Raw genomic sequence first — 270,000 nt, 5'->3', positions numbered from 1 at the left:
CCATTCTTGCCTCAGTCATCCCCCTAGCACACATGTTCACACAGCAGACACACATCTATGTATGCAATAGTAGGACTGCACTGTTCCTCTTTTAAATTCACTGTGTGACTCAACAACAATTAACTTCCCTATTTGTAGGACACTTTTTACTGGACATTAGGCATGTACGTCCTACTTTGTGTTTAAAAATATATTTTTATGATTATCCAGTCTGGATGAAACTAGGGTTTGGGATATTTTTATTTTTGGAAGGTTGATATCATCATAAAAAATGTCCCTGTGATTGTTTCAATATTACATGATTTCACCAGAAACACCCTCCCTATTCCTTGACAGTCGTGTGCAGACCTATATTGGCTCTGTGTTGATATCAGTGAACCCTTTCAAACAGATGCCCTATTTCACTGACCGGGAAATTGAACTCTACCAAGGGGCTGTGAGTAAACCATCCTATTCTTCAATGTTTACTTTGGCCTTAATATGCCCATTCATTTCCTTATTTACCTTAGTAGTTGTGCACTGAACACAAATATAAATACAACATGCAACAATTTCTAAGATTTACTGAGTTACAGTTCATATAAAGAAATCAGTCAATTGAAATAAATTCCTTAGGCCCTAATCTATGGATTTCACATGACTGGGAATATAGATATGCATCTGTTGATGACAGATACCTTAAAAAAAGAAGTAGGGGCATTGATCAGAAAACCAGTTAGTATCTGGTGTGACCCCCATTTGCCTCATGAAGCGCAACACAATCTACTTCACATAGAGTTCATCAGGCTGTTGATTGTGGCCTGTGGAATGTTGTCCCACTCCTCTTCAATGGCTGTGTGAAGTTACTGGAACACGCCGTTGTACACGTAGATCCAGAGCATCCCAAACATGCTCCATGGGTGACAGGTCTGGTGAGTATGCAGGCCGCGGAAGAACAGGGACATTTTCAGCTTTGTGGAATTGTGTACAGATCCTTGCAATATGGGGTCGTGCGTTATCATGCTGAAACATGAGTTGACGACTGCGGAGGAATGGCACGACAATGGGTCTCAGGATCTCATCACAGTATCTTTGTGCATTCAAATTGCCATCGATAAAATGCAATCGTGTTCGTTGTCCGTAATTTATGCCTGCCCATACCATAACCCCACCGCCACCATGGGGCACTCTGTTCACAACGTTGACATCAGCAAACCGCTCGCCCACACAATGCCATACACGTGGTCTGCGATTGTGAGGCCGATTGGAGGTACTGCCAAGTTCTCTAAAACAACGTTGGAGGCAGCTCATAGTAAAGAAATTAATATGACATTTTCTAGCTACAGCTCTGGTGTACATTCCTGCAGTCAGCATGCCAATTGCACGCTCCCTCAAAACTTAAGAAATCTGTGGCATTGTGTTGTGTGACAAAACTGCACATTTTAGAGTGGCCTTTTATTGTCACCAGCACAAGCTGCATCTGCGTAATGATCATGCTGTTTAATCAGCTTCTTGATATACCACACCTGTCAGGTGGGTGAATTATCTTGGCAAAGTATAAATACTCACTAACAGGGATGTAAACAAATTTGTGCACAACATTTGAGAGAAATACACTTTTTGTGCACATGGAACATTTCAGGGATTTTTATTTCAGCTCATGAAACATGGGACCAACACTTTACATGTTCCGTTTATATTTTTTTCAGTGTACATTAAACTCCCACTCTTTTGCTCTTTTCTCTCTCATTTCTTCTCTCTCTCCCTCTCTCGCTCACTGTCTCTCTTTCCCTCTCTCTCTCTCTCTCTCTCTCTCTCTCTCTCACTGTCTCTCTTTCTCTCTCTCTCTCTCTCTCTCTCTCTCTCTCTCTCTCTCTCACTGTCTCTCTTTCTCTCTCTCTCTCCCTCTCTCTCTCTCTCTCTCTCTCTCTCTCTCTCTCTCTCTCTCTCCCTCTCTCTCTCACTGTCTCTCTTTCTCTCTCTCTCTCTCTCTCTCTCTCTCTCTCTCTCTCTCACTGTCTCTCTTTCTCTCTCTCTCCCTCCCCCTCTCTCTCTCTCCCTCTCTCTCTCTCTCTCTCTCTCCCTCTCTCTCTCACTGTCTCTCTTTCTCTCTCTCTCTCTCTCTCTCTCTCTCTCTCTCTCTCACTGTCTCTCTTTCTCTCTCTCTCCCTCCCCCTCTCTCTCTCTCCCTCTCTCTCTCTCTCTCTCTCTCCCTCTCTCTCTCACTGTCTCTCTTTCTCTCTCTCTCTCTCTCTCTCTCTCTCTCTCTCTCTCTCTCGCGCTCTCTCTCGCTGTCTCTCTCTCTCTCTCTCTCTCTCTCTCTCGCTCTCTCTCGCTGTCTCTTTCTCTCTCTCTCTCTCTCTCTCTCTCTCGCTCTCCCTCCCTCTCTCTCGCTCTCTTGCTCTCTCTCGCTCTCTCTCTCTCTCTCTCTATCTCTTCCTTTCCATCTCTCTACCTGTAAAGGCCCAGTATGAAAACCCTCCCCACATCTACGCCCTGACTGATAACATGTACAGGAACATGATGATTGATCAGGAGAACCAGTGTGTTATTATCAGGTGTGTCATTATAACAGTCTCACACTTTATTTATAAAGTCTGCAATCTGTTTCTTCTGGAAGGCAGGATGTAGGCCTAGTGCTTCTCTGTGCCTCTGTCTTACACACCTTAGGCCGATGTTTCCCAACCCTGGTCCCCCAGGACCCCCAGCAGTACACAGTTTCATTGTAGCCCTTGACAAACACACCTCATTCAACTCATTGAGGGCTTGATGATTAGTTGACAAGTTGAATCAGGTCTGCTTGTCCATGGTTACAATAAAAATGTGTGCTGTTGGGGGTACTGGAGGACCAGGGTTGGGAAACACTGCCTTAGGCCTTCTCATGTGTGTCATTCCACCCAAGCTCACTGAGGCCAACTTTCACTGGTTTTCTCAAAACTACCAAATAATCAGTGTTTAATTTCCTTTATACCAAAGAATCAGTGAACTACCAAAGAATCAGTGTTTCATTTCCTTTATACCAAAGAATCAGTGAACTACCAAAGAATCAGTGAACTACCAAAGAATCAGTGAACTACCAAAGAATCAGTGAACTACCAAAGAATCAGTGTTTCATTTCCTTTATACCAAAAATGTAACTGTGAATTGCATGTGCAGAAATAGTTAACCTTTCCAAAATGTTTCACACAAAGTCTTTGACATTGCCTCTAATACGTCTGTGTGTTATGTGTGTGTTGTGCCAGCGGGGAGAGTGGAGCTGGGAAGACTGTGGCTGCCAAGTACATTATGGGTTACATCTCCAAAGTATCAGGAGGAGGTGATAAAGTGCAGGTATTAGCATATTACCATTCATAAAACAACTATTAACATTATTACCATTCATAAAACAACTATTAACATCATTGCCATTCATAAAACAACTATTAACATCATTACTATTCATAAAACAACTATTAACATCATTACCATTCATAAAACAAATATTAACATTGCAATTGCTAATGACTGTGATGGAGACTCTGAAGTGCTGTGTTGTGATGTTTCTCCGTATGTTGTTCTCAGCATGTGAAGGACATCATCCTCCAGTCCAATCCTCTACTGGAGGCCTTTGGCAATGCCAAGACTGTCCGCAACAACAACTCCAGCCGCTTTGTGAGTGATACGTACAGCAATCAGCCTTCCCTTTCCCATTATTTCTCTTTCTATCCTCCTCATCTTGTACTTCCTTCTCTTTTCCAGACACTGGGTGTGGCCTATGAAAGCAAGACTGATACTGTAAACTTTTCATTTCTGCAACTATTTCCCCGGAACTCTAACGGGTCTGTTAGTCACCTGCTACCTATTCTTATAGCCAATACACTGTGAGGTTGTTGTTTTTCCTGTGCTCTACCAGAGATGATCTGGATTCTGCAGACTATATAACCACAGAAGCAGTATGCAATAGTCACCTTTCAACCTCTCCCCTTTCTCTACTGCTGTAACCCTGAGAAGTTATTGTCAGTTCCTAGCCACATCCACATGCAACAGAGCAGGCTTTGTAAATGAGTGCCTGTCACCTCTGGGGTTTCCTGCCTCTGAGGTGCTCTGCTGTGCGTACTGCAGGCCTCTATTACGGAAGAGCAACACAATGAGATCAAAGAGCTTGAGAATCTCGAACTGAGGTGAAATCCTGGGTGGGGTTAACAGCTGTCTAGTAAAGTAATGTAACCAACAATGTACCCATCAGTGGTTGTCTTAAAAGGAAAATCCACTCAAAAACGATATTTTGATGTTGTTTTCGTTAGTCTACTGTTGACACAGTCTTGTGTTTTGCATGTCAGATGCCAGGTTCTTAAGATATTGGACTTTCAAGAAGCAAAGTGTCACTGGCCTCATCATCATGATGATGCAAAATGCACTAATGGAAAACTAATGGAAAAAATACGAAAATATCGATTTTCCCTTTAAAGGCTAAATATCCTTCCTACACGTTTATGTTATTTACATACAAATATATTTTTAGGGAGTTAACCACAGATTGTGTCACTGCTCTGATGCTCTCATTTTCTCAGTCCATACTAGGGCTATATCCCCTCTCCAAACCACAACCCTCAAGTCATAACGATGAACCATGTCTAACTTGAGTTATATGTTTTTTTGTGGGTGGGTTCTGATCTAACAGGGTAAGTACTTTGAGATTCAGTTTAGCAGAGGAGGAGAACCGGACGGTGGTAAAATCTCCAACTTCCTCCTTGAGAAGTCGAGGGTGGTGAGCCAGAACGAGAACGAGAGGAACTTCCACGTCTACTACCAGGTCAGTCAGGCCCTGAGCTAGGCCAGCACTAACACAGCTAACCACAATGACTCTCTCACTACCCATCTTTAGGGGAGATGTCCCCCTCCTATTGGCCTTTCGTACAACTGTTGCACAATGTGAATGACCTTCTCACCCTTGAGCACATTAACGGTTCTGTGGTATTTCATAACTGGGTGTAAATTGTTGATGTGTAATTAATGTTCATTCAGTTGTATTTACCTGAACTGTTGTATTTAGCTAATAGAGGGAGCCAACCCCCAGCAGAAAGAAGCCCTGGGCATCATGACTCCAGACTACTACAACTACCTGAACCAGTCAGGGACATACAAAGTGGACGGAACCAACGACAGCAAGGACTTTCAGGAGACAATGGTACTTTACTCCATCAGGGATTAAAACATATAGTACACTGTTTTCACAGAAGCACTGGGAGCAAAATGACACTTCCGGTTTACACTACCGGTCAAAAGTTTGGGATCACTTAAAAATGTCCTTGTTTTCCATGAAAACATACATAGTAAACATAGTAAAGACGTTGACAAAGTTATAAATAATGATTTTTAATTTAAATAATGATTGTGGCCTTCAACCTTTGCTTCGTCAAAGAATCCTCCATTTGCAGCAATTACAGCCTTGCAGACCTTTGTCATACTAGTTGCCAACTTGTTGAGGTAATCTGAAGAGATTTCACCCCATGCTTCCTGAAGCACCTCCCACAAGGTCAAGCTGCTCCCACAACAGCTCAATAGGGTTGAGATCCGGTGACTGTGCTGGCCACTCCATTATAGACCGAATACCAGCTGACTGCTTCTTCCCTAAATAGTTATTGCATAGTTTGGAGCTGTGCTTTGGGTCTTTGTCCTGTTGTAGGAGGAAATTGTCTCCAATTAAGCACCATCCACAGGGTATGGCATGGCGATGCAAAATGGAGTGATAGCCTTCCTTCTTCAAGATCCCTTTTACCCTGTACAAATCTCCCACTATCAAAGCACCCCCAGACCATCACATTGCCTCCACCATGCTTGACAGATGGCGTCAAGCACTGCGTCTCACGAATGTTCTTCTTTGTGATCCGAACACCTCAAACTTAGATTCACCTGTCCGTAACACTTTTTTCCAATCTTCCTCTGTCCAGTGTCTGTGTTCTTTTGTCCATCTCAATCTTGTATTTATATTGGCCAATCTGAGATATGGGTTTTTCTTTGCAACTCTGCCTAGAAGGCCAGCATCCCGGAGTCGCCTCTTCACTGTTGACGTTAAGACTGGTGTTTTGCGGGTACTATTTAATGAAGCTGCCAGTTGAGGATTTGTCTGTTTCTCAAACTAGACACTCTAATGTACTTGTCCTCTTGCTCAGTTGTGCACCGGGGCCTCTGATAGGTGAGAATTATCTGTTAATTGAATGATTAGAATATTCCACCCTGAAACATATAATTGTATGGAATTGATTAGAATGTATAAAATCATAATCAATAAATGTGTAGTCCTAGTCAGAATTAGGGTAAAACAATATGTCTTTATGGTATTTTAAACACAGACTGTCTGAGCTTGGTGCCGACCTGACTAGAGATTTGGGAGAGAACAGGGAGTACGTTTCAAGGACAAGGTCACTATCTCTGTCGGTTGAGTAGTGAGACAGACTGTGTGCGCGTAGCAGGACATGTGTGTGCGTCTGTTTGAGTGCATGTGTGTGTGGGTAATGTGTGTATGTGCACCTGTTTGTGTGTGTGTGTGTGTGTGTGTGCGTATGGCTGTGTGAATGTGTGGGCGTGAGAAGTCAGTATAAAATGAATTGTTTTGTATTCTTGACTTCAGAACGTTCCGTGAATAAACCTTTTTGACTATTTTAGCTGGGCCTCCGTCTGTTTCAATCAACCAGGATCTTACAAATTCTGGTTTGCAGACAGAGTAATATAATTAAATTGGGTGATGTACCTGGAGAACGTAATTCTCTTATCAGCCTCCCGCTCCTCTTTCTATTCTGGTTAGTGCCAGTTTGCGCTGTTCTGTGAAGGGAGTAGTACACAGTGTTGTACGAGATCTTCAGTTGTTTCTTGCCAATTTATCGCATGGAATAGCCTTCATTTCTCTGGCTAGACTGCAAACTCTCCTTCTATACTCATATCAAACATCTCCAATCTAAAATCAAATCTAGAATCGGCTTTCTATTTCGCAACAAAGCCTCCTTCACTCACGCCACCAAACTTACCCTAGTAAAACTGACTATCCTACCGATCCTCGACTTCGGCGATGTCATCTATAAAATAGCTTCCAATACTCTACTCAGCAAACTGGATGCAGTTTATCACAGTGCCATCTGTTTCGTTACTAAAGCACCTTATACCACCCACCACTGCGACCTGTATGCTCTAGTCGGCTGGCCCTCGCTACGTATTCGTCGCCAGATCCACTGGCTCCAGGTCATCTACAAGTCCATGCTAGGTAAAGCTCCGCCTTATCTCAGTTCACTGGTCACAATGGCAACACCCACCCGTAGCACACGCTCCAGCAGGTGTATCTCACTGATCATCCCTAAAGCCAACACCTCATTTGGCCCCCTTTCCTTCCAGTTTTCTGCTGCCTGTGACTGGAACAAATTGCAAAAATCGCTTAAGTTGGAGACTTTTATCGCCCTCACCAACTTTAAACATCTGCTATCTGAGCAGCTAACCGATCGCTGCAGCTGTACATAGTCCATCGGTAAATAGCCCACCCAATTCAAATACCTCATCCCCATACTGTTTTTATTTATTTACTTTTCTGCTCTTTTGCACACCAGTATCTCTACCTGCACATGACCATCTGATAATTTATCACTCTGCTAAATTGTAATTATTCGCCTACCTCCTCATGCCTTTTGCACACAATGTATATAGACTCTTTCTTTTTTTCTACTGTGTTATTGACTTGTTTATTGTTTACTCCATGTGTAACTCTGTGTTGTTATCTGTTCACACTGCTTTGCTTTATCTTGGCCAGGTCGCAGTTGTAAATGAGAACTTATTCTCAACTAGCCTACCTGGTTAAATAAAGGTGAAATACATTTTTTTTTTTTAAATGTACAACTATTTTACGCTACTGCTACTCTCTGTCCATCATATATGCATAGTCACTTTAACCATATCTACATGTACATTCTACCTCAATCAGCCTGACTAACCGGTGTCTGTATGTAGCCTCACTACTTTTATAGCCTCGCAAATGTTTTTCACTGTCTTTTTACTGTTGTTTTTATTTATATACTTACCTATTGTTCACCTAATACCTTTTTTGCACTATTGGTTAGAGCCTGTAAGTAAGCATTTCACTGTAAGGTATTGTTGTATTCGGCACACGTGACAAATAAACTTTGATTTGATTTGACTTGATTTGACTAATCAACTAGTATAAAGAAGGCCAGTTTTATTGCTTCTTTAATCAGAACAACAGCTTTCAGCTATGCAAACATAATTGAAAAATGGTTTTCCAATGATCAATTTGCCTTTTAAAATTATAAACGTGGATTAGCTAACACAAAGTGCCATTGGAACACAGGAGTGATGGTTGCTCTTCAACCACTGTGATTATTATTATTTGACCCTGCTGGCCATCTATGAACATTTGAACATCTTGGCCATGTTTTGTTATAATCTCCACCCGGCACGGCCAGAAGAGGACTGGCCACCCCTCATAGCCTGGTTCCTCTCTAGGTTTCTTCCTAGGTTCTGGCCTTTCTATGGAGTTTTTCCTAGCCACTGTGCTTCTACACCTGTATTGCTTGCTGTTTGGGTTTTAAAGCTGGGTTTCTGTACAGCAGATGTAAGACAGGCTTTATAAATACATTTGATTTGATTTGCTGATCATGGGCCTCTGTATGCCTATGTAGATATACGCCTGTCAGCAACGGAGCTACCACACCCGTTGCTGACAGGTGTATAAAATCGAGCACACAGCCATGCAATCTCCATAGACAAACATTGGGTTGGCAGGTAGCCTAGTGGTTTGAGCGTTAGACCAGCAACCATTGGTTGCTGGATCGAATCCCTGAGCTGACAAGGTAAACATTTGTTGTCCTGTCCCTGAACAAGGCAGTTAAACCACTGTTCCCTGGTAGGCTGTCATTGTAAAATAAGAATTTGTTCTTAACTGACTTGCCTGGTTAAATAAAAAAATATAAATTTAAAAATCAGCTGTTTCCAGCTATAATTGTTATTTGCACTCTATTTCTGATCAATTTGATGTTATTTTAATGGACAAAAACAAAAAACAAGGACATTTCTAAGTGACCCCAAACTTTTGAACGATAGTGTATATTCGTAACACAGGCTTATCATTTGCAAAATATACTGTTCTGCTGCGTATTCTTCCATCATATTCCCTCAGTCCCAATTCTAGATGTTGTTGTGTGTTGTCTGGAACAGGAGTAATGCCTCTCTGTTGTATTTTGTCCACAGGAAGCCATGCATGTGATTGGGATCCCAGTGGCCCACCAGGCTCAGGCGCTGCAGATCATAGCAGGAATCCTGCACCTTGGAAACATCAGCTTCATAGAGGCAGGCAACTATGGCAAGGTGGAGAGCACTGACTGTGAGTGGGAGACATGAGAACGCGCAAACATGCATAATACATTTGTAAATGTCCCCAGTGAAGATGGAAAAAAACATTGGAGACATTGGGGATAGTAGCTCAAGCAATTTGCCATTATGTAGACAAATGTATATATTTGTCATGTGTTGTGTTATGTTCTGTTTGTATTTTCTCCCTCCCAGTGCTTGCCTTCCCTGCCTATCTGCTGGGCGTTGACCCAACGCGTCTGCAAGACAAACTGACCAGCAGAAAGATGGACTCGAAGTGGGGTGGAAAGTCTGAATCCATCGATGTGACTCTTAACCAGGAACAAGCCACCTACACCCGCGACGCCCTGGCTAAGGCCCTTTACACACGGCTCTTTGACTACCTGGTGGAGGTTAGGGACATCTACTATAAACTGCAATGATACACACAGAGACATAAATACAGTAACGACACGTCCGTTTCATACTAACTAATTATCCCCCTACCAGGCCATAAACAAAGCCATACAGAAACCTCATGAAGAATACAGCATCGGCGTTCTTGACATATATGGCTTTGAGATATTCCAGGTAAATCAAATATTAAATCAATAGAAATGTACATCTCTGATGGGATAACGAGGCAAAACACAGGTATGATGATAATATGCTGTAACATTGTCTCTAACCTGGATGTGTTCCTCTGACAGAGGAATGGGTTTGAGCAATTCTGCATCAACTTTGTCAACGAGAAGCTACAGCAGATATTTATTGAGTTGACACTGAAGGCTGAACAGGTACAAACCACTCTCAAACATCAACACTTTTCATTTCTTTAAGAGGTGTCTTGGATGTTGTTTAATAGTTATATTGGCATTGTCTATCTCCCTGTGTTTCTCCCAGGAAGAGTATGTTCAGGAAGGCATCAAGTGGACACCAATTGAGTATTTCAACAACAAGGTTGTCTGTGACCTCATCGAGAATAAGTTGGTAAGCTCAGAATTATACAATATCTCCTCAACTGTGTCTACAGTCACATCCAAAATTATTGGCACCCTTAATAAAGATGAGCAAAAAAGACTATCAAATACAGTACCAATCAAAGTTTGGTCAACCCTACCCATTCAAGGGTTTTTCTTTATTTTTCCTATTTTCTACATTGTAGAATAATAGAGAAGACATCAAAACTATGAAATAGCTGTAACGGTTTTCTTGATGAGAAGGAGAGTCGGACCAAAATGCGGCGTGTCTATTGCAATCCATGTTTAATGAAGTAACACACTAAACACAAACACTATCAAAACAATAAACTTAACGAAAACCGAAACAGCCTATACTTGTGTAACCTAACACAGAACAATGACATCAGGACACTAAGGACAATCACCCACGACAAACTCAAAGAATATGGCTGCCTAAATATGGTTCCCAATCAGAGACAACGATAAACACCTGCCTCTGATTGAGAACCACTTCAGACAGCCATAGACTTAGCTAGAACACCCCACTAGCTACAATCCCCATACATACACACCACATACACAAACCCATGCCACACCCTGGCCTGACCAAATAAATAAAGATAAACACAAAATACTTTGACCAGGGTGTGACAATAGCACACACGGAATCATGTAGTATCAAAAAAAAAAGTTAAACAAATCAAAATATATTTTATATTTGAGATTCTTCAAAGTTGCCACCCTTTGCTTTGATGACAGTTTTGCACACTCTTGGCATTCTCTTAACCAGATTCACCTGGAATGCTTTTCCAACAGTCTTGAAGGAGTTCCCACATATGCTCAGCATTCTTTTGCTGCTTTTCTTTCACTCTGCGGTTCAACTCATCCCAAACCATCTCAATTGGGTTGAGGTCAGGTCATCTGATGCATCACTCTCCTTCTTGGTCAAATAGCCCTTATACAGCCTGGAGGTGTGGTGGGTCATTGTCCTGTTGAAAAACAAATGATAGTCCCACTAAGCACAAACTAGATGGGATGGCATATCGTTGCAGAATGCTGTGGAAGCCATGCTGGTTAAGTGTGCCTTGAATTCTAAATAAATCATAGATAGTGTCACCAGTAAAGTACCCCCACACCATCACACCACCTCTTCCATGCTTCACAGTGGGAACCACACATGTGAAACCACCCATCATCATCCGTTCACCTACTCCGCGTCTCACAAAGACACAGCGGTTGGAACCAAAAATCTCAAATTTGGACTCATCAGACCAAAGGACAGATTTCCACCCGTCTAATGTCCATCGCTTGTGTTTCTTTGCCCAAGCAAGTCTCTTATTATTATTGTTGTCCTTTAGAAGTGGTTTCTTTGTAACAATTCAACCATGAAGGCCTGATTCACGCAGTCTCCTCTGAACAGTTGATGTTGAGATGTCTGTTACTTGAACACTGTGAAGCATTTATTTGGGCTGCAATCTGAGGTGCAGTTAACTCTAATGAACTTATCCTCTGCAGCAGAGGTAACTCTGGGTCTTCCTTTCCTGTGGCGGTCCTCATGAGAGCCAGTTTCATCATAGCGCTTGATGGTTTTTGCTACTGCAGTTGAAAAAACTTTAAAAGTTCTTGAAATTTTCCGTATTGACTGATCTTCGTGTCTTAAAGTAATGATGGACTGTTGTTTCTCTTTGCTTATTTGAGCTGTTCTTGCCATAATATAGACTTGGTCTTTTACCAAATAGGGCTATCTTCTGTATACCACCCCTACCTTGTCACAACACAACTGATTGGCTCAAATGCATTAAGAAGGAAATACATTTTTACAAGGCACACCTGTTAATTGAAATGCATTCCAGGTGACTACTTCATGAAGCTGGTTGAGAGAATGCCAATAATGTGCAAAGCTGTCATCAAGGCAAAGAGTAGCTACTTTGAAGAATCTCAAATATAAAATATATTTGTATTTGTTTTACACTTTTTTGGTTACTACATAATTCCAAAAGTGTTATTTCATAGTTTTGATGTCTTCACTATTATTCTACAATGTAGAACATAATAAAAATAAAGAAAAACCCTTGAATGAGTAGGTGTGTCCAAACTTTTGACTGGTACTGTAAATAATGATTTTATACTAATAAATGCTCAAATAAAAATATTTAGTTTAACAAGTGATACAAACATTTTTAAAAAGATAGATGTCAACATTTTTGTTTTCAATACTTTGTGCAAACCTCCCCTTTACGCGGATGTAGCCTTTTCCTATAATATTTTATGAGATTGAAGATCACATTGGGGGGGGATCTTAGACCATTCCTCCACACAGAATATTTCCAGATCCTTGATATCTTTCGGTCTGTGCTTATGGACTGCCCTTTTCAATATAAACCACAGGTTTTCAATGGGGTTCAAGTCCATAGACTGAGATGGCCATTGCGAAATGTTGATTTTGTGTTCAATTAACAACTTCTTCGTGGATTTTGATGTTGCTTGGGTGCATTGTCTTGCTGGAAGGTCAAGTTTAAGGTTCCTGGCAGAGGCAACCAGGTTTTTGGCTAAAATGTCCTGGTACTTGGTAGAGTTCATGATCCCCATAACGTCAAAGATCCACCAGCATATTTTACAGTAGGTATGAGGTTATTTTCTGCATATGCATCCTTCTATTAAGACCAAACACCACTGGTGTGTGTGTCAAAGTCTCATCTGAAAGTCTCATTTTCGTCTCATCTGAAAGTCTCATTTTCGTCTCATCTGACCATAGCACCCGGTTTCAATCCAATTAGCCTATTGGCATGGAGGTGTCGTTTACTGTAGATTTGGAGACTTGGTGACCCCAGGATCTGAAACACAACCAAAACAAACAGCAAATGCATCCAAAAAGTTTGTAGAGTAGGAATATGGGAAAACAACAGCACTATTGTCACTGTCCCAATACTTTTGGAGCTCACTGTAGCTCAGTATTTGTATTATTTATATTATACAGTCTTTTTTGCTAAACTTTATCAATGGTGCCAATCAATTTGGATGTGTCTGTATATTCTATTAGTGGCTACCACTCTAAATGTCTAACAATCCCTCCCCTCCAGAACCCGCCAGGCATCATGAGTGTGCTGGATGATGTGTGTGCCACCATGCATGCCAAGGGTGAGGGGGCAGACGGCACCCTGCTCCAGAAGCTCTCGGCGGCGGTGGGCACACACGAACACTTCAACAGCTGGAACTCGGGCTTCGTCATCCACCACTATGCAGGCAAGGTGAGTACCAGGAGAAGACAAGAGTTTTAAACTCAAAACTGATTTAAGTAAACACTTCATGTGGGTAGACATATGGGTGAGGTGTGAATTTTAAGACTTACACATAATGTATTATCTGTCACCTCAGGTCTCCTACGAAATAAACGGCTTCTGTGAGAGAAACCGGGATGTGCTTTTTACTGACCTTATTGAACTCATGCAGAGCAGCGAACAGTATGTATTCCTCTATCTTTACCTGAACTGACACATCCCAGTAAGCAAAATGACGTTGAAAGACATCTTTCAGACCTCTTTTCCAGACTTGGATGTCAGGTTCATTTTATGTGCTGAACGAATGGTGAAAATGCATATTTTCTTCACGTCGATAATACACATTTTCTGGACGTTGAAAATACGTACAGTATTTTCCTGATGTTGAAATCAGGTGCATTTTAGGTGCTGAATGAAAGGTGAAAATATGTATTTTCCGGACGTCAAAAATACATATTATACAGACATTGAAAATACGTCTTTTTTCGGTCATTGATTCTATGGCCAAATTTCTCAATGACATAAACATTATATCACAATAATAATTTTTCAAGCCTCTTAATATAGGAAAGAGGAGCCAACTGAAGAGTGCAACAGAATATTTATTATTGCTCCCTAGTGATGGGACGATTGATACCGGAGCTCCGGCACTCCGATGCAGTTTTCGAAGCACTTCTGATTCGACACAACGTAGCGATGCTTGTAACAAAGTAACTACACCACCTGACGATGACGTTCCAAGCTTCAGATGTTACACTACCATCTGACAGGTGTCGGAACTCAGAACTGAAGGTGCTGACCTTTGCTGGAAGCTTTTAGTTTTTATCTAGCTAGATATTTCATATTTGTGTTGTTTGCTCTATAACCTATTCGTTTATACGCCAGCGTGATATACAATAAGGCCGTAACAACAAAAAGACAACAGTCACACAGTGGCCAAATAAATTCAACTGCACATACATTTGTTTAATCACAAAACCGGACAGCAACATCTGTCCGGTGAAGTCCACAAAGCAAGTATTGCATTAACAGACAGTTACTGTATATTGCCTGTAGTACTGTCAAGCAAGTTAATGTTTTGAACAGTTTACTAAACAACTACTGATTTAGAACCACAGAGTTAAATGAAATGCATTGAAAACTAATTTAAAGATAACAAAAACAATGTAGTCCCAATCAATGTTGCAAAATATCATGTGGCTGTCCATGGTACTGATTTCTGTGTGTGCGTGCTTGCTCGCGCAAGTGAAAAACCAAAAATTGAATCCCAATGCCATCCTCCTCTCTTTCATGACTCTGCCATTCAGTACACTTTTAGTTTTTGTTTTCATAGGCTACCTAGTTCAAATGCTTGCAAGCCTAACTTAATGTGAAAAGCAATTCAATATGATCCTCCATCTTGTCCCCACAGTGCCTTCATCCGCAGCCTCTTCCCTGAAAACCTCAACACAGACAAGAAGAGCAGGCCCACCACTGCTAGCTGTAAGATCAAGGTAACAGTCCCCACTCTACTACTGTACCAGAACTATGGTTCAGTGGCTGAGTGTAACAGCACTCCCAAAGATTTCAGCTTATCAGCACGTGGTGGTACATCCATCCCTTATGTTCTCTCTGCAGAAACAAGCCAATGATCTGGTGAACACGTTGATGAAGTGCACCCCCCACTATATCCGATGTATCAAACCCAACGAGACTAAGAGACCCAAGGACTGGGAAGAGAGTCGGTGTGTCCCTATAACACCCCCTAACAGACATCATATACAATAGCAGACTATTTAGGGATTTCAGAAGAATTCAGGTGCTATAATTCTCTAGTTTGGAACATTCGAACATAGGTGATATTGAACCTGTGTGTGTGTGTGTGTGTGTGTGTGTGTGTGTGTGTGTGTGTGTGTGTGTGTGTGTGTGTGTGTGTGTTTAGGGCGAAGCACCAGGTGGAGTACCTTGGGCTGCGGGAGAATATCCGTGTACGTCGAGCCGGCTACGCCTACCGCAGAGTCTTCAATAAGTTCCTACAGAGGTGAGTCTTACTTACTCTTAGGTGTGTGTCCTTCAGTGTCTGCTGGGTGTCCTTCAGTGTCTGCTGGGTGTCCTCTCAGTGTGTGTGGGGGGATGGAGAGTCTACTGTATGCTCTACCCAGTACCTGACTCACTGTGTTTGGCCTACAGGTACGCCATCCTGACGGCAGAGACGTGGCCGTGCTGGCGGGGGGGAGAGCAGCAGGGGGTCCTGCATCTCCTCCGCTCTGTCAACATGGACACAGACCAGTACCAGATGGGACGCTCCAAGGTCTTTGTCAAGGCCCCAGAGTCGGTAGGGGCCCATATACTGTAGTTCTCCCTGGGAAAAGTGCTGTTTCATTCATCTCAATGGGACTTCCCGGGTTTAAGGGTGAATACATGAACTGTATTAAAAGGTGTGCGGCATTACACTGCAAAATAGTTTATTTGATCCAAGCATTCCCTCTTCCCTCCGTCTCCTCTAGCTCTTCCTATTGGAGGAGATGCGGGAGAGGAAATTCGACACGTTCGCCAGGACCATCCAGAAGGCCTGGAGGAAGTACATCGCCAGGCGGAAATATGAACAGATGAGGGAAGATGGTGAGTGTGTCAATGATCCTGGTGTCACGTTCCTCATAAGGAGTAGACCAAGATGCAGCGTGGTATGTTTCCATCCTTTATTTTGGAATAGAAAACTTCAAAGAACAAAACAACAAAGCGAACAAATGAAACGTGAAGCTATAATAATGCTCACAGGCAACTATACATAGACAAGATCCCACAAAGTACAATGGGGAAATGGCTACCTAAATATGATCCCCAATCAGAGACAACGATAAACAGCTGCCTCTGATTGGGAACCATACCAGGCCAACATAGATATACAATTCCCCTAGATAACCCACCCTTAATCACACCCCGACCTAACCAACATAGAAAATAAACAGCTCTCTATGGTCAGGGTGTGACACCTGGAGAAGTGTGGGGATGGAACAAGAAAGAAAAATGATAATACATAAATCAATTTGGATATACAGCAATGAATATGCCCTCAGAGGGTCTTAACATTCCCAGGAACTCTCTCTCCCATGTTGTCCCCAGCTTCAGACATCCTGCATAACTCTAAGGAGCGGAGGAGGAACAGCATCAACAGGAACTTTGTAGGAGACTATCTGGGACTGGAGCAGAGGCCTGAGCTCAGACAGTTCCTGGCCAAGAGAGAGCGAGTCGACTTCGCAGACTCTGTCAACAAGTTTGACCGCAGGTTCAAGGTGAGCATACCACTTCCTCCACCACAGAGTGGTGAGGAAAACCGAGCCAACGCCGGAGTTAACAGCACAGCATGGGGTTGACTTCTTACTTCTTCCATTTATACCCACTCACTCTCTTCCATTATCTCTCTCTCCAGTCCATCAAGAGGGACCTCATTCTGTCTCCCAAAGGCATCTACCTCATAGGCAGAGAGAAGGTGAAGAAGGGGCCAGAGAAGGGACAGATAAAGGAGGTGTTAAAAAGGAAGCTGGAGTTTGAGAGTATCCACTCAATCTCTCTCAGGTAAAGCTTTTTTCTCACTGCTGAAGTTAGATCAGCATGTAACAGTGCAGTGGGATGTCATCTCCAGGCAGTGTCAATGGGAGTTTTTGTGGTTAGTGTGGTTAATGATAAAACAGGAACTGATAACACAGGATCTTAAACTCTGCATTGTGCAATTATATCACCCGCCTGTGTGGGTATGACACTTCTTCTACCAATGCCAATCCCGTAAAACTCTAAATTTATATATTTCTCCCTCTCCCTATAGTATGAGACAGGATGATTTCTTCATCGTGCATGAGACTCAGTATGATAGTCTGCTAGAGTCCAACTTCAAGACTGAGTTCCTCAGCTTGCTCTGTAAGCGCTATGAAGAGGTGACCAAGAACAAGCTGTCTCTCTCCTTTAATGACAGGTAGGACTACACACATAATGGATAGCGAAATCCTTGCTGTATGACTTCATGGTTTAGTGGATTGGATTAACTTTGGATAAAAGCATCTAGTAAAATCATCCGCCGTTGTGGCTCTCTGTAGGCTGGAGTTCCGGGTGAAGAAGGAGGGCTGGGGAGGAGGGGGCACCCGTGTTGTGGTGTTCCAGAGGGGACAGGGGGACCTGGCAGAGATCAAACCAACTGGAAAGACCCTCACCATCACGGTGGGAGATGGCCTGCCCAAGACCTCCAGTGAGTAACAGGAAGAGAGAGAAGCACATGCAGAAGGAGAAAAGAGAGAGACATACTGAAGATACAGATGGACGTGTATATCTATAGAATACTCAGGCTGACTTGATATATAACATATATTATTTTTCCTAATACGTCATCCTTTAAAACTCAACATGTTTATTTTGTCAGAGCCCACCAAGAAGGGAGCGCTACAGATCCGTGCAGGCGGCAGGAGTCAGCCTCCCAGTAGAGGTAAACTCATGAATCTGTTCAGACATGTTCCTACGTCATCGGCAACAATCACTGCATGAACATGGACTTGCAATCCTTACTACTGTGTACCATCACCATGATAATTATGTTGAATTATTAGTGTATGAATGGATGTACTGTATGTCTGTCTTGTGTTTACCTTGTATCTCTGTTCCTCTTCTTTGACTAGGGTCCCAGAATGGTGCACCCAGAGGTAGAGGTGCTCCACTGCCCCAGCAGCACACCTATACCGCCCAGAAACAGAACCGCCCCCCCAGCGCCGTCCTCCCCAAACTGGGCTCCCAGAATCGCAGACGAGGCCCGGCTCAGACTCAGACTCAACAGGGGAACCTGGACTTCCTCAACGTGCCTGACCAGGGCGTGTCTGGGTGAGCTGAATAAACTGAGCATACATTGGGCATTCACAAAAATATACTATCTAAAGTAAAGGATAGAACTTGAGCTCTCATCTCTCATATCTCATCCCTTTATACCTCTCTTCAGAATGCAGAGGAGGAGGAGTATCAGCAGCCAGCGGCCGCCCCCGGCCCCATCCAGCCGGTCCAAGGCCCAGCCCCGCCCAATGGGCCCACGTTGCCGGGCGTTGTACCAGTACGCTGGCCAGGACACTGATGAGCTCAGCTTCGACGCCAATGATGTCATCGACCTGCTCAATGAAGGTACACGTTGGGAGGCAATAGAATAGTACTCAATTGTTTATTTGTGAAAAAATAAACTGTGTCCATTCGGAACAAAGGAAAGGGGAAGAAAGAGGAGACTAGAGCACCAACTGGGGTGTTTTACGCTTGGCACTAGTACACCACTGCTGTAATGCTTGGCACTAGTACACCACTGCTGTAATGTTTGGCACTAGTACACCACTGCTGTAATGTTTGCCACTAGTACACCACTGCTGTAATGTTTGCCACTAGTACACCACTGCTGTAATGTTTGGCACTAATACACCACTGTGTAATGCTTGGCACTAGTACACCACTGCTGTAATGCTTGGCACTAGTACACCACTGCTGTAATGTTTGGCACTAGTACACCACTGCTGTAATGCTTGGCACTAGTACACCACTGCTGTAATGCTTGGCACTAGTACACCACTGCTGTAATGTTTGGCACTAGTACACCCCTACTGTAATGTTTGCCACTAGTACACCACTGCTGTAATGTTTGCCACTAGTACACCACTGCTGTAATGTTTGCCACTAGTACACCACTGCTGTAATGTTTGGCACTAGTACACCACTGCTGTAATGTTTGGCACTAGTACACCACTGCTGTAATGTTTGGCACTAGTACACCACTGCTGTAATGTTTGGCACTAGTACACCACTGCTGTAATGCTTGGCACTAGTACACCACTGCTGTAATGCTTGGCACTAGTACACCACTGCTGTAATGTTTGGCACTAGTACACCACTGCTGTAATGCTTGGCACTAGTACACCACTGCTGTAATGCTTGGCACAGGTACACCACTGCCGTAATGCTTGGCACTAGTACACCACTGCCGTAATGCTTGGCACAGGTGCACCACTGCTGTAATACTTGGCACTAGAACACCACTGCTGTAATGCTTGGCACTAGTACACCACTGCTGTAATGTTTGCCACTAGTACACCACTGCTGTAATGCTTGGCACTAGTACACCACTGCTGTAATGTTTGGCACTAATACACCACTGCTGTAATGCTTGGCACTAGTACACCACTGCTGTAATGTTTGGCACTAGTACACCACTGCTGTAATGTTTGGCACTAGTACACCACTGCTGTAATGCTTGGCACTAGTACACCACTGCTGTAATGCTTGGCACTAGTACACCCCTGCTGTAATGCTTGGCACTAGTACACCGCTGCTGCAATGCTTGGCACTAGTACACCCCTGCTGTAATGCTTGGCACTAGTACACCACTGCTGTAATGCTTGGCACTAGTACACCACTGCTGTAATGCTTGGCACTAGTACACCACTGCTGTAATGTTTGGCACTAGTACACCACTGCTGTAATGCGTGGCACTAGTACACCACTGCTGTAATGCTTGGCACTAGTACACCACTGCTGTAATGTTTGGAACCAGAACACCATTACTGAAAGGTTACCTTTCCCTTGCAGATGCATCAGGCTGGTGGAGGGGCAGGTTTCGTGGCAAGGAGGGACTCTTCCCTGGGAACTATGTGGAGAAAATCTGATGACTGCCTGTTCTGTGCCCGAAAAGTTGTATGGCATAACGATCCACTGTAAAGCATTGGTGAATTGCATGTGAGCCAAGCAGTAATATCTGATTCACAAGCGTTTCAACAGGATTGTCATGTTGACACCAGTGCTTTGTATTATCTGCACAACAATATCAGTACAGAGAAAGAAACATGTTGAAAAGCTATCTGAAACAGAAGACTGTGCCTTTTTTATTTTTCATTTATGTTATATTGTCAGCCATAACTGATTTAACTGGGCCTTATTCCAGTTTCACAAAGAGGACTTTGATGCAAAGCTTTGAGGTGCTAACGCAAAAGAAGATGCAATGATTTTATGCACATACATTTTTTTTTTGTGATATCAAATGTAGGGCCATCAAGTGTCGATGTAAAATCCTCCCCAAAGTCCATATTTTCTATTCAAGTAAATACTACCTGTAAGCAACCAGTAGGAGGTACTGTTGCACCATTTCCATGTCTTAAACTCTTGCAAATGCTCTGAAAATAAAAGGTTGACTGATGTATGATAATATACATGAGTCTTTGGTGTTATAAACTTCTTTCTGCTCTGTTGGATTCATTACAAAACTAGTTTATGGACTTCTTTTATAACTGTTGTAAAATAACTTGAAATTAACAAATTAACAGAGAATTTCTATTTTGTGCCCAGTGACAGTGGTCACAATAAAGACATGTTTTCTATAAACGTAATTGATTGATACACTGTTTGCATCATCATTGGCATCATGTGTAACTAAATTTAAGTTGATGCTTTAAGACCACCTCATTCTTACATCATGTTAGCGATGTGTGATGAACCCTAGAATGCATCCTTGTTCGAAGTGTTCGTAAACCTGTACGAATGCTGTCTTCATTATGACTATGAATGATGTGTCACCTTGAATTGGAAGCCTAATGATTCCTACAGGTTGTTGTGAATGACAGGTGGACAAAAGAGAGTGCAGCGCAGCAGATTATTCTCCAGCTGGGAACACTAGTCCAACAGGTGAGCCGTGAATACAACTGGAAGCTTCACGTGTTCAAAATTGAAATGCTAATCATTTACAATGGTCAATGTGTGGCTGCAGGTTTATACTATTCATTGGAGCAGTTACTGAAGCATGCAGCAAGTATGTTTTATAAATACATGCCTTGACAATAAAACTACATGTTCTGTTATGAGCAGACTAGATACTTCATGAATACAGCCATACAAATAGTAATGCGTTGCATGTTAAAAACCTCTAAAGGATCCGTCCCTCTTTTTCAATTTTCGTCTAAAATTCCATACCCAAATCTAACTGCCTGTAGCTCGGGACCTGATGCAAGGGTATGCATATTCTTGATAGCATTTGAATGGAAACACTTTGAAGTTTGTGGAAATGTGAAATTAATGTAGGAGAATATAACACATTAGATCTGGTAAAAGATAATACAAAGAAAAAAACATTTGTGTTTTTTTGTATTTTTTCTGTACCATCATCTTTGAAATGCAAGAAGTGCCATAATGTATTATTCCAGCCCAGGTGCAGTTTAGATTTTTGCCACTAGATGGCAGCAGTGTATGTGCAAAGTTTTAGGCTAATCCAATGAACCATTGTATTTCTGTACAAAATGTTGTATCAAGACTGCCCAAATGTGCCTAAATGGTTTATTAATAACTTTTCAAGTTCATAACTGTGCACTCTCCTCAAACAATAGCATGGTATTATTTCACTGTAATAGCTACTGTAAATTAGACAGTTCAGTTAGATTAACAAGAGTTTAAGCTTTCTGCCAATACCTGATACGTCTATGTCCTGGGAAATGTTATTGTTACTTACAACCTCATGCTAATTGCATTAGCCTACGTTAGCTCAACCTTCCCGTGGGGGACCCACCGATCCTGTAGAGGTTTAAACATAAATGGTATCCGTAATAACTGAATATTGTCATTAGTACCTGTGGAGACAGGAACAATAGCCATACTGTGTTGATCCTGAGCATGATCCCCTGTTTATTCTGATGATTCATAAACAGACCAGTAGCGCTGATCTCAACTATGACCTCATTCCATGGAGCTTTACATCACTGACCCGACTTCTTAACATGAAAATACAACTGTATGATTGTCTGGGCTCTTTGGTCCTCATCTTGCTTCAAACTAGCATTGGCCTAGATTACTTTTTTAATGAATGGCAATATGTGGGGATTAAGTGGGATACAACATGCAGTCCATCAATATTGACGTAATGGCGTGTTTTTTTAAGAGTAGGGAATAAGCCAGTCAAGACATTCATAATAGGAAAAACCCTATTGAGAACCATTATACAGGTGTCCATGCTGCTGACTGAGCTAGTTATGCCGACTCACCTCCCTGGCACAAAAGTTTCAATTAACATCGTCAGGAATCTTCTTGCTTCTAGAATAAATTAATAATACAATGGCAAACAGGCGGGTAACGAACGATTTGCTACCTATGCCGTCCGTCAAAAGCAAAGCGCATGACGAGATCGGACCAATGTGGCCTCACACTCAAGCGCTTGTGCCATCCCCGCGGGTACACCTGGCCCATTGAGAATATGAATAGCCGCAGCTTTTGCCATGTATGTGTATTTGCTCTAATTACTATAATTTCAAACTATGCCCAATAAAGAATGACTTAATACTTTAATATTGTAGGTTTTAGTTATACACATATATTTTATCACAGCGCGTTGCCTGTTGCGAAGTTTGGATATCAGGTAAAGCTTACCCATGCGCATTTGGTTTCCATTCAACTTAAAGCCTAAATTGAACTGACAGGTTGTAATATAGCAAAGGCACCGGGAATGTGTCAATTTAACAATAGTATTGCCAGACCAGGGCGTGAAGTTACAGTCAAGACTAGTGCAACTGGATCGGGAGAATTTTGTCCCCTATTAAAATCCACCTGCCACTTGGAGAAGAAAGTAGTTGTGTTTGGATTACAAAATTGGAGGTAAACTCTATATCGATTTTATCTAGTCATCTGAGATGGTGGTCATATACAATTCCATATAAACACATGCAGTTTTGTTGTCAATATAATTTATATCCACAGGTGACAGGTGTTTTGATGATGACAATTTCATGATGATGACTTGTATTATTCAGTCTGTCGATGCAAGGTCTTTTGCAATCTACCTACAACCTACTTGCAACCTACTTGCATATGTAGCCCATGTGAAATGGCTAGCTAGTTATCAGCGGTGCGCGCTAGTGGCGTTTCAATCGGTGACTTCACTTGCTCTGAGACCTTGAAGTGACTGTCGACGTGTGCAGAGCGTCCCTGGTTCGCGCCCAGGTCTGGGCGAGGGGACGTGCGTAAAATCTATACTGTTACGCATACATGGTGATAAGATGACATTTGTTTTGGGTCAAAGCTAATTGTAGATTGCAGTATGGATGGTTGAAGCAGAACAGTGTGCATTGACAGTACTTCCTACTCTGTTTGTCATCTATTTATAATATAATCTTTGAACAACAATAGCTTATATAATTTATCTTTATTATAATTGGATTGTGACATTCAGAACAACAAGAGCAACACTGAAGCATCCATTTTGGTGACTGGTTTAAGAAGCCCATGACAAGGCACCCACACCTGGATATTTGCTTATCTTTTCAACGGGGGACAAACAGACAACAGACATTTCACTTGAGCCAGTCCCTGTTATGGAGTCTTCAAAAAGTGGACCAGCATGTGGAGTTTTTGAAAAAGGCTACATCCACATTGTTAGTCACACTGTGTTGTATGCTGGAAACTCTGAAAGTAATAGAAAATAATGGCCTAAATGTTCTCACTCTATTCTTTCTTTCTCCCCCTCGGGGTTCTAGTCTAGTGAGAAGATGATGTGTTCTCCTATGAAAGCTCAGATCTGGACTGGTGTGAGGCGAACTACAGGCACTCTGAAGTACACTGTGCGTGAACATGATTTATTTCTTACAATATCCAGCTGAGATATACACCTCTGTGCTTACTGTGCCTTTTTAAAACTCCATTGCTGTATACTTGTCTAATATATTGTTGTATTTTATTTGTTTGCGGAGGACCATATTTTATGGCCACAATGATGATAGATGTAGTGGACAGGTGCATCACTCACTGCATTACATTGTGAATCCCTCTTTTAGAACACTCCTTTCTGTTTCTCCAGATGAGCAGTCTGTTCGTCTTCGTGATCTCCCCCATCATGCTGTACCTGCTGCACACTTACGCCAGGGAAGTACCTGTACCTGGTCTGGATCATGATGGTCTTTGTGGGTGTGTGTCCACTCTTCTCTCCAAACATCAGGAACTTCATTAAGTTATAACTCCACTCCCAAGGTGCCCTCATCGGTCTGCTTTAGATACTGGGTAGGGCCGGGGCTAGGGGCCATTTAGGAATTGGGCATCAATGTGTGTCTCCTCCCTAAAGGTCTCTTCTCTGCCTGCTTCCACATGACCCTGAGCTTCATGGGCCAGATGCTGGATGAGCAGTCCATCCTGTGGGTGCTGGGGCTCTGCTGGGGCTCTGCTATGCCCTCTGGTATTCCCATGCTTCATCAACGACAGGTTGGCCACCATAACACCTGCTCAAGGCTTCTGCAGCCAAATCATTATCTGTGAATACTGGAAGTAGCATATACCGTGTTTCACCTTCCTGTCTCTATTCAATGTAACCATGGGGCAGCGTCTATGTGTGTTTAGATCTCCCTGCTACAGGATCATGTGGTTGTTCTCTCTATATGGAACAAAGGCAATACATACTGTAGGCTGTTAATAAGGCAGGAGACAATGACAGGATCTTTTTACAGGGCATGCCAGGTTGAAACAGAAGCTATGCTAAGCAAGGAGCCTGACAACCAGGCCAGGAGCAGCCTGTAGTATGCTATATTCACCAGCCAGTCGGAGAGAGGGGCTTCCTAGCTTTCTGAATGACTCTCCCATTAACACTGTTTTAATATTAAAGTAAATGGTGGGAAAAGATTAATGCAATATTAATGAGAGTGTGAACATAATCCCAATTGAACTATGAAAAGGGCCCACCCTGTGCTCCTTTGTCAACCCCACTGACAACGCCTACGTCCTCAACTGCCTTGCCCTCTACATCACCTACTCATTGGGTCTGGAGATGAGGATGTAAGGCAATACCTCTCATTATTGTACTGTACATTACTGTCCAGTGCACATTCTATCACTCCATCAGTTCACTGTCTGATAACTGCTTTCTGTTCCTCTCTCGCTCATGCTCTCACTCTCTCTGTTTATCGCTCTGCTTTATTTTCCCCACTCACAGCTGTACTGACCAATAGGTGCTACGGTTATGCTGGTCTGGTGTTGGCCTGTGGGGGATGGCAATCATCTACTGGATCAGTGACTGTTTCGGATGCATCCTCTGGCAAAAGCTCAACTTCTGCTATCTGCATGGCATCTGGTAAAAGTAGGGGATAGGATGTGAACAGAAGTTAGATATAATATTCTCTCTTTGAGGTTGTGAATGATCATGAACAGACTGACATGTGTCTATTCACCCTCTAGGCACATTCTGATTGCGATCGCTGTAGCCTACCCAAGCACCCTGATAGCCTACTTGGATGCCAACTATGAGGTACCTTACTCCCTGCCAGGCCTTCAGTACTGGCCCAGTGATAACTGTGTCCTGGGCTTGCCTTACATCGTCCTGAAAGGAACCACCAAGACTCAGAAAATATGTTAGAGAACGTTCAACTTCTCCAAGAGACAACATGATGGCTTTGGTGATGAAATGTGCTATGTAGTGCCGTGCAAGGAAAAGTGTCAAATGCAGTGCCTTTCTTTTTACTTAGCAGTGACTCCGTTTTGAGAAATGGTTGCAATTCATAAGATTGCTCCTTATTTGATATGATAGCAGAATCAATGCCACTCAGGTCATCAAGTTCGATGTTTGCATATTATGTTTAGTGTGCACATGTTAAAGAATTAAACAAGAATTAATGTGTGTATGTTTTTATATGCATTTTGTGTGAATTGATCAATGCACTCATCTGTTGCTTGCGTCCATATATGCATGGATATTCTCTCCACATGTTTTTATAAAACAATTTTGTGTATATCTATGTTTCGGTATAATAACATGATTGTCTTTGTAGTGATGAGAATGGAGATTATTTCAACCCCAAAAATACAGCTTTGCTTAGATGTAGGGCTGAATCACAACCACAACATTTTAGGGGTAAAGGGCTTGTAGAGTTTGTTTATATAACCTACAACTTTACATTTGTCATCCTTTTCAGGGATAATATCATATTATGTGTGATCTGAACTAAACTAAGTTTAAGACATTTTATACAACCACATAAACATAAATGTTTGTCTTGGTTCAGAGATCTTAAGATGTAAGTATTTTATGATGTTATTACAGAAAATGTAAGGACCATGTCAATGTTTGTTATGTGTGGGATTCTACATCTATGAGATCAATTAAATGTGTATATGAATAAGATTAACGGTTACTGAATTAAATTCTATGATGAATTTGAGACGTTTCTAAATATACTGAAAAAATAGATAAACCCAACATGTAAAGTGTTGGTTCCATGTTTCATGAACTGAAATAAAAGATCCCATAAATGTTTCCATGTGCACAAAAAGCTTATTTCTCTCACATTTTGTGCACAAATTTGTTAACATCCCTGTTAAGGAGAATTTATCCTTTGCTAAAATAATCCATCCACCTGACAGGTGTGGCATATCAAGAAGCTGATTAAACAGCATGACCATTACTCAGGTGCACCTTGTGCTGGGGACAATAAAAGGCCACTCTAAAATATGCAGTTTTGTCACACAACACAGTGCCTCAGATATCTCAAGTTTTGAGGGAGTGTGCAATTGGCATGCTGACTGCAGGAATGTCCTCCAGAGCTGTTGCCAGAGAATGTAATGTTAATTTCTCCACCATGAGCCACCAATGTCATTTTTGAGAATTTGGCAGTAAGTCCAACTAACTTCACAACCACAGACCACATGTAACCACGCCAGCCCAGGGCATCCACATGCGTCTTCTTCACCTGCGGGATCGTCTGAGACCAGGGCCCGGACAGCCGATGAAACTGAGGAGTATTTCTGTCTGTTATAAAGCCCTTTTGTGGGGAAAAACTGATTCTGATTGGCTGGGCCTGGCTCCCCAGCTGCGCCCCTGCCCAGTCAAGTGAAATGTATAGATTATGGCCGAATGAATTTATTTCAATTGACTGATTTCCTTATATTAATTGGAACTCTATTGAGCATTAGACGTAATTTTTACGTATTTTTGCTACCTCTACAGTGTTTTGTTTCAGGATCATTGCTAAAAGAACAAATATCTGGAAAATGAAAACTCACCAGAAATCCCCCCGAAAGAAAATAAATAGAGTATGAACTAGAAACGTAAAATAATTTGGTACATTGTAGACATTTTTTCAAAGCCATATTCCTACCTGAAAGATACAATAGATTTCTGACACAAAGAAATTGGGGCATGAACATGATACATGTCACCGTTAACTGTCAGCAGCAACAGTGACATCTAGTGTACAGATTAGAATATGTATTTATTTATTTTGTAAGCCCCTGTTAAATTGTAAATATGTAACAACCATTGACTTTATGTATGACTTACATATTGGGTAACAACAACCCGTATGAATGATTTATGTGTGTGTGTGTGCGTCTGTTTGTACATTTTATACAATTTCATTGAAAACCCTTTCAGTGATGGCTTAAATCAAACGTGGCAACCACTTCAATAGTGGAGAAGCAAAATATATATTGACTAAGTGACGTTTATATGTCTTTGACAGCCAGGTGGGGATTTCAAAAAGCCTGATTCATGCCTCAAAGACAGGATCAGTGTGAGTGACACAGAGGCCAGGGCTGAGAGAGAACTCTGACACTCTGTCCAATATCACACATCAAATTGACGTCAATAAGTCAAAGAAAAATATGATATAACCTACTATAAGCAAAATCAAAGTCGTTTTTAAATTTCACCCATTAGTAGAAAGCAATGTAACTAAGTTATATGACTAATGTCAATGTCACAAATGAGTGTGTTGGATTACAATTTAAATGTTAAAATGTCAATTATCTCCCAGTTTCAATTATACATACAATTAAGGACAGGAACTCCTTGGGGAATATGATTTTCAATTGTGAGGCAATACGCTGTTACTATAGGATAAATTAATGTAACTTCTAATCAAATATATGCGTTCCACATTTGGACCAACATCTTTACTGATTTACATATTCTGACAAGCGCCCTATCAGTGGGACAATTCGTTTTGCATGGTCCGGTGCGCCGGTTGTGTAGAGATTTAATTTAAGGACCAATGGAATGTAGCACAAATTAAAATCCTCCCTACCCGGGACACCGGGCCATGTAAAACGAATTCGCTCACTCGTAGACGGTACGTAAAATACTTATATTGTATTTGTCGATCGTGAGAAGTCCCCCCTCTGAAGTACTACGGTTGGTGCAATACAAATGGCTTACATTTTTGCCTACCTGATTGGATGAGAAAGCTTTCTGTTTTGGTTGCGTGCCAGTAGTCGTCTGGAAGGGGAGGGGTGCTGTATGACTTCCGGTTTAGGCTGAAATTGACACACAATGAGGAGCAGGGAATAACCTCGCGAAACGCCGCTGTAAATAAATAACGTTAGAAGAATCACTGAAGCCACAGAATCATGGAGAATCAGGTAAAGTGACTTTTGTGTCCCCTCGTGAATCCTGAACTTTTAACGAAAAAATACTAGAAGGCTGTGCCCGGGACAGGAATGAATGCCTGGTGCTCGAAAAAATCCTGCTAATCGAACTCATAGTTGGCTCACGAGCTGTGCTAGCTAGCCCCACACTCAATCGCATACATCGGTATTTGACATAGCGAGCTGGCTAACGTTAGCTTAACTCAGCATTGCTAGCTAGCCACACAATCAGACGGGCACACAAAGGGATTTATTGCCTAATTTTGTGTTATGGACGTATATATTGAGAAAGTAAGATGTATAACTTACTCCTTTCCCAGTTTATAACCTAATTTACACGAGCTACTACCTGCTAGCGTTCTCGGCCCTTCGCTAGCTACGTAAATAGCTGCTACAAGACGCCGGTGGAAAGGATTGCTCTTTCCAGGTCTGGGTGGAGGGGAGGGAAGGAGGGGTGTGTATCTAGCGGCGACGAATTGGAATTGAAAAGCGGCAATTACATCACCAGTTTAAAGGCAAAGATTGTGCACTAATGTAGATATTTGAAAATCCTAGAGATACAAATTGTATAACAGCTAGCTGGACACTGGTTGGTTGGGGGAAAACTTATTGAGGAACGTCCATGCATGTCCACATTGACTTCCATAGACAGACATTAGTAGGCCATCTTATTTTTCGAAATATCGTATCGGTAACTCTGACCCACTGTTACTCAAGCTAGGTAGGAGTTTTCATGCTCATCATGATAATGCAAACTCTATTTCCATATCAAATTGACTCATGGAATCCACCTGTGGGAAAATGTCACTGTCCGGTGTTACCCCTTTGAAGCATGCTAACAGTGGAATTCCGTGACGACAAGGAAGGACTAATCGTTTTAGCCGGTTTACCGTGAATACTCAGTGGCAAACAATATAAAACGGTACACCATCAACAGCCATGAAACACCTAACATAGGAATTGTATTTTTGTACATTTCAAGGTTTGTTTGTATGGAATGTAGACTTTTTATAAATAATCGTATGTCTGAAATCGAGACCATCACAAATTCGTTTTTTGCTAAATTGCCCACTGGCTACATGCCTTATTTCTGGAAATGTGATAAGGAATGCTAATGTGCCTTGTTGTGCATCATGACGTCTAGTTGTACGATTTGTGCCATATGAAATCACCATTCAATTCACAATAATGCACCAGAGATGGACAGGGTCATACCAGAAAATTGGTGGGATAGTGACATGTTTTATAGTTGGAGTAGACTGGAGTGCGAGCTCTGTAAGGGCTGTGGTGTCTGGTGGGCCTGCCCACCTGTACAGAGCTCAAAGTGCTGCAGGTGTGTCCTGTTGTGGTCTGTTGATAGAGTAGTCTGCTGTCTTCAAGCAGCGGAGAAGCAGGTTCTTTTCAGAGGGAGTGCAGCGACATTTGCCAATTTTTTTTCTTCTTCTGTGTGCCTCATCAAAGGAGTCTTTCATATGATTTTCCCCCTAGTGGAGATTAACTTGGTTATGAGGGGTGTTATTTTCATGGCACGTGGGGGTTCATTGTTGTGAGACTCTGCTTGTCTGCCAAGTAGGGCATTTCCCTTCAGAATATCCATTTTAGATCAGGGGGAGGGTCACTTGCAACAATAATGGTGGCTCAGTGTATTTTGTTATCTTTCTGTTGTGGCAGGGAAGTGAACCAAAGGAAGTTACTGAACATCATACTGTTTCCATAAATGTTTCAAATGAATCAAGAATCTTGTCTTTTTCCTCCAGTCAATGCCAACCATTTCAGACCTATTTTGTTTGTGATGATCTCGGTGTATGAATGGTTGGTCATCTCTGAGCTGTTTTTTGGTGATGCCAGTGATCCTGGGGAGCTGGTTGGTTGATGGGGAGGGGCTCAATGGCTGCTGCACTGACCTAGGGTGTGGTAGCGACTGGAGTTTAAGGGCATTACCGCCACAGAATGGCTAGGTGAGATGCCGGGGGGGCTCAGAGTCCCAGACCTGCTCATCTTAATCCTGTCCCCCTAATCCCTCCACTCAGTCACACAAGGACTGTGGAGAGAAGGTGCCAAATCCCCACATTCTTCAGGCCAGGACATAAAGTGACTTTTCTGTCCCCTCGTCCCTCTCTCTTCCCAATCCCTCTTTAGTAGCTGTCCCGATCGCTGCAGCATGTCATTTGGATGTCCGTTCAACTACTATCATTGTTCTCGGTAACGAATCACAGTCTGTAGTTTCTGATGTGACCATCTCATAAAAAACAACTTTGTTTTCTCAATTGTATCAAATAATTGTAATTTCCATAAACTAAACTGTTTCCTATCTAACCTACTAACTTGCGATGAGTGATCAATTTCAGATGCTAATAGTTGTTTTTGTATGTCTGACCTTGTGTCTGCAGTGCACAGTCCAGGTGAAGCTGGAGCTAGGACATCGAGCCCAGCTGAGGAAGAAAGTAACCTCGGAGGGCTTCACCCATGACTGGATGGTGTTTGTGCGAGGGCCTGAGACGGGGGACATACAACACTTTGTGGAGAAGGTCGTCTTCAGGCTGCACGAGAGCTTCCCCAAACCCAAGAGAGGTGGGTCAGACAAAACACCATCGCAACAACCGCACTTGCTCGTGCGCAAACACACACACACGTACCTGGCTGAAACTGGTTTTGTTTGTTTTTGTCTGGGGATAGGAGAGGGGATTCACTATGGATGTAATAATTCACTGATGCGCTTTGGTCCCCGATTCAAATGTTTAAGATTCAAGTGCATCGGTCCATGGACCCCGAACCGATCCAAATGTAGCATATAGGTCAGAAAATCGATTAAAACCTTATGAATCACCAGTTCACACTTTTTTTTATTTTTCTCCTTACATTCTTTCTACCTTCCGAAAATACCTCATATTTTCTGACAACTGATGTGTCCACTCCTTCAGGGTGGAACTGCATGTAACTGTGTTGACGGTCATTGATCTACAGATCATTTTGGATTCCGAACAACCCCAGTCAATATCAGGAGCCTAGTCAAACTGTGCGCTGTTCCTGATCTTGCACATCTGTGCGGCACCTTCAGCGTTCAAATAATAAAATGGCTTGTGTGATATTACGCTTTATTAGTTGAGTGACAACCTATGTAATTTGCTAGGTTATTATTATCATCTATGCGCTGTTGAAAATGACGTTTTACCAGAATAAAAGTAAGCTACCGGAGACAACTGTCATCTGACTAAAGCCTAACTGCTGACCCTGGCTTAAAATATCATTTATTTTGATCATCATCAGTAATAGTTTTGGTAGTTTTGCTTTAAACAATCCGTGTATATGGTAATTTTTAAATATACAGGGTAAATTTGATTATTTCATAACTGGGACAATAATCACTTTTGCAAGGCGCACTGGATGGCCGATGCCAGAAAATATCTCACAATTGTAAACATCCAAACGGTAAAACCCATTTTGATTTTGAGATGGAGGCTGAAATCCAAAGTTGTGCTAGCTATATATTCATTGGCTATGTCATTGCTAATTTGTAAACGATATACAGTATATTGATACATTACTAGGTCACACTTCCTCTGCAAAAAATACTAGTTAATTAGCGGGTGATGGTGATTTCAGAATCAAAGTGGGGGGGGGGCAAAAAACAGGCTACATTGTCCCCCCAATCCGGTAGTGGGGTGGTAGATGCCTTATGACTCAACTCAGGTGCCTGCATAGTACATATAGCATAGACATTAACACACACACAGAAATAATATCGTACAGATACAACTCAGAGGCCCAGCTCATGAGCTCCATCAGCAGCAGATTTTTATTTAGAATGGAAAATTAAGGTGTTTATGCAACAATTGTTAGTGCATCTATTTGTTCTCTAATCAAACCAAATTGCACCGATTTAGTTTCTAACTAAAATGTATCGGAGCCCATGTATCAAATCGTCTTGAAAGGGAAAGCTGCACATCCCTAGAATTCACCTTGACAACAGTTTAAATCAATATTGTAAAACGTATTCTACGGTAGCGTGAAGTGCAAACACACAGAAGGCCTTCAGAGCGTTGCCTTCTACATCAAGCATGCATGTTGCTCGGTCAGATTTGGTCCATTTGTGCTGAACTTCAATAAACATGATGTGTTCTCCAGACCAGGCACATCTCGTCTCATTAAGTCACTGCAAAGCTTTGGGTCGTTGTCCACGGTCATTATGGTTATTGCACATTATTGCTCCCATAAGCTTTTAGCTTCAGGTTGTAATGACTGACTCTCAATGGGAGGCTGGCACTAGTTCACATTAGCCTTCTAGTAACGGCCATTGATGTTATCCTCCTGAATGTATGTTGATGTGCTGTTGTTGTTTCTGCAGTATGCAAGGAGCCACCATATAAAGTGGAGGAGTCGGGCTATGCAGGTTTCCTCATGCCCATCGAGGTCTACTTCAAGAACAAGGTGAGAGCTCTGTCAGAGCCTCTGTAATGGTACTATGTTAACAGTGTCAATCTATCCCTCAGGATATGGGCCACTGTTGCATGTGATTCCTAATGGATTAGAGTTCCTCTGGTGCTCAAGGCCTTCTCCTGAAATCACATTGGATATATTTCTCCTTACAATGGCTTGTTTATATTATCCGGCACAATCTGTATAAGATGGGTGTTTTCCTGTGGGTCGTTGGTCAATATTCATGTCATTTGGTTGGTATTTCATGTGTTTGTTTTAATTTCCTCAATGGTTCATGTGCTGTTTCTAGTCTGTCATGTGACAGTATTTGTGTGTGTGTGTGTGTGTGTAGACACCAGGTTTAGGTGCCAGTGATACTGGGGCTGTGTGTGACACTGGTCATGCTAGTAGTGGGCCTTTGGCTGCTGGTCTGGCTGGTGTCTTGTCAGCTGTCTGTCTGGCTGAAACTCCTCTTCATGTCACTGTAGCGCCTGTTTTAAAAAGGCCTTCAGTTTATCTGCTGTGAATGTTTTTACTGTGTCCTGTATCTGTAACCCTATGACTCCTGGCATGCTCTGAAAGTGGCGGGTGATCAGAAAGAATCCATTTGTTTACCAAAATGTTCTACTGTTTGCTGAAGTTCTCTCCCACTGTGGAATGTTAGTTCTTATCAGTGTGTGCACTCCAGGTATGCCTCTTATTGACTTGGTCAGGGAATCGCTTATTCTTACTGTTAGCTGATAATATTCTGATAAGGGCTTGGCGGGGCTAATTAGAAATGTTCATTATTATTTACAGGAGGAGCCCAAGAAGGTGTGCTTCAACTATGACCTCTTCCTGAACCTGGAGGGGAACCCCCCTGTCAATCACCTGCGCTGTGAGAAGCTCACCTTTAACAATCCCACCCGGGAGTTCAGGCGCAAGCTGGTCAAGGCTGGAGGGGTGAGCTGGGGATGGGGTACAGGGTGGATGTGGGATGGGTTAGAATAAGTGGGAAGTGGAATGGCAAGAGGGAATGTTGTTGACGTGTTTCAGGGTTGAATTGAAATTTAATTGGAATTGGTCACACCCCACAGAAAGCAGAATTTGAATTGAAGGAAGTGGAATTTAATTCAAACCAATTGAACTAAAACATGAAAGTCTCATTCATTTGACAAATATTTTATCAAAAGGAAATGCCACTTATTAATGCAAAGAATACACACATACCATTTCACATATTAGTTTGATTAGAACGCAAAGATGTCAAACTGTAAAACATTTTTGTCATGAGATGTTACATGGTTCCCTTCTATACTGCAGTGTTTGATCTAATGCATTCTGGGAAATGTATTCTGATATTGAAAAACATTAAGGGAATTATGAATGATTTATAGACAACCCACAACATGATCTTGAAATATTTTCAGACCACTTTAATTATTTGAAATTGTTTTAGGACACTTTTTTTTTAAATGAAATGTTATGCTTCAAACATACTACATGGTACTGATAACCAAACATTATGTCAAAATTAACATTTATATGCTGATGTGTAGAATAAACAAGCCATTGGAATTTCCTTGAATTAAATTCTACTTCCTTTGACTTCAAATTAAATTCAGCTTTCTGTGGGGTTTGGCCAGTTGAATTGAATTGGAATTAAAGAGCAAATTGCAACTCAATTCAGAATTGATCCCAACCCTGGTGTGTGTTCTCATTCTTTTCCCTATTTGTTTGTCTCTCAGGTCATGGTGGTGCCAGAAGGGGCAGAGGCGGTGTCGAGGCCCAGTCCAGACTACCCCATGCTCCCCACCATCCCACTGTCTGCCTTCTCAGACCCCAAGAAGACAAAGACCTCCCATGGATCAAAGGTGAGCAGCACTTCCTAGACTAGTACACTGATAAGAAAGAAGGTATAGGAATGTGTATAGGATTGCTCAACCAGTCAATACAGCAGAGGGTAGGGAGAATAGGAGAGTAGAATACAGTTGAGATCAGGGACGGCAAACCTTTTTGTTTCCCAAGCCTTTAATTATATCATGGGATCCTTTCATTAATTCAGCTGGACTTCGCTGCCTACTCTAGGTCACAGTTGATCCCAAATAAACCTGCATGATTACAAACATCCTTTCCTGGTTTAGCATTTACCACCCTGTTGAATTATCATAGTACAACATGGACGATGTTCTGCGTTGTGGATATGTGCATGCATTTTGTGCCGAGTATGTGATCGGAGTTGAGCGGTTGGAAATCCACGTCCTCTCCAACCGCTCCGCTAAAAAATGCTCCGCGCTCACAGAAGGAAAAACTGCTGCTCCAAATTCACTCCATTCATTAAAATCACAATTTAACCAACACCAATCTATTTTTGTGACTACCTGAACCTACCATTTGGTTTTGAAGTATTGAAACCAAACCATATGATTTGAAAAAATATTTTAATTAACATGAAAAGGTAAATGTAAGAAGCGATCATCATTTCAAATAGGCTACACGTCATATTAAACAGCATATAAACACTCTAAATAGGTCAGAAGCCTGACAGGGAGTCTGAGAAGGAATGGAAATGTATTATTTAGGCTGAATTATTTCAATTATCTCAAGGCTATAGCCTATAAAGAAATACATTGTTAAGCATTTGCGACACACTAGGCAGGTAAGAAGTCAAGGACATTAAGCACTCAGCATTTAAACAACATTTAAACGAACATTAAATCATTGTCTATAAATTGGCATATAGGCTGTGACTTAGAATTAAATAGAAATTAAACGAAAAATGCCTTATTAGGCTCAGTCTACAGGGCCACTTTTAATTCATTTTTAGAAACACGGGTTTGGCCAGAGTCTGGTTTCAGGCTCATGTGATGGTGCCTGGAGAGCAGGCCAGTAGCGAAGAACATCCACTCCTCACTTGCAAATCCACTGGGGACGCTAAACACCCTTTTGGCCATTCTTGCTGGGCAGGGATGCAGAGTTGTTATTTTCTATAGGTAGGCCTAAAGGTTTTTAGGCTAAATAACCCAATCAAAACAGAAAGCTAATTGAAAGTTGCCAGGCCAATTGCACCAAAATCAATTATGGCCTATTGTGTAGATAATAGAACAACAATAAAGGAAACTTTTAAGAGATTACATTTTTTGTTTATAAATACTTTGCTACAATGACACACTTAATTAGCTACCCACCTTGTTCCTTTCTTTTAGCATGTGCACATAGTAAGTACACCATCGTGCTTTCTGGGTTATGTGTATTTTCAGAAGTCCACAATGATTATTTTGTTGTTGACATTACATCACCGCACTCCCTCTTTTGCTTTTGGCCACCTTGATTTTGCACCTGTTTGTTTGTTTGTTTCTTTCTGAAAATATTTTTAGCGAACTCCGTGACAGTAGCTAAAGCAAGGGTCTATAGCATCACACAAGTAGACTACAAATGCATGCTGGGCCGGGAAGGCCCTAAGTTCGTGAAGTGAGCTCTATTGGAGTGAAGTTGGAGCGGGCAGGAAGGTTGATGCGCCAGCATTTGGGAATATTGCTCCGCGCTCCAGTCTAATTGGGGATGCTCCTCGCACTGCTCTGCTCACATACAGTGGGGCAAAAAAGTATTTAGTCAGCCACCAATTGTGCAAGTTCTCCCACTTAAAAAGATGAGAGGCCTGTAATTTTCATCATAGGTACACTTCAACTATGACAGACAAAATGAGAAAAAAAATCCAGAAAATCACATTGTAGGATTTTTTATGAATTTATTTGCAAATTATGGTGGAAAATAAGTATTTGGTCACCTACAAACAAACAAGATTTCTGGCTCTCACAGACCTGTAACTTCTTCTTTAAGAGGCTCCTCTGTTCTCCACTCGTTACCTGTATTCATGGCACCTGTTTGAACTTGTTATCAGTATAAAAGGCACCTGTCCACAACCTCAAACAGTCACACTCCAAACTCCACTATGGCCAAGACCAAAGAGCTGTCAAAGGACACCAGAAACAAAATTGTAGACCTGTACCACGCTGGGAAGACTGAATCTGCAATAGGTAAGCATCTTGGTTTGAAGAAATCAACTGTGGGAGCAATTATTAGGAAATGGAAGACATACAAGACCACTGATAATCTCCCTCGATCTGGGGCTCCACGCAAGATCTCACCCCGTGGGGTCAAAATGATCACAAGAACAGCGAGCAAAAATCCCAGAACCACACGGGGGGACCTAGTGAATGACCTGCAGAGAGCTGGGACCAAAGTAACAAAGCCTACCATCAGTAACACACTACGCCGCCAGGGACTCAAATTCTGCAGTGCCAGACGTGACCCCCTGCTTAAGCCAGTACATGTCCAGGCCCGTCTGAAGTTTGCTAGAGAGCATTTGGATGATCCAGAAGAAGATTGGGAGAATGCCATATGGTCAGATGAAACCAAAATATAACTTTTTGGTAAAAACTCAACTCGCCGTGTTTGGAGGACAAAGAATGCTGAGTTGCATCCAAAGAACACCATACCTACTGTGAAGCATGGGGGTGGAAACATCATGCTTTGGGGCTGTTTTTCTGCAAAGGGACCAGGACGACTGATCTGTGTAAAGGAAAGAATGAATGGGGCCATGTATCGTGAGATTTTGAGTGAAAACCTCCTTCCATCAGCAAGGGCATTGAAGATGAAACGTGGCTGGGTCTTTCAGCATGACAATGATCCCAAACACACCGCCCGGGCAACGAAGGAGTGGCTTCGTAAGAAGCATTTCAAGGTCCTGGAGTGGCCTAGCCAGTCTCCAGATCTCAACCCCATAGAAAATCTTTGGAGGGAGTTGCCCAGCAACATTCCCAAAACATCACTGCTCTAGAGGAGATCTGCATGGAGGAATGGGCCAAAATACCAGCAACAGTGTGTGAAAACCTTGTGAAGACTTACAGAAAACGTTTGACCTCTGTCATTGCCAACAAAGGGTATATAACAAAGTATTGAGAAACTTTTGTTTTTGACCAAATACTTATTTTCCACCATAATTTACAAATAAATTCATAAAAAATCCTACAATGTGATTTTCTGGATTTTTTTTCTCATTTTGTCTGTCATAGTTGAAGTGTACCTATGATGAATATTACAGGCCTCTCTCATCTTTTTAAGTGGGAGAACTTGCACAATTGGTGGCTGACTAAATACTTTTTTGCCCCACTGTACAATGTTAGTCCTTCAGTGGGCATTTGGCTAAGTGCATTGACAGCAGAGTGATTATCAGCTCAGTTATGATGCTTCCACTCAGATCTTTCTTTGCTGACAATCAAGAAATATGTGGCGGAGCACCTGCATGAATGGCCCATACTTACCTTTATTTTATATATTTACAGCCCAGCACCTAATTGAATAGGGATGTGAGTTTGATATCATGTGTACTTGTCCATGTCTTTAGGAGCCCAGTAAAGAGGGCAGTGGAGGCAGCAATAAAGGGCCCAAGCCCCACAAGCTGACCAAGGAGCACCGCGAACGCCCCCGTAAAGACTCTGAGAGCAAGGCGGGGTCCAAGGGTGACAGCGACCGCGACGGGGGAGGAGGGGGCAGCAGCAAGAGCGCCCGCGAGCCCTCCTCTTCCTCGTCCAAGAAGCCAGCAGAGATCAAAGTCAAAGATGAGGGCAAGGTCCTTCCCAAGGCTGCCTTCAAAGAGCCCAAACTCACCCTGAAGGAGGCCAAGATGGAGGGCATGTCCCCCAAAGGAGGGGGGGGGAGGGGGTGGTGGGGGAGGAGGAGGGGGCCCGCTGGAGTCCAAAGGCCCCGGGAAGCGGCCCTCCACTGTGGAGTCTCCCAAACCCAGTGCCAAGAAGCAGAAGAAGAGCAGCTCAGAGGGGTCTAAAGGGGCAGCTGCAGGGCCCTTCACCGGAGCCTCTCCCAGGGTCTCCTCATCGTCTGCAGCCGCCCCTGGCTACCCAGAGAAGAAACCCCCCAAGGAGAAGGGTCGTTGGCCCAAGGGCAGCAAGCCCGACACTCAGGAGGTCAAGGAGCCCAAGAAGCTGCCTGAGTCTGACGACTCCAACTCTGAGGATGAAGCCTCATCCAAATCAGAGCAGTCAGCCCCCTCCAGTCCCTCTAACTCAAGCTCCAGCTCTGATTCCAGCTCAGAATCTGACTTTGAGCCTGGACAGAAACAAGGCCAAGGTAAGCCTATCATTCTCTAGACAGATAACATGGGATTTACACATCCACTGGAGAGGTCATTCTGACACATTGGTTGTCTTTATTGGGCATGGCTTGTGATTTAATGTAGGAATGGTACTGTTGCTAATTGTTATAATATTTTTTTAATATCCCTCTTTTAGGCTGAGCTATTCAGATGTTTAATTGATGGTTGTGTTGCGTCAAATATGTGCATTTAGAAAATGTTCTCTGTTAACGGTGTGTACTTACTCTAGGCCCACTGCGCTCTATGGTGGAGGACCTACAGTCAGAGGAGTCAGATGACGACAGCAGCTCTGAGGAAGGGACGCCTGTCAAGACCAACCCGCCCAACCGTGACTCACGGTAAGTCTCTCTCACTTTCTCACTCTTTACGTTACTGTGTCATAGACCTCTGATGCTTCTGTAGTTATGTCATTTTCACCAGTTCGTCTACTCCTTAGGAAATTAGCATTGCTTGGCTGTTAATGTTTGTGGCGTTATGAAACAGTGTGCCTGTCTCTAGCAAATAAGCACGTGTTAGCTGTTCTTTATATGTGTTACTTTAAAGATTTTAATCATTTGAGCTGCAAACAACAATTGGAATTCTTAATCCTTTTGCAAAACGTGTGCCCACCCACCACCTATATACACAGGATCCCTGTGCTAAATAGGGCACAATGAGAGCTTTCTGCCTCTGTTCCCTGTCAGACTGAGCCTGGACAGTGAGAGTGACAGCAGTGACGGCTCGCACCGCCCCAGTCGAGACCCGGTGCCACCTCCACAGAAACACAGCTCCTCCAATAACAAGGTAAAGCACGGCTCCCCCAGTAACGAGGTAAAGCACGGCTCCCCCAGTAACGAGGTAAAGCACAGCTCCCCCGGTAACGAGGTAAATCACGGCTCCCCCGATAACGAGGTAAATCACGGCTCCCCCGGCAACGGGGTAAAGCACGGCTCCCCCGGCAACGGGGTAAAGCACGGCTCCCCCGGCAACGGGGTAAAGCACGGCTCCCCCGGCAACGGGGTAAAGCACGGCTCCCCCGGCAACGGGGTAAAGCACGGCTCCCCCGGCAACGGGGTAAAGCACGGCTCCCCCGGCAACGGGGTAAAGCACGGCTCCCCCGGCAACGAGGTAAAGCACGGCAACGAGGTAAAGCACGGCTCCCCCGGTAAGGAGGTAAAGCACGGCTCCCCCGGTAAGGAGGTAAAGCACGGCTCCCCCGGTAAGGAGGTAAAGCACGGCTCCCCCGGCAACGAGGTAAAGCACGGCAACGAGGTAAAGCACGGCAACGAGGTAAAGCATGGCTCCCCCGGTAAGGAGGTAAAGCACGGCTGCGCGCTGTGTTAAGAAGCATTGCGGCTTGGTTGGGTTGTGTATCGGAGGACGCATGACTTTCAACCTTCGTCTCTCCCGAGCCCGTATGGGAGTTGTAGCGATGAGACAAGATAGTAGCTACTAAAAAAATTGGATACCACAAAATTGGGGAGAAACATTTTTAAAATTCAAAACAACAAAAAAAACAAAAAAGGTGCTAACATTACAAATTGGATTTTAGAGAATTTTATGCATTGTAGTTTCAGAAAACATCCATAATATATCTGCCACTAATAGTGGATGCCGCTCCGGCGGGAGAAATCAATAAGCAAATTTCACAGCCAATCACAACACTGGCGGGTAAGTAATAATGTGAAACACTATCATTCCACTATTAGCGCCAGCTATAATATGGACATTGTCAGAAGTTACAATTTAGAAATTCAGTTATAAGTTCTATGTGTAGCACCATTAAATATTTAATTTCTCCTTCAAACTGGTATTTAAAAATATATATAAACTCAGCAAAAAAAGAAATGTCCTACTGTCAACTGTGTTTATTTTTTAGCAAACTTAACATGTAAATATTTGTATGAACATGACAAGATTCAACAACTGAGACATAAGCTGAACATGTTACACAGACATGTGACTAACAGAAATGGAATAATGTGTCCCTAAACATAGGGGGTCAAAATCAAAGTAACAGTCAGTATCTGGTGTGGTCACCAGCTGCATAAAGTACTGCAGTGCATCTCCTCCTCATGGACTGCACCAGATTTGCCAGTTCTTGCTGTGAGATGTTACCCCACTCTTCAACCAAGGCACCTGAAAGTTCCTGGACATTTCTGGGGGGAATGGCCCTAGCCCTCACCCTCCGATCCAACAGGTACTAGACGTGCTCAATGAGATTGAGATCCGGGTTCTTCGCTGTCCATGGCAGAACACTGACATTCCTGTCTTGCAGGAAATCACGCACAGAACGAGCAGTATGTCTGGTGGCATTGTCATTCTGGAGGGTCATGTCAGGGTGAGCCTGCAGGTAAGGTACCAGATGAGGGAGGAGGATGTCTTCTCTGTAACGCATAGCGTTGAAATTGCCTGCAATGACGACAAGCTCAGTCCGATGATGCTGTGACACACCGCCCCAGACCATGACGGACCCTCTACCTCCAAATCCATCCCGCTCCAGGCCGCGGTGTAACGCTCATTCCTTCGAAAGAAAAAGGTGAATCCAACCATCACCTCTGGTGAGACAAAACCGCGACTCGTCAGTGAAGAGCACTTTTTCCAGTCCTGTCTGGTCCAGCAACGGTGTGTTTGTGCCCATAGGCGATGTTGTTGTCGGTGATGTCTGGTGAAGACCTGCCTTACAACCGGCCTACAAGCCCTCAGTCTAGCCTCTCTCAGCCTATTGCGGACAGTCTGAGCACTGATGGAGGGATTGTGCGTTCCTGGTGTAACTCGGGCAGTTGTTGTTGCCATCCTGTACCTGTCCCGCAGGTGTGATGTTCGGATGTACCGATACTGTGCAGGTGTTGTTACATGTGGTCTGCCACTGCGAGGACGATCAGCTGTCCGTCCTCTCTCCCTATAGGTCTGTCTTAGGCATCTCACAGTACGGACATTTCAGTTTATTGCCCTGGCCACATCTGCAGTCCTCATGCCTCCTTGCAGCATGCCTAAGGCACGTTCACACAGATGAGCAGGGACCCTGGGCATCTTTCTTTTGGTGTTTTTCCAGAGTCAGTAGAAAGGCCTCTTTAGTGTCCTACGTTTTCATAACTGTGACCTTAATTGCCTACCATTTGTAAGCTGTTAGTGTTTTAACGACTTCCACAGGTGCAGGTTCATTAATTGTTTATGGTTCATTGAACATGCATGGGAAACAGTGTTTAAACCCTCTACAATGAAGATTTGTGAAATTATTTGGATTTTTACAAATTGTCTTTGAAAGACAGGGTCCTGAAAAAGGGACGTTTCTTTTTTGCTGAGCTAATATACATTTACTTATTTATTTAACCTTTATTTAACTAAGCAAGTCAGTTAAGAAAAAAATCTTATTCACAATGACGGCCTCCTGCGGGGACGGGGGCTGGGATTAAAAATTAAAATAAATGAAATACAAATTTTGAACAGAACACACAAGAGGGACAACACTACATAAAGAGTCCCAAGACAACAGCATGGCAGTAACATGTCAACACAGCATGGTAGCAATACAACATGGCAGCAGCACAAAACAGGGCACAGACAACAGCACAAAGGTCAAGAAGGTAGAGACAACAATACATCACACAAAGCAGCCACAACTGTCAGTAAGAGTGTCCATGATTGAGTCTTTGAACGACGAGATTGAGAGAACCTCTGCACATGTACCTTGTTGACGTTTGGGTTATTACCAGTAGTTATCATTGATGGCTAAGCAGTGTGTTGTATTCCTAGCACCACAACAGCAGACTGGTGGTGTGTCAATTTTTGCTCTCCTAAAGCACCATCCTTCCCATTCTGATCTCTGTTTATCTGCTTTTCACTCTTTCTTCCATTTCTCTGTCTCTGTGTTCCGTCTCCCTCTGAGCAGGTCTTGGGCAGGAAGAGCCCAGACATCTGCAGCCGCCCAGAGAAGGTGCTGAAGAAAGGATACGAGAAGGTAGGAAGGGTAAATAATCACAGTTTTACATTACCTTTGTTTCTTATTTTTGTGTTCAAACATCTGTTTTAAGTGGTTATATTACCAGTGTAGTGTTCAAATTCTACAATACTGCTCTATCACCACTATTATAGATATATCACTACCAGCTCAGCACTCCACACATTCCTGGTGTAAAACTGCAGTAGAAAACACTGGTTAATCAGTAATCATATACCTAATAGTAGACTAAAGGAGTGCTCCACTAACCACAAACTCCCTTCTCTTCCTGTTCTCCAGGCCTACACAGAGGAGCTGGTGGATCTCCACCGCAGACTGATGGCTCTGAGGGAGCGCAACGTCCTACAGCAGGTATGGAGCAATGACTAGCCGTGTGTGTGTGGTCAGGTTACATGTTACAAAACATACTTTTCCATCACACTATCAGGCCACGCTATTGTGTTATCATCAATGTGAATTTGTAGTCATCTAAGTCCTCTCCTCTCCTTAGATAGTGAATCTTATTGAGGAGACGGGGCACTTCAACGTGACCAACACCACCTTTGACTTTGACCTGTTCTCTCTGGACGAGACGACCGTCCGCAAACTACAGAGCTACCTGGAGGACACAGCAACGTGACAGCAAGCCCGTAGCGCAGTCCCTGGACCCCCACTGGGGGGGAGTAGTAACAGAAGCTACAGCCACACACCAGACAGAGCTAAACCACAGAACAACAACAGAACACACACTTTCACTTGTCGCTGGAGAAGAACAGAGGAACAGGGTGAGGGGAGGAGAGAGGTCAGAGTAAGAGAGAGCAGCTATGCCACTGTCCCTCTAACCTGGACTGGACTGGAGGACAGGACTAGGAGCTGGCCTGTCTGGACTGGATCTGGCAGGAGACGTATTATATATGCTTCTTGTGGAGAACAGCACAGCAGCCTGTGTGCAGAACTGTGGAATGCGACCACTCTACTCTCCCTCCCCCTCCTGCCCTCCCCCCTCACTTCTAGCCTTTGCAAACCCAATACTTCCCCCCTCTATCTCCTCCCTCCCCACTCACACTCCCTTAGTCGACACAACACTCCTCCCCTCCTCTCAGCTGGAGTTCATTTCTCTGTAGGAATTTTTCGGTCTAGGTGAGTGTGTGTCTCGGTGGGTGAGTGTGTGTGTCTCGGTGGGTGAGTGTGTGTGTGTCTCGGTGGGTGAGTGTGTGTGTCTCGGTGGGTGTGTGTGTGTGTCTGGGTGGGTGAGTGTGTGTCTGGGTGGGTGAGTGTGTGTCTGGGTGGGTGAGTGTGTGTGTGTCTGGGTGAGTGAGTGTGTGTGTGTCTGGGTGAGTGAGTGTGTCTGGGTGAGTGAGTGTGTGTGTGTGTCTGGGTGAGTGAGTGTGTGTGTGTCTGGGTGAGTGAGTGTGTGTGTGTCTGGGTGAGTGAGTGTGTGTGTGTCTGGGTGTGTGTGTCTGAGTGAGTGTGTCTGGGTGTGAGTGAGTGTGTCTGGGTGTGAGTGAGTGTGTCTGGGTGTGAGTGTGTCTGGGTGTGTGTGTGTGTGTGTGTGTGTGTGTCTGGGTGTGTGTGTGTGTGTGTCTGGGTGGGTGTGTGTGTCTGGGTGTGTGTCTGGGTGAGTGAGTGTGTGTGTCTGGGTGAGTGAGTGTGTGTGTCTGGGTGAGTGAGTGTGTGTGTCTGGGTGAGTGAGTGTGTGTGTCTGGGTGGGTGAGTGAGTGTGTGTGTGTGTGTGGGTCTGGGTGTCTGGGTGTGTGTGTCTGGGTGAGTGTGTCTGGGTGAGTGAGTGTGTGTGTCTGGGTGTGTGTGTGTGTGTGTCTGGGTGAGTGAGTGTGTCTGGGTGAGTGAGTGTGTGTGTGTCTGGGTGAGTGAGTGTGTGTGTCTGGGTGAGTGAGTGTGTGTGTCTGTGTGGGTGTGTCTGGGTGAGTGAGTGTGTCTGGGTGTATGTGTGTCTGGGTGAGTGTGTGTGTGTGTCTGGGTGAGTGTGTGTGTGTCTGGGTGGGTGAGTGAGTGTGTGTGTGTGTGTGTCTGGGTGAGTGAGTGTGTGTGTGTCTGGGTGAGTGAGTGTGTGTGTGTCTGGGTGAGTGAGTGTGTGTGTCTGGGTGTGTGTGTGTGTGTGTCTGGGTGTGTGTGTGTGTGTGTCTGGGTGTGTGTGTGTGTGTGTCTGGGTGAGTGAGTGTGTGTGTGTCTGGGTGAGTGAGTGTGTGTGTCTGGGTGAGTGAGTGAGTGTGTCTGGGTGAGTGAGTGTGTGTGTGTCTGGGTGAGTGAGTGTGTGTGTCTGTGTGGGTGTGTCTGGGTGAGTGAGTGTGTCTGGGTGTGTGTGTGTCTGGGTGAGTGTGTGTGTGTGTGTGTCTGGGTGAGTGTGTGTGTGTCTGGGTGGGTGAGTGAGTGTGTGTGTGTGTGTGTGTCTGGGTGAGTGAGTGTGTGTGTGTCTGGGTGAGTGAGTGTGTGTGTGTCTGAGTGAGTGTGTGTGTGTGTGTGTGTCTGGGTGAGTGAGTGTGTGTCTGGGTGAGTGAGTGTGTGTCTGGGTGAGTGAGTGTGTGTCTGGGTGAGTGTGTGTGTGTCTGGGTGAGTGAGTGAGTGTGTGTGTGTCTGGGTGAGTGAGTGAGTGTGTGTGTGTCTGGGTGAGTGAGTGAGTGTGTGTGTGTCTGGGTGAGTGAGTGTGTGTGTGTGTCTGGGTGTGTGAGTGTGTGTGTGTGTGTGGGTGAGTGAGTGTGTGTGTGTGTGTGTCTGGGTGAGTGAGTGTGTGTGTCTGGGTGAGTGAGTGTGTGTGTGTGTGTCTGGGTGAGTGTGTCTGGGTGTGTGTCTGGGCGCGTGTCTGGGCGCGTGTCTGGGCGTGTGTCTGGGCGTGTCTGGGTGTGTGTGTCTGGGTGTGTCTGGGTGTGTGTCTGGGCGTGTGTGTGTGTGTGTGTCTGGGCGTGTGTCTGGGTGAGCATTTCAGAGGCTTTAGGGGGATGATATCTTTGGTTAGTGACTCTTTAAGCTTGAGCACAAGCAACAGCCCTTAAACACACACACACTGTGAGAGGCATTTGGGTCCCATTCCAGAGTGTCTTCACACATGCAGGTACTAAGTTGTGTACGTGCCTGTTGGTGGTAGTGTGTTTTAGATGGGGTTCATCTCTTGTCTGTTCAGTTTCCCTTCACTTCCTCTTTGAAAGCTGAACCTTGACACCCCCTCCCCCCTTCTATCTTGATGTGCATGAAAGGGCTCAATTTCTGGGGAAAGGATCATTTCTGAATTGCCTTTTTAGTGGTGGGGGGTAAAAAGCCGTGACAAGTAGCCATAGTCTCCCAGATCCAAGAAAAAAAAAGGGGCCACGCTTTTTTACATTTAATTTTTGTACTGATAGGTTTTGAGTATTTTGGGATTGCATTTCAGATACCTGTGAGCTATGAATGTATTCCTGTTCATTTTCTAGGGCTAGCAACAAACCTACTATCCTCTTAGTGCCTTTTATGTCTGTCCACTGACACTGGTTAAAGAGCAAAGTCCTTCCTCTGACTAAATGTTAATTGGGAAGCCTGAAACTCCAGTTTTGTCTTAACAGTGCCCTCTCTTGAAATCAGTTGATGCTCCTTGTGCGGTTTGTCTGCAGATTTGAAGCTTCTTCCAGGGATCTATCTCTGCTGTTATAAGGAACATAAGCCTTCCAGAAATCCTAAGACACTGTGCATTAGCAGTGGTCCTTTAGGGATGTTCAGGCGTCTTCTCCAAATGATTGCCTTTTCTTTCCAGATCTTAATATGAATGGTTGTATAGCTCATGTTCTGTTGTCTGAGCTGTAGTTTTCTATGGAAAGGGGCTGTGCCAGACCAGGCATATCATTATGGAAAGGGACAGTGCCAGACCAGGCCTATCATTATGGAAAGGGACAGTGCCAGACCAGGCCTATCATTATGGAAAGGGACAGTGCCAGACCAGGCCTATCATTATGGAAAGGGACAGTGCCAGACCAGGCCTATCATTATGGAAAGGGACAGTGCCAGACCAGGCCTATCATTATGGAAAGGGACAGTGCCAGACCAGGCCTATCATTGTGGAAAGGAACAGTGCCAGACCAGGCCTATCATTGTGGAAAGGGACAGTGCCAGACCAGGCCTATCATTGTGGAAAGGGACAGTGCCAGACCAGGCCTATCATTATGGAAAGGGACAGTGCCAGACCAGGCCTATCATTGTGGAAAGGGACAGTGCCAGACCAGGCCTATCATTATGGAAAGGGACAGTGCCAGACCAGGCCTATCATTGTGGAAAGGGACAGTGCCAGACCAGGCCTATCATTATGGAAAGGGACAGTGCCAGACCAGGCCTATCACTCAGTCTGCTAGACATGTTCCTCTTACTGTGGTCCCTCTAGCCTTCACATCCACTGTGGTTTCACACTCAGACTGAGCTGTCTCTTCTCCTCTCTTTGGGTGATCCCCTCCCTGCTTCATTCCCCCCTCCCTTTTCTTTCTGTTTCACCTCGTGAACAGTTGTATTTATTCTAATGCTAATAGCTTTAATAGTTATGTCCATTCTGTTGCCTGCCTCTGCAAAGTGCACACTCACCTCTCTGGCCCTTCTCCTCTGTGAGGGTGCTGTGGTGTTAAGGACTCTGAATGTGTGGTTCTGTTCTAGAGTGAAACAACAACCGCCTTATTTTCCTCTCAGCATCCACTCTGCTCTGTCCACCACCCTTTTATTTGTCTGGGTGTGCCTATGTCAACACAAGTCCCCGCAAGTGATTTTTAAGATGAATTTGCATCTGTGAGTGTGATAGATTGTGTGTGTCAAGCGAGTGGAAAAAGAGAACGTTGCTGTCCTCTTGTGTGTGTGTGTGTGTGTGAACTTTTAACTCCCAAAACCTAGTTCATGAACTCTACCCCTTGACCGGGGGCGCTCAGTTTTTCCCTTGTCATGGAGTTTGGGCGCAGTTGGGGGGGAGGGGGAAGGGCCGCTGAAGGGGTGAGTGGCAGGGAGCCCTGTGCAGCTCTCCCAGAGAGAACCCCATCTACCATCTACGAACAGTCAATCTTTTATTTATGTACCTCTGCACTTTTGGCTGTGGTGACTTAAGTACTTAAGTAATTATCTAAACTGTATTTTTAAGAATTTTATACAATATTTACATGCAATACAAATAGATTTTTTGCCAACGTTTTTTAAAATTCTTATTTAATTGTTTTTATTTGTATTGGCATGTTTTGTCATTATACATACAGAAACATGCTGTCAGTTCTGTTAATTCTAGTGTTACGTCAAGGAAAACTTCCCTAAATGTTGTATTGTGTATCATAGTTGTTGCAGTTGAACACCATGGAACAGGTGTTGGGAATATGTTTGATGTATGAGCTAATCATGTCGATATCATCCAGTATAATTATATCAAGCAGGAAAAGGTGGACTTTTCAGTGAGAATAAGTATTTTTATGTGTATGTCCTATTATAATTTGAGTGTTTTTAACTCAAAGTGAGGCAGCGTTCTATTTGTCCGTACTCTATGAGGTATGGTTACGAAGCCCAGGCATAAACTGTCACCCCCCCGTTCAATATTTATCTGTATTTCTATCCAATTTCGACCCCTTAACCTCTTAAATAAGAACACCATAGGAAGCGATACCATGCCAATTCAAACTATATATATATATATATACATACATACATACATACAGTGCCTTGCGAAAGTATTCGGCCCCCTTGAACTTTGCGACCTTTTGCCACATTTCAGGCTTCAAACATAAAGATATAAAACTGTATTTTTTTGTGAAGAATCAACAACAAGTGGGACACAATCATGAAGTGGAACGACATTTATTGGATATTTCAAACTTTTTTAACAAATCAAAAACTAAAAAAATTGGGCGTGCAAAATTATTCAGCCCCTTTACTTTCAGTGCAGCAAACTCTCTCCAGAAGTTCAGTGAGGATCTCTGAATGATCCAATGTTGACCTAAATGACTAATGATGATAAATACAATCCACCTGTGTGTAATCAAGTCTCCGTATAAATGCACCTGCACTGTGATAGTCTCAGAGGTCCGTTAAAAGCGCAGAGAGCATCATGAAGAACAAGGAACACACCAGGCAGGTCCGAGATACTGTTGTGAAGAAGTTTAAAGCCGGATTTGGATACAAAAAGGTTTCCCAAGCTTTAAACATCCCAAGGAGCACTGTGCAAGCGATAATATTGAAATGGAAGGAGTATCAGACCACTGCAAATCTACCAAGACCTGGCCGTCCCTCTAAACTTTCAGCTCATACAAGGAGAAGACTGATCAGAGATGCAGCCAAGAGGCCCATGATCACTCTGGATGAACTGCAGAGATCTACAGCTGAGGTGGGAGACTCTGTCCATAGGACAACAATCAGTTGTATATTGCACAAATCTGGCCTTTATGGAAGAGTGGCAAGAAGAAAGCCATTTCTTAAAGATATCCATAAAAAGTGTTGTTTAAAGTTTGCCACAAGCCACCTGGGAGACACACCAAACATGTGGAAGAAGGTGCTCTGGTCAGATGAAACCAAATTTGAACTTTTTGGCAACAATGCAAAACGTTATGTTTGGCGTAAAAGCAACACAGCTCATCACCCTGAACACACCATCCCCACTGTCAAACATGGTGGTGGCAGCATCATGGTTTGGGCCTGCTTTTCTTCAGCAGGGACAGGGAAGATGGTTAAAATTGATGGGAAGATGGTTGGAGCCAAATACAGGACCATTCTGGAAGAAAACCTGATGGAGTCTGCAAAAGACCTGAGACTGGGACGGAGATTTGTCTTCCAACAAGACAATGATCCAAAACATAAAGCAAAATCTACAATGGAATGGTTCAAAAATAAACATATCCAGGTGTTAGAATGGCCAAGTCAAAGTCCAGACCTGAATCCAATCGAGAATCTGTGGAAAGAACTGAAAACTGCTGTTCACAAATGCTCTCCATCCAACCTCACTGAGCTCGAGCTGTTTTGCAAGGATGAATGGGAAAAAATGTCAGTCTCTCGATGTGCAAAACTGATAGAGACATACCCCAAGCGACTTACAGCTGTAATCGCAGCAAAAGGTGGCGCTACAAAGTATTAACTTAAGGGGGCTGAATAATTTTGCACGCCCAATTTTTCAGTTTTTGATTTGTTAAAAAAGTTTGAAATATCCAATAAATGTCGTTCCACTTCATGATTGTGTCCCACTTGTTGTTGATTCTTCACAAAAAAATACAGTTTTATATCTTTATGTTTGAAGCCTGAAATGTGGCAAAAGGTCGCAAAGTTCAAGGGGGCCGAATACTTTCGCAAGGCACTGTATGTGTATATATATATGTATATATATATATTTAAATGTATGATAAGCAAAGGTAGACCATCTACTCTGAATTTTAACAGGAAAAAAATACAAATAAGCAACGAATGGTGACTGTTCCTTAGGAATGTGAGGTGGCATGGGCAGAGGGCCGTTTTCTGTATCAGTGGTTATTACAAGTGTCTCTAACCAGGTTTCCATCCAACTTTTTTACGCGAGTAAAGTACATATCGGATAAAAAAATATGACCAGTCTAATGGAGACCGAACCTTTTTATTAAATTACAGATTAAATGAATAATTATCTTAGACCAGTGTTTCCCAACTCCGGTCCTCTAGTACCCCCAACGTCACACTTTTATTGTAGCCAAGGACAAAAACACCTGATTCAATTTGTCAAGGACTTGATTAGTTGACAAGTAGTATCAAGTTTGCTTGTCCTGGGCTACAACAGACCGAGTTTGGGAACCCCTCGGCTGGAGCTCAGGTGTCAATACCAGATTGGGCACACTCGCTATATAACGCAAAATGCTTTGTTAGAACCTTCAGTAGAGTTAAAAATGCGATGGAAACTGTAATAGTATTTTTGTATTCGGTACATGGGAATTTGTTCGAATGTGCCTACGTCATGCACAGCCTTTTATTTGGAACGAGTCCATTTGATGGTAACGCATCTCTGGTGGGAAAAGGAACATACTGCTTTTACGCGGATTTTAGAATATTCGCATGAAAATCTGTCGCCAATTGGATGGAAACCTAGTTTGTGACAGGGAACGTGTAAGCTTTATTTGTCAAAGCAGGGTTTGCTGGCGGGAAGGGGTGATAAAGTGCTACCATGGGCTGAACGGCAGAACAACACGATTTGGTATTTTAAACTTGGCATACGATGCCACCATGTGGCCATACAATGCAAGTTGTGTTAAGTACAAAAATGTTATTTTAATGTTATTTTTAATTTTGAAATCATATATTATTAATAAAGTCATTGAGTACTGTCTGTCGTTGTTGTGGCTCTTAGATGACCAGTGTTTGAACTCCTGAACTCTGGGTGGACTCCATTTGAAGGGGTGAATTATATAGGTCACATGGGGATCATTTCGTGTTAAACAGATTGTGTGGTGAATCGGGCACTGCAGAGTTTAAACGGTTATGCTGACAAGGTTTATGCCTCACTCAAAACAACTGGAATTCTACTATTACAACTTCCAAGAGTAAGTTTAAAGCCGGACTGAGTAATATCAAAAAACATGATCATTACACAGGTCTATCTGGTGCTGTGGACAATAAAAGCCACTCTAAAATGTGCAGTTTTGTCACACAACACAATACCACAGATGTTTTGAGGGAGTGCAATTCAAATCCAATTTTATTTGTCACATGCGCCGAATACAACAGGTGTAGACCTTACCGTGAAATAAATAGAGTTAAGTAAATATTTACTAAATAAAAAGTAACACAATAAAATAACAATAACAAGGCTATATACAAGGGGTTCCGGTACCGAGTCTGTGTGGGGGTACAGGTTAGTCGAGATAATCTTTACATGTAAATGGGTAAAGTTACTATGCATAGATAATAAACAACGGGCAGCAGAGTTGTCAATCTAAATAGTTCGGGTGGGCATTTGATTAATTGTTCAACAGTCTTATGGCTTGGGGGTAGAAGCTGTTATGGAGCCTATTGGACCTAGACTTGGTGATCCAGTACCGCTTGCAGTGCGGTAAGAGACAGAACAGTCTATGACTTGGATGACTGGAGTGTTAGACAGTTTTTTTGGGCCTTCCTCTGACACTGCCTAGTATATAAGTGCTGGAAGGCAGGAAGCTTGGCCCCAGTTATGTACTGGGCTGTATGCACTACCCTATGTACTGCCTTTACGGTCGGATGCTGAGCAGTTCCCATACCAGGCGGTGATGCAACCTGTCAGAATGCTCTCGATGGTGCAGTGGTTGAACTTTTTGAGGATCTGGGGACCCATGCCAAATCTCTCCAGTCTCCTGAGGAGGGAAAGGCATTGTCGTGCCCTCTTCACAACTTTCTTGGTGTGTTTGGACCATGATAGTTTTGGTTATGTGGACACCAAGGAACTTAACTCTTGACCTGCTCCACTACAGCCCCTATCGATGTGAATGGGGACGTGTCTTGCTCATGTTGTGGGAGAGGTTGTGGTCCTGGCACCACACTGCCAGATCTCTGACCTCCTTCCTATAGGCTGTCTCATTGTTGTCGGTGATCAGGCCTACCACTGTTGTGTCATCAGCAAACTTAAGGGTGTTGGAGTCGTGTTTGGCCACGCAGTTGTGGGTGAACAGCGAGTACAGGGGTGGACTAAGCACGCACCCCTGAGGGGCCCCAGTGTTGAGGATTAGCGTGGCAGATGTGTTGTTGCCTACCCTTTCCACCTGGTGGTGGCCTGTCAGGAAGTCCAGGATCCAGTTGCAGAGGGAGATGTTTAGTCCCAGGATCCTTAGCTTAGTGATGAGCTTTGTGGGTACTATGGTGTTGAAAGCTAAACTGTTGTCAATGAACAGCATTCTCACATAGGTGTTCCTTTTGTCCAGGTGGGAAAAGGCAGTGTGGAGTGCGATTTAGATTGCATCACCTGTGGATCTGTTGTGGCGGTATGTGAATTGGAGTGGGTCTAGGGTTTCTGGGATGATGGTGTTGATGTGAGCCATGACCAGCCTTCGTGAGTGCTACTGGGCGGTAGTCATTTAGGCAGGTTATATACATTTTCTTTGGCACAGGGACTATGGTGGTCTGCTTGAAACATGTATGTATTACAGACTTGGTCAGGGAGAGGTTAAAAATGTCAGAGAAGACACTTGCCAGTTGGTCTGTGCATGCTCGGAGTACACGTCCTGGTAATCCGTCTGGCCCTGTGGCCTGTTTTAAAGGTCCTGCTCACATCGGCTACAGAGAGCGTGATCACACAGTCGCTCGGAACAGCTGGTGCTCTCATGTATGCTTCCGTGTTTCTTGCCTGGAAGAGAGCCTCAAAGGCATTTAGCCCAACTGGTAGGCTCGCGTCACTGGGCAGCTCGCAGCTGGGTTTCCCTCTGTAGTCCGTAATAGTATGCAAGCCCTGTCACATCCTACGAACATCACAGCCGGTGTAGTAGGATTCAATCTTAGTCCTGTTTTGACGCTTTGCCTGTTTGATGGTTCATCTGAGGGCATAGCAGGATTTTTTTATACGTGTTCCGATTAGTGTCCCGCTCCTTGAAAACAACAGCATTAGCCTTTAGCTATGTGCGAATGTTTTCTGTAACCCATGGCTTCTGGTTGGGGTATGTACATATGGTCACTGTGGGGACGATGTCGTCGATGCACTTACTGATGAAGCCGGTGACTGAGGTGGTATACTCCTCAATGCCATTGGATGAATTCCAGAACATTTTACAGTCTGTGCTAGCAAAACAGTCTTGTAGCGTAGCATCCACATCATCTGACCACTTTTGTATTGAGCTTGTCACTGGTACTTCCAGCTTTATGCGAATGATGGAGATTTGGGCCTGGTCTCGGAGAAACAGTTTATTCTTCACATCAGACTCATTAAATAAAAAATCTTCGTCCAGTTTGAGGTGAGTAATCGCTGTTCTGATATCCAGAAGCTCTTTTTGGTCATAAGAGATGGTAGCAGCAACATTATGTACAAACAATGCAACAAAAAAAACACACAAAATAGCACATTTGGTTAGGAGCCCGTAAAACGGCAGCCATCCCCTCCGGCGCCATTCTCTCTGACTGAAGGAATGTCCACCAGAGCTGGTGCCAGAGAATTGAATGTTAATTTCACTACCATAAGCCGCCTCCAACGTCATCTTTGAGAATTTGGCAGTATGTCCAACCGGCCATACAACTGCAAACCACATGTAACCACGCCAGCCCAGGACGTGCACATCCGGCTTCTTCAACTGCGGGATCGTCTGAGCCACCTGGACAGTGGGGTTTGCACAAACAAAGAATTTCTGCACAAACTGTCAGAAATGGTCTCAGGGTAGCTCATCTGAGTGCTCATCGTCCTCACCAGTGTCTTGACCTGACTGCAGTGGGAAAATGATCACCTTCGATGGCCACTGACATGCTTGAGAAATGTGCTATTTATGGATGAATCCTGGTTTCAACTGTACCGGGCAGATGGCAGACGTGTGAAAACTTATGGTTTGGGCTGTGCTCTGCTCCATAATTATTTAATTTGCCTACATGTCTATTTTTAATAATACCAGCTGTTACTAATGATCCTCAGCAACAACCACATGACCGTGATGACATTTACAGAAGAAGCAAATGAAGGTTAACGAAACCAATGGAATGATAATGTAAGCCATACCAACTGAAGGGAACTAACAGTGAATTGGCAGTTGAATATGTGTTGTTATTAGGCCTACTGAAGTTTGATACTGATAGTGGCTAATATTTAACATGAAAGAAGGGGTTGTATAAGTAAACATTTCACCTGTTGTACTCGGCACATGTGATAAATTAGAATTTGATTTGTTGACATGTTCTATGAAGAAAGAGCAAGTATTTTTTTATAACAGTCTTTGTGGGGTTTTAAGTGTTTTCCTAAAATGTTTGCTTTGGCTACAAACATTATTAGGCGTGTTCCCCCCCATTGACATGGTCAAATAATTCAAGCATAGACTGGTCTTTTTTATTTTTTTGGGCACAAAAAGAATGGCACTGATCAGCCTATAGGTGGTGCTGTGATAGATAAGCAGTCTCACTTAAACCCTCATTTGGCCTAGAAACTAAACTTTGTAGGTGTCTTTCCTCATGCTGAACAATTTTGTCTCAAGGACCCATAAAGTCCGTTAGGATAGATTTTCCACCATTGTAGAAAACTTCTCATGAACCAAAGAATGAAATGAAAGGTCCATGGTATGTCTTTACTTCGTTTGAGAAAAGCTAATGGATGGGTCAAACGATGGCAGAGTTGATAAATCAAAAATCTGATTTTACATGTCTATTTAAACCACTCCAGTGGCCCATCAACTTGAAATCATGGATATCCCTAAAACTAGCCTTGTTTTTTGAGGTCAAATTACTCAAGGAAACTATTAACCGTCCTTTGTATATGTAACTAATGCTAAAAATAATCTTCCCATGAACTATATCAGGTTCGTTCAGCTCTCCGGGTGACTGCTAACCTAAAGAAACATGTTTGCATATAAAGGAAGGTAGTTCCTATGTGATAATGCTTGCTTTGTTATCCAACAAACCCCGTTCATTGTTTCTCACAGCTATATTTTGGATAGTAGTTGATTTTCACTGGGCAGTTACTTTAAGTGGCAACCTGGTATATTTCAATCTCAAAATAACCTGAAAAATAGCTGTCAAATTTGACTTTGCAACAGGAAATGAATGAAACTGCTCAATATTTCAGAATAAATAACCTTTATTTTCCAGCTAGATCACATACATTAAGGTTTCTTTCCTCAGCAGCTGCTAGTTTAAAGATGGCACTGCACATCAACTCTAGACACTTTCTTCCCCACCTGATACTAAAAAGTTTTGAAAGTGTTGAGGGTCAGGTAAAACCGGTATTCTGTCTTTAGATGGCAGTCATGAACTCTCATGGTCTTGTATGCATTTGAAGAGATTGCTTGCTCAAGTGTAATAAAGTTGACTGCAATTGCATTGGACTTTGTTGGTGGTATGGAGCTCCAGACCTTCAGTGTGTATGTCAGTACAAGCTTCAACAGAAAGCTATGACATCAGTTGAGAAAATAACAAAATACAGATACATCACCTTCATTTCCTCCACTTTTGAAAATAATATTTTTCATTCCATATACAACTTCAAACACTACAAGCCAGTCACCAGCTGTATGTGGAAGACCTAACATCTCTAAACTGCAAGGGCCTTGGCATATTCACCTTCCACAGAGAATGGAATAGTATTTTACAAAGGGATCTGTGGATTGCATTAGATTACTTAATTAAAAAAATTCAAGTATTTCAAAAGACAAATGGTGAAAAGTGCTGGAAGCCAGAATAAAACATTGATTTCTTCCTATTCCAATGTACAAGGAGTATCATTTGTACTGACAAAGTGGCCCAAATAAACCCCCAATAATTAAAACTCAGAATTACACAAGGACCTGAACATGTACAGTAGGTTAAAGACATTTCACACAGCATATTCATATACATGAAGTTTAGGGAGAGTATGTGCAGTGTAATAAGATCAAACCCCAGTCCATACCGGTCCTGGGTATTATTGGATGTAGAAGGTTTCAGGATGAACGGTAACTTAATTTTGATACGCTATCAAATTTCCTCTATGTATCCTTGTATTAGATTAAGGTAACTCGGGAGAGAACATGTAATGAACCAGTTTTCAGAAAGACAAACTCAGTTCAGTGGCGCAAGTATAAAGAATGTCACACTGCTTGACAAGACTGATGAGCTGAAGACAGTTCTTTTAAAAACATTCAACTTAATAAAACAGTTTAAATGAAGACCAGAGGAAAGAGGCAATGTAGGCAAAATATATTTACAGTATTTAACAACGGTCACAACATTTTTACACAATCGTTATAAAACATTCCAACAAGACCAGGCAATTCCGCAGATAGTATGACAATGTCATAACACATAGGAAACAAAAAAATATGGCTTGAATGATATGGTTCCATCGCATTGAAAAAAGTGATTTGGATGCTCTCTATTGGACAAGGTAGGTGCAGAAGTTCAACATTGAGCCATTGCTTTAACTAAATCTACAACTTCATTTGTCATTGGCCATCTCTTATTGCAGGACCGCGCTACAACAATGATATACTTCCATCAATACTCTGAAACCAGACCAATGCAGACAGAGCAAAACAATAATAAATAGGAACGTTTGACGAGTGAACACTGGATGTGAAGAAAACTTCCATCAGTTTTTCAGCTGGATAATTCTTTCACATCCAATGTGTCTTTGGTCCAAGTAAGTATTGACTTTGGCAAATGAAAAATAAATAATTGTGAGTAACGCTTTTTCAAAACGTAGCCCAAATTTCTACTACCATTTCCTATGGAAATGTTGGATACTATGCCATTTAGTCTCAAGTATCAAAGCACATTAACCATGCCTCATCACATACAACTCTACTTCATCTATCATGCATTATTGTTCATCACAAAACAAATAAAGTTGAAATAAGCTCATCAATAACTCATCTTCAAAAATCAAAGACTTACAACGCCTTCTCATGGATGTTTTTCCTTAGAACACCCACAAATGTGAACAAAAACCCAATAACCAAAGCAGGAAGCTAACAAAACATTTTCACAGGAGTAAACGGGAACTGCACAGGGAGTGATGGTCTGTATGGTGTATGTGTGAGAGACTTCTGGCTGCAGGTCTTTTGTTGCGGTTCTATGAATTGCTCTGCAAGGGCCTTTATCCCAGGCCTATTTGGGGGGAAGGGAGTTGTCAGGGGTGCTTGGGGTCACCACCTCTTTGTAGAAATGCTCTACTTGCTCTTTGTACATCTTCATGACCACTGGCCTCTTCAGCTTCATAGTGGGGCCTGAGAGAGAAAAAGAGACTGCATCAGCTATACACAGTGTACAAAACTTATGAACACCTTCCTTATATTCAGTTGCACCACCCCTTTTTGCCCTCAGAACAGCCTCAAATCGTCAGACTCTACAAGGTGTTGAACGCATTCCAAAAGGATAGTGGCTCATGTTGACTCCAATGCTTCCCAAAGTTGTATCCAGTTGGCTGGATGTCCTTCGGGTGGTGGACCATCCTTGATACACACAGGGAAACTTGAGCGTGGAAAAACCAAGCAACGTTACACACCCAAACCTGTGCACCTGGCACCTACTACCATACCCCTTTCAAAGGCACTTAAAAATGTTCTTGCCCATTCACTTTCTGAATGGCACACACACACAATCCATGTCTCAATTGTCTCAAGGCTCAATCTTTCTTTAACCTGACACCTCCCCTTCATCTGCACTGATTGAAGGCGATTTAACAAGTTACATCAATAAGGGATCATAGCCTTCACCTGGTCAGTCTGTCATGGAAAGAGCAGGTATTGTTAATGTTTTGTACACTGCTGTTATGCTCATTGACACCCACCACTGGATAGGTGGGGAAAACTACAGTGATGACATGGTCTGCAATAGACTGAGAAAAGGGCAACAAAAACTATTCTATTGAAATTGGCTATATACATCATGGAAACTAGAGTCCAGCCTATCTAATGACCTGGGAAAAAAACATACTGCAGTTAAGAACATGGCACTAAACCAACATGCACACTGTCTTCCCCAGCCCCCCCTCCCCTCACCCAGCTCTCCCCCAGTGATGGAGAAGTCCTGGTCTAGGATGATCCACTTCTGGATGCGCTGGGCGTTGGAGGTGGCGTTCTCGTTCACGCGGTTGATGCCCTCCTGGATAGCAGCATGGATGACCCGGTCACGTCCGCCGGCAATCTCTGAGACTCGCGTGGCATTGCTGCCCAGCTTCCGGCACAGCTCTACGGCCTCTGGCGTCAACTCATCCTCAGGAGCACCAGTGTCTCCATTCACCTGGCACTGAGGGGTAAAGAGACATGTAGTTTTAGTCAGTGAAGGAGATAAAAGAACAACATATGCATTTTTCTTAGAAGGCTGTCTTGTGCATGGATAATTTTTTATGTTTCATTAATCAATGCCATTAACCCTAGTCTAAGCCGGGTGAGGGGGCTAACATATGGAATTGTTTTAAGATGGATCATTAAGCTATTTGATTTAGAATTTTAAGACCCCTTAAGGTATCAAAAAATATAAAATTATTGGATGAAACATTCAATCTGGCATTGCTATTAGCCAATAGAAACACCTTGATTAACAGATTCCCTACATGGAACAGATGGTCCCCCCCCCCAAAAAAATTTAAAGGAAGTTTGTTCTGAATGGTCTGTCCTATCGTGTTTGTGAGAGTCTTCGGCTTTCAAAGGAGTGGTCATAATAGTTAGTAGGCCAAACCGAGAAGACGCTAGACGTTTTTGTGAGAAGACCGATTTTCGGAATGTGTCCTGGTCTGACAAACAATGCTTTAGCTCTGTCACCTTCCACCACAGATGCGGAAGGGAGATATCGGAGGATTGAGACACAGCCCATGCAAAAAACCTCTCTAGCTTAAACTGACCGATTTTTATATTATGTTAATTGACTTCCGTGGGGGTGTGACCATTATAGGCCAAGGGTTAACTGACAATGATACTGTTAACATAAAATGACAACGGCTAGGTTCCAGTTTAACGTTTACTAAACCGTATTTCCACAATACATGGTTGCCATTGCACTCAGGCCAGGTCCATCACCAGTGAGACTACCATGCAGGCATACTAATAACAAGAGTGATAGCACAGTAATAACAGAAATATAGGGATACTTAAAACACGAACTTAACAGACAGCAAAGAATGGCATTGTACAAAATGTCCACCAGAATTTGCCTTAACATAAGAGGAATTGTGATTTCAGCTAAAATATTAGAATCCACTATGACAGTCTTGCCACATCCTATGATTACATAAGGAGTTTACATAGCACTGTGCAATCTCAGAGGCTGCATCTGATTACACATGGTATTTCTCAACTATCAGATACTCTTGAAGTGGCTGCAATAGATGGCCATCTAAAGGATGTTACACAATGTAAACTGTATAACAACCTTGTTCTAAATAGAAATGGTTGTCAGAACTTAGAAGATGACCTTTGAGTTAAACGGGGTATGAGTTGGAATGGGGATTTGGTTTTACACCAACAGTGCTGTAGCTAACTGGTCATACCTTAATGGTGAGCAGCATGGCGAGGAACTTCCTCTTGTCTCCAATGAGCATGGCGTTGCTAACCAGCGACACAGCCTCCTTCACAGCATCTTCAATGGGCACTGGAGGGATGTTCTCTCCACCCGCTGTGATGATCAGCTCTGGGAACGCATTGAAACGGGGTTTTTAATTAGGATAATTCTAACTTGTGGAATCTTCCAACTAACAGGCTTTCAACTAACTTCAGTCGGTTCCGTTTAAAGCTGGGTTCTGGGTTATAGTGTGTAGAGAAGACTGCGTACCTTTGATGCGTCCAGTGACGAACAGGAAGCCGTTGTCGTCGTGTTTGCCCAGGTCTCCAGAGTGCAGCCAGCCCTCAGCGTCCAGGGCGTCCTCTGTCTTGTCGGCCTGGTTTAGGTAGCCCATGAAGACGTGGCGCCCCCAGAAGCAGATCTCCCCATTGCCCTCCTGGTCAGGACTGTGGATCTTAGTCTCACAGCCAGGGATCAACTTCCCAACGCTTGGGAGACAAATCACATACATGAAGAACATACAGTAAATCGACGGCAAATACACTTGCTAAAAGCCAAGGTATGCATGTGCTCGGGCCTGTGAAATTAATTAATTTGAGTTAGCATGGAAATATGTAATGTCAGGCATTGTGTGTTCAGGGGAGTGTGGAGAGTATCTGCTGTAAGATACCTGGTGAGGCGGAATGCATTGGGCAGAGAGATGGTGTGAGGTCCAGTACTCTCACTCATTCCGTACAGCTCGTACACTGGGATGTCTAGGCTGAGGAAGAACTCCAGGGTATCCTTGGTGATGGGGGCGGCACCTGTGTAACACTTGGTGCAGCGGTCCAGACCCAGGGCCTTACGGACCTTTCTGAACACCAGCTTCTTGGCTAGGCGGTAGTTGACAGGCGTCCTTGCCATAGCTCCATTCCTGAGCAGGCAGGAGGGGAAGCAGGAGTTTAATACAACATCCGAACATCTTTACTATATCTTTATACCTCAGGCTGTAGTTCACTACTGTACATACTGTGCTAGCATTATTATACTGTGCGTGGGCATGAGAACTTCTCATCCTGTTCTGTCATGTTTGTGACAGTAGTATTGGCCTTAACAAAATCAAATCAAATCACTAAGAAGTCAGAACCACAGGTGGTGCAACAGGTAAATTAGAACACAGATCCCCCTCACCCTATTCAATAGGCTACATACTGGTTCATACTGGTATACATACTGATTCATCTTGCTGAGGTTAGTCTTCAGCCCCACTCCTTTGGCCCAGACTGCCACCTTCCTGCGCACAGTAGACGACTTGGCCCCGACGGACTTCATCTTCTCCTGCATTTTCTCCCAGACGCGTGGTACGCCCATAAAGGCTGTGGGACGCACCTCTCTCATCGTGTTGACCAGGGAGCCCTGAGAACAGACAGGAAGGGAGGCACACACACTGAAGGGGTTGGTAATCACAAAGCATGTGTGTGAGCAGTGTAATACGGACACTAGCACATTAAGACAGTTCAGCTCCTGAGGACAACTGTTCAAAAGCATTTGCAACGTAGTGCATTTAGTAAAGCTGACACTTATTTTAAGAATAACCTTTTCACAGACAGCAGATACACTAACGCAGTGTTTCCCGTACCCCCTGATTCTACATGTCAACTAATCATCAAACGCTTGACAAGTTGAATCAGGTGTTTTTGTCCAAGACAACAACAAAAAGGTGTTGCTTTTGGGGTTACTTGAGGACCAGAGTTGGGAAACTGCACTAATGAACTGATAAATTGCAAAACAAAGAGTTGTCTTGTGTGAGTAGGTTTCCCCCTTAGGAAATTAATTCAACTTAAACTGCCTCCCTTAACTGGATTACACTAGGTTTAATCTAAAATGAAGGGGAGGACAAGTGAGAGTAACAGACTGCAGAACAATCTTCTCAGTCACATGGAGAATGTGGAAAAGGTCCTCTTCTAAATAAGAATAAGACCATCACCTTCAGTGCGTCTGGCTGGGCGAAATAGGTTGCCCCTCCAACCTTCATGGTGACCCAGATGTCCACCATCTGAGCAGCGATGTGGCTGAGAGGCAGGTAGCTGACAACCATCTCCTGAGACTTGGTGGCTTCTGTCAGCTGGACATGGCGGCCTACAGCGAACGCTGTCCATGTCAGCTACAAAGAGAGAGCGAGAGAGAGACAGTCATTAAAACACCGGTCATTCACAAGTAAACTCGGAGCAAAGGTGGATTTGAATAGATAGGAGGCTACATTTTTACACGTTTACATCACGACACTGATAGTGCATCATTCTCATAGATCTTTACAATGGAACCTAATGTGCAGCCATTTTATTGGTCACGTACACATATTTTGAAGATGTTATCGTGGGTGTAACTAAATGCTTATATTCCTAGCTCCAACGGTGCTGTAACACCTAACAATGCAAATCAAAAAAATTCTAAAGCAATTAGAAATATTAGAATAAGCAATGTCAGAGTCTGAAATATAAAAATATATGATGGGGTGTATTGATATTATGGACAGTATATGAATAGAAAATGTGTACAGCAGTAGTTGTATAAGATGAACCATGACTAGAATACAGTATATACATATTATTAAGTGGGTAAAACTGTATAAACATTATTAAAGTGACCAGCGGTCAATTACTATTTACATAGGGCAGCAGTCTAAGGTGCAGGTTAGAGTAACCGGGTGGTAGCCAGCGAATAACAGTGACTAAAATTCCGGGCAGGCTCCTGGGTGGAGGCCGGCTAGTGGTGACTAACAGTCTGATGGCCTGTAGAGCGAAGGCATTTTTCAGTTTCTCGGCACCTGTACCGTCTTCTAGATGGTAGCGGGGTGAAGAGGCCGTGGCTAAGGTGGCCGAGGTCCTTGATGATCTTACTGGCTTTCCTGTGACACCGGTTGCTGTAGATGTCCTGGAGGGCAGGCAGTGCGCCCCGGTGATGCATGGGCTGACTGTGCCACCATCTGGAAAGCCCAGCAGTTGCGGATGGTGCAGGTGCCGTACCAGGTGGTGAAACAGCACGACAGGATGCTCTCAATGGTACATCTGTAGAATATTTTCAGCCTCCTGAGGTTGAAGAGGCACTGTTGCACATTCACCACACTGTATGGAGCCTCCCGAGTGGTGCAGTGGTCTAAGGCACTGCATCGCAGTGCTAGCTGTGCCACTAGAGATTCTGGGTTCTGTCACAGCGGCGCACAATCGTCCCAGCGTCGTCAGGGTTAGGGGAGGGCCTGGCCGGCAGGGATGTCCTTGTCCCATCGCGCACTAGCGACTCCTGTGGCGGGCCGGGCGCAATGCACGCCGACACTGTCGCAGGAGTTAAGTGGGCATTGTGTCAAGAAGCAGTACGGCTTGGGTTGTGTTTCGGAGGACGCACGGCTCTCGACCTTCGCTGGCACCACTTCCTGGCACCACTCCGCCAGGGCCCTCACCACCTCCCTGTAGGCAGTCTCGTATTTGTTGGTAATCAGGCCTACCACTTGTGTTGTTTGCAAACTTGATGGTTGAGTTGGAGACGCGCGTGGCCACGCAGTCATGGGGGAACAGGGAGTATAAGAGGGGGCTAAGCACGTACCCTTGTGGGGCCCTGTGTTGAGGATCAGCGTAGCAGAGGTGCTGTTGCCCACCTTCACCGTCTGGCAGTCTAATGTTACTGGTGGGTGTCACTCACATTGTCATGGCTGAGCATCACTCCTTTGGGCTGCCCCGTGGTCCCTGATGTGTAGATCAGTGTGCAGCACTGGTTGGGTTTCTGGGTAGCGATGATGTCATCCAGCTGAGTGTTGGACTCATCACGGCCCAGCTCCATAAACTCCGCCCACTGTGTAGAGAATACAAGATAGTCAGGATTAGAGGTCGACCGATTATGATTTTTCGACACCGATAATTGGAGGACCAAAAAAGCCGATACTGATTAATCGGGCGATTAAAAAAATAATATTTGTAATAATGACAATTACAACAATACTGAATGAACACTTATTTTAACTTAATATAATACATCAAAGAAACATGTTCAATTTGGTTTAAATTTGATTTAACTAGGCAAGTCAGTTAAGAACAAATTCTTATTTTCAATGACGGCCTAGGAACAGTGGGTTAACTGCCTGTTCAGGGGCAGAACGACAGATTTGTACCTTGTCAGCTCAGGGATTTGAACTTGCAACCTTCCGGTTACTAGTCCAACACCCTAACCACTAGGCTACCCTTAAGTTCCTTGCTCAGAACATGAGAACATATGAAAGCTGGTGGTTCCTTTTAACATGAGTCTTCAATATTCCCAGGTAAGAAGTTTTAGGTTGTAGTTATTATAGGACTATTTCCCTCTACCATTTGTATTTCATATACCTTTGACTATTGGATGTTCTTATAGGCACTTTAGTATTGCCAGTGTAACAGTATAGCTTCCGTCCCTCTCCTCGCTCCTCCCTGGGCTCGAACCAGCAACACAACGACAACAGCCACCATCGAAGCAGCGTTACCCATGCAGAGCAAGGGGAACAACTACTGGAAGGCTCAGAGCAAGTGACGTTTGAAACGCTATTAGCGTGCGCTAACTAGCTAGCCATTTCACTTCGGTTACACCAGCCCCATCTCGGGAGTTGATAGGCTTGAAGTCATAAAACAGCGCAATGCTTGACGCACAATGAAGAGCTGCTGGCAAAACGCACGAAAGTGCTGTTTGAATGAATGTTTACGCGCCTGCTTCTGCCTACCACCGCTCAGTCAGATACTTAGATACTTGTATGCAACGCAGGACATGCTAGATAATATCTAGTAATATCATCAAGCATGTGTAGTTAACTAGTGATTATGATTGATTGTTTTTTATAAGATAAGTTTAATGCGAGCTAGCAACTTACCTTGGATTACTGAATTCGCGTAACAGGCAGTTTCCTTGTGGAGTGCAACGAGAGAGAGGCAGGTCGTTATTGCGTTGGACTAGTTAACTGTAAGGTTTCAAGATTGAATCCCCCGAGCTGACAAGATGAAAATCTGTCGTTCTGCCCCTGAACAAGGCAGTTAACCCACCGTTCCTAGGCCGTCACTGAAAATAAGAATGTGTTCTTAACTGACTTGCCTAGGTAAATAAAAGCTATTTAAAAAAAGGCGCCCAAAAATACCGATTTCCAATTGTTATGAAAACTTGAAATCGGCCATTCCGATTAATCGGCCGACCTCTAGTCAGAATACAGTGGGGGGGGGGAAACAAACCAGCAGGAACTGTAGTGCGTTATGAACACTTCTAAAGGCACAGAAGGCATTGATCCAACTTCTAATGTTCGAATGAAATCGAAATAGTTTGACACGCATACCGTGTAGAGGTTTGGTCTCTTCTCTTTAAGTGCATCTTTGTACTGGATAATGGCTTTCATGTGTGGCAGCTTGTCCTGAACCTGAAGGAAAAAGAGGAATAAACTGATTAAGGTTAAAAAAAAGGATGAAGGTATCCCTGATGTATTGATGAATCTAAGCAAATCTAAAGCTCTCCATCCTCTGTGCTTACCTGTAGGATCTTCTGTAGCTGTTTGTGGTTCTCCACCACGATAATGTTGGCCTTGCAGTTCTCTGCTAAGTACTGGCACGCCTCTGGGGAGTTGGTGGTGTAGATACCCACTGCAAACCCACTGGCAACACAAGACAACAGTGAGTTATGTTGATTCATGGTCCATGAAACTCAAGATTCCTTTCCCACAGACAGGTTTGGCAACTCTGCTAGGTAAGTATGTATTTCATAAAGTTATGCTCATCATGAAAGAACAATCCAAGAACAGTCTGTACTAGGTGTGTTAAGGTTCACCAAACCTGTGGTTTGGTATATATATTGCATAAAAAAAAAAAAAAATTTAATTCACAATGTACCTTGCATTGTCTGTTGTTTACCGGATTGTTACGACTCTGATGCTACGTTTGTAACTATATGGGAGGTGGGAATTTACTAGTTGTGACGTCGTAAATACCAGTTGGATGCATTCATGGGATTTGAACTCGTCGAGAAATGCCGAGTGGCTAATTTCCAACAAGCAGTGTCAACCATAAACTAAAAGTACAGCCATCATGCTTGTAAACAAATTATAGAGTGTTCAAAACATTGCGTTTAACTGCCGAAAAATCTGTCAGAGGGGCCATTTCCTTAGTAGGTGACAGAGGTCACCATGTGAGAGAAGTGGGTGCTCAAGATGAGAGACTAGTTTCCCCAGTTTGAGGGCCGTTCAAGTGGATTTTTCCCAGTCGTATGTCTTAACTTCCCACTTGGTTACGATGGCACCATGACACTGCCTTCTTCAGTGCCAAATGCATACGTGTGACTCTCAAAAGGCAGTGTGTGTCACACGGGACATATCCAATTCTGAGGTAATGTGATGGGCCATCACTGTTAAGTAAGCGCAACAGGGTGCTTTGGACAATTCATTGGAAACTTCTGAATTGGTTTGCTTATATAGAGCAGGTACTACCCATTTGCTGAAATGGGTGCAAGAGGGAAGTTCGTAACATGCGTTTCAGTCTTGCGCCGGTATACTGGGTTGATGTTGGCGTAAATGTGTAAAAATATGAGGCGTTGGCAGCTGCATTATTCTCATTGAGTGCGGCAACATTTATCGCAGCGGTCTAAGGCACTGCATCTCAGTGCAAGAGGTGTCATTACAGTCCCTGGTTCGAATACAGGCTGTATCAGATCCGGCCGTGATTGGGAGTCCCATAGGGCGGTGCACAATTGGCCCAACGTCTTCCGGGTTTGGCTGTCATTGTAAATAAGAATTTGTTCTTAACAGACTTGCCAAGTTAAATAAAGGCTAAGTAAAAAACTATCCACAACTCTGACCATTGTCGTTGTAATCTACCGGGAAGCAAAAATGTTCCCAAACTGGAGATCTAAACAATGACACATTATCCTCCAATTCTGGTATATTAAGCCCACCATGCCATCGTACAGAACTACACTGAACAAAAACGCAACAAGTATTGGTCCCATGTTCCATAATCTGAAATAAAAGTTCCTTCTAAAATGTTGTGCACAAATTGGTTTAAATCCCTGTTAGTGAGCATTTCTTCCTAGCCAAAATAATCCATCCACCTGACTGGTGTGGCATATCAAGAAGCTGATTAAACAGCATAATCATTACACAAGTGTACCATGGGCGGGGAAAAATAAAGGCCACGAAAATCTGCAGTTGTGTCAACACAATGCCACAGATGTATCAAGTTGAGGGAGCATGCAATTGGCATGCTGACTGACTGTCCACCAGAGCTGTTGCCAGGAAATGTAATGTTAATTTCTCTACCATAATCCGCCTCTGTCATTTTAGAGAATTTGGCAGTACGTCCAACCGGCCTCACAACCACAGATCACTTGTATGGCGTTGTGTGGGCAAGCGGTTTGCTGATGTCAACGGTGGCGGTGGAGATATGGTATGGGAAGGCATAAGCTACGGGACCATGAACACAATTGCATTTTATCGATGGCAATTTGAATGCACAGAGATACCGTGATGAGATCCTGAGGCCCATCGTGAGTCCCATTTTTTTTTTTTTAAAGGTATGTGACCAACAGATGCATATCTGTATTCCCAGTCATGTGAAATGATCAATTAGGGCCCAATTAATTTATTTCAAATGACTGATTTCCTTATATGAACTGTAACACAAGTAAAATCTAAGAAATTGTTGCATGTTGCGTTTATATTTTTGTTGTTCAGTACAGTTCCCGGCTGCAGTGAAAAGGCACCACAGCAAGTGTTTATTGCGCTGTCCGTGCTGAAGCTGCAACATGTCAGCCATTTACTTTGTTTTTGACTTAAAAATCCCTAATTTGTTCAGGAAAAACATTCCCTCAACCCCTACACTTATCATAATCACATAAATAAATTAGTTGTAACAAACTACGAACACAGTAACAGCAAAATGCATCTCAGTGCACTCAGGAGGATGTCAAAAAGAAGCGCAAAACAGGCAAATGTTTGCTGGTTTCTCAGGAGGGAAAGGGGAAGTCAGATCTGTGGAAGACATTTGACTGACATTTGACATCGCACTGCGGTGAGATTGCCTGCAATGACAACAAGCTCAGTCCGATGATGCTGTGACACCGCCCCAGACCATGATGGACCCTCCACCTCCAAATTAATCCCCCTCCAGAGTACAGGCCTCGATGTAACGCTCATTCCTTCGACGATAAACGCAAATCCGACCATCACCCCTGGTGAGACAAAACCACGACTCGTCATAGAGCACTTTCTGCCACTTTCTGACTGGTCCTGCAATGGTGAGTTTGTGCCCATAGGCGATGTCTGGTGAGGACCTGCCTTACAACAAGCCCTCAATCCAGCCCCTCTCAGCCTATTGAGGACAGTCTGAGCACTGATGGAGGGATTGTGCGTTCCTGGTGTAACTCGGGCAGTTGTTGTCATCCTGTACCTGTCCCGCAGGTGCGATGTTCGGATGTACCGATCCTGTGCAGGTGTTGTTACACATGGTCTGTCACTGCGAGGACAATCAGCCTGTACTTGTCGCGCAGGTGTGATGTTTGGAAGTATGCTTGGGGTCATTGTCCATTTGGAAGACCCATTTGCGACCAAGCTTTAACTTCCTGACGGATGTCTTGAGATATTGCTTCAATATATCCACATAATTTTCCCACCTTATGATGCCATCTATTTTGTAAAGTGCACCAGTCCCTCCTGCAGCAAAGCACCCCCACAACATGATGCTGCCACCCCCATGCTTCACGGTTGGAATGGTGTTCTTCGGCTTGCAAGCCTCCTCCTTTTCCTCCAAACATAACGATGGTCATTATGCCCAAACAGTTGTATTTTTGTTTCATCAGACCAGAGGACATTTCTCCAAAAGTACAATCTTCGTCCCCATGTGCAGTTCCAAACCGTAGTCTGGCTTTTTTTAATGGAAATTTTGGAGCAGTGGCTTCTTCCTTGCTGAGCGACCTTTCAGGTTATGTCGATATAGGACTTGTTTTACTGTGGATATAGATACTTTTGTACCCGTTTCCTCCAGCATCTTCACAAGGTCCTTTACTGCTGTTCTGGGATTGATTTGCACTTTTCGCACCAAAGTACGTTCATCTCTGAGACAGAACGCGTCTCCTTCCTGAGCGGTATGACGGCTGTGTGGTCCCATGGTGCTTATACTTGCGTACTATTATTTGTACAGATGAACGTGGTACCTTCAAGAGTTTGGAAATTGCTCCCAATAAATAACTAGACATGGAGGTCTTGGCTGATTTCTTTTGATTTTCCCATGATGTCAAGCAAAGAGGCACTGAGTTTGAAGGTAGGCCTTGAAATACATCCACGGGTACACCTCCAAATGACTCAAATGATGTAAATTAGCCTTTCAGAAGCTTCTAAAGCCATGACATAATTTCCTGGAATTTTCCAAGCTGTTTAAAGGCAGTCAACTTCGAGTATGTGAACTTCTGACCCACTGGAATTGTGATAGATTATTTAACTTATAATTGACTAAACAATTGTTGGAAAAAGTACTTGTGTCATGCACAAAGTAGATGTTCCCAAACTATAGTTTTGGCAAGTCGGTTAGGACAAGAAATTTGTGGAGTGGTTGTAAAAGGAGTTAATGACACCAACTTCCGACTTCAACTGTATATACACACACACACTACTATTAAGCGTTTTAAATATTTCTCTATTTTCTTTCTATCATTGGGAAGGTCCCGTAAGTAAGCATATCACCGATAGTCCATACCTGTTTACGAAGCATGTGATGAAGAACATTGGATTTGATTTTGATCTCAGGTCTTTGGCTATAGCCACATAAGTCACTTAGCTACACAAAATAGACTGGGCTACAGTAGATCAGTGAGAAGGGAACATTCTGTACATCACACCCTAACATGACAGGGAGCGTGTCAGACCCCCTAGTGAACAGAAGTATAGAGACTCACCCAGCCATAATGGCAGCAATGTCAGAGATGAACCACTCAGCAGAGTTGAAGCCCAGAATGCCAACCCCATGGTAGCGCTCCAAGCCAAGCTGTGGACACAAACACTGCGTGAGAAAAAGACCTACACATAGATCTCAAATTGCCACCTAAAGAGGAACATAACAGATATAATGCCTGTTAATATTCATTTTTTTTCATAAGAGTTCAGATAAAGGGGAAGGTGAAACAAAGCCAAATATAGACTACAGAGGGTCTTTTATAACAGGAGTAGTAATAAAATACACCATTGTGATACTTATACAAGAAATGTACAGCTGCTTGCCTACGTGGCAATGCAGAGTAGCACGACTCTCCCCCTCCAAGTAGGAGGCAGTCAGGTTCAGATGTGGGTATGTGTGGCTTCCCCTGGGCCTGAGCCAGTCCTAATCCTCACTCGTGTATAATGTGGAGTTTCACAATAAGTAACATGGCCTGGGACGATAAACCGAAAATTATCGACACCGACCATACCGATCACTTATCGCAGGCATTTCGCTGATATCGTTCACCACGATAAGTAGCCTATCCTAGAGAAATGTGAATTTTGAAATAAAATAGGTGATTGATGTTTGTAGCCATCAATTGTCCCATTAAACTAGTAGTAGTTTAAAGGATAATAAAAAATATATATGGTAGGGCACATAATAAACGTATCGTTCTATTCATCTTTACCTCATTAATTCAGGTAATTTATCGTTATGGATTTGTGTCCATATCACCCCACTCTAGTGTGGCCTGCATCTAGATGTTGCCCCTAGCAGCACACTGCCTCTACCTCCCACATTTCATCTCACCCTACGCATGCTGGTGACAGTGACGCAGTCACCACGAGGTTAAAACACACACTGATCTGAAGTTAGGATAGTGGACTATGATCAGTGAGATGGGAAGTTATCAAAAGCCTCCTAAAAGGGCCCACATCCTCCACAGTGGTTCTCTTTTGCTTTGGCTTCATATTTAGTTTGAGGATACATTGTTGCCTTGCCAAAATAACTTGTTCTCATACTTTGATTCACTTTAGGAACGGATGTTTATAAGCCTTTGTTGTGACTGGAAATCTAGGAGACACTTACGCCAATAAAATGTTTTATAATAATACTTTACAGCTCTTATCGGTGTGGAACCCTCAACTCCTACCATTATCTTACCGTAACTTTGTTCTGACATCCACATTTACAGCAGTAGTGTCAGTTATGGTCTGATTTCCATAAGTACAGTTGGTCTGTGTGTTTAGTCTCACCTTGAGGAAGCTCTTGGCAGCGGTGCGGCAAGCCTGGTAGTACTCCTGGTAGTTCATGGTCTTCATCTGTTCTCCCTCCTTCCAGCCCAGGGCGGTGTAGCTGCCAAACCTCTCCACTGCAGTTTTAAACATCTGGTCTACAGTGACTGGGGGCTCAGATGCAAAGCCCGACTCCCCCATCCGCAGATTCACCTCCCCGTCACCCCTGGACGTCCACCGCTCTGGCTCAGCCATAGCCAGGGACAGGGAGTCTGGTCGCTGGGCACTCACTGACGGAGAAAGGAGAGGGGTTTAATTTTTTTTAACCAAAGAAAATCAACTGAGAAGGCGAATGAGAGGCGTGTTTGATTTGAGAGCATTGTCTAGACTCACGTTTGATTGCACCTCAGAAAAGAGGGACATTTCCCTTTCCGGACAGTTTAGTTATGTTGATGGGCAATGATCCATCCAATTTCTTCCGACACTGAGCAAATTTCAGGTCTGCTGAATGCAAACTTTAGATGTGAAAATTCTGTGCAACTTCTGGCACATGTTTACAGTGAACACTGAGGCTGTACCGACTAAGTTAATTTTAACAGTGGCAAAGTAGGCTACCGTGGCTATTTGATCATAATGTAGGCATTTAAAAAAAATCCAGGGCTCGACGTGAACCTGTTTAGCCACTCAGATACGGTGGTGACAGACAATGTATTGTGTTGGATGCAAGAAACTACTTTACAAAATAAAATGCATTATTACCAAGATGCAGACAAAAAAAATGTGCTACCCCCTGCAATTGGCAGCTTAGCTTATTCAAGCCTTTCCCAAATAAAACACTGCCCCATTTAAGACATAAAAGCTGTTCACCTGACTCACTTTTCAAAGATTGCTAGAAAATGTACACGTTTTGTGAGCACTCGCAGCTTAGAGAGAACATTGGTGATGGGCATAAATGCCCAGTCTGCACACGCAGGCAAATCAATCTGTCAAACGACTCCCAAACCCTATGAGGAAGTCCAACCAATCACTTTGAATGGCGTGCCTGCTGCTTACACAGACAATCTCAGAAATTAGCTTTAGGGATATGAGGGAGGCTGCACTGACTTCTGGTCTTAAATCCCAATGTTCCCTCCACCAACAGTGTTCCCTCCACTGTTGGTAGGGGGAACACGAGGACTGCTGCAGTGTTGGTGGAGAGCCAGAGGCAGTGGGTTGTCCTGGCCTGGCCCCCAGAAAGTTTCTGCCAGTAAACAAACAAACAAACACACACACACACACCAGGCCCAGTATGAGACACCAATCTGCCCAACACCAGACAAAACAAGGGAGGGCCAGACAGGGGATCCCAATAACCGCATTGGCAGCCCACAAGGAGAGCTCCCACTAGTAGGGACTAACAGGGCAGGAGACTAAACTGTGAACCTCTCAGAGCTAGTTAAATGGTTCTGTTCAATAGTTAATTAATTAATATTATAGCCGGTTGGGAAATCCATTGATTAGGGCCTAATTAATTTATTTCAATTGACTGATTTCCTTACATGAACTCTAAGATCTTTAAAATGGTTGCATTTATATTTTTGTCAGTATACATTACATGGCCAAAACACATCTCATTCCAAAATCATTGGACATTATTATGGCGTTGGTCCCCTATTTGCTGCTAAAGCCTCCACTCTTCTGGGAAGGCTTTCCACTAGATGTTGGGACATAGCGGCAGGCATTTGCTTCCATTCATGAGGTTGGGCACTGATGTTGGGTGTTTAGGCCTTGCACGCAGTCGGCGGTCCAATTCATCCCAAAGGTGTTCGATGGGGTTGAGGTCAGGGCTCTCTGCAGGCTAGTCAAGTTCTTCCACTTCGATCTTGACAAACCATTTCTGTATGGACCTCACTTTGTCATGCTGAAACAGGAAAAGGTCTTCCCCAAACTGTTGCCAAGAAGTTAGAAGCACAGAATTGTCTAGAATATCATTGTATGCTGTAGCGTTAAAATATCCCTTCACTAGAAACAAGGGGCCTAGCCCAAACCATGAAAAACATCCCCAGACCATTATTTCTCCTCCACCAAACTTTACAGTCGGCACTATGTATTCGTACAGGTAACGTTCTCCTGGCATCCGCCAAAACCCAGATTCGTCTGTGGGACTGCCAGATGGTGAAGCAGGATTTATCACTCCAGAGAACGCGTTTCCACTGCTCCAGAGTCCAATAGCAGCGAACTTTACACACTCCAGCCGACACTTGGCATTGGGCATGGTGATCTTAGGCTTGCGTGCGGCTGCTCAGCCATGGAGAACCATTTCATGAAGCTCCTGACGAAGAGTTATTGTGCTGACGTTAATTCCAGAGGCAGTTTGGAAATCAGTAGTGAGTGTTGCAGAGGACAGATGATGTTTCCTCTCTACGAGCTTCAGCACTCGGCAATCGGAATGGTGGCATCCTATGACTGTGCCACGTTGAAAGTCAGAGCTCTTCAGTAGGGGCCATTCTACTGCCGGCGATTGCATGGCTGTGTGCTCGATTTTACACCCCTGTCAGCAACGGGTGTGGCTGAAATAGCTGAAACCACTCATTTGAAGGGGTGTCCACATATATGAAACACTGCATTGCCTAAAGTAATTATTTTAAGCCTGCTACGCTAGGTTAGCCAGAGACAAACTATAGAGAGACTAAGCTATAACTCACCTAGTAAGTCTTAAGTCTTATGGCTGAAATCCCGCTACCGGGATCGATATGACAACAGCCAGTGAAAGTGCAGGGCGCCAAATACAAACAGAAATCTCATTATTAAAATTCCTCAAACATACAAGTATTTTACACCATTTTAAAGATAAACTTGTGAATCCCACCACAGTGTCCGATTTCAAAAAGGCTTTACGATGAAAGCACACCAAACGATTATGTTAGGTGGGTGCCTAGTCACAGAAAAAAACAAAGCCATTTTCCAACCAATTAGAGGAGTCACAAAAAGCAGAGAGATAAGATGATCTTCATCAGTTGACACCCATAGGACTTCATGTTACACAATACATGTATGTTTTGTTCTATAAAGTTCATATTTATATCCAAAAATCTCATTTTACATTGGCATGTTATGTTCAGTAGTTCCAATTTTGCAGAGAGCCACATTAATTTACAGAAATACTCATAATAAACATTGATAAAAGATACAAGTGTTATACATGGAATTATAGATCCACTTCTCCTTAACCTGTTTGGGATAGGGGGCAGCATTTTTACGTTCGGATGAAAAGCGTGCCCAGAGTAAACGGCCTGCTACTCAGGCCCAGAAGCGACGATATGGAAACTATATTTATTAGGTGTACTCTGGCATTTAGAAAACCCCATCTTGAAGGTATTCACAAATTTCAAATGAATAAATAAATTCACATTTCAAAGTGTTGAGATTTGTCAGTTGGTCAGTAAACACTCTGTTGCTCTTAAATCAGTGGGGCTTTCTCTTCCATCCACCTGAAGTGCAGTACCATGAGGATCTGGCTGAGGCTGGTACCATGGCCATGCGTGGCTATTGACTAAAGAAGTATTTGGTCATAAACAGTCCCCACTGAACTCCCAGAAGGTTCCACCCACAGCTTTGTGCTGTTGACCGTAGACAACACAGTGCTCTATGGTCAGCCTAACACTGAACTTTCACTTTTCCAATGTAAACAGATTTTTGGATATAAATATGAACTTTATCGAACAAAACACACATGTATTGTGTAACATGAAGTCCTATGAGTGCCATCTGATGAAGAGCAAAGGTTAGTGATTAATTTTCTCTATTTCTGCTTTTTGTGACTCCTCTCTTTGGCTGGAATATGGCTGTGTGTGTTTTTGTGAGTAGGCGCTGACCTAAAAATAATTTGGTGTGCTTTCGCTGTAGTCTTTTTAAAATAGGACACGATGGGTTGATTAACAAGAAGTTAAGCTTTAATTTGGTGTATTGCACTTGTGAATGTATGAAAGTTACATATTTCAAAAAAATATTTTTGAATTTCGCGCTCTGCCTTTTCAGCGGAATGTTGTCGAGGGGTTCCCATAAGAAGTTAATGCAACCGGTGTGTCAGATTTCAAAAAAGCTTTATGGAAAAAAAGCACACCATGCAATAATCTGAGTACAGCGCTCAGACACAAAAACAAGCCATACAGATACCTGCCATGTTGGAGTCAACAGAAGTCAGAAATAGCATTATAAATATTCACTAGTCGTGCTATAAATTCACAAACAACACAAAGATTCCTTGATGCTCTTCCAGACTCCCTCTGCCTACCCAAGGACGACAGAGGACAAAAATCATTAACCACCTAACTGAGGAAAATCATTTAACCTTGCGCAATACCCTAGATGCAGTTGCACCCCTAAAAACTAAAAACATTTCTCATAAGAAACTAGCTCCCTGGTAAACAGAAAATACCCGAGCTTCCAGAAAATTGGAACGGATATGGCGCCACACCAAACTGGAATTCTTCCGACTAGCTTGGAAAGACCGTACAGTGCAGTATCGAAGAGCCCTCACTGCTGCTCGATCATCCTATTCTTCCAACTTAATTGAGGAAAATAAGAACAATCAAAATGTATTTGATACTGCCGCAAAGCTAACTAAAAAGCAGCATTCCCCAAGTGAGGATGGCTTTCACTTCAGCAGTAATAAATTCCTGATTCATGATTATTAGAAAGCAAATTACGGACTCCTCTTTAAATCTGCGTATTCCTCCAAAGCTCAGTTGTCCTGAGTCTGCACAACTCTGCCAGGACCTAGGATCAAGAGAGACGCTCAAGTGTTTTAGTACTATATCTCTTGACACAATGATGAAAATAATCATGGCCTCTAAACCTTCAAGCTGCATACTGGACCCTATTACTACTGAAAGAGCTGCTTCCTGTGCTTGGCCCTCCTATGTTGAACATAATAAACGGCTCTCTATCCACCGGATGTGTACCAAACTCACTAAAAGTGGCAGTAATAAAGCCTCTTGAAAAAGCCAAACCTTGACCCAGAAAATATGTTTTAAAAATTAAAAAAAAAAAGATATATATATAAAAAAAAAAAAAAAAAAAAACACAATCGGCCTATACCGAATCTTCCATTCCTCTCAAAACTTTTAGAAAAAGCTGTTGCGCAGCAACTCACTGCCTTCCTGAAGACAAACAATGTATACGAAATGCTTCAGTCTGGTTTTAGACCCCATCATAGCACTGACACTGCACTTGTGAAGGTGGTAAATTACGTTTTAATGGCATCAGACCGAGGCTCTGCATCTGTCCTCGTGCTCCTAGGCCTTTTGATACCATCGATCACCACATTCTTTTGGAGAAATTGGAAACCCAAATTGGTCTACACAGACCAGTTCTGGCCTGGTTTAGATCTTATCTGTCGGAAAGATATCAGTTTGTCTTTGAATTGTTTGTCCTCTGACAAATCAACTGTAAATTTCAGTGTTCCTCAAGGTTCCCGTTTTAGGACCACTATTGTTTTCACTATATATTTTACCTCTTGGGGGATGTCATTCGAAAACATAATGTTAACTTTCACTGCTACGCAGATGACACACAGCTGTACATTTCAATGAAACATGGTGATGCCCCAAAATTTCCCTCACTAGAAGCCTGTGTTTCAGACATAAGGAAGTGGATGGCTGCAAACTTTCTACTTTTAAACTCGGACAAAACAGAGATGCTTGTTCTAGGTCGCAAGAAAAAGAAAGAGATTTGTTGAATCTGACAATTAATCTTGATGGTTGTATAGTCTCAAATAAAACTGAAGGACCTCGGCGTTACTCTGGACCCTGATCTCTCTTTTGACGAACATATCAAGACTGTTTCAAGGACAGCTTTTTTTCCATCTACGTAACATTGCAAAAATCTGAAACTTCCTGTCCAAAAATGCAGAAGAATTAATCCATGCTTTTGTTACTTTAGGTTAGACTACGGGCAAGGATCTACTTTCCGGCTACCTGGATAAAGCACTAAATAAACTTCAGTTAATGCTAAATACGGGTGCTAGAATCCTGACTAGAACCAAAAAATGCAATCATATTACTCCAGTGCTAGCCTCCCTACACTGGCTTCCTGTTAAGGCAAGGGCTGATTTCAAGGTTTTACTGCTAACCTACAAAGCATTACATGGGCTTGCTCCTACCCATCTCTCTGATTTGGTCCTGCTGTACATACCTACACGTAAGCTACGGTCACAAGACGCAGGCCTCCTAATTGTCCCTAGAATTTCTAAGCAAACAACTGGAGGCAGGGCTTTCTCCTGTACAGCTCCATTTTTATGGAATGGTCTGCCTACCCATGTGAGAGACGCAGACTCGGTCTCAACCTTTAAGTCTCTACTGAAGACTCATCTCTTCAGTGGGTCATATGATTGAGTGTAGTCTGGCCCAGGAGTGTGAAGGTGAACGGAAAGGCTCTGGAGTAACGAACCGCCCTTGCCGTCTCTGCCTGGCCGTTTCCCCTCTTTCTACTGGGATTCTCTGCCTCTAAGCCTATTACAGGGGCTGAGTCACTGGCTTACTGGTGCTCTTTCATGCCGTCCCTAGGAGGGGTGCGTCACTTGGGTGGGTTGAGTCACTGATGTGATCTTCCTGTCTGGGTTGGCGCTATACTCGGCCTTGTCTCAGGATGGTAAGTTGGTGGTTGAAGATATCCCTCTAGTGGTGTGGGGGCTGTGCTTTGGCAAAGTGGGTGGGGTTATATCCTTCCTGTTTGGCCCTGTCCGGGGGTATCATCGGATGGGGCCACAGTGTCTCCTGACCCCTCATGTCTCAGCCTCCAGTATTTATGCTGCAGTAGTTTGTGTCGGGGGGCTAGGGTCAGTTTGTTATATCTGGAGTACTTCTGTCTTATCCGGTGTCCTGTGTGAATTTAAGTATGCTCTCTCTAATTCTCTCGCTCTCTCTGAGGACCTGAGCCCTTGGACCATTCCTCAGGACTACCTGGCATGATGACTCTTTGCTGTCCCCAGTCCACCTGGCCGTGCTGCTGCTCCAGTTTCAACTGTTCTGCCTGCGGCTATGGAATCCTGACCTGTTCACCGGACATGCTACCCGTCCCAGACCTGCGGTTTTCAACTCCCTAGAGACAGCAGAAGTGGTAGAGATACTCTTAATGATCGGCTATGAAAAGCGAACTGACATTTACTCCTGAGGTGCTGACTTGCTATTATATATTGATATTATGCATGGTATACCATGCTGGTCATTTATGAACATTTGAACATCTTGGCCATGTTCTGTTATAATCTCCACCCGGCACAGCCAGAAGAGGACTGGCCACCCCTCATAGCATGGCTCCTCTAGGTTTCTTCCTAGGTTTTGGCCATTCTAGTGAGTTTTTCCTAGCCTCTGTGCTTCTACATTTGCATTGCTTGCTGTTTGGGGTTTTAGGCTTGGTTTTTGTACAGCATATGGCATATCAGCTGATGTACGAAGGGCTATATAAATAAATTTGATGATCATCAGAATGCATTCCAAGGAATCCCAGTTCCACAATAAATGTTTGTTTTGTTCGATACAGTCTATCATTTGTCCAAATACCTCCTTGTTCTCGCATTTAGTTCACAAATCCAAATCAGTGAGGCGCGATCACTAGGTCCAGACGAAAAGTCAAAAGGTTCCGTTACAGTCCGTAGAAACATGTCAAACGAATGTATAGAATCAATCTTTAGGATGTTAACATAAATCTTCAATAATGTTCCAACTGGATAATTCCTTTGTCTTTAGAAATTAAAAGGAACGCAGCTACCTCTCACGGGAGCGCACGTGATCAGCTCATTGCGGACACCTGATTGAAAGAGCTCTCATTCCCTCCTCCTTCATAGTAGACGCCTTAAACAAAGGTTCTAAATTACTGTTGACATGTAGTGGAAGCCTTAGGAAATGCATTATGACCCCAGACACTGTATATTCGATAGGCAATAAGTTAAACTACAAACCTCAGATTTCCCACTTCCTGGTTGGATTTTTTCTCAGGTTTTTGCCTGCCATATGAGTTCTGTTATACTCACAGACATCATTCAAACAGTTTTGGAAACGTTTATGTTTTCTATCCAAATCTACTAATAATATGCATATCTTCGCTTCTGGGCCTGAGTAGCAGGCAGTTTACTCCAGGCACCTTATCCAAGCTACTCAATACTGCCCCCCAGCCATAAGAGGTTTTAATAAAAACAATTGAAAGGTCACCATGACAAGACAAACTATAGATAATCCCTGCCAATATTTTGAAGCCTTTCAAAGAAGTATAAAACTGAAATAGCAACAGAGAAGCGTAGGATCATGTGGCCTGGTGTTAGGCTGACCATAGAGCACTGTGTTGTCTATGGTCAACAGCACAGAGCTGTGGGTGGAACCTTCTGGGAGTTCAGTGGGGACTGTTTATGACCAAATACTTCTTTAGTCAATAGCCACGCATGGCCATGGTACCAGCCTCAGCCAGATCCTCATGGTACTGCACTTCAGGTGGATGGAAGAGAAAGCCCCACTGATTTAAGAGCAACAGAGTGTTTACTGACCAACTGACAAATCTCATTTATTCATTTTAAATTTGTGAATACCTTCAGGATGGGGTTTTCTAAATGCTAGAGTACACCTAATAAATATAGTTTTCATACTTAGGGCATTAGGAATGTTGATGACTGAATGTTCTTGGCCAGAAACAGAAAAGGGAAGTTATGGACCCCACTTCCCTTTGGCCCATTTCCTCAAAATTCAACAAGGGGACAATTAATTTGGTCAACCTCAAAATCAATGTACAAGAGAGTGTGTGAACCAGTTTGTGTAGGCGCTAACAGTTGTAAGCCAGTTTACTACATTTATTTGTGCCCTTTCTAAAATCTTCTCTTTGTGATGTTTGCCATGTAAATGTGTGTAATTAATATATATGCGCTCACCAGTCTCTGTTTGTGTGGGCTGTTCAGTAAGGATGTCTGTGAGTTTGTTGGTGAGCTCAGCGTTGGCCCCAATCTCCTCTTCCCGCTCACCGGCTGACTCCTCTGTTGACTCACTGAGGGGAAAGAAGTTATAAATAATGTTAAGTGGATTCCCGGTCCTGTCCTACTGTATTCCACTGTCATGTCTAAAGATGGAGGAAGCTTTTCAGTGTCAGAAGATAAAGAATCTAACTGTGCTCAAATACCCACACTAACATACGGTATACTACATATTATTAGTTCATTTTAGTATACTGGAAACAAATGGTATCCTTTCAGTTGATCGCACTAGAGCTTCGCCTGTCTACCGGAAGTTGATGCTGTTGCTATGCAACCTTTAGTTTGTTTAACTTCTCTAGTGTAGGGGGCAGCATTTGGAATTTTGGATGAAAAGCGTGCCCAAATTAAACTGCCTTCTACTCAGGCCCAGAAGATAAGATATGCATATAATGAGTAGATTTGGATAGAAAACACAAAAGTTTCCAAAACTGTTAAAATAATGTTTGTGAGTATAACAGAACTGATTTGGCAGGTGAAAACCTGAGAAAAATCCACTCAGGAAGTTGGATTTGTTGTTGTTGTAGTTTTCTATTCAATGCCATTACAGTATCCATTGACTCAGGACTCAAATTGCAGTTCCTATGCCTTCCACTAGATGTCAACAGTCTTTAGAAAATGAGTGAGTAAGAGCAGTCTGAATGAGTGGACCCTGCCGTGTCACAGAGCTTTTTCATGCGCACGCCTTTCTTGTTTACCTTTAATATCGGCAACGTTATTGTCCGGTTGAAATATTATCGATTATTTAGGCTAAAAACAACCTGAGGATTGAATATGAACATCGTTTGACATGTTTCTATGAACTTTACAGATACAATTATGATTTTTTTTGTCTGCCTGTTGTGACTGCATTTGAGCCTGTGGATTAATGAAGAAAACGAGAACAAAGAGGTTTTTGGATATAAAGAGAGACTTTATCGAACAAAAGGAACATTTATTGAATGAATTAATGTCTTGAGTGCAATCATATGAAGATCAAAGGTAAGTGATTAATTTGATCTCCATTTCTGACTTGTGTAACTTCTACTTGGCTGGTTACTGTTTGTAATGATTTGTCTGTTGGGCTATGTTCTCAAATAATTGTATGGTATGCTTTCACCGTAAAGCATTTTTGAAATATGACACCGTGGTTGGATTCACAAGAAGTTTATCTTTAAACCCATGTAAAATAGTTGTATCTTGGGGGGATAGGAGGGACGCCATGTGCGACTGACGTGTTTTCCATTTGCCCCCGTGGTATTCTTAAAGTTTGTGAATTTTGCAGCAGAACCGTATTTATTTTCAAATATTAAGTTGGTGATCCCTTTCCTTAAAAAACAAGACTACTTTGCTTCCGAATGTCAGCATGTCGACCAAACATAAGGCCAAAAGCATGACTTTAAGAAAACCCGGCCTACAAGACCCGCTCTCATCACCACCCTCTCCTGAGTCTGAGGGCCCGGGGACGCACACTTTACCCCGGGGGTGCGGCTTAGCCTGGCGGCGCTGAAATAAACATTCGAGGCCATCAAACTACTACGCTCTGAGATAGTTGAAATGAAAATAAAGGTGGTTGCTACGATTGAGGCCAGAATACAGGAGGTTTCTGATACTTTAAAAGCAGATTTAACCATCCTACGGAACGAGACTGTGCCAGCAATCACATTACTCAAAACAGCTGCGTCACACACTACAACAATTGCTACAACTAATGTCTCCGACTTAACTACACCCCTGGAGGCTGAAGTTAAACGCCTAGCTGCGGATTTGAAAAAGGTGAAGGAGAGCTGTGTGAGTTTAGAGGGATTCTCTCGCCGCAATAATCTGAGACTTGTACCGGTCCCAGAGTCAGCGGAAATGCATTGCGCCACGGATTTCGTTTCAGGGCTGCTGAAGGATGTTCTTGCCTTAGATGAAAAGCCCCTGATTGATCGAGCCCACCGGTTGCTGCGCCCAAAGCCCCGGGATGGGGAGAGGCCCCGTGACAATTCTTCAAGTGCACTTTTTTCTTGAGAAGATGGAGATCCTCCGACGAGCCCGCAATACCACTCTGAGCTTTCAAGGACAGAGCTTCTCCATCTCCAGGACTACTCCCCCACTGTTTCCAGGCAGCACGCAGCTTTCAGACAGGCCAAACGAGTACTTCGGGACCATCCAAGTGTGAAGTATGGACTGCGATTCCCGGCCCGTTTATGGCTATCTCATGAGGGTAAAGACTACACATTTGAATCTCTGGATGAGGCTATGGCTCACATTCAACGTCACATCAAGAAGTCTTGAACATGCTCACAGTTCAGCAACTGTTGCTTGCGAACTGTGGATAGTAAGTAACCCACCTGTGGTACAATTATGTTTAGATATAACAGGCTAGTCTTGTATAGTTGGCGAACCCATTCAGGCTTATTTGATGTGATCTAATGTTTTGATCATCTAGTGTGCGTGCCTTACAAGCATTCAGTCATTTTTATTTAATCATATTAAGGTTTTACTTAGCCTAGAAACACAGGAGTTGTCTCGCTCACCTATTCAGTTTGTTTACACTGTCTCAGTGACTAAAAATATTTTTGGTTATTTGTTTACTGCATCCGTTTGCATTGACCCAGTAAACAGTAAATGTCTCGAGGCTACACGGTTTTTGGGGTCTCACTTTAATTTTAAACGTTTTGAGCGTCATTTATGCCCAGCAAACGTTCAACGTTGCGCACACGTAGTTTTTTTGTATTGGTTGTAAGCTGTCGCAGCGTCAACTAGACTACTATTATAATTACTTTTATTTTTAATTGTCTTACTACGATTTCCTTATTTCAAATTAGATTTTTGGCTGAGAGCCATTTATTTATTTTCTCTCTCAATGCCTGTTATAAGACTGGGAATATAATTATATACATCTACAAGTGGTGCTTTTGTCATTCCGTTTGCACAAGGGATTTTTTATTTGAAAAAACAAAAACAAAATATCTTTCTTTTTGCTGCTTGATCCACTAACAAAACGTGACTTTAAAGAGCGGGACTGTGGGTTTAGGTTTAAGACCGCACTCACAGACATACTGTGCGAAGAGAACATGTTCTATTTAGGTACCTCGTTTGGGGAAGTATTGTCTGGGATGGGGGGGAGGTTGAATTGTTCAGTTCTAATGTCATTCTGTCTTTTTAGTTTTTTTTTCTGTACTTTTTCCAAACATCTACAACCATACATTATTACTCTGAGACAAGTTATTCTGGGGGTTTTGGGCGCTCATTGCTTTTGCATTCTATGCTCGAATGACAGGGTTGAATAACGGGATTGCCCAGAGGGGCCAAAATAATGCGATCAAGTACATTTCATGGAACACCAAAGGGGTTAATAACCCGGTGAAGCGTAAGAGGGTGTTGACAAACTTAAAGGGTTTGAATGCAAATATTGCATTTCTACAAGACACTCACTTGAGGACTGGTGAGCATTTTAGGATGCGTAAGGACTGGGTTGGTCAAGCGTTCCACTCAAACTTTCATAGTAAATCAAGAGGTGCTGCTATTCTGGTTGATAAAGCTACTCCTTTTGAAGCTTCTGAGGTTATTGCTGATCCTAAGGGACGATACATCATAGTAACCGGTGAACTGTTTTCTACCCCTCTTGTTTTGGCTAGTGTTTATGCTCCCAATTGGGATGACACAAGTTTCATTTCTTCCTTTCTGTCTGCTATTCCCAATTTAGATTCTCATTTGTTGATTTTAGGGGGGGATTTCAACTGTAAAATGTCCCCAGTTCTTGACAAGGGCCTGTATTTGTTTGTGAGGACATCTAAATATGCCCTACTTATTCAATCCTTTCTTCAGAAATATGCTGTTTGAGGCCTGGTGTTTCCTACAACCTACAGATAGACAGTATTCATTTTATTCTCATGTTCAAACATACTCCCGGATTGATTACTTATTTTTGGACAAAAAACTTCTGCCTAACCTTCGGCAGTGTACTTACGAGAGTATTGTTATTTCTGACCATTCACCATTAGTGCTTGAACTAGAGTTCCAACAGCGACCTCCTATGTGTTATCAATGGCGTCTCAACCCCATTTTACTCTAAGATAAGGAGTTTGTCAATTTAATTTCTTCTGAAATCACCTAATTCCTAGAAACTAATTCAACACCAGGTATGTCCTGCTTTACCATATGGGAGTCTCTCAAAGCATACCTACGTTGCCAAATTATTTCTTATACAGCCAACCAAAACAGAGTTCGCTCTCAGCGACTTCGGGACCTGAGCAAGTCCATAGCCACATTGGATGAGAAGTATGCTACGGATCCTTCCTCTGATCTGCATAAAGAGCGCCAACTACTCCAATCTGAATTTGATGAGCTTTCTACCAGGCAAGCTGAACAGTTACTCTTGCGAGCTCGATACAAAGTCTATGAACAAGGCGACAAGGCCAGTAAACTCCTTGCACATCAGATCCGTAAATCTGAGGCCTCACGTTTAATCCCACAAATAAAGACCCGTCTGGTGCCACCACAGTAATGCATAAAGAGATCCATGATCAATTCAAACAATTTTGCTCTGCGCTATACAACTCTGAATCCCCTCAAGACCCTTTGCTGATTGATTCCTTCTTTAATGGCTTGAATATGCCTTCAATTGATACAGACTCCCATGACTGTCTAGAAGAAGAATTTACGCTTGAGGAGATTGCAACAGCAGTGTCCGCAATGAAAAGTGGTAAATCACCGGGTCTGGACGGTTTTCCAACCAAATTTTACAGGACATTGTCTGGTCTGCTTTGCCCATTCTTGTCTCGACTATTTGCAGAGTGCCTTAATAATTCAAAGCTACCGCCTAGTCTTTATCAGGCTTCAATTTCATTACTATTAAAGAAAAACAAAGACCCCCTGGAATGTGGATCCTATTGCCCAATCTCGCTTTTAAACTATGATTACAAAATCCTAGCTAAGCTTTTAGCCATCCGTATGGAAGGCTTGCTGCACCAAGTAATACACTCTGACCAGACTGGCTTTGTGAGAAATAGGCATTTTTTTTCAATATTAGGCGCCTTATACTGTACTCCCCGGCGTCGGAGGACCCGGAGGTGGTGGTCTCACTTGATGCCGAAAAAGCGTTTGACCGCGTTGAGTGGGATTACCTAACAGCTGCCCTTTATAGATTTGGCTTTGACCCCAAATTCATTGCGTGGATAAAGATTCTTTATTTTTCCCCCATGGCGTCGGTACGGCCTAATAACTTTTCCTCTTACCATTTTCCCTTGCACTGCAGATCCAGACAGGGTTGTCCATTCTCCCCCTTGTTGTTTGCTTTGGCAATCGAGCCTCTCGCCATTGCACTACACTCTAATGATGCCATTCAAGGTACAGTGCCTTGCGAAAGTATTCGGCCCCCTTGAACTTTGCGACCTTTTGCCACATTTCAGGCTTCAAACATAAAGATATAAAACTGTATTTTTTTGTGAAGAATCAACAACAAGTGGGACACAATCATGAAGTGGAACGACATTTATTGGATATTTCAAACTTTTTTAACAAATCAAAAACTGAAAAATTGGGTGTGCAAAATGATTCAGCCCCCTTAAGTTAATACTTTGTAGCGCCACCTTTTGCTGCGATTACAGCTGTAAGTCGCTTGGGGTATGTCTCTATCAGTTTTGCACATCGAGAGACTGACATGTTTTCCCATTCCTCCTTGCAAAACAGCTCGAGCTCAGTGAGGTTGGATGGAGAGCATTTGTGAACAACAGTTTTCAGTTCTTTCCACAGATTCTCGATTGGATTCAGGTCTGGACTTTGACTTGGCCATTCTAACACCTGGATATGTTTATTTTTGAACCATTCCATTGTAGATTTTGCTTTATGTTTTGGATCATTGTCTTGTTGGAAGACAAATCTCTGTCCCAGTCTCAGGTCTTTTGCAGAATCCATCAGGTTTTCTTCCAGAATGGTCCCGTATTTGGCTCCATCCATCTTCCCATCAATTTTAACCATCTTCCCTGTCCCTGCTGAAGAAAAGCAGGCCCAAACCATGATGCTGCCACCACCATGTTTGACAGTGGGGATGGTGTGTTCAGCTGTGTTGCTTTTACGCCAAACATAACGTTTTGCATTGTTGCCAAAAAGTTCAATTTTGGTTTCATCTGGCCAGAGCACCTTCTTCCACATGTTTGGTGTGTCTCCCAGGTGGCTTGTGGCAAACTTTAAACAACACTTTTTATGGATATCTTTAAGAAATGGCTTTCTTCTTGCCACTCTTCCATAAAGGCCAGATTTGTGCAATATACGACTGATTGTTGTCCTATGGACAGAGTCTCCCACCTCAGCTGTAGATCTCTGCAGTTCATCCAGAGTGATCATGGGCCTCTTGGCTGCATCTCTGATCAGTCTTCTCCTTGTATGAGCTGAAAGTTTAGAGGGACGGCCAGGTCTTGGTAGATTTGCAGTGGTCTGATACTCCTTCCATTTCAATATTATCGCTTGCACAGTGCTCCTTGGGATGTTTAAAGCTTGGGAAATCTTTTTGTATCCAAATCCGGCTTTAAACTTCTTCACAACAGTATCTCGGACCTGCCTGGTGTGTTCCTTGTTCTTCATGATGCTCTCTGTGCTTTTAATGGACCTCTGAGACTATCACAGTGCAGGTGCATTTATACGGAGCCTTGATTACACACAGGTGGATTGTATTTATCATCATTAGTCATTTAGGTCAACATTGGATCATTCAGAGATCCTCACTGAACTTCTGGAGACAGTTTGCTGCACTGAAAGTAAAGGGGCTGAATAATTTTGCACGCCCAATTTTTCAGTTTTTGATTTGTTAAAAAAGTTTGAAATATCCAATAAATGTCGTTCCACTTGATGATTGTGTCCCACTTGTTGTTGATTCTTCACAAAAAATACAGTTTTATATCTTTATGTTTGAAGCTTGAAATGTGGCAAAAGGTCGCAAAGTTCAAGGGGGCCGAATACTTTCGCAAGGCACTGTATATATACATATATATTCACACACATACATACATATAGATATACACACACACACACACACACACACACACACACAACAATGGCCGGAGTTGAATGGAACAGCACTTCACCTTAGTGACTGTTCCCTCTGCTCTATACAATACACATCTGTTTATTTTATGTGATGATAAAAGGCTCATACAATACAAATATTTTTTTAATGTTTTCTTTCACAGTGATAGCGACTCCGACTGGGAGCCCCCGGTGCCAAGCTGCCCGCTCTACCTGTGCCCCCAGTGGTGTTCATATGCCACAGTTCATTACTGCAGGCATGACTGTGCCTCAGGGCCAAAAGGGCACAGCATGGAGACGTCGTTGTGTTCTGTGTCGCATGAAATGCACCACTTGTTCAGTTTGCCTCTGCTTTACATCAGAAAGAGACTGCTATGGACATGGCACAGGCAGCAAAATATTATGACGAGGACTTCCAAGGGGTGTACTGTTTTTAAAAAAATATTCATTTTCTAATATTTTTTTAAACATTTTTTGTGTGTGTGTGTGTTAGAATTGCTTTTTGATATGTTGTATATAGTTATTTGTACTGCTGTATATAGTTATAGGTCATTTCACCAATTCGGCCACTTGGGTACATTTGGGCAACTTGTGTGGGACACCTGGGTGACTTCATGCTAAATGTCATGTAGCTCACCCATTCCGGAAGTTATAAGTCTGAAACTTTGCACACCTACAGTTGCCCTCTTGTGTTATCTATCAAAATTATCTCCAGCATCCTATTCTAGTACATGTGAAAGATGATACTACAACAATAAAAAACAGAAAACGTATGCTCTTTCCTTCTCTTTTCTTCCAAAAGCCAAGTCAGTAAGTAAACAATTAACAAGTCAATAACACAGTAGAAAAAAAAAGGGGAGTCTATATACATTGTGTGCAAAAGGCATGAGGAGGTAGGCGAATAATAACAATTTTGCAGGTTAATAACACTGGAGTGATAAATGATCAGATGGTCATGTACAGGTAGAAATATTGGTGTGCAAAAGAGCAGAAAAGTAAATAAATACAGTATGGGGATGAGGTAGGTAAAAATGGGTGGGCTATTTACCGATAGACTATGTACAGCTGCAGCGATCGGTTAACTGCTCAGATAGCAGATGTTTGAAGTTGGTGAGGGAGATAAAAGTCTCCAACTTCAGCGATTTTTGCAATTCGTTCCAGTCACAGGCAGCAGAGAACTGGAACGAAAGGCGGCCAAATGAGGTGTTGGCTTTAGGGATGATCAGTGAGATACACCTGCTGGAGCGCATGCTACGGATGGGTGTTGCCATCGTGACCAGTGAACTGAGATAAGGCGGAGCTTTACCTAGCATGGACTTGTAGATGACCTGGAGCCAGTGGGTCTGGCGACGAATATGTAGCGAGGGCCAGCCGACTAGAGCATACAGGTTGCAGTGGTGGGTGGTATAAGGTGCTTTAGTGACAAAACGGATGGCACTGTGATAAACTGCATCCAGTTTGCTGAGTAGAGTGTTGGAAGCAATTTTGTAGATGACATCGCCGAAGTCGAGGATCGGTAGGATAGTCAGTTTTACTAGGGTAAGTTTGGCGGCGTGAGTGAAGGAGGCTTTGTTGCGGAATAGAAAGCCGATTCTTGATTTGATTTTCGATTGGAGATGTTTGATATGAGTCTGGAAGGAGAGTTTGCAGTCTAGCCAGACACCTAGGTACTTATATATGTCCACATATTCAAGGTCGGAACCATCCAGGGTGGTGATGCTGGTCAGGCGTGCGGGTGCAGGCAGCGAACGGTTAAAAAGCATGCATTTGGTTTTACTAGCGTTTAAGAGCAGTTGGAGGCCACGGAAGGAGTGTTGTATGGCATTGAAGCTCGTTTGGAGGTTAGATAGCACAGTGTCCAAGGACGGGCCAGAAGTATATAGAATGGTGTCGTCTGCGTAGAGGTGGATCAGGGAATCGCCCGCAGCAAGAGCAACATCATTGATATATACAGAGAAAAGAGTCGGCCCGAGAATTGAACCCTGTGGTACCCCCATAGAGACTGCCAGAGGACCGGACAGCATGCCCTCCGATTTGACACACTGAACTCTGTCTGCAAAGTAATTGGTGAACCAGGCAAGGCAGTCATCCGAAAAACCGAGGCTACTGAGTCTGCCGATAAGAATATGGTGATTGACAGAGTCGAAAGCCTTAGCAAGGTCGATGAAGACGGCTGCACAGTACTGTCTTTTATCGATGGTGGTTATGATATCGTTTAGTGCCTTGAGCGTGGCTGAGGTGCACCCGTGACAGGCTCGGAAACCAGATTGCACAGCGGAGAAGGTACGGTGGGATTCAAGATGGTCAGTGACCTGTTTGTTGACTTGGCTTTCGAAGACCTTAGATAGACCTATATCCATCCTGCCCTGCCTAACAGTTTGGGGCCAGGGTGTCTCCCCCTTTGAAGAGGGGGATGACTGCGGCAGCTTTCCAATCCTTGGGGATCTCAGACGATATGAAAGAGAGGTTGAACAGGCTGGTAATAGGGGTTGCGACAATGGCGGCGGATAGAGGTAGAAATAGAGGGTCCAGATTGTCAAGCTCAGCTGATTTGTACGGGTCCAGGTTTTGTAGCTCTTTCAGAACATCTGCTATCTGGATTTGGGTAAAGGAGAACCTGGAGAGGCTTGGGCGAGTAGCTGCGGGGGGGGGGGGGGGGGGGGGGGGGGCGGAGCTGTTGGCTGAGGTTGGAGTAGCCAGGCGGAAGGCATGGCCAGCTGTTGAGAAATGCTTGTTGAAGTTTTCGATAATCATGGATTTATCGGTGGTGACCGTGCTACTTAGCCTCAGTGCAGTGGGCAGCTGGGAGGAGGTGCTCTTGTTCTCCATGGACTTCACAGTGTCCCAGAACTTTTTGGAGTTGGAGCTACAGGATGCAAACTTCTGCCTGAAGAAGCTGGCCTTAGCTTTCCTGACTGACTGCGTGTATTGGTTCCTGACTTCCCTGAACAGTTGCATATCACGGGGACTATTCGATGCTATTGCAGTCCGCCACAGGATATTTTTGTGCTGGTCGAGGGCAGTCAGGTCTGGAGTGAACCAAGGGCTGTATCTGTTCTTAGTTCTGCATTTTTTGAACGGAGCATGCTTATCTAAAATGGTGAGGAAGTTACTTTTAAAGAATGACCAGGCATCCTCAACTGACGGGATGAGGTCAATATCCTTCCAGGATACCCGGGCCAGGTCGATTAGAAAGGCCTGCTCGCATAAGTGTTTTAGGGAGCGTTTGACAGTGATGAGGGGTGGTCGTTTGACCGCGGCTCCGTAGCGGATACAGGCAATGAGGCAGTGATCGCTGAGATCCTGGTTGAAGACAGCGGAGGTGTATTTGGAGGGCCAGTTGGTCAGGATGACGTCTATGAGGGTGCCCTTGTTTACAGATTTAAGGTTGTACCTGGTGGGTTCCTTGATGATTTGTGTGAGATTGAGGGCATCTAGCTTAGATTGTAGGACTGCCGAGGTGTTAAGCATATCCCAGTTTAGGTCACCTAACAGAACAAACTGAAGCTAGATGGGGGGGGTGATCAATTCACAAATGGTGTCCAGGGCACAGCTGGGAGCTGAGGGGGGGTCGGTAGCAGGCGGCAACAGTGAGAGACTTATTTCTGGAGAGAGTAATTTTCAAAATTAGTAGTTCGAACTGTTTGGGTATGGACCTGGAAAGTATGACATTACTTTGCAGGCTCTCTCTGCAGTAAACTGCAACTCCTCCCCCTTTGGCAGTTCTATCTTGACGGAAAATGTTATAGTTGGGTATGGAAATCTCAGAATTTTTGGTGGCCTTCCTGAGCCAGGATTCAGACACGGCGAGGACATCAGGGTTAGCAGAGTGTGCTAAAGCAGTGAGTAAAACAAACTTAGGGAGGAGGCTTCTGATGTTGACATGCATGAAACCAAGGCTTTTTCGATCACAGAAGTCAACAAATGTGGGTGCCTGGGGACATGCAGGGCCTGGGTTTACCTCCACATCACCCGCGGAACAGAGGAGGAGTAGAATGAGGGTGCGGCTAAAGGCTATCAAAACTGGTCGCCTAGAGCGTTGGGGACAGAGAATAAAAAGGACCAGATTTCTGGGCATGGTAGAATATATTCAGGGCATAATGCGCCGACAGTGGTATGGTGGGGTGCACCTGCTAGACAGTAGATCTAGCAGGTCTATAATATTATATTCAACCTTATGTTCCCTGTACTCTATATATATTTGTTTATTATACTTGTTGATACAGGGCTCATATGTGAAACTATTCTAACTGAACATTTTATTTTACAGTGACACTGACTCCGAATGGGAGCCCCCAGTGCCAAGGTGTCCATCCCCCACTGAAGCTGTTTCATCCAGCTCCTGCCACAAGTGGTGTTCATCTGCCCAAATGTATTTCTGCAGGCATGGATGTGCCTCAGGGCCAAAAGGGCACAGCATGGAGGCGTCGCTGTGTTCTTTGCAAGATTAAGTCCCCCATCACCTGCATCACATGCTTGGTGACCCTCTGCTTTACAGCAGAAAGAGACTGCTATGGCACCTGGCATCAGCAGCACAATATTGTGTAGAGGACTGAGGGTCTTCCAAATATTGAAAGTGTTATTTTGTAAATGTATATATTTTTTTTCCCATGTTTTTTCTCCATTTTTTTTGGGGGGGGGGGGGGGGGGGGGGGTTGTTAGAATACTATTTTGGTATTTTGTATATAGTTATTCCATTCAAAATGTATAACTTCACCAATTTGGCCACTTGGGTACATTTGGGCTACTTGTGTGGGACACCTGGGTGACTCATTTTGGAAGTTATCATTCTGAAACTTTGCACAAGTACTGTTGCCCTCATGTTTTTCACTGAAATTGTCCCCATCATCCTATCTGAATGTTTGTTTTGCCTTCATTTTAATGATGATACAACAATAAAATAAAATAAACATTTTTTTTTTTTCATTGTTTTATCTAAACCAGATCTACTGTGTTATATTCTCCTACATTCAATTAACATTTCCACAAACTTCAGAATGTTTCCATTCAAATGATACCAAGAATATGCATATCCTTGCCTCTGGGGCTGAGCTACAGGCAGTTAGATTTGGGTATGTCTTCAGGCGGAAATTGAGAACAAAGGGATGCAGCCATAACAGGTTAACAAATTACTAGCTCAACATTTTACGATTTCGGGTGTGTTCGTAAATTCAATCTGGAGTGCCAGTGTGCTCTGGGTGTTCATTAATCCAGAGCATTGTCAGATTGTCCGTTTGAAAATTCAGAGCGTGACAAATGAGAACACCTCACTGACCATTTTACGTGCCATAGCAGAGCTGGTTAGGCTGTTTTCATGTTATCCAGAGGGTTGGTGACTAACTGTGCTGCAAGCAACAATTTAATTACTATTTTTTTTGCAGATGTTTACTTACACGGCCATATTCAACGGGTGTTGAGCGTTCATAAATTCATCAGTTATTCTTTGCGAGTGTGCTCTGAAATCAGAGTAAATAGCTAAGTGGTATAGCCTTTGAATCGCACACCTAAGAATGATGTAAATAATCAAGTCAATCAACATTGGGTAGTTAGTTAATATACTGCCTGACAAGTTTGATGTATTAGTAGCCAACTAACGTTAGGTGCATACTGCTGTAATGCTATGCGGTTGTCAGCCAACGTAACTTATTTGAAAATGTATTACATTTAAACATTTTCTTTTTTCTTCAAATCTGAAAAGTTATGAAGCCATGCCCATTTTCTGAAGAATTGCATTATGGGACCTAAAAGCACAGAAATCGTGTCCACTGCATGTATACGTCATATTGGAATTTTTGGCATACTAACTATGACCAACAAGCATACTTTATACTCAATTCACGTCACAAATAGTAGTCAGTGCAGTTAGAATTAGTATTTGAACACAGCATGGGTCTTGTTAACTGACAGCAAATTGTTTCGAAACCAGTTTACAATGTTGACATGACAAAGTGTGGATTGTGCCCTGTCATCTTTGTGTGATGAAGTAGGTCAAATATGTCTAAGAAGTAATTTGATGTGGGGGTGTTAAGATAGTGACAGGGTGCAGGTCATTGTTTCCTATCAGATCGCATCATTCCCATGTGACGAGAGCCTTTCGATCAAGTCCAAACAAGAGTCATGCAATCAAACCAGATAATGGTTTCAGTCTAGGTACGTACTTGGCTATGAAATCCACAGCGATGTCATCCAGTGAGGCGACACTGTCCCCGGTGCCACAGGATGACTGCGGGTAGCTGACTTCCCTGGGGGGGTCCATGGCTGTGGACATGGCAGTAGGCTCACACACAGTCACTGCAAGGGGGGGAAATGGAGAAAGGGGACAGGGTAAGACACAGCATGACTCATTCACACATGACCCACACAAATCTCAGGGACCGAGTTTCCCCAGCTGTAAGTGTGAAGTTGTCAGGCTTCGAGAGAGTGACAAAAGGAGCATTAGTCCTTCCTTAGAGCAGGGGTTCCTAAACTTTTTCACTCAGGCCCCCCAACCAGCATTGGGGAACATCCCACACCCAGTCTATTTCTATGGACACAAGCACAGTTCATGACAAACTGTTCACACTCCTCGTTGGTTGGAGAGAAATTGAGCAGATTTAAAGCTAATTTCCTGCAATTCTACACATTGTCATTTGGTGCAGCGAATTTTGCTGAAGGCCTAAAGGCTTGCAGTCCTTTAAAAAAAAATCCAGTGTTGCGCCGTTGGCGGTAGGTGCACTTGATTCAGAAGCCCGGCGCACCGGTAGGCAAAGTGTTTCCATTTTGAACCATTTTATTTGTCTGAAAAGACAATTCTGCCTACCCGGCGGACCGGAAGATCTCTGCCTAAAATAGAGTACGCCTACTGCGCTGGCCAATCGTATAGCTCAAATCACCATGCCTACCTACAGCTTCCATGACCCCGGCCACAGCAAAGTTTGGTACTAGCCTATGTGAGATTTCTTAACTTTTAAAACCATGACAAGAGAGACTTTCAAAGAATACAGCAAAGATATGTTTTTATGAGTTCATGTCTAAGTTTAATTCAGTATTGTCAACACTATTACAAAACACGGTTCTCTGTACTTCCAATCGCGCTGCAGTTGCAATGAATGAGTAGCCAAGTGTATCGATAGTCCTGCATTTTTATTATTATTAGCAGCTCATCATGTCTATTTTAATAGAGGAATTTTTCACTTTCTCTGGTCATACCAACATTAATTTTCCCCCCACAGAGGCAGATGCGGTGCGACTTGAGTTTCGCCATTCGGTCGAAGACTGTGTCCCCTCTCTGGTCAGCCTCACCAGAGGAAAGGAAAGAAAGAGCAGGACCATCTCTGCTGCACTCTCTCTCCCTCTGCTGAGACTAATGCAATGTTCAAAACAACTGGAAACCCTGAAATGTCAGACTTCCGACTTTTGAACGGGAAACTTGGGCATCTTTCTAGAGTTCTAGAGCTCTAGAACTTTCTGACCTGAAGTCCACTGACTTCATAATTTGACTTAGATTTTGTCAAGAGTTCAGTTATTTTGAAAGTACCATGACCATTTTAATTTATGCTCAGCTATGCCTCGCAAGTGCCACACCATCATTTATTTTGTTATCAAAGCTTGAGTTTTGAAATAGAACATGGTCTGAGAGAAACAATATTGGCAGGCCAGGCATATAGCCAATATGTTGTGAAAAATATATATATTTTTTACATTAACATGATTTAAGTCAAAACATTACTTAAAATATATTTGCGGTACTTCTCTGCTTGCTTTTTGACTGCTAAAGTGATCTTAGGTCAGAAAAGATTGGTGATCACTGCTTTAACATATGCAATGACTGACATGACAAGAGGAAAACTGATGAAAACTGGTGTGCAATTTTGCACGCGCCACAGTTTAGAAACCACTGCCTTAGAATAGAACCAGCTGTAGCATGTGACTGCCAAACGGCTCACAAGGCTCCCACCACTGCGCTGCGTGTCACAGGGTCATGCTCTGGTCTCTGGATAAACATTACACAGGGTCTCAGAGTCATTACACTGCTTGGAGATCACTCAGAAAAGCAAAATAGTTTATCACCAAATGCTTTTATGGACATCTTTTAGCAGTATTTTACAACCGTAAGTGTCGACAGAATTCAAATGGGTACTGATCCAAGACACAGACAACAGGTGCCACTACAAAAACAGCTACTCTAGACTGAACTGTATTTTGTTTTTTTAAACAATGAGGCTTCCTTTTAATTACTTTCAGCCAAAACAAACAATACCCTGATGAAGACAGCTTGTCTGTCAAAACATTAGTTATTAGGTTATGAAATTACTGCATTTGAGCTCCTTGAGTGTGCGGCTCTCCCTTTCTTTTAAGTGTTCTACTCCACGAGCTAGCATCTCGCCAAACAGGTGTGGGTTTTTCACCTCCAGATTAGTCAAAACAAATTAACCATGTTTATTCAATGTGGTCATTTCCTAAAATTAGTAGAAGCCTCAATTAACATTTAGGCCTAATCGTGTTATGAAACCCCTTTTCAGAGATATAAAGGAATGTGAACACATGACGACAGCAGGACAGCAGAGGTAGAAGATGGACTCATTTGGCTGACTTGTACATCCTCTGGTTATTGAAATTCAATGGCTCCATCTGTGTGAGAGAGACTCAGAGCACAGTCTGGCCCCGTTGATGATCCGTTTGTTCCATTGTGGGAAGTTGCCCAAGAGGGGGAGAGCTGAGCAGAGCGCACGTCCCATTTCTGTCACCAACACGGTACAGGAAACACGTCAGAGCTGTAGAACAATAAGCACGTAACCCCGGCCCACTTTCCATTATCGACTCTGTCCCCTTGTTGGAGAGCCAACACCGGCTGTTTATCTAGGACTGGCTGTCCGTGCATTGAAAACACATACAAGCTGAGTACAATTAAGCAGGAGGAAAGAAAACCTCCATGGGGAAGTCACAAAGCAGAAACATTCTCCTGAGCCAGGGACAGGGTGCAGTAAACCCTTAAAGCCCAGCGAATTTCATAACCTGGTGTTGAGTGGTTGGTTGTACATTTGAGAAAGGTACAAATGTAACTAAAACCAATGTGATTCATGGTTTATGGGCTGTAGCTCAGCAGATCGAGATTCTACCTCCCAGTTCCCTCTGACACTGCCGTTAAAACCTCTAGTGACTCCCCATCCCGCATGCGGGAGCGTAATCATCGACTGACACCAACTAGCATAATGCAACGGACATAAATATTCCTAGAAAATATTCCTATTCATGAAAATCACAAATGAAATATATTGAGACACAGCTTAGCCTTTTGTTAATCACCCTGTCATCTTAGATTTTCAAAATATGCTTTACAGCCAAAGCTAGACAAGCATTTGTGTTTGTCGAAGTTTATCGATAGCCTGGTATAGCATTTTGTCCAGCTAGCAGCAGGTAACAGCAGGTAACTTGGTCACGGAAATCAGAAAAGCAATCAAATTAAATAGTTTACCTTTGATGAGCTTCGGATGTTTTCACTCACGAGACTCCCAGTTAGATAGCAAATGTTCATTTTTTCCTCAAAAAATATATTTGTAGGCGAAATAGCTCCGTTTGTTCTTCACGTTTGGCTGAGAAATCGCCCGGAAATTACAGTCACGAAAACGCCGAAAAATATTCCAAATTAGCTCCATAATATCAACAGAAACATGGCAAACGTTGTTTATAATCAAACCTCAAGGTGTTTTTCAAATATCTATTCGATAATATATCCACCGGGACAATTCGTTTTTCAGTAGGACCGATTGGAATAATGGCTACCTCTGACTCTCGCGTAAAATACACTCTGGGAGCCATCAGGTGACCACTTGCACAATGTAGCCGCTTACGGGTATTCTTCAACATAAATGCGTAAAACTACCAATGCCGTAGACACCTTCGGGCATACGGAGAAAGCGTAATCTGGTTGATAGGGCATTCACTGCTCAATAGGGACGCAGCGCTTTCAAAACATGAGGCACTCCCGGATTGGATTTTTCTCAGGCTTTCGCCTGCAACATCAGTTATGTTATATTTTTTACAGTTTTGGAAACTTTAGTGTTTTCTATCCTGAGCTGTCAATTATATGCATATTCTAGCATCTTGTCCTGACAAAATATCCCGTTTACTACGGGAACGTTATTTTTCCAAAAATTAAAATACTGGCCCCTAGTCACAAAACGTTTCAACCTTGATAGACTTCTGCACATGACCCATTCCTGCAGTGCCTGGCTCAGCCAAGGAAGCAAATACCATGGAGTGAGCTCACCTCTTGCACCAGATACAACCCCTACAATAGCTGCCATTGTACTCTTCTTCCTACCACCAGTAACAGAGCAGCTGCAGATTCCCCATTCCACACACTCAAGACACAGCTGTGGCCAGGGTTCACGTTGCATAGCTGGGGGGGGGGGGGGGGGGGGGGGGGGTCGACATGCCTGCATTGAGCCCTCTGTCTGGGACGAGCCCCTTTGGCTGGGTCTCCAGTCTCAATGTTATTGGCTTGTGCCTGCACACAACAGGTGTCAGTGCTAGGGCTGCACAATTATCCATATTGCATGGGACTACAATATTTGAAACACCATTGTGTCTTTTTTTACTTTGAATGTATTGCTCAAGTTCTCGTTTGGCCACTTCTCAATCACACATCACTCAAGCAGGAAGTTCCTCATGCTCAAGATTTACTCTGCAATACATGCATTGACCAAACAAGAACGAAAAAGCTTTCCACTTTGCTTCCACATTTTCTATATTATATTATTAATGTGTAACTTGCTCTCTGCAAAACACTAGTTAGTTGGTTGGTCTAAGCAAGTTGTAAAAGTGCATTATTTTCTTTTGTATTAGCTCCGAATGCTAATCGCTAGCTAGCACTGAGAAAGAAAACGTTTGCTAGCAAGGTTTTCCCTATAATACAGGCCGTTACCAGTGGCATATATCAGCATTGTTTGTGCAAATCAAGTCAAATTTTATTTGTCACATACAAATGGTTAGCAGATGTTAATGTGAGTGTAGTGAAATGCTTGTGCTTCTAGTTCCGACCATGCAGTAATATCTAACAAGTAATCTAACAAAATAGCTCGTTCTTGAGAGGAAAAGGCAAAGAATTTTCTAAAACCTGTCTGAATATACCCATCTATTTAAATTCAATCAGGCTCCTATGGGAAACACTGACCAACATTTTGGTTACTACTGTCACAACTAGAGGTCGACCGATTAATCGGAATGGCCGATTAATTAGGGCCGATTTCAAGTTTTCATAATCGGAAATCAGTATTTTTGGACACCGATTTGACAGATGTTTATTTTTTTTACACCTTTATTTAACTAGGCAAGTCAGTTAACTTCTTCGATATAGGGGGCGCTCTTAATTTTTGGATAAAAAAACGTTCCCGTTTTAAACAAGATATTTTGTCACGAAAAGATGCTTGACTATGCATATAATTGACAGCTTTGGAAAGAAAACACTGACGTTTCCAAACCTGCAAAGATATTATCTGTGAGTGCCACAGAACTGATGCTACAGGCAAAACCAAGATGAAATTTCAAACAGGAAATGCCCCAGATTTTGAAGGCGCTGTGTTCCAATGTCTCCTTATATGGCTGTGAATGCGCCAGGAATGAGCTTACACTTTCTGTCGTTTCCCCAAGGTGTCTGCAGCATTGTGACGTATTTGTAGGCATATCATTGGAAGATTGACCATAAGAGACTACATTTACCAGGTGCTCGCTTGGTGTCCTCCGCCGAAATGATTGCATAATCTCCAGCTGCGTGTATTTTTCCATTTGCTTCCGAGGAGAAACCCAACTGCCACAAATGATTTATCATCGAATAGATATCTGAAAAACACCTTGAGGATTGATTCTAAACAAAGTTTGCCATGTTTCTGTCGATATTATGGAGTTATTTTTGAACAAAGTTTGGCGTTGTAATGACTGAATTTTCAGGGGTTTTTCTTAGCCAAACGTGATGAACAAAACGGAGCGATTTCTCCTATACAAATAATATTTTTGGAAAAACTGAACATTTGCTATCTAACAGAGTCTCCTCATTGAAAACATCCGAAGTTCTTCAAAGGTAAATTATTTTATTTGAATGCTTTTCTTGTTTTTGTGAAAATGTTGCCTGCTGAATGCTAGGCTTAATGCTATGCTAGCTATCAATACTCTTACACAAATGCTTGTGTAGCTATGGTTGAAAAGCATATTTTGAAAATCTGAGATGACAGTGTTGTTAACAAAAGGCTAAGCTTGTGAGTGAATGTATTTCTTTCATTTCATTTGCGATTTTCATGAATAGTTAACGTTGCGTTATGGTAATGAGCTTGAGGCTATGATTACGCTCCCGGATACGGGATTGCTCGACGCAAGAAGTTAAGAACAAATTCTTATTTTCAATGACGGCCTAGGAACGGTGAGTTAACTGCCTTGTTCAGGGGCAGAACGACATATTTTTACCTTGTCTGCTCGGGGATTCAATCTTGCAACCTTACAGTTAACTAGTCCAACGCTCGAACCACCTGCCTCTCATTGCACTCCACGAGGAGCCTGCCAGTTACGCGAATGCAGTAAGAAGCCATGGTAAGTTGCTATCTAGCATTAAACTTATCTTATAAAAAACAAATCATAAATCAATCACTAGTTAACTACACATGGTTGATGATATTACTAGTTTATCTAGCGTGTCCTGAGTTCCATATAGTCGATGCGGTGCGCATTCACAAAAAAGGACTGTCGTTGCTCCAACGTGTACCTAACCATAAACATCAATGCCTTTCTTAAAAATATATACGTGTATTGATTTCAAACCTGCATATTTAGTCAATATTGCCTGCTAACATGAATTTATTTTAACTAGGTAAATTGTGTCACTTCTCTTGCAACAGAGTCAGGGTATATGCAGCAGTTTGGGCTGCCTGGCTCGTTTTGAACTGTGTGAAGACCATTTCTTCCTAATAAAGACAGCCAACTTTGCCAAACGGGGGATGATTTAACAAAAGCACAATCGTTGCACGACTGTACCTAACCATAAAACATCAATGCCTTTCTTAAAATCAATACACAGAAGTATATATTTTTAAACCTTTTTAAACCGAATTTTACGTCATTTGACATAACATTGAAGGTTGTACAATGTAACAGCAATATTTAGACTTAGAGATGCCACCCATTAGATAAAATACAAAACGGTTCCGTATTTCACTGAAAGAATAAACGTTTTGTTTTTGAAATTATAGTTTCCGGATTCAATCATATTAATGACCAAAGACTCGTATCTCTGTGTGTTATTATGTTATAACTAAGTCTATGATTTGATAGAGCAGTCTGACTGAGCAATGGTAGGCAGCAGCAGGCTCGTAAGCATTCATTTAAACAGCACTTTCGTGCGTTTTACCAGCAGCTCTTCAAGCATTGAGCTGTTTATGACTTCAAGCCTATCAACTCCCGAGGTTAGACTGGTGTAACCGATGTGAAATGGCTAGCTAGTTAGCGGGGTGCATGCTAATAGCGTTTCAAACGTCACTCGCTCTGAGACTTGGAGGTTGTTCCCCTTGCTCTGCACGGGACGGGGATTTTGTGGAGCGATGGGTAACAATGCTTCGAGTTTGGCTGTTGTCGATGTGTTCCTGGTTCGAGCCCTGGTAGGGGCGAGGAGAGGGACGGAAGCTATACTGTTACACTGGCAATACTAAAGTGCCTATAAGAACATCCAATAGTCAAAGGTATATGAAATACAAATGGTAGAGAGAGAAATAGTCCTATAAATACTATATTAACTACAACTTAAAACCTAAACCCTCTTACCTGGGAATATTGAAGTCCCACGTTAAAAGGAATCACCAGCTTTCATATGTTCTCATGTTCTGAGCAAGGAACTTAAACTTTTTTACATGGCGCATATTGCACTTCTACTTTCTTCTCCAACACTGTTTTTACATTATTTAAACCAAATTGAACATGTTTCATTATTTATTTGAGGCTAAATTGATTTTATTGATGTATGTTAAGTTAGAATAAGTGTTCATTCAGTATTGTTGTAAATGTCATTATTACACACAAAAAAATATATATATAAAAAAATAAAAATTGACCGATTAAATCAGTATCGGCTTTTTTTGGTCCTCCAATAATCGGTATCGGCGTTGAAAAATCATAATCGGTCGACATCTAGTCACAACCATCTCCTCCCTTACTTTTCCATTCATCATCATGCCAAACAAAACTGCATTCCAAGTGCCCACTGTATTCCAACCATAAAATTGTAATTATTCCCTTTCTATGATTATGACAGTTCACTCAAGCATTTTGAACTATAATCGCAAGTAAAACCGTAATATTTGCCACAAAAATTGAGATTCAATTTTTTGCCCATATTGTGCAGTCCTAGTGGGTGCTATAGCCTACAGATCAGAAAAAGCTTGCTCACACACCCAAACTATTTAACAAGAGAAGAGGTAGATGGCATTCTTGATCATTCTGAATGCTGCCTTTGGGATGATCCTCAGGCTGGAATGAGTGTTACATTCCTCACCCACTCTTTTGATGAGGTGATGTCACGTGAGTTGACAAGTCTCACGCAGCAGCCCTATAAGACCAATTTCTGTTCAGATGTGACGGAACTAGTGTCACATGCAATGACAGTTTGTTTCTCATCCCCACCAGCTGTCAACCAAGGCTGTGTATTATTTACCTTCACAATCTGAAGACCAATACAAAACCAGGGGAAAAATAAATTGAGGCACTTCATTGTTGCATGATAGAAACCCATTTCCTTCTGTCCTGTTGATTTAGCCCTGACTAATTAAACTACATTGCTGTTAGGTGAGGTTTGTGGTCCTCAATTTGAAAATGGGTGGGTCACCACCTGACCCAAAAGGTGCAGTTCATTATAAAAATGCCTGAATGATGTTGCTCAACCCTGCTAATGACCTGCCAGGGAGATTCCCTCAATGCTCCCTAGGTACGGCTCAGATGGATTTAGCATTGGGCTAGGGCTGTAGAATTAATCGAAATTACATCATAATCGCAATATTAAACTTGTGCAATATCCATAATCGCTAAATATCTATATTGAATGCAATATTTTGAAACGCAGAGTCCGTTTAAATATTTTTATTTTATTTACTTTGTTCTCTCTTCTTGGGGCTCCCCCCTTTGCTGTTAGATTCACTATAAGTTTACATGCTGTTCTGTTAGGTCAAATGCAGTCAACAGATTGTTGCAAACAATGCTGCTTTCCACTTGGCTTCTTAATATAAATCATTGTATTTACGTGATTGCAACAGTTCACCCACTGTTTTGACCCATATTGCATGTCAAATCACAATATTTGTTAAAAAAGAAAGAATCAGAATTACATTTTTGCCCATGTCGTGCAGACTTACATTGCACACAGTTTCCTCACAATAGCAAATGACTGCCTTGTTGCAGTCAATTAGGAGAGGATTAGGTCCCAAACAGTATGTCCAGTACACAACTGCCACATGATGTCCATTCAAAAACTGATTGCAACGATAGACTGACTGATTTGAGTAGAGGCCTTTCTTGAAAAAGCCACATCAAAAATATTTTCAGAAACCAGCATTAACTACAACAAATCCTCCCCAAAACTAAGCAGGGTTTCCCAACACACAATCCCTTTCCCCACCCACACAGCACTTAAATACCCAACATTTTAGAGAATTTCAGATGCAAAGAAAGCACTTGCTACATTATTCAAATCCCTCGCCTTTCCTTCTCTCGCTCCGCCTGCATCTCCCAGATGGCCAGCTCACCCTTCTGCCTGGACCTGTTTCCAAGGCTGCTCAAACACTGGGGGTGAATCAAGTTTCCATCCAACCAACTGCTGTTTCTGGCAGCAGCAGCCTGGCGAGGAGTCCCAGTAATGCTGGGGTTTCTTTCTTTCTGCCTCGCCCTAACCTGTCCTATTAGCTCTACATGGAGGGCTGGATGCTCCATCCCAGCAAGCAAGCAGACACACATACCTGCTGACCACATGGGCTAGTGAGGTGGATGAACCAGTACCACATATCAGCCTTCATAGCTGTAGTACATAAGTTGTTTTGAACTCAATGTAATATTAATCTATGAACTAAACCATACGAAGGACAATTCAAACGAACACAGAGGGACTCAAATGTAAGAAAACATCCGTCACACCTTGAAAGAGCCCAATGACGCTAAAGATCACAAGCGTCAAGTGACATAAGCGGTTGCGTGCCAGATTTAAGTGAAAGGGCTGAACATCTCATTCTAAATCATGTAGAAGGACTTACAGTGCATCCTAGTAAGCAAACTTCAGATCTCTTGTTTCAGTTCTGGTTGCCGGTTCTCTGGACTGCGTAAGCGTGCTTTGTATTCTGTCAGCCACTAGACACAAAATATGCTGGCCACTGTGTCTACTCTAACACATCATTAATTTTCAAACTGAGTTTGTCCCTCCTCCAAAACCCCACCCTCTCAGCACTAGCTTCTTTCCTGCAGACATCCTTACACACTTCCCCCACTAGTATTCCAACACTACAGCCCATCTCATTGGCTGATAGGGCTCACACCACAAGACTCGTCCCACATATAGGGTCACGTCAGCCAAATGAATGCAAGGAGGAGGGGAATGGGTCTGCAGTCGGTGAAATTCCCTTTCCTCTTGGATGATGTCGTTTGCTCACGCGTGTGTGAGCCCCCCCCACACACACAAATGCAGTTATGCCGGCGGGGGTTACTACAGGACAAGGGGGATTAATCTGGTTATCAGGCCAGGTTGCTATGGCGATCCAGCAGCTGTGCTAGCTGAGCTTTGACTTTCCAGAGACTAAATGGATAATTTTTATTTTATTTATTTAACCAAGTAGGCAAGGTTAACAACAAGTTCTCATTTACAACTGTGACCTGGCAAAGATGAAGCAAAGCAGTACGACAAAAACAACAGGAGTTATACAAACAAACGTACAGTCAATAACACAATAGAACAATCTATGCAGTGTGTGCAAATATAGAAGAGTAAGGAGGTAAGGCAATAAATAAATACATAATTAACATTTAGCATTAACACTGGAGTTATAGATGTGCAAGTAGAGATACTGGGGTGCAAAAGAGCAAGAGGATAAATAACAATATTGGGATGAGGTAGTTGGGTGTGCTATTTACAGATAGAGCTGTACCTGTACACAGCCAAACAGCTGATGATTAAAGTTAGAGAGGGAGATGTCTCCATCTTCAGTGATTTTTACAATTCGTTCCAGTCATTGGCAGCAGAGAACTGGAAGGAAAGGCGGCCAAAGGAAGTGTTGGCTTTGGGGATAACCAGTGAAATATACCTGCTGGAGCGCGTGCTACAGTTGGGTGTTGCTATGGTGACCAGTGAGCTGAGAATGCAGGGCTTACCTAGCAAAAACATATGACCTGGAGCCAGAGGATTTGGCGACGAGTATGAAGCGAGGGCCAGCCAACGAGAGCATACAGGTCGCAGTGGTGGGTAGTATATGGGGCTTTGGTGACAAAACGGATGGCACGGTGATAGACTACATCCAGTTTGCTGAGTGGAGTGTTGAGGCTATTTTGTAGATGACATCGCTGAAGTGAAGGATCGGTAGGCTAGTCAGTTCTACAAGGGTGTGTTTGGCAGCATGAAGTGAAGGAGTCTGTTGCGAAATAGGAAGCAGATTCTAGATTTAATTTAGGATTGGAGATGCTTAATGTGAGTCTGGGAGGGGAGTTTACAGTCTAACCAGACACCTAGGTATTTGTAGTTGTCCACATATTCTAAGTCAGAACCGTCCCGAGTAGTGATGCTAGTCGGGCGGGCAGCAATTGATTGAAGAGCATGCATTTAGTTTTACTAGCATTTTAAAGTAGTTGGAGGCCACGGAAGGAGTGTTGTATGGCAATGAAGCTCATTTGGAAGTTTGTTAACTTCTCTAGGATAGGGGGCAGCATTTTGAATTTCGGATGAAAAGCACACCCAATTTCAACTGCATGCTACTCATCCCCAGAAGATAAGATATGCATATTAGTAGATTTGGATAGAAAACACTCTGAAGTTTCTAAAACTGTTTGAATCATGTCTGTGATTAAATATGATTCTGACCAGTATTTTTTGTAATTATCCGTGATGGGAAAACAGTAATCCACATCTTTCACTCAGTGAAGAGATGTGCGCTAAGCAACTATTGGCTAGTTATTCTGTCTGTAAAGGAATGGGCGGGGTATTGTTTGAGCCTGCTACAATTGCATTAAAACAAGCCGCTCTTCCTCTGCTCTCATTTCCCCAGACATGTACGAGTGGCGCGTGTCTAAGTCTTCCCTTCTCCAAACATTGTGTAGGAATCCGAATCTGTTGCTAGTCATTGTTGTTCAATCTAGTTATTTCCTGTCGACTTTGCTGTAGCCATATTCTTGTATTCGTCTGTCTACTTCGAGTAGTTTAGTAGGCCTACTTTGTCGGTCCTTATTATTCCATTGCTAATGATGTCTCGTTATGTCGCGGTCCAAGCCCATGCTTGCTATTATTAATTTATTCTCACCCAGGCATGTTTACAGAGCAACACCGAAAATAAAAATGACAAAATATAGATTGTACAAATGTGACGTAACATGACATCAGGACAGACAAGTTTTGCTCCTCTTAAAAGTTAAACAATATATAGGGCAAGCGAATTAGCCTACCTTCACCTAAATCTGTGTCTGGACTATATGCAGCCATGCATTAGGCTATTTATTTGCATAATTTGTTAATTGAATAGGAAAGTAAATCGTGTGCATTTTCATGTCGGGGGCGTTTAGGAACACAACGATTCACTCTGAGATGCACTCAGTGAGAGCAGTATTGCACACTTGAGCTATAGGCTTTACCAGCATTTAAAAAGGGCACTTCCGATCACGAGTAAATCCGATTACGAATATCAAGCGTGATAAAATGGATATGATTACGAGTATGACGAGATCGGCATACCCCTACCTAGACCCCACACTCAACTCTGGACATTTAAATTAGTTCCACGGCTTCCCTCCAAGGACTGATTTAGACCTGGGACACCAGGTGGGTGCAGTTAATTATCAGGTAGAACAGAAAACGAGCAGGCTCCGGACCTCTTAGGTTAAGAGTTGACTACCCCTGCTCTAGATTATTTCAGATAAGTCAGTTGAAAGCAGAGAGTACATTACAGTTCTGAGATCCCTCCAATGGAACAGGGGTGCTTAATGAACAGTTAACTTCTTGGTGACAGGGCAGTATTTTCATGTCCGGATTAAATGCATGCCCAAATTCAACTGCCTGCTACTCAAACCCAGAAGATAAGATATGCATATTATTAGTAGATTTGGATAGAAAACACTGAAGTTTCTAAAACTGTTTGAATCATGTCTGAGTATAACAGAACTTATTTAGCAGGCGAAACCCTGAGGACAAACCATTCAGATTTTTTTTTTTTAGGTCACTCTTTTCAATGGATTTTCATTGGGAATACAGATTTCTAAGGGACCTTCTTGCAGTTCCTATCGCTTCCTATGTCAACAGTCTTCAGAAATTGGTTGAGGTTTTTCCTTTGTGTAATGAAGTACGGCCATCTTGAACGAGGGTAACTTCAAGTGTACTGTTAGATAGAGGTGCGTGACCAGAAAGCTAGCTACAGTTTGTTTTCCTCCTGTATTGAACACAGATCATCCAGTCTTCAATTGTATCGATTATTTACGTAAAAAAAATACCTAAAGTTGTATTACAAAAGGGACACTAGCGTCCCACATATCCCAGAGAGGTAAAAACAGACGGGAGAGGGAGTGGGATGAAAATCATTAATCAAAATAAATGTTTTCATTTACCTTTTTTATGGGATACACAAGGCAATTCTAGGTCTTGTGGCATATTCTGGTTAAACTATCCCAAATTCAATGGACTTGAATACAACCCTCTTGCATACACAGTGCATTCTTCCATCACATGTGAAGTGCACTCTTCCATCACGTTCAGCTGATTCTCAAGATCTTGCACACTAATGAGATGCTACATGCTTTCTGGTAAGTTGATTACAATACTGGGCGGGGTGAATATATTTTATAAATGACATACATTATTTTTGTTAACTAGTAAATAGTAGCCTACAGCAAAATGTGTTTAAATAATTTCCAACTTGTTAACAATTTCTGCTAGTTAGTTTTTGCTACCATGTGGGTTTTAGCTTGCTTCAGCCTGCTAACTGAGGAGTGTTAAATTCCCCCGTTCCCATACATGTTTCATTACAATTTTTCTAATCTTTACAGGAAAACGACACAGCACTATCTGATGTGTGGAGACATTTCAATGCAGCTAATGTAGAAGGAAAAGCTGTGCACATTTGCAAATACTGTGCCAAATCATATGTGAAGAATGCAACAAAGATGGAGAATCATCAGGCCAAGTGCATAAAGTTCCCTCAGCGCTCACAACAAGCAACCTCTGACAAAAGTCCCTCTACTTCTATTCGAGGTGAAAATTATGAATCAGACACCTTATCGATAGCAATAGCTCATGGTCCTCCTGTAATCAGAAGTTGTTTTTGACCCAATGGAGGAAAGTAGTCAGAAATGCTGATGAATGTCATGCTAGAGCTGTGTATGCAATTTGTTCACCTCTGATGCTTACAGGCAATGTGTATTGGAAGAGATTTCTGAACTTTCTTCACCTAGCATACACCCCTCCAACCAGACATGCTTTATCTACTAATTTGCTGGATGCAGAGTTCAAGTGAAGGTCAAGCAAATCATAGAGAAAGCAGACTATTGCAATCATCTTTGATGGGTGGTCAAATGTCCGTGGGCAAGGAATAATTAACTACATCATCTCCACCCCTCAACCAGTATTCTACAAGAGAACAGACACAGCGGTCTATACATTGCAGATACGCCGAAGGCAGTCATCATTGACCTTGGACCACAGAAGGTATTTGCACTGGTGACAGAATGCTGCCTGGTCATGAAGGCTGCTTGGTCATGTCACACACCCATTGGCTGTGCTGCTCATGCATTGAATCTGCTCCTCAAGGACTTCATGGCACTGAAAACAATGGATACACTCTACAAGAGAGCCAAGGAAATGGTTAGGGACGTGAGGGGTCATCAAGTTATCAGAAATCTACCTTACCAAGCAAAGTGAAAAGTATAAGCACACCACATTGAAGCTGCCCAGCAACACCCGTTGGGTGGTGTTGTCATGTTTGACAGTCTCCTGGAAGGGAAGGAGTCTCTCCAAGAAATGGCCATATCCCAGTCTGCTGATATGGACAGCCCCATCAAGAGGATCCTCCTGGATGATGCATTTTGGGAGAGAGAGGTAAGCAGCCTGAAACCTTTAGCATTTGCCATTGTACGGATTGAGAGAGACAATGCCATCCTGTCTGATGTTCAGACTCTACTTGCAGAGATGTAAGAGAAGAAATCCCTACTGCCCTGCCCACTTCACTGTTGCTCCAAGCAGAGGAAACTGCAGTTCTGAAATACACGCCACAGCATACATGTTGGACCCCAAGTATGCTGGCAAGAGAATCCTGTCTGGTGCAGAGATCAACAAGGCCTATGGTGTCATCACCACCGTGTCTCGCCACCTTGGCCTGGATGAGGGCATGGTTCTTGGCAGTCTTCGAAGGTACACTTCCAAGCAAGGGCTTTGGGATGGGGATGCAGTATGGCAGTCGTACCAACATATCTCATCAGCCACCTGGTAGATCTGAGGCTCTTTCCCCTGTTACCTCCATCCTCCTCCAAATCCCAACAACAACAAATCCCAACAACATCAGCTGCCTCAGAGCGCAACTGGTCCTTGTTTGGGAACACACACCAAAGCACGCAACAGGCTGATCAAGATTTATGTCCGTTGCGTTATGCTAATTAGTGTCAGATGATGACAACGGTCCCGTTCACGGGATGGGGTGTCACTAGAGGTTAAAGGTACAGTCAACTTGGTGTATGTAAACTTCTGACAAACTGGAATTGTGATTGTCAATTATAAGTGAAATAATCTGTTTGTAAACAATTGGAAAAATTACGTGTGTCATGCACAAAGAAGATGTCCTAACCAACTTGCCAAAACTATAGTTTATGAACAAGAAATATGACGAGTTTTAATGACTCCAACCTAAGTGTATGTTAAACGTCTGACTTCGTGTGTGTGTGTGTGTGTGTGTATATGTATATATATATATATATATACACACACATACATATATATGTGTGTGTGTGTATATATGTATACACACACACACACATATATATATATATATACATACACACACTTTATTTTAATAAAATCAACTAATATATATATATATCCTGAGCTTGGCTGATGCTTTAAGCACACTGTTTGATTAAATATGCAAGACAAAGGACTCAAGATAGCCTAACCAGAAGAAAAAGAAAAGGTTCCCGACCCTCCTCCTCCTGCTCTGCAGTTAAGCTCCTGAAGTTGCCGGTAATAGGCTACACCAGGGGTTGGCAATTTATCTTACCATTTATGCTGATCTGCATGATAGTTATAATTTTCATATGAACATTTTCATGGAACAGTTAATTTATAATAGTCTTTGTATCTAAACAAAATAAAAAATAATCTAAATTCTTTCTAAATGAACATTATCCAAATCTAAAAGTAACTTCTATTGGCATCTATGTAAAATTTGCCTACATAAAGCCAACAAATAAAAATATTGCAGCCAGGCCTCCCGGGTGGCGCAGTGGTTAAGGGCGCTGTACCAGCTGCCAGCTGTGCCATCAGAGTCCCTGGGTTCGCGCCCAGGCTCTGTCGTAACCGGCCGCGACCGGGAGGTCCGCGAGGGCCTAGCGTCGCCCGGGTTAGGGTGGGCTTGGTCGGTAGGGGTGTCCTTGTCTCATCGCGCACCAGCGACTCCTGTGGCGGGCTGGGCGCAGTGTGCGCTAACCAAAAGTTAACATAAATCATGTAGCAGATAAAGGTTATGGTAGAACGAGTATGTGGCCTTTTCTGTAGCCTACAGGTTGGAGATAAAAATGTATGACAATGTAATGAGACGGACACTTTTTACATCATGCAGGTTTCTATAATCAAATAGCCTAACCTAATTGGAGCTCAATAAAATAAATGCGCTGTCATGTCAACAAAACTTAGTAAAACACCTTTTTGTTGGTGTTTTACAAACGGTAGGCTTACCAGACGGGGCTGCACCTCAGTAAATCCGGAAAATACTTATTTTCAACGAGTGGGAAAATGTATTTTAAAAACACCTTTTCAACATCATTTTGCTTACTGGGACTTTTAGTTTTGCAAGGCAGCCCTGAAACCTCCATGCAGTTGCATGCACACATGTAAATACATGTAATTTAACCGTAACAATGTATTACCTGTTAATGTGACCCTCCTGTAGGTTCACTCCAACCCCTGTTGTAATTAATCTGATTCAGTTTATAACCAGCTAAGGTGCGCTAGAGTGGGGTTGGAGGGAAAACCTACAGGACAGTAGCTCTCCAGGAACAGGGTTGGAAAGCCCATGTATCTGATGCGGTCTGACCAAGAGTAAGACATGCCATACTCTTTTTGGCCAGACAGCATCACACATGGCCTAGACATACTGAGACAGAGGGGCGCTGTTTTGATCGCTTCGATGCAGTGTTGAGTGAACTAACTACATTTAGTTCCAACTAGAAATTTAACTACATTTCACTGTAGCTTGGTGGTAGTTGACCTAAATTCAACTGATGGTAGTGTTTTCAGTAGTTAATGACTTTTTACTTCGGTTAACATCCGATTCCAGAGTGTTCAATGTATGCAATTTATTATATTTCAGACTTAGATATGATCATTTCTCACGAAGTAGTTTGGATGTAGTGAACTACTTTCTCAAAGTAACTTTAGTTAACTATAGTTTTGTTAAGGGTAGCTTTAATTTAAGGGTAGCTTTAATGAAGCTTAACTTCCAGTGTGAAGTAACTGATTGCTTGGTCAACTATACATTTTCAGAGTAGCTTCCCAACACTAGAATGGCACGCATCTACTCGCTGTTGGTTAACTGGCCGAACTACCGGCAAAGCCTGAATAGAAATTCCTCGAATATCTCTTCTACCGGTACCTAGCTGATTAGCTAACGTTAAAGGCTGTCAAGCCAGCCGTCGCGTGCAAACAAAAGTAACGTTACCTAGAACAGTGGCTAATTGTAGCTAAGGTTAACCAAATTAGCTTAAAAGTTTAAATATCCCCGTTTCAATTAAGATATTCCATTTCAATCAAGAGCACCATAGTGAACAAACACTGTAGCTTCTCTGTCACTACCGCTTGGTAAACTAGCCAGCTATAGTAACGTTCGCTACACAATTTCTGAGTCAGCATCACGCGTTCAACACGATATCGTTAGTTAACTTGTTTCCAAAAATTATTAGCTAGTAAGTCTACGAAGATAATGTTAGCCCTTACCGCCAATACAAAACAATCAACCGTTTCCTGTAGGTAACTTCAGCGTTGCAAACTTTGGCGCTGAAGTTGTTGATTAGGGAATAGAGACACGTTCACTTCACTTCCCTGAGCTTCAAGTGTGCGCGTACTGATTCTTTGTGAGGAGAATGTGACGTGGCGGAGTTTCATTCGGTCATGTAATTTGAAACTGAAAGATATGTATCTGACTTATTTTGACTGTACTGGTTTGGTCTCTGGGGAGAAAATTCGTGTTTTAAATCCCAGGTGAAATCAGGGTTGACAGTACAGGTAGTCTAGTGGTTAGAGCGTTGGGCCAGTAACCGGAAGGTTGCAAATCCCCGAGTTGACAAGGTAAAAATGTATCGTTCTGCCCCTTAACTGCCGTCAATGAAAATAAGAATTTGTTCTTAACTGACTTGCCTAGTAAAAAAATAGCAATGACTGGAAGAGGACCATATTGAGAGGCACTAGCAGCTATGGCAAACCTATGGGCTGGCAATGTCCTATTTAGACTAGAGGTTACATTTATATTTATTACACACATGACTGATAACAGCATTATTGTTGATTCTTTTTTTGTGTTGACCTTTAAGCAATAGATGCTTTTTTCTTCAGAATTCATTGACATCATTCACCCATCCATATACTTATATGTACATATATATGTACATATTCTCATTCACCTCTTTATATGTACATATTCTCATTCATTGCTTTAGATTTGTGTGTATTAGGTAGTTGTTGGGGAATTGTTAGAGTACTTGTTAGATATTACTGGAACTAGAAGCACAAACATTTCGCTACACTCGCATCAACATCTGCTAACCATGTGTATGTGACCAATAAAATTGTATTTTATTTGACATCAACAGCTGCACATGAACTTTCTTGTGGTATAGACTTCTACTCTCTAGCTCTGGTAATACCCAATGAATGAATTACCATAGATGTTTTATAAATTATGTGAATTGTTGCAAGAAACAAATGGCACAAATCTGCAGATTGCTGGATCCTTCACACATATATCTGAAATTCGTGACCAAATGTAAACGTTTGTGGCTTTACCAGAGATTAACAAGGTCATAGCGCCCTCTAGTGGTCTAGTGGTCGATTGCCTTAGTGGGCGGAGTCAATGCAGTATTTCCGCCCTCGTTTTTTATTTTTTTTGCGACTGACGTATGAAGGAGAGGGTAGCAACAGTTGCCTCGAGACCCCCGCACGCCATAGTGACTGTAGCCGTGGAGACAGTTACTTACCAACGGGTGCAACACTCAGCAACAGCAGCAGCAGAAGCAACTGGAACTCAACGAGCAAGTGAGAGAGGGGAAAGAGAGCACAGCCAGGGCAGAACTTATACAAGGCAAAGGTGAATATATCTTTACGGAGTTGAGACGATACATTTATTCTAATTTGGGATAATGATACTGTGGTATTGAATGCACGTCAATCTCTCTTTCATACCGTAGTAGATAACGTTACTTTCCCTTCGTCACATCCACCCCACGAATCTTCTGTCAAGCAGCTACCTAACGTTAACTAGCCAGTTAACTAAGCTAATGTCGTTTACTCCATTCAACGCGATTGTTTGTCTGCCATTTATATAAGTTTACCAGCAAGTGAACTATCGTGTTGCTAACTATTTAGCCAAGTTAGTTCCATATTTGTACACATTTTTAAATTTTTATACACGGGTTTAAACCTTGTGCCAGGTTGTGTGCATAATTTAATTGTCGGTTTATTCAGCTATAATATGCCTGCTCTGAAGCTGCCAAGCTAGTTAGCTACAAGTTGTACAGTAGATAGCTAACGTTAGCTAAAAGAGCTCATAACATGAACATTTTGTAGAATTTTACTTCGTGGATGTGACTGACAACTTGCTGAAATGTTGCCTAACTCAATTTAGCTAAGTTAGCTCGATTATTCATGGTACCCACAAATTCATTCACCTACTGTACTAACTGTTAATCGCAGAGCCAACCGATGTAGCCAACATTAGCTAGCTGCCAGCTGGGTCAGGTAACATAGGCATTAGTCTACCTTAAATAGCTAAGCCTAGCTATTCCAAAATTGTGCAGACAATTATTATGTTTCACCAAAACCCATCTCTAATATCTGATTACTAACTTTGATATACGTTATTAATATTAACTCATGAAGAGACCCATTATAGTGCTGTTAAATTTCGACGTGTTAGCTGAATTAAATAATCAGTCGTTACTCGTTCTACTTTTTAAACATGGAACAGTGGCGCGAGCTCATCTCCAATAGCTCACTAACAGTGAGTAGTCGTTATTTGCTAGCTATGTTTATTACCTATCCTGTTACACAACAACAAACGGAAAGCTTGCCAGCTTACTGGTTATATCACATTCAGGGTGCCACTGTCGTGTCGATCTCGTTTTGGGAAAGGGGTGCACATTGATGGAACAGTTTATTTGGCATGCTTTTTTCTTTTAGTAGGAGGCTGTGTAAAAGCTGATTGGACCGCTGTAAGTAGGCTAAGCCAAGGCAAATAGTAATTCTACTATAACACGTTAATAACCAATAGTAATGCAATTACCGAATCATATTCTTAGCTAACTACAAATATTTCCCTATTTTCTACACCTACGATTAACCAAAAATATGTAACAGCTAGGTGGTGCTATGATAGTTATTCCTCCTCAGTGGTTATTTTCTAAATAGTGGCTAATTATTTTGAGTGGTTTAATATAGTTATCCCATGTGAAATTTGAGACATCACACCTTTGAAACAAATATACCTATTATTTATTATACCATTCAGCTGAATGTGGAACCCTAAACTGTGCCCCAGATCAAAAAATCTCAAAGAATCAGGAGACATTGACTTTAACAGCTTGACTCTGCTTGTCTGACCTCAGTCCAATTTTCTAGGAACAGTTCATCACCATTCACCACGGTGATGTTACACTTGTTTAACAGAGCCAGGGCAGTTGATGAGTTCTATCCAAGATAGTGACATTTTGGGGCGGCAGGTCGCCTAGTGGTTAGAGCTTTGGGCCAGTAACCAAAAGGTTGCTGGATTAAATCCCAAAGCTGACGTGATAAAAATCTGTCTTTCTGCCCCTGAACAAGGCAGTTAACCCACTGTTCCCTGTTAGGTCGTCATTGTAAATAAGAATTTGTTCTTAACTGACTTGCCTAGTTAAAAATATATATATATTGTCCTGGTGTCAGTTCTCATTAGGTGTGCTGCGCTTTATACTTATCTTTAGAGCCGAGTGCCCATACTAGTGAAAACCATGAGGATAATAGGCACGGAAGTGGTTAATGCAATGACTACAGCGAAGCCCTTCTCTCTACTCTGATATTGCATTAATTTCTTGTCAAATAATTTGTCTCCACTGACAATTTGTATGCAGTTTGGTTGAGGTGCCTTTCAAATTTTTTTGGGGGGGGGTCTCTGGTCCCCACTGAGTTCACCCTGATCTAATGACAGCTGTCAGACGCTCCTTTGTGAGACCTGTTTGCTGTAGTGGCAACAGTTCTTAATAATCTTTGTCGCATAAAAATGCACTCTTTTAATTAACTATTTTAATTAAAATATCTGTTTTCTGGTAATGGAATACACCGTCACAGGTGCACTTCCACATAGGATGCCTCTTCCCAGGCAGAGAACTGAATGATTCATGTTGAGATGTATTATTGATGAAGCCCAATACCTGTTTCCTTTCATCTGAAATGGGGAGTATATGTTGTGTATTTTCATTAGCCAGCCTGTATATTTATGAGAGTTAGGTTGATGGTGGCTTTTTGAGTGCCATCTGTTAATGGGTCTTTTGTTGAAGGTTGTTAGCCTGCTACTCCACTAAATAGGCCTATAGGGACTGTGCTCATAAAGTTTCCTTCAAAATGAAGTTTCTTGCAGTCTAATCCTTATTTTACTAATGCACCCTGATCTTGAGTAAGGATAAAATCAATGTTTAAGGGATTACTGCACTTGTTTTGACAAATAAGGGTACTTCTGAAAGAATCTAGCTTTGATTGGTCTACAAATAAATAATGTCCCTGAACCTCCATGCAGCCAGAATCTGATCATGCTGCTGTTATGTTTACATGGCAACTTGATATATAAATACACCCAAAGTCATGGAAAGAGAGTGGATGGGGTGGGCCAGAGGGTAACGTGTTATTCTTTTAAAAGTCAGTGTTTTTAATCAGGTTATTTTCATCTCCCTGGATGTAGCGGGTGTACATAGTTTTGGCTTGCAGAAGCAGGTCAAGTGGAAAAGGTGCTCAATAGAGGAGAGTAATACGGAATGGAAAGAAGCTGGTACTGACTAGTTAAACCCATTCTGAGGTTTTGTACTGATTGTGTTTTGGGAAGTGGGTCTTTCTTGTGCTCCATTGAAAATGATATGTTTCCTCTTGAGTTGCCTTCTTAATCAACAAACATCAAAAACCTTTTAAGGCATGCTCAAGCAACAACAAAAAACATTTGGATCAGTTGAAAGAATACATGCTGTTTGAGTTTACTGGGTAACTTTCAACATATATTTTCTTTTGGTCTGCCAGTGTCTTCATTATTGACACAGCCTGCAGCCTGTGATTGTGGTCATGCTTCGGTGCCTCCCAGCGATGAATGCCACTGTGACCTGTGATTCACCACTGCCGCCTGTGGTCCAGGTTTAGTCCTGTCTGTACTCTTCCTATGGACCCCTGTCCTAAGTATCCACTTTGGCGCTGCTTTTGTGATTATTTTAGCAGTATCCACAGTAACCCTATACCATATTGAGGTTTTAAGGGACTCGTCCCTGGTACAATGCAGCTCTCAAATGGGCAGCTGCAATGGTCCCTGTGGGGGGGGGGGGGGGGGGGGGGTCGTCAAATGTCCACTGTGTGTATGTGTTCATGCTGTATTTAGCTAATCTGGATGAGGTCCAGCCCCGAGGAGAGGTGCTCAGTCTAATACCCGGCCAATCACTGCCTGTTATTGAGAGTCTGCACAAACTCAGACCACAAACTCAGACCAACAATGTTAACATAAGAACATAATTTTTTCAAAGAATTGTCATCAAGACAGAGTAGGCTACTCTCGATTGCAGGCAATGGTTCACTGCTGGAGCATTTGCCAGAACTCAATCAATGTGTGGTGCTGATATGGCCCATTTTTTTGGACACTGGAGTTATCATCCATTAAATTATTTTTGTAACTTTTGATTCGCATCCTATTTTAAAAGCCAATAGTTGGCGCACTAGCAGCAGTGTGCCTAATTTATGTAGATGTCATCACTGTTGTTTTTACAGTTATGGTGTTAAGATCCAAGAGCATTTAAAATTGGAATTCGTCCTTGCTGTGCTTACTGAGCCATCTGGTCTCTGTACATTTGATTATCTGACATTAACTCTGTTTTTAATGAGATTTGCCAAACCTCCAGTCAGAAATGTCATGAATTCACTGAACAGAGCAGAGGCACACAGAAGATGAATACCTTTGGGGAGTTGTTAATGTGTACATGGGAAGTAATAGTGTGGTGGTTTTCTACATAAGAAAGGGGCAGTTTTTCCTCTGTTATTACAGTTAACTCCGTTAACTCAGCCACCACTTGTACAAAACGAACAAGTGTCCATGTCAAGTGTCCATGTGCAGTAAATCTGTTTTGTCTTGCAGACAGTGTTAAGTTGTCAACACAGGCAGTGCAGTTTGGAAATCACAAAGTAGGCTTTTGTGTCCAAGCTACTGAGAAAGTCTCACCAGGTAGAAAAAAAGTTGCCCATGATTGGCTCTCAGTAGCAACAGGTTAAAACTTGTTGTGGAATGAAATGTTTTTCAGTTGTTTTCACTCTCACGTCACCAGGGCCATTCTTTACATTCCACCTGGTTTGTAATCATAGCTACACAACTCCCACAAACAGCAGACGGGGTTCTGACATTTGCATCACAATGATGGTCCCCCCTCAACTTTTTTCAGCAAGGGACAGTTGACCTCCCCCAATCCTCTCCACTTTCTCTCTCTAGTTCTTTTCTTTTGTGGAATTTTCCTTAGTCAAAATATACATTTTTATGTTGACGTTTTCATTTCTCATTTAAAAAAAGCAACAAGTATGCCCGCATTACTGCACATAGCGTTTAGATAATAGCGTTTCAATAAGATGATTTGACAAGGAACAGGGGCAGAGGAGGCTCGCAGGTTAAGGCTTCCTGGGTTTAGGGCTGAAAGTGGGCTGTGGTGGTCATGAAATTTTGTCAGGCGGTGATTGTCAAGCAAATAACTTCCGGTGTCATGGTAATTGACCGTTAATTAACATAAACACATTTAGCATCTCCTGGCTTCCACCATCTACATTTGAAAAAAGGTCCAATATATCCATTTAATATAACCTACACCATCACGATAAATTATTTATTTTATACATGTCTAAAGAAACATGATATGAATAAAATGTTGTCTATTTCAGAAGAACAGAATAGCATACTCTGAGTTGTCCTTATGTTAGGCCCTGATCTGGCTATGCCAAATGGCTGTGAGCTACACTAGTTCATTTAGCTTAGAATTGCATGGCATTATTTTATAGTATGAAGAATACAATTGAACAAAGCTGAATAAAATAGAAAGGACATTTTCCCCAAATTATTTGAAGGAGTGCGCACATGCGGCTATTCTGTGTTGAATGGTTAACAAAGAAACAGGTCCTCCTATTTGCTTAATTTAGAGTTATTTATACAACTTTAGTTGTGATACAAATGCTAGGCTATATGTTTAGACTTTTAATACATTCTAAGGCTGCATGATGCCACTAATGATTATTAGAATTTTTTTGCATGAAAGGCATGAGCTCTGCTTTGTTTTTTTTGCACGGGCTGCACAGTCTCTCTCTGCATCAGTCTCTCATTCACATTTTGACAAGCACTTGATAATGCCCCGAATTTCCCGGCATCATCCCCTTTGTGTGGCTGTAATGCCCCCTAAAAAATCCATGCCTTTTGCAACCAGTGGCCGTTGTGCCCTTGGGCTGAATATAATAATTATATTTCTCTTCTCCAGGCTGCATGTTCTGAAGCACTTCTCACTCACATGGCTCTCTCAGATAGCTCAATTCTTATTAGCCAATGCCCGTCACATGATCCAGTCCTTCTCACAGGCTACAAGTGACGACAGACACATCGGGGACGCAATTGCGCATGTCCTTATCGAATTCTTAGGCTCCTATTGAAGATGTTGGAATAACTGTCCATATTTACTTTTTGTCAGCCAACAAGATGAGTAGGCCTAACGAACAGCAAAAGCACTAGCCTATGTCAATCTACTATCCCCCATAGTACAAAGGTTGACCTATTCTGTGCGAGATAAATATTCCAAACATAGTCTGGAACAGTTGTGGGATGCGATAGATCCCAAATTAATACAACCACTCGCATCAATTTTTTTTTAAAGCAATGAGGCTGGCACAACAGATCAGAACGTTTATCTTAAAATGTTGATAAACTATTAGGCTATTTCTTCACATTATAAGCGCAGCAGTGCAGACACGGCTGTAGGCTATAAGTGCAAATGTTCCAAAATGCAATCAATTAGCGGGAAAACACCATTCTCAAAAGTGACCGAAAATGCGTTTATGCATGTTATGCTTTTATTACAAATTAGCATTTTTTTTATGGTGAAAAGGATCTTTCCCTAGAACAATAGAAAGCTGATGGGATCCTCCTCTTTTTAATAAAGGCCATCAAAACTTTGTTTCTCACACAATTGCATAGCCTATAGAAATGTTGCGCAACATGAGCTCATGGGCTCTCATGAAATGTGTGATTAGATTTTCGATTACATTTGCACTGATGTCAGAGTGATTAGAGGGACAATAGAGTGCTGAGTACCAGGCAGTTAGCAAGTTTGGTAGGTTACTAATAATCATCAGCAGCAACAGTTAGGAGAAGCCTAATTACCGTGACTAAACGGTCACGTGGAATTTGACTGCCGTCATGACCCGTGACTACCGGTGTGGCGGTAATACGGTCAACATAACAGCCCTAGCTGAAAGCACACCACAAATTGTCCACCAGACACATTGTAGCATTTTTCTTCCTCAAATCAACATGAATCACAATACCTTGATAAGCCATCCAAAAAGTTCCTTTACCCTCTCTGACACAACAGCCAGTAAGACTACGTTTTACTATTTGAAATGTTTTATTTATTAAGAAATTGACATTGACTGATGTCAGATACAACCACACAATCATGTTGTCATGGAGATGTAGTAACCAACACCCATCTGTAATATCTTCTTACTACTAAAACGTTCTTAATATCAACTCAGAAAGAGACCCATCATATTGCTGTTAGATCTTGGCGTGTTAGCTGAATTAATAGATTATCTTGAACCTTGCTGCCACTTACCAGTCACAGAGATGGTGACCTTGTGACGTTCTATTGTAATGATAAAACAGACTGGTTGAGTCCTATCTGTCAGATAGTAGAAGTGGTCAGCATACTATCCATTGCATGATAAACCATTTCTACGTTTTAATGGGGAAACGATTTATTGGGTGACTCATTGGTTTGTTTAATGTATTGCTTGTGAAATCGTATGATCAATTGCTGTGTATCATGTCTGCATGGAGTGAATCCCCTGCCAAGGAAATGCAGATTCGTCTTGTGAGATAAAACCTGCTACTTTGGTTCAGAGGCCAGGATGATAGCTGGAGCACTACCTCTGCCATCTACTGAGGTCATCTCTCCGGTATCTCTCTGCCTGGAAAAAATGATTCACCCCTGCACAAGAGCAACTGAAAAGAGATCTGAAATACACTTTGTCTGTTTGACTGCTCTCAGCCTTTCTTCTACAGGCAGCTACCGCTTGCACACTTTAGTCTTTGAAAGTGAAAAGATAATATGCACATCTCGACCGGGAGCTAATGTGGGTTTATATTTAGATATGCCTGGGATGTGATTATGAAAAGTCATAGTCCATGGCTTACTGTGGTAGTGAACTTGCAAAGCAGCAGAGACACTGAATTTCTCTGAGCCTGATGTTCATTATGAGTTATCCATAAACTCTTGAATGAAATATTCTCTCAAATTACAGCTGCAAGATGAATCAACCTATGGATATGGGCTTGGATCTCAGGATCAGGTTAACACGTGAGTTAGTCCAGAGCATGATTTTGGATGCTAAAGCAGTTCCTCCTACAGTTTAGGGAAAGTCTGGACCAGGGTTTCCGTTAGCCAGTATATGATGGCTTTGCCCCCCCCCCCCCCCCCCCAAAGAAAATAATAATTGAAAAGCCGCTAAAATTGTTGGGCGGGAAAAATCTATTTCAAAATAATGCTTTTAATTCACTGATGGAATTACCAGTCAATGTGCTCTGACTTCAAAGGCAAATATACTTTTATATGCTAATAAATCCTCAAGCTGCTTGGAAATTAGTGTCAGGTGAGTGTGTTTCTACTCACCTGACACGCAAAAGTTCCTCATAAGGGACTTCAGCTGGACAAAATTGGCGAAGATTGTGTTGATTATCCCCGATTCCAGTGTGCCTGTCGAGAGGGGATTCTTTCTCCAAAACAGATTAAAGACAGCCTCAAGATCACGCCTTCTTGAGGACAAAGTAAAAAGACTGATGCGATTTGCAAGCTGCTCCATGGAGTTGGACGGTTTTGACTTCCTAACAGCAGCGGCTGACAAGGTCTCGTAAATTAGAGGCAAATTATTTTGTTAGTCAGTCCCGGGCTCTAGCAGTTCTGCTGCCGCCCTAGGCAAGATCAACGTATGCCGTCCCTGTGTCATATATAGTATAAAGATTTGGAATAGATTGATAGACTAGAGTAGAGTAATGATGTGTATCATGCGCAATTGGTGCATTTCAGTTGAGCTTGTTCAGTAGCACATGGAAACGAAATATCGTTGGCAACTATTCACAACAGCAAGTTACAATGTTGCAATCCCTAGGCAGCCAACTGCCTATAGTAGGAAATAGAGTTGTTATCAATAAGCCACGTATATCACACACATGGTCTAAAATTAACACTCCCCGCCTGCCAAATGCGGGTAGATTTTGGCATTGGCAGGTAAGATGTTGTCTATTTCACCAGCCACATAGGCGGGTGATCAGGGTTCCACATTGCGAACATTTCACTTGCATTTGTGAATAAAAATAGTCACGTATGATCACATTTATAGTAAAACAAATACTGCAGTAGCTGTTTTCAAAGTATTTCCGCCGGTTTGTTTCATAGCTGGTAAATTTAATCCACAAAGTCAAAGAACTACGAATCCTATATAGCCTATTCCACCTCGCGCTGCAACACTGCCTGGCTGGGGGCTATGCGCATGTGAAGAGCTGAGAGGCCGTGTCTAGAATTGACAGTTCATGCAGCATTTGTATTCTGATAATGGAGTTCTGATCATAGAATTACAAACATGTCACACGTCTACATTTACATTTAAATGTGTCCACATTGTGTCCGTTCACGCGCTATATTCAAATGCCAGTTGGCATTCTAGAAATGGTGGAATATGATGACACAACAGCTGATGGCAGTAGGTAACTTCTGTAACTAAGTAGCCAGCTATCCTCTGTCGTTAGCCAGCAAGCAACGCTAAAGGGATTGCAAATGACTTACCATAACTCTAGCCAAACCGAAAAAGAATCTTTCTAAATATTAGCTTGCTGGCTAGCATTTGTGAGGCCAGCAAACACGTTCCCCACACACTAGAAACATATTTCCTCCTATTATATGATTCCATCTGTGTTATTTCATAGTTTTGATGTCTTCACTATTATTCTACAATGTAAAAAATAAAGAAAAAGCCTTGATTGAGTAGGTGTATCCAAACTTTTGACTAGTACTGTAAGTGTCAAGTGTAGACACGACCAGTGAATTATTCATTTTTAGAAGCGATGCGCACAGGCATAAAAGTTGGTTTAATTTACTTAAAACGAAAGACTACTGAAGTGAGACTGCCCTTGTGTTTTTACACAAGGTTGTTTTTCTATGTTTGAGTTTCAACTGCTAGGGAAGAGAAGACAACTTCTGCTAGGCAGACTCAATCTCACAGCCACAAACATGACTCAAATCGTGCTACCACACCCTTAAAAGGGAAGGTGCAAATTTTTGTCTCATCTGTGATATTAGGCCACCCAAAATGAAATATTACGATCCCCAAAATATTTTGGCTGATAAAAAAATCTGAGTGGCTGGTAGATTTTTATTATCTATCTTCTACTAAGCTAACATATGGAATTGTTTAAAGATGGTTATATCATGGACCATTTAAGCTATTCAATTTTTATTTTATTTTAGGACCCCTTTAGGTATAGAATTATATATATACAAAATATTATTTGGTAAAATATAGAATTTGCCCCTTTAGTACTATAGAAACACATTGAATAACACATTAATAAATGGCAAGAAAGAAAGTTAAAAAAAAAAATAGAATAAGGTTTTAAAGTGTCTCATATCTAGCAGATATAAGCAAGCTCAGCAAATATTTTTGGACACATTACCCCTTATTTTTTTTTGTTGGCACAAAACTACCTCCATACTTCCATTAATTTGTATGGGTTACCTTCCAATGAGTCCCGTGACACTTGTGGGGGTCGTAGAGCACACCATCATGCTCGTGAGTCTCACCTTTCCATAGAGTGGTCATAATAGTTAGTAGGCCAAACCATTCGGACGCTACAGACATTTTTGTGAGAAGACCGATTTTCGGGATGTCTCCTGGTCGGAGATGTTAAAGGGTAACATAGGCGGATGCGGGGGACTGAGACGCAGCCCATGCAAAAAAAAACATATCTCTAGCTTAAATTGACATATTTTGATGTGGATGTTTTGTATTATGTTCATTAGGTTGATGCATGGGTGTGTCAGACTCTTAAGGATTAAGATGAATTACAATACTCTAAATGTGATTTTGAGCACCGTGGGTGGACGCCCTAATGCATTACACACCCAATGCATATAGATGTCTGGTACGTTTCTCAAATGCCCGTTAAATAAAATCTTGCCGGTCACGTTGACCAGTGCCAAAACGGAAACCCTGGTTTGGACTAAAGCTAAGCCCAATGAGCCTTAACCCACTTCATGTTCTTACTCATCGATTGTTTTGGTTAAATGTGATCCGTCTATGTCAATACCATGCAACAGGTGATGATGTTTTTCTTTGGATTATCAAAGGGAAAGCTGCTCAGCTAGTGTAGTAAGAAATTCGAGAAAGATTTCGAAAGCACACGTAATGCAGAGAACATTTTGCATGACAGAGTAGCTTTAGGAGTTTCCATTGCCACGGTCTTTGCATCGTGCTGTGTATAATTATTTTAACATGCCGTTCCGACCTCCTCTGCTTTGACACTCAGATGGTATGGATTTTCTGGAATGCTTGATGTGTCTACAGTGCACACGTCACCCATTCCCAGTAGAGTCAAACTGTGTAGGTCTAGACAATGTCTTGATATTTTGTAAAATATTCAACATTGTCAAACTCTATATAATATAGGCAACATGGGGAGCTACAAAGCAGTTTATTTGTTTTAATGTTTGCATTCTAAGTTAATTATTATAGGAATGCCTTAGGTTGTGGTTTCATTTATCTGTTCTGATAATAGCACCAAGTCCATGGCACCATGCAAGGATTTTATAGGAAATTCTAAATGATTAGAATCAGTATTTCTTGGGGACATTGACTTGGTAAATATACATTGAGCATCACTTAGTGATGTCACCTTCAGATGTGATCGATGTGAAACATAAAACCGTCTCCATGCTAGCTGCCACGTTGGAACAGTTTAGTTGCATTTCACAAACTGTTTTTCTATCTCTATGGGCAACAAGGTGGCATGACAACAAAGACTGATGTTCCCTCCTTCACTCTGTCATCACCCCTGCTGGAAAAACAGGAGACAAATGATCATTAAAGAGAGAGACAACCACATGCAACAGATTACCTTCAGGACACTTAATTCATCCCTGCCCATCTGCTTTGTTTTCCAGGAGGTTGACTGCTCCTCACAAATGTACTTTCTTATTCTCTAACACAGTGTTATTCATCTTAGGAGTGGATGTAGAATGGAGATGGATGGGAGGTGGTGGAGGAAATCTGCAAAGGGTTATAGAGGTGGAGGGTGGGGGAGGTGTATGGGTTAACACAGTCTCCTTGGCAACCGGTTGATAATTCTCCGGCTGTCAGGCCTGCGCTCCACATGGTAACGAATGGCATCTCTGTGTCGACGGGCTGTGACCAGAGGTGGAAATGGGGAGAGAGTGGATCCAGGATCAGTGGCTGGTTTAGCGGCCCCTTGAATGGCACCTCTCATCTAATAGCTGGCCACGTCCCCTCCTCTCCCTCCAGCGTCGCCATCTGCAGATCCCAAGAGCTGCTTTGATTGGATTAGCCATGAATTCATGAGACAGGCTTGAAGAACAGCCTCTGTCGTGGAAATCTCTTATCATATCTTAATTAGCTTTTTGTGAGTGCATGCGCCTGTGTGCTATCGTTATGTTTTTTTTGTTATAGAATCAAAAAGAAGCCAACCTGGGTTTCTTACAATGGGGATGGCTATTAGATTGGTCACCCAATATACATCACATTGATTTAACTATTTTCAGAGTAGAAAGTCTTATGGAAAGCATGTTGCTTCTCCTTGAAGTACATTTATCTGTTATATAACTGAAGGAATGGGCTAGGAATTGGACATGGGGGCAGGATATGGTGAACAAAGAAGTGGTGCACAAATGTCCCCCATAGACAGGAGTTTAATGACAAGTGTCCATGCTTTATTGCCTGGTTGTTTCAACTTCCGATGTGCAGTAAAAGCCCCTTGAGTCGGACTAGTCTGTGGCAGTGCTCTCCTCAAAGTGCTTATGTCTCCTTCCTGCTGCATGGATTATACATGTTGGAAAAGTAATCTGTGATTGATTTTCAAAGTAATTGTTGTTTTTGGAATGGGGAGGTGTAAGCCAAGCTTCGAGGATTGGCTGTCCCCTTTCTGATGATTTAAACATTCTTCCTTCATTTGACCACCGAGTGCATAAAAGAGAGAGAACAGTTGAAACCAGCATGGCGTTTTTAACATTTTTATATAATCTTTCTTCTCCATGGCACAGGAATGAGTCTGCCCTCTGTCTCCACCCCGGTGTCTGAAATTAATAGCTTACGTATTTATTGTTGTAAGTTTCTGCTTAGTGTGAGATAGAGGGATCAGTTGGGGGGATGGCATTGTTTGGTTTGGGAAGTATTCTGTTGGTTGCATAGCAACAGGCCCCTGGAAACGGGAGTGGACGGTGTTGCCACTAGCAACCGTTGTTGCTCTGCAAACAATGTGGGCCAGTGCAAACAAGAGCCAAGACTGTGGGCTCCTGTTTTTAATTGAACATCTGTATGTGTTTTTCTCTGATTGAGCGCTGGTTAAGTTAGATTTGTCAGTGACAGATGTTTAAATCTTGTCTAGATTTTCATACCAAATAGCAGGTATAAGTTTATAGTACTGCACGCTTACCTTTAAGAGGTCTACCAAATTCACATAGAAATGTATGTTATAGATCTGTCATTCTCATTGAAAGCAAGTCTAAGAAGCGGTTGATCTGTTCTATGTGCACTATTTCTATGCTTCCCGTTCTTAAGTTTCGTTTTTGTGTTTTTTACCTTTGGTTTTGTACACCAGCTTGGTTTAGATAGTGTAGAGAATCATTGCACTATAATTGCTAGTTTTGTCACATAAACTGAAATTAAGCAAACTATTTGAATTTTAGCAACCATAAAATGGCGGAGTGATTTCTGCATAGGGCATCTTTAACAGAGGGATATTGGTCCGCTCACACAATTGTCTAAATTGCTAATTTGTGTGTTGCTTGAGTGAAGACAGGATCATTTTTTCGAGGTTTGTGTGTGAAGTTGTCTCAGGGTTGTGAGGAGAAAGTCTCTGTTAAAAAGTGCAGCCCATTCACAGTTGGGTTCTGCAATGGTTTGCCGGGGCTCCCGCAGTGTTTCTGCCGCTCATAGCAGTTGGTGGGGAATTTGTGTGGCTTTTAACTGTCACGGGGGGGGGGGGGGGGGGGGGAGAGAAAGCCATCTAACCAGTCTGCCTGCCTGCACTCCCTCCCTCCTCCAGTCCAACGCATGGCGTACTTCCAAAGCACCCACTTATTTGAGCTTTAAGCATGAAAACTTAAAAGGACAAAGCCTAGGTTTATGAGTCCCTGCACCACCCCACTCCACTGCTCCCTCTCCCCCCTTCAGTGCATAATAACCACGCTAAGGAAAGAAGTCCAAAGATAACTGCAGGGATTGTTATCAGTGTATTTATAACTCAACTGACACCCCATGGACAAATTCCTTCCATTTGAAACATCTGGCCGCTGGAGCTTTAAATAAATAAAAAATCATTTTTAAAGATGCCGTCCGGGATCTTAAACACTTAAAAATTCTTAACATATCATACACATTTTGCAAAAAAATAAAAAATGTAATACTTTTTTTTGTAGGATGTAGCATATTATACGAAATGGATGACTTTGTATACAATTGTGCACAATTTTTCGGGGACCTGTTTTGGCTCGTGAGCACAAACAAATGGCTGAATTTATACAAAAGCTCTGGACCATCACTTTAACTTCTTTCAGAAAATGCTAAATGAGTACTGCGATTATTTGCTGTTGTATTACAAGTTTGCCACAAGGAATAATGCAAGGAATAGACAAATAATGGAGGATTGTCTGTCTATATTCTACTCGGGACCCTTATAGACGGGTGCTAATTTTGCCTCCTGTCTGACAAATACATATGAGAGGGACTAGAGGTGGCTGAAAGTGACCGAGGCTGTTTGTGACTGTTTCAAGAGGTTACACAGAGAAGGACTGGACTTGGCAGTCTCCTCAAACAGCTTTATATTGTGTGAGTTCCTATGTGATTAATGTTTAGACAACGATTGACAAATGCCAGCCTAAAGTAATGGAAGAATTACAACATTATCGACACCACTTGGCTATAAGGCAATTTATTACTTATCTAGACAGGCGTGTCTTTGGAATCCTCCTGTGTGGAAAATGTCAGTGGCACACCAGCTCTGTGGTAATCCATGCCAGGGTTTCTGTTAGGAAAATGTGGTGCCGGACATTGGACCGGCAGCGTTTTAATTTACCGGACATTTGAGAAATTTACCGGACCATATGCATTGGGTGCGTAACCTGATTAGGGCGTCCACCCACGGTGCTCAGAATGACAGATATCACATTTAGATTATGGTAATTCACATTAACAGAACATGCAAGTTGAGGATGCAACAACGATTACCCAATTCTGACGCACATTTTGAAGATGTTAGAATAACTGTCCACATTTACTTTTCCTCAGCTAACAAGACGAGTAAGGAACAGCAAAATCACTAGCCAATGTCAATCTACTATCCACCATAGTAGAAAGTCTAGCTATTCTATTGGTCAGCCTATTGAGAAAGAAATAGCTTATTCCATGCAGACTCTGAGACTGTTGTGTGACGATAGATCCCAAATTCATACAACAAGTAGGCCTAGGCTACATTATTATTATTATTTTTCAAGCAATGTGTCTAATGCAACAGACCAGAACGTTTAGCTTAAAATGTTGAACTATTATTTCTTCACATTATAAGTGCGCAGCAATACGCACAAGGCAGTAGGCTACGTGTGAATGTTCGTCCTATAATGCAATTAGCAGGAAATCACTGTTGTCAAAAGCATATGACAGAGATGAAAATATAAATAAAAAATGTAGAAGGAGGGGAGATCTAATATGCAACAACTAGCTTGGGTTGCTAATATGTTTAGTATTGTGTCTTTGGCTACTGGGCAATGAAAGAAAGTGTATGTAAAATAATTGCTTCCACGGATATGGTCGGATTTTGGCTAAGCTATTTTGAAGCCATGTTAGACATGCCTCATAATATGTAGTAAAATGTTCAGGTTTCAAACAATTAAGTATATGTTTTCAAAATGCATACTACTTCTAGCTCATTGCAAAATGGCGTGTGATGTGCTGATGAAGCCTGCTTTCCGTTGCCTATGCATTTGCTGTTTGAGATGCTGTAGCAGTGAAGACATCAAAACTATGAAATAACACATGGAATCATGTAGTAACCAAAAATGTGTTATAATAAATCAAAATATATGAAATATTTTAGATTCTTCAAAGTAGCCACCCTTTGCCTCGATGACAGCTTTGCACACTTGGCATTCTCTCAACCAGCTTCATGAGGAATGCTTTTCCAACAGTCTTGAAAGAGTCCCCACATATGCCGAGCTCTTGTTGGCTGCTTTTCCTTCACTCTGCAGGTGTGTTTTGGGTCATTGTCCTGTTGAAAAACAAATGATAGTCCCACTAAGCGCAAACCAGATGGGATTGGATATCGCTGCAGAATGCTGTGGTAGCCATGCTGGTTGAATTCTAAATAAATCACTGACTGTGTCACCAGCAAAGCACCCCCACACCATCACATCTCCTCCATGCTTCACAGTGGGAACCACACTTGCGGAGATCATCCGTTCACCTACTCTGCATCTCACAAAGACACAGCGGTTGGAACCAAAAGTCTAAAATTTGGACTCATCAGACCAAAGGACAGATTTCCACTGGTCTAATGTCCATTGCTCGTGTTTTTCTGCTGTGCAAAGCTGTCATCAAGGCTACTTTGAAGAATCTCAAATATAAAATATATTTTGACTTGTTTAACACTTTTTTGGCTACTACATAATTCCATATGTGTTATTTCATTGTTTTGATGTCTTCACTATTATTCTACAATGTAGGATAAAGAAAAACCCTTTAGGTGTGTCCAAACTTTTGACTGGTACTGTACATAGGCTAAAAAACATGAATTCGCAATGGGATTTTTTTGTTCTTCTCCTGGACAATTGGCCTGCACCATTTTTATTTATCGGCTTTTCTATAAAAAAAATGTATCAGACAAAAGCCGGCTTTTACCAGCTAATGGGAATGCTGGTTCATGTCCATTGTTGTAAAAAATCGTACTTCAATCATGTTTCACAATTTCCATTAATAAGCCTATGGTATGGTGTTGCTCACAACTAATTGTCCTCATGCCCTAATGTTAATATTTTATTATTTGTCATCTGTCTTTAATTTAGTGTGTAGCAGAATCTAAGCAATCACAATGCATTTTACATTCATTCATTCACTCACTCTCTAACTCTACTCTCTGTGTCAAAACAGATTTAAAAAATACTGAACAGCACCTGTTGCCCACCCACTAGCTTGACTCTAATGATTAATGACTGTCTAATCAAACAGTATTAAAAGCAGCCTGTTAATGGACACTAAGCTATTCGTGCTTCAGGCAGTGTAGTACTGATCTAACAGGCAGCAAGCAAGCAGTGTTACTATTTACATATCTGCTTTGATTATGGTAGATGTGATACATCTTTGTGTATTATTATCCTGTGTAATGATGTGGCTTTTATAGCTGTAATTGTGTGTATATATAGGGAGTGGTTATCAGTCTGTAAATTATTTCCTTGTTGAGCCCGTGTCTGGTATGGTGGCCTAGTTTAAAAGGGAAATCTGCAGTTGAAACAACAACAACGGGGCACCCCGACACTGTTTTGGTAAAAAGTTGACCAATGGGGCTTGATAAATCTATCATCATCTGCACATCGATCACTCCAGTGTTAGTGCTAAATTGTAATTATTTCGCCTCTATGGCCTATTTATTGCCTTACCTCCCTACTCTTCCACATTTGCACACACTGTACATAGATTTTTGTATTGTGTTATTGACTTTACGTTTGTTTATGTGTAACTCTGTTGTTGTTTGTGTCGCACTGCTTTGCTTTATCTTGGCCAGGTCGCAGTTATAAATGAGAACTTGTTCTCAACTAGCCTACCTGGTGGAATAAAGGTGAAATAAAAAATAATGTAACCACTCTCAAATTCATAGGCAGGGCTATGGATGCAAGGACTGCTCACCCATGAGATCCAAATGATAGTTTTAACCACTTTTTAAAGCTTTACAGTATTTGTTTACATTTACACTGTTTACAAACAATGGAATTCTGATGGAGTACGACAGATGAACTAAGCTCATGAGGCATTTATACATTTTATTATTCAAGAATCAATAGGTGTATATCATTAATTTAAAAGTCCACAAATGGATGTAGCAATCGCATATTGCCCCTTTACAGCTGCTCCTCCTGGACACTGATTGAGGATGAATAAGTAACGGAAGTGGCTTGTCCGTGTCTGCTGACTGATTAGGCCTCATTTGTTTAGCTACTGATCTTCTAGAGATGTTCTGCCTCCTCCCTCCCGCAAAGACACCCAACCCCCTTCTCTCTCTCCCTTTCCTTCCCCTCCCCCTTGCTCTGTGGCCACACTCGAAAATTTCTGTGCATGAGCTTTAAAAAGAAAAGAGAAAGGAGGGAGCAGCAGGGAGGGAGAAGAGTGGGGCAAGGGTTGGGGGTGGTCGTCATGGATTCCTCACCATAGCAACTGGCAAACGTTTACAAAGCATTAAAGAATTTCCTCATATCAGCTGGATTATTGGAGCCCCAGAGAACGGCTCTCATTTGAAACAAATGCTGGATATCATCAGGACCCTGGCCGTGCTAGGAGCCCCACTGGCATTTCCTTTTTTTTTCTTTCTTCCTATTTTGGAGACTGTGGATGTCTTTTTTTTCTTCCCTATCCCCCTTGCAGTTCCATTCTTCCCTACAACCCCTCCCTATCTTTCTCTCTATGAAAGAGAGAGCCTTTGTGTCACTCCATTTTTAGCTCTCCACACTCCTCTTTTGCCATGCGGTGCACATTTTCACCCAATGCTAGTCAGAGTTTGGGGTACCAGTAAGGGCCTCCTGAGTCCTGACAATACTCACAACAATGGTTTTCACCACAACTTTTCCACCTGCTTCCTTCCTAGCAGCTGGACTAATACTAAGTAGCCATTTTCTGCTGGCTTTACCATTGTTGTTAAAGGCCAGAGATGAGGTGACTCAGTAGGGCCTGGGGCCTGGACCTCCACCTAGGCAATATGAAGCCCTGGCCACTCTCTGTGGCATGCTGTGAAAAGCCCATTTGTTTGGTATGGCAGCACATGTGCAGGCCTGGCTCTGAGTAGGGATTCATTCTGACGGTTCTGTCTTGTCTGTCAGGGCTGCGCGTGTATACTCTTGTCTTGTATGTCCTTGCTCTGAATCCCAAGTGGTGCAGCGGTTTAAGGCACTGCATTAAAAAAAATGTTTTTTTATTTAACTAGGCAAGTCAGTTAAGAACACATTCTTATTTACAATGACGGCCTACCGGTGAACAGTGGTTACCTGCCTTGTTCAGGGGCAGAAAGACCGATTTTTACCTTGTCAGCTCTGGGATTCTATCCAGCAACCTTTCGGTTACTGGCCCAACGCTCTAACCACTAGGCTACCTGCCGCATCTCAGTGCTAGAGGCGTCACTACAGACTCTGATTCGATTCCAGGCTGTATCACAACCGGCTGTGATTGGGAGTCCCATAGAGCAGCGCAGCGTCGTCCGGGTTAGGGTTTAGCCCGGGTAGGCCGTCATTGTGTTAAGAGAATTATGTTCTCATTAACCAATTAACCAATTCAATTAAAATACTCTGTCTGTTACTAAGAATTTGTAAGGTTCTTATTAAAATGAAACAGACAGTCTACAGAGGCCAGTCTACTTAGTCAGCAGGTTTATTTATGAGAGCTCTGCTTATCATTTCCTGTACATTGGTCTATATACCTCACATTTCGTCATAAATGTCCCTCCTCTCAGAAACAATGACAACATAGTTCACAGGTCTTCTCCTACTCATACATTGTCTGCCACCTGTTAAACAATCTACTACAAGCCCAAGGTTTGGGTGGGGAGACTTCCTTCCCTGTTATCAGTTCCACAGTGGTCACAAGTTGTCTGCCACAGTTCCTTGCCTGCTAACAGTCCCTTTTTCTTATGGACAAACATTATTTATCATTATACAGAGACAGGGTAGAATTCTGTTAGTTATAGTTCTACATTAAATGTATACATCATTTAGTCATTATTCATAAAATTCATAACACATTGTAAATAAGAATTTGTTCTTAACTGACTGGCCTAGTTAAATGAAGGTAAACAAAAATAAAAATAATAATAATCCCACTCCTCTTCCCTCTTCCCTCTCTCCTCCCCTCATCCCGCTCTCCCCTGTAAGGTCCCAGCATGCAGAGTTCAGATGGAGGGTCCGATTCGCCGTCCAGTGTGGTGCTGCGTACGTCCACCTCCACCCAGGCCCCCGTGGTGCAGCCCGTCCCAGCCTCACAACAGGTACACTACTACAAAACCAGGCTGCACTCCCTCGCATGCAGCGCAGTGGTCTCTCTCACTCAACCACAACACTCTTCCTCACAGCACTCTCCCCCACGACCAGCAACACTTCACATCATGGTCTCTTTCAAACACAGAACTCTACATTTTATTTATTTATTTTTTTATTTATTTATTTTACCTTTATTTAACCAGGTAGGCAAGTTGAGAACAAGTTCTCATTTACAATTGCGACCTGGCCAAGATAAAGCAAAGCAGTTCGACAGATACAACAACACAGAGTTACACATGGAGTAAAACAAACATACAGTCAATAATAAAGTATAAACAAGTCTATATACAATGTGAGCAAATGAGGTGAGAAGGGAGGTAAAGGCAAAAAAAGGCCTTGGTGGCAAGGTAAATACAATATAGCAAGTAAAACACTGGAATGGTAGTTTTGCAATGGAAGAATGTGCAAAGTAGAAATAAAAATAATGGGGTGCAAAGGAGCAAAATAAATAAATAAATTAAATACAGTTGGGAAAGAGGTAGTTGATAGGGCTAAATTATATGTGGGCTATGTACAGGTGCAGTAATCTGTGAGCTGCTCTGACAGTTGGTGCTTAAAGCTAGTGAGGGAGATAAGTGTTTCCAGTTTCAGAGATTTTTGTAGTTCGTTCCAGTCATTGGCAGCAGAGAACTGGAAAGAGAGGCGGCCAAAGAAAGAATTGGTTTTGGGGGTGACTAGAGAGATATACCTGCTGGAGCGTGTGCTACAGGTGGGAGATGCTATGGTGACCAGCGAGCTGAGATAAGGGGGGACTTTACCTAGCAGGGTCTTGTAGATGACATGGAGCCAGTGGGTTTGGCGACGAGTATGAAGCGAGGGCCAGCCAACGAGAGCGTACAGGTCGCAATGGTGGGTAGTGTATGGGGCTTTGGTGACAAAACGGATTGCACTGTGATAGACTGCATCCAGTTTGTTGAGTAGGGTATTGGAGGCTATTTTGTAAATTACATCGCCAAAGTCGAGGATTGGTAGGATGGTCAGTTTTACAAGGGTATGTTTGGCAGCATGAGTGAAGGATGCTTTGTTGCGAAATAGGAAGCCAATTCTAGATTTAACTTTGGATTGGAGATGTTTGATATGGGTCTGGAAGGAGAGTTTACAGTCTAACCAGACACCTAAGTATTTGTAGTTGTCCACGTATTCTAAGTCAGAGCCGTCCAGAGTAGTGATGTTGGACAGGCGGGTAGGTGCAGGTAGTGATCGGTTGAAGAGCATGCATTTAGTTTTACTTGTATTTAAGAGCAGTTGGAGGCCACGGAAGGAGAGTTGTATGGCATTGAAGCTTGCCTGGAGGGTTGTTAACAGTGTTCAAAGAAGGGCCGGAAGTATACAGAATGGTGTCGTCTGCGTAGAGGTGGATCAGAGACTCACCAGCAGCAAGAGCGACCTCATTGATGTATACAGAGAAGAGAGTCGGTCCAAGAATTGAACCCTGTGGCACCCCCATAGAGACTGCCAGAGGTCCGGACAGGCCTTGGCTTTTCTAACTGCCTGTGTATAATGGTTTCTAGCTTCCCTGAACAGCTGCATATCACGGGGGCTGTTCGATGCTAATGCAGAACGCCATAGGACGTTTTTGTGTTGATTAAGGGCAGTCAGGTCTGGGGAGAACCAAGGGCTATATCTGTTCCTGGTTCTAAATTTCTTGAATGGGGCATGTTTATTTAAGATGGTTAGGAAGGCATTTTTAAAAAATATCCAGGCATCCTCTACTGACGGGATGAGGTCAATATCCTTCCAGGATACCCCGGCCAGGTCGATTAGAAAGGCCTGCTCGCTGAAGTGTTTCAGGGAGCGTTTTACAGTGATGAGAGGAGGTCGTTTGACCGCTGACCCATTACGGATGCAGGCAATGAGGCAGTGATCGCTGAGATCTTGGTTGAAGACAGCAGAGGTGTATTTAGAGGGGAAGTTGGTTAGGATGATATCTATGAGGGTGCCCGTGTTTAAGGCTTTGGGGAGGTACCTGGTAGGTTCATTGATAATTTGTGTGAGATTGAGGGCATCAAGTTTAGATTGTAGGATGGCTGGGGTGTTAAGCATGTTCCAGTTTAGGTCGCCTAGCAGCACGAGCTCTGAAGATAGATGGGGGGCAATCAGTTCACATATGGTGTCCAGAGCACAGCTGGGGGCAGAGGGTGGTCTATAGCAGGCGGCAACGGTGAGAGACTTGTTTTTAGAAAGGTGGATTTTTAAAAGTAGAAGTTCAAATTGTTTGGGTACAGACCTGGATAGTAGGACAGAACTCTGCAGGCTATCTTTGCAGTAAATTGCAACACCGCCCCCTTTGGCAGTTCTATCTTGTCTGAAAATGTTGTAGTTTGGAATTAAAATGTCTGAATTTTTGGTGGTCTTCCTAAGCCAGGATTCAGACACAGCTAGAACATCCGGGTTGGCAGAGTGTGCTAAAGCAGTGAATAGAACAAACTTAGGGAGGAGGCTTCTAATGTTAACATGCATGAAACCAAGGCTATTACGGTTACAGAAGTCGTCAAAAGAGAGCGCCTGGGGAATAGGAGTGGAGCTAGGCACTGCAGGGCCTGGATTCACCTCTACATCGCCAGAGGAACATAGGAGGAGTAGAATAAGGGTGCGACTAAAAGCAATAAGAATTGGTCGTCTAGAACGTCTGGAACAGAGAGTAAAAGGAGGTTTCTGGGGGCGATAAAATAGCATCAAGGTATAATGTACAGACAAAGGTAAGGTAGGATGTGAATACAGTGGAGGTAAACCTAGGTATTGAGTGATGAAGAGAGAGATATTGTCTCTAGAAACATCATTGAAACCAGGAGATGTCATTGCATGTGTGGGTGGTGGAACTAATAGGTTGGATAAGGTATAGTGAGCAGGACTAGAGGCTCTACAGTGAAATAAGCCAATAAACACTAACCAGAACAGCAATGGACAAGACATATTGACATTAAGGAGAGGCATGCTTAGTCGAGTGATCAAAAAGGGTCCAGTGAGTGGAGAGGTTGGTTTAGGGTCACGGCGATTTAGACAGCTAGCCAAGCCAACCGGTAGCAAGCTAGCATAGGATGGAGTCTGTTGTTAGCCACCTCTTGCGTTCGGTCAGTAGATTAGTGGGGTTCCGTGTGGTAGAGGGGATTAATCAAAATCACACAACAACAAAAATAAGAACAATAGATATAGTTATAGAGGCCCGAGAAGAAAACATAATAATTCAAATAAATAAATTGTCCGATTGTCTATTCAGAATAGCAGCCGGAAAGACAGCTAACGGTTAGCGGGCCGCAGATGGGCGTTCCGGTAACGTCGCGACAGAGGAGCCAGCCGGATCTCCTTCAGGTAGATAACGTCGGCAGTCCGGTTGTGAAGGCCCGGTGGGGCTCCGCGTAGGCAGTGAAACGGGTCCGGATAGGTGACTGCAGCCCAGGAGTGAATGATGGAACTCAGGCGTGATTGACGGAGCTGGCTAGCACCGGAACAATCGATGTTTGCTCCGGAATCGACGAAAGCCGACTGTCACACGGATAGCAGCTAGCTAGCTGTGAGATCCGGGTATGAATGTCCAGAGAGCAGTTGAAATCCAGGGACATGGAGAGAAAAATTGGTCCGGTATGTTCCGTTCCGAGCCGCGCTGCGCCGTACAAAACTGGCGATAGATTTTCGATAGATTTTCGAACTAAAGGACAGCCGATGACCACAAACCGTGGTTAGCTTCTGATTAGCTTCTGGGCTAGCTCCTGGCTAGCTCCTGGCTAGCTTCTGGCTAGTTTCTGGCCAGCCTCCTGGAGTTTCTGGCTAGCTTCCTGAAGGATTGCAGATCTGAGGTAAATAATACTTTTTTATAAATATAAATTGGTGAGGCTGGTTGCAGGAGAGTGTTTAGAAGATGAGTTGATGGAAAATAAAAATAAAATGTATGTGAAAAAAGTTGTAAATATATATATATATACAGGACACGACAAGACGAGGACAAAAGACGTCTGAACTGCTATGCGATCTTGGATGAGAATCATCAGAGTACTCTCTCACAAACATGATATTCTCCCCATGGGAGCCAAACCCCTCTCACACCATGCACTGGGGAAGAGCAGCAGAATTCTCAAAAACCTGTTGATTTTATTAATAATTTATCATGACAGATACCAGATGTATTACACTTCACAGCAATCCTTTAATGTGAATGTATTTCCTGTATATTAAGAACCACATACAGTGCCTTCAGAAAGTATTCACACCCCTTTACTTTTTCCACATTTTGTTGTTACAGCCTGAAGTTAAAATGTATTAAATTTAGATTTTGGGTCATTGATCTACACACACACACACAACACCCCATAATGCCAAAGTGGAATGTTGTTTGTAGAAACTTTTCAAAATGTATACAAAATAAAAACTGAAATGTCTTTTGAGTTAATAAGTATTCAACCCCTTTGTTATGGCATGCCTAAATAAGTTCAGGAGTAAAAATGTGTTTAACAAATCACATAATAAGTTGCATGGGCTCATTCTGTGTTAAATAATAGTGGTTAACATTGTTTTTAAATCATGTAGAGTAGGGAATTTCAAGCACAGATTCAACCACAAAGACCAGGGAGGTTTTTCAATGCCTTGCAAAGAAGGGCACCCAGCGATTTAATAAGGAGAAAAAAAAGCAGACTCTGAATATCCCTTTGAGTATGGTAAGTAGGCTTTGGATGGTGTATCATTACACCCAGTCACCACAAAGATACAAGCGTCCTTCCTAATTCAGTTGCTGGAGAGGAAGGAAACTGCTAAGGGATTTCACCATGAGGCCAATGGTGATGTTAAAACAGTTGCAGAGTTTAATGGATGTGATATGAGAACTGAGGATGGGTCAACAACATTGTAGTTACTCCACAATACTAACCTAAATGACAGAGTGAAAAGAAGGAAGCCTGTACAGAATAAAAAAATATTCCAAAACATGCATCTGGTTTGCTTCAAGACAATAAATACTGCAAAAAAATGTGGCAAAGAAATTCGCTTTTTGTCCTGAATACAAAGCGTTATGTTTGGGGCAAATTTTAAAGCATGGTGGTGGCTGCATCATGTTATGGGTATGCTTGTCATCGGCAAGGACTAAGGAGGGGGTTTTTTTATATAAAAAGAAACAGAATACAGCTAAGCACAGGCAAAATCCTAGAAGAAAACCTGGTTCAGTCATCTTTCCGACAGACACTGGGAGACGAATTCAACTTTCAGCAGGACAATAACCTAAAACACAAGGCCAAATCTACACTGGAGCTGAATTATTTTTTAAAGACTAATGGGCAAATAATGTACAATCCAGGTGTGCAAAGCTTTTAGAGACTTACCCAATAAGTCTCACAGCTGTAATCGTTGCCAAAAGTGTTTCTAACATTTATTGGCTCAGGGGTATGAATACTTATCTAATCAGGATATATTAGTGTTTTATTTTTCATTAATGTGAGTAAATATTAGAATTGTTCTTCCACTTTGGCAGAGTATTTTGTGTATATCATTGACCAAAAATTACAATTAAATCAATTTTAATCCTACTTCTTTATAACACAACAAAATGTGGAAAAAGTCAAGAGGTGTCTTTTCTTTAGAAGTATTTTAGACAGTATGGGTATGTCTCTGTTTTAAAAAGGAATGCTTCTTCAAATTGTCCCAAATGCAGGTTTGCATTTGGGACACCCCGAAAAAAGGAAAAGTCTGACTCAAAGACAAAGTAGTTATGGGATAATACCAGTTCAGTAAGTTGTAAGATGCAATCATTGGATGGAGCAAGGGTAGAGTCTCTCAGCTCAAGGAAGTGTTGTAGCGCCTGCAAACCTCCAGTGTGTGGGATCTCCACATCAAAAGTGGCCAGCAGGGTGCTCTCTGTTATCCTTCATAAGCCCTCTCAATGAGATCATGTGACTAGTGTCTTTGACATAAGATGGGAGATTCTCAACCATCGGTTTAATGTGGTAATCCACAAATTTAGAAATGTTGGATGTCATAGAGTCGATTGCTGCTACAATGGGTCTACCTGGTGGAGGAGACACCTGTTTGTGTAATTTAGCGACTGTGTAGAAAGTTGGTATCTTGGGAAATTTCACACATAGAAATTAAACTTCTTCTTTAGTGATTTGTCCTGATTCCAAACAGCTTTCCACTGTGGATGAGATCTTATGCTGGAATTCCAGGGTAGGGTCACAATTCAATTTGCGATAGAAGTCACCTTTAGATAGTTGTCGGTGACATTCATTCACATAGTCACATTTGTTTTGTATATAAATTCCTCCTGCTTTGTCACATTTGTTTATAATAATCGAAGGATCTGACTTTAAGTCCTTAAGAGCCATTCTCTCGTCTCTACTCAGGTTATCATAGGATTTGTGTTTCTGTTTGTCTTTCAGTAAGTCACCTAAATAATTTTCAACAATCCTACAGAAGGTTTCTATGGAGGCATTGCCTCTGGGGGGAGGTATAAATGAACTTTTTGTTCCAAATGTAGTTCTCTCAGAGTTCTCAGGTACCTCAGCTGGGTTAATAGCTCCATCTCCTCCTTGACTCACGGTAGGACAGGTAAGTCTATTCATTAGCGTGGTAGACCTATGTATACATCTCACTGAGGATGACATTTCAAGTGGGGTCATGCAAGTTTCACTCTCATCAAAGAACTCACTCAATCTCATATTACGGAAAAATTTGAATAGATCTATCTGGACATCAGTCATTTTTATTTTATTTATTTTATTTCACCTTTATTTAACCATGTAGGCTAGTTGAGAACAAGTTCTCATTTACAACTGCGACCTGGCCAAGATAAAGCATAGCAGTGTGAACAGACAACACAGAGTTACACATGGAGTAAACAATTAACAAGTCAATAACACAGTAGGGAAAAAAAAGTCTATATACATTGTGTGCAAAAGGCATGAGGAGGTAGGCAAATAATTACAATTTTGCAGATTAACACTGGAGTGATAAATGATCAGATGGTCATGTACAGGTAGAGATACTGGTGTGCAAAAGAGCAGAAAAGTAAATAAATATAAACAGTATGGGGATGAGGTAGGTAAATTGGGTGGGCTATTTACCGATAGACTATGTACAGCTGCAGCGATCGGTTAGCTGCTCAGATAGCAGATGTTTGAAGTTGGTGAGGGAGATAAAAGTCTCCAACTTCAGCGATTTTTTTTTTTGCAATTCGTTCCAGTCACAGGCAGCAGAGAACTGGAACGAAAGGCGGCCAAATGAGGTGTTGGCTTTAGGGATGATCAGTGAGATACACCTGCTGGAGCGCGTGCTACGGGTGGGTGTTGCCATCGTGACCAGTGAACTGAGATAAGGCGGTGCTTTACCTAGCATGGACTTGTAGATGACCTGGAGCCAGTGGGTCTGGCGACGAATATGTAGCGAGGGCCAGCCGACTAGAGCATACAGGTCGCAGTGGTGGGTGGTATAAGGTGCTTTAGTAACAAAACGGATGGCACTGTGATAAACTGCATCCAGTTTGCTGAGTAGAGTATTGGAAGCTATTTTGTAGATGACATCGCCGAAGTCGAGGATCGGTAGGATAGTCAGTTTTACTAGGGTAAGTTTGGTGGCGTGAGTGAAGGAGGCTTTGTTGCGGAATAGAAAGCCGGCTCTAGATTTGATTTTAGATTGGAGATGTTTGATATGAGTCTGGAAGGAGAGTTTACAGTCTAGCCAGATACCTAGGTACTTATAGATGTCCACATATTCTAGGTCGGAACCATCCAGGGTGGTGATGCTAGTCGGGCGTGCGGGTGCAGGCAGGGAATGGTTGAAAAGCATGCATTTGGTTTTACTAGCGTTTAAGAGCAGTTGGAGGCCACGAAAGGAGTGTTGTATGGCGTTGAAGCTCGTTTGGAGGTTAGATAGCACAGTGTCCAAGGAAGGGGCAGAAGTATACAGAATGGTGTCGTCTGCGTAGAGGTGGATCAGGGAATCGCCCGCAGCAAGAGCAACATCATTGATATATACAGAGAAAAGAGTCGGCCCGATAATTGAACCCTGTGGCACCCCCATAGCGACTGCCAGAGGACGGGACAACATGCCCTCCAATTTGACACACTGAACTCTGTCTGCAAAGTAGTTGGTGAACCAGGCAAGGCAGTAATTAGAAAAAACGAGGCTACTGAGTCTGCCGATAAGAATGTGGTGATTGACAGAGTCGAAAGCCTTGGCCAGGTCGATGAAGACGGCTGCACAGTATTGTCTTTTATTGATGGCGGTTATGATATCGTTTAGTACCTTGAGCGTGGCTGAGGTGCATCCGTGACCGACTCGGAAACCAGATTGCACAGCGGAGAAGGTACGGTGGGATTCGAGATGGTCAGTGACCTGTTTGTTGACTTGGCTTTCGAAGACCTTAGATAGGCAGGGCAGGATGGATATAGGTCTGTAACAGTTTGGGTCCAGGGTGTCTCCCCCTTTGAAGAGGGGGATGACAGCGGCAGCTTTCCAATCCTTGGGGATCTCAGACGATATGAAAGAGAGGTTGAACAGGCTGGTAATAGGGGTTGCGACAATGGCGGTGGATAGTTTCAGAAATAGAGGGTCCAGATTGTCAAGCCCAACTGATTTGTACGGGTCCAGGTTTTGCAGCTCTTTCAGAACATCTGCTATCTGGATTTGGGTAAAGGAGAACCTGGAGAGGCTTGGGCGAGTAGCTGCGGTGGGGGCGGAGCTGTTGGCCGAGGTTGGAGTAGGCAGGAGGAAGGCATGGCCAGCCGTTGAGAAATGCTTGTTGAAGTTTTTGATAATCATGGATTTATCGGTGGTGACCGTGTTACCTAGCCTCAGTGCAGTGGGCAGCTGGGAGGAGGTGCTCTTGTTCTCCATGGACTTTACAGTGTCCCAGAACTTTTTGGAGTTAGAGCTACAGGATGCAAATTTCTGCCTGAAGAAGCTGGCCTTAGCTTTCCTGAATGACTGCGTGTATTGGTTCCTGACTTCCATGAACAGTTGCATATCACAGGGACTTTTCGATGCTATTGCAGTCCGCCACAGGATGTTTTTGTGCTGGTCGAGGGCAGTCAGGTCTGGAATGAACCAAGGGCTATATCTGTTCTTAGTTCTGCATTTTTTGAACAGAGCATGCTTATCTAAAATGGTGAGGAAGTTACTTTTTAAAAGAATGACCAGGCATCCTCAACTGACGGGATGAGGTCAATATCCTTCCAGGATACCCGGGCCAGGTCGATTAGAAAGGCCTGCTCGCATAAGTGTTTTAGGGAGCGTTTGACAGTGATGAGGGGTGGTCGTTTGACCGCGGATCCGTAGCGGATACAGGCAGTGATCGCTGAGATCCTGGTTGAAGACAGCGGAGGTGTATTTGGAGGGCCAGTTGATCAGGATGACGTCTATGAGGGTGCCCTTGTTTACAGATTTAGGGTTGTACCTGGTGGGTTCCTTGATGATTTGTGTGAGATTGAGGGAATCTAGCTTAGATTGTAGGACTGCTGGGGTGTTAAGTATATCCCAGTTTAGGTCACCTAACAGAACAAACTCTGAAGCTATATGGGGGGCGATCAATTCACAAATGGTGTCCAGGGCACAGCTGGGAGCTGAGGGTGGTCGGTAGCAGGCGGCAACAGTGAGAGACTTATTTTTGGAGAGAGTAATTATTTTAATTAGTAGTTCGAACTGTTTGGGTATGGACCTGGAAAGTATGACATTACTTTGCAGGCTATCTCTGCAGTAGACTGCAACTCCTCCCCCTTTGGCAGTTCTATCTTGATGGAAAATGTTATAGTTGGGTATGGAAATCTCCAAATTTTTGGTAGCCTTCCTAAGCCAGGATTAAGACACGGCAAGGACATCAGGGTTAGCAGAGTGTGCTAAAGCAGTGAGTAAAACAAACTTAGGGAGGAGGCTTCTGATGTTGACATGCATGAAACCAAGGCTTTTTCGATCACAGAAGTCAACGAATGAGGGTGCCTGGGGACATGCAGGGCCTGGGTTTACCTCCACATCACCCGCGGAACAGAGGAGTAGTATGAGGGTGTGGCTAAAGGCTATCAAAACTGGTCGCCTAGAGCGTTGGGGACAAAGAATAAAAGGAGCATAATTCTGGGCATGGTAGAATATATTCAGGGCATAATGCGCAGACAGGGGTATGGTGGGGTGCGGGTACAGCGGAGGTAAGCCCAGGCACTGGGTGATGATAAGAGAGGTTGTATCTCTGGACATGCTGGTTGTAATGGGTGAGGTCACTGCATGTATGGGAGGTGGGACAAAGGAGGGATCAGGGGTATGAAGAGTGGAACTAGGGGCTCCATTGTAAACTAAAACAATGATAACTAACCTGAACAACAGTATACAAGGCATATTGACATTTGAGAGAGACATACAGCGAGGCATACAGTAATCGCAGGTGTTGATTGGTAGAGCGAGCTAAAACAGCAGGAGAGACAACAACAGCTAATCAACTAGCACAACAACAGCAGGTAAAATGGCGTTGACTAGGCAGAGAGGGTCGGATTAAGTACACACAGAGCCTGAGTGCGGCTGGGGCCGACAGATAAAAACATAAACAAACAGAATGGAGTACCGTGGTTAATGGACAGTCCAGCAGCTATCAGCTATGTAGCCAAGTGATCACAGTGTCCAGCAGGCATCAGCTATGTAGCCAAGTTTACAGCAAGGATCCGGTGGAGTGTGCAGAAGGTAAAAGCCGCTAGCAGTGGCTAACAATGACTAAATAGCTTGTAGCTAGTTAGCTGGTTAGCTTCTGGAGGTTCTTGAATGTGTTCTAAAAATAATAGGGATTCCGTATCACATTGGGTGAGGCAGGTAACCGGAGGGTATAATCAAATTAAAAATCGAAAAGTGATTATGGGTCCGGTGAGTGGTTGGGCTAGCTGGGGACACGGCGATTCAGACAGTTAGCAGGCCTGTGCTAACAAGCTAACAGTTAGCAGACCGGGGCTAAACAAGCTAGCTGTTAGTAGTGGGTATGCAGTGGGTACAAATGATAACCCCTTATTGAAAACACTGAGGTGAGCGGATGTCAGGGTCTTACTTGATAAACTGAAGACATTAGCGCCTGTTGGAATGGGGGCCCATCCTGGGTCTCGATTGATAGGTGTTGCGTGGTGGTAGTGTATATTCCTCCGAAATATGCGTCGAACCCTCTTACGTGCTGGGGGTGTTCGGTCGTAATCTTAGTCTGAAGGTCAGCATTACTCTTAATTAGATCGTCCAGTTTAATAGAGTCATTAAGCTCGTCTCGTAGAGCTTGCTGTGAATTTTCAACTGAGGTTGCGATCTCGATAATATCCTTTTTAAGTTGTTCAATGATCAGAGTCATCAGGTCCAATGAACATTTATTTAGTATAGCACACCATCGTTCACAAAACTCTTCAGTGCGTTGGCCAAGTGAAGGCTCTTTTTGCCAACGTAGTCCGCGTGGGATAACTCCATTTCGAACATACTCACTTAAAGTTACAATGTGCAGGTGTTCTAGTTTTCCTGAATGAACAGTCTTGGAATTCATTACAAAGATTTTCACAGGTGCCATCTGGCCGGTCAAATAGAGACTCTGTTACTAAAATGTTGTCTCGTTGTTGTTGGCTATATTCAAAAAGGCTCCATTGGGTATCGTTAGAATTAGGTTCAGTTCCCATGTTGGCTAGGGAGTTGCTTGATTAGGGTGCTGTCAGCGAGAGATGATAGTAGATAAAAAAAAATAAAAAAAAACATGAGCTGGCCCACACCCAGAATAATAGTTTGTGTGGAGGTGCTGACTAATGGCGAATAAACCCTAAACTACCAAAATAAAGAAAGTCTCACACTCCATGTGTAATCTCCCAGCAATTTAATGGGTATTTAGCAACGTTTCGGCATCACTGTGCTTTCTTCAGGGTAATGTCATGAATACTTGAACCAGGTTATGTAGACACACAGTGTAACCAATGACATTATTGAGGGGTGTGTCATAATGATTAAGTTCATTAAAATTAATTAGTGAAACTGTTAAAAAATAGTATATAGCATAATAAACATATTATGGTATTGTTATCATATAGAAACATAATATAATATTGTACATCATATTAGCATCAACATACAGTATTGTATCATTCAATTTCACATAATAATTTCCTATTTCATTTTTGTTACATGTAATGTTTTGGTTCAACCTTAATATATAATGAACATCATCAACAGAGGGAACATATTAGATGTACGCTAATATTGTACAATCCAGGTGTGCAAAGCTTTTAGAGACTTACCCAATAAGACTCACAGCTGTAATCGTTGCCAAAAGTGTTTTTAACAGTTATTGGCTCAGGGGTATGAATACTTATCTAATCAGGATATATTAGTGTTTTATTTTTCATTAATGTGAGAAAAATATTATAATTTTTCTTCCACTTTGACAGAGTATTTTGTGTAGGTCATTGACCAAAAATGACAATTAAATCCATTTTAATCCCACTTCTTTGTAACACAACAAAATGTGGGAAAAGTCAAGAGGTGTGAATACTTTCTGAAGGCACTGTAAATGTATCAACAAGCATTAGCCTACATGTGGATAAAGGCATCATAAATAATTTGATATCATGTTGTTGTGTGTGATCAGGCAGGAGTTTCTGATTAATGCAAGTAGGACCTATAACCTTGTCTTGCCACAGCTGTTCAAAATTCTGGGAAAAGGACATTGTTTGATGATAGAATCCATAGAAACCAAGCAGTTAAATATCCTTATGTTAATATTTTTGGATAGGGCATCATATTTGCCTTGACAGCTGGCTATGCTTGAGAAAAGACAGTTCTGACCTTAAGGCCTATACTACACCGCCTATGACATATCTCAGGCTTTTAGAGAAAGCAAATGGCATTTATTTTTGTTGTTATGAACACATCTCCCTTAACACTCCCCTAAAGAGGGAAACCAGCAGTAGTCATCTGCGACCGCCAAAGAAAAACACTCGCCCCAAATAAACCTACATTGCAGGTTGCCTGTAATTACTAAAAGCCTAGAATGGACCAAGACAAAAATGGGTTGGCTGGTAAGCTGCACTGCTGCTGAATAGCATCATCTTTCCCACCAGCAATCATTTCATATTTGTGTTGAAGTTTACAGAAGAAAGGCACAAGCCACAATGCACATAAGGAAGGAGATTATACCAAAAGTAATGTAGAAAATCCAGTCAAATCCCCTGTTCCGTGATTCTCTGGTGTTCATTAAGGGCTTAGGGATTGTATTTTTATTTTTTGTGTGTAAATAGATATAGTGTGTGTCTGTGTGTGGGCATTTTATGTGCTTACCAATAATTGTGCGTTTCCTCTCCCTCCAGAGGGTGCTGGTTCAGGCCACAGGTTCGGCCCAGAAGGGAGCGCAGGTGCAGCAGCTGTCAGTCCCTCGGGTGCAACAGGTCCCTCAGCAGGTACACTCCTCATCACCCCTTATTCCTTCTCCCCAGCCCCCAGGACACTCAGTCAGTCTAGCTTCAGACCATGGCTCCATTCACAGTAGCATCAGACATATAGAGTCAGATTACATTCTCCACTGTATTGTAAGTGTTCTTGCTTTGGAATGGTATGGGTTTCTAACTGATAGAATTGATGTTAGATCTCAATTATATGTGCTTCAATTGCTCAGCAGGGATTTTTATCTTTTCTCAGTTTGACACTTTGGACTCACTGCCACCTACTGACAGCACTGCGTTAAGATATGACCAAGATTATGATTATGGAAGACATGATTTACATTGAAGTTTCTTCTGATTCATAACAAGCATAGATATCCTATCTAATGTCAAGGAATGAGAAACAGCCTAGAGGTGGATACTCTCTCTTGATAATAGTGCTTCAAGGTTGATTCATTGGTTTCTCTCTCTCAATAGGTTCAGCAGGTCCAGCATGTTTACCCCTCCCAGGTTCAATATGTAGGAGAGGGGGGAGAGGCAGTTTACACTAATGGAACCATGTAAGTACTGCAGTGCTCTTCATTTAAGGCAAAGGAACGTGTTCCAGGCGCCTTTAAAATTATTCTAAATAGAAAACCATTAAAGCTAATAGAACATTTAATGTGAGATTGTGTGTATATATATATATATATATATGTATGTATGTATGTATGTATGTATGTATGTATGTATGTACAGTGCCTTGCGAAAGTATTCGGCCCCCTTGAACTTTGCGACCTTTTGCCACATTTCAGGCTTCAAACATAAAGATATAAAACTGTATTTTTTTGTGAAGAATCAACAACAAGTGGGACACAATCATGAAGTGGAACGACATTTATTGGATATTTCAAACTTTTTTAACAAATCAAAACTGAAAAATTGAGCGTGCAAAATTATTCAGCCCCTTTACTTTCAGCGCAGCAAACTCTCTCCAGAAGTTCAGTGAGGATCTCTGAATGATCCAATGTTGACCTAAATGACTAATGATGATAAATACAATCCACCTGTGTGTAATCAAGTCTCCGTATAAATGCACCTGCACTGTGATAGTCTCAGAGGTTCATTAAAAGCGCAGAGAGCATCATGAAGAACAAGGAACACACCAGGCAGGTCCGAGATACTGTTGTGAAGAAGTTTAAAGCCGGATTTGGATACAAAAAGATTTCCCAAGCTTTAAACATCCCAAGGAGCACTGTGCAAGCGATAATATTGAAATGGAAGGAGTATCAGACCACTGCAAATCTACCAAGACCTGGCCGTCCCTCTAAACTTTCAGCTCATACAAGGAGAAGACTGATCAGAGATGCAGCCAAGAGGCCCATGGTCACTCTCGATGAACTGCAGAGATCTACAGCTGAGGTGGGAGACTCTGTCCATAGGACAACAATCAGTTGTATATTGCACAAATCTGGCCTTTATGGAAGAGTGGCAAGAAGAAAGCCATTTCTTAAAGATATCCATAAAAAGTGTTGTTTAAAGTTTGCCACAATCCACCTGGGAGACACACCAAACATGTGGAAGAAGGTGCTCTGGTCAGATGAAACCAAAATTGAACTTTTTGGCAACAAAAAGGCAGGCAGTTTGGCGTAAAAGCAACACAGCTCATCACCCTGAACACACCATACCCACTGTCAAACATGGTGGTGGCAGCATCATGGTTTGGGCCTGCTTTTCTTCAGCAGGGACAGGGAAGATGGTTAAAATTGATGGGAAGATGGATGGAGCCAAATACAGGACCATTCTGGAAGAAAACCTGATGGAGTCTGCAAAAGACCTGAGACTGGGACGGAGATTTGTCTTCCAACAAGACAATAATCCAAAACATAAAGCAAAGTCTACAATGGAATGGTTCAAAAATAAACATATCCAGGTGTTAGAATGGCCAAGTCAAAGTCCAGACCTGAATCCAATCGAGAATCTGTGGAAAGAACTGAAAACTGCTGTTCACAAATGCTCTCCATCCAACCTCACTGAGCTCGAGCTGTTTTGCAAGGAGGAATGGGAAAAAATGTCAGTCTCTCGATGTGCAAAACTGATAGAGACATACCCCAAGCGACTTACAGCAGTAATCGCAGCAAAAGGTGGCGCTACAAAGTATTAACTTAAGGGGGCTGAATAATTTTGCACGCCCAATTTTTCAGTTTTTGATTTGTTAAAAAAGTTTGAAATATCCAATAAATGTCGTTCCACTTCATGAATGTGTCCCACTTGTTGTTGATTCTTCACAAAAAAATACAGTTTTATATCTTTATGTTTGAAGCCTGAAATGTGGCAAAAGGTCGCAAAGTTCAAGGGGGCCGACTACTTTCGCAAGGCACTGTATGTATGTATGAATGTATGTATGTATGTGTATATATATATATATATATATAGTGAGGCAAAAAAGTATTTCAGTCAGCCACCAATTGTGCAAGTTCTCCCACTTAAAAATATCAGAGAGGCCTGTAATTTTCATCATAGGTACACTCCAAATATGACAGACAAAATTAGGGGGAAAAATCCAGAAAATCACATTGTAGGAGTTTTTATGAATTTATTTGCAAATTATGGTGGAAAATAAGTATTTGGCCACCTACAAACAAGCAAGATTTCTGGCTCTCACATACCTGTAACTTCTTCTTTAAGAGGCTCCTCTGTCCTCCACTCGTTACCTGTATTAATGGCACCTGTTTGAACTTGTTATCAGTATAAAAGACACCTGTCCACAAGCTCAAACAGTCACACTCCAAACTCCACTATGGCCAAGACCAAAGAGCTGTCAAAGGACACCAGAAACAAAATTGTAGACCTGTACCAGGCTGGGAAGACTGAATCTGCAATAGGAAAGCAGCTTGGTTTGAAGAAATCAACTGTGGGAGCAATTATTAGGAAATGGAAGACATACAAGACCACTGATAATCTCCCTCGATCTGGGGCTCCACGCAAGATTTCACCTCGTGGGGTCAAAATTATCACAAGAACGGTGAGCAAAAATCCCAGAACCACACCTAGTGAATGACCTGCAGAGAGCTGGGACCAAAGTAACAAAGCCTACCATCAGTAACACACTACGCCGCCAGGGACTCAAATCCTGCAGTGCCAGACATGTCCCCCTGCTTAAGCCAGTACATGTCCAGGCCCGTCTGAAGTTTGCTAGAGAGCATTTGGATGATCCAGAAGAAGATTGAGAGAATTTCATATGGTCAGATGAAACCAAAATATAACTTTTTGGTAAAAACTCAACTCGTCGTGTTTGGAGGACAAAGAATGCTGCGTTGCATCCAAAGAACACCATACCTACTGTGAAGCATGGGGGTGGAAACATCATGCTTTGGGTCTGTTTTTCTGCAAAGGGACCAGGACGACTGATCCGTGTAAAGGAAAGAATGAATGGAGCCATGTATCGTGAGATTTTGATTGAAAACCTCCTTCCATCAGCAAGGGCATTGAAGATGAAACGTGGCTGGGTCTTTCAGCATGACAATGATCCCAAACACACCGCCCGGGCAACGAAGGAGTGGCTTCGTAAGAAGCATTTCAAGGTCCTGGAGTGGCCTAGCCAGTCTCCAGATCTCAACCCCATAGAAAATCTTTGGAGGGAGTTGCAAGTCCGTGTTGCCCAGCAACATCCCCAAAACATCACTGCTCTAGAGGAGATCTGCATGGATGAATGGGCCAAAATACCAGCAACAGTGTGTGAAAACCTTGTGAAGACTTACAGAAAACGTTTGACCTCTGTCATTGCCAACAAAGGGTATATAACAAAGTATTGAGATAAACTTTTGTTATTGACCAAATACTTATTTTCCACCATAATTTGCAAATAAATTCATAAAAAATCCTACAATGTGATTTTCTGGATTTTTTTTCTCATTTTGTCTGTCATAGTTGAAGTGTACCTATGATGAAAATTACAGGCCTCTCATCTTTTTAAGTGGGAGAACTTGCACAATTGGGGGCTGAATAAATACTTTTTTGCCCCACTGTGTATATATATATATATATATATAATTATTTTTCCACCTTTATTTAACCAGGTAGGCTAGTTGAGAACAAGTTCTCATTTACAACTGCGACCTGGCGAAGATAAAGCAAAGCAGTTCGACACATACAACAACACAGAGTTACACATGGAATAAACAAGCATACAGTCAATAATACAGTAGAAAAAGTATATATACAGTGTGTGCAAATGAGGTAAGATAAGGGAGGTAAGGCAATAAATAGGCCATGGTGGCGAAGTAATTACAATATACCAATTTAACACGGGAGTGAATGGATGTGCAGAAGATGAATGTGCAAGTAGAGATACTGAGCTGCAAAATAGCAAGATAAATAAATAAATACAGTATTGGGATGAGGTAGTTGGATGGGCTATTTACAGATGGGCTATGTACAGGTGCAGTGATCTGTGAGCTGCTCTGACATCTGGTGCTTAAAGCTAGTGAGGGAGATATGAGTCTCCAGCTTCAGTGATTTTTGCAGTTCGTTCCAGTCATTGGCAGCAGAGAACTGGAAGGAAAGGTAGCCAAATGAGGAATTGGCTTTGGGGGTGACCAGTGAGATATACTTGCTGGAGCGCGTGCTACAGGTGGGTGCTGCTATGGTGACCAGTGAGCTGAGATAAGGCGGGGCTTTACCTAGCAAAGACTTGTAGATGACCTGGAGCCAGTGGGTTTGGCGACGAGTATGAAGCGAGGGCCAGCCAACGAGAGTGTACAGGTCGCAGTAGTGGGTAGTATATGGGGCTTTGGTGACAAAACAGATGGCACTGTGATAGACTGCATCCAATTTGTTAAGTAGAGTGTTGGAGGCTATTTTGTAAATGACATCGCCGAAGTCGAGGATCGGTAGGATGGTCAGTTTTACTTGGGTATGTTTGGCAGCATGAGTGAAGGATGCTTTGTTGCGAAATAGGAAGCCAATTCTAGATTTAACTTTGGAGTGGAGATGCTTAATGTGAGTCTGGAAGGAGGGTTTACAGTCTAGTCAGACACCTAGGTATTTGTAGTTGTCCACATATTCTAAGTCAGATGCTGGACGGGCGGGCAGGTGCGGGCAGCGATCGGTTGAAGAGCATGCATTTAGTTTTACTTGCATTTAAGAGCAGTTGGAGGCCACGGAAGGAGTGTTGTATGGCATTGAAACTCATCTGGAGGTTAGTCAACACAATTTCCAAAGAAGTGTCAGAAGTATACAGAATGGTGTCGTCTGCGTAGAGGTGGATCAGAGAATCACCACCAGAAAGAGCGACATCATTGATGTATACAGAGAAGAGAGTCGGCCCAAGAATTGAACCCTGTGGCACCCCCACAGAGACTGCCAAAGGTTTCGACAACAGGCCCTCCGATTTGACAAACTGAACTCTATCAGAGAAGTAGTTGGTGAACCAGGCGAGGCAATCATTTGATAAACCAAGGCTGTTGAGTCTGCCGATTAGAATGTGGTGACTGACATGAGTCGAAAGCCTTGGCCAGGTCAATGAATACGGCTGCACAGTAATGTCTCTTATCGATGGCGGTTATGATATTGTTTAGGACCTTGAGCATGGCCGAGGTGCACCCATGACCAGCTCTGAAACCAGATTGCATAGCGGAGAAGGTACGGTGGGATTCGAAATGGTCGGTAATCTGTTTGTTAACATGGCTTTCGAAGACCTTAGAAAGGTAGGGTAGGATAGATATAGGTCTGTAGTTTGGATCTAGAGTGTCTCCCCCTTTGAAGAGGGGGACGATCGCGGCAGCTTTCCAATCTTTGGGAATCACAGACAATATGAAATCGAGTTTGAACAGGCTAGTAGTAGGGGTTGCAACAATTTCGGCAGATCATTTTAGAAAGAGAGGGTCCAGATTGTCTAGCCTGGTTGATTTGTAGGGGTCCAGATTTTGCAGCTCTTTCAGAACATCAGCTATCTGGATTTGGGTGAAGGAGAAATGGGGAGCAAGTTGCTGTGGGGTGTGCAGGGCAGTTGACTGGGGTAGGGGTAGCCAGGCGGAAAGCATGGCCAGCCGTAGGAAAATGATTGAAATTCTCAATTATAGTGGATTTATCGGTTGTGACAATGTTTCCTATCCTCAGTGCAGTGGGCAGCTGGGAGGAGGTGCTCTTATTCTCCATGGACTTTACAGTGTCCCAGAACTTTTTTGAGTTTGTGCCACAGGATGCAAATTTCTGTTTGAAAAAGCTAGCCTTAGCTTTCCTAACTGCCTGTGTATATTGGTTCCTAACTTCCCTGAAAAGTTGCATATCACGGGGGCTAATCGATGCTAATGCAGTATGCCACAGGATGTTTTGTGCTGGTCAGTCAGGTCTGGAGTGAACCAAGGGCTATATCTGTTCCTGGTTCTACATTTTTTGAATGGGGCATTCTTATTTAAAATGGTGAGGAAGGCACTTTTTAAAGAATAACCAGGCATCCTCTACTGACGGGCTGAGGTCAGTATCCTTCCAGGAGACCCGGGCCAGGTCGATTAGAAAGGCCTGCTCGCTGAAGTATTTAGGGAGCGTTTGACTGTGATGAGGGGTGGTCGTTTGACCGCAGACTCATTACGGATGCAGGCAATGAGGCAGTGATCGCTGAGATCTTGGTTGAAAACAGCAGAGGTGTATTTGGAGGGCAAGTTGGTTAGGATGATATCTATGAGGGTGCCCGTGTTTACGGATTTGGGGTTGTACCTGGCAGGTTCATTGATGATTTGTGTGAGATTGAGGGCATCAAGCTTAGATTGTAGGATGGCTGGGGTGTTAAGCATGTCCCAGTTTAGGTCACCTAGCAGCACAAGCTCTGAAGATAGATGGGGGGGCAATCAATTCACATATGGTGTCCAGGACATAGCGGGGACAGAGGGTGGTAACGGTGAGAGCGGCAAGCGGCAATGGTGAGAGACTTGTTTCTGGAAAGGTGGATTTTTAAAAGTAGAAACTCTAATTGTTTGGGTACAGACCTGGATAGTAAGACAGAACTCTGCAGGCTATCGCTGCAGTAGATTGCAACTTCACCCCCTTTGACAGTTCTATCTCGTCGGAGAATGTTATAGTTAGGGATGGAAATTTCAGGGTGTTTGGTGGTCTTCCTAAGCCAGGATTCAGACACGGCTAGGACATCCGGGGTGGCAGAATGTCCTAAAGCAAACAAACTTAGGGAGGAGCCTTCTAATGTTAACATGCATGAAACCAAGGCTTTTACGGTTACAGAAGTCAACAAATGAGAGGCACTGATAGGCACTGCAGAGCCTGGATTCACCTCTACATCACCATCCTATATGTGTAATTAGGGTTGCAAAGATACCGGTAATTTACCAAAGTTACTGGAATCTTCAGTAATTCTGTTAATTAAATAAAACAATTTCCTGCAGTCAAATTACCAAATTCCCCTCTAGTGGCCTCATGGGTGGAATGTTATTAATATTTTCATAATTATTAAACATTATTTCAATAAACCTGCCGAAAATCCGGTGTTTCTATGTGAAATAAGTCTGGCAGCACAACCGATTGACAAAAGTACTACAAATTGAGAAATCATGTGACTAAACTGTATAAAAAGAAGAAACTATGCTATGAAACAAAGATAAATTATATATAGAATGATAGTAAAAAGCTTTGGAGCACCTTAAATTAAATTTTGGGCAAACAGGCAAACTCCGCTCCATCATTCATTGAATCAGATGACTCATCACAAAACCCACTGATATTGCCAACTACTTTAATTATTTTTTACATTGGCAAGATTAGCAAATTTAGGCATGACATGCCTGCAACAAATGCTTACACTACACATCCAATTATATCTTGCCAAGTCTAGGACTAAAAGGCTCCTCAACAGCTTCTACCCCAAGCCACTACTCCTGAACAATTCATAAAAATCCTCACCGGACAATTTACATTGACCCCCCCCCCCCTTGTATACTGCTGCTACTCGCTGTTTGTTTGTTACCTATGCATAGTCACTTCGTCCCCACCTACATGTATAGATTACCTCAACTAGCCTGTACCCCTGCACACTGACTCGGTACCGGTGCCCCCTGTATATAGTGTTGTGTTACTTTTTATTATTAACTTTTTATTTTAACCTACTTGGTAAATATTTTCTTCTTCTTGAACTACACTGTTGATTAACCTCCCTAGGGTATGTGGGACGCTAGCGTCCCACCTGGCCAACATCCAGTGAGAGCGCCACATTCAAATACAGAAATACTCATTATAAAAATTCAGAAAACAAAACATATTTTACATAGATTTAAAGATGAACTTCTTGTGAATCCAACCACGGTGTCAGATTTAAAAAATGCTTTACGGCGAAAGCATACCTTACGATTATTTGAGAACATAGCCCAGCAGACAAGTCCTTACAAACAGTAACCAGCCAAGTAGAAGAGTTACACAAGTCAGAAATAGAGATACAATGAATCCCTTACCATGATCTTCATATGGTGGCACTCAGAAGACATTCATTTACTCAATAAATGTTCCTTTTGTTTGATAAAGTCTCTTTATATCCAAAAACCTCTGCTTTGTTTGCGCGTTTTCTTCAGTAATCCACAGGCTCAAAAGCAGTCTAAACAGGCAGACAAAAAAATCCAAATTGTATCCGTAAAGTTCATAGAAACATGTCAAACGATGGCAGGTGCACTGTGTTTCCTCCGGCACATTGGTGCGGTTGGCTTCCGGGTTGGATGCGCGCTGTGTTAAGAAGCAGTGCGGCTTGGTTGGGTTGGGATTCGGAGGACTTTCGACCTTCGTCTCTCCCTAGCCCGTACGGGAGTTGTAGCGATGAGACAAGATAGTAGCTACTAACAATTGGATACCACGAAATTGGGGAGAAAAAGGGGGTAAAATTTAAAATAAAATTAAAATAATACAAATTTAAAAAACAACACCATCAACAAGGCAGGTTCATGCCTTGCCTCACCTGGACTACTCTTCAGTCATGTAGTCTGGTGTCACAGCGGGACTTAGGAAAATTACAATTGGCTCATAACAGGGCAGCACGTCTGAGAGCTAACATTAATGATATGCATGTCAATCTCTCATGGCTCAAATTGGAGGAGAGATTGACTTAATCACTACTTCTTTTGTAAGAAGTGTTGACAAACTGAATGCACACATACATACCTCACAAGACAGAGGTCAGAGGTCTCTTCACAATCCCCAAGTCCAGAACAGACTATGGGAGGTGCACAGCATTACATAGAGCTTTGACTACATGGAACCCTATTGCACATCAGGTAACTGACACAAGCAGTAGTATCAGATTGAAAAAAAAACAGATAAAAATCCACCTTGTGGAACAGCGGGGACTGAAGAGACACAGACACAGGTACAGGCACATGCATACGCACACAAACGCTAGCACTCTACACACATGTAGATTTAAATAACGTTGTATGGTGGTATTTTGCATTGTATAATATGTGATGTACTGTTTTTATCTTTTCTAAGTGCCTTAATGTGTTTAGACCCCAGGGAGAATAATGGGGATCCCTAATAAATACAAAAGGGTTTTGTTTATTTCAGTCTTCTGTGATGTATATAAAGTGTAAAATCAAAATGTAATACATTTCAACACTGTGTAGACATGGTACAGGTTCCTTCTTTTTTTAAGACCATAAATGTGTGTGAAATGTGTACTTTTGTTTCAAAGTAGATTTGTTTAAGACTACCAAGGAACACTGTGTGTGACCTTGATTTAGCCCACTGCAGTAAAAGGTTAACTGGAAATCTATCGTAACTTTGGTGTTTTATACTTAAATAACTTTAAAACATTTATGATATCAATGTGTCCATGAGTTTCTAGTAGATATGCCATATGTTTCAAGAGAAAATAGCCTAATTAATGAAAACGGCATCTAATCAACAATGACATAGTTAATTGAAAATAATGCAACTCTTCCAACGACTGACTTTTTTCATAACTGCCACTAGTTTGACGCCCAAACATCGACAGCGAATACATATTGACATAGTAAAATAAAAACAATGGTATTCACTAAGTTGATGGTTTGTATTTAGAATAATGTTGTCATTCTATTTTTAATTTTGAAATCATCTTATGTAATTATTTCATATATTTTACATGTGATAAGGCCACACAGCGGGCCAGAGATAATTACAGACACCTGTGATAATCTGAAGTACCCAAAAGAGCCACTCGATATTTTATGATAGATTACATAAAATCCTTAAAAGACATTCTGGTAGTTAACTGGTAAACTTCTAAAGTTTCCAGTAACGTTCAAAGTGCCTTCAGAAAGTATTCATACCCCTTGACTTATTCCACATTTTGTTGTGTTACAACCTGAATTCAAAATGGATTAAATATATATTTTTCTCACCCATCTATATACAATACCCCATAATGATAACATTTTTTTAAATTGAAATGTCTAAATATCTAATATACATAAGTATTTACACCCCTGAGTCAATACTTTGTAGAAGCACCTTTGGCAGTGATTACAGTTCTGAGTCTTTCTGGGTAAGTCTCTAAGAGTTTTCCACACCTGGATTCTGCAACCTTTGCATGTTATTCTTTTCAAAAGTGCAAGAAATTACCGGGCTTCCCTATATTCCCATTCGAACCGGAAGTGCTATTTATATAACTCTCTGTGAATGATGTGTTATTCTAAGGTAGGCTTACATAAAAGAAAATAGAAAACTGCACACTGCTCTTTCTAGTATCACTGTTCTTTATTAAGCGTTACGTTTCGGTCACTGCTTTTGGCAGTGTTTGTAATTTGCACCCTTATGTGGACATTGCTCCACCCACATCCGTTCAGGGCATCGAATGCAGTTCGAGTCAAGGACAAGTAAAAATGTGTTACCAAATATAGCAATGTGCATTTCATAAATATTCTAATAAAGTATGTACATAAAACGTATTAAACACATCTGTAAAACCACAATGAGGAAATCGACCTATCAAGAAAGTTTTCATAAATCATTGGATACATTGCAGGATAAAAACATCAGAGTAGGCTGAAGTGGTTTTAACGACAAGGCATTAGTGATAAGAGAATTATGTTCTCAAGGTACATAACCCAATTTTATTATATTACTCTGTCTGCAAACCAGAATTTGTAAGATCCTGGTCGAATGAAACAGACGGAGGCCCAGCTAAAATAGTCCAAAAGGTTTATTCACGGGAACATTCTGGCATGCACAAAACAAAGCAATTCATTTTATACTGACTTCTCACGCCCACACATTCACACAACCATACGTACACACATACACACAAACAGACGCACACACATACACACAAACAGACGCACACAATGTCCTGCTACGCACACAATGTATTCGTCATCACACAGGCCGGAGCTTGAAATCGGTCCGTACCTCACCATCTGTTGCGTCATTGACCTCTCCAGAGTCCTGATAGCAAAACTTTCACACAGGGGACCAAACAACATCCAAACAGAACCAAAACACTCATACAGGTGAAGGTTGCCCACAACACAGTGATTATGACATTTTTTCCATTTCCCAAACATACTATCAAACCAATTTGTTAGAGCGTCATCTACCCCAGATTTCTCTGCCAATTCGTGAGCTAATGTGGTTAAACCAGCCAGGGCCTTGGTCACTGATCCATCTGGAGCTGTGTTATCGGTGATGAAAAAACAACATTCTGCTCCGAATATGACACCCACCACCCTTTTCAGCCAGTAACATATCCAATGCTATCCTATGTAAACTCTATTGTCAAAAGATCCGGACGGAGCACTCCTTCTCTCTCTTCACCTCGTGTTTGATAAGGGTGAAGGGCATGCCTAACTGCACTAGTGCACAACTACCCGTCCAATTGGTAGGCGGGTCAGGCCACAGCCTCACCCCTTCACAAACCACCAGACATCCGCTCTAGGCCTTTTCATCTGCCAGTCAAGACCCTCATTGTCTTGTCGGTTGTAACATTCTCTATCCTATTGCAGAGAATGTGACGTAGTGAGCCATGACGTAGCGAGCCATGCAATAATAATGTTCTGTAACTGTGAAAGGGGGAAGTCTGGATGTAATGGGCACATGGGGATACAGATAATGCAGATCAATGCAACTGTCATTGTCTGGCTTCCCTGCCTTCATGAACAGCTTTACCATACAGGCCATTCCCCTGGGTGTATCAATTCCATCAAATGGAAAGGGAATGGTTGTCACCTGAGGTTTTGCTGTGGCGCAGGCATAACATTCTTCTTTCGCTACTGATCTGGCTGTATACTGAATCCATTCTAACTATAGGTTAGAATCCCCATAACCAGTTTCCACCTCAATCACTTCCTTCAGATCTTTTGTCTGCACTATCCGCACCGGCCCTTGGCTCTGGACTACTCTGCCATCACTATCTGTTTTGTCAGAGGCTCTGCTTGTATTCTGGCTGACTATAGAGCTAACACCTGCCCTAACTAACCTCTTCTACCCGGAATGGCTCTATGGTGTCAACCGAAACCTGATCAAACCCTACATACCATAACCCTAGATCCTCCTTCTTTACGTTTTTAATGGTAATTCGTACCTTTATGCAATACTTCTCTCACTCTGGATTGCAGTCAAAAACCCACACCTTCACTATACTCCATCTTCTTCCATACTGGATAAGCGGATTCATATAGCCCTCGCTCTCTGTGTAGGCTATGACCTGTTTCCATGAACTACACGGGGACCTGCACAGATATCTTCCATAATGGCTCATAGTCCTAGACTGCCAAGGAGTCAGATGCCCCATTTGGTCTACATAGAACTCCACTGAGGCATCCTTCCCAATCTCCACTCTCACTTCCTGTTTATCCAGATCAAGTGATCTCTTATGCTTGGTTAATACAATATCCTCATAGTCTAACTATGGGTCACATTACCACCTTCTGCATTCTCGGGATGGGTCATGGTGTATTTAGGAATATTGCTCCCACAATAAGACAGCTCAAACCAATCGGCACTCCTGTAAAGCCCCACCCTTTCCCGGAGAACATATCCTCAGCTAGGCCAGCCCACACTTTCACTTCTATGAACGCGGACAGGGCGGGGTCAAGGAATCTTCGTTAGAGAGGTAACCCCTGACCCTTATTGGAATTCGGTTCTCCTCCTAACACTGTGATTGTTCGACAGTGTCAGTGTGTCTTCTCCTGTAACCCTTTTGCAATGTGTGATATGAACCCAGGTACAGTGCCTTGCGAAAGTATTCGGCCCCCTTGAACTTTGCGACCTTTTGCCACATTTCAGGCTTCAAACATAAAGATATAAAACTGTATTTTTTTGTGAAGAATCAACAACAAGTGGGACACAATCATGAAGTGGAACGACATTTATTGGATATTTCAAACTTTTTTAACAAATCAAAAACTGAAAAATTGGGCGTGCAAAATTATTCAGCCCCCTTAAGTTAATACTTTGTAGCGCCACCTTTTGCTGCGATTACAGCTGTAAGTCGCTTGGGGTATGTCTCTATCAGTTTTGCACATCGAGAGACTGAAATTTTTTCCCATTCCTCCTTGCAAAACAGCTCGAGCTCAGTGAGGTTGGATGGAGAGCATTTGTGAACAACAGTTTTCAGTTCTTTCCACAGATTCTCGATTGGATTCAGGTCTGGACTTTGACTTGGCCATTCTAACACCTGGATATGTTTATTTTTTAACCATTCCATTGTAGATTTTGCTTTATGTTTTGGATCATTGTCTTGTTGGAAGACAAATCTCCGTCCCAGTCTCAGGTCTTTTGCAGACTCCATCATCTCCATTGCAGACTCCATTCTTCCAGAATGGTCCTGTATTTGGCTCCATCCATCTTCCCATCAATTTTAACCATCTTCCCTGTCCCTGCTGAAGAAAAGCAGGCCCAAACCATGATGCTGCCACCACCATGTTTGACAGTGGGCATGGTGTGTTCAGAGGGATGAGCTGTGTTGCTTTCACGCCAAACATAGCGTTTTGCATTGTTGCCAAAAAGTTCAATTTTGGTTTCATCTGACCAGAGCACCTTCTTCCACATGTTTGGTGTGTCTCCCAGGTGGCTTGTGGCAAACTTTAAACAACACTTTTTATGGATATCTTTAAGAAATGTCTTTCTTCTTGCCACTCTTCCATAAAGGCCAGATTTGTGCAATATACGACTGATTGTTGTCCTATGGACAGAGTCTCCCACCTCAGCTGTAGATCTCTGCAGTTCATCCAGAGTGATCATGGGCCTCTTGGCTGCATCTCTGATCAGTCTTCTCCTTGTATGAGCTGAAAGTTTAGAGTGACAGCCAGGTCTTGGTAGATTTGCAGTGGTCTGATACTCCTTCCATTTCAATATTATCGCTTGCACAGTGCTCCTTGGGATGTTTAAAGCTTGGGAAATATTTTTGTATCCAAATCCGGCTTCACAACAGTATCTCGGACCTGCCTGGTGTGTTCCTTGTTCTTCATGATGCTTTCTGCGCTTTTAACGGACCTCTGAGACTATCACAGTGCAGGTGCATTTATACGGAGACTTGATTACACACAGGTGGATTGTATTTATCATCATTAGTCATTTAGGTCAACATTGGATCATTCAGAGATCCTCACTGAACTTCTGGAGAGAGTTTGCTGCACTGAAAGTAAAGGGGCTGAATAATTTTGCACGCCCAATTTTTCAGTTTTTGATTTGTTAAAAAAGTTTGAAATATCCAATAAATGTCGTTCCACTTCATGATTGTGTCCCACTTGTTGTTGATTCTTCACAAAAAAATACAGTTTTATATCTTTATGTTTGAAGCCTGAAATGTGGCAAAAGGTTGCAAAGTTCAAGGGGGCCGAATACTTTCGCAAGGCACTGTAGCTCCTTCAGCAATTCTCACCGCGAAGGCTGTCACCAGGAGTATTTGACTTGGTATTGCCCCTCCCAACGGGGCTGCTTCCCGTCTATTCTCCTCAGGGACTAGATTGAGTGAATCACCTTCTCCTGTAATTCACCTGTAGAGCATAAAATCTTGGACATACGGGTTTGGTTAACAAACAGTCTTCTCGTGTGTTCTGCTAGAACCTAACTCTGTCATTCTATTTGTTCTATCTGATTAGCTAGAATATCATCCATTATTTAAAGAACTAGACCCTAGTAAACCAATTCTAGGGATAATATCTTGACCTAATATTTCAGTTACCATAATCGTGTCCGCCAAGTAAGTTGGGAACGCTATAAAAAAACAAATGTTCATTATTATCCAATAGGCCACAGTGTCCTATCCTATCCCCCCCTTTGATACATGGCTCCACCCCTGTATCAATATTGCCGCAAATCTAAACAATGACTTAGGTAAGATTAGTAAATTATCCTTATGTCAGACATTATCATGTAGTAGCGCCCCTTTCATTCTCTTTATGTCCAATTCTCCCTGGGGCGTTCGTTCATGTCTATCCTGTATCAATTCTCTGTCAAGTGTCTTATCTACTTTAAGAGTATTCTGCTTTGTATGGTCTTAGATATATATGTGCTTGTCTATGTAAACAGTAACCTTTCTCTCCTTTCTTATTTCACAGGCCCTAGTCAATGCTACTATTTCGGCCTGTTGTGCCGAATAATTTCTGGGCAATGTTTCCGTGTTTAACACCTTAGTTAAAAAACGTTTGTCTCCACTCGGTACTGTTCTCTACCCATTCTGTGTCACTCCTATCTTGCATATTTCCTGGCCCCCCTTCCCCACCTTCTCCTCTCTGCTCCCAAACCTTCAAGGTCTCCGCAGTGCGGGGAGGGCTCCTCCGTCTGACCTTTCTCCTATCTGTCTGTCTTTCTCATAACAGTCAGTATCAAATATGGGTTGTTTCCAAATTTTGGCTAAGTGTTTCACTGTCTCAACTCATAGATTTTGGAAAAATTACCTGTATGGTGGCCAGCTCTAAAGTAATTACATAGGTTGATTAAGGTTATCTCGATGTTCTCAATAATTCTGAATCACCACAGATGTCATATATCCCTGTCCTGTTGGTCTGGATTAGGTTCTAAATACTTAACATAAATCTACCATTAATCCAAGGCTATGCCATTTCTTTCTTCTCATTGGTTCAAATTACCACTATGTCAAAGAACTATAAACTCATTCATAATTATCAATTACTCAATTTACCTTAAAATCAGTATCACAAATGACCTTAAATTCATTATCCAAATGGCCCTCCCACGAAGCTGATCAGACCACAAGGGAAAGCCATGATAGAGGTCAAAGGTTATACCACCCTTTTACAGTTGGGTTCCATACTATATTAGACAAATTAAAGAAAAACCCTCAAACATTTTCTACATGTTGTATCCCAGGTTCCCAGTACATTTCCTTTATCAAAATAATTCACGTTTAATTAAAACTCAGAAAATAAAACTTCTAATATTCTATATTTGTGCCCCGATTCAGGAACCCAAACGTTGACTACAAAGAAAACCTAATGATAATTCCATTGTACTCCCTCCAATCATTAGTTTTACATTTCCTCAATGGTTCATTATACTTAATTGAACGTGCCCTCCAAGCTTGTTTTGCAACATTAAATCCCATTCAGTCACCGTCCCTTTAAAATACAATTACTCAACCTGCAATCCACTTTGCGGACCTGTCATGGTTCCATGTAATGGAAAGATTATAATGTTAGTATACCTTAACTTCCTGTTCAATTGCACTGGTGTTATCTAAACAATCAAACCAAAAATCAATAACCGGGAACTATCACAACATTTTTATGATTCAACTATTCAGACCTCCCTCTCTTACAGCCAAATATAGCCCAGTGAGCGCGACTAACTGTTCTCTTCTTACCAGTGGACAAAAATACAACCTCTCCTCCAACAACGTTCTGTCTTACCTTACACTATCGTACGATTATAACCAAACTTTACAACTGTCCCATCTTTCGGCTTCACCCTTATGAATTGTTTCAGCCTCAAGTGTAATATGTAAATCGGCAAAATGTATAACCTACATCAGTCAATCCATAAGAATAAAAACACATTTCGATGGGCACAACTCTATCGCAATTATCTCTCCGTTATTATTTAGAATTCATCAGGTTTAGGTAACTGTCTCATCTATGATTCAGTAATTTAAATATGACTCCAGTCTCAATACATTATTCCAGCAGATCATTTGGGCAACACAACGTATTCCATCGAAATCGCCTCGCTATTAGTTTGAATGAATTAGTCTTTCAATTTAACCTAAACAAGCTATTAAAACGTTCAGATTATACCTTAAACAAACACTAACAACCGTATCTGTCCAGGCAAAACCTATCAATAGTTGAATTACAATCAGAATGAATTTTAGTCTAGTGGTGCCCAGGCTGAGATGCGAACCCGAGTCTCCCGTATTGTAGGCACGCACTATCGAGACCATTCCCAGAAAATAGCCCTAATTTAAAGGTCCAAGCATTTCCCCAGTGAGGATTCTCCTTACTCTCGCTCCCTCATTGTCTCTGCCTCTCTCTCTCTTTTCCCTGTCTGTCCCCTTATCTTCTCTTTTCCTTTCCTCTCTTGACTTTCTCGACTTTTTCCCTTTCTTTTTAAAATCTTTCCTGCTCTTTCCCCAAGAGTAGCAATAAATATTTGACTCCTGTCTGTCCGCTCTCTCTCTCTCTGCTCTCTATCTACAGCCCACTGTAAAACAACCGCTGCCCCCTGACCTGGGGTCCCGTCTCCTTTTACAGCCGCCCAATCCTTTTTCTGTCTCATCTTCTTCTATGTGTATGTGCTTTTTACCGCTATCCAATTACTATAGTTATGTTCTACAGTATATTCTCTCAATCTAGGTGTATGGATATCTAAGATCTATGTATGTGCTGTTTACCGTTATCCAATTACTATAGTTGTGATCCTGCACAATCTATGTGTGTGTCTCTTTTTGTGGAATGGTCAAACCTATTTTGCGCGCCTCCAGTAATTCTTGCCTCCCTTCCTACTAATATACTTTAGATCAATTACTTCAACCAGTTTTACTTTTAGGTCTTACTGTTAGATGCTGTTAGATCTTAGTATATTAGATCGGCTAATGTATATTGGCCAATTTAACGTTTAGGTCTCAACATTAGATAGTTTCCATTGGTAGTGCGTGCAGATACCTTCGTGCCATTCCGGAAAATCTATGTGTATGTATTTCTAATTCTGATTAAATTACTCCTATGTGTGTCTCCCTATTGGTGTGTATGTCACTACTCCCTATGTGTGGGCTCACAGTTACTATGCTTATTTTGCTATCTCTTAACCTATGTGTGCTTTTCCTTTCTTGAAACTTAATCTATAGAGGTGTCAATCGGACATTAGGTCTCATATACGTATACGCTAATATCTCGTATCTCACTCCGCTATACTATACCCGGACGCCGCTGGGCCAATTGTGCGCCACCCTATAGGATTCCCGATCATGGCCAGTTGTGATACAGCCCGCTGCGCCACTTGGGAACCCTAGGGTTGAATATTTTCCCGGTATTTTACAGATGTTCCATCCTGAGAATAAATCACTTTTTTTCTCCCGGGTAACATGGTATTTTACGCCAAAACCGGAAGTGTTATTCAAAAGCATGCATAATAAAGCATTTAAATATGTATGGATGTCTTTGATTAGAGCTTTGTTCCGCATGAACATTCAAACCTGATGCTACCTGAGCCTGATGAGCCATATATTATATACATTTTATGAGCCCTACATTAACATCATTTATTGAGCCCAAACCCCCAAAAAAGCCCAAATGATTGTGCACTTACCCAATACATACACTACCGTTCAAAAGTTTGGCATCGCTTAGAAATGTCCTTGTTTTTGAAAGAAAAGCAACTTAAAATACAGCGACTCCGCATCCCGGAGTCGCCTCTTCACTGTTGATGTTGAGACTGGTGTTTTGCGGGTACTATTTAATGAAGCTGCCATTTGAAGACTTGTGAGGCATCTGTTTCTCAAACTAGACACTCTAATGTACTTGTCCTCTTGCTCAGTTGTGCACCAGGGCCCTCCCACTCTTATTTTCTATTCTGGTTAGAGGCAGTTTGCGCTGTTCTGTGAAGGGAGTAGTACACAGTGTTGTACGAGATCTTCAGTTTCTTGGCAATTTCTCGCATGGAATAGCCTTCATTTCTCAGAACAAGAATAGACTGACGAGTTTCAGAAGAAAGTTGTTCGTTTCTGGCCATTTTGAGCCTGTAATCAAACCCCCAAATTGCTGACGCTTCAGATACTCAACTAGTCTAAAGAAGGCCAGTTTTATTGCTTCTTTAATCAGAAAAAAAGTTTTTGGTTGTGCTAAAATAATTGCAAAAGGGTTTTCTAATGATCAATTAGCCTTTTAAAATTATAAACTTGAATTAGCTAACACCACGTCCCATTGGAACACAGGAGTGATGGTTGCTGATAATGGTCTTCTGTACGCCTATGTAGATATTGCATAAAAAATCTTCCGTTTCCAGATACAGTAGTCATTTACAACATTAACAATGTCTACACTGTATTTCTGATCAATTTGATGTTATTTTAATGGACAAAAAAGTGCTTTTCTTTCAAAAACAAGGACATTTATAAGTGACCCCAAACATTTGAACGGTAGTGTATATGATTTAGGCTACTGCACATTATGGATAACAGAAAAACAGGAAAACCATAGATGTAGCTAGCTAAATGCTCTCTTGGGTAAATAAATTAATCTAGTTCCTGTAGACTAATATTTTCGAGTGTGAACTGTATTACTGTATTGTACTGTATTATATGGACTGGAATTACACACATCGTTCATACCATGAAAGCAGAAGAGAACATGCGATTCTGGGGCAGCACATGCGGCCTACAAAGTAGGCTAGCGAATTGAATTTAACTTTTGAAATACACTGCTCAAAAAAATAAAGGGAACACAATGTAACTCCAAGTCAATCACACTTCTGTGAAATCAAACTGTCCACTTAGGAAGCAACACTGATTGACAATATATGTCACATGCTGTTGTGCAAATTGATTAGACAACATGTGGAAATTATAGGCAATTAGCAAGACACCCCCAATAAAGGAGTGGTTCTGCAGGTGATAACTACAGACCACTTCTCAGTTCCTATGCTTCCTGGCTGATGTTTTGGTCACTTTTGAATGCTGGCGGTGCTTTCACTCTAGTGGTAGCGTGGGACGGAGTCTAGAACCCACACAAGTGGCTCAGGTAGTGCAGCTCATCCAGGATGGCACATCAATGCGAGCTGTGGCAAGAAGGTTTGCTGTGTCTGTCAGCGTAGTGTCCAGAGCATGGAGGCGCTACCAGGAGACAGGCCAGTACATCAGGAGACGTGGAGGAGGCCGTAGGAGGGCAACAACCCAGCAGCAGGACCGCTACCTCCGCCTTTGTGCAAGGAGGAGCACTGCCAGAGCCCTGCAAAATGACTTCTAGCAGGCCACAAATGTGCATGTGTCTGCTCAAACGGTCAGAAACAGACTCCATGAGGGTGGTATGAGGGCCCAACGTCCACAGGTGGGGGTTGTGCTTACAGCCCAACACCGTGCAGGACGTTTGGCATTTGCCAGAGAACACCAAGATTGGCAAATTCGCCACTGGCGCCCTGTGCTCTTCACAGATGAAAGTAGGTTCACACTGAGCACATGTGACAGACGTGACAGTCTGGAGACGCCGTGGAGAACGTTCTGCTGCCTGCAACATCCTCCAGCATGACCGGTTTGGCGGTGGGTCAGTCATGGTGTGGGGTGGCATTTCTTTGGGGGGGGCCGCACAGCCCTCCTTGTGCTCGCCAGAGGTAGCCAGACTGCCATTAGGTACCGAGATGAGATCCTCAGACCCCTTGTGAGACCATATGCTGGTGCGGTTGGCCCTGGGTTCCTCCTAATGCAAGACAATGCTAGACCTCATGTGGCTGGAGTGTGTCAGCAGTTCCTGCAAGAGGAAGGCATTGATGCTATGGACTGGCCCGCCCGTTCCCCAGACCTGAATCCAATTGAGCACATCTGGGACATCATGTCTCGCTCCATCCACCAAGGTCTCCGTTGCACCACAGACTATCCAGGAGTTGGTGGATGCTTTAGTCCAGGTCTGGGAGGAGATCCCTCAGAAGACCATCCGCCACCTCATCAGGAGCATGCCCAGGCGTTGTAGGGAGGTCATACAGGCACGTGGAGGCCACACACACTACTGAGCCTCATTTGGACTTGTTTTAAGGACATTACATCAAAGTTGGATCAGCCTGTAGTGTGGTTTAGTGTGGACTCCAAATCCAGACCTCCATGGGTTGATAAATTTGATTTCCATTGATAATTTTTGTGTGATTTTGGTGTCAGCACATTCAACTATGTAAAGAAAAAAGTATTTAATAAGAATATTTCATTCATTCAGATCTAGGATGTGTTATTTTAGTGTTCCCGTTATTTTTTTGAGCAGTGTATAATAGGGCCTATTTGTATTATTATTAGGCTGACGCATACAGTGCATTCGGCAAGTATTCAGACCCCTTGACTTTTTGCACATTTTGTTACGTTACAGCCTTATTCAAAAATGTATTAATTCGTTTTTTTCCTCATCCATCTACACACAATACCCCATAATGACAAAGCAAAAACAGGTTATTTACATAAGTATTCAGACCCTTTGCTAGGACACTTGAAATTGAGCTCAGGTGCATCCTGTTTCCATTGATCATCCTTGAGATGTATTTTACAACTTGATTGAGTCCACCTTTAGTAAATTCAATTGATTGGACATGATTTGGAAAGGAACACACCTGTCTACAGTCATGGCCAAAAGTTTTGAGAATGACACAAATATACATATTCACAAAGTTTGCTGCCTCAGTGTCTTTGGATATTTTTGTCAGATGTTACTATGGAATACTGAAGTATAATTACAAGCATTTCATAAGTGTCAAAGGCTTTAATTGACAATTATGAAGTTGATACAGAGTCAATATTTGCAGTGTTGACCCTTCTTTTTCAAGACCTCTGCAATCTGCCCTGGCATGCTGTCAGTTAACTTCTGGGCCACATCCTGACTGATGGCAGCCCATTCTTGCATAATCAATGCTTGGAGTTTATCAGAATGTGTGGATATTTTTGTTTGAGGAATGACCACAAATTCTCAATGGGATTAAGGTCTGAGGAGTTTCCTGGCCATGGACCCACAATATCAATGTTTTGTTCCCCGAGCCACTTAGTTATCACTTTTGCCTTATGGCAAGGTGCTCCATCATGCTGGAAAGGGCATTGTTCGTCACAACTGTTCCTGGATGGTTGGGAGAAGTTGCTCTCGGAGGATGTGTTGGTACCATTCTTTATTCATGGCTGTGTTCTTAGGCAAAATTGTGAGTGAGCCCACTCCCTTGGCTGAGAAGCAACCCCACACATGAATGGTTTCAGGAGGCTTTACTGTTGGCATGACACAGGACTGATGGTAGCGCTCACCTTGTCTTCTCCGGACAAGCTTTTTTGCGGATGCCCTAAACAATCGGAAAGGGGATTCATCAGAGAAAATGACTTTACCCCAATCCTCAGCAGTCCAATTCATGTACCTTTTGCAGAATATCAGTCTGTCCCTGATGTTTTTTCCTGTAGAGAAGTGGCTTCTTTGCTACCCTTCTTTGACACCAGGCCATCCTCCAAAAGTATTTGCCTCACTGTGCTTGAAGATGCACTCACACCTGCCTGCTGCCATTCCTGAGCAAGCTCTGTGCTGGTGGTGCCCCGATCCCGCAGCTGAATCAACTTTAGGAGACGGTCCTGGCGCTTGCTGGACTTTCTTGGGCGCCCTGAAGCCTTCTTCACAACAATTGAACTGTTCTCCTTGAAGTTCTTGATGATCCGATAAATGGTTGATTTAGGTGCTATCTTACTGGCAGCAATATCCTTGCCTGTGAAGCCCTTTTTGTGCAAAGCAATGATGACGGCATGTGTTTCATTGCAGGTAACCATGGTTGACAGAGGAAGAACAATGATTCCAAGCACCACCCTCCTTTTGAAGCTTCCAGTCTGTTATTCGAATCAGCATGACCGAGTGATCTCCAGCCTTGTCCTCGTCAACACTCACACCTGTGTTAATGAGAGAATCACTGACATGATGTCAGCTGGTCCTTTTGTGGCATGGCTGAAATGCAGTGGAAATGTTTTTGGGGGATTCAGTTCATTTTCATGGCAAAGAGGGACTTTGCAATTAATTGCAATTTATCTGATCACTCTTCATAACATTCTGGAGCATATGCAAATTGCCATCATACAAACAGACTTTGTGAAAATGTATATTTGTGTCATTCTCAAAACTTTTGGCCACGACTGTATATAAGGTCCCACAGTAGACAGTGCGTGAGGTAGAAACCATGAGGTCGGAGGAATTGTCCGTAGACCTCCAAGATACGACTCTGTCGAGGCACAGATCTGGGGAAGAGTACCAACAAAAAAAATTATCTTAAATGGAAGATGTTTGGAACCACCAAGACTTCCTAGAGCTGGCCGCCTGGCCAAACTGAGCAATCGGGGGAGCAGGGCCTTGGTCATTGAGGTGAATGCCAAACTCCACGTCTGGAGGAAACCTTGCACCATCCCTACGGTGAAGCATGGTGGTTGCAGCATCATGCTGTGGGGATGTTTTTCAGTGGCAGGGACTGGGAGACTAGTCAGGATCGAGGAAAAGATTAACGGAGCAAGTACAGAGAGACCCCTGCTCAGGACCTCAGACTGGGGCGAACTTACACCTTCCAACAGGACAACGACCCTAAGCACACAGCCAAGACAACAATTTTTTACAGTATTACTTTAGTGCCTTGTTTGAAAATAGGATGCATGTTTTTAAATATTTTTTATTCTGTACAGGCTTCCTTCTTTTCACTCTGTCAGATAAGTTAGTATTGTGGAGTAACTACAATGTTGTTGATCCAGCCTCACTTTTCTCCTATCCCAACCATTAAACACTGTACCTGTTTTAACGTCACCATTGGCTTCATGTTGAAATCCCTGAGCGGTTACCTTCCTCTCTGGCAACTGAGTTCGGAAGGACGCCGGTCTTTGATGAATCTGTGTTTTGAAATTCCCCACTTGACTGAGTTACCTTACAGATAATTGTATGTGTGGGGTACAGAGATGAGGTAGTCATTCTAAAATCATGTTCAACACTTTGATTGCAACTTATGTGTCATGTTAAGCACATTTTTACTCCTGAACTTCTTTAGGCTTGCCATAGCAAAGGGCTTGAATACTTATTGACTCAAGACATTTCAGATTTTCATTTTTAATTCATTTGTAAAAAAAACAACAAAAAAAAACTTAAAAACATCATTCCACTTTGATATTATAGGGTATTGTATGTAGACCAGTGACCCCAAAAATCTAAATTTAAGCCATTTAATTTTCTGTCTAACACAATAAAATGTGGAAAAAGTCAAATCACTGTACCCTCTCTCAACCCAATGGGTATATAATAGGAACAAAAGCTAAGTGATGCAATGTTACAGTATGTGACTCTGTATAGATCTGAGGTCATACCTTTACCTTATAGCACCTCTTTCCCCAGCCGGACAGCCTACTCCTATAACCCTGAGGCCCAGCTGTATGGGCAAGGTAGTGGAGGAGCCTACTTTGACTCTCAGGGTGGGGGTGCCCAGGTCACCACGGTGGTCTCCTCGGCCGGCGGCGGGCCGCCCCACGGCATGGTGGGCATCGCCATGGATGTGGGCGGTAGTCAGGTCATCTCCGGTGGCGGCACCTACCTGATCCACGGCGGGGGCATGGATGGGGGTCGCCACCACGCCTCACACTCTTCCCGCTCCTCCTCTGCTATGGTGAGCACCTTGGATGGGTTACATATACTCTGTCCTTGTTTGCTGTTTGTTAGGACTTAGGAATTTAGTAGGGAGAATAATGTTTCCAGTCCAGTAGGTTTGTCATTGAAATGATTGTGATATGACTACGTAAGTCCATCAAACATTATGGTATACAGTTGAAGTCGGAAGTTTACATACACCTTAGCCAAATACATTTAAACTCATGTTTTCACAATTCTTGACGTTTAATCCCAGTAAAAATTCCCTGTCTTAGGTCAGTTAGGATCACCACTTTATTTTAAGAATGTGAAATGTCAGAATAATAGGAGAGAGAATTTCTTTCATCACATTTCCAGTGGGTCAGAAGTTTACATACACTCAATTAGTATTTGGTAGCATTGCCTTTAAATTGTTTAACTTGGGTCAAATGTTTCGGGTAGCCTTCCACAAGCTTCCCACAATAAGTTGGGTGAATTTTGGCCCTTCTTCCTGACAGAGCTGGTGTAACTGAGTCAGGTTTGTAGGCCTCCTTGCTCACACACGCTTTTTCAGTTCTGCCCACAAATGTTCTATGGGATTGTGGTCAGGGCTTTGTGATGGCCACTCCATTACCTTGACTTTGTTGTCCTTTGGAAGTATGCTTAGGCTAATTGTCCATTTGGAAGACCCATTTGCGACCAAGCTTTAATTTTCTGACCGATGTCTTGAGATGTTGCTTCAATATATCCACATTATTTCCATCCTCATGATACCATCTATTCTGTGAAGTGCTCCAGTCCCTCCTGTAGCAAAGAACCCCCACAACATGACGCTGCCACCCCCTTGCTTCACGGTTGGGATGGTGTTCTTCGGCTTGCAAGCTCCCCCCCTTTTTCCTCCAAACATAGCGATGGTCATTATGGCCAAACAGTTCTATTTTTGTTTCATCAGACCAGAGGACATTTCTCCAAAAAGTACGATCTTTGTCCCCGTGTGCAGCTGCAAAACCGTAGTCTGGCTTTTTATGGCGGTTTTGGAGCAGTGGCTTCTTCCTTGTTGAGCGGCCTTTCAGGTTGTCGATATAGGACTCTTTTTACTGTGGATATAGATACTTTTGTACCTGCTTCCTCCAGCATCTTCACAAGGTCCTTTGCTGTACTAGGTCCTTTGCTGTACTTGCTTACTATTGTTTGTACAGATGAACATGGTACCTTCAGGCATTTGGAAATTGCTCCGAAGGATGAACCAGACTTGTGGAGGTCTACAATTTTTTTTCTGAGGTCTTGGCTGATTTATTTTAATTTTCCCATTATGTCAAGCAAAGAGGCACTGAGTTTGAAGGTAGGCCTTGAAATACATCCACAGGTACACCGCCGATTGACTCAAATGATGTCTATTAGCCTATCAGAAGCTTCTAAAGCCATGACATAATTTTCTGGAATTTTCCAAGCTGTTTAAAGGCACAATCAACTTAGTGTATGTAAACTTCTGACCCACTGGATTTGTTATTCAGTGAATTAGAAGTGAAATAATCTGTCTGTAAACAATTGTTGGAAAAATTACTTGTGTCATGCACAAAGTAAATGTCCTAACCGACTTGCTAAAACAATAGTTTTTTTAACAAGAAATTTGTGGAGTAGTTGAAAAACAAGTTAATGACTCCAACCAAAGTGTATGTATACTTCCGACTTCAACTGTAGTATAGGCACCAACAATTGAGAAATAAATACCCATGTCTGAGAGTCAGTAATTCCATATCATTACATACACGAGGGATGGTTTATGGTTGCCTTTACTAAACAGCTTTTTAAGCCGTGTACGGATTAAAGTATCCTACAGTGTCTAAATTATTAGTTACACCAACAAACAAGTTGCTCTGCCGTAAAGGACAAATTGCCCTGCCTTACGCTTCCGTGGCTGTGACGCACGCTGGCGTGACTGTCATCACACCTGCTTGCCTGGCCTATCTGCTGAACCTCAGGGAAACCTGAGTATGGGGTGGGCCTCAACCTCCCCAGTGCCCCATGGCATTACGGGAAGAGCAAGACAGGGGAAGCAGGACACAGGCTGGCTTAAATAATTCAGTGCTGCCTTGTTTTAGAGTTTTTCACAGGCACTTGAGCGCCCTGTGAAACAAAGCAACCCCTCGGCCTCGTTACCATTTGGCCAACAGCCCTTGGGAGACTTTTTAAGGCCTTGGAATGATGCCTGCTCTTTTTCTTCTCAAGTTTGGCCACTGTACCACGCATCTTTCTGTGGGTGTCTTTACTCCCCCCCTCTTTAAAGCAAGCCCAGTCCCAGGTTTTATCATTCGCTATGCCCGCTAGTTTAACTTCTATTTTCTCTAGTCCATGATACCGCAGAAAAATATCTAAATCATCTGGTAAATTCATTGAAATGGTTCCTTTGGGATAACAACCGGAAAGAAAAGGGGGGGATGATATGGAAATCTATATCTCCTGTAAGATGTGTTTTGTATTAGGCCAGTCAGTCCTTGTCTTGAATCGGTTGCAACAGTGACTGACCATTCCATATAACTGGTCATGTTTTGCATTGTGTGATGATTATTTTGGGGGAAAGGTGGAATTTGTCGACTCATTGTCACTGTGCATGGTGTGACGTGGCCCTGTTTGCGGAATACATTTGCATAGTGTCAAACCAGGAAGGCCTCAGTCAGCAGCTTAACCCCTTGAGTCCCCCTCATTTGCATGCTTTTGTCAGCCAATAATGAATTTGGTCGTAAGACTGACTGAGTGTAATAGAAATGCAGAGATCTGGCTGCAGCTAACCGTCTTATTTCCTTTCCTTTCTGTTTTGTGATTTTGTTTTCCCTGTCTACCCCCCTTCACCTCAATTCCTCTTTTTCTTTTCCCTCCTTTTTTGCTTCCTCCCATTTTTAATTCTTTTTTTGCATGCTCCTTTTTTTCTTTAGCTTGAAATGGCGATTGAAAACCTCCAAAAGTCTGAAGGGATTGCAACTCACAAAAGCAGCCTGCTCAACAGCCATGTAAGTCAAACAGGAACTTTCTTTGAAAAGGACTAGAAAGACCCACCTTTGTCTCCCTGGCTGTGGGCTACACTACCACTTGTCACTGAGATCTCTTCTCTTACTGCTGAAGGGAACTTACTGACAGACTTCTGCTAATGCTAGCCTCACGGTGCTGTGGCATAAAACACTACATTGTCGTCTGACCATAGACTTTCCTTGCATCTGCTGCCGCTTATTGCTCAACCACAACTTGTTGATTGTGGGACTTGCTGGTGGCTGGGCTTGCCTTGGCCATGTCTTGACAAAAGCTATGCATATTTAACCTCTTGCATTTTCAGATTCCCCATCCTCCACATCATGACTGCTATGTGATTGTTATAGCCACACAACGCCCTCCCTCCTTTTCAACAACTACTTTACCAGAGCTGCCATTCAAACCAGCTATTTCATTGGACGCTAGGGGGTTCTTCTCCATTCCCGCTCTTAACCCTTGGTCACCTATCTAGAATCTCTATATTATCAAGCAGCTCCTGACAGTCATATTATTGTCATCAAGTCTCTAGTCCACTTCATGCTGTGTCTACCACACTCAGTCTGGCCAACCTGTTAATGAAGAAAAATATCCATCCCCACAGCTTGTATTTATTTATATTCCAACTGGCGATCATCATCCCTTTACCTCTCCACCATTCACCATCCACACAGACAGGAAAGTCCTCTCTATTGGAGAATAGGGGTGAGCAGAGTTCTATATTGCTCTAGTGGACAGGTATAATATGTGGTCGTCTGATGAGGCAATGAATGAGCAATTATCACCCCCCCCCCCCCCCCGACAGTTTAAGCCAAAATCTAAATTCTCACCCTCATGTTTAAACTCACTGTGTGTGTGTGTGTGTGTGTGTGTGTGTGTGTGTGTGTGTGTGTGTGTGTGTGTGTGTGTGTGTGTGTGTGTGTGTGTGTGTGTGTGTTTCTGCTGTCCTTTGATAATAGAAGGCAGTGCTCTCCCTCTCCTTGGGCAGACAGCTGCAGGATGGAGGTACTGCAGAGGAGGCTCGTGGGAGGAGCTATAGGAGGACGGGCTCATTGTAATAGCTGGAATGGAATTAATGGAACGGAGGGAAACGAGTGGTTTCAATATTTTTTATGTTTGATACCGTTACATTTATTCCATTCCAGCTATTACAATGAGCCCGTCCTCCTATAGCTCCTACCACCAGCCTCCTCTGTGGTACTGTGAGGATCAGAGTGCAGCAGTAGGTGTCCAGTAGGTGACTGATTGTGTGTCTCTGTGCTGTGTGTGTGTAGCTGCAGTGGCTGCTGGATAACTATGAGACAGCGGAGGGGGTGAGCCTGCCCCGGAGCTCCCTCTACAACCACTACCTGCGCCATTGTCAGGAGCAGAAACTGGACCCTGTCAACGCTGCCTCCTTTGGGAAACTCATCCGCTCCGTCTTCATGGGCCTCAGGACCCGCCGCCTCGGCACTAGGTATGACTTTGATGGTGATGAAGAGCAGGTGTAGGATAATGTTCATGATAGATTAGAAAGATTGATTGATGCTGATAGTGAGGATTTATTCTGATGATGATAAAACAGATTACGAAGCTGATTACAATTTCCTTATTAACCCCCCATGTTCCTGTTTGTTCCAGGGGCAACTCCAAGTACCACTACTATGGCATCAGACTGAAGCCAGACTCACCACTCAACAGACTGCAAGAGGACTCTCAGTACATGGCCATGAGACAGCAACCCATGCACCAGAAACAGAGGTGAACCCTCCCGCTCACATCCTCCACCTCTTCTCTCTTTCTCTCTCATCTGTCCATTCTGTCTGCCAAAGCTTTAACTTCTTGACGCACCCATCCCTTTAGCGGGATCATTTTCATTAACACCCGCTGAATTGCAGCGCGCCAAATTCAAATTAAATTACTAAAAATATTTCATTTTCATGAAATCACAAGTGCAATATAGCAAAACACAGCTTAGCTTGTTGTTAATCCACCTGGCGTGTCAGATTTCAATACAACCTTTCGGCAAAAGCATAACAAGCGTTTATGTAAGAACATCTCTCTCAGTAGACAAAATATTACAAACACTAGCAGCCAAGTAGATTGGGCACAAAAGTCAGAAAAGCAATAGATTAAATCGCTTACCTTTGATGGTCTTCGGATGTTTGCACTCACGAGACTCCCAGTTACACAATAAATGTTCCTTTTGTTCCATAAAGATGATTTTTATATCCAAAATACCTCCATTTGTTTGGCGCGTTATGTTCAGAAATCCAGAGGCTTGAGCGGTCACGACATCGCAGGCGAAAATTCCAAATCGCAACCGTAATGTCCACAGAAACATGTCAAACGTTTTTTATAATCAATCCTCAGATTGTTTTTAAAATATATAATCGATAATATATCAACCGGAACTGTCGCTTTTTCAATAGGAGAGGGAGAGACAATGGCTGCCCCACTCTGTTGCGCAAGCAAAACTCTGCCAACACCCAGCTATCCACTGACGCGATGTTATCTTTCTCGCTAATTTTTCAAAATGAAAGCCTGAAACTATGTCTAAAGACTGTTGACACCTTGAGGAAGCCATAGGAAAATGAATCTGGTTGATATCCCTTTAAATGGAGGCAAGGCATCCAATGGAACAGAGAGCTTTCAGGAAAAACAGCATTTCCTGGTTTGATATTCCTCAGGTTTTCGCCTGCAATATCAGCTCTGTTATACTCACAGACAATATTTTGACAGTTTTGGAAACTTTAGAGTGTTTTCTATCCTAATCTGATAATTATATGCATATTCTAGTTTCTGGGCCTGAGAAATAGGCAGTTTCAAATGGGTATGTTTTTTTTGCCAAAAACAAAAATCCTGCCCCCTACACTCAAGAAGTTAATCCAGTTCCTTTTGATATCCTTTGAACATTTTGACTTCATGTCCCCTGCCTCTGCCCAAATGACTTTTGTGGATTTTGAAATGCTTCTCTGCAATGGAGTGAAGTGGTGCACTCATCCTCATTTCAGATACATGGTTTATTTAACCTCACACCTGCCTTTATTCTCCACTCTCTCCTCTCCTCGTTTGTGCTTCCTGTCCTCTCCCAGTCATCCTTTAGTTCTTCCCAGCCCCACCCAACATAGCTGTGCTGCCCTCTCCCCTTTCCGCAGATTTAAGCCCCTCCAGAAGGTGGATGGCATGGGAGACAGCCTGTCAGGAGGCTCCCAGCACTCAGCCAGCACCCCAGAGCAGTCTGTGGCAGCCCAGAGCCAGCACCACCAGCAGTACATTGGTAAGGAGCTCCGCTGGCCACACTGTAACACTGAGAGACCATCAGGTCCTCTGTACCAAAACAGAGCTAACATTAATTCCATAGTTTGTGAACACTGAGGATAAAACAGTAATGATAAAAAGTGTTTAGACTGCTTGCATGGTAGCCTAGGGTATGGCCAGCCCAGTTTAATCACTGGATGCAAGATTGAATTATGTCGCTTCACATTATTATTAAACACCTCTTTGTTGTTGTTTGGGATTTGACCGTGTGTCATCGTGTCCGCAGATGTGTCACATGTCCTGCCCCCGTTCCCCACCCCTGACCTGGGCACCCAGCCCCTCCCCGAGCGTATCAACATGAATGACGTGAAGAAGCTGCAGAACCTGTACAGGGACCACTGTGAGGTATGTGAACACAGCGCCAACTAGCTGCAAACTCTGCACTGCTCTGGAGTGGTCTGGTCTGGTGAAACAGGCGCTTCCAGCAAGAGCGATAGACTGCAGCCCTCAACAGGTATCCTGTCCTAGTCGACGGCACTGCAAATTTGATGAAATTATGTATGGGGGAAACGATATTTCAGAGCTGGTGCTAGAACACATCCTTAGTTACTGTTGAATGTGATCGAAGAGAATACCAACTCCCTGGATGGGATACAGTGATGAGGGAGGGGGTGGTGAAATGTTTAATGTACATTTTTGGGGGACTTTCCAAGCTATAGAGAGAGAAGGAGAGACCGAAAGGGAGAGGTGCCCTGAAAAGCTTAATTAAAGCACTGAAGCCGTGGGTTTATCATATTATCCGTGGCCTCCCTCTGTCCAGCCACACCACGCTCCTTTTGTTCCAGCCTCCTTTCATCTCAGCTCAGCTTTCAAGACATGCCAATTAACCTTTCAGCGCGCTGGGTGGACATCTTGGTGTCTTTTTGTGCTCGCCTCCCCGTGGGCCTTTGTGTTGCCTTGTCATTGGACAGGCACATGGGCTCCTGCCTTTGTCTGGCCGGCGCATTTCTGTCACTCTCACAGAGTGATTCTGTGTTTCTGTGTGTTTAATGTTTATGCGCTTTTCTCTTTGTGAGCAAACAACCATCTGTTAACTTTATACTAGGAGGATTATTGATGGTAAATTAAATGTACTATGTAAAATAAAGGTAACAAGCATACAAAGGACAAATCAAGGTGAAGGTCCAGGAAGAACTTATTCCTGACCCTGCTTTCAGTGGAAATACAGCTGTAGATTTTCTGTTTCAAATTAAATCACATTTTATTTGTTCCATGCGCCGATGTAGACAGGTGTAGAACTTACTGTGAAATGCTTACTTACAAGCCCTTAATCAACTATGCAGTTCAAGAAATATAGTTAAGAACACATTACTAAATAAACAAAAGTTAAAAAGGCTATATACATGGGGTACCGATACCAAGTCAATGTGTGGGGGTACAGGTTAGTCGAGGTCATTTTTACATGTACAGTGCCTTCGGAAAGTATTCAGAACCCTGGACCTTTTCCAGATTTTGTTATGTTACAGCCTTATTCTAAAATGCATTAAATAAAACAAAATCATCAGAAATCCACACACACAATACCCCATAATGACAAAGTGAACAGGTTTTTATACATTTTTGCAAATGTATTACATTTTTTAAACATAAATACCTTATTTACATAGGTATTCAGACCTTTTGCTATGAGACTTGAAATTGAGCCCCGGTGCATCCTGTTTCCATTGATCATCCTTGAGATGTTTCTACAACTTGATTGGAGTCCACCTGTGGTAAGTGTCCTAGCAAAGAGTCTGAATACTTATGTAAATAAGGTATTTTTTAAATATATTTTTTAAAGTAATTCGCAAACATTTATAAACCTGTTTTCGCTTTGTCATTATGGGGTATTGTGTGTAGATTGCTGAGGATATTTTTTTTATTTAAGCAATTTTTATTTTTTAAAATGGGTGGGCTATTTACCGATAGACTATGTACAGCTGCAGCGATCGGTTAGCTGCTCAGATAGCAGATGTTTGAAGTTGGTGAGGGAGATAAAAGTCTCCAACTTCAGCGATTTTTGCACTTCGTTCCAGTCACAGGCAGCAGAGAACTGGAACGAAAGGCGGCCAAATGAGGTGTTGGCTTTAGGGATGATCAGTGAGATACACCTGCTGGAGCGCGTGTTACGGGTGGGTGTTGCCATCGTGACCAGTGAACTGAGATAAGGCGGAGCTTTACCTAGCATGGACTTGTAGATGACCTGGAGCCAGTGGGTCTGGCGACGAATATGTAGCGAGGGCCAGCCGACTAGAGCATACAGGTCGCAGTGGTGGATGGTATAAGGTGCTTTAGTGACAAAACGGATGGCACTGTGATAAACTGCATCCAGTTTGCTGAGTAGAGTGTTGGAAGCTATTTTGTAGATGACATCGCCGAAGTCGAGGATCGGTAGGATAGTCAGTTTTACTAGGGTAAGTTTGGCGGCGTGAGTGAAGGAGGCTTTGTTGCGGAATAGAAAGCCGACTCTAGATTTGATTTTCGATTGGAGATGTTTGATATGAGTCTGGAAGGAGAGTTTACAGTCCAGCCAGACACCTAGGTACTTATAGATGTCCACATATTCAAGGTCGGAACCATCCAGGGTAGTGATGCTAGTCAGGCGTGCGGGTGCAGGCAGCGAACGGTTGAAAAGCATGCATTTGGTTTTACTAGCGTTTAAGAGCAGTTGGAGGCCACGGAAGGAGTGTTGTATGGCATTGAAGCTCGTTTGGAGGTTAGATAGCACAGTGTCCAAGGACGGGCCGGAAGTATATAGAATGGTGTCGTCTGCGTAGAGGTGGATCAGGGAATCGCCCTAAGGCTGTAACGTAACAAATGTGGAAAAAGTCGGGGTCTGAATACTTTCTGAAGGCACTGTAGGTCCTGGATGGCAGAAAGCTTGGCCCCAGTGATGTACTGGGCCGTACTCACTACCCTCTGTAGCGCCTTATTTTCGGAACATTTTGTTTCATACAAGCAAAGCATTAATTATCTCTATACACATTCATATTCATTCACTTTGGCGCCCATACATGCATTTATTATTATATGTCAAAGTTATTGATAAGAACCAAATATCCTGCTATCAGACACGCCAATTAAGCATGCTTTTGTTGAGTTGAATGATAAAGTGAGCAATAAAAACTCCAGCGTGGAAGGAAATTAATAAATCAGGTAAAACCACATAAAGAAGTGTATGTGTGTGGGGGCAGCGTTAAGCAACCTCAGTCCCAGCATGCTCCTCTCTGTCATTCTTTTCTCTCCCTCTCCCTTTTCTCTCTCGCTCTAGCCATAGTTTCTAAAGCATGCTGTTTTTCCTGTGTGTCGAAACTGGGGAGGCAAAACGCTTGTTTGTAGGGGCAGGGGAATTCTTCTTTTTGTTTTGGAGTTTAGTGTTTAAGCTGTTGCCCAGAGCAACGGTAAACAAGGTTACCATAGTGATCATTGGAGAGGAAGCAAAAACATATCATGTGATTGAAGGAAAGCCTATACTGTGCTGGGCTGTAACTGGAGACTGGGAGCATGTCCTGCCAAAGGAGAATCTCTGGGCATGGTGTGAAGAGTGAATAGAGACACTACCACTAATCACAGAGCACTGATAGACAGAACATACAGGAGGTTCACTGCTGCTCTGTTACTGAGGGTTGACTGTGGCTTCACTGTCTATATTATGTCATATTTAAACATACCTTAGGCTATATCTGTGGCCATTTCAATTATTTTTGACATTGTCAAAGTGAAGTTGTCTTCTTTTAGCCGATATTGTTACTGGAAAATTGTATAGTGAGTTGGTAAATCTTTAGTATAGTAAATCTGTCATGTGGAGATTTGATTGGCGTGTTGATTATAGTATGTAGCACATGCTCAGAACTCGGTATGTGAGAGTTCAAACAGGAATGAGGAAGCTGTGTGGACTTGAGGCTGCCCAATATTACAGGGACACACTTACAGCACACACAATAGTCCCTGTTAAAGCCATGTTACATTTGAATTCCTAGTAAATATCACTCAAATATTATCTGTTCTGATTTGGGATCAATGGGTTGGAAGGAAGGCAGCATTTAGCTTGGACTCAGCCTCTAACCAGTCAGGAGGCTGCTGCAGAGAAACTTTGTTGTGTGTCTGGTTGCCATGGCTCAGCTCTGTGTTTTGTCCTTCCCGTCTCCCCTCCTCCTCCTCTCCCCTGTAGGCTACTCTGGATGTGGTGATGAACCTCCAGTTCCACTACATTGAGAAGCTGTGGCAGACCTTCTGGTATTCAACAGCGCCATCTAGTGACGTAACCACCACCATCCCCAACAGGTCAGACAACAGAGGATTGAGAAAGCAATATTTGAATTAGGAAAAAATGTCATATTTTCTTTCAGGCTTTATATGCATGTATGTTTTCTGTGATTGAAAACTGTTCTTTTAGTGATTTTGTGTGTGTGTGTGTGTGTGTGTCTGTGTGTGTGTGTGTACAGTGATGAGGACATGGAGGGGGTGATCCCCAGGGAGAAGCTGATGGCTCTGTGCAAGTATGAGCCTGTCAAGCTGTGGATGAGGAGCTGTGACCATATCCTGTACCAGGCCCTGGTGGAGATCCTCATCCCTGACGTGCTACGCCCTGTCCCCAGTCAGTACACCTACCTAACTTCAGCATTACTACATTATAATAACAACATCATTATCGCACTCAATGTATTGTATTTATCCCAGCTGATTTTTTTTTTTTATTGCAGGTACTCTCACTCAGGCCATTCGCAACTTTGCCAAGAGTCTGGAGGGCTGGCTGACCACAGCCATGAGCGACTTTCCCAATGAGATTGTACGCACCAAGGTACAAAACACCTTCCAACACCCTCGTAGTCATTCTGCAGACAGCTGTACTCGCAGATATACATTACACGCGATACATTCCCAGGTGAAGTTAACCATCTCTTGTATGTGCTGTAGGCAGCGGTGGTGAGTGCATTTGCTCAGACCTTGCGTCGGTACACCTCTCTGAACCACCTGGCCCAGGCGGCCCGCGCCGTGCTGCAGAACACCTCCCAGATCAATCAGATGCTCAGCGACCTCAACCGCGTCGACTTCGCCAACGTACAGGTAGGACCATGGAACTAATAATTCCTTGGGTACATCTTTGTTGCACAGTGGAAAGAAAACACTTCCGTGTCTGTGTGTGTCCATGTGTGTGCATGCATTTCTGTTTGTACCTGTACCTTGTAAATCCTCTCAGACTTGGGGTTTGTGTGTTGTTGGTCTACAGGAGCAGGCGTCGTGGGTATGCCAGTGTGACGAGACTGTGGTCCAGCGGCTGGAGCAGGACTTCAAGGTGACCTTGCAGCAGCAGAGCTCTCTGGACCAGTGGGCCGCCTGGCTGGACAACGTGGTCAACCAGGTCCTCAAGCCCCACGAGGGCAGCACCAGCTTCCCCAGGGCTGCAAGACAGTTCCTGCTGAAGTGGTCCTTCTACAGGTATGGACCCTATCTAAACAGACAGACAGACAGACCTCGATAGATAGATAGATAATGTTGATAGATAGATCGATCTCTAAAGATAGATACACTACATGACCAAAAGTACGTGGACACCTGATCGTCGTACATCTCATTCCAAAATCATGGGCATTAATATGGAGTTGGTCCTCCCTTTAGCTGCCTAAACAGCCTCCACTCTTCTGGGAAGGCTTTCCACTAGATGTTGGAACATTGCTGCGGGGACTTGCTTTCATTCAGCCACTAGAGCATTAATGAGGTCGGACACTGATGTTGGGCGATGAGGCCTGGCTCGCAGTCGGCGTTCCAATTCATCCCAAAGGTGTTCATTGGGGTTTAGGTCAGGGCTCTGCAGACCAGTCAAGTTCTTCCACACCAATCTCAATGAACCATTTCTGTATGGACCTCGCTTTGTGCACGGGGGCATTGTCATGTTGAAACAGGAAAGGGCCTTCCCCAAACTGTTGCCACAAAATTGGAAGCACAGAATCGTCTAGAATGTAATTGTATGCGAGTAATTGTAATTGTATTGAGTTCTGTTCTGTGAGCTTGTATGGCTTACCACTTCGCGGCTGAGCTGTTTCCACTTCACAATAACAGCACTTAGTTGACCGGGGCAGCTCTAGCAGGGCAGAAATTTGACAACCTAACTTGTTGGAAAGGTGGTATCCTATGACGGTGCCACGTTGAATGTCACTGAGCTCTTCAGCAAGGCCATTCTACTGCCAATGTTTGTCTTTGGAGATCGCATGGCTGTGTGCTCGATTTTATACACCTGTCAGCAATGGGTGTGGCTGAAATAGACAAATTGTGTGTGTGTGTGTGTGTGTGTGTGTGTGTGTGTGTGTGTGTGTGTGTGTGTGTGTGTGTGTGTGTGCGCGCGTGTGTTGTACCAGTCAAAAGTTTGGACACACCTAGTCATTCAAGGGTTTTCCTTTATTTTTACTATTTTCTACATTATAGAATAATAGTGAAGACATCAAAACTATGAAATAACACATGAAATCATGTAGTAACTAAAGAAGTGTTAAACAAATCAAAATATATTTTTGATTCTTCAAAGTAGCCACCCTTTGCCTTGATGACAGCTTTGCACACTTTTGGCATTCTCAACCAGCTTCACCTGAAATGCTTTTTCAACAGTCTTGAAGGAGTTCCCACATATGCTGAGCACTTGGCTGCTTTTTCTTCACTCTGCAGTCCAACTCATCCCAAACCATCTCAATTGGGTTGAGGTCGGGTGATTGTGGAGGCCAGGTCATCTGATGCAGCACTCCATCACTCTTCTTCATGGTCAAATAGCCCTTACACAGCCTAGAGGTGTGTTTCGTGTGATTGTTCTGTTGAAAAACAAACCAGTCTGAGATGGTGTATTGCTGCAGATTTCTGTGGTAGCCATGCTGGTTAAGTGTGCCTTGAATTCTAAATAAATCACAGTGTCACCAGCAAAGCACCCCTTCTCCACCACACCTTCTCCTACATGCTTCACGGTGGGAAATACACATGTGGAGATCATCCGTTCACCCGTGCGTCTCACAAATACAAGGCGGTTGGAACAAAAAATCTCACATTTGGACTCATCAGACCAAAGGCCAGATTTCCAATGGTCTAATGTTCTTTTCTCATGTTTCTTGGACCAATCAAATCTCTTCTTCTTATTGGTGTCCTTTAGTAGTGGTTTCTTTGCAGTAATTCAACCATGAAAGCCTGATTCACGCAGTCTCCTCTGAACAGTTGATGTTGAGATCTGTCTGTTACTTGAACTCTGTGAAGCATTTATTTGGGCTGCAATCTGAGGTGCAGTTAACTCTAATGAATTTATCCTCTGCAGCAGAAGTTACTCTGGGTCTTCCTTTCCTGTGGTGGTCTTCTTGAGAGCCAATTTCATTATAGTGGTTGATGGATTTTGCAACTGCGCTGTAAGACATTTTCAAAGTCCTTGACATGTTCCTGATTGACTGAACTTCATGTCTTAAAGTAATGATGGACTGCCGTTTCTCTTTCCTTATTTGAACTGTTCTTGGTATTTTACCAAATAGGGCTATCTTCTGTATACCACCCCTACCTTGTCACAACACAACTGATTTTATTAAGGAAAGAAATGACACAAATGAACGTTTATCTTCTTAGGGATCAAATCCCGTTAACGGGATCGATTTGACAACATCCGGTGAAATGGCAGAGCACCAAATTCAAATTAAATTATTAGAAATATGTAACTTTCATACAATCACAAGTGCAATACACCAAATTAAAGCTTTACTTCTTGTTAATCCAGCCACCGTGTCAGATTTCAAAAAGGCTTTACGGCGAAAGCAAACCATGCTATTATCTGAGGACAGCACCCCATCAAACAAACACAGACAATCATATTTCATCCCGCCAGGCGCGACAAAAAAACTCAGAAATAACGATATAATTCATGCCTTACCTTTGAAGAGCTTCTTCTGTTGGCATTCCAATATATCCCATAAACATCACAAATGGTCCTTTTGTTTGATAAATTCTGTCGTTATATCTCCAAAATGTCAATTTATTTGGCGCGTTTGATCCAGAAAAACACTGGTTCCAACTCGCCCGACATGACTACAGATTATCTAATAATTTACCTGTAAATTACCTGTAATTTCAAACAACTTTCCTAATCCAACTTTAGGTATTTTTTTACGTAAATAATAGATACAAATTTAAGATGGGATAAACTGCGTTCAATAGCGGATAAAAACAAAGTGGAGCGAGCTTTCAGGTCGTGCGCCCCAACCACAACAGTACACTAGACACAACCCTCATTCTGAACAACCCTACTTCTTCATTACACAAAGGAAAAACATCAACCCATTTCTAAAGCCTGTTGACATCCAGTGGAAGCGATAGGAACTGCAAGCAAGTGCCTTATAAATCTAGATCCACGTAGAAAACCCATTGAGAACATTGTCACCTCAACAAAACAATTCTGGATGGTTTGTCCTCTGGGTTTCGCCTGCCAAATAAGTTCTGTTATACTCAGACATTATTCAAACAGTTCTAGAAACTTCAGAGTGCTTTCTATCCAAATCTGGTAATAATATGCATATCCTAGCTTCTGGGCCTGAGTAGCAGGCAGTTTACTTTGGGCACGCTTTTCATCCGGACGTGAAAATACCACCCCCTAGCCTAGAGAGGTTAACAAGGCATACCTGTTAATTGAAATGCATTCCAGGTGACTACCTCATAAAGCTGGTTGAGAGAATGTCAAGAGTGTGCAAAGCTGTCATCATGGCAAAAAGTATTTTTGTTTGTTTAATACATGATTCCATATGTGTTATTTCATAGTTTTGATGTCTTCACTATTATTCTACAATGTAGAAAATAGTACAAATAAAGAAAAACCCCTGAATGAGTAGGTGTCCAAACGTTTGGCTGGTACTGTATGTATGAGGCCACTGTGTTCCTTCGGAAAGTATTAAGACCCCTTGACTTTTTCCACATTTTGTTACGTTACAGCCTTATTCTAAAATGGATTAAATCGTTTTTACCCCCTCAAGCTACACACCATACCCCATAATGACAAAGCAAAAACAGGTTTAGACATTTTTTGCTAATTTATAAAAAATAAAAACTGAAGTATTACATTTACATAAGTATTCAGAACCTTTACACAGTACTTTGTTGAAGCACCTTTTGCAGCGATTACAGTGTTGAGTCTTTTCGCACCTTGGCACAACTGTATTTGGGGAGTTTCTCCCATTCTTCTCGGCAGATCCTCTCAAGCTCTGACAAATTGGATGGAGAGCGTCGCTGCACAACTATTTGCAGGTCTCTCAAGTGATGTTCGATCAAGTTCAAGTCCGGGCTCTGGCTGGGCTACTCAAGGACTTTTAGAGACTTGTCCCGAAGCCACTCCTGCGTTGTCTTGGCTGTGTGCTTAAGGTATTTGTCCTGTTGGAAGGTGAACCTTCACCCCAGTCTGAGGTCCTGAGCGCTCTGGAGCAGGTTTTCATCAAGAATCTCTCTGTACTTTGTTCTGTTCATCTTTCCCTCGATCCTGACTAGTCTCCCAGTCCCTGCCTCTGATAAACATCCTCACAGCATAATGCTGCCACCACCATGCTTCACCGTAGGGATAGTGCCAGGTTTCCTCCAGATGTGACGCTTGGTATTCAGGCCAAAGAGTTCAATCTTGGTTTCATCAGACCAGTGATGGTTTGAGAGTCTTTAGGTGCCCTTTTGGCAAACTCCAAGCGGGCTGTCATGTGCCTTTTTACTGAGGAGTTGCTTCCATCTGACCTCTCTAACATTAAGGCCTGATTGTTGGAGAGATGGTTGTCCTTCTGGAAGGGTCTCCCATCTCCAGAGGAAATATGGAACTCTGTCAGAGTGGCCATTGGGTTCTTGGTCACCTCCTTGACCAAGGCCCTTCTCCCCCTATTGCTCAGTTTGGCCAGGCGGCCAGCTCTAGGAAGGAGTCTTGGTGGTTCCAAACTTCTTCCATTTAAGAATGATGGAGGCCACTGTGTTCTTTGGGACCTTCAATGTTGCAGAATTGTTTTGGTACCCTTCCCCAGATCTGTGTCTCGACACAATCCTGTCTCGGAGCTCTACGGACAATTCATTCGACCTCATGGCTTGGTTTTTGGTCTGACATGCACTTTCAACTGTGGGATCTTATATATCCAAATCATGTCCAATCAATTGAATTTACCACAGGTGGACTCCAATCAAGTTGTAGATGGATGCTCAATGTAAACAGCATGTATCTGAGCTCCATTTCGAGTCTCATAGCAAAGGGACAAACTTTTCACTTTGTCATTAAATGGTATTGTGTGTAGATTGCTGAGGAAAATATTTGATTTAATCCATAATTTAAATGTATATAATGTAACAAATGTGGAAAGTCAAGGGGTTTTAGGTCGTGCGCCCCAACGACAACAATACACTAGACACAACCCTCGTTCTGAACAACCCTACTTCTTCATTACACAAAGGAAAAACATCAACCCATTTCTAAAGACTTTTTGTGTGCTTTCTGTGTGTGTGTGTGTGTGTGTGTGTGTGTGTGTGTGTGTGTGTGTGTGTGTGTGTGTGTGTGTGTGTGTGAGAAACTGCCAAAATAAGTATGTTTGAAAGCAGTTGTTTCCACACAGTTCTGGTTCTAAGTTAATTAAGCAATGAACATCCCATCATGCTTAGGGTCATGTATAAGAAGTATTTTGGCTAGCATGGCTGGAAGAGATCTCAGGGACTTTGAAAGAGGGGTCTCAAAGGAGCATAGGGGGTTTAAAGGGTGTGTGTCTCAGTCACCAGATCTCAACCCAATTTAACAATTAACACTGGAGTGGTGCCTGAGACAGCGTTTTCCATCAACAATACACCAAGTGATGGTATTTCTCTTCATGGAAGAATTGTCACATCCCTCCAATTGAATTTCAGCACTTGTAAAATCTATGCCAAGGTGCATTGAAGCTGTTCTGTCCTAATGCCCTATTAAGACACTTTATGTTTGCGTTTCCTTTATTTTGGCAGTTACCTGTATATATACAGTATGCATTTTCACTAAAGTATGGTAGTATTTTCAGGCTGATGAATTTAGGTGGTTAGCGTCATGTGGCGTTGGCAGATTGAAGCTCATTGGGGCTGTGTTAATGTAATTTCTCTCTGATTGCCTCCTCCCTCTCTCCCCTCCTCCAGCTCCATGGTGATCAGGGACCTGACCCTGCGTAGTGCCGCTAGTTTCGGCTCCTTCCATCTCATCAGGCTGCTCTACGACGAGTACATGTTCTACCTGGTGGAGCACCGCGTCGCCCAGGCAACCGGAGAGACGCCCATCGCTGTCATGGGAGAGGTGAGTGGGCAGCCTTTCATGTACCAGTTTCCTTGAGCTATCCTGTGGAACTCCTGCAAAAGTCTGTGAAATAATTATGCATATTTTATCGCACACCAGGTTGTATGGTGAGAGTTTCTGGTTATGAGGTAAATGGCCTGTTGACAGCATGTAAATCTGTATTAGCCCATTACTAATATAATTTCTCCTTTCTTCTGAAACACAGTTCAGTGACCTAAACTCAATGTTGCCCATGCTCATGGATAAAGGTTGGTCTACTCTCCCTGGCTCCTAGTGTTTGACTTGCTGTCCCCTATGTCTCAATGTGGAATACATTTAGACCTTACCTTTTTGTTAACCTCTGTTCCCATCTCAGACCCGTCCTTCTCAGATGACATGAGTGACATGGGCAGTGACGAGGGCCGGGGGCCCAACGAACCGACCGTGAAAAGGGAGAGGATCGAAATCAACCACTCGCTGCAGGAGATCTGAGACCAGATGAGGCCCGTGACCCTCTCTCAGGAGCCCTGCTGAAGCTCTGGGCTTTCCTGGTCCTGTCAGCACACTAAGAGCCGGTAGCCCAGCCTGCTACACAGTGAGTGTGTTCAGTGTATATAGAGAAGAGCAGCAGGCTCAGCCCCTACCCAACCACTCCTCCTAGTTAGTGTATTTAAAGGGGGACTCTTTATCCCAGGGAAAACAATGAATGCTCACCAAGTGGGTCTGGTTTGACCTGACAGGGGTATACAGTTCAAATTTTTGTTTTTTTCCCCTGTTTTGCAACTGTGAATAAGAATGACTTTGTGCAGTACCCATGTTGGATACATGTAACTTTGTATGAGTGGTGTTTCTTATCCTTTATTAGCTGTGCCATAGTGTAATTCCAGTGCCTTAGATGCTAACTCTTTAACCACCACTACTACAGATGTCTATCTCCTCCCTCAGCTGTGCCTCTACCGCAGTATGAATGTATTGTTTCAAAACCTCAGACATTCTAAAGCACCTTTAAACCTGTAGGTGTAATAGGATTATTCTATACGTGTTGCCTCAACGCACATTGATGCAACCAACTGACCCAAAGGACTTGTCCCTCTCCCACCAGCGCGGCCACTCGTGGCTCTGTCAGTAGGGCCTGATACAGAGAAAAAGACCCTAGTCTCATTGTTGATGGGATGGCAGGGACCTCTAACACCCTGGCCGCATGAGATGATTAGTTACCTCCTCCTTTTCTATGCTCTGCTCTGCTTTGTTCTTATGAGGCAACTATAGAAGAGTAGCCACTGTTAACTCTACCAACTCCCCCATACTCAAGTAACCTTCTCCATGTGTATATATATCACTTTTCATCCAAATTATAACTATTCTATGATGCCGTTTGGCATCAACTCAATTTCAGGATGCACACAATGCTGGTCTCATTGATCCATGACTCTAGAACTTTGGGGGGTGTTTCTAGATGTCACACCCCAGAGTCTAGGACAAGCCAGTTGCATCTATATTGATGAAACCTTTAGATTTATGTTTTAAGGACTGAAATGAGAGTGGTGAACTGTGTTCAGGAAACTACCAGATTGTATGTATATATATGATGATCTACCTTCTGGGTTAACTGGAGCTGTCTGGCATCCATTTTGTGGAGCCGTATGTCTGGCCCAAACTGGGCCATGTCGAATTTCTTAAGGGATGTAAAATAGTATGTATTTACCAAAACGTGAAAGAGCGTTGGACCTCCGAAGCCAAAACCCTTAAAAGGAAACTCCTAATTGCATCTGTTCAGTTCAACTGATGCTCTGAGTTCAGATAGTGTGGCTCACCCCCTTAATGGTACCGTTACTCAAATGGTCGTTCCATTTTGATTGGAGGGGGAAATATTCAGAATATCCTGATCCATGTTTAGTTTAATGCTCGATATATGAAAGTGTAAACGGCTCGAGCCGGTTTCTCTAAAGATGATTTACATATTATATAGCCGTACAATTGTACTGTACTGATTGTGCGAAACCAACAAACTGTTAAACGTTCATACATAAATATATTTCTTAATATGATGTAGAAAATGTGTTTATTAATGGCCTTTTGAGTTCACATGGGGCTGGATCACACCGGTATTGTGGAAGATTGAAATTGAAAGGCAACGTTCGAAGACTGCATTCATGGTAAACGGAAATGACCTTTACATTTTTAAACACGGATCTTCCGCATTACGGATTGAATCCAGCACTTGGTCTATCCCCAATAATTTCTCTCTTCCCATACTGTACCGTTTGTGCTTTTAAAAGGGGATGTCCTCCTTGCTTTGATTATTTAGTGGCTGGGACTGATGTGTGTGACGCAGACGTTTTGTCTTGTTTTGATCATTTTCTATGTCTTATGGTCAACACAACAATATTTAACTGTAACAGTGTTGATATTTGGGGTGTAAGTGCCCAATTAGCCGTCAGTCACGTGTCCATATTGAGAGAATCTCCATTTCTATTTATGAATAAATATAACTGATTTAATTACTGATTGACATGAACTTTTTTTTCTAAACACTTTTGGTTGAATTTGACTTCCCCCCCCACAGAGTTTGTAGTAGCTTGAGAATCCGGAGCTCTTTGTAACTCGTGCCTGTCACAGTACTTTGCCTTTTAAGTGCTTTGGAAAGTAATTTCTACGTGAACTTTAATGTTTTTTGTAATGCTGTTTAGACTTTTGGCTGAGGATTATTTTTTATTGAACTAAATCTGGTTCTTCTTACAAGTATATTGAACCCTTATTTTTATGTATTTTTAAACATTCTTGACTACATTTTACCTAGCTTGAGGGCATACAGTCTGTAACAAACTGCATAGTTCAACTGTATTTTGTACTGATCAATGTGTAATAAATTGGTGAAACCATCTGTTTTTGGCCACGTTCATTTATTGATGAAATGTGTATATTTTGTAAAAACAGCTTTACTAACATTTTTCAATGAGTCTTCCTGGGCAATGAAGTGTTAATACTGTTATCACTGACAATGATTCAGTATATATGTGCAGAAATATTCCTTATATTTACATTAAATTCAAGTTTCCATGGAAATTCTGTTCAAGACATTATGTTAGTAGTATGTTTATATTCATACACACAATTCTCTCCAATAAAGCCAACTTCTTACATCCAGTTTTCAAACTCCTGATATGAAAAGGCACACAGAACACAATGCAAACACAACAAACAAGATTCAATACAAGAACAAATAGATGGGTACACTCCCCTGGGAAAGGGCGAGGATTGCGTGTACAATTCAGAGCTGAAAAAGAAAAGGCTAGGTCCGAAAACGAGCTTGATCCTTTTTAGCGGCAAGGTCAGCATACACATGTTAAGTGCCCATTCTCCTCCAAAGCCAGGAGAATGAGTGAGCACGGTGTCTGGTCCCAATATCAAACCCATCCCAGTCTGTCTGTCCTCTACCTCCTGGGGAAGGAGGTCAGTATGGCCCAGAGGGCTAAAAGTGCAATGTGTACTCCAGGACCTCCTATTGCTCCTCACAAGGAGCAGCCTGCCATGTACTTCCCTGCCAAGGAAACACAAACATGTGGTGAAACACATTATTATTTTAAAAATTCCATACAATCTTTTGTCAAATTCCAAGGCCCACACACTATCTTATTGGCCAGGCTTAGTAACATATGGTGTTACTGTACCTGTGGCAAATCTCTTCTTGACCAGGGACATACGGTAGTGACTGCCCACCAGCTCCACATCCATTCCCGACAGAGAGGCCCCGGAGCCCACAAACTGGACTGCCAGGCTGGGGGGAGGTCCACGAGGAACCTCCAGGCATTGCCAGCTGGCACACAGAGTGCCAGAGCCTGGAACAATAAACAATTGACACATTCTTCAGTTCCCCTCCACTAACAGGAGCAAGTTAATAACACTGGCTTGTTATTTTAAAAAAGCCACTTTTCCCACTAGCACTGACTGAGAAATACTTTGAGGGAAAATCTACTTTGTACGATTGTGATCTTGTCTCACCTAGCCATCTTAAGATGAATGCACTAATTAGAAGTTGCTCTGGATAAGAGCGTCTGCTTAATGACTAAAATGTTTAAAAAAAATTATAATCCCTGCCAATTCTCCTTTATATTATCACTGACCCATCTTCCACTCAGGCTCAGCTTTCATATGCTAATCTTGATATTTAAGATAATGATACCTTCATAGAGGCTGCATATTAAAATAGAGAAGAGGGTGGCACTCAATGCAATTATGTAGTCAAGGGCCAGACTTGGAATAAATAACTTTATACTGCATTTATATTTCCTTAACCATAATTTATATAGCTAGAATAGGACTGATATGTGGCCATTGAGTGAGATGGGTGTGGATGTACTGTAGACAGACAAGTAACCTTTGCTGTGGTTGGTAGGGGAGAGGTTGGGTAGTTTCCATAGTAGCTGTCGTTCCTCAGCATTCCTGGGAAGGCAGACAAAGGGTCAGTGGGGCCAACCCAGTTCCTACTCTTCTCTCTTTCTCCCCCACTTTCCCAGTCTGTCCTCACCTTCTCCCTGACCTTTAGTCCGTCCTTTCTCCTACTTTCACTATACCTCTATCCCTCCGCCCACCATACATCCCCATTTCATTCCCTCCTCCCACTCCCACCCTAACTCACCAGGAGGCTGGGGGCTGGCATTGCAGGTCTGTTGCGGTGTGGTCGAGGGGCAGCAGCACCTGCACAGCAGTGAGCTGGGTGGAGGGGGCGGTGGCCGGGCAGCAGTGGTAGTCCAGTGCTACACGGGTCACCGTGCCACTACGCTGGCACTCTGCTGACAGCAGGAGGGGAGCACGACCAGGGTCCTGGGATGACACCTGAGAGGAACAGAGTTGGGAGAGGTTGTTGATGCTGTCATTTGGAAGACGAGGGAAAATGTGTATCTTGAAGAATAATTTTGTGTAACTTCAGATGACAGAAGGTAAGAGAGTACCACTGTACTTCATCAGTCACCTGGTATTTGAGTAGGGCCACATTATAGTAGGAGGCCAGGGGGTTGAGCTCAGCCTCTCTCTGCAGGTAAAGGTTCAGTGCATGCATGTTGAACCAGAAGTCCCTGGTGTCTGGGTCACTCTGAGAGGGGTCACTGTGGAGAATAACACAAACCGAAGAATGAGACATATCTATATCTTACCATTTCAGCAATCTGTAGACATCTGTGTTGTTTAGCAACAAAACCAATGTGTGTGCATCTTCGGGGCAAAACAGACTGGGTTGGCTTCGAATCACAGGATTATTGACAACATGTAAATTATATTTCTCTCTAAATGTTCATTGAAAACACATTTGCACAATAAGCACTTTGTTACAGTTGTTAGTTAGCAAATTTTAGCGGTAATGTCAGATGTGGTTAAAGCCAAAACACCTCAAAAAAGGCATCGAGAACCAGATAAACTATTTGAAACAAGCCACCTATGATTCCAAACATGACAGCGTCTTGTCATTGTTGCTAGGTATCAGATCATTCAGAATCATAACACAGCCTTCTACCCTTGCGATGTGCGCGCATAATTTGTGTAACATTGTCACGCAACCTGTCTATATTTCATAACCTCACAACCAATCCCATATTAAGCTACCTGTAAAGCAGCTTCTGATTGGGCAGAAAGTGGTTAACCCGGGAGATGTTGACCAATCGAAAGCTGAGGACCGGGGCATTTGGGTTAGCAGTGAAGATACGAGTGATTCCAGCAGGAAAAGACATGGTGAGATCTCCTGTGATCTTCACCAGGCAGCTGGAGAAGAGAGAAGAGAAACATACACACACTTAGCTTTCAGCAGGCCTGTGTATAATAGGTAATAACACTGGACCTGGTGTACAGAGGGCTTATGTATGCTGACCGGTTGTGTTGTCCACCTTTGAAGTAAGCATTGATGTATTCTGTGATGGCTGCAGCCACAGGCCATAACTCTTGGGTGCTCAGAGAGATCGGGCTCGGTCCGCGAGACAGATGCACTGTGGGAAGAATAGCTATGTCTATGACAAGTTCAAGGCACAATATCCTTATTCATAAGTGCTTTATGCTATTGAGTATCTTTAAAAAAACGGGTTTAAAAAGTGTTGTGTTCAGACTAACTGTGTAGGGGCGCATGGTCTTGGTTCAGATGCGAGAGGGGTGAGGGCTGCCCACCTCTGGCAGGGCTGGGGGCGCGTGTCTGTGCCCCCCACTCACTGGGGCTGGAGGAGGAGGACGAGGTGAGGTCTGGGCTGGGTTCCGGCTGAGGAGACGAGCACACTGACCTGGACTGAAGACACACAGGAAAAAGTAAGCAGTTACAGTAAGTAGTTGTCTACAGGCTTATAGCTGTAAAATGCGCAGATCTGGGAGACCAGACCAGAGCTTCTGTAGTCCGGTTGATTTTCCTGAAGACACTCACTCTCTCACAGCCACTCAGTCTGCCTGAGGACCTCTTGGCTCTGGCTGGTCTGGGAGGGGCTGCCACCAGCAGCTCTGCACTGTCCTGCCTGAAGCTTTGCTTCGAACCTAGAGGAACATGACCAATATTACAACCTGTAAGACAAGAGGAAGTTGTCTAAAAGACAGTGTGGGGTTTGGAATGGGGTCAAATATAGTTGTACATTTGGGAAAATATATTTAGAAAATCCAATCTGAAAATATAGCTAGTGCATAGACATCTGAGGCCAGTAGTGTAGTGTTCAACATTCATACCCTTGTGTGAGCCCATGTTGCAGGGCGGCTGTGATGTGTTCAGGTCCAGGCAGTTCTGGTCTTTATCAGTAGAAAAGCACAGGTCCTCCTGTGGCCCAGAATGCCGTGTGAGAGGCAGGCCGCTCCTGCGTGGCTCGCTTTCGCTGCGTGACTCACGGTGCTTCCTCCCTCCCTCCCGGACCACTCCACCCAGGGCCAGAGACCCAGCCGAGGTCCCCTCACTGAAGGGGTTGTGGACAGAGTTCCAGTGCACCAGCTCCTTCTTAGGATGGGATAAGGGGAGGGAGTTTGAGTTGGGGGTCAGCCTACTACTGCTGACGATGTGGGTCAGGATTCCTGTCGCGGCAGCTAAGGCTGACTGGTGGGTGGGGCTGCCAATCATAGTGATGGCGAATGGGTCGTCAGGTGATTCTGGGGGCGGGGCACTACGGTCTCGTTTCCTGTCCCTGTCCTTGCGAGAGCAGGAGGAGGGGGTGGGAAGGGTTTTACTGTCACTGAGGGAGCTGGAGAACGGGTCGCCCTGTACCGCTATCCCCCTTCCGTCTCTGGAGGGGCGCGGGCGTGGGGGGGCCCAGGCGTCAGGGGGGGGCAGTGTCTCCTGGGTGACAGTCCTCTCGAAGGCAGCCAGGAAGGGGTCTTCAGGAGGGATGTGTTTACAGCTCCACAGGGCCGGGTCCAGCTCTGGAGGGGCTAAGGACTGGGAGAAGGCCGGGAAGCAGAGGGCTGAGGGGTCCATGTCTGGAGGGGGGCGGGAGGATCGTGGAGCAGCTGCCCAGATACTGGCAGGGTTGTCCTGGGGGTGGGGGCTACGTTCCGGGGAGGGGTCTCTAAAGACAGTGAGGAAGGGGTCTTCTGGCCTGCCCAGTCCTGCTGGTTCTTTATTCTGACTTGTCGATGGCCACGCTGCCCAACCAGCCGGCTCAGGGGAGGGGCCTAGGGGCTGATGGGAAGGTGAGTCCAGCCCTGAGTCCTCTACGTTCTCAGGAGAGGAGGAGTCAGAGGAGAAGGCAGCATCTGGAGGGAACAAGGGGAGACGATCATTCTACTACCTAAAACAGTATGTATCACACATAAGATCAGGCCTTTTTACTGACTGGAAAAGCTTCTGTCCCTGTCATCATAATACTTTAAACCGTATTTACATTCAGAAGCACCAAAGACACTCTCTGCTCTCTGTAGCTGATCTCTACCAGCAAAGCTTTTTGATTTGAAGGCCGACTCCAGAGGAGGTCCAAAGAGACTGTCCGAGCCTGACGCAGTAGAACTCAACCTAGAGAGTGGGTGAGAGACAGATGAAATGAGAAAGGGAAAGAGACAGTGAGGGAGATAATACGTTACCAGGAGCGAATAAAAAGCAAAGCCAGAGGTAATGTCAGGTGATGCAGTACTGTCATCAGATCTCCTGCTGGCTTCTTCTCCCACAGCATCTCTCCACCTCACAGCTATGTACGACAGAGAGAGGGGAGGACTGGAGTGTGACTGACATTCACTCACCTACTGGGATCTGGACTGGAGGTGGATCTGCATAGGCCATCCTGCTCTCCCTCTGCAAAAGACACATACACACACTTAGTGAAGTTTAATTTGGGACTGCTCCCTAATCAGGGAGAGATGTGATTAGCTAGAGTGCTGATGGAGGGCAGCCGTAAGGGAATACCCATTACCTTCCATAAAGATAAATACCAGCTATTAGCCTGGCTTCTCTAAGCAACATCAGCACAGCGCTTTACGCAATGGTTTTCATCAAGGCACTCATCATTAATCCAGTCTGCTCATTTCCCCCACAAATAGCCTCCTACTGTGGCATCACAGGCTGCTACTCCCTCACTAATAAACCATGTTCCAGACAGACCTGAGGCGTGACAAATAGACAGTGTGATTCAGCCAAGGTCAGCCACCTTGACGATTTATCACTGGACGGATACGCACTGTTAAGCTTATCCAGAAGCAACGCGGTAAATCACATTCACATCACTTCAGACTGGGAGTAACATTTCTATTTATTTTATTTAACTAGGCAAGTCAGTTAAGAACAAATTCTTATTTACAATGACGGCCTACCCCAGCCAAATCTTCCCCTACCCCGGACGATGCTGGGCCAATTGTGCGCCGCCCTATGAGACTCCCGATCACAGCCGGTTGTGATACAGCCTGGATTAAAGAGGCTGTATCACTAACATTAAAGGTGGAGTAATAGTATGCTATGCATGAATACCATATGAAACAAACAGTTATGACCTACCACTGATAGAATATAGGGAAATTATCAAGTACATGGTAAGGGGCAGAAACAGTGGAGAGTGTACTACTGACACTGCAGAAACAGTGGAGAGTGTACTACTGACACTGCAGAAACAGTGGAGAGAGAGGGCCTCCCGGGTGGCGCAGTGATTAAGGGCGCTGTACTGCAGCGCCAGCTGTGCCATCAGAGTCCCTGGGTTCGCGCCCAGGCTCTGTCGTAACCGGCCGCGACCGTGGGGCGACGCACAATTGGCCTAGCGTCGTCCGGGTTATGGAGGGCTTGGTCGGTAGGGGTGTCCTTGTCTCATCGCGCACCAGCGACTCCTGAGGCGGGCTGGGCGCAGTGTACGCTAACCAAGTGCACGGTGTTTCCTCCGACACATTGGTGCGGCTGGCTTCCGGGTTGGATGTGCGGTGTGTTGGGTTGTGCGGCGTGTGCGGCTTGGTTGGGTTGTGTTTCGGAGGACGCATGACTTTCAACCTTTGTCTCTCCCGAGCCCGTACGGGAGTTGTAGCGATGAGACAAGATAGTAATTACTAACAATTGGATACCACGAAATTGGTGAGAAAAAGGGGTAAAATAAAAAAAATTAAAAAAGAAACAGTGGAGAGAGAGAGTGTACTACTGACGCTGCAGAAACAGTGGAGAGAGAGAGTACTACTGACGCTGCAGAAACAGTGGAGAGAGAGAGAGAGAGTGTACTACTGACGCTGCAGAAACAGTGGAGAGAGAGAGAGTGTACTACTGACGCTGCAGAAACAGTGGGGAGAGAGAGAGTGTACTACTGACGCTGCAGAAACAGTGGAGAGAGAGAGAGTGTACTACTGACGCTGCAGAAACAGTGGAGAGAGAGAGAGTGTACTACTGACGCTGCAGAAATAGTGGAGAGAGAGAGAGTGTACTACTGACGCTGCAGAAACAGTGGAGAGAGAGAGAGTGTACTACTGACGCTGCAGAAACAGTGGAGAGAGAGAGAGTGTACTACTGACGCTGCAGAAACAGTGGAGAGAGAGAGAGTGTACTACTGACGCTGCAGAAACAGTGGAGAGAGAGAGTGTACTACTGACGCTGCAGAAACAGTGGAGAGAGAGAGAGTGTACTACTGACGCTGCAGAAACAGTGGAGAGAGAGAGAGTACTACTGACGCTGCAGAAACAGTGGAGAGAGAGAGTGTACTACTGACGCTGCAGAAACAGTGGAGAGAGAGAGAGTGTACTACTGACGCTGCAGAAACAGTGGAGAGAGAGTGTACTACTGACGCTGCAGAAACAGTGTACTACTGACGCTGCAGAAACAGTGGAGAGAGAGAGAGTACTACTGACGCTGCAGAAACAGTGGAGAGAGAGAGTGTACTACTGACGCTGCAGAGACAGTGGAGAGAGAGAGAGTGTACTACTGACGCTGCAGAAACAGTGGAGAGAGAGAGAGTACTACTGACGCTGCAGAAACAGTGGAGAGAGAGAGTGTACTACTGACGCTGCAGAAACAGTGGAGAGAGAGAGAGTGTACTACTGACGCTGCAGAAACAGTGGAGAGAGAGTGTACTACTGACGCTGCAGAAACAGTGTACTACTGACGCTGCAGAAACAGTGGAGAGAGAGAGAGTACTACTGACGCTGCAGAAACAGTGGAGAGAGAGAGTGTACTACTGACGCTGCAGAGACAGTGGAGAGAGAGAGAGAGAGTGTACTACTGACGCTGCAGAAACAGTGGAGAGAGAGAGAGAGTGTACTACTGACGCTGCAGAAACAGTGGAGAGCGAGAGAGTGTACTACTGACGCTGCAGAAACAGTGGAGAGAGAGAGAGAGTACTACTGACGCTGCAGAGACAGTGGAGAGAGAGAGAGTACTACTGACGCTGCAGAAACAGTGGAGAGAGAGAGAGTGTACTACTGACGCTGCAGAAACAGTGGAGAGAGAGAGAGTGTACTACTGACGCTGCAGAAACAGTGGAGAGAGAGAGAGTGTACTACTGACGCTGCAGAAACAGTGGAGAGAGAGAGAGTGTACTACTGACGCTGCAGAAACAGTGGAGAGAGAGAGAGTGTACTACTGACGCTGCAGAAACAGTGGAGAGAGAGAGAGTGTACTACTGACGCTGCAGAAACAGTGGAGAGAGAGAGAGTGTACTACTGACGCTGCAGAAACAGTGGAGAGAGAGAGAGTGTACTACTGACGCTGCAGAAATAGTGGAGAGAGAGAGAGTGTACTACTGACGCTGCAGAAACAGTGGAGAGAGAGAGAGTGTACTACTGACGCTGCAGAAACAGTGGAGAGAGAGAGAGTGTACTACTGACGCTGCAGAAACAGTGGAGAGAGAGAGAGTACTACTGACGCTGCAGAAACAGTGGAGAGAGAGAGTGTACTACTGACGCTGCAGAAACAGTGGAGAGAGAGAGAGTGTACTACTGACGCTGCAGAAACAGTGGAGAGAGAGAGAGTACTACTGACGCTGCAGAAACAGTGGAGAGAGAGAGTGTACTACTGACGCTGCAGAAACAGTGGAGAGAGAGAGAGTGTACTACTGACGCTGCAGAAACAGTGGAGAGAGAGTGTACTACTGACGCTGCAGAAACAGTGTACTACTGACGCTGCAGAAACAGTGGAGAGAGAGAGAGTACTACTGACGCTGCAGAAACAGTGGAGAGAGAGAGTGTACTACTGACGCTGCAGAGACAGTGGAGAGAGAGAGAGAGAGTGTACTACTGACGCTGCAGAAACAGTGGAGAGAGAGAGAGAGTGTACTACTGACGCTGCAGAAACAGTGGAGAGAGAGAGAGTGTACTACTGACGCTGCAGAAACAGTGGAGAGAGAGAGAGAGTACTACTGACGCTGCAGAGACAGTGGAGAGAGAGAGAGTACTACTGACGCTGCAGAAACAGTGGAGAGAGAGAGTGTACTACTGACGCTGCAGAAACAGTGGAGAGAGAGAGAGAGTGTACTACTGACGCTGCAGAAACAGTGGAGAGAGAGAGAGAGTGTACTACTGATGCTGCAGAAACAGTGGAGAGAGAGAGAGTGTACTACTGACGCTGCAGAAACAGTGGAGAGAGAGAGAGTGTACTACTGACGCTGCAGAAACAGTGGAGAGAGAGAGTGTACTACTGACGCTGCAGAAACAGTGGAGAGAGAGAGAGTGTACTACTGACGCTGCAGAAACAGTGGAGAGAGAGAGTGTACTACTGACGCTGCAGAAACAGTGGAGAGAGAGAGAGTACTACTGACGCTGCAGAAACCGTGGAGAGAGAGTACTACTGACGCTGCAGAAACAGTGGAGAGAGAGAGTGTACTACTGACGCTGCAGAAACAGTGGAGAGAGAGAGAGTACTACTGACGCTGCAGAAACAGTGGAGAGAGAGAGAGTACTACTGACGCTGCAGAAACAGTGGAGAGAGAGTGTACTACTGACGCTGCAGAAACAGTGGAGAGAGAGAGAGTACTACTGACGCTGCAGAAACCGTGGAGAGAGAGTGTACTACTGACGCTGCAGAAACAGTGGAGAGAGAGAGTGTACTACTGACGCTGCAGAAACCGTGGAGAGAGAGAGTGTACTACTGACGCTGCAGAAACCGTGGAGAGAGAGAGAGTGTACTACTGACGCTGCAGAAACAGTGGAGAGAGAGTGTACTACTGACGCTGCAGAGACAGTGGAGAGAGAGAGAGAGAGTGTACTACTGACGCTGCAGAAACAGTGGAGAGAGAGAGAGAGTGTACTACTGACGCTGCAGAAACCGTGGAGAGAGAGTACTACTGACGCTGCAGAAACAGTGGAGAGAGAGAGTGTACTACGGACGCTGCAGAAACAGTGGAGAGAGAGAGTGTACTACGGACGCTGCAGAAACAGTGGAGAGAGAGTGTACTACTGACGCTGCAGAAACCGTGGAGAGAGAGTGTACTACTGACGCTGCAGAAACAGTGGAGAGAGAGTGTACTACTGACGCTGCAGAAACAGTGGAGAGAGAGAGTGTACTACTGACGCTGCAGAAACAGTGGAGAGAGAGAGAGTACTACTGACGCTGCAGAAACAGTGGAGAGAGAGAGAGAGAGTGTACTACTGACGCTGCAGAAACAGTGGAGAGAGAGAGTGTACTACTGACGCTGCAGAAACAGTGGAGAGAGAGAGAGTGTACTACTGATGCTGCAGAAACAGTGGAGAGAGCGAGAGTGTACTACTTACGCTGCAGAAACAGTGGAGAGAGCGAGAGTGTACTACTGACGCTGCAGAAACAGTGGAGAGAGAGAGAGTGTACTACTGACGCTGCAGAGACAGTGGAGAGAGAGAGAGTGTACTACTGACGCTGCAGAAACAGTGGAGAGAGACAGTGCTGCAGAAACAGTGGAGAGAGAGAGAGAGAGTACTACTGACGCTGCAGAAACAGTGGAGAGAGAGAGTGTACTACTGACGCTGCAGAAACAGTGGAGAGAGAGAGTGTACTACTGACGCTGCAGAAACAGTGGAGAGAGAGAGAGTGTACTACTGACGCTGCAGAAACAGTGGAGAGAGAGAGTGTACTACTGACGCTGCAGAAACAGTGGAGAGAAAGAGAGTACTACTGACGCTGCAGAAACCGTGGAGAGAGAGTACTACTGACGCTGCAGAAACAGTGGAGAGAGAGAGTGTACTACTGACGCTGCAGAAACAGTGGAGAGAGAGTGTACTACTGACGCTGCAGAAACAGTGGAGAGAGAGAGAGTACTACTGACGCTGCAGAAACAGTGGAGAGAGAGAGAGTACTACTGACGCTGCAGAAACAGTGGAGAGAGAGTGTACTACTGACGCTGCAGAAACAGTGGAGAGAGAGAGAGTACTACTGACGCTGCAGAAACCGTGGAGAGAGAGTGTACTACTGACGCTGCAGAAACAGTGGAGAGAGAGAGTGTACTACTGACGCTGCAGAAACCGTGGAGAGAGAGAGTGTACTACTGACGCTGCAGAAACCGTGGAGAGAGAGAGAGTGTACTACTGACGCTGCAGAAACAGTGGAGAGAGAGTGTACTACTGACGCTGCAGAGACAGTGGAGAGAGAGAGAGAGAGAGAGTGTACTACTGACGCTGCAGAAACAGTGGAGAGAGAGAGAGAGTGTACTACTGACGCTGCAGAAACCGTGGAGAGAGAGTACTACTGACGCTGCAGAAACAGTGGAGAGAGAGAGTGTACTACGGACGCTGCAGAAACAGTGGAGAGAGAGTGTACTACTGACGCTGCAGAAACCGTGGAGAGAGAGTGTACTACTGACGCTGCAGAAACAGTGGAGAGAGAGTGTACTACTGACGCTGCAGAAACAGTGGAGAGAGAGAGTGTACTACTGACGCTGCAGAAACAGTGGAGAGAGAGAGAGTACTACTGACGCTGCAGAAACAGTGGAGAGAGAGAGAGAGTGTACTACTGACGCTGCAGAAACAGTGGAGAGAGAGAGAGAGAGTGTACTACTGACGCTGCAGAAACAGTGGAGAGAGAGAGAGAGTGTACTACTGATGCTGCAGAAACAGTGGAGAGAGCGAGAGTGTACTACTTACGCTGCAGAAACAGTGGAGAGAGCGAGAGTGTACTACTGACGCTGCAGAAACAGTGGAGAGAGAGAGAGTGTACTACTGACGCTGCAGAAACAGTGGAGAGAGAGAGAGTACTACTGACGCTGCAGAAACAGTGGAGAGAGAGAGAGTGTACTACTGACGCTGCAGAGACAGTGGAGAGAGAGAGAGTGTACTACTGACGCTGCAGAAACAGTGGAGAGAGAGAGAGTGTACTACTGACGCTGCAGAAACAGTGGAGAGAGAGAGTGTACTACTGACGCTGCAGAAACAGTGGAGAGAGACAGTGCTGCAGAAACAGTGGAGAGAGAGAGAGTACTACTGACGCTGCAGAAACAGTGGAGAGAGAGAGTGTACTACTGACGCTGCAGAAACAGTGGAGAGAGAGAGTGTACTACTGACGCTGCAGAAACAGTGGAGAGAGAGAGAGTACTACTGACGCTGCAGAAACCGTGGAGAGAGAGTGTACTACTGATGCTGCAGAAACAGTGGAGAGAGAGTGTACTACTGACGCTGCAGAAACCGTGGAGAGAGAGTGTACTACTGACGCTGCAGAAACAGTGGAGAGAGAGTGTACTACTGACGCTGCAGAAACCGTGGAGAGAGAGAGTGTACTACGGACGCTGCAGAAACCGTGGAGAGAGAGTACTACTGACGCTGCAGAAACAGTGGAGAGAGAGTGTACTACTGACGCTGCAGAAACCGTGGAGAGAGTGTACTACTGACGCTGCAGAGACAGTGGAGAGAGAGTGTACTACTGACGCTGCAGAAACAGTGGAGAGAGAGAGTGTACTACTGACGCTGCAGAAACAGTGGAGAGAGAGTGTACTACTGATGCTGCAGAAACAGTGGAGAGAGAGTGTACTACTGACGCTGCAGAAACAGTGGAGAGAGAGTGTACTACTGATGCTGCAGAAACAGTGGAGAGTGCTAACTACTTACCCCTGTGGGTGGCGCCCTCTCCCTCTCCCTCTGAACGTCCTGTAGTACTGCTGTTTCCTGTGGAGAGGACAAGAGGAGTCAGAGTACCACGCACACACACAGAGAAATGCGTAAAACTTACAGACAGAGACAGACAGAAACCCAGCTATTTTAAACAAGTTCTAATGGAACTTACTGGAGAGATGACGTTTGATTGACACCTGGAACGAGAGAGAGCAGAGTTGTTAATTACACTGTCTGGGGATATCTAAACAATGTAGAACATTCTGCTGTTATTGCAACAACGTGGAGAAACAATAGCAGGGAAAATAAACATGGCTTAATGAACAGATGAGCATTTCTGAGCTTCCCTTTTCATAAATCTTACACTTCTGATACCGCACCATGTGAAAATCCACAACACATTTCATCCCTAGCCTCCCCTCTGGTCCTGTACCCTCTCCTTCCCCCGTCATACCCCTCTGTTGGGGGGCAGTGTGAGTGCCCCCACGGTGGCCTTCAGCTCCTTCTCTGTAGCAGCAGAGTTGCTGCTGCTGCCCACCGGACGGATCTGGATGTGGAACTTCTTGGGCTCCTCGTCGTCAAAGTCAGAGTCGCTGGAGTAGAAGTTGTCCTCCTTGTCCTCCATCGAGCAGCGTGCGGACAGAGAGTCAAGGAAAAGTGACCTGACGGAGGGTGGACAGTGGACTGACTAAAATGGACGGGGAAGAGCCTTATGCCTTGGACAACTTTGGGAGTGTCAGGGTTTCCTTTGTCCAGCCTCATTCACTGATAATGGACTGGAGCTGGACTAGGGACAGAGAGAGCATTTCAGTCTATTTAAATGTCTCTCAGGGGGCAGGGAGACTTAATGTTCTACTCATCTCATAAGAGACCGTCTAGACTGCTTTATAAAGATAGAATACTCACTTACACAGTGGCAGGAAGCCTGGTTTTCATTATGAAGATAAAGAGGTCTGTCCAAGGGAATTTTTACTACAATACAATAGAGACAGCCTCTCGTCTGATAGTCAGTGTTACTGCAAAGGATATCATTCTGATTGACGTCTGCTCGGATTACAAACCCCTCCTCATCCACCTCTAGGGGAGAGTTCTGTGTGCAGAATACAGAATACCCATGTTGGATACAAACAGAAATACTTTCTCCTAGTGTTTGATAAGCTTAAAGTGCCATAACAACCCTTCACCCTGTGAAGTTGTCATCAGGAGATCACTTTAGGATCAGTGTGAAAACTAGAACCTGGATAAATGGAGGATCTCAGTTTGCTGGTCTGCTTCATGTGAGGAGTTTGAAATGATGTATACTTTTACCTTTGATACTTAAGTATATTTAAAACCAAATACTTTTACTCAAGTAGTATTTTACTGTATTTTTACTTGAGTCATTTTCTATTAAGGTATCTTTACTTTTACTCAAGTATGACAATTGGGGACTTTTTCCACCACTGGTCAAAATAATAAAAATAGACAACCAAACACTGCCAGACACACCATTGTCACACATGATTACTCATACACACGCACAGACTGTACAGACACACACACAGACTGTACAGACACACGCACAGACTGTACAGACACACAAACTGTACAGACACACACACAGACTGTACAGACACACACACTGTACAGACACACACACACACACACAAACAAACTGTACAGACACACACAGACTGTACAGACACAAACACACAGACTGTACAGACACACACAGCATTGATGTGTGTGTACAGTACGTTGGCGGCGGGGCACAGTGATATGCTGTTTAATTCACCACCAGGGATGTACAACTGATAATGGAAGAACGGCCATTGATTTGATGGTTTTTGAGCCACTGTGAATTAGCATATACTCACTGGTGTCTCCGTCACAGCTGAATCCCTGCAAAAAGAAACAAAGATGAATTTGGCTAAGTGACAAGATAGTATCACAGATTAATTTGGCTAAGTGACAAGATAGTATCACAGATGAATTTGGCTAAGTGACAAGATAGTATCACAGATGAATTTGGCTAAGTGACAAGATAGTATCACAGATGAATTTGGCTAAGTGACAAGATAGTATCACAGATGAACTTGGCTAAGTGACAAGATAGTATCACAGATGAATTTGGCTAAGTGACAAGATAGTATCACAGATGAATTTGGCTAAGTGACAAGATAGTATCACAGATGAATTTGGCTAAGTGACAAGATAGTATCACAGATGGAGCTGACAAAAGAAAGTGAGGGTAATTGGGATTTATCATCTGCGTGTGCGTGACGACATCGCTCCAGTCATTTCCATTTATCTCGGCTTCTTGGTAGCTGGGTTTCTGTCTCGGTCTGTGTTGTACACACACATGTCTGTGTGTGTGTGTGTGCGCGCATGCTCACGTTGAGTCTGGCTCTTTGTCCCTCTTGCCCAGTCCAGGAATCCTGAAGGCTTTTCCTCGACTCTTCTTACTCCCCTCCGGTACTAAAGCTGTCATGTACTCTTCAAACCCCACCAGGGCTGCCACATATAGGGACACACCACAGTGAGGACAAATCGGACACACACTCAGGCGTACACATGCTGGGATCAAACCATCTGTTTATGCTGTTTGTGTGGTGTACCTGGTTTGTCTTTGCCTGTGCCCTTCTGCTCTGCAAACCTCTGGATGAGGTTATCTATGCCGATGTTCTCCACGTTCTGTTTGAACTCCTCATGGACCTGAACAGAGGAGAGAGGGGCTCGTTGCAGTCAGAGAAGAGATAGGGGTTTGGACTGGAGAGTTTGTTGTGGATGTGCTCGGTGTGTGGAGTTTGACTGTGGTTCAGTTTGAGTTTAGAAGGAGACAACCCCTCAAAGAGGTCAGTTAAATCCCTCCAGACAGGCTCTCCTGGCCTGGGTCAGTGTCTGGGTGACCTACCTGTCCCACCTGGACATGGGTGTCCTCTATGGAGTGGGAGTATCCCTTGATAAGCTGTTTCATCTGCCTCAGGTGTGCCTCCTCGATGTCCTGGAACTTCTGTACAGAGGACAGGAACACAAAAGTGTTCAGACACCAAGATGGGTCCTAATTACAGCAAACTACCCCAAAGCACAACAAAATGCTACTCAAGCTACCCCAAAGCACAACAAAATGCTACTCAAGCTACCCCAAAGCACAACAAAATGCTACTCAAAATACAACAAAATTCTACTCAAAAAACCCACAAAACACTGCCGCAAACTACCGCAAAGCACAACAAAATGCTACTCAAGCTACCCCAAAGCACAACAAAATTCTACTCAAAATACCCACAAAACACTGGCGCAAACTACCGCAAAGCACAACAAGATACTACTCAAAATACCCACAAAACACTGGCGCAAACTACCGCAAAGCACAACAAAATGCTACTCAAACCACCCACAAAAGACTGGCGCAAACTACCGCAAAGCACAACAAAATGCTACTCAAAATACCCACAAAACACTAGCGCAAACTACCGCAAAGCACAACAAAATGCTACTCAAAATACCCACAAAACACTGGCGCAAACTACCGCAAAGCACAACAAAATGCTATTAAAAATACCCCAAAGCACAACAAAATGCTACTCAAAATACCCACAAAACACTGGCGCAAACTACCGCAAAGCACAACAAAATGCTACTAAAAATACCCCAAAGCACAACAAAATGCTACTCAAAATACCCACAAATCACTGGCGCAAACTACCGCAAAGCACACCAAAATGCTACTAAAAATACGGCTAAGCACAACAAAATGCTACTCAAAATACCCACAAAAGACTGGCGCAAACTACCGCAAAGCACACCAAAATGCAATTAAAAATACGGCTAAGCACAACAAAATGCTACTCAAACCACCCACAAAAGACTGGCGCAAACTACCGCAAAGCACAACAAAATGCTACTCAAAATACCCACAAAACACTGGCGCAAACTACCGCAAAGCACAACAAAATGCTACTCAAACCACCCACAAAAGACTGGCGCAAACTACCGCAAAGCACAACAAAATGCTACTCAAAATACCCACAAAACACTGGCGCAAACTACCGCAAAGCAAAACAAAATGCTACTAAAAATACCCCAAAGCACAACAAAATGCTACTCAAAATACCCACAAAACACTGGCGCAAACTACCGCAAAGCACAACAAAATGCTACTCAAACCACCCACAAAAGACTAGCGCAAACTACCGCAAAGCACAACAAAATGCTACTCAAAATTCCCACAAAACACTAGCGCAAACTACCGCAAAGCACACCAAAATGCTACTAAAAATACCACAAAGCACACCAAAATGCTACTAAAAATACCACAAAGCACAACAAAATGCTACTCAAGATACCCACAAAACACTGGCGCAAGCTACCGCAAAGCACAACAAAATGCTACTCAAACCACCCACAAAAGACTGGCGCAAACTACCGCAAAGCACACCAAAATGCTACTAAAAATACCGCAAAGCACAACAAAATGCTACTCAAAATACCAACAAAACACTGGCGCAAACTACCGCAAAGCACAACAAAATGCTACTCAAAATTCCCACAAAACACTAGCGCAAACTACCGCAAAGCACAACAAAATGCTACTCAAAATACCCACAAAACACTGGCGCAAACTGCCGCAAAGCACAACAAAATGCTACTCAAAATACCCACAAAACACTGGCGCAAGCTACCGCAAAGCACAACAAAATGCTACTCAAACCACCCACAAAAGACTGGCGCAAACTACCGCAAAGCACACCAAAATGCTACTAAAAATACCGCTAAGCACAACAAAATGCTACTCAAAATACCCACAAAACACTGGCGCAAACTACCGCAAAGCACAACAAAATGCTACTCAAAATTCCCACAAAACACTAGCGCAAACTAACGCAAAGCACAACAAAATGCTACTCAAAATACCCACAAAACACTGGCGCAAACTACCGCAAAGCACACCAAAATGCTACTAAAAATACCGCAAAGCACAACAAAATGCTACTCAAAATACCCACAAAACACTGGCGCAAACTACCGCAAAGCACAACAAAATGCTACTCAAACCACCCACAAAAGACTGGCGCAAACTACCGCAAAGCACAACAAAATGCTATTAAAAATACCCCAAAGCACAACAAAATGCTACTCAAAATACCCACAAAACACTGGCGCAAACTACCGCAAAGCACAACAAAATGCTACTCAAAATACCCACAAAACACTGGCGCAAACTACCGCAAAGCACAACAAAATGCTACTCAAAATACCCCAAAGCACAACAAAATGCTACTCAAAATACCCACAAAACACTGCCGCAAACTACCGCAAAGTGCAGTTAAGTGGTAAGAAATAAACCAAAAGAACCCAAAGTCAAAGACCAGAGGCAACTGTACAGGAAGAGAACCAGGTACAGACCAGAGGCAACTGTACAGGAAGAGAACCAGGTACAGACCAGAGCAGTGGAGTATAATAGAGGTCCCATCCAAGGTAATAACCAGGTACTAATCACAACACTGCAAGTGGGCTAGAGTAATAGCTTGAAAGAACAGGTCATTTCACCCATCATGCTCTGGGCTGTAGTCTTCATGAAATCCCCCGAGCTCTCTCCTCCTCACTCATTATCAGGGACAGATCTTCCATTAGCTATTAACAGGTAATTGGTCACCAGGATTTGTTGAGGGTTTCCTTGGAAACTGTGCAGGTAGCCATGGAGACGTGTTCATTGTGAACAAAAACGGTTTGTTAACTTAAGGGAACCCCAGGATTGAGTGTGTCTAAGTAACCCGCCCCAGGCCCAGTGGACCGACTGACCTGGGCTGATTCGCTCATCTTCTGCTCGAAGTCTCCTCCCACGCGGTTATACTTCTCTATACACACAGCAAACGACTCTGCAGATTTCTTAGACTTCATCTCCGCCTAGTGAGAGAGAGGGGATGATTATAGACTTTCTCCTAGTGAGAGAGAGGGGATGATTATAGACTTCCTCCTAGTGAGAGAGAGGGGATGATTATAGACTTCCTCCTAGTGAGAGAGAGGGGATGATTATAGACTTCCTCCTAGTGAGAGAGAGGGGATGATTATAGACTTTCTCCTAGTGAGAGAGAGGGGATGATTATAGACTTCCTCCTAGTGAGAGAGAGGGGATGATTATAGACTTCCTCCTAGTGAGAGAGAGGGGATGATTATAGACTTCCTCCTAGTGAGAGAGAGGGGAGGATTATAGACTTCCTCCTAGTGAGAGAGAGGGGAGGATTATAGACTTCCTCCTAGTGAGAGAGAGGGGAGGATTATAGACTTCCTCCTAGTGAGAGAGAGGGGAGGATTATAGACTTCCTCCTAGTGAGAGAGAGGGGAGGATTATAGACTTCCTCCTAGTGAGAGAGAGGGGAGGATTATAGACTTCCTCCTAGTGAGAGAGAGGGGAGGATTATAGACTTCCTCCTAGTGAGAGAGAGGGGAGGATTATAGACTTCCTCCTAGTGAGAGAGAGAGGGGATGATTATAGACTTCCTCCTAGTGAGAGAGAGGGGATGATTATAGACTTCCTCCTAGTGAGAGAGAGGGGAGGATTATAGACTTCCTCCTAGTGAGAGAGAGGGGATGATTATAGACTTCCTCCTAGTGAGAGAGAGGGGAGGATTATAGACTTCCTCCTAGTGAGAGAGGGGATGATTATAGACTTCCGCCTAGTGAGAGAGAGGGGAGGATTATAGACTTTCTCCTAGTGAGAGAGAGGGGAGGATTATAGACTTCCTCCTAGTGAGAGAGAGGGGAGGATTATAGACTTCCTCCTAGTGAGAGAGAGGGGATGATTATAGACTTCCTCCTAGTGAGAGAGAGGGGATGATTATAGACTTCCTCCTAGTGAGAGAGAGGGGAGGATTATAGACTTCCTCCTAGTGAGAGAGAGGGGATGATTATAGACTTCCTCCTAGTGAGAGAGAGGGGAGGATTATAGACTTCCTCCTAGTGAGAGAGAGGGGAGGATTATAGACTTCCTCCTAGTGAGAGAGAGGGGAGGATTATAGAATTCCTCCTAGTGAGAGAGAGGGGATGATTATAGACTTCCTCCTAGTGAGAGAGAGGGGATGATAATAGACTTCCTCCTAGTGAGAGAGAGGGGATGATTATAGACTTCCTCCTAGTGAGAGAGAGGGGATGATTATAGACTTCCTCCTAGTGAGAGAGAAGGGATGATTATAGACTTCCTCCTAGTGAGAGAGAGGGGATGATTATAGACTTCCTCCTAGTGAGAGAGAGAGGGGATGATTATAGACTTCCTCCTAGTGAGAGAGAGAGGGGATGATTATAGACTTCCTCCTAGTGAGAGAGAGGGGATGATTATAGACTTCCTCCAGCCATTACTGGAACCTTTATTCATCCTGGTGAGTCATCATTGAGAACATATGATCTGCTATAATAATCACAACCTTGTTCAACTGTCTATCTTAGTCAGTGTACTTTCAGCAACTACTCATTAACACCTGTGCTCATATAACAGTTTATACAGCTATACTGTATTATACGGAATGTGTTCATTGATGCCTAGTGACAGACCTTCTCCAGTTCTTTCTGGGGAGCTCCCTCTTTCCTCAGTCGGTCCAGCTCAATACACTTAGCGTGGTATCCCTCCCTGAACTTCTGGAGGTGACCACTCTGCACCTGGACGGCCTGAACAGCGTCCAGGGTCCCCACCTGCTCCTCCTTGGTCTGTGAGAAACACACCATGCACATATTATTAACATTTTCATTATATATTTAAGCCATAATGCCTGAGGGGGTGTGGTATAGGGCCAATATACCACAGCTAAGGGCAGTTCTTATGCACAACGTGGAGTGCCTGGACACAGCCCTTAGCCGTGGTATATTGGCCATATATCACAAACCCCCGAGGCGCCTTACTGCTATTATAAACTGGTTACCCACATAATTAGAGCAGAAACATTTTTATGTTCTCTCATACCCGTTATATACGGTCTGATATACCATGGCTTTCAGCCAATCAGCATTCAGGGCTCAAACCACCCAGTTTATAATATAATATAATGAATGATGTGGGGGATAGAGGGGTCGTGATCATAGAAAGATATGGTGAGAAATGTTACCTTGCGGTGAACTTTGACCTGCTCGTCACCATACTTGTTGATGTCCCGGATGAGGTCATTCATCTTACGCATCAGCTCCAGGTGGCAGAGGGCCAGCTTGTCTGATGACACCCGGAACAAGTCCCACATAGGAGCAAACGTCCTGTGAGACATAGAGCAATATGTCACCTACAGTACAAGGTCCTAACACCAACATCGTGTTTTTTTTTATCTAATAATCACATACATTAACAGATGCAATTTCATACATTTTGTTTGAACGGTAATATGACATTAAAGTTCAATCTTTATGGTGCATTTCTAGAGTTAAACAAACCACAGACCCCGGCCTGCTACGACCCGGGTAAACCACAGACCCCGGCCTGCTACGACCCGGGTAAACCACAGACCCCGGCCGGCTACGACCCGGGTAAACCACAGACCCCGGCCGGCTACGACCCGGGTAAACCACAGACCCCGGCCTGCTACGACCCGGGTAAACCACAGACCCCGGCCTGCTACGACCCGGTAAACCACAGACCCCGGCCTGCTACGACCCGGTAAACCATAGACCCGGCCTGCTACGACCCGGTAAACCATAGACCCCGGTCTGCTACGACCCAGTAAACCATAGACCCCGGCCTGCTACGACCCAGTAAAACATAGACCCCGGCCTGCTACCACCCAGTAAACCATAGACCCCGGCCTGCTACCACCCAGTAAACCATAGACCCTGGCCAAGAGAATCAAACCCTACAGACAAACTCCTGTAAATCCTCTAGGCACCCTGAAACAGTTGATTGCATTTTAAACTGAGATGTTGATGTCAAGAGTTTTCTAATATACTCACCCTAGTGGGCTTCCATTGCTTGCCATTTTGGCCAGTTTGCTCATGGACTTGGAGTAGGTCTCCTCGATGGCAGCCCTGAGAACCACAGATTGAGCCCGTGGCTGGTAAGTAACAAACCAGGCAGAGTGATGGTCTATGCAGTCTCAGCATTGGAAATCCTGCATCCAACTACAGATAAATCTAAACTCGTCCCCTTCCGGCTCACACAAAACAACTGCATATTTTACTAGCATAATGTCATATTATCATGTACAGAGCAGAATAAAGCACAAACCTAAAGGCATAAACAACCAGGCAAAGGAAAAATAAATATTTAGCTTCAATACTCTGTAAATGTTGCCCTGACCCAAATGTAAATAATAAAATGGCCTCATTTCTGCAGGAGGAACATACAACTTTAATACCCATCTGTAGCACCCACGGAGAAGAAAGTAGATCAGTATACCTGGGGGGTAACAACCCACTCTCACTCTGACAAGGAACGAGCAATGTAATAAACAAACAAATCAGTGCAGTTTCACAGGCCTCCGGCAACAGACACAGCTCTTTATGGAGAACAAGTACACCTTGAAGAGGGGTAGCGAGGCCCTACAAAGGGTTAGAATACATGACATTAAACTTTTAGATACATTGAACATCCAGATTGAGAAAGAGCTCCTCTGCACTGAGCGTGGGGAATCAATCAGCTCAATGGGTTGGTCTGTCTGTCATGAGGGACATCTTCCCTGCAATGTCTTGTTTAATTTCCTGACTGACACTTTGTTCTCTCCAAGTAGATAACTGAATTTCCTCCCTTCTGTGGGGAATGTGCAGTGGTTCGGATCTTATGAAGTCAAGACTATGACATTGGTCTGACAGTGCAGGTTGTGGTCTTCCCCTCTGGGGAGAAAAGCCCTGTAAGGCCAGGCTTAAATACTACAATGAGTGTTCAACTTTCAGCTAATTGACTCATTAACAGACTGAATAAAGACAGGCGACTTCTGGGAAAACAATCCAGGAGGATTATTCAGACTGACATGTTACCGGAGCTGAGTGCCCAGATAACAGGCAAAAACACAGCTACTGCAAGTGTGTGTGTATATTTGTATAGTAAGACAGGGAGCTCCTTGTCTTGAGGGCCGTGTCTTGTATTGCGTGAGAGTGTGTGTCTCTCTCTTAACACTCCCATGTGCTGGCCTGAGTTCAAATGCAGCCCAGTTATGTGGATTAGAAGGCAGGGGAGACTGATGGAGCCGTTCCTCTGCACTAAGACATGACTATGAAAGGAAGCGACAAGGCCCTGTAGCCAGTATTGGAATCAGTCTTTTTAAAAAGGCAAACTTCAAAACATTTATGAGCGTTTAGAAAAATGACTTTTTCAAAATGGATGGATGAGTTGAAAACCAAACTGATTAAGAAACATCACTCCCACGTTACTCATGTACCACCTCTCCGGAACATCCCAGCCCAAACAACACCTCACCTCTCACGGACAAACTCTGCCAGCTCCTTGGTAGCAATCTGGCCATGCTTCATGTTGTGGTACAGCAAGTCAAAACCTGCATTCTTCTCCCCCTGCAAAAAGCACAGACAACACCTTGGTGAGCCACAGAATTAGATTGTACTGCATCTCTAAGGGATTTATAGATTCCTCAACATGAAAGATGTGACAAATAGCAGGCGATGGCAGACAAACCTACGACCTCAGGAAATACATGTCTTTCTTATTTAAATTCACTCAACACTTCTGTTACTTATTCATTGAGGACCCTTGGAGCATAGTAGCATTGAACACAAATGAACAGAAACAAAATAAAATACTGTTTTCTTTCATCATGACCTTTAAAATATTGTGGATGTTTCTCTTGTTGTTAAGCAACCAGAACCAAGGTTGACACACGGTTGGAGAAAACAGACATGCCTTTATCTCTCCAACAGAATTATGCCTGGGAGCTGGTGATGACATAAACACAACTCATGTTGTTTTCTTCCATGACCTTTAATACTGTGGCTGTCTTCTTGTTTCGCTCAGTGGGGAACCACAAGCAATCATGACACTGGTTTAAGGAAACAGAAATACATTTTTCATAGACAGGCCGACTGCAAGCCGAGTTGTTCTTCAGAAAGTCATTTTCATTGGCCGAAGTAGTCTTTCCACAGGGTCCATGCAAATTTCAGATCTATTGTTCTATAGCATTAAATCAGAATTTGCATTGACCCAAAGTGTGCAGAAGCTTTCTCCTTTTGTCTTCCTGTACCTTAGCAGCCTTGTGCAGATTTCATCAAGACTGGCACAGGGAGGCAATGTGAACTAGAAGTTTAAATCAGGATTCCCTTCCTACAGACAATACTAAAAAAATACAACAACAACAAAAGAGTTATCACATAACAGCAGAGTTAACAGAGGCAGCGTTAAAAATAGCCTGTTCCTTGAAGCCCCCACTTTGATGTCAACAGCGGGGCCGTTGTGTAGGCTGTCCTGACAGGCAGGCGGCTGCACCTCAACACTAGAAATACCCTGCTAGAGAGACACGCTTTTAGTAGCAGGGGAATGGCTGGAATGCCAAGGTTCCCAGAGAGAAGCTAGGAGTAGGCCAACACCACAGTTACAGACACCACACAGACAAACACCACAAAACCACAGTTACAGACACCACAGTTACAGACACCACACACACAAACACCACAAAACCACAGTTACAGACACCACACACACAAACACCACAAAACCACAGTTACAGACACCACAACACCACAGTTACAGACACCACACACACAAACACCACAAAACCACAGTTACAGACACCACAGTTACAGACACCACACACACAAACACCACAAAACCACAGTTACAGACACCACACACACAAACACCACAAAACCACAGTTACAGACACCACAGTTACAGACACCACAACACCACAGTTACAGACACCACAACACCACAGTTACAGACACCACAGTTACAGACACCACAACACCACAGTTACAGACACCAGTTACAGACACCACAGTTACAGACACCACAACACCACAGTTACAGACACCAGTTACATACACCACAGTTAGACACCAGTTAGACACCACAGTTACAGACACCACAACACCACAGTTACAGACACCACAACACCACAGTTACAGACACCACAGTTACAGACACCACAACACCACAGTTACAGACACCAGTTACAGACACCACAGTTACAGACACCACAGTTACAGACACACAGACAAACACAATCGTTGCTTTGAGACGTGGGTCTACTCAGGCAGGAGAGTGGTGATGGGCTGATGGCCTCAGTAGGGGTCAAAGGATTTGGATTCAAATCCAGGGTTAAAAGTAAGGCGGTACGGTCTGGTACGCCGTCCCAGCAAAATAAATAGTGGAGGTATACGGTACCGGTAAAATATGAGCCTATGACAATAATTAATAAAAAATGTCAAGAAAACGGTGGGCTGTTACACTAGTATTTATCATTACCGCATGTCAGAGGCATGAAAAACAGGAGGTATAACTCCAAAATGTGATGTGGTTTGGAATTATTTATACTTTTACTTTTGATACTTAAGTATATTTTAGCAATTACATTTACTTTTAATACCAAAGTATATTTACAACCAAATACATTTAGACTTTTACTCAAGTAGTATTTTATAAGGGTACTTTTTCCACCACTGCATGCAGTACACTAGTTAATGCAGAGATTTTAATTCACATGTGACTCTCCAATACCTTTCCTTCTCTATGGAAGTGAAATTATGCCATAGTCTTTGTCCATCCCTCTCTCCCATCTGCACCCAGAGGAAGGTGACCTGCCCTGCTCAGCCCTGAACACAAAGCAGGTATATAGTTCCCTTCACTATGCTAACCTCTCTGACTAGGTGCTGTATCCCCAGTGTGAATGCCACACACACAATCTAAAACATAGCCTACAGTATTATCATAAGGCATTGGTGATCATTAAAACATATTAGCAAATAGCCAAATTAAAGTTAAAAAACAAAGCAACAATGATATTCAAATCACCAGGTCCCAAGCAGTCATACATGCAGTGAATGTAAGGATGAGTGACAGGTGATTTTCAGAAAAGGAACCCCAAACAAACAATACATAAAGCTACTACTGTTCAAGTCAGTCCAACTGCCAAATAACTTCTCTGTGAAAGGAGCTAAAGACACACCAAGGCCTTAGTCAGCTAGACAAAGGCTTATTTCACAAAAACACAATAGCCTAATCTAAAGAGTCAGGCCTAATTACCATTTCTGGTCTCAATCGAAGCTGATAATTATGGACACATTTGTGCTTTAGAAATTAGTATGAACATTCTTTTATCAGCTAATGAAAACAAGAGGTACATTTAATATGGTGTCTAGGCTTTATGAACAACTCCTATAATGCCGTTGTTTCCTGAAAGGAGAAATAACGACTGGCTAAAATCGGGACTCCCTAAAAACACAATACAAGTGACTTTTTGAAGCAGGTTAGGAGAGCATTTTCGCTAACCCTAACCCTTTTTCTAACCTAATTCTCCTAACCAGCTGTTAATTCTCCCACCCTGGTACGACAAAGTCGTAGCTGTATCGAAGTGGCATGTTCCTCAGGTAACAGACACAGTGAGCTCTTTCATTAATGTGACAGACGTGTTTGTTTGTGTATGTATGTTTCGAGGTGTGTCAGTATCGCACCCTAAAAGAAATGTATAATCCAAAAAAGTCCTAAGAGTTAAATCCATGACTAGAATGATGAATTATAGCTAAACCCATCATGTTCCATCTGAGATCATTCATCACACAGACCTGTTTCATATTCCACACCATGACCAGCAGTCATTGACAGTTATTTTTCAATCTGATTTATGCAGCTCCCCTAAGAAAGTTTTGCACATGCAAGAGAGAGCTCATTACAATGACAATGTGATCTGTGGGAGACGAGAGGAGCGACAGAGGGTCTGTGTGGAGGCACCCAGACAACTCAACTTTCTCACCATGGCTGAGATTCATTAGTACTCCATGCAACACAGAGCAGCATCGTCTGTCAGTCCAGTCAGGTAGCCCAGGTTCTTGTTTTACAGGTATTAGCTACAGTCGTTGTTTAACAGATCACCGGACCCATCTGTTTCTCCTGAGGAGCAGGGTGCCCCTTGGGAGGTTTGGGTTGGGGGAGGGGGTCTGCTCACTCACTCCTTCCAGAACACCCTAAACTCTCACCCAGCGAGCGGTGCTCCCACATCCAGCAGCCTCCCCTCTCTCTCTCCCTCCGTCCCTCCCTCCCTGCCCACTGCAGTTAGCCAATCAAGACTTGCTGCCCCATTTCATCTTTGTACTGTGCAGCGCGGCCAGCTAACGACTCTCACTTGATTCAAATTAGAAGTATCCCTGGCTTTCCCCCTCAGGCATGAACAAAAATAATTACTGTACAAACGAGGCCTGGGATGCTCCTTTAAACGGTGTGCTGGAAGGCAGGCCTCATTGGGAACTGGCGTGGTTAAATAAAGAAGCCGTGTCTGGATCCCCCTGCTAGAGCGTGTCCGGCTTAATTAGGTAAGTGTGGTTACCTCCTTGGCCAGTTACAAGAGTTGTGGTTGAACACCAGTGTATCGCTGCACTATGGGCAGCAGGTTCTGTGGCCAGAGTAGCAGCGAGTAGCAGTGTCTTAGTGAGGGGATCCGGTGTCGGAGGACATTCTTGTGCTGTGATGCAGGGGGGGGCACATGTGAAACCTGGCACACAGTAACAGAACAGAAAGTTTGTCCCTCTCTCACTGGTCAGCAGAATAAAATATAGAATATATGTGGTATGACATAGTAGGCCTATATGGTATGACAATGATAACATAGTTGGATAGACCCAGGTTAGTATCCGTGGAAAGAGACCGTCTAGCTGACTCTGAGGTTTTGTGCTTACAGGCAATCCCACGGAAGAGTGTCAGCAGCACCCCTAGTATCTCAGCACACCACTTCCGCATCTAAAGGACTGCCTCACTGAGTCCCCAAAACAACCCATCACCTACACTAGTTGATACCTGGTCCATAGCGCCTGGGAGAGACCAGCAGTATCCCTGTGTAGAACTACTCTGGACATCACTTTATGCTGAGATCCGGTCACAGCACCGGTCCCTGTCCCTGTTGCCACACTGATTAATGGCTTCAGTGCCCCATTGGGCCGCAGGTGAGGGAATGGAGCCCAGTGGTACATGTGAGATCCTGAGTTTAGGACTAACCCATGACAGAGACTGAGCACAATGCACACACACCCAAACACACCGCAGTCCACGCTCATGCTTCTATTACCATCACCAGAACACTTGTATCTGGCCTCAGGAACCTGAAGGCAAATTCCCTGAAATGTCTCTATGTAGCGGTACAGTAATCCACTATCCTGCTGCCATTAATCTAATTTAGCAGAGCAAAGAACAGTTCCAGAGAGAGACAGAGACAGAGAGAGAGACCTCTGGTAACATTCCTGCCCATCCGTCTCAGCCACTGGGTTTACATTCGTCTGCTCTGGACCTTAGAGCCCAGTGAGTCCCAGAGACACAGCCAGGCACAAATTGACGAGGGAAGAGCAAAGGCAACACTGGGTTCATTCTGCTGATTAATGATTGGTTGGGTATAATTCACCTAGGAGAGCAGGGCCCATTTCCTGGAACAGACAGACAGTGTGCCTTGATGAGGCCTAGCAGAGAACTATATAAAAAGACATAGATGATTCATCCAACACAAAGTCCTGCTAGAATTCCTAATGGTAGTGCATTAGTGGGTCTAGACTCTGGAGCAACGAACTGAATGGACCGTTCTTCAGTAAAAAGGAGAAATTAAAGCATTCATGGTGTTCAACGCGAGAGCACCCATTCAGCAATTTCAAAGGGGAATTGGATATCAGGGGCATTAACATGTCTATATTGGGATCAGTGGCGATTTTAGCATGTAAATCTTGGTGGGGCAAGATGGCATTTTTTTTTTAATGCATGCCAGTAAAGCAATTACACAACACAAACAATCCATAAAACGGTGGCCAAACTGTTGGGCCTACATAAAGTTGTCCCAACAGCAGAGCTTTCTTTTCAGCACCATGGAGTGAATCCTTACCACCGATACACGTGGCCATCAGTGGAGCCTTGTCCGGCAACGGAACAGTTCATTCAGCCTCATTTACTGCCTTTTTTAAATAAAAAAACATAGCTAAAATGGCTGACTTGCTTAAACAAAATGTGGTTTCTACTGACAATTGAGATGTACAAACTATGGCATAAGGGAACGATGAGCGGATAACAGGCAATCTAATATCGATTAAGACAATGAGAAAGCGAAGACGGACGTAGTCAATATAATGATTTGTTCAGCACTTTTGAAATGTACAGCGACAGAATTCCGAACATGGGCCGTTCTTACAGTATTCTCCCTGTTCACCAAGTCAGAACCGTAGGATAAATAAGGGGGCATATAAGCAGACAATAAAAGCTCTTAGAAATGTCGTCATCATCAAATATTGTCTAAAACAGGCTATAGGCTACATGTGCACCACCAAGTCAGAACAGTAGGCTACGTTATGAGGGAGAAAGGGACCAAATTATTAGGGTGAGTCACATGGGCTACAAACAGCTTACTACACAACATACACTTAGTATTACTTTCTTAGCTACAGTATACATATCTCCCTGGCATATTACATCATTTATGCAGCAGTATACAATACATTTTTGGACTCAGTTATGCTGTGCTCACTTGAACAGGAAGGTGGTATTGCGGCCCTTCTTGGGGAATTCTGGAAAAAAAACAAGGTTGAATCATGACGTCAGTGATCTTCAGGTCGGAGCTCTAGAAAGAGGCCAGAGTTCCAGACTTGGAATTCCAAGTTGGATGACCGTTCAAAATGTATTCCCCCCCCCCCCCCCCCGAACACTGAGCCAATCACAGCGCAACTAGAGAAGATCCCTAACCCCTACGCTCTGTATTTTCCTCTGGCTGCCCCTCCACCACAGAAAGCACTGAGCTAGGCTGAAACACCTGCATTTCGGAGCTGACTTACTCAAGAAAGCAAAGAGACCATGTTTGTACGCAGCTTTATTAACTCAAATGTTGTTGTTTTTTACATTGTTTGCAAACTCATGTGACACGTATTAATGCCAAACAGGTGGGGCTCAAAACAGGTGGGATGAAAACACTGAACGGAGCATTACACCCAAACTGTACTCACCCTTCTTTCATCTGAAAGGAAGGAGTCATTCTACTCCCAAGGACTTGGAGTGAGGACTTCATTAAGAATGCACCTAATCATAACAGATGGCAATTCCTCATCCTTCCCTCTGTTGACTAATTAAGACTAGGAAGAGAAGCCAACATCATTATGTAGATGGAAAATATGGAAGTCACACAGTGCCGCCTGTAGACACAGAATGGTGTTCGACTATCAGAGAGAGTTGCATCCCTCCTGGTTTGAGTTGGAGGGAAGCACCTTTGACCAACCTTTGTTCCACACAATGGAGGTCTCCGCTCCCCTCCATAGGCATGGAGGCCCTGCTGCCTGCAGCCACACAAAGGCAGCCAGGATCACATGACTTGATGCTGGTCAGCCAGCAGGCAGGCAGAACAGACAAGACAATCCGGCACACTCTGCTCCTCACAACAACTCACTCAACGCTGCCTCCGTCACAGTCAGTAACACAACAACTCCACAAAATGAGGACAGAGGGGATCCACCACAGAGAGAGGCTTCATGTACATAGACAAACAAGCACATACTTTCATAATAAGATATCCCTCAACAACGAAACAATACAAACAACTTTAGAGTCTCAAAATGTTGCATCCTATAAAAACCTTTGAATTCCATAAAGGATAGGAATCTAATTTCCTTGAATTTAATTCAAATGGATGGCTGGTATAGTTTCCTCTGACTCAATTGTTACTTTCTGCCACAGCATCCTTCCCAAAATATCCTTCCCCTTTCACGGTCAGGGGGTAGTGGTCGTGTACTAGAACTAGGACACACCTGAAATAGCTCAGCCAGGTGTGCAGAGGAGAGCAGTACACAGGCATAGTCCCCCTAGGAGAAGCTGACTAATGTCTTTTCCGGTCTCTCCTATCAGACTAGTGGGGCTACAGTCAGGGTTACATTGCTGTCATGCTTATTATGTACCGTTATTGCACAGGTTATAGGACTGCTAGAACATATTGATGTGGTTCCTGTTGGTTCCTTTTCCAGGCATTGTAAAGATGTGATCTGTGTTCATCTGTGTGTCAGGAATGAACCCTGTGCCCCTACTCCCACCATCACCAAGGAGACTAGTCAGCCTCCGCTCTATGATTCAGATAGATAACTCAGGAGACAGATTGGTAGAATGCAACATGATGTGCTGTATGGTGGTGGTTCAGTATCATTCACAGAATATTAACTCTGAAAGTAAGTCATCATGACTCATGTGTGAATCAGGGAACGGACAGAATTGGCCAGTCAACCTACATGCATTGGTGTCCTTCATCTACAGAAGAGTTGTACAGCATTATCTGAAGGATAGGCCCATGATTTCTACTGTCAGTGTCACATCCAGTCTGTGAGTGTTTGTGTTTTTACTAGCTTCTGCAATCTGCATAGAAATGAGCAGTAAAAGGGTTTAGAGTGTTCATGTATAATGGCCCCCAAAACAAATCGTCATAATGCAATCTGACTGTCAGTTTTCACCTCTCCATGTTGAGCTGCCAATGATCCTCATGGAACATAATGGTACATCAAATAGACTCACCCAGAAGTTGTTTTTAAAGAATGCCATCTTCACTCAGTTTTATAGGGATCTGCAATAAAGTGAGAGAAGAAAAAAATGTTACAAATGGGCCAGAAACAGAAACTAGCCCCCTGCTCTCCCCGATCAGTGACCAGAGTCAGCCAGTGGCACTGAACCAACATTCACACCAATAATGAGACACCTCTACAAATGGATTGTTGTTTTCACTGTGCTGAATTGCTATGGATCTCTTGCTCTTGCTGTAGGCTGAATCACCCTTTGTACAGGTACTGTAACAATGTATTGGGCTACATGAAAAGCCACCTCTCAGGCCCCAAAACAGACAATGACACTTTACTGTACAAAAAATAAAGTGGAAACTTCTGAGGCGGTCTTATTAAAAACAAGCTGGCGTAAGCAAGTAGACAATAGATACCTTTAGTTTAATGAAGGCCAGAGTGTCCTGAGGGGACAGCCAGGGTTGTTTAACAGTTCACTTCAAAAGAGATGGAGAGGCTGACACAGGGGAGGGAGGGGGAGATAAGACTGATCTGACACAGCCACCAAGGAGAGTGTGCCCGATCAAGATGAATAAAGATCTCTCCGGTGTGCTCACTCATTCTGGCCATGTGTGCACTAAAGAGCTGAGGCAATAGCCATACCTCCAATTCAACCCCCTCCCCAGAGTCACCTCCCAGACTGGGCCTGGAGCGATTGACAGCAGAGGGTCTACTAAGGTGAGGACACACACAAAGAGCCTCTACAACACAGTGACTCAACAAGAACCATGGTCTCTTTTCTGACTATGAAGTGAGATTCGTGACCATGAGCTTCTGTTCTGGCAGAGCAGATTTCAATTGACTGGACGCAGGAGGAAACATAGCAACAGCTGAACATACACCCCCTGACCCCCTATAGCGTTTCTCCACCCATCCACACTGCCTTCCACTGTGGGGGATTTAATTCCTGCTCAATTAGCATCTAGCTATCTGCTCATCATGAATAATAGTAGCCTTCCAAGCACATAGCAAAGATGAATGAGTGGAAAAGGTGTGTGTGACTCTGCAGGCGCAGCGTTTCTCCAGGGAAGGCTGTAGGTTCCCTGTTATTTTGCTGCGAGGAGAGGGTAAGGTATGGTCCCTGCCTGGATGTGTTACATTGTGCTGACGGCAGGGCTTTCTCTCTGCTGGCACAGTGGCTGACCCTAGCTCAGGCAGGACAACCTGCTGCTGGACAGGGGCACACACACAATTAATTAACTCAGCATGGGGACCCTGGAGGGTTCTCGTTTGGCAGCATGGCTTAGGGCTAAAAGTGAGATACAGCAGCCAGCTGCAAAGTACCCACTCTGCTCTACAACACTGATAGAGGAAAAGAGGAGAGGTGGAACAAGTTAGAGGGATCTGTTTGGCTGTGTAGCTGGATCACTGGCTGGTGGTGGTGAGTGGTAAGCAGAACGTGCCAGGCTTCACACACAGTTGTTGAGAGGAGAGATTGGTGTGGGGCTAGAATCATCAGTGGTGTAGTGGAGGCTATACACAGGAATATATTTTTTTATTTAACGTGTCAGCGTGTCGCAACGCACGCTGACACGGTCGCCAGGTGTACTGTGTTTCCTCCGACACATTGGTGAGGCTGTCTTCCGGGTTAAGCGAGCAGTGTGTCAAGCAGTGCGGCTTGGTTGGGTTGTGGAGGACTCACGGCTCTCGACCTTCGCCTCTCCCGAGTCCGTACGGGAGTTGCAGTGATGGGACAAGACTGTAACTACCAAATGGATATCACGAAACTGGGTTGAAAAAGGGGTAAAAAAAATAATCAAAAGGCTATGAAATAAAGTTGACTTGAAAACCTGTAGAACAGGAGTGTTTATAAATATTTCCATGGTCAAATTTTGGCTTGGCTTCTTAGAAGCAAGTTAAGACAGGTCTCATAATATGAAGAAAAACATCCAGGTTTGACAGGCTATAACCGTCTCTGGTAGATGGAAAGGCTTTCTCAAAAACCTACTCAATTAAATGTTAACTAGCTACAAAGTAGCGTATGCCTACCAGAATGATATGATTACCTGCATCAATCCAGTGGGTATTTGTTTGCAAATGTGGCTACAGAAAAACACTAATCAAACAGTGCTAGGTGCTAGTGCACTTGAATTAAAGGCTAACTACACTCACTAATGATCATTTCTTACATTTTTCCCCAGACCTCAAAAGTGGTCTCCTGTTATGGTTTAAGCATTATTGTGGACTTAGAAAACAACAAAATTGGATGTTCTAGAAAATAAAAATTGTGGCTTTGAGAGCGACCAGAGGATGATATCGGTTAGGAAACTGTCGCCGGACAACCTGACCGGGAAGATTTTAAATTTACCAGCCCCATGTGCATTGGGCGTCCCACTACGGCATCCACCCCAGGTGCTCAGAATGACAGAAACCACAAACATTATGGTCATTCATTTTAACACGCCATGCAACTCCTGTAATGAAGCAGTCAATAAAACGTAATTGTCAAACATTTGCCAAAATGCAATTCGCGAGAAAACACCATTCTAAACACTGCACCAGATGCGAGCTGTAGATGACAGAGATGAAAATCTCCATTAGAAACTTACAAAGACGGTGAAACTAGGATGGGTTGTTAATATAACGGCCTTCGTCTTCTGGACAACGATAGAAGGTTGATATGAAAATCAGTAGAACAGGAGAGAAATGGCATTAAAGGAAGTCTTTCATGTGGCTGTCAGTGAAAAGCATCTCAAATATGTATCTTGAGTAGAATTTTAATGTTGAGACAACAAGCTTATGCGTTCATCTCTCTCCAGAATGATGCACTCAGCTCTCCCAGAATGCACTCCGCTGTCTTCTGTCAATTCATTGATTAATTGTGTGAAAAGTTTGCTGTTTGTTCATTTTTATCAATTCACCATTACATATGTTACCAGTAGTAAATGTACCGTTAATCCCCATCCTTTGATTACATCAATGCATTGTATTAGCCTACTAAAATTAAGCCTACAGTCAATACCATTCTGATTCTCGAAGTGGAAACGTTACTTGTAAGAAACAAGTTTTGGTTTGTTTCATAACCATCATGTACAACTTTTTTCATGGTCTTTTGTTTGGAGTGCTCCATTTAAGCACCGAGCATGGGTTTGGTTCCTATGCCCTGATGTTGAGGGAGCGTTCGCGCCTGAGTAAGCATAGAAGTTGTAAATATGGTACTGGAACTGACCCTGTATATAGCATGCTTACTAACTTAATCATGTTATTCTTATTTCTATCCCATATATCCAGTGGAAATGTCATTAAAAAAAGCTTTCCCTAGCGCAAAAACAGCTGTCGGTCCTGAGCTAACTGGCAAGAATAGGCTAGTTGATACAATGTTGCAAGTTCGCTAGAGACTGCTTTCCTGCATCCAGTTGATTTATTTGATACAATGTTGTACTTCACTAGTTAAAGCTTAAGTAAAGACAGAAAATATATTGATACTACGGCTTTATGTACAGTACAGTTCAAAAGTTTGGGTTCATTTAGTCATTTCCTTGTTTTTTTAAAGAAAATTTAAAACATTGTCCATGAAAATAAAATAGATCAGAAATACAGTGTAGACATTGTTAATGTTGTAAATGACTAATGTAGCTGGAAACTGCACATTTTTTATGGAACTTCTACATAGGCTAATTATCAGCAACCATTACGCCTGTGTTCCAATGGCACGTTGTGTTCGCTAATCCAAGTTGAATAGCTAATCCATCCAGAATAGAAAGAGTGGGAGGCCCCGGTGCAAAACTGAGCAAGAGGACAAGTACATTAGTTTGAGAAAGACGCCTCACAAGTCCTCAACTGGCAGCTTCATTAAATAGTACCCACAAAACACCAGTCTCAACGTCAACAGTGAAGAGGCGACTCCGGGATGCTGGCCTTTTAGGCAGAGTTCCTCTGTCCAGTGTCTGTGTTCTTTTGCCCATCTTAATCTTTTCATTTTATTGGCCAGTCTGAGATATGGCTTTTTCTTTGCAACTCTGCCTAGAATGTCAGCATCCCGAAGTTGCCTCTTCACTGTTGATGTTGAGACTGGTGTTTTGCGGGTACTATTTAATGGAGTTGCCAGTTGAGGACTTGTGAGGCGTCTGTTTCTCAACCTAGACACTCTAATGTACTTGTCCTCTTGCTCAGTTGTGCACCGGGGCCTCCCACTCCTCTTTATATTCTGGTTAGAGCTAGTTTGCGCTGTTCTGTGAAGAGAGTAGTACACAGCATTGTACAAGATCTTCAGCTTCTTGGCAATTTCTCACATGGAATAGCCTTCATTTTTCAGAACAAGAATAGACTGATGAGTTTCAGAAGAAAGTTCTTTGTTTCAGGCCATTTTGAGCCTGTAATCAAACCGAGCAATCGGAGGAGAAGGGCCTTGGTCAGCGACTTGACCAAGAACCCGATGGTCACTCTGAAAGAGCTCTAGAGTTCCTCTGTAGAGATGGGAGAACCTTCCAGAAAGACAACTCTCTGTGCAGCACTCGACCAATCAGGCCTTTAAGGTAGAGTGTAGTCAACCGATTAATCGGAATGGCCGATTAATTAGGGCCGATTATAAGTTTTCATAACAATCGGAAATCTGTATTTTTGGGTGCCGATTTGCAGATTTTTTTTATTTTTATACCTTTATTTATTTAGGCAAGTCAGTTAAGAACACATTCTTATTTTCAATGACAGCCTAGGGACGGTGAGTTAACTGCCTTGTTCAGGGGCAGAATGACAGATTTTCACCTTGTCAACTCGGGGGATCCAATCTTGCAACCTTACAGTTAACTTGTCCAACGCAATAACGACCTGCCTCTCTCGTTGCACTCCACAAGGAGACTGTTACGCGAATGCAGTAAGTCAAGATAAGTTTAATGCTAGCTAGCAACTTATCTTATAAAAAACAACCATAATCACTAGTTAACTACACATGGTTGATGATATTACTAGATATTATCTAGCGTGTCCTGCGTTGCATATAATCTGACTGCGCATACAAGTATCTACGTATCTGACTGAGCGGTGGTAGGCAGAAGCAGGCGCGTAAACATTCATTCAAACAGCACTTTCGTGCGTTTTGCCAGCAGCTCTTCGTTGTGCGTCAAGCATTGCGCTGTTTATGACTTCAAGCCTATCAACTCCCGACATAGGGCTGGTGTAACCGAAGTGAAATGGCTAGCTAGTTAGCACGCGGTAATAGCGTTTCAAACGTCACTCGCTCTGAGCCTTCTAGTAGTTGTTCCCCTTGCTCTGCATGGGTAACGCTGCTTCGATGGTGGCTGTTGTCGTTGTGTTGCTGGTTCGAGCCCAGGGAGGAGTGAGGAGAGGGACGGAAGCTATACTGTTACACTGGCAATACTAAAGTGCCTATAAGAACATCCAATAGTCAAAGGTTAATGAAATACAAATGGTATAGAGGGAAATAGTCCTATAATAACTACAACCTAAAACTTCTTACCTGGGAATATTGAAGACTCATGTTAAAAGGAACCACCAGCTTTCATTTGTTCTCATGTTCTGAGCAAGGAACTTAAACGTTAGCTTTCTTACAGAGCACATACTGCACTTTTACTTCCTTCTCCAACACTTTGTTTTTACATTATTTAAACCAAATTGAACATGTTTCATTATTTACTTGAGGCTAAATTGATTTTATTGATGTATTATATTAAGTTAAAATAAGTGTTCATTCAGTATTGTTGTAATTGTCATTATTACAAATGTAAAAAAAAATTAACAATAAAATTAAAAATAAAATAAAAATCGTCCGATTAATCGGTATCGGCGTTGAAAAATCATAATCGGTCGACCTCTAGTAGAGTGGCCAGACGGAAGCCACTCCTCAGTAGAAGGTATGACAGCCCGCTTGGAGTTTGCCAAAAGGCACCTAAAGTAGTCTCAGATTATGAGAAACAAGATTCTCTAGTCTGATGAAACCAAGATTGAACTCTTTGTCCTGAATGCCAAGCGTCATGTCTGGCGGAAACCTGGCACCATCCCTATGGTGAAGCATGGTGGTGGCAGTGTCATGCTGTGGGGATGTTTTTCAGCAGCAGGGACTGGGAGACTAGTCAGGATTGAAGCATGAACAAAGCAAAGTACAGATAGATCCTTGATGAAAACCTGCTCTAGAGCACACAGGACCTCTGACTGGGGTGAAGGTTCCCCTTCCAACAGAACAACGACCCTAAGCGCACAGCCAAGACAATCCAGAAGTGGCTTTGGGACAAGTCTTTGAAAGTCGTTGAGTGGCCCAGTCAGAGCCCGGACTTGAACCCAAAGGAACATCTCTGGAAAGACCTGAAAATAGTTGTGCAGCGACGCTCCCCATCCAACCTGAGCTTGAGAGGATCTGCAGAATGGGACAAACTCCCCAAATACAGGTGTGCCAAGCTTATGGTGTCATACCCAAGACTCGAGGCTGTAATTGCTGCCAAAAGCACTTCAAAGTACTGAGTAAAGGGTCTGAATATTTATTATGGGGTATTGTGTGTAGATTGATGAAGAAAAAAAACTATTTAATACATTTTAGAATAAGGCTGTAACATAACATGTTGAAAAAGTCAATGGGTCTGAATACTTTCCGAATGCAGTGTATTTGTATTTATTATGGGTCCCCATTAATCTTCCTGGGGTCCAGCAAAGTTGAGGCAGTTTATACAACTGGCATGCAGATCGTTAGAAATGTTAGGATAAATTGCATGCTTCCCCAAACTTGAAACTCAGGCGCCTCCTATTTAGTCTTTATAAAATAATTGCCTCCATGTTTCTATGGTCAGATTTTCATGGAAGGCAAGACATAATATGAAATAAAACATTCAGGTTTCAAACAATTAAGTGTGTTTTCAAAACACATACTGCCTCCAGCTCACAGCTCACATTGTAGTGGGTGAACATGCTAATAGCCTGCCTACAGTAGTTTTTTTCACTCCTGGTCAATTTGGCTGGCAACATTGTATTTATCCTCTTTTACCTGGACCAGAGGTAAACAAAGATTAGAACAGTGTTGTCTATTGGGATTCCTCTGGTAATTAATATTCCACAGGAGCTGAGCATGGTGGGCTGATGTAGAAGGTACTGTGGTGGAACCATTTGGTACAAGCTGACTCACTGAGTCTCACACAGAGGGTCAGAGAGAGAGAGAACAGCCTTCTCCATGTTACACAGCTCAGAGGTGGGTGGACTGATAAGGAATCATTCAAATAGCACATAATGGCCAGTAGGCCTAGTTCCTTTCTGTCTCACCAGCTTAGTGAGTTTGAAACAGTAACACGTTGCGCTGCCTCCGCCCTGGACTGGGCTGGGCTCCTGCCCTTTCCCCTGCTGATTGTGAGAGTGTCAGACAGACTGAGCCACCACTAGTCTAAGACCACGCTATCAGCAGCAGTGGAGAAGGCAACATCAGCACCTAGAGCCCAGGCTGCAGTCTACAGTCTAATGCCATAGAAAGAGCCAACAAACAACTACTGACAAGAACCAGATGGACTACCAGAAAAAAAATGGGGGTTTAACAAAAAAATATCCTTCCAGTCCCCCCCAATAAACTGTCCCCATTCTCGTTTTGGCCACAAATAAATGGCATCTCTACACCCATATTGAGCCTCACTCTCTCTTCCCCGTGGTGGAGGGAATTGAAGTGGGGCTACTGGCAGATGCTTCTCTCTGGGTTGACAGTTCAGCAGAGGCTCCCTGCCTGGTCCTTATATCCCCACACCACCCTTCTTCATCTCATCTCTGTTAAGGCATGAGGCTGGGGGGGAAATTGACCAACTCCCACCTTCACTGACAACCCCAGATATCCGCCTCCTCCATCTTGGAGAAGAGAGAAAATGGGTCAAAGTATTGACTCGGCCAAGAATCGAGTGAATACGGTCTGCTAGGCTATTAACAGTCCCATCTGTCACTGGCAGAGGCAGTGAGGTGGGAGAGGAGAGGAACAGAAAGAAAGAGTGGGTGGATAGTGAAACGAGACATGTAAAAGAACAGACAGGCCTAAGGCTTTAAGACAGAACAAACTGAGAAGAGGGGAACAAGACAAATGAGAAAAGTGCTACCACCAATCAACACTCTCCGACACTAAATGGCAGACTGATATAGGAGTCGAGCTCTAAAAGCAGTGACCTATAGCTAAATCCACAATCTCAGGTGTAACACATCTATGATACATCTTGCCAAACTGTCGCAGCTGTAGGCATTTTCCAAGGACAGCGACAGGGAGAGTAGCTACTGCACTGCAGTCTGTTGCTCTGTCCTTCATCAAACCTGATTTGGCAGGGACAGGAGGAGAGAATTCCCCTGTTAGACCCATTTTGAAGTACCCACTACCCTCCCTGCCAATGACGATGCTTCCAGAGCCAGGTCTGGGAGTCACCCAAATGTGACTGGCACATCTGACCATATGGAGCTGGCTGCAATATGGACCTACTTGGTCCTGTTGATTCATTCAATGTGATAGGGACAGACCATTATCAAGTTTGAGAAGTTTTAATGTCACATGCACAAGTACAGTGAAATGCCTTTCTTGCCAGCTCTAAACCAAACAATGCAGTAATCAATATCAACATAGTAGTAAAAATAACATACGGTAGAACAAAAACACAAGAAATAAAAATAAGAAGACAAGAAAGTAAGAAGCTACATACAGGGTGTCACGTTCTGACCTTAGTTCCTTTGTTATGTCTTTGTTTTAGTATGGTCAGGGCGTGAGTTGGGTGGGTTTATCTATGTTCCATTTTCTATGTTGTGTTTTGCGTTTGGCCTGGTATGGTTCTCAATCAGAGGCAGGTGTCGTTAGTTGTCTCCGATTGAGAATCATACTTAAGTAGCCTTTTCCCACTTGTGTTTGGTGGGTGTTTATTTTCTGTGTCTTCCACACGGAACTGTTTCGGTTGGTTATTTCACGTGTCGTTTATTGTTTTGTTTCAGTGTTCGCTTGTTTTAATAAAGAGCATGAACACGTACCACGCTGCGCATTGGTCCTCCGATCCTTACTACTCCTCCTCGCCAGAGGAAGACAGCCGTTACACAGGGTCAGTTCCAATACCATACTTACAATGTGCAGGGATACTGGCGTGACAGAGGTAGATATGCACAGTGGTAAGGTGACTAGGTATTAGGATATATGATAAACAAAGTAGCAGTAGTGCATGATGTTTGTATGTGAGTGTGTGTGCATAGAGTCAGTATAAATATGTGTGCGTGTGTGGAGTCCTGCAAGTGTGCATATACAGTGCAAAAATAAAAACGTAATACCAGGGTCCACTCAGTCTGTGTAGCCATTCCTTAAGCTATTTAGCAGTCTCATGGCTTGGGGATAGAAGCTGTTCAAGAGCCTGTTGGTGTCAGACTTGATGCACCAAATCACATTTTTATTTGTCACATGCGCCGAATACAACAGGTGAAATGCTTACTTTACAAGCCCTTAACCTCTTGGAACTACCATCAACTACACTAATTAGCATAGCGAAACGGCCAAATAATCTTACTAGAAAATATTCATATTCATGAAATCACAAGTGAAATATAACGAAACACAGCTTAGCCTTTTGTTAATCACCCTGTCGTCTCAGATTTTGAAATTATGCTTTACAGCCAAAGCTAGACAAGCGTTTGTGTAAGTTTATCGATAGCCTAGCATAGCATTATGTCCAGCTAGCAGCAGGAGGCTTGGTCACAAATCAGAAAAGCAATCAAATTAATAATTTACCTTTGATCTTCGGATGTTTTCACTGACGAGACTCCCAGTTAGACAGCAAATGCTCCTTTTGTTCCATAAAGATTATTTTTATACCCAAAATACCTTTGTTTGTTTGTCACGTTATGTTGAGAAATCCACCGGAAATAGCAGTCATGACAACGCCGGAAAAAAATCCAAATTATATCCATAATATCGACAGAATAATGGCAAACGTTTTTATAATCAATCCTCAAGGTGTTTTTCAAATATCTATTCGATAATATATCAACCAGGACAATTGGCTTTTCAGTAGGACCGAGAGGAAAAATGGCTACCTCTCTTTTACGCAATAATCACTCCGAGAGCCCTCAGCTGGCCACTTACGCAATGGCAGCAGAGAGAACGTTCTATGACTAGTGTGGCTGGAGTCTGTCAATTTTTAGGTTCTTCCTCTGACACCGTCTGGTATAGAGGTCCTGGATGGCAGAAGGCTTGACCCCAGCTATGTACTGGGCCTTTCGCACTACCTTCTGTAGTGCCTTGCGATCAGAGGCCGAGCAGTTGCCATACCATGCAGTGATGCAACCAGTCAGGATGCTCTTGATGGTGCAGCTGTAGAACCATGACAAATCTTTTCAGCCTCCTCATGGGCTTTGTCGTGCCCTATTCACAACTGTCTGGGTGTGAGTGAACAGGGAGTACAGGAGGGGACTGAGCACGCACCTGAGGGGCCCCAATGTTGAGGATCAGCGTGGCGGATGTGTTGTTACCTACCCTTGCCACCTGGGGGCGGCCCGTCAGGAAGTCCAGGACCCAGTCGCAGAGGGAGATGATTGGTCCCAAGGTCCTTAGCTTAGTGATGAGGTAAGCGCATGCTCAGAGTACACGTCCTGGTAATCCGTCTGGCCCTGTGGCCTTGTGAATATTGACCTGTTTAAAAGGTCTTACTCACATTGGCTACGGAGAGAGTGATCACACAGTTGCCCGGAACAGCTGATGCTCTCATGCATGCTTCAGTGTTACTTGCCTTGAAGCGAGCATAGAAGTAATTTAGCTAGTCTGGTAGGCTTGCATCACTGAGCAACTCACAGCTGTGCTTCCCTTTGTAGTCTAACAGTTTGCAAGCCCTGCCACAGCCGGTGTACTACGATTCAAATCTTAGCCCTGTATTGACGCTTTGCCTGTTTGATGGTTCGTCGGAGGGCATAGCAGGATTTCTTATAAGCTTCAGGGTTAGAGTTCCGCTTCTTGAAAGCGGCAGCTCTACCCTTTAGATCAGTGCGGATGTTACCTGTAATCCATGGCTTCTGGTTGGGGTATGTACGTACGGTCACTGTGGGGACAACGTCATCGATGCACTTATTGATGAAACCAGTGACTGATGTCAGTATCGCTTGCCATGCGGAAGCAGAGACGACAGTCCATGGCTTGGGTGGCTGGAGTGTAACAATTGTCCGGGCCTTCTTTCAAAAACGCCTGATATGAAATGTCCTTGATGGCAGGGGGCTCAGCCCCAGTGGGGTACTGGGCTGTCCGCACCACCCTCTGTATCGCCATGCGATCGAGGGCGGTGCTGTTGTCATACAGTGATGCAGCCAGTCAAGATGGTCTCAATGGTGCAGCTGTAGAACTTTGAGGATTTGGAGGGCCCATACCAAACCTTTTCAACCTCCTGAGGGGAGGAGGCACCTTCTTCATGACTGTGCACTTGTGTGTGTGTACCATTAAGTCTTTCGTGATATAGACACAGAGGAACTTGAAGCCCCCAATCCGCTCCACTGCAGCACCGTTGATTTAGATGGGGCCCCTGCCTACGGGTTGTCTGGGTTAGCCCTGTGTGTAGTAGCCCTGTCCTTTAATTTAGTGCCAACCTCAGTGTTAATCCAGATTGATTTGGAAAGAAGTGAACCTTCACTGTGGGGACGTCGCCGATGCATTCCTTAATGAAGCCAGGCTGGCACTCTCAGCAAAGCCTATGTTAATCAGAACCGTCTCAGCACAAAGGCCCATGTTCATCAGAATTGCAATAAAACGTAGCCTACATGCAATCATTGATTTCCCTATTCACTGGCTTGATGTAATGTGCTGTTGCTGCATCAATTTGGATGTCAACACCATCAAACTGTACATATGAACAAACCTCTGCTTGTGTCAAATGTTCTCTCCCTCCTCTACCCAGGCAGCAGAAGAATAATCAGGCAGAACCTGAGTATGCTCTCCTCCATGCACCCCATTGTTTGGAGCTGAATGGGTTGTTTTCCCTGTAGCATACGGTGCAGTCTATGACAAGGAGTCAGCCTGCCAAGCATCACTTCCAGCACAGACCCAGCAGCATTGAGCAGAGCATGACAGCATGGTGAGCACTGGCATGGCATTATGGCATAACAAAACATCATACAAATAAATTAGGTAAGAATACATTTCCATAGTCCAGCTGCTAATTGAGATGACAAAACAGAGACCAGAAAGAAAATAAGAGGCTCTATCTCATCTCCTTCAGCATGGTTCTCTTTTGGGTCACCATGTGCTTTTGAGTGGCCCAGATTAGAAAAATTAATAGTAACACAAGGTGCTGAACAACATCAGAAATCTCCTCATTTCCTACTGCACAGCAACATCCCCTGTTATTTGGAATTCCACAAAATAGATCTGACATCACAATAGTCAGTCACCATGTCAACAACCTGTGATGCATTTCGACCTGGGAAATTCTATTATTGAGCTCCACTTATCACTGGTCCACTTAGTGCAGTTTGAAGTGAACCCGTAACCCAACAGAGTGAGGTCTGTTCCTGCAGCCAGCCCCACGGTGGATACTCGTGGCCAGAGAGATCCATCTGCTAGAGACCCTATGCTTAGTAGCATGGCCACCGGCACTGCCTTCCAGCTCTGCCCTGCTTGGCAAGATCCAGGGAGTCCACGGCCAGCAGCTCTGTAGCTTACATTACAGGCAGGGGATCTCCATAATTAATTCACCACCAACAGTAGCACCATACTATACTGTATGGGCCAGCTGTGAGGGCAGAGGGAGCCAGCTAAATCATGAGGACTGAAAATCCTTAAAGCTAGAATCCTTAATTGAAACAATAAAGTATTCTCCCCATTTCACTAAAAAGATAGGAGATGGAGAAATGTAAACACTCTCAAATTCATAGACAAAGCTATGGACCCCAGAAAGAGTAGCTGCTGCTATTGCAACAGCTAATGGGGATCCTAATAAAATACCAAAAACTAAGGACTGATAAAATGTATTTTCACCATGTTGAGGCTATACAGGGTTTGCTTACATTTACGTGGCATAAAACAAGCTTACATTTTGGGGTTCTGATGGGGTACGATAGTTGAACTAAGTTAATTTAATAGATTTAATAGATTCTATTCTTAAAGAATTAATGGGTATATATGATTAATTTATAAGTTCTAAACTGTATGTAGCAATTAAGGATTCCAGTTAAGGATCAAGTGATATGCTTCTTTTCCCCAGTGCCATAAAATGATTGAATTGAGTGCTCAGATTGCAGAGCGGAGTTAGCCCGCTATATTGATATGGTATTCTCCTCACAGGCTGAGGTGGCCAGCTCTGCAGGAAGGCTCTGATCAGGCTTTAGGCTAATCAACAGAAAAATACAGAGCGAGACAGTCAATTCTAATCTAAATGCAAAGTAGGACTCTTATTCCCCCTGGCCTTGCCTTTCTTCTCTCCCTCCTTGCTGCTCCCCACATCGCAGCCTTTTAGGGGCCGAGGCAAGGCTGAGTGATGTGGATGGTGTCTGACGGTGAAGAATGTGCTGTAATTGTGGCATGCTTCAGATGTGTCTCTGTTCTGGGAGGAGAGCTAGCAGGGACCTGATGATGGCAGCGGGTAGAGAGAGGCTGCTAGGTGCCTGCCTGGCCCCAGATCAACAGGAATGGCGGGGGTCAAAGCCTCCACTTTTAAGCTCAGTGTGATCTCCGACAGTAAGGGCCTACCTACCAGCAGCAGCCGGCACCACACAACCTCAGCTCACCCCTCCAGAACAAGTGGATGGTTATGATTTCAGATGCAGAGGTTCTGAGTTAAGGGATGTTGAGCTGGCTTCAATAGGTACCTGATTAGAAACTGGACCTCAACCCACCCATATTTCCCACTATGATTATCAGGTGAATATCTGCCTCTACACAATGAAAAGTTAATAGAGATGAGACAGAAAGGTAGGTTAAGCTTTCAGAGTGCAACTCATAAATAAACATTATTTTTTGAAAGATAAAATGCTTTGCGGAATACATAACTAAATACTCAACTACTCATGAAGTCAACTGGCAAGATGCCATGAAGTTGGTACATATTTCTTAATCTTATTGAAACTCCTCCACCTCGCATCTCTTCATTCCCAGTCCCACCCACACATCCATCCATGAATCACTACGCTCTCTCACCACTCACAACTAGCAGAGTAGAGGGTTTCACTTGATCGAGACATAAGGGAGGGTTTTCTTCACCTCTCAATATCAGTACTTATATTACTTTTTCAACACCGATCAAGAAACGTCTCTATGAAGGTTTCTGTTCTCTGTTTAGAAAACCATGTAGATTGCAATCTGAATAAAAAAAACAACATCAACCTCTCCTACAGCATTTTCATATAAGCCTAGGTGGTTTCAAACCAGCTTTAGAATAAAAGCTAATGGCATTATATATTTTAATTTGAGAAGGTTAAAACAATTGGAGAACAGGTGTCAATGTGGAATTTTACTTCCACTATCATCATTATTTAAAATAAAAAAATGTTACACGGGGTATTCCATACAATGCTAAATAGAAAAACTGTTCCAGAAATGGCCAGGTTAAGTCACAGTAACTTTCTAGACCTTTTATCAACATGGTCATTAGATAAGTCTCTGAGGTCATTGATTGCTGTTGACATCTTGTACTATCCCAGGAGGATATGATTCTACCAAGATGAATAAGGGATATTCTCTCTCTCGTACACACACACAGTAAAAAAATAAAAATGTTAACCCCCCCTGAAAAACACCAAAACAGTGACAGTCAGAGGTGACTTTTAGTTCTTCCAACCAGCAATATCATCAAACAAGTTTCTCATTATCAAAATAAACATTGTCAAAGCAGTAATTTCGCTACCTTTAAATATAATACATTTTATAGGGCGGCAGGTAGCCTAGCCTAGCGGTTAAGAGCGTTGAGCCAGTCACCGAAATATGTCGATGTGCCCTTGAGCATGGCACTTAACCCTAACTGAGTAGTTTTCCATAATTAGCCATCAAACGGTCTACTTAGCAAATATATAACAAGTAAACCTTAATCTATATTTCTGATCATTTAATGATATAACATTACCAATATCCAGTTAAAGGTTGGCAGCAAGCATAGGTCAAAAACGTTGTCAGTTGTCTGCTACTGATAGCGTGCAAGCTTGAATTCTACATTGTCTTCTCTCATGCTGCTGAAGACGGCAAGGCATTATGCAGTTCCCCGCGCTAGTTACAAAGCAAGCTATTTTACAGGACCCAGCCGAAATAATAGTTAATTACCTGTATATTTTTTCAGGAAAACCTTTATAGTACATTTTCCATCTTCAGTCATTCACCTGTCCAGCTCCAGACATAGTTGTATAATGCCCAAAGTGATTTGATAGTAGGCAGAGGTACAATATCTCTAGGCAGTTTTCAGTGTGCGCGCAAATTCCCACCCATCTGCCCCTATTGGTTGACATACTTGTCAATCAAGCCTAGAGCGCGATGTTGTAGGCATAGCAACCATTCGGAGGCGGGTCTTCGAGAATTTCTATGCGCTAATTGGATGAAAAAATATTATTCTGAACATAACGCCCACCTGTTAGTACGCGGCTGTGTTGGCCAACGTGGGCTTCCATCAATAAAACGGACGTATTGAAAGCCATATAATAATCTATTCAAATTTCCTCATAGATAAAATGTGTAATGTCATTTGTCTTTCAAGGTGGTGCATGGTCATGTAACAAAATGTAACAAACATTTTATTTTCCCCCTCCATTCAACATACTTTCCTCATCAAAAGCTGCATAGTAAAAGATTTATACAAATGCAAAACCCAAAACCCACCTACCCTTCCTGGGGCAGCAGGTAGCCTAGTGGTTAGAGTGTTGGACTAGTAACCAAAAGGTTGCAAGATCAAATCCCTGAGCTGACAAGGTGAAAATCTGTTCTTCTGAACAAGGCAGTTAATCCACTGTTCCTAGGCTGTTATTGAAAATAAGAATTTGTTCTTAACTGACTTGCCTATTTCAATAAAAATCATTCTTTACCAAAACACATATAATAATGAAAGAGACTGTCTTCAGTATGAACATTGTCCATGGACTGCATAGAGAAACTGACCTGGTGCCACTTGGGTCACAAAAGACTGACCATTATTTACAGGGACCCTGACATGCCACACATCTCTACAGGTGTAAATGTGGAGAAAAATACAGCCTCATTGTTTCATGTCACTCCAAGGATAAAGCAGTTGGCTGCTGTGCTGGGACATGGTCTGGGGTAGCAGTGTCGGGGGTGTGATGGTTAAGCTCAAGGTCTAGTCAGGGTTAGGGTGGCTTTTGCGGTTGTAACTCTTCTCCAAGTACCGGCCACAGATCTTGCGGTCAGGTTGTAACTCTTCTCCAAGTACCTTGCAGGGGAACTGGTAGCTGTCGTCAATGTTGTTATTTTTCATGTGCCAGTTGAAGTGAGGCCTTCTGACAGCAGGTGGAGCCACACACCTCACACCTGGTAGAGAGGGAGAGAGGAAGAGGGGTGAGGCAAAGGGATAGACAGAGGGACACTCATAAGGACCACAACACATATGTCAAACAAGTTTAGAGTATACTTTCAGTATAAAAGAAACTGAAAAATAGTCCTTGAGTGCTGTTGCTATGACAGAGAACACTCACTGAACAGGCTTCTCTCTGCGGCAGTGGATGAGAAAGCGACTATTGGTGTGGAACACCCGGGCACAGAACTCAGATGTCCCTCTGCTCTCAAGACAAAAGCCAGAGTTCGTCTTGACCATGTGACTGAAGAAAGACAGGGCCCTACAGGGAGTGTAAGAGCAGGTGAGTCCTCCGGTGGAGGTGCTGGTACTTCATATGATGCTGAACAAAAGGTGCGATAAGATAGAATGGAGTTTAGTGTATTTTACCTTGCGATGACTGTAATAAGTAGATAGTGAGCGGTCATCTTCAGCTATGCTGCTGGACATTGAGGTACTGCCGAGAGGAGAAGACTTTCCCACAGCCATCAAACTCACAAGGCGAGGTTGATTTTGGTGTCATTTTTATGGGAACGTTAAATTATGATGACAATAAACAGATAGAAATAAATTAAGTGATAATGCACAAACCTTTTTTTTTATGACAATCTGAGGAACATTGTCGACTGGCTCCTCTACAAAATCCAATCCAAATGAAAGAAAATTAAAGAAAATTAATTAAATGTATTGCACAGTGTGTGCTGATAGGAATCCTTTGAACTATGTTCATTACTTTCATCCCAGCATATTTGACTTGAAAATCCATTTAATGGTTTTAGTCAAATAATCCAATCTAGCAAATTAAGGAAATGTGAGAAAACATCTTCAAAAGCCACCTGTTTCTATCAAAATCCAACTCCTCCTTGTCCCTGACCTACAGTATCTCTCTCTGCCTTTGACTGAACTGCTCCCCCTTCCCTCCCACCCCCTTCAGCTTCTCCCTTGCCAAAAGTTTTGAGAATGACACAAATATACATTTTCAAAGTTTGCTGCCTCAGTTTGTATGATGGCAATTTGCATATACTCAAAAATGTTATGGAGAGTGATCAGATGAATTGCAAAGTCCATCTTTGCTATGCAAATTAACTGAATCCCAAAAAGACATTTCCGCTGCATTTCAGCCCTGCCACAAAAGGACCAGCTGACATGTCAGTGATTCTCATGTTAACACAGGTGTGAGTGTTGATGAGGACAAGGCTGGATTGAGTTCATACTGATTGAGTTCGAATAACAGACTGGAAGCTTCAAATGGAGGGTGGTGCTTGGAATCATTGTTCTTCCTCTGTCAAACATGGTTACCTGCAAGGAAACACATGCCGTCATCATTGCTTTGCACAAAAAGGGCTTCACAGGTAAGGATATTGCTGCCAGTAAGATTGCACCTAAATCAACCATTTATCAGATCATCAAGAACTTCAAGGAGAGCGGTTCAATTGTTGTGAATGCTTCAGGGCGCCCAAGAAAGACCAGCAAGTGCCAGGACCGTCCCCTAAAGTTGATTCAGCTACGGGATCGGGGCACCACCAGTACAGAGCTTGCTCAGGAATGGAGCAGGCAAGTGTGAGTGCATCTGCACGCACAGTGAGATGAAAACTTTGGAGGATGGCCTGGTGTTAAGAAGGGCAGCAAAGAAGTCACTTCTCTCCAGGAAAAAACATCAGAGACAGACTGATATTCTGCAAAAGGTACAGGGATTGGACTGCTGAAGACTGGCGTAAAGTCATTTTCTCTGATGAATCCCCTTTCCGATTGTTTGGGGCATCCGGAAAAAAGCTTGTCCGGAGAAGACAAGGTGAGTGCTACCATCAGTCCTGTGTCATGCCAACAGTAAAGCATCCTGAGACCATTCATGTGTGGGGTTGCTTCTCAGCCAAAAGAGTGGGCTCACTCACAATTTTGCCTAAGAACACAGCCATGAATAAAGAATGGTACCAACACATCCTCAGAGAAAAACTTCTCCCAACCATCCAGGAACAGTTTGGTGACGAACAATGCATTTCCCAGCATGATGGAGCACCTTGCCATAAGGCAATAGTGATAACTAAGTGGCTCGGGGAACAAAATATCAATATTTTGGGTCAATGGCCAGGAAACTCCCCAGACCTTAATCCCATTGAGAACTTGTGGTCAATCCTCAAGAGGCGGGTGGACAAACAAAAACCCACACATTCTGACAAGCTCCAAGCATTTATTATGCAAGAATGGGCTGCCATCAGTCAGGATGTGGCCCAGAAGTTAATTGATAGTATGCCAGGGCGGATTGCAGAGGTCTTGAAAAAGAAGGGTCAACACTGCAAACATTGACTTTGCATCAACTTCACGTCATTGTCCATAAAAGCCTTTGACACTTATGAAATGCTTGTAATTATACTTCAGTATTCCCTAGTAACATCTGACAAAAATATCTAAAGACACTGAAGCAGCAAACTTTGGAAATGAATATGTGTCATTCAAAACGTTTGGCCACGACTGTACTACAGTTACATCACTATGAAGTGCAACAGAGTGGTCATTCATTTTTTCAACATGTTCATTCACATTTTATTTCCTTCTTGGGTGATTAAATACATAGCGTCATTAAAACCTGTTGGGTGAAGGGACATCCTTCTCTCCAGTGATTTTGCCTTGGGTTGTCCTCATCACCTTTATCGTCATTATCACATTACATAGGCAGCCATCCACCTATTGAAACATAAAATTAGATCACCATAAGGTTGGGTTGATTACGATTTGAACAAGAAATACATGCAAGGAGTTGTGCATGAAGCAAACTATTCAACTTTACCAATCCTGCCATGACCGCAAGGACTCTGCTGGCATTGTGTCACTTCCTGCCGCTGAAGCTTCCTGTGTATTCTCGTTTCCTGGATATGACCAAACAACATAGTGATGTTGAGTCAACACTGGCATTTCAGAACTAATCAGGAAATTCTAGATAATTGTCAAGTCAGTATGAATGATTCGGGAGACAGGCGCAGGAATGTGTAATAGGGTTTTTTATTATACCCAAATTACGGCGTGCCGTGTAAAGGCACGGGGACGAAGACCAACCAAACACAATACAAAACACAGGGTTGAAACCCAAACCAAAGAGCGAGGAGTACATCGAATAAATAACACAAGCACACAATGATTAACACACTGGACGAGACCGGTAATCATCTGCACAATCCACAATGGCACAAAAGCCAAAACACACAGCACAGGTACTCACACGAACCAACGGACATTGTAGCAATAATCAACAGGACACTCGTAAACCAAGGGCACAATTATACAATTACTAATCACTGGGAATAGTGGCCAGGTGTGCGTAATGAAAGTTCCGGAGAGATCCATGACAATAACATTTCTTATTAATTAACCTGTTGAGTTGCTCTCTCCAGAGTTCGATGGTTGTCCGGTCCACCGTCTCCTCTCCATCCCTACGCTAGGGAGTTTTAAGATAAACCTTAAGAAATTTTTAAAACTTTAAAACTGCACAGGCTTAAAGAAAGTATACTTGTTTTCAATTACCTTTACATGGTAATCTATTTGATTCATTTTACGGTTTCCTCCCTACTGATGAGATGTATGTGAGATGTATTTTGTTTTCATGTTATAATCTTGTGTATATTTTGTTTTCATGTAATTTCATGAGGACCACAATGGGAATACATATTTTTTTCTTTTTTTGTGTCATCTTATATGATTTTAATGGCATTGTACTGTATCCACATGTGTGGTTGGATTGTGTTTAAAAATTGTCCCAAAAAAATCCTGGTTGTTTGTGCCTCCTCTTGGGTCACCATGGCCCTTGCGCCATCACAACCCCTGGTCCTCCTCACAGTAAGACCACGCCTCCCTGTGACACTCTCCTTCTTGAGCTCCTTCGCTTCTCTCCTCCCTTTGAACCTAATTGAACCTGAAGGGGTAATATCTCCCTCCACATTGCCTCCGTCCCCCTCTCATGTCACCCCCCTCTTATTCACAGCCACTCTGACTAGGTTGCCATGAGAGCCGATGTCCTCCTTCCCAGACACAGTTCTGCCTCTAACACATCCGAGGGTTCTCTTATTTCCTTCCCCTGAGAACATGGGGAGAGGCACTCCTCTAGAGGGGGTAAGTGCTTTGGGCCTCTTCTCTGCTTCACTCCCTCTCCCTTTGACTGGCTCACCTCTGTGCCAGCTGCCTACTTCTCCATGGCAGTGCCAGACTGGAGGGTGGGTGGGAAGGGGCACTGTTGCCGGTGAGTGTGGACCAATAGGACGTAGCGATGCAGAGATTCTCTTGATGTCAGCAAGGCAGCCATGTCCCCTTTCATACTTCCTAGTGGACCATTCAAAAACAGGCTTACATATACAGTACATATTCACATGAATGAAACTGTAAACTGTATGTTATGGGGGAAATGTCTTTACCTGAGCATTTGGCAAACACTTTAGAAAAATAGCTAAAGAGAAGAGAGGGGGAAGAAATTTAGCAAAAATTAATAACAGCCAACATAACATTACTCCAATGTTATAGTTGTGTAATAAAGATGAGCCATAAATATTGTGTGCCGTTTGTTACCAGTGCCACCATCAGCCCAGTCTGGTCTGAGGTCTTACCTCAGCAGTAGGTAGTGGACGAGCTCAGAGCGCAAAGAGAAGCCCAGATTCTTCAGCTGACCCAAGGTCTGCAGGCATGACCCTAGATGCACTCAAGACTTACTCCGCCGCGCGTCTATCTCCATGTGCAACTGTCATCCGACGGCTTTTGAAGTAGATGCCGACGCCATGGTCAGAGGGTCACTAATCTGGTCCATCAGCCCTGGCATGAACAACAGGAAAGAGGCCAATGATACAATGACAATGATAACTTTACACTGGTCACTATAGTTATTGTAATATCATATAATTTATTTGTGTCAAACTATGACAGTTTAAATTATTTCCCCCATTCTTTGACACCTACATTTACATTTTTACATTTTTCTCATTTAGCAGTTGTTGTTATCCAGTGTGACTTACAGTTAGTGCATTTATCTTAAGATAGCCAGGTAGGACAACCACATATTATCACAGGTATGCTCCCATGGCAATTTAATCAGACGCCCCAAAATTACAAAGTTTCGATCCGAGTTGCATCTTCGTCAGATCATTCACCACTGTTAAACACACCTACTTAAATAACCGCTAGAGGCCTCAAACTCAACTCTGGACCTCAAAGCTAGTTCCACTGCATTTTTTAATTGTTCTCTTCTAATCAGTGATTTAAACCTGAGACACCAAGTTGGTGAAATTAATTATCAGGTAGAACAGAAAACCAGCAGGATCTGAATCTCATGGGGTAACAGTTGAATAACCCTGCTCGAGAGGTACAGTATGTACATCCTGTCAATTGAATACATCCAGTCAAGGGTTCACTGCACAGCTATTTTCAGGTCTCCAGAGATGTTCCTTTGGGTTCAAGTCCGGGCTCTGGCTGGGCCACTCAAGGACATTCAAAGACTTGTCCCGAAGCCACTCCTGGATTGTCTTGGCTATGTGCTTAGGTTTGTTGTCCTTTAGGAAGCTGAACCTTCACACCAGTCTGAGGTCCTGAGCCCTCTGGAGCAGGTTTTCATCAAGGATTTCTTTGTACTTTGCTCCGTTCATCTTTCCCTCGATCCTGACTAGTCTCCCAGTCCTTGCAGCTGAAAAACATCCCCACAGCATGATGCTGCCACCACCATGCTTCACTATTGGGATGGTGCCAGGTTTCCTCCAGACGTGATGCTTGGCATTCAGGCCAAAGAGTTCAATCTTGGTTTCATCAGACCAGAGAATCTTGTTTCTCATAGTCTGAGAATCCTTTAGGTGCCTTTTGGCAAACTCCAAGAGGGCTGTCATGTGCCTTTTACTGAGAAGTGGCTTCCGTCTGGCTACGCTACCATAAAGGCCTGATTGGTGGAGTGCTGCAGAGATGGTTGTCCTTCTGGAAGGTTCTCCCATCTCTACAGAGGAACTCTGGAGCTCTGTCAGAGTGACCATCTGGTTCTTGGTTACGTCCCTGACCAAGGCCCTTCTCCCACGATTGCTCAATTTTGCCGGGCGGCCAGCTCTAGGAAGAGTCCTGGTGGTTCCAAACTTCTTCCATTTAAGAATGATAGAGGCCACTGTGTTCTTGGAGACCTTCAATGCTGCTGAAATGTTTTGGTACCCTTCCCCAAATCTGTGCCTTGATACAATCCTGTCTCGAACCTCTACGGATAATTCCTTTGACCTCATGGCTTGGTTTTTGCTCTGACATGCACTGTCAATTTTGGGACCTTGTATAGATAGGTGTGTGCCTTTCCAAATCATGTCCAATCAATTGAATTTACCTCAGATGGACTCCAATCCAGTTGTAGAATCATCTCAAGGATGATCAATGGGAACAAGATGCACCTGAGCTCAACTTCGAGTCTCATAGCAAAGGGTCTGAATACTTACGTAAATAAGGTATTTCTGTTTTTTATTTTTAATACATTTGCAAGAATTTCTAAAAACCTGTTTCGCTTTCTCATTATGGGGTATTGTGTGTAGGTTGAAAAATAAATATTTAATCTATTTTAGAATAAGGCTGTAACGCAACCAAATGTGGAAAAAGTCAACGGGTCTGAATACTTTCTGAATGCCCTGTACATGGCACTGGTCTTTCCTATTTGAAAAAAGTCAAATAAACTTTTTAATCTACCCCTAGCCCATTCTTTTTTGGAGGGGGGTATGCCATCTAATTTTTAAGATTTATAGTTGACCCGTTAACCTATGTACCATCAGCGTTTAGGAGATAGCTATTGATTAAACATTTGTGTACATACAACCTGTGCTTTGTACTCCCTTGTGTGGTTGTATTATGTTTTTAACTCATCAAATAAACCAAATGAAACGTGTTTAACTATTCACCAGATCATATGTTTCAAGAATATAAGTAGAAAATGACTTAGAATGTAATCTGTGTCAGGAAGGTAGCAGTGCACCAAGAGAAATTCAAGTTTGCAAAAAAAAACTGACAAAAGGAAATGACAGTTTCGACCTGATTAAAGTGGGCTGGTTACCACAGTAACTGCCAGTAACCCAACACACACACACACACACACACATACAACTGAACATGTAAGCTCATACACATTGATAAGTGCATTGAGCAAGCATGGATGAGCTGGGTGAGTATACTTTTTTTCCTCTGCATCTGTTGTGTTATAAAACAAGATACAATAGATCAAACTATAAACGAAATACACACATCAATAGATTTGAGCACTAATAAAATATAAAAATGATATACTCATGAAAACGTACATGTAGAAGTGTTGTTGTGTGTGGTGAATGAAGCGTGTATTACATTGGGCATGCTAATCATATCCTATGGTTCATGTCATATCTGAATAAAATGTATTGTTGTAGACATGACTGTTGATGTAAATTCACGGGGGATCATAGGCAGATGGATTGTTAAGGCTGTTGACTGAAGTCACCTAGTACCAACCACATTCAATTAGTGAGAAATCCAGTGGCTAGGGATATACAGTGGCTTCACAAAGTATTCACGCCCCTTTACTTTTTCCACATGTTGTTGTTTTACAGCTTGAATTAAAAATGGATTCAATTGAGATTTCGTGTCACTGGTCTACACACCATACCCCATAATGTCAAAGTGGAATTTTGTTTGTTGAGCATTTTAGAAATTAATTAAAAAAACGTAAAGCTGAATTGTCTTGAGTCAATAAATATTCAACCCCTTTGTTATGGCATGCCTAAATTAGTTCAGGAGTAAAAATGTGCTTAACAAATCGCAGAATAAGTTGCATAGACTCAATCTGTGTACAATAATAGTGGTTAACCCTAAGGTTGATGTCTGCGCTTCCTGGGAAATCTAATTAGCACAATATAAAACTCCCCATGTAAATCGATCAGTTTAAAAAATATATATTTTAGGTTTTGCAGTGGATGTGTCTCAATCCCACGCCTATGTCACACTTCCGCATCTGTTGTGAAAGGTGACAGAGCTAGAGCGGTGTTTGTCAAAACATGAGACACCCTGAAAATAGGTCTTCTCACATAATTGTCTGTAGCGTCCAAACGGTTTGGCTTGCAAACTATGATCCCTCTATGTAAAGATGAGACTGTGAAAAACACGATATTGTTCTCCGTTTCGCTCTATGGCCCCCCACAAGCATCTTGGAACTCGTCTGAAGTCAGTACAGATGATCTGCCAACTTCGGTTTGTAGCGCCCGAACAGTTTGGGCTACACACTAATATGACCCCTCTGTGGAAAGGTCAGGCTCTCACGAACATGTACAGTTGAAGTTGGAAGATTACATACACTTAGTTTGGAGTCATTTAAACTCATTTTTCAACCACTCTCCAAATTTCTTGTTAACAAACTATAGTTTTGGCAAGTCGGTTAGGACATCTACTTTGTGCATGACACAAGTTATTTTTCCAACAATTGTTTACAGACAGATTATTTAACTTCTAATTCACTGTATCACAATTCCAGTGGGTCAGAAGTTCACATACACTAAGTTGACTGTGCCTTTAAACAGCTTGGAAAATTCCAGAAGATTATGTCATGACTTTAGAAGCTTCTGATAGGCTAATTAACATAATTTGAGTCAATTGGAGGTGTACCTGTGGATGTATTTCAAGGCCTACCTCTTTGCTTGACATAATGGGAAAATAAAAAGAAATCAGCCTAGACCTCAAAAAAAAATTGTAGCCCTCCACAAGTCTGGTTCATCCTTGGGAGCAATTTCCAAAATGCCTGAAGGTACCACGTTCATCTGTACAAACAATAGTACGCAAGTATAAACACCATGGGACCACGCAGTCGTCATACCACTCAGGAAGGAGACGCGTTCTGTCTTCTAGAGATGAACGTACTTTGGTGCGAAAAGTGCAAATCAATCCCAGAACAACAGCAAAGGACCTTGTGAAGATGCTGGAGGAAACAGGTTCCAAAGTATCTATATCCACAGTAAAACGAGTCCTATATCGACATAACCTGAAAGGCCGCTCAGCAAGGAAGAAGCCGCTGCTCCAAAACCGCCATAAAAAAGCCAGACTATGGTTTGCAATTGCACATGGGGACAAAGCTCGTACTTTTTGGAGAAATATCCTCTGGTTTGATGAAACAAAAATATAACTATTTGTCCATAATGACCATTGTTATATTTGGAGGAAAAAGGGGGTGTCTTGCAAGCCAAAGAACCCCATCCCAACCGTGAAGCACGGGGGTGGCAGCATCATGTTGCGGGGGTGCTTTGCTGCAGGAGGGACTGGTGCACTTCACAAAGTAGATGGCATCATAAGGAGTGAAATTCATGTGGATATATTGAAGCAACATCTCAAGACATCAGTCAGGAAGTTAAAGCTTGGTCGCAAACGGGTCTTCCAAATGGAAAATGACCCTAAGCATACTTCCAAGGTTGTGGCAAAATGGCTTAAAGACAACAAAGTCAAGGTTTTGGAATGGCCATCACATAGTCCTGACCTCAATCCTATAGAACATTTGTGGGCAGAACTGAAAAAGCATGTGCGAGCAAGGAGGCCTACAAACCTGACTCAGATACACCAGCTCTGTCAGGAGGAATGGGCCAAAATTCACCCAACTTATTGTGGGAAGCTTGTGGAAGGCTATCTGAAATGTTCTACCCAAGTTAAACAATTTAAAGACAATGCTACCAAATACTAATTGAGTGTTTGTAAACTTCTGACCAACTGGGAATGTGATGAAAGAAATAAAAGCTGAAATAATCATTCTCTCTACTATTATTCTGACATTTCACATTATTAAAATAAAGTGGTGATCCTAACTGACCTAAGACAGAGAATTTTTACTTGGATTAAATGTCAGGAATTGTGAAAAACTGAGTTTAAATGTATTTGGCTAAGGTGTATGTAAACTTCCGACTTCAACTGTACGTGATCACAAGACTCGTCTAAAGGTCCCCCAGTACCAGTTGAAGCAATGAATGGAAGTATATATGGAGACTGTTTAGTGCCAAAACAGTCCCGATCGCTCAGATATAGGGCACTTCAGAACAAACTTAGTTTGCATTCCATGCTGTGAATATGTTGTTCATTGCGTTTGTATGGGCTAATAGCAGTAAGGCCCAAAAAACATTTTCATCCCCCAAAACCTTTTTTCATATTTCAATGGGTCTTAAAATTCAAAACCAAATAGCAAAATGATCCTTGGTATGACCTTCTTAAAACAATTCCACATAGCTTTGACAGGGCTTAGACTCTTATGGGTTAACATGAGTTTTGAATGACTACCCCATCTCTGTACCCCACACATACAATTATCTGTAAGGTCCCTCAATTGAGTAGTGAATTTCAAGCACAGATTCAACCACAAAGACCAGGGAGGTTTTGTCAATGCCTAGCAAAGAAGGACACCGTTTGGTAGATGTGTAAATATAGAAAAAAGCAAACACTGAATATCCTTATGAGCATGGTGAAGTCATTAATTAGGCTTTGGATGGTGTATCATAACGCAAGGCCAAATCTACACTGGAATTGCTTACCAAGATGACATAGAATGATCCTGAGTGACCTAGTTACAGTTTTGAATTAATTTGACTTGAAAATCTAAGGCAATGCTAGAGAATGGCTGTCTAGCAATGATCAACAATCAACTTAAAAAACAATAATGGACAAATATTGTACAATCCAGGTGTGCAATGCTCTTGAATACTTATTTATATAGGTATTCACACTCCTGAGTCAATACTTTGTAGAGGCACCTTTGGCGGCGATTCCATGTATGAATACTTTCTGAAGGTACTTAATATACGTTGTATTTTTACTTTGAAAAAAGAAACAAATCATGTATTTGTGCTAAATCTCCACCAGCGTAGTTATGACTTACGTGTGTTCAACATCCTCTTAAAATGAGCACAATGCAATAGTTTTATGTAATGTTCCCTTTCACAGGCTACTGTCAGCATGTGAGTTAAAAGTCAGAGTAAGACTGTTTGTTAGTCATAGAGTGCATCAGTTTCAAAAGTTTCACTTCTGCTTTGAGGTTCTTGTCTGTAACATCTTTTATATCATATCCTCAGGAAGCAGCACTGCATGAAACAATCAGTAGTGGAAAAAGTCCCCAATTGTCGTACTTGAGTACAAGTAAAGATACGTTAATAGAAAATGTCTTAAGGAAAAGTGACCCAGTAAAATACTACTTGAGTAAAAGTCTATTTGGTTAAGCAAATCAGGCGGCACATTTTTCATGTTCTTTTAATTTACAGATAGCCACTCAAACACTCAGACATAATTTACAAGCAAAGCCTGTGTGTTTAGTGACTCCGCCAGATCAGAGGCAGTAGAGATGACCTGGGATGTTCTCTTGATAAGTGTGTGAGTGGGACCATTTTCCTCTCCTGCTAAGCATTCAAAATGTAACTAGTACTTTTAGGTGTCAGGGAAAATGTATGGAGTAAAAGTACATTATCTTCTTTAGCAATGTCGTGGTGTAAAAGTAAAAGTAATCAGAAATAGTAACGTAAATTACAGATACCCCCAAAAATACTTAAGAGGTACTTTAAAGTATTTTTAAGTAAGTACTTTACACCACTGGAAACAACCACATCAGATCAATGGGTGCGCCTCGCAATAGTTAAAAGGAGAACGTAGTGAGGCATTGTAACTCATCTCAGAGGAAGTCTGCTAGAAGTGCTTATTCTGATTGATACTGTCGTACCATACCATACCACAGCATATATGTGTTTTATAGATCTTATCCTAGAAGAGCTGGCTTTCAACTTAGCTGGTCCAGAGTCAGCTACTCAGAAGAAAGAAAGTGATACAGCCAACACAAATGGACAGGTAATGACAAAATCACCTCTAGCAGTTGTTGTTTAGTCTTTTGTCCAACTACTACAACTGGACGTGTCTTTTAGCTCTAGGCTTTATGTGAAATTTCCCACAGGTCTCAAAGGTGTGTCCTGTTGGTCTCCCTCCAAAGAAAGAAATTGAGACAGATAGCACCAATGCATACAGGTGAGCCACTAGTAGGTCTGCTCACAGATAGCCATACGTTATGACCCTGGGTTTTGACAATACAGATAGAGCTGAGACAGATGTATCACCTCAGATTCAAATATCTGTCCAGTGTCCATTCTATAGCAGTGCTCATCTGTGGTTTTCTCTGTGTGTTTGTCAGTGAGTTACCAGCTCCAATGGAGGCCGGTCTGCTGAGTCCTTGCTCTGCTACCAGAGAGCTGGACTCCATAATGGAGGATTTGCTGTTTGGCCTGGAGATGAGGGTGAGGAAGCATCTATCATGGAATACGCTGTCGGTCAGAGCATGAGCAGAGGATGACTGTAGGAGAATCTCAAATGCATTTCCTTGATTCCTTGTGTCCTCTCTCCTCGCCCCTCAAAACCCATTGTATGAGAGGGGAGGGACCTCTGAGCTTCCCATCCAACGGCTTCTCATCAAATGGGTTTTGAGAAGGAGGCAAGGAGAGAGGATGGGTAGAATCAAGCAAATACAATTCTGTCTTTCAATGAAGTTGACTTGATCTGACAGCAGAGGGCAGTATAAGCAAACTAAATAAATATTGGAAGCTTTAGTACCACTAGTGCCTCCAAAATGAATAGAATTTTGAGATATACAACTGTTAAAAACACATTTTAGATGCATATGAACAGATGCAATTCTGTTTTGAGGACACACAGATTTTTCTCATCTTTAGCTCCCAGACCCTCCTCCTCCCTCAACCCCACCACCACTTGTCCAGAAGTCCGTCAAAAAGAACCATGTTGGAGAAAAGAAAGAAAAGGAGGACACCCAAGCGAAACAGGAGAGAACCAACAGTCCTAAGACCTCTGATCTGGAGCGCAAGGCATCAACACAGAGAAAAACGGACGCCATAGATGACCTTCTGGGAGGCTTGAGCTCTGATATGGAGAAGATGGGTGTACGAACGGTGGCGAAGGGCCACTGTGCTTCCTGTGGCAAGGTCATTGTGGGAAAGGTAAACAGACAAAAGGTTGATTTCAAAATAACAGTATAGGAGAAGATGATCAATCAAAAGTACCATGGCCAGTACATGAAACAAAGTATATTTTTCTTCTTACCACTTTATTTTATTCGGCAGATGATCACAGCCCTGGGCCAGGTGTGGCACCCAGAACACTTTGTTTGTGTGGAGTGTCAGGCTGAGCTGGGGACTAGTGGCTTCTTTGAGAGGGAGGGGAAGGCCTACTGTGAGAAAGACTACCAGCATCTCTTCTCACCTCGCTGTGGTTACTGCAAGGGTCCCATTCTGCAGGTAAACTCCTTCTCATTGGATTGGACTATATTATCACCATTATTTAACACTACACAAAACCAACTCACCACCTCTCTAGATCTGTTGTCGTTGGGTTTACCTCACCGCATGCTGGGCTCTTTGTCCTGTCTCTCAGAACATCCTGACAGCGATGGACCGCACCTGGCACCCTGAGCACTTCTTCTGTTCCCATTGTGGGGAGCTCTTTGGGGCTGAAGGTGAAGGAGCACACATCTATCTGCCTGACAGATGGCACCACAACTACTACTGTTCCCTATAGGGTAACATATGATCTAGACCACAGTGTGACTGAGAACTCTCCTCTCTTTGCGTGTGTGTCCTTTGATGTGCCATAGGTTTTCTGGAGAAGGACGGGAAGCCGTACTGCCACAGAGACTTTTACCATCTCTTTGCTCCAAAGTGCTCTGGTTGTGGAGACCCTGTGAGAGAGAACTACCTGACTGCAGCCAACGGCACCTGGCATCCCAACTGCTTCGTCTGCTCAGTGAGTCGCTCACCACAGATCACGCACAAAATCGAAACTTCTACCATTTCTCCGACAATAAACTTTGAACAGCCAACAGCCACAATACAACATTGTGCTGATATTATCAGAATCCTACTCAACCTCCAATAAAGAGTAGGCCTACTATATCAATTAGATAGAAGAAGTGCTCTCTTTCTCCTTCTCTCCATCCCTCCAGGACTGTCTGAAGCCCTTCAACGATGGTTGTTTCCTGGAGCTGGATGGTCGTCCCCTGTGCTCTCTGCACTTCCACTCCCGACAGGGTACACTGTGTGGGGGCTGTGGAGAGCCCATCTCTGGCCGCTGCATCTCTGCTTTGGAGCGCAAGTTCCACCCTGAGCACTTTGTGTGTGCCTTCTGTCTGCGTAAACTCAGCCAGGGGGTGTTCAAGGAGCAGGCAGGGAAACCCTATTGCTCAGCCTGCCACACCAAACTGTTTGTGTGAGACTTATTTAACTGATAATGCCCGAGATGCCATGGTTTGGAGGATATATTGGCACCGGTTCGAGTGCCGGCAAACCGGGCTTCGAGGGCATTATCACCTTTATACAATGGGTTACCAACATATTCAAATAATGATTGACATATTTTAATTAAAAACGTTACTTTGATGAATTTATTCATACTATTTCATCCTTCCACAAAACACAGTCCCGACACAAAGCTGATTCATGATTTCGACAGGCGGAGAAACGATGCCTGTCTGTCTGTCTGTCTGTCTGTCTGTCTGTCTCGTCCTGACTCCCGACATGATCATTACTAAAGGACAGCTGGAGATAGAATTTGAATATTGAAACAGTGTTGCACATGTCGGAGAGACAGACAACAAGGTTTATACAAATCTCCTAAATAGTACCCAGTTTATATATATAAGGTAATCAATTAACCTGAAAAAGTCATACTTACAAAGTATGTGAAAATCCCCCACGGATCATCAAGGCAATATCCGCATAAGAACTGAAAAATGATTTTGTGTCATGTGTTGCATGTGGAAATAGACTGAGTGTACAAAACATTAAGAACTCCTGCTTTCCATGACACAGACTGACCAGGTGAATCCAGGTGAAAGCTAAGATCCTTATTGAAGTAACTTGTTAAATTCACTTCAATCAGTGTAGATGATGGGGAGGAGACAGGTTAAAGAATAATATTTTTGAGACATGGATTGTGTATGTGTGCCATTCAGAGGGTAAATGGGCAAGACAAAAGGTTGAAGGGCCTTTGAATAGGATATTGTAGTAGGTGCCAGGCGCACAGGTTTGTTTCAATAACTGCATTGCTGCTGGGTTTTTCATGCTCAACAGTTTCCCGCGTGTATCAAGAATGGTCTTCCACCAAAGGACATCCAACAACTGTGGGAGCATTGGAGTCAACATGGGCCAGCATCCCTGAGGAACGCTTTCAACACCTTGTAGAGTCCATCCCCTGACAAATTGAGGCTGTTCTGTGGGGAAAAGGGCGTGCAACTCAATATAATGTTTTGTACACTCAGTATACAACCACGTATTCATGGAAATGAACAGGAGTGTTTGTTTAGAATAGGCTTACCAAGGAAAAGAGTTACCATCTGAATGCCTCATTGAAATGTAATCACATAATAGAGCTGATCATGAAAATATTATTTATAATGTCTGAAACATGAAATCAAATTAAACATTTGTGAACTTTGGATCGCTTTAAGGTGTATCAATATCGCCTAAATTGTGTTTAAATTAATTCATCATGATCACAAAGCATTTAAAGACAGAGAAAGAATAACAGCAATCAACCAAATCCAGTTGAGTTTTTCCTGGAGGAAAATCCATGGGTTCCATAAAGATGTCCTCAGTGCCATGGGTTGGCAGAGGGGTGATCCATGCTGGCAGAGCCGAGGCTGCTTTCCAACTGTAGTTCATCAAGAGACTTCTCTATGGCTCTGACAGTTTACATTGGCATATTCTCTCTGGAACCAAGTTACTGTACGTGTCAGGTTTAGAATAATTCTCAACATTGACCCACCTATTGCAGTCTATGAGAGATCGAGAAGGGTGTTGAAACAAATAGTGAAGATTCCAGGACAAGCTTTAACAACAGAAGTGAGCACCAACCCATACCACTTACGCTAACTGTAGGCACACAGCCAGGTTGTAATGTGATGTAATACTGGGGCCCTACAAAGGAGCCACTTTTCTGTTGATGTATAGGACTACTGGCTGTGTGCAGGCAGTGTGTAACTGGACATTGAGGAGGGGATAAATCATGTTGTCATCAGCACATTAGATCAAGTCTCCTGGTCTCCTATCCTGGACTAACGTGGGTTGGTGTCACAACATACTACTCTGCCGGGCCAAGCCCTCTGCTCTGTTCGTTAATGCACCGCTCTCTCATATGATTTCTAAGCCTTGTTTAACACACCGTTTCCTGTATAAAAGCTTTTCGTAGCTGTAAACTCACATTGGTCAGCATAAACGTGAAGTACCTTCGACATACCAGCGACATACACACTGACACTAATCCTGGCTGTGGTGTGTAAGGTCCTCTTGACCATAAAGCAATGAAGACAGTCTCAAACCACATTAAAACAGAAAACGAATCAAGAGATAAAACGAAACAGGCTCCAAATACACAAGCACTTTACCTACTTCAAGGGGAGCGATCCAACTGAGGGGAGGAAAAGGTTCTTGGCACATAATAAACCTAGCGAACAAGAAATGTGAGTTGTGGCTCTTCTAAAAGGCGGGGAATAAAGGGCTGTCTGTGGATGCTGGGGGGAATGTAACTCAGATGACATTTACTGCTGTGTAACGGGTAACAGAGACCTGTGGAGTGCACTGGGGCATGGAAAGGCCTATGAGCTCGGGGCTGGAGGCTGGAAAAGGCTAGAGGGTGAGGAGGAGGGCAATATGGAGAGTTACCCCAGTGTGACACTGAAACCCTACCCTCGCCACAAACTGCCTGTGGCCCCTGTGTCACCCCACTGGGGGTACGCAGAGAAGCACAGTCCCACTGTGGGTCACAACCAGGTGAGGGTGGCCTTCTACCTCGTAAACCCAGAGTTGACATCTACCCTTAATCAACGTTTCAGCCAATAACTGTCTAATACATCTCAGTTGACAGCCAGCAGACCGATATTCACACATGTAGATGACAGCTTCGTTCTGTTTATTAAAGAAGGTTCCATTATGGGGATGAGAGCTTAGCTGAGTGGAGAGACAGACACAACAGACATTAACACACTTGAGAAAACAAGCGAAAACAAACTCTCTGATCCCAAACAGATACAACGGTCATTCATTAACACATTATAGACCTTAAATATTGAAAACATTCAGAAGAAATGCCCTTCTGCCAGGCCCCAAAGTATAGATGAACATACAGTGCCTTGCGAAAGTATTCGGCCCCCTTGAACTTTGCGACCTTTTGCCACATTTCAGGCTTCAAACATAAAGATATAAAACTGTATTTTTTTGTGAAGAATCAACAACAAGTGGGACACAATCATGAAGTGGAACGACATTTATAGGATATTTCAAACTTTTTTAACAATTAAAAAACTGAAAAATTGGGCGTGCAAAATTATTCAGCCCCCTTAAGTTAATACTTTGTAGCGCCACCTTTTGCTGCGATTACAGCTGTAAGTCGCTTGGGGTATGTCTCTATCAGTTTTGCACATCGAGAGACTGAATTTTTTTCCCATTCCTCCTTGCAAAACAGCTCAAGCTCAGTGAGGTTGGATGGAGAGCATTTGTGAACAGCAGTTTTCAGTTCTTTCCACAGATTCTCGATTGGATTCAGGTCTGGACTTTGACTTGGCCATTCTAACACCTGGATATGTTTATTTTTGAACCATTCCATTGTAGATTTTGCTTTATGTTTTGGATCATTGTCTTGTTGGAAGACAAATCTCCGTCCCATTCTCAGGTCTTTTGCAGACTCCATCAGGTTTTCTTCCAGAATGGTCCTGTATTTGGCTCCATCCATCTTCCCATCAATTTTAACCATCTTCCCTGTCCCTGCTGAAGAAAAGCAGGCCCAAACCATGATGCTGCCACCACCATGTTTGACAGTGGGGATGGTGTGTTCAACTGTGTTGCTTTTACGCCAAACATAACGTTTTGCATTGTTGCCAAAAAGTTCAATTTTGGTTTCATCTGACCAGAGCACCTTCTTCCACATGTTTGGTGTGTCTCCCAGGTGGCTTGTGGCAAACTTTAAACAACACTTTTTATGGATATCTTTAAGAAATGGCTTTCTTCTTGCCACTCTTCCATAAAGGCCAGATTTGTGCAATATACAACTGATTGTTGTCCTATGGACAGAGTCTCCCACCTCAGCTGTAAATTCAGTCTCTCGATGTGCAAAACTGATAGAGACATACCCCAAGCGACTTACAGCTGTAATCGCAGCAAAAGGTGGCGCTACAAAGTATTAACTTAAGGGGGCTGAATAATTTTGCACGCCCAATTTTTCAGTTTTTGATTTGTTAAAAAAGTTTGAAATATCCAATAAATGTCGTTCCACTTCATGATTGTGTCCCACTTGTTGTTGATTCTTCACAAAAAAATACAGTTTTATATCTTTATGTTTGAAGCCTGAAATGTGGCAAAAGGTCGCAAAGTTCAAGGGGGCCGAATACTTTCGCAAGGCACTGTATGAGGGTTGTGGACGCAGGCAAATTTGAAACCCGACAAAATGGTGGAAGACAGGCTCATAAAGACGAGTGACGAGTCCTCAGTGTACTAAGGCTTTTTCTCCACAATTGATCCTCTGTGTGTGTCTGTGTGAGCATCATTGTTATGGAATTAGTAGCCTGCAGTGAGAGACAGTCATGATTAATTGGGGAGCAAAAAAATATCAAATATGTTGCCAACTACAATAATGACCCTGGTGCACTTTTCCACCACAAATAGTCCCGTATCCATGGTTTCACTGGTCAGCATCACTGACTTTCATAAATAACCAAATTAGCACAGCTTCAGTGCTCAGCTTGAAACTAGGCGCTGGCAATGCAGAGTAATCTGTTATTCTAACTGACCAAACAGAGAAAAAAGCCTGTAAAGATATTCAGTTCAACAAACGTGGGCCGTTTTAACGAGACGCAATGGTTCATGTCTGTTTCAAAGTCCCTAAGTGTTAAAACATTACCTCACATTATCTTACACTGAGAAAATATTTGAATTTGACTACAGCCAGGTGAGGGAATGAGGATATTGGTTTCCAAGGTGGTCCTTCCTTGATGCTATATATACGTCAGACTCCATATGTCCATATATGAGGGGTCAGTGTTCCTGAAGGTGTGAATGGATTTGTTTTTTAAGTGGAGAGAAAACGGACAATTTTAACACCCCTCTAATTACTTCCATAGTAACACAGACGGTGCCTTAGGAGCAGAAAAGTTAATTAGGCCAGTGTATTCACACTGGGGCCGGTCCAGTCCTGGTCCCTCTGGGCTGTGGGCTGGCTGTCTTTGACTTGGCCCAGTCCTGCTGCCCTGGCTAGGCTGGCGGAGGGTGCAGGTATCACACCTGATTAATGACTGGCTCCTCTGTCCTCAGGCACTTCCTGTTGTCCTTGGCTGAGCCCCTTCGACCTGCTCTCCGCTTTTACTGTCTAACACCAATAGTAAACGCAGGCTGACACACTCATAAACACTGACGCATACACACACACTAGCACATGTGCACACATGCATACACACAAATAAATACGAACACACACTTTTTGAACATTCGTTAATGAGTTGTACACAGTAGTTTTTTGGGGAATCTGTCATTTACTATTTATATTTTTGACTACTTTTACTTTTACTCCAATACTTTCCTACAGAAAATAATGTACTTGTTACTCCATACATTTTCCCTGACACCCCCCAAAAAAAGTAGTTCTCATGTGCGCCGAGTACAACAGGAGTACAACACCTTACAGTAGCAAGGCTTTATAACAGTAGCGAGGCTAGATACAGGAGGTACTGGTACAGAGTCAATATGCAGGGGAACACAGGTTAGTCGAGGTGACTGAAGTAATATGTACATGTAGGTAGAGTTAAAGTGACTATGCATAGATAATAAACAGAGAGTGGCGTAAAAGAGGGGGTGGGGACAATGCAAATAGTCTGCGTAGCCATTGATTTTTTAAATCTTTATTTAAATAGGCAAATCAGTTAAGAACAAGTTCTTATTTTCAATGATGGCCTAGGAACAGTGGGTTAACTGCCTTGTTCAGGAGTAGAAAGACAGATTTTTGCCTTGTCGGCTCAGGGATTCAATCTTATAACCTTTACGGTTACTAGTCCAATGCTCTAACCACTAGGCTACCTAGGCTAGCTGTTCAGGAGTCTTATGGCTTGGGGGTAGACGCTGTTAAGAAGTATTTTGGACTCAGACTAGGCACTCTGGTACAGGTTGCCGTGCAGGTAGCAGAGAGAACAGTCTATAAATAGGGTTGCTGGAGTCTTTGACAACTTTTAGGTTCTTCCTCTGACACCACCTGGTATAGAGGTCCTGGATAGCAGGAAGCTTAGCCCCAGCTAGGCACTGGGCCGTACGCACTACTCTCTGTAGTACTTTGTGGTCGGAGGCCAAGCAGTTGCCATACCAGGCAGTGATACAACCAGTCAGCATGCTCTCGATGGTGCACCTCTATACCTTTTTGAGGGTCTGAGGATCCATGCCAAATCTGTTCAGTCTCCTGAGGGGGAATAGGCATTGTCGTGCCCTCTTCACGACTGTCTTGGTGTGTTTGGACCATGATAGGTTGTTGTGGACACCAAGGAACTTGAAGCTCTCAACCTGCTCCACTACAGCCACGTCGATGAGAATGGGGGCGTGCTCTGTCCTCCTTTTCCTGTAGTCCACAATCATCTCCTTTGTCTTGATCACGTTGAGGGAGAGGTTGTTATCCTGGCACCACACGACCAGGTCTCTAACCTCCTCCCTATAGGCTGTCTCATCATTGTCGGTGATCAGGCCTACAACTGTTGTGTCATCGGCAAACTTAATGATGGTGTTGGAGTCGTGCCTGGCCATGCAGTCATGGGTGAACAGGGAGTACAGGAGGGGACTGAGCACGCACCCCTGAAGGGCCTCCGTGTTGAGGATCAGCGTGGCTGATGTGTTGTTACCTACCCTTACCACCTGGGGGCGGCCCATCAGGAAGTCCATGATCCAGTTGCAAAGGGAGGTGTTTGGTCCCAGGGTCCTTAGCTTAGTGATGAGCTTTGAGGGCAACATGGTGGTGAATGCTGAGCTGTAGTCAATGAATAGCATTCTCACATAGGTGTTCCTTTTGTCCAGGTGGGAAAGTGCAGTGTGGAGTGAACTAGAGATTGCATCCTCTGTGGATCTGTTGGGATGGTATGCTGGGAAAATGGTGTTGATGTGAGCCATGACCAGCTTTTCAAAGTACTTCACAGCTACAGGCGTGAGTGTTACGGGTCGGTAGCCATTTAGGCTATGGTGGTCTGCTTGAAACATGTTGGAATTACAGACTCAGTCTGTCAGGATTTGGCCAGGATTGTTCCGGTTTTGGCTACTAGATGCCCCCATTGTGCTTTTTTGACCCTCTTGTTTTCCCCTGTTTCCAGTTATTATTTGCACCTGTGCCTCGTTTCCCTTGAATGTATTTAAACCCTTAGTTTTCCTCAGTTCTTTGCTCTGTGTTTGAATGTTGGCACCCAGCCCCAGCGATGCTGTGAACATGTGTTACTCCAGTTTTTACTCCAGTTTTTTTGGTACTCTGTTTTTGTTCTTGTTTATTTATTTTTGATTATCTTTTGAGGCTTTTTCCCTGCTGTACCTACCACCTTGTGGATTTACCTTTTCACTTGGAGGATTTCCTTTTTCTCTTGGAATTTCTTTTGACGTTGTGGATTTATATTTTTGCCTGAAGTACTTACCTTTTTACTTTATTAAAACATTGTCTCAAGTACTGCTGTGTCTGCCTCATCTTCTGGGTTCTGCCGACTATTAGTGGCTCAGTTTGCTAAGTGACTGTTTCTCACACTGGAGACCCAAGTTCACAACCGGGTCCTGACACAGTCAGGGAGAGGTTGAAAATGTTAGGGAAGACACTTGCCAGTTGTTCAGCGCATGCTCAGAATACATGTCCCGATACTCCATCTGGCCCTGAGGCCTTGTGAATGTTGACCTGTTTCAAGGTCTTACTCACATTGGCTATGGAGAGCGTGATCACACAGTCATCTGGAACAGCTGATGCTCTCATGCCTGCTTCAGTGTTGTTTGCCTCAAAGCAAGCATAGAAGTAACTTAGCTTGCATGGTAGGCTCATGTCACTGGGCAGCTCAAGGCTGTGCTTCCTTTTCTAGTCTGTAATAGTTTGCAAGCCCTGCCACATCCGATGAGCACCGGACCCGGTCTAGTACGATTTGATCTTAGTCCTGTATTGACGCATTTCCTGTTTGATGGTTCGTCGGAGGGCATAGCGGGATTTCTTATAAGCGTCCGGGTTAGCGTCCCTCTCCTTGAAAGTGGCAGTTCTAGCCTTCAGCTCAGTGTGGATGTTGCCTCTAATCCATGGCTTCTGGTTGGGGCATGTACGTATGGTCACTGTGGGGACAACGTCCTTGATGCACTTATTGATGAAGACGGTGACTGATGTGGTGCACTCCTCAATGCCATAGGAAGAATCCCGGAACATATTCCAGTCTGCGCTAGCAAAACAGTCCTGTTGCTAGTCATCTGACCAATTTTTTATCACTGGTGCTTCCTGCTTCAGTTTTTGCTTGTAAGCGGGAATCAGGAGGATAGAATTATGGACAGATTTGCCAAATGGGGGGCGAGGGAGAGCTTTGTACCTGTCTCTGTGTGTGGAGTAGAGGTGGTTTAGAGTTTATTTTCCTCTGGTTGCACATTTAACATGCTGGTAGAAATTAGGTAAAACAGATTTAAGTTTCCCAGCATTAAAGTCCCTGGCCACTAGGAGCGCCGCCTCTGGATGAGCGTTTTCCTGTTTGCTTATGGCCTTATACAGCTCATTGAGTGCGGTCTTAGTGCCAGCATCGGTTTGTGGTGGTAAATAGACAGCTACAAAAAATATAATAGTTGGTAAATAGTGTGGTCTACAGCATATCATGAGATACTCTACCTTAGGCGAGCAAAACCTCGAGACTTCCTTACAATTAGATTTTGTGCACCAGCTGTTGTTAATAGTCTGCCACCCCTTGCCTTACCAGAGGCAGCTGTTCTATCTTTCTAATGCAGCGTAAACCCCGCCAGTTGTATGTTATCCGTGTCGTCGTTTTGCCACGACTCTGTGATACATAAGGTATTACAGTTTTTAATGTCCCGTTGGTAGGATATTCGGGATCGTAGCTCGTCTATTTTGTTTTCCAATGATTGTACGTTGGCTAATATATTTTGGCAATTACATTTACTTCCTATACTGAAGTATATTTAAATCCAAATATTTTTAGACTTTTACTCAAGTAGTATTTTTTTGGGTGACTCACTTTTACTTTAGTCATGTTCTATTAATTAAGGCATCTTTACTTTTACTCAAGCATGACAATTGGATACTTTTCCACCACTGTCTCATCTCTCTCACATCTGCTGCCAAAACTCTCACTCAACATGTTCCCCCTCACCCAGACTCTCCCAATGAGAGTGAGTGAGTGAGAGAGCGACAGTGTGAGAGACCAAAAGATGAGAGAGAGCGAGAGAGAGAGAGAGCGAGAGAGAGAGCGAGAGAGAAAGAGAGAGCTGCCGAGTCTGCTGCCAGGCCCAACAAGGACTGACCACATTGAACAGACACTGACTAAAATCAGGGGATATGAGAAAGATTTATAGAACAATTAACCACTTGTGTTTGATGGCTTTCAATGTCAAGAAGATAAATAGTTATTTATGTGAGTGGGTTTGAGGACTCTGAGAATATTGCTACGTAGGTGTTACTATACTTGTGTATGTTTTGGATCATGACTGAGGAAAAGGCTGAAGCTATGGCTCAAGTAAAGATGAGGATGGGACGAGGGTTAGGGTTTAAATAGGGTTGGAGATAAGGCTAGGGCTAAGGTTAGGGTTAAGGTCAGGTTCATGTCTTGGGTTAGGGTTTAAATAGGGTTGGAGATAAGGCTGAGGTTAGGGTTAAGGTCAGGTTCATGGCTAGGGTTAGGGATAAGCCAGATGTGTAAATGAAGCTAGGATTAACACCCCGGCTCAACTCTAACCCTAACCCTTAGCCTAACTCTAACCTTAGCTTCATGTTCCCTCCCCGACTCAACCTCAACCCTAGCCATAACCTAGGCTACTGTAAGGTTAGGCTACTGTAGTGTAAGGCTGCGGCTGGGCTAGGGTTGGGGCATCGGACTGGGTCTGGGGTTGGGGCTGCGACTGCGGCTGCGGCTGGGCCAGGGTTGGTGCTTCGGGCTGGGGATGGACCAGAGCCAGGGTTGGGGCTTCGGGCTGGGGCTGGTGCTGGGGCTGGGGCAGGGTTGGGGCTTTGTACTGGGTCTGGGGTTGGGGCTGCGGCTGGGGCTTCGGGTTGGGGTTGGGGTTGGTGGCTGGGCCAGGGTTGGGGCTTCGGACTGAGTCTGGGGTTGAGGCTGCGGCTGGGCCAGGGTTGGGGCTTCGGGCTGGGTCTGGGGTTGGGGCTGCGGCTGGGCCAGGGTTGGGGTTGGGGTTGGGGTTGGGGTTGGGGCTGGGCCAGGGTTGGGGCTTCGGACTGGGTCTAGGGTTGGGGCTGCGGCTGGGCCAGGGTTGGGGCTTTGGGTTGGAGCTGGACCAGGGTTGGGGCTTCGGACTGGGTCTGGGGTTGGGGCTGCGGCTGGGCCAGGGTTGGGGTTGGGGCTGGGCCAGGGTTGGGGCTTCGGACTGGGTCTGGGTTGGGGCTGCGGCTGGGCCAGGGTTGGGGCTTGGGGTTGGAGCTGGGCCAGGGTTGGGGCTTCGGACTGGGTCTGGGGTTGGGGCTGCGGCTGCGGCTGGGCCAGGGTTGGGGCTTCGGGCTGGGGCTAGGGTTGAAGCTAGGGTTGGGGCCGGCTGCTAAGGGAGGGTATAGACCCTGCAGTGGGTTGAGACGAGATCATTATGAGATTTGTTTTAAAGAGGGATGGTTAACCACATAACGACCCTGCTGACAGAGAGTTGAATGGCCTCCTGGGTTTGGGGAGGCCAAACGAGGCACAGGGGTGGCTGGGTGATAAATCACAGACACTGCAGGAGGAGACCACAGGGTTAGCCTTCCTTTAGCAGGCCCGCCATAGAAAACACTAGGCTATACCACACACACACGCACGCATGCACACACAGACACACACACATCCCGCCACATACTTACAGTAATTTCATTAGCAGACATCCCGTTTCCAGCACCTCAGCTTATGTTTGACCCAACGTCCATTAGATTTCACTGAGACAATCCAGGTTTACAGTAATGTGCTGAAAGACACTTCAGCTATGTTTCCAAACAAAATGATTGGGAAGGGATTTTCCTAATCACTAATCCTCATATTCCTTACAGTGACACTCTGTCAGGGCCATGGAACCATCACACTATAAACAGATAGCCCTGTCTGTCCGTCTGTCTGTGGGAAAAACTGTACCTGGTGAAGAACAAGGTATTTATTTTTTTAAAGGATAATAATGATTTACTGGACTGTATTTCAAAACTCCATGTATAGCTTTCATCACAAGGATGACCTCTTTGATTACTATAATTATACAGATTAGAGACACTTATGTAATGTTTATGTAACATGCTCATATATGGTGCTTCTTCTATAGACCCATAGAGTTTTCCAGAGCCAAGATCTGATGAAGAGACATGGCTATGTAAAAATAATGGTATAAATGTTGGATAATTTGATCAGCTATTTCAAGGCTTTCATAACGAAATAAGATACTTTCATATCTACTTGTTTTTCCCCAAAGCTACAATTGCGGCAGACTGCCAAAGACCGAAGCAGTCACATATTGCGCTTCACAACCTTAAGTTCAACTTCACACACTGTTTGCCTGACACCAGATCCAGTTCCATCCTTTCAGACAGACAGACAGACAGACAGACAGACAGACAGACAGACAGACAGACAGACAGACAGACAGACAGACAGACAGACAGACAGACAGACAGACAGACAGACAGACAGAGACAGAAACATAGCAACAGACAAAACCAAGACAAGCAGGGGCTCTTGGATTGTTGTAATTAAAAAAAAATCTCCATCTGTCACACCCTGCCACATACGTCTTGTCTAAGCCATTGAAATGCGACTCCACCTTGTACCTGTACCGGCATTTCGCTTGTTTGATTGCCTTGCGGAGGGAATAACTACACTGTTTATATTCAGATCCAGATTAGATCCATTGTCCTGGGTGGTGGTCAGAAATGAGGACCCACTTCAAGAAAGTCATTCGACCGGGCCTCCCGGGTGGCACAGTGGTTAAGGGTGCTGTACTGCAGCGCCAGCTGCGCCACCAGAGACCCTGGGTTCGCGCCCAGGCTCTGTCCTAACCGGCCGCGACCAGGAGGTCCATGGGACGACGCACAATTGGCCTAGCGTCATCTGGGTTAGGGAGGGCTTGGCCGGTAGGGAAATCCTTGTCTCATCGCGCACCAGCAACTCCTGTGGCGGGCCGGGCGCAGTGCACGCTAACCAAGGTTGCCAGGTGCACAGTGTTTCCTCCGACACATTGGTGCGGCTGGCTTCCGGGTTGGATGGCGCTGTGTTAAGAAGCAGTGCGGCTTGGTTGGGTTGTGTATCGGAGGACGCATGACCTTCGTCTCTCCCGAGCCCGTACGGAAGTTGTAGCGATGAGACAAGATAGTAGCTACTAAAAAAAATAAAAAATTGGATACCACGAAATTGGGGAGAAAAAGGGGTAAAATAAAAATAAAATAAATAAATAAAAAGAAAGTCATATTCCTGGTCGTAATGTTGGTCAGTTGACGTGGCTCTTATATCCAATAGTTCTTCCCAGCTGTATGTAATAAGGCTTAAGATTTCCTGGGTTAATATTGTAAGAAATAATACATAAAAAAACTAAATATTGCATAGTTTCCTAAGAACTCGAAGCGAGGCAACCATCTCTGTCAGCTCCATCTTCTCACACCCTGATCTGTTTCACCTGTCTTTGTGCTTGTCTCCACCCCTCTCCACCCCATCTTCCCCGTTATCCCAAGTGTATTTATACCTATGTTCTATATTTGTTGGTTGCCAGTTAGTTTTGTTCGTCAAGCCTACCAAAATTTTCCCCTTGCTCCTGTCTTTTTCAAGTTCATGTTTTCTAGTTTTCCCGGTTTTGACCATTCTGCCTACCCTGACCCCGAGACTACCTGCCATTCTGTACCTTATGGACTCTGATATGGATTACTGACCTCTGCCTGTCCTTCAACCTGCTCCCTGTTCTAGTAATAAAATGTTGTTACTTCGACACTGTCTGCATTTGGGTCTTCTCCTGAAACATGATACCATCACTCCATCTTTTTCCCTCTCTCCCTGGATGGTAACTGGTGGTTGGGCTCTGCAATGTTTCCACCAAACAGAGAAGTCTCTGTCGGGGCTTAAAGTGGATTAAATCTCAAATGACGGACTCTGCGGCTCATTTAGTCTCAGAATCCGGCGTCTTCAAAACAAAATGCGGACATGTGGTGTGGACATGTCCAATGATAATAGCAGAAAATAAGAACCACATTTGTAAAGAAGATCTCCTCCAATAATGCAGACATCTTGAATTTATGTCTGTCTGTATGGAAACATTGTGACATTATCAAACATATAGAGACTTGCATAGTACTGAGAAAACGAGAGACACGCGACTGTCTCTGTGTCTTCAATCAAGAGCGACCTGTAACTATGGTAATCTAATTTAAGTATAATCTCTCTGTGTACAATATATTTGTTCTGCTATCTCTTGCCTCCCCTTCAACTTCTCTTACTAATTTGTGTTTCGTTGCTTTTACAAATGATGTTGGTACCTGGAGGGCCTTGATGTAAACAAAGTGTGCCATTGTTATCATTTAGATAAGCCATCTACCATTAAAGTTACAGTAATGTCTCGCCTGTCACGTCCTGACCTTAGTTACTTTTTCATGTCTCTATTTTGGTTTGGTCAGGGCGTGAGTTGGGGTGGGCATTCTATGTTTTTCATTCTGTTTTGTTCTGTGTGTTGTATTTCTATGTGTTTGGCCTGGTATGGTTCCCAATCAGAGGCAGCTGTCAATCGTTGTCTCTGATTGAGAACCATACTTAGGTAGCCTGTTCCCACCTGGTGTTTGTGGGTAGTTGTTTCCTGTTTTTTCACCTTACAGGACTGTTTCGTTCACACTGTTTGTTGTTTTGTTTTTTTGGTCATTCAGTGTTCAGTTTATTTAATTAAATTTACTATGAACACTTACCTGCTGCGTGTTGGTCCGATGATTCCTATTCCTCATCAGACGAAGAGGAGAGCCGTTACATCGCCAACTAAATGATAATGCTCTCTAACCTCTAATTGAGCAGGGATCATGTTTTACACATCTGGAGCAGGTTGGTGGTATGACATGGTCTGTGAACACTATGAGTGGGTGTCAAAGCACAGCCTGCATCACCACAGTCTTATCTGCCTACTGTCTATCTCTCTGTATCCACATGCCTGTCAACCAGCCATGCCTCATTTAGACCCTGGAGATACATGATCAACTGCAAACTAACCACTGATACCAGTTCTGACGTGCCCAGTTGCCCACAACACATCTAACACAATCCTCAGAGGTTTCGCAATGTAACCCAGGTGAACTGAAATGGCTGCACTTCTTCACGATAGGAGAGTGAGTTAGAGCAGTGAGAGTGGGAGTAGTAAGGCCTTGTGAAGGACCTTTTGTGGACTCGACACGCCACTCACTGACGGCAGAAATTCAATTCAGCTGGACTGCGGGCTCTGTATCGCGGCGTGTGCCGAAATTGCTCATGAAATAATATTTTGGCAGCTTCGATATGAAAACTGAAATGTAAAAATGTGACAATCATCGCCAAGCGTTTCCAGTGAGTGAGTGGCTGTAATATTGGAGCCGGTGTGATTTTCAATCATGGTCCCGTTCCTCGCCGCAGTAGGAACAGCCCTTACTCATAAATCAAGTCGGCGACCTGCTGTGCGTGCTGCTGCTGAGTTTTTAACCTCCCGGCGTGTAATATGTGTTTTAATCCTCCGTGGTCCTTCCCTCTCACCCACTAAAACAAACCCTGTGTATACCTCAACAGGCAGTCCAGACTCCAACAAACTCCACTCCACTCACAGTGGTCCGGACCTGAACCTCACAGCTGGCCTGCTGGCTCGGCCCTCTCTACCTCGCTACAGCATTGCATTGAGGTGATGTGTCCATCAGGTGTCAGGTAATGGATGGAGCTTGGCTTTGCTACCCACAGGAGCCACATTCCTACTAATAGGTTTCCCTGGTGTGGCATTAACCGTCACACCATGCCTGCTGTCTGGGTCTGGTCTGGGTTTGGTCTGGGTCTGACTCCGACTCCGCTTGGGGCGAGGTTGAACATACCTGCGAGATCAGCAACAATTAATCTTCTATGAGGAGGGCAAGAGGCCTGGTGGGGACTAGGTGCTGTCAGCATTAGTATTATTGATGTGCTAGGCTGGAGCCACAAGGGACTGAGCTATAGAGCTGAACTCAGCTCTCTACCGGGTTGAGGAAGTATATAGTGTCCTTACCCAACACATACAGTATTAGAGTACACCTGGTGAGTCTTGTAGATACAGTGCAGTGCCAGTAGATGAGCGGCATACTGTATATATAAACATACACACACACACCCATATACACACACACACACACACACACACACGGCCAAAGAGAGACAGTCACAACATCCAGCAGTACAAACATGGATCCTGGCAGGACAATAAATAAATGAAAAATGAAAGGAGAGCGAGGTGTATTTTCTTTTCTTAGTGGCACAGTAGATTACAGTATAAACCTTGACACATGTTTGGGATCAGCTGAAGAAGCAGAAAATTACTTCTACTCTTTTCCTGGAAGACCTCTCTGTTCTGTGCGTGTGTATGTTACAGTTCACTCATAAAGGCCTGGCTGTTTCATGTGTTTCTGCTCTGTTTGCTCTGAGGCGGCTTCCTGACAGGCCCCGTTGACAGTACTTCTGCTCTAAGTCAAGCAGGAGAACAAGTCAAGTGTGAGTGAGGAGAGGCTGTAGAGACGACCAGAGAGGCGTGCAGTCTGGACAAGGAAGCAGGCTGACTACATACATGAGGAGGGGTTGGGGAGACTGGGCCAGGCTCAGCTTCACTGAGCAGACCTTTCCTCCTTTCCTCCACCTTTCGTTCTCTCCTACTTTCCTCCATCCATCATCTCCCCTCTTTCAGTCCATCAGTGGTTTAAGTTATGTCATTCGGGGGATTTACTACCATGACAAATGGACCAGGGTCCTCTGGGTTGTGGGAGACAGACATAGAGTCTGTGCCACTCTGAGTCCCTCGCTTTGATCAAGGAACGGAAACAAGACGAGAGGGATTTGGAAAAATAAAAGAGGGAAGACCATAAAAATAATGATGGAAAGGAAACAGAGAAGTCGATCTGCATTACCGCAACAACATGAGCTACATAGACATGGGTCTTTCAAATTAATTTCCCTAAAAACTTCTTAGTCAATCTCTCTCCCACGGCCTCACGCTCCATCCTTGCATTTCTCTAGACCTTATTAATCACTGAGGAGCGTTATCTGTGAAGCCTCCATACTGCGCTCGCTATCAGTCAAGGTGGCAGAGTTGAAAGGTTTGCCCTCTTCTGCCTGTATCTGGGTGGGATGTGAGAGTTAGTTGGGTATAAGGTTACAGG

At 43.3% G+C, this 270,000-nt stretch overlaps 7 protein-coding genes and 1 pseudogene across 18 annotated transcripts in view; 5 read left to right on the top strand and 3 right to left on the bottom strand.

The window, feature by feature from the left end:
• The window catches only part of LOC110521506 (unconventional myosin-If), a 26,723-nt gene extending 5,959 nt beyond the window's left edge, over positions 1–20,764 (top strand). The window contains exons 3-28 of the mRNA XM_036969166.1: positions 347–436; positions 2,443–2,537; positions 3,222–3,309; positions 3,541–3,630; positions 4,640–4,771; positions 5,012–5,146; positions 9,208–9,340; positions 9,523–9,719; positions 9,817–9,897; positions 10,017–10,103; positions 10,210–10,296; positions 13,349–13,516; positions 13,644–13,729; positions 14,958–15,039; positions 15,164–15,270; positions 15,468–15,566; positions 15,716–15,860; positions 16,033–16,147; positions 16,649–16,818; positions 16,956–17,101; positions 17,349–17,495; positions 17,617–17,765; positions 17,937–17,999; positions 18,190–18,388; positions 18,504–18,679; positions 20,126–20,764. Coding sequence (XP_036825061.1) covers positions 347–436; positions 2,443–2,537; positions 3,222–3,309; positions 3,541–3,630; positions 4,640–4,771; positions 5,012–5,146; positions 9,208–9,340; positions 9,523–9,719; positions 9,817–9,897; positions 10,017–10,103; positions 10,210–10,296; positions 13,349–13,516; positions 13,644–13,729; positions 14,958–15,039; positions 15,164–15,270; positions 15,468–15,566; positions 15,716–15,860; positions 16,033–16,147; positions 16,649–16,818; positions 16,956–17,101; positions 17,349–17,495; positions 17,617–17,765; positions 17,937–17,999; positions 18,190–18,388; positions 18,504–18,679; positions 20,126–20,202 — 3,144 coding nt within the window. The 3' untranslated portion in view covers positions 20,203–20,764. The remainder of the gene's footprint in view (positions 1–346; positions 437–2,442; positions 2,538–3,221; positions 3,310–3,540; positions 3,631–4,639; positions 4,772–5,011; positions 5,147–9,207; positions 9,341–9,522; positions 9,720–9,816; positions 9,898–10,016; positions 10,104–10,209; positions 10,297–13,348; positions 13,517–13,643; positions 13,730–14,957; positions 15,040–15,163; positions 15,271–15,467; positions 15,567–15,715; positions 15,861–16,032; positions 16,148–16,648; positions 16,819–16,955; positions 17,102–17,348; positions 17,496–17,616; positions 17,766–17,936; positions 18,000–18,189; positions 18,389–18,503; positions 18,680–20,125) is intronic.
• A 1,675-nt stretch (positions 20,765–22,439) lies between these two features.
• On the top strand, positions 22,440–25,907 carry LOC110522761 (annotated as a pseudogene).
• Positions 25,908–28,709: 2,802 nt separating this feature from the next.
• On the top strand, positions 28,710–44,658 carry LOC110521505 (protein ENL). Its single transcript, XM_036969246.1, is given in 12 exon segments — positions 28,710–28,906; positions 31,303–31,483; positions 33,258–33,340; positions 34,127–34,270; positions 35,056–35,181; positions 38,715–39,038; positions 39,040–39,454; positions 39,709–39,817; positions 40,163–40,262; positions 43,351–43,419; positions 43,699–43,770; positions 43,910–44,658. Coding segments are annotated over 12 exon segments (1,764 nt in total). The 5' UTR covers positions 28,710–28,894; the 3' UTR covers positions 44,039–44,658.
• An 11,402-nt stretch (positions 44,659–56,060) lies between these two features.
• On the bottom strand, positions 56,061–112,184 carry LOC110521504 (long-chain-fatty-acid--CoA ligase ACSBG2). 3 transcript variants are annotated; one of them, XM_021599099.2, is made up of 15 exons: positions 103,892–104,044; positions 93,794–93,926; positions 80,550–80,662; positions 71,675–71,943; positions 70,396–70,484; positions 65,989–66,109; positions 65,798–65,878; positions 64,153–64,302; positions 62,444–62,620; positions 61,691–61,872; positions 61,148–61,390; positions 60,748–60,965; positions 60,467–60,606; positions 58,980–59,226; positions 56,061–58,205 (listed from the first exon to the last, which is right to left on the bottom strand). In XM_021599099.2, exons 1-15 carry the CDS (start codon positions 103,896–103,898, stop codon positions 58,087–58,089), a joined length of 2,289 nt encoding a protein of 762 aa, XP_021454774.2. In that variant the 5' UTR covers positions 103,899–104,044; the 3' UTR covers positions 56,061–58,086. The 3 variants fall into 3 exon arrangements, with proteins under 3 accessions (XP_021454774.2, XP_021454777.2, XP_036824650.1); XM_021599102.2 differs by lacking the exon at positions 103,892–104,044 and adding an exon at positions 112,024–112,184 and having other exon boundaries at positions 58,087–58,205; XM_036968755.1 differs by lacking the exons at positions 80,550–80,662; positions 103,892–104,044 and having other exon boundaries at positions 58,087–58,205; positions 93,794–93,920.
• Positions 112,185–113,225: 1,041 nt separating this feature from the next.
• On the top strand, positions 113,226–191,840 carry LOC110521502 (DNA-binding protein RFX2). 4 transcript variants are annotated; one of them, XM_036968418.1, is made up of 18 exons: positions 113,226–113,389; positions 133,173–133,285; positions 146,615–146,704; positions 147,164–147,246; positions 171,169–171,436; positions 174,330–174,404; positions 175,692–175,873; positions 176,038–176,157; positions 177,492–177,676; positions 177,944–178,062; positions 181,868–181,980; positions 182,142–182,293; positions 182,400–182,497; positions 182,614–182,763; positions 182,927–183,135; positions 188,824–188,977; positions 189,183–189,225; positions 189,333–191,840. In XM_036968418.1, exons 2-18 carry the CDS (start codon positions 133,181–133,183, stop codon positions 189,446–189,448), a joined length of 2,262 nt encoding a protein of 753 aa, XP_036824313.1. In that variant the 5' UTR covers positions 113,226–113,389; positions 133,173–133,180; the 3' UTR covers positions 189,449–191,840. The 4 variants fall into 4 exon arrangements, with proteins under 4 accessions (XP_036824313.1, XP_036824315.1, XP_036824314.1 ...); XM_036968419.1 differs by having other exon boundaries at positions 113,227–113,389; positions 177,555–177,676; XM_036968420.1 differs by lacking the exon at positions 174,330–174,404.
• A 2-nt stretch (positions 191,841–191,842) lies between these two features.
• Positions 191,843–238,361, bottom strand: LOC110521501 (F-BAR domain only protein 1). 6 transcript variants are annotated; one of them, XM_021599093.2, is made up of 27 exons: positions 238,200–238,361; positions 222,996–223,044; positions 214,737–214,828; positions 213,275–213,349; positions 212,446–212,587; positions 211,898–212,050; positions 210,152–210,256; positions 207,261–207,359; positions 206,965–207,061; positions 206,743–206,860; positions 206,224–206,248; positions 205,397–205,457; positions 204,822–205,000; positions 204,540–204,564; positions 204,365–204,421; positions 197,141–197,192; positions 196,789–196,916; positions 195,647–196,660; positions 195,354–195,487; positions 195,053–195,221; positions 194,817–194,931; positions 194,555–194,710; positions 193,929–194,061; positions 193,596–193,792; positions 193,335–193,399; positions 192,628–192,795; positions 191,869–192,497 (listed from the first exon to the last, which is right to left on the bottom strand). In XM_021599093.2, exons 2-27 carry the CDS (start codon positions 223,020–223,022, stop codon positions 192,469–192,471), a joined length of 3,615 nt encoding a protein of 1,204 aa, XP_021454768.1. In that variant the 5' UTR covers positions 223,023–223,044; positions 238,200–238,361; the 3' UTR covers positions 191,869–192,468. The 6 variants fall into 6 exon arrangements, with proteins under 6 accessions (XP_036824308.1, XP_036824311.1, XP_036824309.1 ...); XM_036968413.1 differs by lacking the exon at positions 193,335–193,399 and having other exon boundaries at positions 191,843–192,497; positions 238,200–238,360; XM_036968416.1 differs by lacking the exon at positions 193,335–193,399 and having other exon boundaries at positions 191,843–192,497; positions 195,107–195,221; positions 238,200–238,360.
• An 8,123-nt stretch (positions 238,362–246,484) lies between these two features.
• On the top strand, positions 246,485–254,896 carry LOC110521500 (leupaxin). 2 transcript variants are annotated; one of them, XM_021599092.2, is made up of 10 exons: positions 246,516–246,580; positions 250,674–250,782; positions 251,159–251,250; positions 251,354–251,424; positions 251,588–251,690; positions 252,123–252,404; positions 252,528–252,701; positions 252,838–252,919; positions 253,058–253,206; positions 253,406–254,896. In XM_021599092.2, exons 5-10 carry the CDS (start codon positions 251,604–251,606, stop codon positions 253,670–253,672), a joined length of 1,041 nt encoding a protein of 346 aa, XP_021454767.2. In that variant the 5' UTR covers positions 246,516–246,580; positions 250,674–250,782; positions 251,159–251,250; positions 251,354–251,424; positions 251,588–251,603; the 3' UTR covers positions 253,673–254,896. The 2 variants fall into 2 exon arrangements, with proteins under 2 accessions (XP_021454765.2, XP_021454767.2); XM_021599090.2 differs by lacking the exon at positions 250,674–250,782 and having other exon boundaries at positions 246,485–246,580.
• An 8,581-nt stretch (positions 254,897–263,477) lies between these two features.
• On the bottom strand, positions 263,478–265,455 carry LOC118945772 (protein TsetseEP-like). Its single transcript, XM_036968584.1, has 2 exons — positions 265,444–265,455; positions 263,478–264,200 (listed from the first exon to the last, which is right to left on the bottom strand). Exons 1-2 carry the CDS (start codon positions 265,453–265,455, stop codon positions 263,478–263,480), a joined length of 735 nt encoding a protein of 244 aa, XP_036824479.1.
• Between the last annotated feature and the right edge of the window lie 4,545 nt (positions 265,456–270,000).

This window comes from Oncorhynchus mykiss, chromosome 30, assembly GCF_013265735.2.
Source record: "Oncorhynchus mykiss isolate Arlee chromosome 30, USDA_OmykA_1.1, whole genome shotgun sequence".
NCBI classification, from domain to species: domain Eukaryota; kingdom Metazoa; phylum Chordata; class Actinopteri; order Salmoniformes; family Salmonidae; genus Oncorhynchus; species Oncorhynchus mykiss.
This window is presented reverse-complemented; position numbering and strand designations above follow the sequence as displayed.

Coding starts and splice junctions, on each gene's coding strand:
- LOC110521504 (XM_021599099.2), bottom strand. Junction 80,663..93,793: donor GCTGTGGATTTCATAGCCAA/GTACGTACCTAG, acceptor CTTTCCCCTCAG/TGAGTCAACAGAGGAGTCAG. Junction 65,879..65,988: donor AGCTACAGAAGATCCTACAG/GTAAGCACAGAG, acceptor TTTTTCCTTCAG/GTTCAGGACAAGCTGCCACA.
- LOC110521502 (XM_036968418.1), top strand. CDS start 133,181: ATGCAGAGTTCAGATGGAGGGTCCGATTCGCCGTCCAGTGTGGTGCTG. Junction 176,158..177,491: donor CCCATGCACCAGAAACAGAG/GTGAACCCTCCC, acceptor GTCCTCTCCCAG/TCATCCTTTAGTTCTTCCCA. Junction 188,978..189,182: donor CCATCGCTGTCATGGGAGAG/GTGAGTGGGCAG, acceptor TCTGAAACACAG/TTCAGTGACCTAAACTCAAT.
- LOC110521501 (XM_036968413.1), bottom strand. CDS start 223,022: ATGGCATTCTTTAAAAACAACTTCTGG. Junction 206,861..206,964: donor CACAGGCAAAGACAAACCAG/GTACACCACACA, acceptor TATATGTGGCAG/CCCTGGTGGGGTTTGAAGAG. Junction 192,796..193,595: donor TGCCAGCCCCCAGCCTCCTG/GTGAGTTAGGGT, acceptor TTATTGTTCCAG/GCTCTGGCACTCTGTGTGCC.
- LOC110521500 (XM_021599090.2), top strand. Junction 252,405..252,527: donor GCAAGGTCATTGTGGGAAAG/GTAAACAGACAA, acceptor TTTATTCGGCAG/ATGATCACAGCCCTGGGCCA. Junction 252,702..252,837: donor GCAAGGGTCCCATTCTGCAG/GTAAACTCCTTC, acceptor CCTGTCTCTCAG/AACATCCTGACAGCGATGGA.